The 239,715-nt window shown below is 47.9% G+C and overlaps 5 protein-coding genes, 1 long non-coding RNA gene and 1 pseudogene across 21 annotated transcripts; 1 reads left to right on the top strand and 6 right to left on the bottom strand.

Moving 5' to 3' along the window:
* Window positions 1-7,264: 7,264 nt before the first annotated feature.
* On the bottom strand, window positions 7,265-13,067 carry LOC118350921 (ral guanine nucleotide dissociation stimulator-like). The gene is made up of 8 exons (XM_049095273.1): window positions 13,035-13,067; window positions 12,845-12,948; window positions 12,414-12,531; window positions 11,899-12,027; window positions 10,152-10,345; window positions 9,503-9,559; window positions 8,596-8,789; window positions 7,265-8,363 (listed from the first exon to the last, which is right to left on the bottom strand). Exons 1-8 carry the CDS (start codon window positions 13,065-13,067, stop codon window positions 7,900-7,902), a joined length of 1,293 nt encoding a protein of 430 aa, XP_048951230.1. The 3' UTR covers window positions 7,265-7,899.
* Window positions 13,068-23,701: 10,634 nt separating this feature from the next.
* LOC112664407 (adenylate cyclase type 1-like) lies at window positions 23,702-76,833 on the bottom strand. Of its 16 annotated transcripts, none has more exons than XM_049095044.1 (7): window positions 76,714-76,833; window positions 75,623-75,869; window positions 75,254-75,387; window positions 66,343-66,419; window positions 45,970-45,990; window positions 42,510-42,640; window positions 27,786-27,949 (listed from the first exon to the last, which is right to left on the bottom strand). In XM_049095044.1, exons 1-7 carry the CDS (start codon window positions 76,718-76,720, stop codon window positions 27,925-27,927), a joined length of 642 nt encoding a protein of 213 aa, XP_048951001.1. In that variant the 5' UTR covers window positions 76,721-76,833; the 3' UTR covers window positions 27,786-27,924. The 16 variants fall into 16 exon arrangements, 4 of the variants coding, with proteins under 4 accessions (XP_048950999.1, XP_048951001.1, XP_048951000.1 ...); XR_007402706.1 differs by having other exon boundaries at window positions 27,809-27,949; window positions 38,191-42,640; XR_007402710.1 differs by lacking the exons at window positions 42,510-42,640; window positions 66,343-66,419 and adding exons at window positions 56,808-56,884; window positions 61,744-61,820 and having other exon boundaries at window positions 27,909-27,949.
* LOC125752060 (integrator complex subunit 4-like) lies at window positions 49,945-54,754 on the bottom strand. The gene is given in 7 exon segments (XM_049095041.1): window positions 49,945-52,045; window positions 52,047-52,252; window positions 52,255-52,399; window positions 52,401-52,832; window positions 52,835-53,314; window positions 53,316-54,607; window positions 54,610-54,754. Coding segments are annotated over 7 exon segments (2,934 nt in total). The 3' UTR covers window positions 49,945-51,811.
* Window positions 76,689-165,908, bottom strand: LOC112664452 (uncharacterized). Its single transcript, XM_049095274.1, is given in 11 exon segments — window positions 76,689-76,800; window positions 80,650-80,805; window positions 82,280-82,421; window positions 82,795-82,953; window positions 86,134-86,176; window positions 86,179-86,248; window positions 109,711-109,787; window positions 124,557-124,704; window positions 130,687-130,805; window positions 158,679-159,070; window positions 165,853-165,908. Coding segments are annotated over 11 exon segments (1,380 nt in total). The 3' UTR covers window positions 76,689-76,782.
* LOC112664397 (ral guanine nucleotide dissociation stimulator-like) lies at window positions 88,551-93,924 on the top strand. Its single transcript, XM_025453932.3, has 6 exons — window positions 88,551-88,773; window positions 89,160-89,288; window positions 90,843-91,036; window positions 91,629-91,685; window positions 92,399-92,592; window positions 92,825-93,924. The coding sequence occupies exons 1-6, from the start codon at window positions 88,642-88,644 to the stop codon at window positions 93,286-93,288; spliced, it is 1,170 nt and encodes a 389-aa protein (XP_025309717.3). The 5' UTR covers window positions 88,551-88,641; the 3' UTR covers window positions 93,289-93,924.
* Window positions 101,779-109,700, bottom strand: LOC125752663 (uncharacterized). Its single transcript, XR_007402717.1, has 2 exons — window positions 102,173-109,700; window positions 101,779-101,987 (listed from the first exon to the last, which is right to left on the bottom strand). It is a non-coding gene; the product is annotated as an uncharacterized LOC125752663 (long non-coding RNA).
* Window positions 165,909-214,309: 48,401 nt separating the features above from the next.
* On the bottom strand, window positions 214,310-214,922 carry LOC112664639 (U3 small nucleolar ribonucleoprotein protein IMP3-like; annotated as a pseudogene).
* Between the last annotated feature and the right edge of the window lie 24,793 nt (window positions 214,923-239,715).

A 239,715-nucleotide genomic window follows, 5' to 3' on the forward strand; every position in this document is an offset into this window, starting at 1 on the left:
AAGCACTACGCTAGTCCTTTCAGGGATTTGGAGCGTCATACTTAGTCTTCTGCCCCATGCAGCTCAGTCGTCTGGCAGCACCCCGGTGGGTGGGTCTGTGTTTGTGGGAGACCCGTTCTCGCTAGCAGAGCTCATCCCGTAGGTACTGTGAGGCCACGGTAACCTTCGCTCGGTCCCGTCCCCTTCACCTCCCACCTTGCCAAAGCACAGGTCCTGTGGGAACGTCAGCAGCTTGCATCTGGGCCTCCTTGAGTTTCCAGTGGTCACTGTATGGTGGTGGTGTCCTCTTATCCCAGTGGAGCTGATGTCCTGAGCTGGAATCGGCAAGTGGCCTGGGGACAAATGGTGCCCCATCATCAGCCTCCCCAGTGAAGGGCTCTCTGTCCTCTGCACGGATCCTTTACCTAGCTCTGGTCATCTGACAGCTTCCTGACTATCGCCAGGAGCACGTCTGTGCGTAACCAGCCTTTTCTGGTTGTTGGGATGGAGGCTTCAGCTTGCACCATGTATGTATGTATGTATCTTCTCAGGAAGCGGAAGTCCCTGATTTAATAAAAAGCTTAGAAATTGTGATGTGTTAATACCTTAAAGATGGTGGTGAGCAAGTTCTTGGTAACTGATGATGCACATAGCGAGTGCCCCATTACTGCTTTTAAATTGGATGCAGAGTTCTTTGTTCACTGTACACAAGAATGTGTGATTTTTTTCATTCCTTTTTTAGATTGTATTCAAATTCAAGTTAGTTAACATATAGTGTAGTATGAGATTCAGGGGTAGAATGGAGTGATTGATCGGTTGCATATAACACGTAGTGCTCATCACTTCACATGCCCTCCTTAATGCCCATCCCCCAGGTACCCCATCCACCACCCACCTCCCCTCCAGTGACTCTCACTCTGTTTCCTACGATTAAGAGTCTCTTATAGTTTGCCTCCCGCTCTGTTTTTATCTCATTGTATTTTTCCTTCTCTTCCCCATGCCCTCAGTTTCGTTTCTTAAATTCCACATATGAGTGACCCAGAGGGCTGACACACCCAGCCAGAGAAGCAGGGCGCCCGGGGCGCAGGGCAGCACTGAGCCAGCAGGTTTCCGGGACCTTTACAGCAGCTGCTGTGGGAGGCTGAGGTGGGGGGCGCTGGGGAGGCAGGAGGCGGGGCCGAGTCCTGGCACCTTCCCCACCAGAGGCCGTCTCCCTACATGCAACAGCGGGCTGCCCCAAAACCTACACGCAACATGTTCGCCAGATGCCCAACCACCTGGGGGTTGAAATGGCAGGGGTCCGAGCACCCTGGGTGAAGGAGGACCCAAGAGCTGTGTGGGGCCCCGCCTGGCCCCTCTCACACAGCCCTGTGGCTGCTTCTGCAGCAGAGCTCCTCTTCACTGGGACCCGCCGGCCTGGGGTCTCATGTCCCGGGCCCCCAGACCACTGGACAGCTGACAGGTGGCCCCCGGGGCTCCTACGCCTTTGAGCTCGAGCACGAGCTCCTGTTGGCAGCCCCTCCGTGGCACCTGCCACCCAGACCCTCTGCGGGCCAGGCACATGGTGGAGGGCTCCTAGGCCCCATGCTGCAGGCTGCCAGGAGACCCCCCCAGGCACGCGATGGCCCCCGACCTGGCTTTTCCCAACCACCTACCTGCAGGAGAGCCTGCCCCAAGACCGCCAGCCGCCCACCGCTATACCCACACCAGGACCCCTCCTCGGAGAGAAGAACCTGGCTGTTGGGGATCGGTCGGCAAAAGACGCCAGGGGCCTACCCCTGACCTGCAGAGCGTCTGCCGGTACCAAGCCTGTGCCACATGGAATGGCAGAGGCAGGGAGGCCCCACTGGAGCAGCATGGGGGGGGGGAGGTCCAACACCAGCTTCAGGGTCATGCCTTCCTCTGTCGCCCTCACACCATGTTTGCATCAAAACGTCCCCGAGTGCATCCGGCTCTGGCTAAACAGCGTGGGAAGCAACATGACGGATAAGGCGGGAGGCCCGACCTGGTTTCGTCCTCCATGCTAGCCAGACGGGAGACCACCCAGCCGGGACAGCCCCGCCAGGCTGCTGTACCTGCCGACCTGGTAGGGTACACTCACCACGTGCCTCCCAGCGTGGGCTCCAGTGTCCATGGGCCTGGTCCCCTCAGGGCAAGGGGAACACACAAGGCCATACCCAGGTCCGGGCTCAGCGGCAGAGGGCAGGCCAGGGCAGCTGTCGGGCTGCACACAAGCCGACCTCTGGAGGCCATCCAGCCCTCAAGAATCACATCCAGGAAAGGAACTAGGCGGGGGGAAGGGGAGGTGTGCGGGGGGTGGGGGTGATGGGGTGCCGGGCACTGATGGGGGCACTTGATGGGGTGAGCACGGGTCTTATTCTATACGTTGGCAAATTGAACACCGATAAAAAGTCAATTACAAAGGAAAAAAAAAGGAACTGACACGTTTCCTAACTGATGGGAATGCTAAATCCCAGTTAGATATTAGCAAAAATTAAAGATAACATTTTTCCATTGATGTTCCATGAAAATAAAAAAAGGAATCACACCCAGGGAGAGCACCAGGGGCTTGAGCAGACGGCTGAGCGGGGAGCAGAGCCTGAAATGACGGTGTTTACCCCCCCTCACCCACCGAGGCTGGGACAGGTGCCAGCGGGAGGCCCACGGGAGCGCCGCCTGCCTGTGGGGCAGACCCGGGTGGCTGTGGGTCTGTCCTCAGGTGGGCAGTCCCGGGCTCACTCCTCTCCACGCCGCAACTGCCGCCTCCCAGACATTCCTTTCTACGTAGAACATGGATACTGTTTTCCCTCCCACACGTTTTGGGGCAAACTGTTGAAAGATGGGGCCTCTCCTCCCTGGCAGATAATCTCTGGTCCTGGCACTTGTGCGCTAATGCCACCACGCATCCTCCATTGACTCGAGAAGCGTCGCCAGAGCCTGCCCAGAAGCACGGTCCCCGGGACTGGAGTGCGGCCGACGTGCTGTGCCCGGGAGGGTGCAGGCAGATGGGTGAGCCCAGCACCGCAGGGCGAGACTCGCTCCACGGGGTGCCGGTGGGGGGGGCGGTGTCCTCTGGCTGAAGCTTCGGGATCCTGTGCTCACTTCAGCTTTTCAGAACCTGCTGGAGACCCATGTCAGCTCTGCAACGAAAATCCTTTTTCTTGAAAGCTCATCAGATTTCTGAAAACCACAGGTTAGAGCAGGCACAGTTCAGAAGACACTGAGGAACCCCTACGGTGGCATCTGCTTTGTCCGTGAGCCAGGGACCTCGTGGCTGGAGTTCCGGAAACGCACACACGCAGAGAAGAGTCTCGGAAGCAAGTGACACACATGGACGCCGAAGTGCTTAAATACAGATTTATTGCAAACCGACACTGGAGAGGGTCTTCGCGGGCGGGGCACCCTGGTCTCCGCGGACCTCGGCTGACTGAGCCCAGTGGCCAATCTGCGGCGGCCGGTCTGGAGAGACAAAACACGCAGGCTGCACCGGCTCCAGGGCCCAGGCCGGCAGCAATGGGCAGAGGACACCCACGAGGACGGCCCGCCATCGGCCGCATGGCCCCGTGCCCCAGCCCGCCACTCTGACCCTGGTGAGCCGCTGCCACGGCAGGCGGGGTGGGCCGAAACGCAACACTGAAAACGACGTCAGATAGAGAAGACGACGGACCATGGAGTCCATGGCTCCCCAGTCTCCCGAGTAGCTGGCGTACGGTGCACGTCCCACGTCGTCACACCAGAGACCCCGACGAGACCATCGAGGCCGGTTCTCATGCACGTGCGTGCCATAATTACCCTGGGACATGGGACAGGTGTGCAAATCCTGGGGACACTGAGGATGGGCCACAGCAGCTCCAGCAACAGGCTGCGGCCCAACTATGGGGGCAGAGCTCTGCGCCCCCTTGGCGACGCTCCTCCCAGCCATCTGGTGTCTGCAGCTCCTTCGAAGGCACGAGAGCCACCCGATGCTTCCCAGGGGCTGCTTCGGACATACTCAGGGATCCCCACACGTTTCTGGCCACCGGGAGCCACAAACCTGCCCCCACACGACGGACGAGTCAGCTCCCGCCTACTCAAGCCGTTTGAAGGGGGCCGTTTCTGGAGGAACCATCGCCTAGAAAGGAGTCCTCCGCAGCCCCCAGGACAGCCCCAGAGGGAAGGTCCCAGGAAACCTGCCAGCTGACAGCCCCACAGAGCAGCGGGCACGCGGCCTGCGGGCCTGGGGTAGCTCAGGCCCCACGGGCAGAGCAGAGGCAGGAGCAAAGACCGCGGCTGTGTCCTCCGAGGGCACCCGGTCGGCTCCCCGAAAGGACCAGGCCCCACAGAGGATGTGGGAGGACAGTTCCTGCTGCGTCTGTGGCCTACTCGGGAAGGTGTCCCCACATCCGGCAGCGCCGACCAAGAGCCCCAGTCTGGTCTCCCCGACGGGGCTGAGCAGTCGGCGGACGCACACACACCAAGAGAGCGCAAGCAGGAGTGTGCAAGAGAGATGAAGGCGAGGGCCCCCCGCGCCCCCCTCGGCAGCAGCCGGCCCATTACCCGCTCCCCGGGCCCAGCACGAGCAAAGGAAGCAGAGCCCACGCAGCAGCAGCAGGAGGAGAGCGGGTGGCCGGCGTCTCGCTCGCCCCACACTGCTCCCGACAGGGTGGAGACGCAGGGCCGGGCGCCGCGGGTTCACCCTTCTTTTTAAAACGATTTTTTTTATTGGAGTTCGGTTTGCCGTCATGTAGCATGACTCCCAGTGCTCATCCCACCAAGTGCCCCCCTCAGTTCCAATCACCCAGTCACCCCAACCCCCCACCCACTTCCCCTTCCACTACCCCTTGTTCTTTTCCCAGAGTCACGTGTCTCTCATGTTTTGTCACCCTCACCGATATTTTCACTCATTTTCCCTCCTTTCCCTTTATTCCCTGTCACTAATTTTTATATTCCCCAAAAGAATGAGACCATATAATGTTTGACCTTCTCACATTGACTTATTTCACTCAATGTAATACCCTCCAGGTCCCTCCTCGTCGAAGCAAATAGGGGGTATTTGTCATTTCTCTTGGCTGAGGAATACTCCATTACATAGGTAGAACACATCTTTATGCATTCGTCTGTCGATGGGCACCGAGGCTCCTTCCACAGTGTGGCTATTGTGGACATTGCCGCTAGAAACATCGGGGTGCAGGGGTCCCGGCATTTCACTGCATCCGTATCTTTGGGGTAAATCCCCAGCAGTGGGATTGCTGGCTCGCCCGCAGCTCTATTTTGAACTCTTTGAGGACGCTCCACACAGTTTTCCAGAGTGGCTGCCCCAGTTCACATTCCCACCAACAGTGCAGGAGGGTCCCCCTTTCTCCACATCGTCTCCAACATTTGTTGTTTCCTGTCTTCTTAACGTTCACCATTGTCACTGGTGTGAGGTGCTATCTCATTGTGGTTTTGCGTTGTGTTTCCCTGATGGCCAGTGATGCGGAGCATTGTCTCATGTGCTTGGTGGCCACGTCTGTGTCTTCCTCTGTGACATTTCTGTTCATGTCTTTTGCCCATTTCATGATTGGATTGTTGGTTTCTTTGCTGTAGAGTTGAATGAGTTCTCTAGAGATCTTGGACACTGGCCCTTTATCTGACGGGTCATTTACAAATATGTTCTCCCATTCTGTGGGTTGTCTTTTAGTTTTGTTGAGCGTTTCTTTTGCTGTCCGGAATTCCTCATCTTGATGAAGTCCCAGTGATTCATTTTTGCTTTTGTTTCTCTGCCTTCACGGATGTATCTTGCAAGAAGTTGCTGTGGCCAAGTTCAAGAAGGGTGTTGCCTGTGTTCTCCTCTAGGATTTTGATGGCTTCTTGTCTCACATTTAGATCTTTCATCCATTTTGAGTTTCTCTTTGTGTGCGGTGGTGTGAGAGAATGGTCCAGTTTCATTCCTCTGCGTGTGGCTGTCCAATGTTCCCAGCAGCCTTTAGTGAAGAGACTGTCTTTGTTCCAGTGGATGGTGTTTCTTGCTTTCTCGAATATTAGTTGACCATAGAGTTGAGGGTCCACTTCTGGATTCTCTGTTCTGTTCCGTTGATCTGTGTGTCTGTTTTTGTGCCAGTACCACACTGTCTTGATGAGCACAGCTTTGTGGCACAACTTGACATCCAACATTGTGATGCTCCGGCTCTGGTTTTCTTTTTTCATATTCCCCTGCTACTTGGGGTCTTTTCTGATTCCACACTAATCTTCAGATGATTTGTTCCAACTCTCTGAAGAAAGTCCATGGTATTTCGATAGGGATTGCCTTCCATGTGTAAATTGCCCTGGGTCACGTGGACGTTTTCCCAATACATGAATTCTTCCAATCCAGGAGCACAGAATAGTTTTCCATCTCTCTGTGTCTTCCTCAGTTTCTTTCAGACGTGTTCTGTAGTTTTTCGGGTCGGGATCCTTTACCTCTCTGGTTAGGTGTATTCCTAGGTATCTCATGCTTTTGGGTGCAGTTGTCAATGGGACCGACTCCTTCATTTCTCTTTCTTCAGTCTCATTGTTAGTGTATCGAAATGCCACTGATTTCTGGGCATTGATTTGGTATCCTGCCATGCCGCCGAATTTCCCGTATGAGTTCTAGCAATCTTGGGGTGGAGTCTTTTGGTTTTCTAGGTACAGTATCATGTCATCTGCGAAGAGGGAGAGTTTGACCTCTTCTTTGCCAATTTGAATGCCTTTTATTTCTTTTTGCTGCCTGATTGCTGAAGCTAGGACTTGTAGTAGTATGTTGAGTAGCCGTGGTGGGAGTGTACGTCCCTGTCGTGTTCCTGATCTTCGGGGAGAGACTCCCAGTGTTTCCCCATCGGGAATGATATTTGCTATGGGCTTTCCGTAGATGGGTTTGAAGGTGCTGTGGAATGTTCCGTCTATCACTACAGTCTCAAGAGTTTTGATCAGGAATGGATGCTGTATCTTGTCAAATGCTTTCTCTGCATCTATTGAGAGGATCATCTGGTTCTTGTTTTTTCTCTTGTTGATGTGATCCATCCCATGGACTGCTTTACGAGTGTTGAACCAGCCTTGCATCCAGAGGATCAATCCCACTTGGTCATGGCGAGTAATCTTCTTTATGTACTGTTGGGTCCTGTTGGCTCGTATCTTGTTGAGAATGTTTGCATCCGTGTTCATCGGGGATATCGGTCTATAATTCTCCTTTTTGGTGGGGTCTTTGTCTGGTTTTGGAATTAAGGTGATGCTGGCCTCATAGAACGAGCTTGGAAGTATGAATGGACCTAAAGTACCACGATGTATTATTTAAAAGCATCAGAGTCAATTTTGCATAAAGTTAACTTATCCTTTATTACAAATAAAATTCATGAAGAAATTATGAAAAACACAAAATACAGAAACAGCACAACGAAAGGGGAGGGGAGGCTTCAATTGTGCTGCAGCCATCACGAACTGCTGCTCGGGGGCCGAGCCATGTGGCCCCACTGAGGCAGGTGGCAGCTCTGGCCCTTCGATGAACTCGAGAGCCAGCGCCGGGACCTGCTCCTCCTTCTGGGGTGGCCAAGAAGCAGGTGGCTCCTCCAGGTCGGGCCAGTGAATCTGAGGTATGACCACCAGGTACCTTGGCTTGACCTCAGCAGCCGTCATCTCGTCCCAGGCCTAGCTCTCAGCACCAGCAGCCGGGACCGGCTCGATCACCTCAGGCCCAGGAGCTTCAGCAGGCCCCACAGTCGGCCTCGGGCAGGCTCTTGCCGCGGTGGTTCCGGGTGTTGCTCGGGGTCCGAAGCCGTTTGCTCCCCTGAGTGAGGCGGCTGCTCCGGCCCATCGATGACCTCGATAACCGGTGGTGGGGCCCGTTCGGCCTCCAGCGCTCCAAGGGTGCAGGTGGTTCTTCCGGGTCAGGACAGGGATGGAGAGGTCTGACCATCACGTGTCTTACCTTGTAAGCGGCAGCTGGCATCAGGGCTCGGGCCGAACCCTCAGCTTCAGCAGCCGGGACCAGCTCCATCCCCTGAGACCCTGAAGGTGCAGCAGGCCCCACAGTCGGCCTCGGGCGGGCTCTTGCCGCGGTGGTTCCGGGTGTTGCTCGGGGTCCGAAGCCGGTTGCTCCCCTGAGTGAGGCGGCTGCTCCGGCCCATTGATGACCTCGATAGCCGGTGGTGGGGCCCGTTCGGCCTCCAGCGCTCCCAAGGGTGCAGGTGGTTCTTCCGGGTCAGCACAGGGATGGAGAGGTCTGACCATCACGTGTCTTACCTTGTAAACGGCAGCTGGCATCAGGGCTTGGGCCGATCCCTCAGCTGCATCGGCCAGGACCAGCTCCATCCCCTGAGACCCTGAAGGTGGAGCAGGCCCCTCCGTCGAAGCTCGGGCGCGCTCTTGGGGTGGTTCACGGTGTTGCTCGCGGTCCGAAGACACAGTATCATCTCCAAGAAGACAAAGTATTATCACCAGGATGGACTTTCCACGTTCCTCTCAAATCAAGGACCCTCTTCCCACCGCTCAACGTGTGTGAGTGCAAGAGCCCTGGGAGGTCTCCCCAGACTGCAGCCCGTGGGGATGGGGTGTGAGCCTACCCAGTGCTCCTGGCCCAGCAGCACGGAGGCTTGATCTGTGTGGCCCACCCTGTCCCCACTCGGCCACCCCAGTCCTCCTCACCTCCACCCTGAAACTCCGCTTGATGGAGGTTTCTTAAATATTCAGAGTAACTGTTGACTCGACGGTCCAGCGTTGAGTCTGGCAAGTACTGCCCCGTGAAATTCATCAGCTTTGTCAGGGCAGGAAATTCTGGGGGATCGTCGAAGTCCTCCTCGTAGTAGGTCAGCCAGATGGTCAGGAAGGAGGTCATGGTGCTGGGGAGGGACAGGTGGGCAGAGGCGTCAGAAGACAGGGCTCCCTCACACAGAGGTGTCCCGGGGAAGCCCGGCAGGAAACCGGGGCCCTCGGCCTCCCGCACGGGGCTGTCGGAGGCAAGTGCTGTTCCTTGTCCACCTGCCACCTGGCGGTCCTGCCTGCCACAGGCCTGCTCACTGAGGAGGGGCTGGCACGAAGCCTCTGTGCGTGGGAGCCCATGACCAGCGGTGTGACCATCACTGTCTTTCCCAGGGAACCTCCCTCCCGTGGGTCTGCCCTGCCTCCCTCACGAGGGGCCCCCAGGGGGTGTCCTTCCACTGACTCTAATCTCCCCCGGGGCGGGGGCCGTCTGGTCCGTGAGCACTCACTGGCTCTCCTGAGCACCTGCCATGCACCCGGGTCCAGGTGCCACCAGATTGGTGAGGGTGACGCTCCCCACACCCTCTGCTCTGCGTCCCAGGTGTGGGGCAGACAGGGTTGGGGGGGATGGGCATGGAGGAGGTCTCCCTTTGGGGTCCCAGTGCTCTCCCAAAAAGCCCGCCCGCACCTCACCCACGGGTCTCCTTTGCTCTTTTCCTGAAGGGGCCTCAGACCTTTACCCTGCCACAGGAATTGCTGACGGGTGAGGGTCCAGCAGCCCCTCCGACCCACAGTCCCCTCGCTGCCCTCCTGGAGAGGGAAGGCCCTCCTGCATGAGCCAGAGCTCACTCACCTTTCCCAGAGCATCTGGATTTCTCCTTTCTCGGGGGACGCTTGGATGCATCGATACCTAGAGGAGGGCGGGGGGCCTCACATGAACCGTCCTGTGGACCCGACCTCTCCTCATAGTTGCTGTCACCCTCTGAACCCCAACTAGTCCAGAACCCTGGGAGGCCATCAGCTCTGTGCGTGGGGCCACGGGCAGCTCCTAGAGAAGCGTCTGCACCTGCTGGGTCCTCCTGAATGCTTGAGGAATGAAAGGGCTCTGGCCAGGCCCATGGCCTACATCCGAGTGGGCCAGGGCGCCCCGGTGTCCCCGGGGACCCCTACCCTGAATGCCCCAGGACACAGACCCCAGATGGACTCAAACCTCCCTTTCAGTGGCAAAACAGGCCAGCTCAAGACCCTGGTGACGGTGGGGAGGCGGCACAGGCTTCGTCATGGGGAGAGAACGATGACTGCTGAGCACAATCACAGCCCCTCTAGCCGACCTGCCACAGGCCTGGCCCCAGGGGCTTCCCTACAGGACCCAACAAGGCCCTGTGTGACTCAACTCCAGTCAGAGGAGCAGCCCCAGGGGCCGGGAAGTTCAGGAACATTCCCAAGACTCCCAACCAGTAGGTGGCCCATCCCCCTGGGCTGTGGAGGGTCAGGGTGCTCACTTTGCAAACAGCAGGTCCAGGATCTCTTCGGTGGTGCCAAATTCAGGATATGTTTCCATAAATTGAACAATGGAAAGGTCGTCCAAGCACAGCAAGGCGGGCACCAGTTCTTCTACCTGCTGCTCCAGCAGCTCCCTCCGGCTGGGGGTGGTCGGGAAGATCCGATTCTTTCTCAGGGCTGAGGCCCTTTCAGCCTGAGGTGGGACAGAGGGGACGTGCAGCCTGCACTGTAGCCTCCAGACCACCTGGCAGTTGGAGCGCAGACCAAAGCCCGAGCTCTCAGTGGCTGCGGGGGGCGGGGGGGGGGCAGGAGTGCCCACAGCAGGAACACGGGGCTTGACGCCTGCGGCTCAGTCACTAGGCATCTGACTGTGGGTTGTGGCTCAGGTCATGGTCTCAGCATCCTGAGATCCCGCCCCTGGCAGGCTCTGCGCTTGGGGCAGAGTGTGCTTGAGGAGCCTGTGTCTCCCTCTTCTGCTCCCTGCTTCTCTGCCTGTCTCTTAAACAAACTATCCAATAAGGAAATAATCTTAGAGGATAAATTTTCAAAAAAATTTGGATCAATACAAGGATCTCAAGTGGGAGGGGTGAGTCTCCCAGGGCCGCTTGTCAGCTGAGTTTTGACAGCACCTCCCTGCATTAACGGCTTCACCCCTTGAATTTGACCACACGTCCCTGTGTCGAGGTGCCCACACGGAGACCTTTCCTTGGGTGGGAGGGCCCAGGGCGTGAGGGCTGCAGGATGTTCAGCGCCACCCTGTGATTTGGCAACAGAAGGGAATCGCATCGAAGTCCTGCATCAGTGAAGGGCTCAGTGGCTGTTGGGACCAACTGGCCTCTGACATGTTGTGCAGCACACGAGGCCCCTGTGCCTGACCCCGGGGGGACGGGGGGCAGGGATGCGCTCCTTCAAAACCTAACTGCAGAGCGATAGACATAGTACAGTGAGCCCCGTGTCCCTTTGGGCAAAAGTCTCCCAACTCACCAGGACCATGCTCAAGCCTTGGAGAAGGTGGGGAAGGACGTCAGGCCAATGGGGCCTCCTGGGAGCACCAGTTAGGAGAAAGCATAGCACAGTGCAAACTACTAGAGAGCGTGTGCGATGAGACACGGTGTGTCTCTTTTTCAAACGTTTTTATGGGCAGCCCGGGTGGCTCAGTGGTTTAGCACTGCCTTCAGCCCGGGGCGTGATCCTGGGGACCCAGGATCCAGTCCCACATCAGGCTCCCTGCGTGGAGCCTGCTTCTCCCTCTGCTTGTGTCTGTGCCTCTCTCTGTCTCTCGTGAATAAATAAATAAAATCTTTAAAAAGAAAGCATTATAAAAAACAGTTTTTATTATTTATTCACGAGACACACACACACACACACACACAGAGAGAGAGAGAGAGAGAGGCAGACACAGAGAGGAAGCAGCAGTCCCCATGCAGAGAGCCCGAGGCGGGACTCGATCCTGGGTCTCCAGGATCAGGGCCTGGGCAGAAGGCAGGCGCTAAACCACTGGGTGACCAGGCACCCCTGAAGGCTCTATTCTGATATTCCTACAAATCTGTGCCCAGAGACTCTGCATCTGGCCCTGGCAGGGGCAGGGCCATGGGGGCAAGTTTGGGGAGAAGGGGAATCCAGACTCCTGTAGCAGCAGAAGTCTAGGGGGGAGCCCAGGGGAGCACAGGCTGGCTTCTGGGACCCGGGGCCCTTCCTGCTGCATCGGGGCCCTGGGTGTCGGGTGGCCCCAGCCCCTGCACTCACCTTCAACCCTTGCAGGTCTTCGGAGGATGTGCTGGACCCTGGGGTGTGGCGGATTTTCTCTTTCCTCTTCCACCGGCACTCATATTCCCGCGCGGCGCTCCGTATCTCCCATGTGGAGCTCTGTAAAGACTGCAGGGCAGCCAGGCAGGAGGCCTGAGCGCCCGGTCTGGCCGCCTCGGCCGGGCCGCACACCCAGCTGACTCCATTGCAGACCCACCACAGCACAGCCGGCACACACCTCCCTCAAGGAGAGCAAAGGGATGCTGCTGCAGGGCCTTGGGTTAACTCCAAGTCGGGTAAGAGGCGCCCCGGTAATCCTGTTTCCACCCTGCCCACCGTGACATCAGGGTGACCCTGAAGGGATCACCGGGGAACCTGCTCCCCTGCAAGGTCCTCCAGCCTGGATGCGACCTGCCCACACATCCCTGGTTCCCTGAAACTGAAGAGGAGGGGTTGGGGCTGCCCAGGATGGCTGGCACAGGTGGCCTGGCCTGGCCTGGCCTGCTCTGTATTACCCTCCGGCACCTCCTGAAAAACTCCCTGAGGCGTTGGGTTTGACGGTCGCACCAACAGCTCCACCATTCGAAGCAGCCGCATTCCGGGGGTTCCTCAAGATCCTCCCAACTGGTATATCTATCAGGGAACATCTTTCAGTAGCAAAAGTCTCCTGAAAGTGAGCCTGAGGTGGGGCTGCACTAGAATGTAGCCCCGGGCAGGGGTTCCAAGTTCTGTTGGCCTCTGTTGTGAAAGAAGTGACCTCACTGCCTGGGACCCCCTCCCTGAGTCCACTCCTGGAGGAAGCTTCAGGAGCAGCGCTCGGGGCTGCCGATGCCCCCCCCCACCCCGCAGGCAATGGCCTGTGTGCACACAGTGACACAACCGCACCCCTCTCCACAGGCCCCAGGGAAGGACTGTGTGCAGCCAGGGCCCCAGCCTGGAAACACACCTGGGTTCAGACGCAACTTTCCATTCTTCCCTGGTTTCCACCCCGGAGAAGCCGTTGTGCCCGTCGGGGATGGTCTGCCTCTTGCCTGTGGCATAGGGATTATCCTAGCAGGTGCTTCCTCCAGACGTCCCCAGGCCACTGTGGCATCATATCTATGACATTGGAGGCGGGTGTCCCATGCAGGAAATACCTCCCACCACATGTTCTTCCTTGGTGTGTCCATGCCTCCAGGCCCACAAGGTCCCTGTGTGCACACACGTGGGCACCGGTACCCTCATTCTGGAGGCCCAGAAGATGACAGTGCCACCGGGGCAGGGATGGGCAATAGCTTCCCACGATCCTAGGCTCCTGAATCCAAGGCAAACCCTACAGTAGGTGTGGGAGTCTTGGCCTAGAAGGTGTGAGGCCGTCCTTATCCTGAAACCCTGCAGCCCCGGTCTGATCGCTGGGAGGACGTCCTGACGCCCAGGACACGGGCGAGGCTTGGCGGTGGCCCCTGGTGCCATCCGTGGGCCCCAGGCCTGGGGACAGGGGACGTTGGGAGAGGGCTCCCTGTCCTTGGCCTGCCTGGGCGTCCTGGCCTGCCTGCCCACTGGGGACGATGGGGACGGCGGGGCGAGCGCTCCGGAAGAGCCCGGAGAGAGCCCAGGGCTGCCTGCTGGCTGGAGGCCTGGCGAGCGTGGCTGAGGAACGCGGGCCGGCAGACTCCCGGGGCCCGGCCCTCGGCTCCCTCGGGGGGGCGTCTGCCTCCGGCCATCTGGCTCCGGCTCCCCAACACCAGCAGAGGACAGGCCGCCAGCGGCCCGACCTTCGCGTGGGACACCCGGGAGCTCCTTTCCGCAGGCAGGGAGGCCGGCGGGGTCCTAACAGGTGGCTGCCACGGTCCCCCGGAGGCTGAGTGGTCAGAACCGGACGTCCCTGCGGCCAGCTTGCAGTCCACGGGGGAGCCCAAGGGCCGGGCGGGCGCCCTGTCCTCCGACGTGGGACGTGGGTGGGGCTGCAGGAGGCGGGAGCTGAGGGCTCTCACGGTGAATTCTCAGGTCAACGTGTAGCCCCGGAGAACAGCCGGAGGGGTCGGTCCTTCTGGGCAGACGGAGGGCAGCATGAGCAGAAGCCGGGGGATGTGCTCTCAGAGGGGCTGCAGACGCCCGTGGGCCCAGGGCGCCCGCGACACTCCCCGTGTGAACACAGCCACGCTTCTCACTGCTTGTGTTCATTCTGGAAAAGGTCATCGTTTTTCGTGAAGTTTGCGACTTCCGTTAACGTGTAGCGGGCTTGCTGTCCCCTCTGGGAGAACGCGTGAATGCGTTTTGGAGAGCGTCTCCCTCGTATCTCGTGGACACACCCGTGGACCTGAGCCACTGGCGGGAAGGAGTCTTGTGAGGCCGTCTGCTATTTTAGGGACGCAGAGGGGAGCTTTACGGAAGAGTCCGAGGATGATCACAGCCGAGAGCGTCGGGTCAGCGTGTGACAGGTGCTAGTGAGTCTGCCCCCGGGCGACGGCGAGGTGGGCGCTGACACTCCTCCTGTTACAAAGTGCCAGAGTGGCAGTTCTGAGATGACCCTGGGTGGCGAGGTCAGGGCGCAGAGCCTGGTGCGCCCCTTGCGGCTCGGGTCCCGGCGGGTGACTCTTCACAGACAGCCGCCCACACATCCCGTGGAGGCCAGCCACGAGGACTCAGGTGTGCGCACATGCCCTTCGGGGGCCGGTGTCGGGGGTGTGTGGCACGATGCACAGGGGCCAGCAGGTGACGGTCTGAGGGGGTGGTCAGGAGGGAAGCTGGAAGAGAGAGCTGGCTCCAGGCTGGGGCTGTGTGGGTGTGCCAGCTGGGCCGCGGGGCGGGCAGGGTGGGCCCCTGCGTGGGAACCGACCTGAGTGCAGGTGTAGGGCCGGGTGGGTGCCCCAGGGTGACCCTAACCACAGCCCTGGGGGCCGCTCACCTTCCTGAGGCTGTCCTGGCCTCCTAGGGGGTCCCCTGCCTGTCGTGCTGCACGCTCTGTGGTCTCTGGCACCTGGTGGTGAAAGTGCAGGTGTCCAGGCCCCGGGCGGGTCACTAACCTGGGATTTGTCCTGTCGCCCCCCCCTCCCCCTCCAGGAGAACCACTGTCGCCGCATCAAGATCCTTGGCGACTGTTATTACTGTGTGTCCGGCCTCACCCAGCCCAAGACCGACCATGCCCACTGCTGCGTGGAGATGGGCCTGGACATGATCGATACCATCACGTGAGCGCCCCGCGGCGTCCGCCCCCGCGTTGTCCCGTCCACTCTGCCGAGAGCCAGGCCGCATGGTGAGGCGCGTGTGCCTCTGGGACCCCCTCCTCTGCATTTGGCTGGGACGGCATTTTTTCATCCCTGGCCGTCCCGGGCATTGTCGGGATGGCGTTAGTGGGGCGGGAGGAAATACGCTTTGTCGCGTAGCCAGGCCGGGCATCCAGGGAGTCAGCCGGGTTCCGCTGAAGGAACTGCACGTGCTCGGCCTTGCGCGCCTTGGCGTCCAGGTGCCCCGTGCCGAGGGGCCTTGGAGGGAACAGGTGCGCGTCGCCTGGACACCGCGGGCCGGCCGTGTCCGCTTCTCAGCCAGCCTGTCTCGTCCCGTCAGGCAGCGGGATGAAGAGTTAGGGACCCTCGGTCGGGGTAGGGACGGCGTGGGGCCGGGAGGCCGCGCCGGTGGCTGGAGCACCCCTGTGCCCACGTCTCAGCAGCTCAGAGGGGTGGGTGCAGCCCCGCAGGACGGGCTTAATTCCCAGGGACCACTGTCAGCATCCACACTCGGAGCTGAGAAGTGGCAGCAGCAGCGTCGTCTGGGGAACAAGAAAGGGGAGAGAGAGATGCAAACGAGGAGGCTCCAAAGTGTGGACGGGTGTGGAGGTGGGGCGTCCAGGAGGCAGGCAGTGCCCTCGGGGACAGGGGTGGGGGCCCTGCGGGCAGTGGGTCTCTGTGCCAGTGGTGGCGGGTCTGCGCCCACGCCAGGGTTGGGCCGGGAGAGACCCCGGTGAGGCCAGCGTGCATCCAGACACTGGAGCCTCTGCCCTCGAGGGGGCGCTGCACTGGGGCAGGCGGGCAGGGCCGGGCAGGAAGCACAGGTGCGTCTCCCGGATGGTTCGGAGGCTCCCCCTCGCGACGGCGTCCTCTCGTGTCCCCGGCCATGTCCCAGCCATCAGAGCGCCGGGCACCACGTGCCACGAATACGCCTGCGGTTCGCATCGCGTCCTTTGTCAGCATGTGACGTCCGCCCCGTCGCGCGTCACCCCTCGTGTCACAGCCCGTGCTGTCTTGTGTGACTTCGCGTGGGGCTCACGCCCAACAGCTCTCACGTCGCGGCCACATCAGTGTGGAGCATGGCCTGGGTCACGTCGTGTGTCGTTCTGGGACCTCCTGGACCAAAGTGAGGTTGTGCAGGGGGAGGTGTGGGGAGGCAGGTGTCCACTCCCCCGTCAGCCGGTCAGGGGTGCGTCCCCAGCGGGGCCTGGCCAGGCTGCCGCCGACGGCTCGTGCCGTTGATGTCCCTGAGGGGGGTGATGCCGGCCGCCCCTGCTGGGGCCTCCTGGGGGGACCTGGTGCCCCGCCGCCCCCAGGTCTCCTTGGGTGAAGAGGCGCCCAGAGGCGTGCTTGGGACGCCTGGCTGCTCAGCGGGCTCTGGGCCTGCCCTGGTGCGCCCCACCTTCGCCGCACTTGGGCGGCCTCGGAGGGATTTCTGTGACCGTCTCCTGGCTGCCCCAACCCGGAGTTCTGCACCTCCCCTCGGGCGTGGCTGCTGCTGTGCAGTGTGGAGAGGTGGATCCGCCTCCTGTCTGCCCCCTGCTCCGTTCCCTCGGGGCGGTGGGGGCCCCTTGGCTGTGTCTCCTGTCAGCTGAGGCTGAGCTCCAGGCTCCCCGACCCTGTCGGCCCTGAGACCGGCCTTGGCCTCGGAGGCCGCCCACCCCGGGGCCAGTGGGCATCTTCCCTGGCCTCTAGGGGCTGCCGTCTGCGTCGGCTCCAGATCCCCAGAAGCTTCCATGGCCTCCTGGGATTCCAGGGCCCAGTCTCTGTCTCCACAGACTGGGAGCATGTGCTGGGCGCCGTCCCGGCTTGGACGGGGGCAAGGGCCACCAGAGCCACAGCTCGGAGCCGGCCTCCTGCCCACGATGAGCCCCTCTTCCCTTCTCTGAGGGCCCCAGCGCAGGGCGCCGCCTGTGTGCATCCGCCGCACGGTGGGCCTCACGCAGGGACGGGCTCCTGGGGGGCCACTCCTGGATTGGACGGTTGGTCTCTTTGCTGTGGAGTTGCAGAGGTTCTTCAGCGATCTTGGATGCTGGCCCTTTATCCTACGGGTCCTTTGCACGTCTCTTCTCCCAGTCTGGAGGGTGTCTTTGAGTTTTGTTGTGTTTTTCTTTTGCTGTGCGGAAACGGCTCATCTTGATGAAGTCCCAGCGGTCCATTTCGCTCTTGTTTCTCTGGCTTTCGTGGCTGATGTCATTTGCCAGAAGTTGCTGTGGCCCAGTTCAAGAAGGGTGTTGTTGCCTGTGTTCTCCCGGCGCGTGTTGGTGGAATCTTGTCTCACGTTTACATCCTTCATGCGTTTTGAGTTTGTCCTTGTGTTTGATGTGAGAGGAATGGTCCAGTTTCATTCCTCTGCATGTGGCTGTCCAGTGTTCCCAGAAGCCTTTATGGAAGAGACTGTCTTTTTTCCCCCGGTGGATGGTCTTTCCTGCCTGGCCGAATCTTAGTTGCCCGTAGAGTTGAGGGTCCACTTCTGGATGCTCTCCCCTGTTCCATTGATCCATGTGTCCGTTTTTGTGCCAGTACCACACCGTCCTGATGGTCACAGCTTTGTGGCACACCCTGAAATCGGGCATTGTGCTGCCCCCCACCCCCCGCCCCGCAGTGGGTTTCTTGGCTACTATTCCCGTGGCTGTTTGGGGTCTTTTCTGATTCCACACAAGTCTTCAGATGATTTGTTCCAGCTCTCTGAAGAGAGTCTGTGGTATTTCTGACAGATTTTGCCCTAGTTGTGTAAATTGCCCTTGGCCACGTTGACATTTTCCCCGATATTAATTCTTCCAACCCAGGAGCATGGAACCTTTTTCCATCTCTTTGTGTCTTCCTCAGTGTCTTTCAGACGTGTGCTGCAGTGTTTCGGGTAGAGATCCTTTACCCCTTTGGTTAGGTTTCTTTCTAGGTAGCTCACACTTTTTTTTGGGGTGCTGCGGTTGTATAAATGGGATTGACCCCTTCCTCGATGTCCCTTTCCTCGGACTCATTGTTCACGTACAGAAAGGCCACTGGTTTCTGGGCCCTGAGTTTGTATCCCGCCACACTGCCGAACTTGCTGTAGGAGTTCCAGCAATCTTGGGGTGGAGTCTTTTGGGTTTTCTCGGTACGGTATCATGTCATCGGCGAAGAGGGAGAGTTTGGCTTTTCCTTTGTGGGTTTGAATGCCTTTTATTTCTTCTCGTTGCCTGATTGCTGAGGCCGTGACGTCTCATACTATGTTGAGAATAGCAGCGGTGAGAGTGGACATCCCCGTCTCGTGCCTGGTCTTCGGGGAAAGGCTCCCGGTGTTTCCCCATTGGGAATGATAATTTGGCAGGGGCTTGTCGAAGATGGCTTTGAAGATGCTGAGGGACTTTCCCTCTATCTCTATACTCTGAAGCGTTTGGATCGGGAATGGATTTTGTCAAATGCTTTCTGTGTGTGTCTTGAGAGGATCATCTGGTTCTTGTTTTTTCTCTTGCAGATCTGATCAGTCACACGGAGTGCTTGCCGAGTGTTGAACCGGCCTTGCGTCCCGGGGATAAATGCCACCTGGTCACGGTGAGTAACTTCTCAATGTACCGTTGGATACTGTTGGCTCGTATCTCGTTGAGGACGTTTGCATCCGTGTTCATCGGGACATCGCAGTATAATTCTCCTTTTGGGTGGGGTGGAGTCTTTGTCTGCTTTTGGACATAAGGTGAGGCTGGCCTCCAAGAACGAGTTTGGAAGCATTCCATCTCTTGTCTATCTTTCGGAAGCGCTTGAGTAGAAATAGGTACGGTCTCTTCTTTATTGGCCTGTTCGGGTTTCCTGTGTCTTCCTGTTCCGGTTTTGGTATTTTGTGGTTTTCCGGAAATGCGTCCGCGTGGCTTAGCTTGGCCACTGGGGATGCTCAGGTTCCTCGTAGGTCACCAAACCCGCCTTAGTACTCGCTCTCCTGGGGAGCAGCCCCACGGGGACTAGAGGCCACCTGAGAGGCGGGCCTCGCCTCCGGCCCTGCCCAAGCCCCTCCGGCCCTGCCCAAGCCTTGAGACTCGCTATTTATAGTGACACGGGACCCGGGGACCCAGCGCCGGGGATTAAGTGGATCAGAGTGGAACCCGTACACAATCTCATCCTCGTCCCCATTCAGCCAGGGGACCCCGCTCTGTTCAGGGGCCACACCAGCACTGCCTCCGGCGTGCGAGGCTCTCGTGCTCACTGACTGCCTGTCCCCTCCAGTGGCACGCTTTGCGCCTGTGTCCCTGTCTTTCCCCCGCTGGGCTGTGGCTCCTGGTGGGCAGGGTGGGACTTGGTCACCGCTGTGTCTTCAGGACGCAGCACTGTGGGTCTCCTAGGTTGCCCCTGGTGGCCCTGGCTTCGGGGCCTCGGACTGGAGCCCCTGATTGAAGCATATGGGTCCCCGCCTGTCACGCGCGCGGCCCAGGGGTCGCTGAGGGCTGAGGCCGGCCAGCGTTGGTGTGGACACGTGTGCCTCTGGGCTCATCGGGTCATCACGGGACCCAACCAGGAAGGCCAGAGCCCTGTGTCCCGAACGGTAGGGGTCGGGGAGAGGGAGCAAAGGCCCCGTTTCCCCAGACTCTTCTCCTTAGCGATCTGTCACTGAGGTCTCCCTCGGGCGTCTTCCAGAAGGCTCTGCCTCCCGCCGTCCCCAGGAGCCCTGGAGAGGACCGTCGGTCCCCGCTCACCGTCTCTACCAGCCTCGGCCTCGTTCCTGAACTCTGACAGTTTCCAGTTTGCTTCCCCGGCCTGGCCTGGGGACAGAGCAGGCTTTCAGGGGTGGCCCCCAGCCCAGTCGATTCCCGGGAGGACCACGCACTGTCCTTTCTGAGAGGACCGTGGCCACAGGTTCTACGTCAACCAACGGATGCTGGAGCTGCGTCCGAGCTGCCTCCGTGCCCTACCTGTGCTCTGGGATGATGCTCAGGGCAAGACCGACTCCCCTGACCGCCCCTGCCCCGTACCTCCCGGTATCCGGGGCACAGCGCCTGAGGACCGCTGCCCCTTGAAGCCACACTCGGGTCCAAGGCACACGTGGCAATAGTGGCGCCAGCTGTCACGTCCTTTGTCTTCCCCGGGATCACCAGGAATAAGTGAAAAACCACCCGGGCCCTGGGAGCCTGGCACGGGCGGAGCCACTGCATGCAGGGGACACGCATCCCCTCATGTCCACTGCCAGGCCGGGGGTCCCGTCCTCCTTGGGAAAGTGCCTGCCCGGGATGTGGCATCTTTCGGGTTTAGTAGAAAGCAGCTGCGGTCTAGAGGAGCCGGAGGGGACACACTTTGGCCTCTTGAAGGAGGGGAGGTCACATCTGGGAGCAGGGATCACACGAGTGGACGTGGGTGCTGTGCCTGGCTCAGACCAGAGCGACATCCTTGGGGCCGTGTCTGCTTGCCACTGCCCCCACCTGCTGTGGGAGCTGCCCAGCCGCCTGCCCAGAGGCGATTGTTCTTGGGCGATGCCCGTCTCCTGTCCCCTCTCCCAGGTCCCCAGGGCCAGGGCTCATCTCCCAGGGGGACAGACACTCCGTGCTGTGTCCCTGCAGATTCAGCCCTTAACGTCCTCATCCCGTTTCCCGACTCAGACGGCGTGGCGGGCCGGTGTGGAGGGGTGCTGGAGCTCCTGGCTGTGGGTACTTCCCCCGTGCCTCGGTTTCTTCTGGGGTGGCTCCGGGGCTTTGTAGGAGCGCGTGCTGCTTCTTGTGCCCTAGGTGTGGGGCCAGCGCTCGGCCAGGTGAGAGCCGCGTCTTGTTACTGCTCGGGGCCTGTGACCCGCCAGCTTTCTCTGACTCAGTGCCCCCGTGTCTGGGCTTGGTCGAGTGATACAAGAGATGCCCCGTTGGCTGGTGGTGGCCAGACTGTGTAGACTGTGTCCTCCGGCTGTGCTGTCGCCGCTCTCCCCCTCCTGCAGTGCGGCCTGGGTGCCCCGCGGTGGCAGCCACGAGGAGGCCTGTGTCCGTGGCCTCAGGGCTGAGGTGGTCCACTTGCCTGCCAGGCAGGGAGCTCGGGTCGGGGCAAGAGGGACAGGCCCCATGTTGCCTGGCTCCAGGTGCCTCGGTTCACACCACGGGGCTGGACAGGCAGGCAGGAAGGACCCGCTTAGTAGGGCTCGCACGTGCGGCCCCCCTTGTGGCCCGTGTACACGCATGCACACATGCACTGACGCCTCCCACAGATGCACCTGCAGACACATCCACGCCCTCACGCTTCACGCGCACGTCCTCACACTTGTCCACCTTCACACCCCCCCACATACACACACAGGCACGTGCTGCGCACCCCACACATCGTTCCCGTGTTGACGTCGCCGCGTTCTTACCTGAAGGATATGGGACCCGGGCCCTCCAGCTTCGTGACCCTGAGAGGCCTCAGAGACGGCCCAGAAAGTGAACCAGCCTGGGCTTCGTCTGGGGGCGGGGGGCGGGGTTGCAGAACATGGGTCAGCGACAAGGGCCGGGACCCCTGCCCAGCCTGGTACCGTGCCCCTGAAGCTCCCACCCTCTGCTCCCCGATGTGTGGGCCGAGGGGGCGGCAGGCTGTCCCTCGCTCCCGCCTCAGGACCCTCCCTGGATCCTCCTGTGTTCCTGGCCCCTGGAGCCTGTGCTCTGGGACTGCGGGTGGCGGGACCTGCTGTGATCTGAGCTGCTGGTGTCCGGGCTGCCTCCTGCCCTCAGGCCCGGAGGAAGGCTCCCTGCTGATCAGAGAAGGGCTCCTTGCTCCCCGGTGCTGTCCTTATGAGGCCGCTGCGTGCACACGTGCGTGTGTTGGTAGCATTCGGAGCCCTGAGGCCCACCAGGACCTGCAGGTGTGGATGTCTGGGTCTGAGGCTGCTCACTGTCTTTCAGCACCCAGGATCCACTTTGCTCTGGGCTTGTTGCAGTGTCTGTGGCCCGAGAGCTTGCGTGGAGGGACCGCAGTATGGCTGTCCTGGGTCTAGGTCTGCAGTTAGGGGCACTTCCCTTGGTGGGGAGCAGGGCTGGACGGGGAGCCTGACCAGGTTGGAGCGGCCCACGGTGACGGTGACTGTGTGGGCAGTGTGGCTGCTCAGGCCCAGCGTCCTGATCGAGCTGCTCAGGGATCCTCAGGGAGGAGATCCCAGAGAAGGAGACAAGGGGACAGAGTGCCCTTGGAGGGACCCAGGGACGGGGGGGGACAGGGTGTCCATGGAGGGACCTGGGGGTGGAGGGGGGATGGGGCGCCCATGGAGGGAACCGGGGGCGGGGGAGACGGGGTGCCCATGGAGGGACCCGGGGGTGGAGGGGGGACGGGATGCCCATGGAGGGAACCGGGGGCGGGGGAGACGGGGCACCCATGGAGGGACCCGGGGGCTGGGGGGACAGGGCGCCCATGGAGGGATTTAGGTTTGGAGGGGGGTTGGGGTACCCATGGAGGGACCCAGGAGTGGAGGAGGGACGGGGCACCCATGGAGGGACCTGGGGGTGGAGGGGCGATGGCGTGCCCATGGAGGGACCCGGGAGTGGAGGGGGGATGGGGCACCCATGGAGGGACCTGGGGGTGGAGGGGGCTGGGGTGCCCATGGAGAGACCCAGGGGTGGAAGGGTGATGGGGCACCCATGGAGGGACCCTGGGGCAGAGGGGGGATGGGGCGCCCATGGAAGGACCTGTGGGGTGGGAGGACAGGACGTCTGTGAGAGGATCCCCTGCACACAGGAACAGGGTGTCCATCCAGGCGGGGGATCTGAGGACAGGGGCCGTTCGCCCGGGGCGTGGCGGGGTCACAGGAAGGGTCGGGAGCCCTCCTCCTCCTGGCGTCGTGCGGCAGAGCAGGTGTGCGTGGGCGTGCGCTCCTGGGCGTGCAGTGGCACTGGTGGTGCTTTTGCGGGGCCAAGCGGGCGTCTCCTCAGGTGACGCGGACCCCGGCCTCCAGGAGCGAGGCCACCTCCGAGGCACGGACCAGCCTCTTGGTTGGCACCGTGTGCCCCAGTGTGCGGACGTGAGGCCCGACGCCCGGGAGAGGAGAGCGTGGCCGGCAGCCAGGCCTGCGTCCTGCCCCGGCCCTCTGGCGCCCATGGCCTCGGGGGCCGCCCCCCAGCAGTCTCCCTAGGGCCCTGTGTCCGGGTGACCATGGGCTCTTCGGGGGCTGCCTCGCACATCTGCACCGCACACTTGCTCGAGGGGGCTCCGGGAACCGTGCGTCCGGGCCGTGCACGTCAGAAGGTCCGGATCCTTACTTGGAAGCAGGTGTTGCTGACCTCCGGGGCGTCCCTCTGGCTGACTGCGCCGCGGGGGGCTGCGGGGACTCGCTGCCTGGGGGCGCTGCCGGCAGGGGCTGGAGAGCGCCTCTGTGGCTGCCTTTGCTGGCACGGCTCGAAGGTACGCGGAGGCCTGGAGACGTCCCAGGGCTGCGGTCGGCGGCTGCGATTCCACGGCCCGGCGGGGACACGCGTGGAGGCCCGGGAGCTGCAGCGGGGCAGGGAGGCCCTCACGCCAGGAGCCGCCCCGGCAGAGCCACCAGGGTGCACAGGAAACGGCACGGTGGCTCGCCGGGCCCCTGGGCACGGGCTGCTCACGGTGGTGGCCACGGCCGGGGTCCTCAGCATCACGTGTGGGAAACCCGACAGCAGAAGCTCACAGGCCCCCGCCCCACCCTGTCCTGAATCTGTAGTTAAGAAACCCTTTATTGTTTTGCTTTTGCTACGGAAACTCGCCAGAGCGCGGCCAGCAGGGCGCTTTCTTGGGGCCAGAGGCGGCCCCGATACCTGTCCCTGTCCTCTCAGCTTTTCCTCCTTCAGGGGATGCTCGTCCCAGAACGCTTTTCTTAATTCCACCACAGAGAGGGTGGCAAGCGGTCGCGTTAGGAAACACGTCCGTGAGCAACGTGGGAAAGGCAGCACCCCGCACCCGCAGGCAGGACTGGGTGGGTCCCAGTGCGGGCGCCGTCAGGGGTCCCCGACCAGAAACACGGGACTTGGCGAGGCCCGGGCGGGGCGTTGATTTGGCGCAGGGGGTGCGCCCGGTGAGGTGGGGGTTCTCGTGTGTGGGCAGGGCTCCCCCTCTTCGGCGGTGGCCGAGCTGCCGATGCGGAGGCCGGTGCCCTGTGCTGGGCGGCACGGGGGCGGCTGGATGGCACCCGGGCGTTCCGCGCAGAGGCTTGAGTGCTGAACAGGGGGATCTTGGGGTGCTTCGGGCTTGGGGTCAGGAGGCTGCCCAGTGGTCAGGGGGACACCCTTGAGGCTGAGGCCGCTGTGGGAGGCGCCGTCCCGAGGGAGAGCGGCACGCTGCAGGCCTGGCGGGGGCACGAGCACGTGTGTGCGCCCCCGGGGCCCCGATGGGGAGATGGGACAGGGGAGAGGTCAGCCTGGAGACGTGGGCCGGCCCCGGCCTCCGAGGGACGGGGATGCCCTCCTGGAGTCCACGGACGTGGGGCGCGGTGACCAGACGGTGAGGGGGAGTGATCACGGGGCGGGGGCTGCGGCCGGCAAAGCTTTGAGGTGCTCCTCAGTTGGGGTTATTTTCTGTGTTCCATTTCCCCTTCCGAGGGGCCCCTCTGAGAATGCACGCAGCCATCTGGGAGCTTCCTTCCCGGGTCCCCGCCCCACTGTAAAGCCCGAGTGCGGCCCCCGGGGAGGCTGGGCTGGTCATGTGCGTGGCCCCTGTCGTCCGTGGCGGCACCCGGGGCCCCTTCTGAAGCAGCCTGGGGCTCCCCGGGCTGGGCTCTTCCCCTCGGACATGGCCCTTCAATCCGGATGGCGTCTCGCTCACCTGTCCTGAGAGCCCACCTGGTGACCTCGGCCCTTGCCGCCTCTCCCCGTGTGCGAACAGCCCGTCCCCGTCCCCGTGGGCACAGGGGCCGGGCCTCTTGGGAAGGGGCCCAGCGCGGGACCTCGGCCAGTGACGCCTCCCCCTCTCCCACCCCTGACCCTGCAGCCTGTGGTCACCTTCATCTCTGGGAAGCTCACAGCAGCTGCAGCCCACCCCCTCCTGGTGGGTGCCGGCCCCAGCTCCCTCCACCCACGCTGAGCTTCTCCAGACCTCGTGCCCAGCCCACGGCCAGGGCCTCTGCTGCCGTGTAGACCCCTCACTAAAGCTCAGGAGCCTGGACCCCCGGCTTACATTCGCGTAGTCCCGCGCCCTCTGCACTTCCTGATGCCCCAGAACCTGCCGCTGGGTCCTTATCCCCAGTCCCCTTGTCCCGAGAGCACCTGCTCCCACTTCTGGGCAGTGCCTCCTCCACCGCCGGGTACCCCTCACCTTCGGGCCTGGCCCCCCTCCTCCCAGCCTCCACTCTTGTCCTGGACGGAGGACGAGGGGAGGGTGAGGTCAAGGCCAGCCCCCCGCTGGCAATGAGCCTGGCCACCCTGGAGCCGTGGGACCCCAAGGCCCGCCCGGTGCCTGGATCCGGAGGTGGCTGTGCGGGGCCTGGGGCGGGCGCTCGGGCTGTGTGCCAGCCTCTGTACAGCCGCATCCTGCCGCTAGGTGTGGGCGGTGGGGTGGCAGGCTGTGCCTCAGGCTCTGCGCAATCTGGACGCGGTGGCGCCTGGCCCCCTGCATTCCCGGGTCGCCGTGTCCCCAGTGGGTCTGCAGACACTCCCGCCGCTCCGGGCTGGCAGGGTGCTGGCTCTGCTGCCCCTGCCCGGCCTCCTGGGGGCGGCCCGCCCTCCTGCCGCGCCTCGAACCCTGGCTCCTGGCTTTGAAAGCGTGTTCTGTGGTTGAGTTCTCCGTCTCAAAACTTGTCAGTGGCTGTGAGGTTCAAGGTGATGCCTGTGGTCGGCACGGCCGGCGTCACTCTGTGCGTGGTGCAGCCCGTGGCTTCTGGAGTAGGTGTGCGTCAGACGGGGCATGACCCCGGGGGCAGGGAGCCCGTGCTGCAGCAGCAAGGGGAAGGCGCCCGGCCCCTGTCCGGGAGCCCCAGGGCAGCGTGAGGACCTGGGGCCCGCTGTGGGGCGGGGGTTGGCTGCTCACCCGGGGGCAGAGGGCCGTGCGCCTGCCCAGCCACACATCCTTGTCTCCAGGTGACCCCCCACCCACCCCCGCCCCATGCCTGTCCCAGTGGCATCTGCCCAGGTCCATGGGGCAGGGGTCTGCTTCGACCCATTCCCGCGCCTCGCAGCCATGCAGGAGGCGCCCTGGGCGGCTTTCCCCGCCGCTCTGGCCTTGCGTGTGGCCCTTGCACCTCCAGCCTGCGTGCCCCGCTGATGAGCCAAGCGCTCAGTGGAGCTGCCGGGAGCAGGAATGGGGCTTCCTGGAAGCCGAGGCAGCGCAAGAGCACGCTTCTGGTCCTCTGCGGTCAGGTGCGAGGGCAGGAGACGCGGCAGTGCTGTGGCTGCTTTTCCTGCAGCAGGCAGGTGCCCCGGCTCACGGCTTTCAGTCTGGTCCTTCACAGTGGCGCTGCCTCCCCGGCCAGGGGCGGCTTCCCCCTGATCCACGTCCGTTACCCCTTCACACAGGCCCGGGACGCTTCGCACAGGTGTCGGTGTGGTGCCCACGCGGGGCGGGCGGTGAGCTCTGCGCTGCTCCCACTCTGCGTAATTCAGCTTCGCCTCGGACAGATCATCCCCTGACTGTGGCCTCAGCTTCTATCTGACGGAGGGGTCTTCTCTGTAGCGGATGTGCGTGGCTGCGCCGTGTGGACTGGGGTGGGCCCCGTGTGCCTCCGAGCCAGAGATCTCGCATGCGTCGTCCCCTCCAGAAGTGCTTTGACGTCGATGTTCAGTTGTCACCCTTGTCCTTTGAGGTTCCCGGGACTCCTGGAGCCACCTGGCCCGTCTGAGGCGAGGAGGCCCTGCCAGCCCATCCTGGAGTGGACTCAGATTCAAAGCCTTGCTCCTGTTGTGCTTGAGTGGATGGACGGATGCAAGGATGGATGGCGGATAGATAGGTGCACGGGTGGATGGGTGGGTGTGGATGGATGGGTCGGTGGGTTGATGGTTGGGTGCATGGGGATGGATGGGTGGGAGGGCATAGATGGATGATATGGATAGGTGAGTGGGTAGATGATGTATGTATGCGTGGATGGATGGATTGGATGGGGAAGTGGATGGATGGGCGAGTGGATGCATGGGTGGGTGGATGGATGGGTGAGTGGGGGATGGGTGAGTGGGTGGATGGGTGGGTGGGCGAGTAGGTAAGACCCTGGCTGGATGAGTCCATGGCTGGGTGAGTGGGTGGATGGATGCAGGGATGTTTTGAATGGGGGGTGTATGTCTACAGATTTGATTCCGGCTGGTGACACCCTGATTATGGAAGGAGATGGTGTTTGTGGTGGAGCAGTTCCTTGGTTTTTTCACTCACTGAGAAGTGAGTGGCAGGGAGACGGGGACGGCGGGGTGTTACCCACGTCAGCACCCTGCAGGTGAGGGTGGTGGTCCCATTTGCATGGGGTCCCTTGGCAGTGGGCAGAGCTGGATTTGAACCCGGGCCTCTGACTTCGCGGCCAGTGATCGTCCAGAGGATTCACTGGAAGCAGGGCCCAGCGGGAGAGCACAGTGAGGGGTCTGGGCCCAGACCACACAGGCCCAAGTCTGCTCACGCACCAGCTGTGAGAGCCCGCCCACGCTCCTCAGCCCAACCTCCGTCTCACGTTTGTAAGGGAGGCCAGGCGGGGTTGCGGGGAGCCCGGGTTGGGTGTGGGCTGAGCACAGGGACCATATTTTCTCCCACCTGTGACCCAGGGGATCAGGAGTGTCAGGAAGAGCACTGGGGATAGTTCCACGCCGACCCTGCCCGACCCCCGCCAGTGAGGAAGGGCCATGGGGTGCTGGTGCTTTCAGGAGCCAGGAGAGGCCTCGGGCCGCCGGCAGACCCTGACGAGCAGGCACAGGCCTAGAGCTCTTCTGGGATTGTCCTTGCGGCCCACGTAGGCAGGGTTGGGGTGCGGGTGGACTCAGAGGCTCCTTGGCTTTGCAGTCCTGCGGGAGACAGTGCCTGGGAGGGATGCGGGCCTGTCCCCTCCCCCAGTGCCGTTCCCGGGGCTCAGAGACCTTGTCCGCATATGCACGTGTGTGCAGGCCGTGTCCCCATACCCCCGTGGTGCCCCCCGGCCTTCCCCCAGGCTCAGCATGCTCCAGAAGCTCGTCACTTCAGACGTCAGGCTGCCTCCAGGCCTTGCGTCTGTATGTCCTGTGGGTCATGGGACAGCTGGGGTCCCTGCCCCCCCACCCACCTGACCGCAGATGTGAGGACTGGGAAACGTCTCGTGGGGTCTCATCCGGGACAGCAAGGAGCAGGCGGTGGCGCACATCTACCCCTTGCCACCCACGTGCCCTTCCTTATTCATTCAGCAAACACCAGGGTGCCCGTTTTGGGAGTGGCTCATCCCAGGCTCAGGGGTCTGCTGGGGGGAGCAGCGGGAGGGGTCGGGGGTCCTTCGGGGGTCTGTCCCGAGCGGGGCGGGAGGGGTGCAGCGGGCTGGGGCGGGGCCAGGCTGGAGGTGTGGCTCCTTGGCCCGGGTCTGGGGTCCCAGGTGGAGTGCAGAGGCACGGGGGACGCGGGTGGGGTGGTGCTGTCGGTGGAGAGGCCCCAGACATGGGCACGGGCCCAAGGGGCGGGGTGCTGGGTGCTGGGACCTGACCTGGGCAGAGCCTGGGCCGCCGCGAGGGTGGGTGGGCTGGGGGAGCCGAGGAGGCGGGGGCCTTTCCCGGGGTGTTGCCTGCGGACGGCGCAGAGCAGGCTGGGACAGCAGGGGCCCGGAGAAGCGTGTTGTCCTCAGACGAGAGGAAGAACCGCAGGTCGGTGTGTCAGCTGCCGAGGGGGATGCGGGGGGCTCTCACCTGCAGGGGCACGGGGCCAGCGGGGGACACGGTGTGGGGAGCACAGCTGGGGGCATGGGGCCGGGTGGGGGGTGCAGACAGCGGAGTGTGGGCCCGGGGTGCAGGGCCGGGAGCACCCAGCGGGGAGCACGGAGCTCGGGGTGGAGATGCTCAGGGGCCTCAGGAAGAGGAGACAGGGCAACGGCAGTGGGGACTCCGTAGACTTGGAAGGGGAGGACCTGCCACCTTCTGTGGCCCCAGCGTCAGTCTCCCCGTTGGTCAGATGGTGTGCCCAGGTGACACTGTAGGGCTGGGAGGGGGCAGGGCGAGCTGCAGAGCTCGCCCCGCAGGTTTGTTGCCCTGCAGGGGCTGAGCTGCTCCAAGGCCGGCACGGAGGGCGGGGGTTTCACCTGTGGGGGGGAGGTTGGGTGGGATCCAGCTGGAATCCACTCCCTTGGAGCCGGGGTGGTGGGGGGGTGGTGAGGCAGGTCCTGACCGGCCCTGGCGCAGGTGTGGTGGGCCCTGACCCGCCGGCCAGAGGCTAAAGCTCCGCGGACCCGAGGGTGTCCCCATGACAGTGGTCGTCACGGTAACCCTGGCCAGCAGCTCGGCTGTGAACCTGGGGGGCCCCCTGCCCGGCCCCTGCCACAGCCTGCTGGGGCCGCGGGACCACCCACCCCCACCCAGACGGCGAGCCGGACCGTTGCGCACTGCCCGGAGTCCCCGGGCTCATCCCCGTCAGGGGTGCCGGGTGGGCTGGGAGCCCCAGGCGAGGCTTCCCCGCAGCGTCGGTGCTGAGCCTTGTTTCTGTGGGGTGGCGGGTGGGATTGCTCCGTACGTGAGAGCCCACTCTATGGCAGACGCAGGGCGTGGGGTACGGGCTGTCCTTCTAAAACATGCATACGCGTGTGTTTATTTATAGGTACTATAACGATACCTAGTGTTTACGGTGAAGGTAGGTTGTGGTTTAGAAGCAGATGACGTACGTGTGCTTAGATTGTGTGTGCGTATCTGGATGGACTTGTCTGTGGGAGATCCACGTCTGCGTGTATACGTACGTGCACATGCGTGGTATGCGTGTGTGTGGGCCACATGTGCGGAAACGTGTGCATGTGTGTCTGTACACACGTGTATGTGTCTATGTGGAGCATGTGTGCAAGTGTCCATGCCTGTGTGTGTCTACGCGTGTGGATTTGCATTCGTGTGGACTCTGTGCATGCCAGTGTCTGTACGTGAGTGTGTGCATGTGCGTACATGTATGTGGGGATACGTGAACATATGCACGCAAACGTCGGGTGTGTGCATATATGCGTGGATGTGTGCGTAACTGCACATGTGTGGATGCGTGTGGATGCGTGTGTGGATGTGAGCGTAAGTGTGCGCATGTGTGGAAGGCTTGTTCAACACTCGTAAAGCAGTCAACAAGAGAAAAAACCAGAACCAGATGATCCTCTCAATAGATGCAGAGAAAGCATTTGACAAAATACAGCATCCATTCCTGATCAAAACTCTTGAGACTGTAGTGATAGACGGAACATTCCACATCATCTTCAAACCCATCTACGAAAAGCCCATAGCAAATATCATTCCCGATGGGGAAACACTGGGAGCCTCTCCCCGAAGATCAGGAACACGACAGGGACGTACACTCCCACCACGGCTACTCAACATACTACAAGTCCTAGCTTCAGCAATCAGGCAGCGAAAAGAAATAAAAGGCATTCAAATTGGCAAAGAAGAGGTCAAACTCTCCCTCTTCGCAGATGACCTGATACTGTACCTAGAAAACCAAAAGACTCCACCCCAAGATTGCTAGAACTCATACGGGAAATTCGGCGGCGTGGCAGGATACCAAATCAATGCCCAGAAATCAGTGGCATTTCTATACGCTAACAATGAGACTGAAGAAAGAGAAATGAAGGAGTCGGTCCCATTGACAACTGCACCCAAAAGCGTGAGATACCTAGGAATACATCTAAGCAGAGCGGTAAAGGATCCCTACCCGAAAAACTACAGAACACGTCTGAAAGAAACTGAGGAAGACACAGAGAGATGGAAAACTATTCTGTGCTCCTGGATTGGAAGAATTCATGTATTGGGAAAACGACCACGTGACCCAGGGCAATTTACACATGGAAGGCAATCCCTATCGAAATACCATGGACTTTCCTCAGAGAGTTGGAACAAATCATCTGAAGATTAGTGTGGAATCAGAAAAGACCCCAAGTAGCAGGGGAATATGAAAAAAGAAAACCAGAGCCGGAGCATCACAATGTTGGATGTCAAGTTGTGCCACAAAGCTGTGCTCATCAAGACAGTGTGGTACTGGCACAAAAACAGACACACAGATCAACAGAACAGAACAGAGAATCCAGAAGTGGACCCTCAACTCTATGGTCAACTAATATTCGAGAAAGCAAGAAACACCATCCACTGGAACAAAGACAGTCTCTTAACTAAAGGCTGCTGGGCACGTTGGACAGCCACACGCAGAGGAATGAAACTGGACCATTCTCTCACACCACCGTACACAAAGAGAAACTCAAAATGGATGAAAGATCTAAATGTGAGACAAGAAGCCATCAAAATCCTAGAGGAGAACACAGGCAACACCCTTCTTGAACTTGGCCACAGCAACTTCTTACAAGATACATCCATGAAGGCCAGAGAAACAAAAGCAAAAATGAATCACTGGGACTTCATCAAGATGAGGAGTTTCCGCACAGCAAAAGAAACGCTCAACAAAACTAAAAGACAACCCACAGAATGGGAGAACATATTTGTAAATGACCCGTCAGATAAAGGGCCAGTGTCCAAGATCTCTAGAGAACTCATTCAACTCTACAGCAAAGAAACCAACAATCCAATCATGAAATGGGCAAAAGACATGAACAGAAATGCCACAGAGGAAGACACAGACGTGGCCACCAAGCACATGAGACAATGCTCCGCATCACTGGCCATCAGGGAAACAAAACGCAAAACCACAATGAGATACCACCTCACACCAGTGAGAATAGTGAACGTTAAGAAGACAGGAAACAACAAATGTTGGAGACGATGTGGAGAAAGGGGGACCCTCCTGCACTGTTGGTGGGAATGTGAACTGGGGCAGCCACTCTGGAAAACTGTGTGGAGCGTCCTCAAAGAGTTCAAAATAGAGCTGCGGGGAGAGCCAGCAATCCCACTGCTGGGGATTTACCCCAAAGATACGGATGCAGTGAAACGCCGGGACCCCTGCACCCCGATGATTATAGCGGCAATGTCCACAATAGCCACACTGTGGAAGGAGCCTCGGTGCCCATCGACAGACGAACGCATAAAGATGTGTTCTACCTATGTAATGGAGTATTCCTCAGCCAAGAGAAATGACAAATACCCCCTATTTGCTTCGACGTGGAGGGACCTAGAGGGTATTATGTTGAGTGAAATAAGTCAATGTGAAAAGGCCAAACATTATATGGTCTCATTCATTTGGGGAATATAAAAATTAGTGACAGGGAATAAAGGGAAAGGAGAGACAATGAGTGAAAATATCAGTGAGGGTGACAAAACATGAGAGACACGTGACTCTGGGAAAAGAACAAGGGGTAGTGGAAGGGGAAGTGGGTGGGGGTTGGGGTGACTGGGTGATTGGAACTGAGGGGGGCACTTGGTGGGATGAGTACTGGGTGTTATGCTACATGACGGCAAACCGAACTCCAATAAAAAAAATCGTTTTAAAAAGAAGAGTGAACCCGCGGCGCACGGCCCTGCGTCTCCACCCTGTCGGGAGCAGCGTGGGGCGAGCGAGATGCCGGCCACCCGCTCTCGTCCTGCTGCTGCTGCGTGGGCTCTGCTTCCTTTGCTCGTGCTGGGCCCGCGGAGCGGGTAATGGGCCGGCTGCTGCCGAGGGGGGCGCGGGGGGCCCTCGCCTTCATCTCTCTTGCACACCCATGCTTGCACTTTCACTTGGCGTGTGTGTGCGTGCATCTGCCGGCTGCTCAGGCCCGTCGGGGAGACCAGACTGGGCTCTTGGTCGGCGCTGCCGGATGTGGGGACACCTTCCCGAGTAGGCCACAGACGCAGCAGGAACTGTCCTCCCACATCGTCTGTGGGGCCTGGTCCTTTCGGGGAGCCCACCGGGTGCCCTCGGAGGACACAGCCGCGGTCTTTGCTCCTGCCTCTGCTCTGCCCGTGGGGCCTGAGCTACCCCAGGCCCGCAGGCCGCGTGCCCGCTGCTCTGTGGGGCTGTCAGCTGGCAGGTTTCCTGGGACCTTCCCTCCGGGGCTGTCCTGGGGGCTGCAGAGGACTCCTTTCTAGGCGATGGTTCCTCCAGAAACGGCCCCCTTCAAACGGCTTGAGTAGGCGGGAGCTGACTCGTCAGTCGTGTGGGGGCAGGTTTGTGGATCCCGGTGGCCAGAAACGCGTGGGGATTCCTGAGTATGTCCGAAGCAGCCCCTGGGAAGCATCGGGTGGCTCTCGTGCTTTCGAAGGAGCTGCAGACACCAGATGGCTGGGAGGAGCGTCGCCAAGGGGGCGCAGAGCTCTGCCCCCATAGTTGGGCCGCAGCCTGTTGCTGGAGCTGCTGAGGCCCATCCTCAAGGTCCCCAGGATTTGCACACCTGTCCCATGTCCCAGGGTTCTTATGGCACGCACGTGCGTGAGAACTGGCCTCGATGGTGTCGTCGGGGTCTCTGGTGTGACGACGTGGGACGTGCACGGTACCCCAGCTACTCGGGAGACTGGAGAGCCATGGACTCCATGGTCTGTCGTCTTCTCTATCTGACGTCGTTTTCAGTGTTGCGTTTCGGCCCACCCCGCCTGCTGTGGCAGCGGCTCACCAGCGTCAGAGTGGCGGGCTGGGGCACGGGGCCATGCGGCCGATGGCGGGCCGTCCTCGTGGGTGTCCTCTGCCCATTGCTGCCGGCCTGGGCCCTAGAGCCGGTGCAGCCTGCGTGTTTTGTCTCTCCAGACCGGCCGCCGCAGATTGGCCACTGAGCTCCGTCAGCCGAGGTCCGCGGAGACCAGGGTGCCCGCCCGCGAAGCCCCCTCTCCAGTGTCGGTTTGCAATAAATCTGTATTTAAGCACTTCGGCGTCCGTGTGTGTCACTTGCTTCCGAGAATTCTCTGCGTGTGTGCGTTTCCGGAACTCCAGCCACGAGGTCCCTGGCTCACGGACAAAGCAGACGCCAAAGTAGGGAATTCCTCAGTGTCTTCTGAACTGTGTCTGCTCTAACCTGTGGTTTTCAGAAATCTGATGAGCTTTCAAGAAAAAAGGATTTTCGTTGCAGAGCTGACATGGGTCTCCAGCAGGTTCTGAAAAGCTGAAGTGAGCACAGGATCCCGAAGCTTCAGCCAGAGGACACCCCCCATGCCGGCACCCCGTGGAGCGAGTCTTGCCCTGCGGTGCTGGGCTCACCCATCTGCCTGCACCCTCCCGGGCACAGCACGTCGGCCACACTCCAGTCCCGGGGACCGTGCTTCTGGGCAGGCTCTGGCGACGCTTCTCGAGTCAATGGAGGATGCGTGGTGGCATTAGCGCACAAGTGCCCAGGACCAGAGATTATCTGCAGGGAGGAGAGGCCCCATCTTTCAACAGTTTGCCCCAAAACGTGTGGGAGGGAGAACAGTATCCATGTTCTACATAGAAAGGAATGTCTGGGAGGCGGCAGTTGCGGTGTGGAGAGGAGTGAGCCCAGGACTGCCCACCTGAGGACAGACCCACAGCCACCCGGGTCTGCCCCACAGGCAGGCGGCGCTCCCGTGGGCCTCCCGCTGGCACCTGTCCCAGCCTTGGTGGGTGTGGGGGGGTAACACCGTCATTTCACGCGCTGCTCCCTGCTCAGCCGTCTGCTCAAGCCCCTGGTGCTCTCCCTGGGTGTGATTCTTTTTTTTTTTTTTTCTTGGAACATCGATGGGAAAAATGTTATATCTCTAATTTTTGCTAATATCTAACTGGGATTTAGCATTCCCATCAGTTAGGAAACATGTGTCAGTTCCTTTTTTTTTTCCTTTGTAATTGACTTTTTATTGGTGTTCAATTTGCCAACGTATAGAATAAGACCCAGTACTCACCCCATCAAGTGCCCCCATCAGTGCCCGGCACCCCATCACCCCCACCCCCCCGCACACCTCCCCTTCCCCCCGCCTAGTTCCTTTCCTGGATGTGATTCTTGAGGGCTGGATGGCCTCCAGAGGTCGGCTTGCATGCAGCCTGACAGCTGCCCTGGCCTGCCCTCTGCCGCTGAGCTCGGACCTGGGTATGGCCTTGTGTGTTCCCCTTGCCCTGAGGGGACCAGGCCCATGGACACTGGAGCCCACGCTGGGAGGCACGTGGTGAGTGTCACCCCGCCAGGCCGGCAGGTACAGCAGCCTGGCGGGGCTGTCCCGGCTGGGTGGTCTCCTGTCTGGCTAGCATGGAGGACGAAACCAGGCCGGGCCTCCCACCTTCTCCGTCATGCTGCTTCCCACGCTGTTTAGCCAGAGCCGGATGCACTCGGGGACGTTTTGATGCAAACATGGTGTGAGGGCGACAGAGGAAGGCATGACCCTGAGGCTGGTGTTGGACCTCCCCGCCCCCCCCCCCCCCCCCGCATGCTGCACCAGTGGGGCCTCCCTGCCTCTGCCATCCATGTGGCACAGGCTTGGTACCGGCAGACGCTCTGCAGGTCAGGGGGTAGGCCCCTGGCGTCTTTTGCCGACCGATCCCCAACAGCCCAGGTTCTTCTCTCCGAGGAGGGGTCCTGGTGTGGGTATAGCGGTGGGGCGGCTGGCGGTCTGGGGCAGGCTCTCCTGCAAGGTAGGTGGTTGGGAAACTGCCCAGGTGGGGGCCATCGCGTGGCCTGGGTGGGGTCTCCTGGCAGCCTGCAGCAGGGGCCTAGGAGCCCTCCACCATGTGCCTGGCCCGCAGAGGGTCTGGGTTGGCAGGTGCCACGGAGGGGCTGCCAACAGGAGCTCGTGCTCGAGCTTAAAGGCGTAGGAGCCCCGGGGGTCACCTGTCAGCTGTCCAGTGGTCTGGGGGGCCCAGGACAGGAGACCCCAGGCCGGCGGGTCCCCAGTGAAGAGGAGCTCTGCTGCATAAGCAGCCACAGGGCTGTGTGAGAGGGGCCAGGCGGGGCCCCACACAGCTCTTGGGTCCTCTTTCACCCAGAGTGCTCCGGACCCCTGCCATTTCAACCCCCAGGCGGTTGGGCATCTGGCGAACATGTTGCGTGTAGGGTTTGGGGGCAGCCCGCTGTTGCATGTAGGGAGACGGCCTCTGGTGGGGAAGGTGCCAGGACTCGGCCCCGCCTCCTGCCTCCCCGCGCCCCCCACCTCAGCCTCCCACAGCAGCTGCTGTAAAGTCCCGGGAAACCTGCTGGCTCAGGGCTGCCCTGCGCCCCGGGCGCCCTGCTTCTCTGGCTGGGTGTGTCAGCCCTCTGGGTCACTCATATGTGGAATTTAAGAAACGAAACTGATGGGCATGGGGAAGAGAAGGAAAAATACAATGAGATAAAAACAGAGCGGGAGGCAAACTATAAGAGACTCTTAATCGTAGGAAACAGAGTGAGAGTCACTGGAGGGGAGGTGGGTGGTGGATGGGGTACCTGGGGGATGGGCATTAAGGAGGGCATGTGAAGTGATGAGCACTACGTGTTATATGCAACCGATCAATCACTCCATTCTACCCCTGAATCTCATACTACACTATATGTTAACTAACTTGAATTTGAATACAATCTAAAAAAAAGAATGAAAAAAATCACACATTCTTGTGTACAGTGAACAAAGAACTCTGCATCCAATTTAAAAAGCAGTAATGGGGCACTCGCTATGTGCACCATCAGTTACCAAGAACTTGCTCACCACCATCTTTAAGGTATTAACACATCACAATTTCTAAGCTGTTTATTAAATCAGGGACTTCTCCTTCCTGAGAAGATACATACATACATACATACATACATGGTGCAAGCTGAAGCCTCCATCCCAACAACCAGAAAAGGCTGGTTACGCACAGACGTGCTCCTGGCGATAGTCAGGAAGCTGTCAGATGACCAGAGCTAGGTAAAGGATCCGTGCAGAGGACAGAGAGCCCTTCACTGGGGAGGCTGATGATGGGGCACCATTTTGTCCCCAGGCCACTTGCCGATTCCAGCTCAGGACATCAGCTCCACTGGGATAAGAGGACACCACCACCATACAGTGACACACTGGAAACTCAAGGAGGCCCAGATGCAAGGCTGACGTTCCCACAGGACCTGTGCTTTGGCAAGGTGGGAGGTGAAGGGGACGGGACCGAGCGAAGGTTACCGTGGCTTCACAGTACCTACGGGATGAGCCTCTGCTAGCGAGAACGGGTCTCCCACAAACACAGACCCACCCACCGGGGTGCTGCCAGACGACTGAGCTGCATGGGGCAGAAGACTAAGTATGACGCTCCAAATCCCTGAAAGGACTAGCGTAGTGCTTGTGAGGCCTTCCAGTGCTGAGGACAAAGAGCCTGCTTCTGACTAGTGGGTCTCAGTCAAAACACAGACTGTCCACAGGGGAAAAACAGGGACAAATTACAGGGGCACCGAAGGCCAGCTCGATGCACCAAAGAGAAGAAGGGACTATCGACCAACCAAATAAACCATCTGGCCCTCGATGTTCTTTCATTCACCGTGTTAGGCACACATCCAAAGAGTTACCAGAAACGTACACGGGAAGGAAAATGCAACCAATAATTCAGAATAAAAATAAGCAAAGACTGTGAAGTAAGTAAGATCATCTTGGTAAGAAAAACAGGTAACAAGATGGACAGAAGTGGATGCAACAGATGGAGAACTGAATGAGGAGAGTGTAATGCATATGAAGAAATCACATGGATATTCTAGGTTGATAAAATAAACTATCTTTCATCAAACATTCATTGATGGCTTAACAGAAAACTCGGATGGCATAGGAAAGGATAAGATTGGTGGGTTCTGAGACAGAGCACACAGGCAATACCAAAACTGGAGAGTAGGCAGAAGAAGCAATGAAAAGAACAGAAGACACACGGTCCACAGCAAAAGGCCCATGATACTTTACTTGAGGTCCCAGGAAAAGAGGGACAGAGACAGAAGCAACGTCCAGAGAGAGAACAGCCAAGGATCCCAAACTGCAGAAAGACACCAACTCCCACATTCAAGAGGCAGAATGAAAACACGTGTGCGCTTACATGTCCATCTGCCACCACCTTCCGACTCAGACCATGACCTCCACACACTCCTAGGGCACGTGAAGAATTTTGAAAGACAGCAGTTAGGTCCAGATGGTTTACAGCTGTCGATTCCTGATCCCTGGCTCAGCTAGTCCTTCCTGTCCCCGAAAGCTGACGAAAGCTCCTGAGGTAGCACCCGATGCCATTTCGCCCTCATCACATCCTACCCCACCGCCGCTTTTCTGTCACTTACCAGAACGAAGGCCTCCTCCTTGCTCCTCCTGTACTGTGCTCCAGAGTGAGTGGTAAAAGGCACTGGAACACCACAGAATCCCCTGTTAACCGCAAAGCCTTTCTAAAGTCAAGGCGTCACTGAGCCTGGGACAGAACATCCAGTCTTTCCTTCTTTGCGTTCATTTCCATAAAAAGAGGAGCATGACAGCAGACACACGCCACCTGGCCTAAATTCATCTGTCCTAAATTCAGGGACAGTGACGATGGGATGGTGAGAGTGGTGGCGGTTCCTGCTGAGAGATCCTGCCTCCTCAATCCCGAAGGATGATCAGGGAAGGGCGTCAAGCTGACTGGGAGCCACGCACAAAGAGAACAGGAAAGAAAGGCTGCAGACAGCGGAAACTCAACTCACCAAGGCAGAAAGCTCACGGCAAAGACCTATACTGTCTCTAAGCATGGAATTACCTCAGGTTTGGCTTAAAAAAAAAAAAAAGAAAAGAAGAAAAGAATCCTGGGAAATAATTCACACACAGTATCTACAAAGTCACAGTGCTGAGTCAGGAGCCAGAGCCCGCCCACTCACACATGCCTTGGTCTGTCTCAGTTACGTATTTTCTGTGACATTTCAAGGAGGAAGAGGTGAAAGATGCTACATGAATTTCCAGTAGACCAATTTTAAGTCAAAGAATCATTTCTCAGAACTGATATATATATATATATCAGTATAAATATATATATACATATATATTTAATATTATAACATAAGATATATCGTTACGTAAACATTTATGCAAACTTAGAGGAACAGTATCAAGTTTTTACACACATCTACCCCCTCATCAGGAAGGTAAGCACCTTCCTGCTTATTCATTCCTAGCATGCCCTTGTTAACATTACATGGACTTCGAAAACAGTGTAATTCATCCTACTGTAATGACATACTATAAACATATATAATATACAAACAACATACCTAATAATCATTCAAACTTCATTTCGAAGCCCCACAGCATATCACTTATGTTTACTATTAATTTCCACCAGACTTTACATCACCCTGGTCATAGTATTCATTCATGGGTACATGAACTGAAATTTTATAAACTCTCTCTCCACCTTGCTAAGAGAGGCATCCCAATGGCATTATATTTCATGTTTAAAAATTACCAATCATACTATTAATTTTGCCGTTTATATCAATTGTGCATTTATATTAGTACTATTTATGATAACAATTCTTTCTGACCGATTTTCACACTTAGAATAGTAGCCAAAGACACTAAAACTTTAGAAACCTTACGTCCATGTGTATGTATACGGGTCTCTATATGTACACACATACACACAAAGAACAGGATACTTATTAAAACATCTTCCCATTATAAAAACCATAAAATAAAATCTATGGAGGAAATGAAAGAGACAGGAGTTCAAGAAGAAAAGCAAATATAATTGTTCTGACAGTGAAAAGGGAGAGCTCAGTCAGGTAAAGTTCAAAGGGATATAGTGAGCATCAAACTATCATGGTAGTAACGTCCTATTGGATACATATTCAATACTGAGATATAAAATACTTTTATAAGGTCAACTTTTCCCATACACTAGAAACTCCATCCTGTACTGTTGATACTTGAGATGAAAAAGTTTGAGGTCCAATTTAAAAATGGGGAGAGGTGACAGTTTTGACAAACTATGGAGGGAGATCTTGAGCACTCTGCTGAAGCACAACCAGTGTGATTGCTTGCACAAAGAACACAAGTCTCGCACCACCACCGTCAAGGCCCTGCAGGACACAGTGGCTTGGATGCTCAACCTTTCATAAAGCCCTCATGCCCTCATGCAAGGGTCACAGCCACAGTGGCCCTGCTCAGTGAAGACGACGCCCCAACGTCTTCCCACTTCAGAATCGGCACCTCTCTATTCCCTCCACCTGGAATGCTCTTTGACATAATCCCTCTCATCATTCAAGATTCGACTCTAAATGCCTCACAAAGAATGCTCGGACTTTTAGTTTGGTTATGTGTGTATTACGGTACTCTGCATGGTAATATTTTGTGTCATTTCTTACAACTGCATGGGAGTCTATGACTATCTCAAAGAAAAGTCTTTACAAAACGCTCTGGGGCTGCCTTCTGCAATAGATCTATCTGCAACCGCTAAGCTCTGCCATGACTCCCCCTACCCATCGTCACTTCCTTGCCTGTCACCCAACATCATTCCTCCACACTACCTACTGCTTTCTGAAATTACTGATTGGCTCACTCCTCTATTTCCTGAGACCCCACAAGGAAGTCAGCTCCAGAAATACAGAGTCCTTGTCTTGCTCATCACTCTCCCCCAGAACTTAAAATGAGGCTGGGCCTCAGGAAGCTTTCACTAGATGAAAATGCACGAGGTAGAGGTGATACCCAGTGACAGGATAGGAAGACCTGACGTCACTGCTGTGACATGTTACCTACTTAAGCTCATGTAGTTCACTCCTTATGAGAATTCTGGAAGAAAGAGTAATTCTCCATATTTGTAGTTGAATGAATGGAGCTTAAGAGGTTAAATAACTTGGCTGACGCTGCATCAGGTCGGCCATTAGGAAGTACTGATGAAGTACTTCATCAGGAAGTAATGGTGTTGTTCAAAGTCAGGTACTAGAGATTAATAAGCCTACACAGAGCTTTCCTCGCCACAAGCCCCTCACAGGGCTTTCCATTTATTGCCTCAATTGATCCTCACGACAGTCTGCATCTGATCACATCAGGGGTTCAGAGCACGAAACCAGGCTCGGAGAGTCAAGGAGGTTTGTTCAAGCAAGTACAGCTGCTGTGGAACACAGGGAACTCGGGGCTGCGACCCCAGCTCCAGCTCCCCCGGAATCCCACGTGTGCACAGATGAGAGACAGAGATTTAAAGGAATGCACACAAGGTCACGCAGCTGGATGGACAAAAGGCTGAATTAAGAGTAGGCCAACGACCTATTAGTCAAATGAGCTTCCCAGCCTGGCGGATCGTGCCGCTGTCAAACACTTGAAAGTTTACATTTACTACAGACTTTCACGGATAAGATCAAGATTTTATAATGAACATTAGCCATGCTACTGAAAACATAAGTAGACCGAGGTAAGAGACAGCCGACACGGAATACATGTGCTTATGGCCACCGTACACCACGCATACTCACTGCTCCGGAAGATGACCAAAATCTAACTGCATGCATGTTGGGCTTTGATCTCTACAAGGTATAATCTTACTTAGGAATATTTAGTATTATTTCATAACATTTTCCTATCTACGGACAAACAGATCATTACAAATCAGGATGAAAACTGTTCATGATCCCCAAAGCTCTACATCTCTAGGGGAAGAAAAAAAGTGCGTCAGAAACAGAAAAATCTTATATACCGTATGTATCCATGTGCTCTCTGATAAATACAAAAGATTTTCTCACCAAAAGAGCACGACACTTCAATGTACTTGCACAAGGCTCACATGTGCCTTAAAATAATGAACAATCAGAAACTGAAGAACAATAGTAAGTTGTAACAAAAATGACAGATACAGCGTGTATCTGACTTTACTTTGTCTCTACCAATACTGGGGGGAACACTCTTTAATGGGGTGGCCGTTTCCCAGTTAACACTGTTCAAACCCGAACAGCAAAACTTTGGTTGAACAGCCCAAGTCAGGTCTCTACCCTAACGGATCATAAAATGTTAATGATTGGAAGTTTTCTATTTTCCTTCCCTCGTCGCAGACATAAAAAGTTGTGAGGAAAAGAAAAGATACTAATGGTATCCAAAACTCGGATAATGCTAGATTTAACAGTATGCTCATGTTGCAGTCTGCAACTAAAACAATTTGCATTGAAAATGTTAAATAGGTATTTCTCTCTATCACTACAACTATAAACAGGACAGGATAAATCAGACCACTGTGACAGTTCAAGTGGAGAATTTAGGAGCAGAAAGAAGAAAGATTTTCAGCAATATATGACAAGTTCAATTATTTTAGACTTAAATCTGGTAAAAAAAATGTAATTAAATTGAAAACATGTAATCAAATAGCACATATATATATTCCGACATAGCACAAGATGATGAAAAATAAGATAATTTTCCTTATGGAGATTCCGACCTAAGCCCAAATGAAAAGAAAAAAAAAACCTATCCTCATCTTGGCGGGTGACTATGTCCTACAAAAAGATCCTTGCATCATACAAAAATGCAACTCCTATAACATAACAGAACTTTAACATGGAGGAAAACGAGGTCATTTTTTAAAGAAAACTGCTGTTGCAAGGTAACTTTTAATTTGCACACATAATGTAAATTGCTACGGTCAGCGCACCTTGGGTCACGGAAACAACGGCAGCTGGATCCAGAGGTGCCCTGGCAGCCCGGGTGTTCAGGCAAAGTGCCGTGAACAGTGAGGATCGATGATCTCCTCAAAGTGTCACGGCCAGATCCTCGGCAGGGTGGCTGGAGGGCGATATTCAGAGAGCAAGCACGTGCTTAGTGTTACACTTTAAATTGATGCTGACATTGTCGATTGCGAAAAGAAAGTTTTTCCTAAGTAACATAGGAAACCACCCAGCTAACCTTCTGGAGGATATCAGATAATCATGGTAGGTGGTTGTGCAAGAGCTAACTTCTCAGAAACGTGAGCACATATGAAATACAAACAAGCAGCCGTTGCGGAGATTTACTATAGTGATCAACATTTTAATTACTTTCTGTTCTCTTAGATGTACAGGACTATTGCGATGAATAGTCGCTCCATGTACAAACAAAGCAGTATTTTTAGCCTGGTATTTGCATTTGGTGGCAAAAAAACTCCCACAAGGGTACGAATAACCACGAGTCATGTGCTGATTAATCTGAGACTTCTCGAGTCACGTGTTAATTAAAGGAATTAATATGATCTTTGCTGGTAACGCTACACATTTGTCACACGGCATGCAGAGAACGACTTATTGGATGGTCAGGTTTCAAACAAATCTCCAACCCGGCAAATACGGAGAGGATTTTTTCGAATCACTGCTGATGGTGACTCAATAAAAACCGAGGGCCTAAATATGAAAACAAGCTCCTACCAGAAAATCGCTAGACCAGTCTACACATGTGTGATGATTGACGAATAACTTGAGTGTGCAAAGAAGTGTTCTCCACAAAAGAGAAAGGAGGACCACGATGGAAGGTGTGCGATGCAGGCCGAGCCGCATCCTCAGCCGGCCCCGGCCCCCCGGCCCCCGGCACCCCAGCCCCCCAGCCCCGAAAGGGGCTTGCGCACACTGCGGCCCCGCTGCTCCGTATTCCTGCCAATGCCCTGCGCTCTGGACATGCAGCCTTACCTCAGCAGCCACGGACTATCTATCAAGTGGGTTAAATTGCTTCATGTTTTCAAGGCGTCTTATAAAGCATTCTCGGGAAAATGTTTCGCTCCGTCATTCCTGACCTTTTAGAAACGGTGCCCCAGTAAGTGTTAATATTGATGAAAACCACATGATCTCGGTCATTTACCGCCGACTGACACATACAGGCCCAAGGTAACACAACACAGCTAGTCTACTACCCTGAAGGGACTGTGCACTTTGAAGACTTTGGGAAATGTTCACTGTGCCTACAGAGTAGTCCCATGCTCATTCTGTCATTTCTGCAGTGAGTAGCACCATATAAGAGGTAGCGAGGGCAGCCCTGGTGGCTCAGCGGTTTAGCGCCGCCTGCAGCCCAGGGCGTGACCCTGGAGACCCTGGATCGAGTCCCAGGTCGGGCTGTATGCATGGAGCCTGCTTCTCCCTCTGCCTGTGTCTCTGCCCCTCCCCCCCCTCTCTCTCTGTGTCTCTATGATTAAATAAATAAAAATCTTAAAAAAAAAAATAAAAGAGGTGTCACGAAGAAGTGAAAGGTACTCCACCCTCTGGTACAGAATGTGTTTTCATGTGAGGCTCAGGGACCAGTAGTGGGTTACTCTCGACCACACTGCTCTCAATGACACCAAGGACAAACCCACTAAGAGACTTAGGTGTGCCTCTGCTGTTATGACATTTTGGTCAAAATGGCAAAGTGCATCTTAATTACAGTTTCGATAGGTATGTACTTATAGGTGTCATATATTCAATGACCTTTCCGGGTCACGATTTAACTGAGTACACTTAGGAGGTGTAAAGTTAACAAATTAAAGCTCTGACAGATGATAGGACAGAAAATTCTATCCAGAGTTTCACCGATACCATGAAATTATCATTTTGATGGCCCACATTTGTGATGCTCTAAATATATGCACAGTGTAAAGTAGTCAATCTGGATTTCTACAAAAGGACACTGAGCACAAAATGGAAACATAAAGACAGTTCTATGAAATGAATCTCATAAACTATCGACCGAAGAACAGTATATGTTTAAACTACACAGTCTTTGACTACATGATCATTTATCATACTCAAGATAAAAATAGTTTAAAAAATAGTTGATAATTGATGATTAAGACAAAATTCGTATAACACTAGCATTATTCTTTCCTAGTATTTCAAGCAGAAATTCTTATAGGACACAACCAAAAGTATGGGCTATTTACTTGCTGTTATTTTAATAAAAGAACAAAGAAAAATAAGACCTCACAAAATATTGAAATAGCTATCTACAGACATTGTAAATTATTAGGAAGACACTCTGAAACATCAATACGATTGCAAACACACACGCAGGCGCATATTCCGGTACGATGAACTTGAAAATTAACAAGCTATGTTGGAGTTACAAATAGTGGTCCTAATTAGTCTTTTCCCGAAGTAGTAAACAGAAATACTACCTCAGAGTTTTCTGATCAGTGACAAAGTCATTAATAAATGAAACCAAAATGGCTAGCAATCAATAAAAAACTGTATTTGTGAGGGAAACATTTATTGCTACGCTAGTCTTCCATTCCGTATAGGCAACAGATTCATTTTAGTATGTAAAATGCTCGGGGTTGAAGAATGCTTTCGACAAGAAATGATAAAGATGTTCCCCTATCACAGTAACAAAAACATATATTCATGTTGTTTTTTTTTTTTTTTTGAACTGCTCATCTTCCTAAAAAAATTAAGTAATGGCTAGGAAAACATAAATTGTAAGAAGCAAGAGGTTCATTTCCCTTAAACAAAACTCCCAGAAAGCAGGCAAGAAAAAAAGACAAAAGACCTCAACAATTGGAAAAGTTGGGGAAGGAGGGGAAAATCTGAAAGCAGGCAAGATGAAAATAATGAAAATACCAGCTGACATAAAACAGGGATAGAATGCAGTCTAATCCCCAGACCTCTGAGCAAGGACGTATGCAAAACTAGCACGGGAACACAAAACTACAACATAAAGACGGGATGTAGCATCGGGACCAAGTATCAAACAAAGGATATCGAATTCAAAACTTGCTCATCAAACTGGATTAATTCTCCCTTTTGACGAAATGCGTTTTGAGTTCAGGTTACGTCACAGGAATATTTTTATGGAATGACTTAAAAAATGTAGAGAAAGACTGATTCCTCTGACTCCCCTTAGTGCAAGAAAATCTGCGAATGCTGCTAAAGTTAATTAAAAGCCACGAGGGATCGATGAAATGACGGATTCAATACAGACTGTGACATTCTGGGCCAAAACTGAAGTGTCATCAAAAAGTAATGGTTTTGGTAGACCCTGGCTAACAAACGAGAAAGGACATCAAACACAAAGACTTTTTTTGTCAAGAATGGTAACACTGGCGAGAAAGAACCTCAAAGTGACATACATACATACATACCGACAACTGAGTATGTATACTCAGCGTAAAGACTCACCAGGGGCAGGTGTCCATGCCTCTGTGGACAAAACAAAACAAAACTAAACAACTTTGGTTAACAGATCAACACTACATATTAAAATCCAGACACTATAAATTCTGGCACGGAGGCTGAAGCACACATTACCTGAGAACACTGTTGCTGTCTCTATCTGGTGAAATACAAAGGAGTGTGAACCTCGTAAATGCAATTTTGGTATCAAAGTCCAACTGACTCTTTGTAATGTGCTCTGGCTTTGCAATTCTCAACATAGCAGGAGATAACCTGATAGAGAAGCGAATACTACCGTGACTTCGGTTAGCTGCATGTGAGCTGTTTAAATATCAAAAGGTGAAGTACGACAAATTAGGAATAAAACACAAATTTATGGAAAGGGTGCTTTAAGAATGAAACCTGGATAAAACTCAAAAGCAGGAATCCTCCCAAGTGATCCTTCGCTACAAAATTAATTCACATTAGTGGAAGGCTTTGCTATGCCCAGTGCTGGGAATGTTTTTGTCCTGTCGGAAACACTTCACGCAAAATACCGAATTTCCGTATTTCACCGTTATGTCCCCTAGTTTTGCTCAGAAAGAGCATCAAACCTCTGTGCTAAATTTAAAATGAATTACAATTTTGCTGGAGGTTTAATTGCTAAGTAATTTGTTTGAACAGTTTAAACCACTTACAATTTTAGTCAACATAAACATTTGTGGGCAATCATACGGGAAAACTCATAAAACCACAGCTAAATTCCTAGGGATCAAAGTGTTATAGACTGAATTAACTAACAAATGATCATTATGATTGGATGTCAACTGCATTCCTAGATTTTAATTCATTTGCATATGTTAGAAAACCATTAGGCCCAGTAAAGGACTAAAAATTGCTTTTATAGCAGCAACACTATGTAAATCTAAACAGAAATTCCAAACGTCCTGTCATTCTTCTGGGAGTTCAGAGCAAAAGTCGTTCTTACGTGAAAACGGAATTAAGGTTGAGAGCCCACAAGACTCCCTGACGGTGCTTCCTAAGTTAGAAAAAGAGCCCATTCATAGGAGATCATAAAGACGCTTTTCTTCCAACAGAGACGGCTTCCTTACTACTCACCCAGTTTCTGAACTCTGTCATGAGCTAGTGAACCCCTAGAACAAAGCTGAGAACAAAACCTGGGTTCCGGCACGACTCCACAGTTGAACTCAGAAGCAGATTAAAACCAGGGCTTACGAGAGCTTTCCCGCTGTCACCTTCACCCGTGGGTCATCCCTAATCCCACCCCAGACCAGCGACAAGACAGCAAGCTCCCATCCTTGCAGGAGTGCGCCGTGGAAGCGTTACAAGCCAGAGACAGAGGGGTTGTGTCCCTCAGAGGGAAGCTACAGGAAATGGTGTCCTTCTTTTCATTTTGTCGTTCTTAAGGAACTTTCATAAAACAGCTCTGAATCATGCAGTCTCCTTTAAAAATGTTCTCCTCATAAGGAAAACAGAAGAAAAATCAAGCACCAAAGGTTACACTTGAAAACCCAGAACTTCAGAACTTGCGGAAGAAACACCTGTAAGACCTCTTTCCTTATACCATTTCATGGAAAGTTTCTCATGATAAATTTACGTACTGGTTTGTGTTTTATGAATCAGACCCGAATAAAAAGAGAGACTTCTGCCACGAAACTTAAAGGGTAAGAAAATCTTCGTGTGCATGCCACTCTCAGCATCATGAGTCATGTTTTTCCCACGCAGACTGTTCCAGAGTCTCACCTTGATCCCCCCCCACTGGTCCTTACAGATGCGCTAACGTGGATTACCACTGCAGTGGTGTATCAGTCCTCCTCCGATATCTGCAGAAAACTAAAGAAGACCGAGGAGGGTCCTCAAACTCCCATGCCCGACCTGGTGAAAATGGCATTTAAAGTCCTTAACACCCGAGAGGAAGTGGCTGAACTTCAGAGGCAGGCCAGGCTCCAGCAGAAGGTCCAACTCCAGACCCAAGCCTCGGTGGCAGCCCTGCGGCCGGCGGGCTCCGCGAGCCCGCAGAAAGGGGGAACCCCCGCAGAAAGGGGGAACCGACCGAACCCCGCCTGGGGCCTGCTTCAGATGCGGCACCGAGGGACAATGGGCCCGTCAATGTCCCAATCCCAAGGAGCCAACGCGGCAATGCCCTCAATGTCCAACGATGGGCCCCTGGAAATCCGCCTGCCCGGGGCTCGGGGGATCCTTGGCGCCTCCACACAGAGGAAACCCTGAGCCGGGAAGTCCAGCCTTTCAACTATTCGGACTGGACGATGACTGACGGGGCCCAGACTCGGACACCCCCTAACCCAGGCCCAGCCCAGGGTCCTGCTCCAGGGAGCGGGGAAGCCCATCTCTTTCCTGTTGGACACGGGGGCGACCGACTCCATTGTGCCTTCCTACTCGGGGGCCAGCTTCCCCTCCCCAGTAGCGGTGATGGGAACCGATGGCACCTCCTCTATCCACGGACCGCCCCACTCCTCTCTTGCAGCCTGGATGGGTTCTCCTCCTCACACTCCTTCCTTAGAATCCCTTCCTGCCCAGCTCCTCTTCCTGGAAAATCCTGACATCTATCTATCAGCTTCTCCTAGGCTAAGTCCTGCTACCCTCCTACCTCCCCAGCTACTTCCTTTGTACTTAAGAGTCATTAGGCGCGCACACACACACACACACACACACACACACACACACACAGAGTCATCAGGCACCATGACAACCCTCTGGTCAGTTCTCAACATTTTGCAATTCAGATCACCAGTCAGCTTTCTTCCTGGCCTTCAGACCTGCTTCAATACAACAGGTAAGTATAAAAACAACTTTCATCAGTGAAAAATCCCATAGGAGTTCAGTATTGTTGCACTCTAATGGATACATGGAAGCAAATGTGTATTTCTAGAAACTAATGAACTTATGACTATAAAAGATACAGCACCTATAAATTGAAGAGCTTATTCCTCAAAAATATAGCTTAAAAAAAAATCAGTGCATACATACAAAAAAGCCTTAAATAATAAGGCAGGAAAATAAGTAGAACATGTTAAAAAGATGGCCAAATGAGAGAAGCATCCTGCCTCTCAGGATGGTTTCCTTATCTTTTACTGCATTTTATAAATGTCAGAAAATAATGATGATTTTTTCATTGGAGTTCAGTTTGCCAACATATAGCATAACACCCAGCGCTCATCCCATCAAGTGCCCCCCTCAATGCTCGTCACCCAGTCACCCCACACCCCCACCCCACCTCCTTTTCTTCCACCCCTTGTTCATTTTCCAGAGTGAGGAGTCTCTCACGTTCTGTCTCCCTTTCTGATATTTACCGCTCATTTTTTCTCCTTTCCCCTTTCTTCCTTTTCACTATTTTTATATGCCCCAAATGAATGAGACATTACAATGTTTGTCCTTCTCCGAATGACTTACTTCACTCAGCGTCATACCCTCTAGTTCCAAATGATGACTATTTTAAAGGAGAAAAAAACCACTCTTTTTAAATTAAGAGTATCACACTGGGAGAATCCTTTCAATGACTGGGAAGAAAATACGGTCACACAATACACTCTGCGGACAGCAGACATACACAATGCATGTTGTCAACTTTCTTCATCATTAACCACATGACAAAGCTCTTTTAAAGGTACAAGGGGAGGCTACGGAAGGAGTTGCTTCCACCTGTATTCCTGATTGCACTTTCTTCCTCATGTATGTCAAGACAGAAAGAAGCATTTTTTTTCTTTTCTTTCTTTTAAGTCTTTTGTTAAAAAAAAAAAAAAGGGCAAACCTACAGGATTTTCAACTTTTGCTGACAGTCATGGAAATCTGGAGACTCATGAGTTCTAAGACTAGGGTTTCTGAACTGAAATTAAGAATTCAAGGATTACAGTTAAAGGCTCAGAGCAAAAGACATGAGGCCGAGTATTTTTCAACGAAAGCCCAAAGAGAAAAACAGAGGCTGACGACAGAGAAGAGCTGTGACATAAACCACAGATGATGTCGGGATTGTGATTTCTGTTAAATCTTGCCAGGTATGCATGGATGTACCTACAGATACACACACATAGATCTCCGACAGTTCTTGTTCCTTAACGGTTATGCTCAAGGTTTGGTGGGGGGACCATCATTCTCTGTCTTGGCATATTCTGCTTACTTTTTGCTATGAGAGGACATAGAAAATTAAGTATAAAGATGATTTACAGATTTCAACTGTAAAAGAAAATATCAGTTTTTTAGTCCATAAAATCCAGACACCTACTGATAAAGCATCCTAGGAGGATCATCACTAGAAAAGTCCAATGGGACGGAAAAACTTCACGTTAACTACTTCCAAAGACAAAATTATTTTCACACTTTCTAGAGGTATTCAATATTTAATGTTGACGCCTGATGGAAAGGTCTGAAGTACTACAGACGCTCAGACATTGTAGAAAAGGATGTAGTACTGCCACGTCTACCATCAATTCTATCTAAATAAGTGCTATTTTATGGTGTTAGTTATTACTGTATATAAAACTATTGAAGACCAAGATTCTTTGGACATATTCTTACAGTTTCCCCAAACGTGTAAGATGGAAATAGGACTTTTTTGAGCATTCATTTTTTTCCCCTCCGGATTCCCTAGCACCTGTCAAAAATAAGGTCTAGGGAATCATGAAGTCCATTCGATAATTTCCTACTAAACACCCTAAATTACATATAAGACCGCCATGTTGATATAGATCTATTCAGATTGTCAAGGAATTACTTAACTTAGATTATGAGCAGCGACATTTCCCAGTGCTTCCAGTCTGGGACCTCATTTCTAAGTGTGTGAGTTGGTTCTCCTGTTTCCATAATAACCAATTTAACAATCAGCTTGGCAGTCAACTACTTTAGAGTTAGTTTCATTAATGTTAGCTCTCATCTCATTAATACATGAATCGACTGACACTGTGGGACTACTTATTTTTCTAATATACTCGTAAAAGGGCTCTGAATTCAAGGTAACAAACCTTCTGGAAGAATTACCTCAGCTCTTTTGTTTAAACTCAATCTTTTCCTTGTAGAACCTCAATGTATATTTTAGAATTTTCTTCCAATACTTTAGGACTCACTTAAACTTCTAGTCCTAATAAGACGATTTCCTTTTGTTGATGCAGGGACCTAGAAATGCAACAAAGTTATGAGCCAGTAGTTTTTCAGTTTTTCAATGTCAGTAAAAACCAAAAAAAAAGGAAACCATTAAGAAATTCCAGGAAGTAAATTGGAATACAAAGTGGTCTTCATTTCACAGGACTCCCTCTATCGTTAATCCTCATGAGAATGAACACAGAAAGGAAGCTACTCCCTTACTGTATAATGAAAACCGTGATTTTTGCAATGCTTTTTCCCAATCAAAAAGCTCTCGAAACTAGTTCTTTCTCTCTCCTCTTTCCTGGTTTTGAGTAAAAGACCCATCTTAGTAGATGATCTGGTACATAACGAGTACTGCTGGTTGGCTGCACACACACGGACAACAACATGAACCCAACAAGTAGAACCAAACGTCACTCTCCTTTCACGGCGTTTGTCGTTTCTAATGGCTGAAAAATATTCCATTGTAAGCTGTAAGACCACACCTTCTTCTGTTGTTGTTGTTGTTGTTGTTGTTTTCTCAACTTTATAGAGGTGGTGGGGGGAGTCAGGGAAGGAAGAGGTGTGGACTTGAAGGTTTTTGATTTTTTAATGCAAAATAATTTATTTTGTGTTTGATACCAGATGAGACGATAAGGGTGATGGTGCTCATGCCCATATGCCGGCTCCAGGTGAAGTGCTCTAGGCTTCGGGCTCACTCTGCTACCTAAGAAGGTCTTTCTCAGCTTCAGCTCTACACAATGCTTGTGACTCAGCGCCTTGCGGGTTTGGGCATTATGTAAACGTTCACAGACTTGCTGAAGGGGATGGTGCCCTCCATGCTGGTTTCCACCTGGGGGGACACTTTGCCACCTTCAATCCAGGGGGATTTTGGAATGTGGGAATTGGAGTTGTAGGCCAGTAGCAGCCTCACTTCCACCGGGCATGGTTCTGTCCAGGCAGTATAGGAGAGGTACACCTGAGTGATAAGCCGGTGGCGCCCTGGGTGGGCCAGGATTCTGCAAGTCTGCCGGCTTAGGATGAATCATCTGAGCCTGGCCATCTGGATAGAAGACCTGGACCTTCACAGCACTCTCAGGGTACTGCACATGTTCCAGGGTCACATCGACATCCAGGGCCACAACCAATCCAGACGTAAACCGCAAAGGGTTGTCTGACTTGCCTGCTGGCTCAATGATGGTGGCTGAAGTGTGTGGATCTGCTCTGGAAGGGGGAGGTGCAAGGAGGTACTCTGCCTCAGCATGGTCTGTCGAATTTTGACCACTTCCACAGGCTTGGATGTCATGAGTCGGGGCAGAAGTTCAAGAAGTTTGTCCACAAAGCTGTCCTGTAGGTGGGGGCAAATCAGCAATAAAACACCTCTGAAAAAAGTCCACTTCCTGTAAAAAGTTTTCACACATCCCAAATAAGGGGTCAACTCCTCGAGTAGTCCGTGCTGTTACTGTAAGTTGCAAGGCTTTGGCCTGCAGCCTCATGGGATGTATAATCACCACCTGTTTCTTCTCCACACCACTGTACATGAACTCCATTTTGTAGGTCTCTTCCATGATCTCTTTTGCTGCTACGGAGGCCAAGTCACTCTGCTTCAAATATAAAGGGGCAGCCACATTCCACAGCTTTCCTTGCAAGGCCTTGATGAGAAGAAGCTGACACCGAAGATAGGTAGCCGAGAAGTCAGCAACTCCTGCTAGTTCAGACTGAAGTTCTCCAAGTCTCTGCAGATCCCGGATGGTGAACTCCAGCAGCTTCTGGGTTCCCTGAGGGGCCCGGTGCTCTGAAGACTGTACACCCTTTCAGGGCTCTGCTGCAGGAACTGATGGGACGGGTCCTCATGGGGCGCAATACCGGGAGAAACGGCCGATGACACTAGTTTTCTACCTGGTAACCTTAAGGCAGGAACAAGATGAGAAAGACTGTCTCGGAGGTAGGCATAATGTCTGAAGGTATGATCTGAGAACAGTGCTGGCATTGTGGGACATGTTGTAGCAGCATTAAAAATAAGAACCAAAACTGCAATGTAAGCTGGGTCATCCATGTCTGGTTCAGCTGGGTCAAAAAATGGATGGGTGCTCAGGAGCTCTGGCACCAAGGGAAGCACCAGGGTTGGATGCCGACTTCCCAGAAACTTCAAGCACTTCCATATAGAGTCCCTATCAGTAGGGGACTTGGTTAAATTTTTCAGCAGCTCCACCAGTGCAAGATGAATCCCTTCTTTAGTCGAAACATTAGTACAGCATAAAACTTCGTGAAGAGCCAGCCTCTCGAATATCTCTGGACGAATCCTCTAACACAGCCAGGACACTGCCAAGCTGATCCTCTCGGAGAGTGATGTTTTTAGAAATTTTTCTCATGCTGTGTATGGACTGTAGACGCTCTTCCTCAATTTCATCATTAAACATGTCCACCGGGAAATCAGGGCGGCACTTCTTCGCAAAAGAAGGTGAAGATTGGGCCAGCATGCAGAGAGCCTCCACAGCAGCAATGCGGACCTCATACATCTCATCTTCCAATCCAGGAACAAAGGCTCCACAAGCTCCTGACTCCATCAAGTTCACAGCTCCTGTATCTATTTCTTCTTTGGGAGCATCACCTCCCCACTTTCTGCCACTGGAAAACTCTTCTGACCTGTAAAGTTCCTCAGCACGTTCATGTGTAGTGCGTTTTCTCCTGAGATCTGACATGAGCTTCTTGTCGAGCATCTGCTCCAAGATATGAAAACTGAATTGTTCCATCGAGCCCAATAGCTTTGCAGCCTGAACTCGAACCACCCAGGAGCCATCACTGACCATGGGACAAATTGCTCCAAATGCATCATCAACTAAGCGAATTTCTTCATTAGAAGAAGGAATGGGGACAGTGCTTTCAGGATAGAGCTGACTGATAGCCCAGGTGAGTTGGACTGCAGCACTGCACACTTGTTCACAGTCATCAGACAACAATTTACAGGCCTGATTATAAATTGCTTGGTGTAATTTCAGTCCTCTTTCATGAAGCTGCAACATGGCTTTTGTAGCCGCTCTTCTGACACGTGGGTCTTGGTCACTGAAGTAATCCCCTATAATCTTCTGGACATCTCTGACAGCTAGGCCTTCTCCATCTTTTGTGACACTTGTCTCCAAAGAGCCAAGATTGCCAAGTAATTGCAGGCACTTATTTCTTACACCAGGAGACGTATCTGTGAGGTGTTTGCAGGCTACATCAACTAATCCCATCTGGATAGCTTGATTCTCTGGGAGTTTGGCGCCAATTGCAAGCAAGGTGTCCAACAGTTGAGCAAGGACTCGATGAGACTTTTCATTCTGCAGGATGTTAATGGCATCATCCATAATGCAGTCTGGTGAAAATCCTGCAGGCTTTGATAATAAACCCAACAATGATGCAATTTTCAGTCTCACAGATGGATCATTCTCCTTGTAACAATGTTCCAAGAGAATCCTGACTACTCCTTCAGCACTTTCTGCTTCAACAGGCTTTCTGGGTAACTGGAGTAGATACTGCAAAGCATCCGCTGGGGAGGGAGCTTTACATTGATCTACGTGGAGTGCTGAGATTTACTTGGTTTTGTCAATCGCAGTTTCTTGGTTGCAATTTCCTCCTGTTGTTGCTGGACCACCTTAGTGAATTCCTCGCACACTCGTTTCTTTAGGTGAGCCGCCATGACTGCCCGCCACACCACAGCTTCCTGATCCATCATCTTTCGATGGACACCGAGGCTCCTTCCACAGTTTGCCTATTGTGGACATTGCTGCTAGAAACATTGGGGTGCAGCTGTCCCGGGTATTATGCTGAGTGAAAACAGTCAATCGGAAAGGGACAGACATTATATGGTCTCATTCATTTGGGAAATATAAAAATTAGTGAAAGGGAATAAAGGCAAAGCAGAGAAAATGAGTGAAAGTATCAGTGAGGGTGACAAAACAGGAGACACCTAACTCTGGGAAACAAACAAGGGGTAGTGGAAGGGGAAGTGGGTGGGGGGGTGGGGTGACTGGGTGATGGGCAATGAGGGGGGCTCTTGGCGGGATGAGCACTGGGTGTTGCGCTATATGTGGACAAACTGAACTCCAATAAAAAATTAAAAATTCAAGAAAAAGAAAACGGGCGCTTAATGTAAAATAAGCAAACATTTAACTGATGTATTCAGTAGGTCCAATAAATGGAAATGTATGACACTAAAAAAAAAAAACAAACAAAACAAAACACCAGGAAAAATCTTCAGGGTTCTAAAGAATGTCATTGTTTTTCAAAAGATACCCGAATGATAGAAACAGGAACACCACAAGTACAGAAGGAAAAGCTTGCCGGAGGCACCGATATGAACAATTTCCCTACTACATTAAATGCTGTAGATCATTATGAGAAAGATTTAAATGCATCAGTAAATAAGAATCTTTAAGTTTTGGACACAGTTATTTTTTTTAACATAAGCAAATAAGCAATAAGGTATTTCAAATGTGAAAAAGTACCTGTACCCACGGCCACCCTGGAAGAAGAGCACGCCAAGGGGCATGCTATCGGGATCCCCCACATGACGGAGCAGCCACCTGCCTCAGTGGAGCAACCGACCTCAGGCACTGAGCAACATCCTAAATGAAATCAAGAGCCCGCCCGAGCTACTACACTGGGGCGAGCTGAAGCTTATGGGCCTGAGCAGTTCGAGCCGGGCATGGCAGTTGGTGCTGAGTGCTTGGCCCGAGCCGAGATGCCAGCTGCGGAGGCCAAGCCAATTTACATGGCAGTCACACGTCTGATTCACTGTCCCGACCTGGAGGAGCCACCTGCACACTTGGCCACCCTGCAAGAAGAGCTCCCCCGGGCACCCACTATCAATGTCCCCGGCATGTCATGCCAAAGGAGTCACCTGCCTCAGTGCAGCTCCAGCTTCGGCCCCTGAGCAACATCATGAACCACGCAGCAGCCCACCCCAGCTCCGAAGGTGGGGCCTGATGAAGCTTCTGGACCTGAGGTGATCGAGCTGGGCAGGGCTGTCGGTGCTGAGTGCTTGGCCAGAGCGCAGATGCCAGCTGCTGAGACCAAGCCAATGCACGAGGTGGTCACGCCTCTGATTCACTCTCCTGACAAGGAGGACCCACCTGCAATCTTGGCCACCCTTGTGGTACATCATGTCCCGGCGCATGCTATCAGGGTCCGCCACATGCCGGAGCAGCCACCCAGCTCAGTGAGTGCAGCAACTAGTGTCTGCCCCTGTGCAATATCCTGAACCACCTCAAAAACCGGCCCCAGCTCCTACCTCGGGGCCTGCTAAAGCTTCAGAGCCAGAGGTGATCGAGCTGGTCACGGCTCGAGCCGAGAAGCCAGCTGCTGAGACCAAACCAATGCACGTGGTGGTAACACCTCTGACTCACTGTTCCGACATGCAAGAGCTACCTGTACCCGTGGCCACCCTGGAGGAAGAGCACGCCCAGGTGCATGCTATCGGGTTCCCGCACATGCCGGAGCAGCCGCCTGCCTCAGTGGAGCGAACGACTCTGGCCACTGAGCTACATCCTGAACCAAAACAAGAGCCCGCCACGGAGACTACAGTGAGGCCACCTGAAGCTTCTGGAGATGGAATACTTCCAAACTCGTTCTATGAGGCCAGCATCACCTGAAGTCCAGAAGCAGACAAAGACCCCACCCCACCAAAAAGGAGTGTTATAGACCGATGTCCCCGATGAACACGGATGCAAACGTTGTCAAAAGATACGAGCCAATAGGATCCAACGGTACATTGAGAAGTTACTCACCGTGACCAGGTGGCATTTATCCCCGGGACGCTAGGCTGGATCAACACTCGGCAAACACCCCGTGTGACTGATCAGATCTGCAAGAGAAAAAACAAGAACCAGATGATCCTCTCAATAGATGCAGAGAAAGCATTTGACAAAATATGGCATCCTCTCCTGATCCAAATGCTTCAGAGTATAGCGATAGAGGGAACATTCCTCAGCATCTTCAAAGCCATCTACGACAACCTCCTGGCAAATTATCATTCCCAAGGGGCAAACGCTGGGAGCTTTCCCCGAAAAAGATCAGGAACGAGACAGGGATGTCCACTCTCACCACTGCTATTCAACATAACACTAGACGTCGTAGCTTCAGGAATCAGGCAACCTAAAGAAATAGAAGGCATTCAAATCGGCCTAGAAGAAGTCAAACTCTCCCTTTTCGCAGATGACATGATACTGTACACCTAGAAAACCCAAAAGACTCCACCCCAAGACTGCTAGAACTCATACAGCAAATTCGGCAGTGTGGCAGGCTACAAAATCAATGCCCAGAAATCAGTGGCCTTTCTAGACGCTAATGATGAGACTGAAGAAAGAGAAATTAAGGAGTCATCTCCATTTACGATGGCACCCAAAAGCATGCACTACCTAGGAATAAACCTAACCAAAGAGGTAAAGGATCTCTACCCAAAAAACGACAGAACATGTCTGAAAGAGACTGAGCAAGACACAAAGAGATGGCAAACTATTCCATGCTCATGGATACGAATAACGAATATTGGGAAAACATCAACGTGACCCAGGGCAATTTGCACAATTAACATAATCCCTAACAAAAATACCACGGACTCTCCTCAGAGAGCTGGAACAGATCATCTGAAGATTTCTGTGGAATCGGAAAGGACCCCGAATGGCCACGGGAATAGTGCCAAGAAAACCACAGCGGGGGGAGCACAATGCCGGATTTCAGGTTGCGCTGCAAAGCTGTGCTCACCAAGACAGTGGGCACAAGCACAAAAACAGACACATCCATCAATGGAACAGAAGAGGAATCCAGAGGAATCCAGAATCAACTCGATGGTCAAGACCATACATTCGACCAAGCAGGAGAGACCATCCACTGGAAAAAAGACAAATCTCTTCCATAAATGCCAGGGGAATACTGGACAGTCACATGCAGAAGAGGGAAACTGGACCACTGTCTCACACCATACACAAAGATAAACTCAAAATGGATGAAAGATGTAAATGTGAGACGAGATTCCATCAAAACCCTGGGGGAGAACACAGGCAACGCCCTACCTGAACTTGGCCACAGCAACTTCTTGCAAGATACACCCATGAAGGCCAGAGAAACAAAAGCAGAGATGAACTATTGGGACTTCACCAGGATGACAAGCTTCCGCACAGCCAAAGAGACACTCAACAAAACCGACAGACAATCTCCAGAATGGGAGAAGCTACTTGCAAATGCCCCGTCAGATAAAGGGCCAGCATCCAAGATCGCTGAAGAACCTCTGCAACTCCACAGCAAAGAGACCAACCATCCAATCTGAAAATGGGCAAAAGACACGAACAGAAAAGTCACGGAGGAAGACCTAGGCGTACATGGCCAACAAGCACGCGAGACAATGCTCTGCATCACTGGCCATCAGGGAAATACAGATCAAAACCACAATGAGAAACCACCTCACAGCGGTGAGAACATTAACAAGACAGGAAATACCAAATGTTGAACAGGATGCGCAGAAAGGGGAACGCTTTCAAAATGCAAAATTTTCAGAGGTAGCCGTACTCACCTGATAGGGACCAGGGCGGGGGGCGGGCTCCCGACCAGGCTGGGGCACTTAGGGTGGGACCTGAGAGCGGGGAGCGGGGAGGGTGGCGGGGGGCGGAGGAAGAGCCAGGGCCTTGGGGGGGCTCCTGGGGCCCAGCAGCCCAGGCCCTCAAGCCAATGCCCCAAGGCCATGCCCTGACACTGGATGGTGTCTGCATCCAAACCCCTCTGAGCGTACGCGGATGGGCTCGGCACCCTCCCTGAGCCCCGCTGGAGGGGCCTCGCACCCTCTCTGAGCCACCCGGAGGAGACCTGACCCGTAGGAGGCCCCACAGCCAGCCCCCTCCGCGAACAGGTCCCACCACTCCTCCCCTGCGCAGCCCTTTGTCTCTCGGTCTCTCCCTCCCTGTCTCTGGGTCTGTCCCTCCCTGTCTCTCTGTCTCTCCCTCCCTGTCTCTCGGTCTCCCTCCCTCTCTGTCTCTCCCACGCTGTCTAGATCTCACCCTCCTTGTCTCTGTGTCTCCCTCTCTGTGTCTCGGTCTCTCTCTCCCAGTCTCTCGGCATCTCCCTACCTGATTCCCTGCCTCTCCCTCTCTGTTTTTCTGTCTCTCCCTCACCGTCTCTCTCTCTCCGTCCCTGTCTCTCTGACTCTCCTTCCCTGTGTCTGTGTCTGTCTCTCCCTGCCACCCCATCTTGGTCTGTCCCCGCACCACCCCCGTCTCCTTCTCTCCCTCCCTCTCTCTGACTCTCGCTCCCTGTCTCGCCGGCTCTCCCTCCCTGTGTCACTGTCTCTCTTTGCGTCTCTATCTCTCCACCAGTCTCTGTGTGTCTCCCTTCGTGTCTCCCGGTCTCTCACTCCCTGTCTCGTTCTCTCCATCTTGTCTCTGTGTCCCCCTCACTGTGTCTCGGTCTCCCTCCCTGTCTCTCTGTCTCTTCCTCACTGTCTCTCGGTGTCTCCCTCTCTGTCTCTGTCTCTCCCTCCGTGTCTCTCTGACTCTCCTTCCGTGTCTGGCTCTCTCCCTCCCTCCCTCAGTCTCCCTCCTTGTCTCGGTCTCTCCCTCGCCATCTCGCTGTCTTCTCTCCCTCCCCTCCCCGATCTCTCCCTCCCTGTCTGTGTCCCCCTCCCTGTTTCTGTCCGTCCCTCCGCTTCTCTGTCCCTCCTTCCCTCTCCATGTCAATCAAATAAAGGATGACAACCGTAGGATTCTCTCAACAGATGCGGAAAAAGCATTTGACCAAATAGACCATCCTTTCGTGATGAAAACCTTCCGCCTGGTACGGATACTGGGAACAAACCTCAATTCTCATAAAACCTGTCTCCAAAAGACCCAGAGGGAAAGTCCTCTTCATTGGGAAAATCCTCGAGCTTTTAGCTTAAGGTCAGGAACACGACAGGGTGTCCACCCTCAACGCTGTCGTTCGGCACAGTAGTAGCGGTCCCAGCTTTCGCAGTGACATTCCGAAACAGAGAGAAAAGGCATCCCGATCGGCCAAGAAGTCAAACTCTCACTCATCACAGAGGACATGACACTCTACGTGGAAAACCTCAAACAGTCACTAGATTGTACTTAAAGGATCTGTCCAACAAGACCACCTAACAATCGTGGATATCTATGCCCCGAATGTGGGAGCTGCCACGATATCAATCAGTTGCGAAGCAAAGTTAAGACATACTTAGATAATAAGACACTTTTACTTAGAGACTCGAACACGGCACTTTCTAGGATTGATAGATCTTCCAGGCACAGCATCTCCAAAGAAACAAGCGCATGAAAGGATGCAGTGTACCACATGGATCACACAGATGTTTACAGAACTTTACCTCCAAATGCAACTGAATTCACATTCTTCTCAAGTGCATGTGGAACTTTGTCCAGAAGAGACCACATACTGGGTCACAAATCAGGTCGTGATCGATACCAAAAGACTGGGATCGTTCCCTGCGTATTTTCAGACCATAATGCTCTGAAACTAGAACTCAACCACAAGAAGAAGTCTGCAAGGATTTCACACACGTGCAGGTTAAGGACCATCTTGCTAAAAGACGAAAGGGTCAACCAGGACATTAGAGAAGAATTAAAAAAAATTCACAAAAACCAACGAGAATGAAGATACAACCAACCTGTTCCAAATCTTTGGGATATGGCAAAAGTGGTCCCAGACAGGGGAAATACATCGCAATGCAAGCGTCCATCCAAACACTGGAAAGAACTCAAATACACAAGCTAACCTTGCACCTAAAGGAGCTGGAGAAGGAACGGCAAATGAAACCTTCACCCAGCAGAAGACAACAGTTAATAAAAATTCGAGAACTCCACGAAATAGAGAGCAGAGGAACTAGGGAAACACATCCACAAACCAGGAGGTGGATCTTTGAAAGAACCAGTAAGAGAGAGAAAAACCATTAAGCCAGCCTTATTAAAAGAAGAGAGAAAAGACTCCAATTAATAAAATCATGAATGAGAAACGAGAGATCACCACCACCACCAAGGAAATACAAACGATCTTAAAAACTCATCCTGAGGAGCTACACGCCAATAAATTGCGCAATCGAGCAGAAACGGACGCATTTCCTGAAAACCACAAACTACCAAAACCGGAACAGGAAGACACAGAAAACCCGAACAGGCCAATATCCAGGGAGGAAACTGAAGCAGTCATCATCAAAGACCTGCTAAGACACAAGAGCCCAGGGCCGGATGGCTTCCCTGGGGAATGCTATCAAACGTTTAAAGAAGAAACCATACCTATTTCTACTCAAGCGGTTCCGAAAGATAGACAAGAGATGGAATGCTTCCAAACTCGTTCTTGGAGGCCAGCAGCACCTTAAGTCCAAAACCAGACAAAGACCCCACCAACATAGGAGACTTACAGACCGACAGACCTCACGAACACGGATGCAAACATTCTCCACAAGATACGAGCCAATGGGATCCAACGGTACATTAGGAAGGTACTCACCAGGGGAATCCCTGGGTGGCTCAGCGGTTTAGTGCCTGCCTTTGGCCCAGGACGTGATCCTGGAGACCCGGGATTGAGTCCCACGTCAGGCTCCCGGCATTGAGCCTGCTTCTCCCTCTGCCTGTGTCTCTGCCTCACCCTCTATCTCTCTCTATATATCTATCATAAATAAATAAGTAAATAAATCTTTAAAAACAAAAAAAAGGGGGTACTCACCATGACCACGTGGGATTTATCTCGGGGATGCAAGGCTGGTTCAACACTCAGAAAGCACGCCACGTGACTGATCAGATCTGCAAGAGAAGAAGGAACCAGACAATCCTCTCAAGAGATGCACACAAAGCATTTGACAAAATACGGCATCCATTCCTGATCCAAACGCTTCAGAGTACAGGGATAGAGGGAACGTTCCGCAGCATCCCCAAAGCCATCGGCGGAAAGGAAAGCCCACGGCAAATAATCATCCTCAATGTGGAAACACTGGGAGCCTTTCCCTGAAGAAGGGAATGAGAGACAGGGATGTCCACTCTCACCAAGGCTACTCAACATACTACTAGACGTCACGGCCTCAGCAATCAAGCGACAGAAAGAAATAAAAGGCTCAAATCGGCAAAGAAGTAGTCAAACTCTCCCTCTTCGCCGATGACATGATACCGTACCTGGAAAACCCAAAAGACTCCACCCCAAGATTGCCAGAACTCATACAGCAAATTTGGCAGCGTGGCAGGATACCCAATCAATGCCCAGAAATCTCTGGCCTCTCAGTACGCCAACGATGAGACTGAAGAAAGAGAAATGAAGGAGTCGGTCCCGGTGACAAATGCACCCAAAAGCATGAGATACCTAGCAATACACCTAACCAGAGAGATAAAGGATCTCTACCCGAAAAACCACGGAACACGTCTGAAAGAAATTGAGGAAGACACAAAGAGATGGAAAACTATTCCATGCTCCTGGATTGGAAGAATTCATATATATTGGGAAAATGTCCACGTGACCCAGGGCAATTTACACATGGAACGCGATCCCTATCATCAGAAATACCATGGGCTCTCTTCAGAGAGCTGGAACAAATCATCGGAAGATTTGTGTGGAATCATCAGAAAAGACTCCGAATGCCCAGGGCAATATGAGAAAAGAAAACCACAGCTGGCGGCATCACAATGCCGGACTTCAGGTCGTGCTACAAAGGTGTGCTCATCAAGACAGTGTGGTACTGGCACAAAAACAGACACACAGATCAATGGGACAGAAGAGACAAATCCAGAAGTGGACCCTCAACTCGACCGTCAAGACCGTACATTCGACCAAGCAGGAAAGACCATCCGCTGGAAAAAAGACAGTCTCTTCACTAAAGGCTGCTGGGCACGTTGGACAGCCACACGCAGAGGAATGAAACTGGACCATCCTCTCACACCTCCGGACACAAAGAGAAACTCAAAATGGATGGAAGATCTAAATGGGAGACAAGATTCCATCAAACTCCTAGGGGAGAACACAGGCAACAACACCCTCCTTGAACAGCAACTTCTTGCAAGATACATCCATGAAGGCCAGGGAAACAGAACCAAAACGAATCACTGGGACTTCGTCAATATGAGAAGCTTCCACAGAGCAAAAGAAACGCTCAAGAAAACTAAAAGACAAACTTCCAGAATGGAAGAAGATATGTGCAAATGACCCGTCCGATACAGGGCCAGTTATCCAAGATCTCTAAAGAACTTATTCAACTCAACAGCAAAGAAACCAAGAGTGCCACCCTGAAATGGGCAAAAGACATGAACAGAAACGTCACACAGGAAGACACAGACGTGGCCAACAAGCACATGAGACGATGCTCTGCATCGCCGGCCGGCAGGGAAATACAGAGCAAAAGCACAATGAGATACCACCTCACACCCGTGAGAATGGGGAACAAGAACCAGACAGGACACAACAAATGTTGGAGAGGATGTGGAGAAAGGGGAATGCTTTCAAAATTCAAAAGTTTCAGAAATCGCCATACTCACCTGATAGGGACCAAGCGGGGCGGGGGCCGGTGTGCTCCTGGTGAGCCTGGGGAGCTTGGGAATGGGGGAAGGGGGGAAGGGGGGCAAGGGCTGAAGGGGGGAGGGGGTCAGGGGCGGAAGGGGGAAGGGGAGCAGATGGGAGAGGAAGAGCCAAAAGCCTTGGGGGCACTGCTGGAGCCCAGACACCCAGGCCCTCAAGCCACCGCCCCAAGGCCATGCCCTGACGCTGGACTGTGCCTGCATCCAAACCCCTCTGAGCGTACGCGGATGGGCTCGGCACCCTCCCTGAGCCCCGGTGGAGGGGTCTCGCACCCTCTCTGAGCCGCCCGGAGGAGACCTGACCCGTAGGAGGCCCCACAGCCAGCCCCCTCCGCGAACAGGTTCCACCACTCCTCCCCCGCGCAGCCCTTTGTCTCTCGGTCTCTCCCTCCCTGTCTCTGGGGCTGTCCCTCCCTGTCTCTCTGTCTCCCTCCCTCTCGGTCTCTCCCACGCTGTCTAGATCTCACCCTCCTTGTCTCTGTCTCTCCCTCCCAGTCTCCCGGCATCTCCCTACCTGTTTCCCTGTCTTTCTGTCTCTGCCTCACGGTCTCTGTCTCTCCATCCCCCCGTCTCTCTGACTCTCTTTCCTGTGTCTGTGTCTGTCTCTTCCCGCCGCCCCATCTTGTTCTCTCCTCTCCGTCTGGCTCTGTCCCTCCCTCTCTCTGACTCTCGCTCCCTGTCTCGCCGGCACTCCCTCCCTGTGTCTCTGTCTCTCTCCCCGTCTCTATCTCTCCACCAGTCTCTCTGTGTCTCCCTCAGTGTCTCTCACTCCTTGTCTCTCGGTCTCTCCCTCCCTGTCTCTTGGACTCTACTTCCGTGTCCGTCCCTCCCTCCCTCCCTCCCTCCTTCAGTTTCCCTCCTTGTCTCGGTCTCTCCCTCGCCATCTCTATGTCTCTCCCTCGCTGTCTCTCCCCCATCCCGATCTCTCCCTCCCTGTCTGTGTCCCCCTGCCTGTGTCTCTCTGTCTCTCCTTCCCTCTCCCCATTAATGAAAGAAAGGACAGGGGCCGGAGCATTCTCTCAATAGACACAGAAAAAGAGTTTGACGAAATAGACCGTCCTTTCATGATGAAAACCTTCCGCCAGGCACGGATACCGGGAACAAACCTCAATTACCATAAAAGCCACCTACCAAGACCCAGGGGGAACGTCCTCTTCATTGGGAAAATCATAGAGCTTTTAACTTAAGGTCAGGAACACGACAGGGTGTCCACCCTCAACGCTGTCCTTCAGCACAGTAGTAGCGGTCCCAGCTTTCGCAGTGAGATTCCAAAACAGAGAGAAAAGGCATCCCGATCAGCCAAAAAGTCAAACTCTCACCTTTCACAGAGGACATGACACTCCATGTGGGAAACCTGAAAGAGTCACTAGATCGTACTTAAAGGATCTGTCCAACAAGACTATCTAACAATCATGGATATCTATGCCCCGAATGTGGGAGCTGCCAAGGATATCAAGCAATTAGTAACCAAAGTTAAGACATACTTAGGTAATAAGACACTTTGACTTGGAGACTCGAGCACGGCGCTTTCTAGGAATGATAGATCTTCCAGGCACAGCATCTCCAAAGAAACAAGCGCATGAAAGGATGCAGTGTACCACGTGGATCTCACAGATGTTTACAGAACTTTACCTCCAAATGCAACTGAATTCACATTCTTCTCAAGTGCACGTGGAACTTTGTCCAGAAGAGACCACATACTGGGTCGCAAATCAGGTCGTGATCGATACTAAAAGACTGGGATCGTCCCCTGCGTATTTTCAGACCATAATGCTCTGAAACTAGAACTCAACCACAAGAAGAAGTTTGCAAGGATTTCAAACACGTGCAGGTTAAGGACCATCCTGCTAAAAGACGAAAGGTTCAACCAGGACATTAGAGAAGAATTAAAAAGATTCACAAAAACCAACGAGAATGAAGATACAACCTGTTCCAAATCTTTGGGATACGGCAAAAGCGGTCCCGAGGGGCAAATACATCGCAATACAAGTGTCCATCCAACACTGGAAAGAACTCAAATACAAAAGCTAACCTTGCACCTAAAGGAGCTGGAGAAGGAACAGCAAATGAAACCTTCACCCAGCAGAAGACGATGGTTAATAAAAATTCGAACAGAACTCAATGAAATGGAGAGCAGAAGAACCGGAGAAACACATCCACAAAACCAGGAGGTGGATCTTTGAAAGAACCAATAAGAGAGAGAAAAATCATTAAGCCAGCCTTATAAAAAGAAGAGAGAAGACTCTAATTAATAAAATCATGAATGAGAAACGAGAGATCACCACCACCACCAAGGAAATGCAAAGGATCTTAAAACTCATCCTGAGCAGCTGTACGCCAGTAAATTGTGCAATCGAGAAGAAACGGACGCATTTCCTGAAAACCACAAACTACCAAAACCGGAACAGGAAGACACAGAAAACCCGAACAGGCCAATATCCAGGGAGGAAACTGAAGCAGTCATCATCAAAGACCTCCCGAGACACAAAACCCCAGGGCCGGATGGCTTCCCTGGGGAATGCGATCAACGTTTAAAGAATAAACCGTACCTATTTCTGCTCAAGCGGTTCCGAAAGATAGACAAGAGATGGAATGCTTCCAAACTCGTTCTTGGAGGCCAGCATCACATTATGTCCAAAAGCAGAGAAAGACTCCACCCCACCCAAAAGGGGAATTATACTGCGATGTCCCCGATGAACACGGATGCAAACGTCCTCAACAAGATACGAGCCAATAGGATCCAACGGTACATTGAGAAGTTACTCACCGTGACCAGGTGGCATTTATCCCCGGAACGCAAGGCCGATTCAACACTCGGCAAGCACTCCGTGTGACTGATCAGATCTGCAAGAGAAAAAACAAGAACCAGATGATCCTCTCAAGACACGCACAGAAAGCATTTGACAAAATCCATTCCTGATCCAAACGCTTCAGTGTACAGAGATAGAGGGAAAGTCCCTCAGCATCTTCAAAGCCATCTACGACAAGCCCCTGGCAAATTATCATTCCCAATGGGGAAACACCGGGAGCCTTTCCCCGAAGACCAGGCACGAGACGGGGATGTCCACTCTCACCGCTGCTATTCTCAACATAGTATGAGACGTCACGGCCTCAGCAATCAGGCAACGAGAAGAAATAAAAGGCATTCAAACCCACAAAGGAAAAGTCAAACTCTCCCTCTTCGCCGATGACATGATACCGTACCTAGAAAACCCAAAAGACTCCACCCGAAATTGCTGAACACCTACAGCAAGTTAAGCAGTGTGGCGGGATACAAACTCAGGGTCCAGAAACCAGTGGCGTTTCTGTACGTGAACAATGAGACCGAGGAAAGGGACATTGAGGAAGGGGTCAATCCCATTTATACAACCGCAGCACCCATAAAAAGCATGAGCTACCTAGAAAGAAACCTAACCAAAGGAGTAAAGGCTCTCTACCCAAAACATTACAGCACACGTCTGAAAGAAACTGAGGAAGAGGGATCCCTGGGTGGCGCAGCGGTTTGGCGCCTGCCTTTGGCCCAGGGCGCGATCCCGGAGACCCGGGATCGAATCCCACGTCGGGCTCCCGGTGCATAGACCCTGCGTCTCCCTCTGCCTGTGTCTCTGCCTCTCTCTCTCTCTCTGTGACTATCGTGAATAAATAAAAATTAAAATAAATAAATAAATAAAAAGAAAAAAAAAAAAAGAAACTGAGGAAGACACAAAGAGATGGAAAAAGGTTCCATGCTCCTGGGTTGGAAGAATTAATATTGGGGAAAATGTCAACGTGACCCAGGGCAATTTACACAACTAGTGCAAAATCTGTCAGAAATTCCACAGACTCTCTTCAGAGAGCTGGAACAAATCATCGGAAGACTTGTGTGGAATCAGAAAAGACCCCAAACAGCCACGGGAATTATAGCCAAGAAATCCACTACGGGTGGGGGGGGGGGGCAGCACAATGCCCGATTTCAGGGTGTGCCACAAAGCTGTGACCATCAAGACGGTGTGGTAATGGCACAAAAACGGACACATGGATCAATGGAATAGGGCAGAGCATCCAGAAGTGGACCCTCAACTCTACGGGCAACTAAGATTCGGCCAGGCAGGAAAGACCATCCACGGGGGAAAAAAGACAGTCTCTTCCATAAAGGCTGCTGGGAACACTGGACAGCCACATGCAGAGGAATGAAACCGGACCATTCCTCTCACACCAAACACAAGGATAAACTCAAAACGAATGAAGGATGTAAACGTGAGACAAGATTCCATCAAAACCCTCCGGGAGAACACAGGCAACAACACCCTTCTTGAACTGGGCCACAGCAACTTCTTGCAAATCACATCAGCCACGAAGGCCAGAGAAACAAGAGCGAAATGGACCGCTGGGACTTCATCAAGATGAGCCGCTTCCGCACAGCAAAAGAAAAACTTGTCCCCGAAGACAAACAGTAACCTCCCTGATAGTGGCCATAGTAATTTCTTCCTAGACAAGTCTCCAGAGGAAAGGGAAACAGCTAAAAGTGAACTATTGGGACTTCATCAAGATAAAAATCTGCACAATGAAGGAAACAATCAATGAAACTAAAAGGCAGCCTACAGAACGGGACAAGATGTTTACAAATGACATACCTGATAAAGGGTTAGGATCCGAAATGTATAGAGAACTTACCAAACTCAACACCCAAAAAACAAATAATCCAGCTAGGAAATAGGCAGAAGACACGAATAGACATTTTTCCAAATAAGCCACACAGATGGCCAACAGACACATGAAAGGATAGTCAACATCACTGATCATCAGGGACATACAAATGAAACCATGATGAGACATCATCTCACACCTGTCAGAATGGCCAAAATTAACAACACAAGAAGCAACAAGTGTCGGTGAGTGGTAAAGAAAGGAGAACCCTCTTGCATTGCTGCTGGGAATGAAGACTGGTACAGCCACTCTGGCAAACAATATGGAGTTTCCTCAGAGTTAAAATAGTACTACCCTAAGATCCAGCAATTGCACTACTAGGTATTTACCCAAAAGATACAAAAATACTGATTCGAAAGGGTATATGCCCCCTCGTGTTTAGAGCAGCATTATCAATAATAGCCAAACTATCAAGAAAGCCTAAATGTTTATCAACGTGCATGGATAAAGATGTGGTCTCACCCCAGTGAGAATGGTGAAAATTAACAAGACAGGAAAGAACACACGTTGGAGAGGATGTAGACAGAGGGGGACCCTCCTGCACTGTTGGTGGGAACGTGAACTGGTGCAGCCACTCTGGAAAACTGTGTGGAGGCTCCCCAAGAAGTTAAAAATAGAGCTACCCTACGGCCCAGCAAGTGCACTGCTGGGGATTTACCCCAAAGATACAGATGCTGTGAAACGCTGGGACACCTGCACCCCGATATTTATAGCAGCAATGTCCACAATAGCCACACTGTGGAAGGAGCCGAGATGTCCTTCAACAGACGAATGGGTAAAGATGCGGTCTATGTATACGATGGAATATTACTCCGCCATCAGAAAGGACAAAATACCCACCATGTGCTTCGATGTGGATGGAACTGGAAGGTATTATGAGGAGTGAAAAAGTCAACTGCAGAAGGACAATCATCATATGGTTTCACTCATATGTGGAATATAAGAAATAGTGAAAGGGATTCTAAGGAAAAGGAGGGGAACTGAGCGAGTAAAATTAGAGAGGGAGACAAACCGTGAGAGACTCCTAACTCTGGGAAAGAAACAAAGGGTTGCAGAAGGGGAGGTGGGTGGGGGGATGGGGTAACTGGGTGACTGAGGAGGGCACTTGGTTGGACGACCACTGTATGTTATACTATATGGTGGAAAATCGAATTTTAATAAAAGCGAACGTAAAAACAAAAACAAAAAAGATGTGGTCTATATATACAATGGAATACTACTGGGCCATCCAAAAAGAATGAAATCTTGCCATTTGCAACATCCTGGTTGGAGCTAGAGCGTATTATGCTCAGTGAAATAAGTCAGTCAGAGAAAGACAAACACCATATAATTTCACTCATGTATGGAATGTAAGAAATGAAACAGATGAACACAGGGAGAGAAAAGAGAGAGACGCAAACCAGGAAACAGATTCTTAGCTACAGAGAACACGCTGAGGGTTGCCGAGGCGAGGGGAGAGAGGGAGTGGGTATTAAGGCGGGCACCTGTGATGAGCACTGAGCATTATGTGTAAGTGATGGATCACTAAATACTACCCTTGAAAGTAATAATGGCTATATGTTAACCATCGAATTTATATAAAAACTTGAAACCTAAAAGAAATAATACAACAAAGAATGCACCTAATAAAAAGAGGAAGGGAAAAAAAAGAGGGAGAGCAAGAGACAAATGAATTACTACTATTAATAAAGTAATCAATACTAATTATAAATGGAACATTAAATACTGTTTTATATTATAATAGAATAAGAAAAATATTTAATCCAAAGCAGGCAGAAAAAGAGGGAAAACACCGCAAAGAACAGATGGGCAGACATGACAAATAGGAGACAGCAAGATAAAAGATTAAAATCCAATGCATCAATAATCATATTAATTATAAATGGTCTGAACAGCTCAATTTAAAAAGCAGAGATTGGGATCCCTGGGTGGCGCAGCGGTTTGGCGCCTGCCTTTGGCCCAGGACACGATCCTGGAGACCTGGGATCGAATCCCACGTCGGGCTCCCGATGCAAGGAGCCTGCTTCTCCCTCTGCCTATGTCTCTGCCTCTCTCTCTGTCTCTCTGTGTGACTATCATAAAAAAATAAATAAAAATTTAAAAAAAATAAAAAATAAAAATAAATAAAAAAAATAAAAACCAGTGATTTATAAGTTGGATAAGAAGGCAAGGTCCAATTGTATTTGGTCCAATTGTCCAACCAATTGGGAAACCAACCTTAAGTAAAAAGATATAAATAAGTTAAAAGTAAAATGATGGAAAAAATATATAAAGAGAGCAGGATTACGTATATAATATCATGTAAAGTATACTGCAGAGCCAAGCACATTACCTGGGAAAAGCAGCTGTTTCCATAGTGATAAAGGGGACAAGATTTCAACTTACCAAGAGGACATCCTCATCCTAAACATTTATTATGCACCTAATAACGAACTGCCAAAATACATGAAGGAAAAATTGGTAGAACTGCACAAAATTCTGTCGACGGGTAAAACGGGAGATTTCAACATCATTCTCTCAAAAATTGGTAGAATATCTGGGCATAAAGTCCATTAGGGCATAGAAGACCTATGAGCATCCTCGGCCACGGTGGCCTCATTGGCATTCATGAAACACACCATCGAAAAAAATTAAAAATTAAAAAATTAAAATAAATTTAAAAAACCCACACCATCCAACAGCCACAAAATGGAACACGGATGTCAGAATTCTCAAGGATCAGTTCAGCGGCTTAACCGAGCCACCCACGTGCCCCTCTTTCTCAAGAAATCTAAAAGAATTCAAGGCATAATCTCTCACCACAGTATATAACTAAGGAGAAGTCAGTAACAGAAAGATCCCTGGGAAATCTTCAACAAAAGAATGTATGTCTTCAAAACTCTTGGGAAGAAGAAAGAAGAAAGAAGAAGAAGAAGAACAATAACAACAACAACAACAGCAACAAAGATCTTTGAGCCAAAGGAAAATGAAATGACATTTAATGTCAAAATTTGTGAATTAAGCAGCACTTGGAGGAAAATGTATAATAAAACCCCTGAGTTAGAGAAAGTAGAAATCATCCTGAGAAACTAGAGACCATGAGTCAATTAACCCCAAAGTTATCAGAAGAAAATAAAGATCAGAGTAGAATTCAATGAAATTGGAAACTCAAAATAACAGAGAAAGATCAATAAGACCAAAACCTGTTTCTTAAGATCAATAAAATGTATCAACTTCTAGTCACATTGATCAAAACAAAACAAAAAAAGAGTCTACACAATCCTACATCAGGAGAGAGGGGATGTCACCACAAATCCTACAAATGGTAAAGTGGGTAAGAAGGGAATAGGAAAAACAAGTTTGTGATAATCGAATGAACAACGTTCAGGGAATGACATAAATTCTCAAAGCTACCTCAAAAAAGAAAAAAAAAAGGAAAGCCTTATGGCCCTTTATCTTTAGAGAAGCTCATTTTAGTTAAAACCTTCCTACTCTAAAGACAGACATACAAATCCAAGCCGAAGGGCTTCACTTCCCAAAACGTCTGAGGAAGAAATGGTACCAATTCTACGAACTCTTCCAGAAACCCGCAAAGGAAGGAACAGGTCCCTACTGGTGAGGCCTGCTTCGCTCTGACCTCAAAGCCTTGTCCGGCCTAGAAAATGAGAGAACAATCCATATGTTGGCAACTGAACAGCAACAGAAAATAAATTTACAAAAATAAATAAATAAACAAACAAACAAATAAATAAAAGACAATGAGAGAACTACATTATTCATGAGCGCCAACGCACATCCCCTTACCACGTTTTGGCAAAGCGAATCCAACAACACACAGAAGTGTTCCCGCATGACAGGCAAGCCCACGCCGGGCCACCTTCCCTCCGAGTGCTGCCAATACGGCGCCACCACCGGCGGGAATCACCCTCCCGAGACAGGCATTCCCTGTGCAGGAACAAGTTGCCCTACTATCATCCAGACTAAGGTCGCATCCCGATTGGGGAATCCAAAGGAAACGCGGCTCTGGCACACGGGCATTGCGGTGGCCACAGACGAGGAGGAAGCTCAAGCATGCAGGCTCCTGGGACCACCCGGGGTCTGAAAATAATTAACCCCCAGGCCTGGCCTGACCGTTCCACAACGGCGTGAGACACTGTGATGCCTGCGTGACAGGCTTACGGACCCACACGGCAAGCGGGCAAAGTCGAGAAATGTCCTTGTTTTGCTGGGTTTACAGGAAGGTGAGGTGGCCTTTCCCGTTACACGTCCCTGGGAAAATATGTCAGTGTGTCGCATGTAGGCACCCCTTCCCAGTGACATGCGGAGGGTCTCCCTGCCACTGAGCTCCCCGGAAAACTCACCGAGAGGTGGGGGCCCGGGGTGTTGTCAGTGGGGAACCCCAGGGCAGGCCCAAACACTGGGCTTACACCATCTAAAGGGACACCGAGAAGAGCGCTGCCAACCCAGACGGGGCACCGCAGCCTCTGTCTGTGGCGCTGGCCGCACGGCAGGTGCCTGGTGAACAAGCCGGAAGCCAGATACGCACACGCCAGGCCAACCCGGCTCTCCAGCGCACCCTGACTGCTCTCCTCAAGCTGAGTAGCTAATCACAACTAAAGACCTGAAACCACACGGGGCAGCTGACCGCGGGGTGGGCACCTCTAGGGACCAGCCAGCCCGGTGCCCCTGGACAGCCAGCCACAGCCAGACAAGGGTCCCCTGAGTCCCCTGGCACAGCCCACGAGAGACGCTGTGCTCCGTCACCTGGTGAGGCCGTGGCAAACAGCAGCGGTTGGGTCTCCCTTCTGGGAGCCCACGTATGCGGCCGTCTGTCTGGCACCGGCTCCAACCTGAGACTTCCGGGCTTGGCCAGGGCGGAGCCTCAGCAGGCCCGGGGACAATGCGGCTGGGACCCTCTCGGCACGGTCAAGGAGGGCCGGCCAGGTCCCTTGGCTGAAGGTCGGGATCTTGTCTGGTGGCCTGCCTCGGGGCGCCTGCAGTGGCCCTAGACCCGCCCATCTCAGGTGAGCCGATGGTCCTACCCCTGACCCACCCAATCCGGGCTGTGGTCGGGCCCTCACGTGGGATGACGGTGGCAGCTCAAGTCCCCTGTGGGACAGAGCCAGCATCGGGGGCGTACCCCGGTCTGCAGGGAAACTCAAGCCAGCACTGTACACCCGCCCCCCCAGGGCGTCCCAGCCCCATGGACAGGGGTCCAGAGGGCTCAGCATTCCAGGGCCTCTGCCCACCCAGAACCCAGGTGTACAGTGAAGACGACACCGGGCAGCGAGCCCCTCAGATCAGGGGTCTCCCTAGGGCTCGGGGGCGTGGGCTGCCCAGAGTAGACACGGGATGGGCAATGAGCAGAAACACGCATCCACGGGGATGGGGCGGCAGACGTAGGGAGTGACTGCTGCTGGGGACAGGGCTCTCTGGGAACGTGAAGATGCTCTAACACTGACCATGGCGACGGCGGCCCAAGTCTGTAAATACACTGGAAACCACCGAACCGCATACTTTACAGGAATGAAGCGTGAAGAGAGTGGTTTTAACCTCAGTGCAGGTGTTACGCAGAAAAGAATAATTAGGCTGTTGTTCCCCGGCATACGGACGTGTGTGCAGACCCCCTATGTACTCGGGTACGCACACGCGCACGCACACGGGTCTTCCCTCCTCTGTCTACCCGGAGGAACGGGATCACCCTTCATGGTCCCGAACACGCATCCTGCCCGGACATCCGTAGCCGGGACCTGTCTTTCCCAGGTTAACAAAACCAGAGAAGAAGTATCAGACTGGCTCCTGCAGGTGGAGCATCCCAAGAGATGAACAAGGCGGCGTCCGGAGGCCGCCCAGCCGCACCGAGCGCTCACTGCGCGCCAGGCCCGCCGCCAAGCCCGTCCTGGTGGGGAACTAGTCACTGTATCCTCACCCAGGCTGGAAGGTTTTATGTGTCACCTGGACCAGGCCACAGGGCGCCCACACGGCCACCAAACATCACTTCCAGGTGTCCATGCTGGTCTCTGCAGCCCATGGTCTTCTTCGGCGAGGGCAACCTCACCCCCCAATCCTCTGGGCTCCACCTGTCTGGCATCGAACACTGGCTCTACCTGCATCCTGGTCCCCAGGGGGGGCCCAGGCTGGACACGGGGCTCCCAGGATGAGGCGACTGCCCCCCTACTCCGGACACCACTCAGACCCTGGCTCTTCCCCGCTGGGCCATGTACCAGCCACCCGGGCCTGAGCACATCACATCGCTGCCCTGCTCCCCACCTGCAGGCCTATGCCCTGGGCAGGGCTGCCATGAAGACCGGACACAATTAAATGCCTCGGATGCTAGAGAGCGGCTGCGTAATACATCAGGATTAGAAAGCTCCTGAGAGCTTGCATCCACCGTCTCTCTTCTAGGGCGTGCCCCCTGCCCACTTCTAGCCGGGGAAGCCAAGGGAGGCCCTCCACCCAGGGTCCAGACGTCTGCAAGTGGCACGGGTCGACTTGTCCAGCAGGCCGGAAGGCCTCCCCATCCAGAGGCGAGGGACACGGCAAGGGACGAGGGGGGCCCCTCGCGCATGCCCCGCTGTCCCAGACGAACACCAGTGTGCTGGTCACCTGGCAGGTGCACAGCCCACGCCTCCGGTAGTCATCCCCTCCCTCCCCGGGCTCGGACCGACAGCTCGCATACCTGCACCCGCACACCTCCTAACTTGGGTGGGCGGTGCAAGAGTCAGTGTTTTCTGGACACTCCCATGACCCTGGGGATACCCACTGTCCCGTGCAGCGCAGCAAAGGCTGAGCCACTCTGCGCGGCAGCCCTACTGCCAGACGCCTCTGGGGATGGGGAGCTCACTGCTCAGGATGTCACCAAACCCCTGTGCCTGTCAGACACGGCTCATGGGGCTGTGCTCAGCTTCCCCTGGTCCCCGTCCTGCCTCAGCACTACTAGCCCCTCTACCCCCACGGCCCCTCCCCAGGGGCCCCTCTGCCGTACCCCTCCCTCCGTGGAGCACACGGAGCACCTCTTGCCTGTGCCGTCCAGAGGTAGTCCAGCCGCAGCTTGATGTTCACCTGCCGGGCGTGCAAGGCCAGCGTGCACGAGAACAGCAGGATGGCCATGATGGGCTCGAAGCTGAGCCCGGACACCGCGTTGCCCCTGGGGGAGGTGGGGGATGGTGAGGAGAGAAACCTCTTCAGTAACGAGGGCCCAAGACCCGTCCACGTGCCCCCGGGGCAGGCCAGTCGGCAGCACCTGCCACCGGCCTGGCTGCAGCACCTCCCACCCGAACTGAGGCCTCGCTGGCCCTGGGCCCAAATGGACACACGGATAAGCCGCGGAAGCAGACAGCGCCCGACACGTGTCTCCAGGGGGCCGGCAGCAGCGCACCTACCCCGAGGCCCGGGTGTAGCCGCTGAGCTCCAGGACCAGGATGTAAGACGCGGTGAGCACGAGGAGCAGGATCGTTTTGGGCAGGGAGGACACTCGCAGGAAGATGGCCAGTGGGAGTGTGTCCACCAGGCCGCAGAGCAGGGCGTGGGGCACAGACGCACAGGGCACAGCGGGCACAGGCCGCCGGGCGTCAGGACCACCAGGGTCCTGTTGGGGCTGGAGCTCCAGGCCCAGGGCAGACAGCCCACCTGGAGGGGGCAGAGGGGTGGAGGGGGCAGGGGCGGAGGGGGAGGGGGCGGGGGTTAGGGGGAGGAGGAGCAGAGAAAGCAGGGCCAGAGGAGGCAGGGGCAGAGGGGGCAGGGGAGGAGGGGGAAGAGGAGGCAGGGGTGGAGGAGACGGGGGTAGAGGAACAGAGGAAGAGGGGGCGGTGGGGGCAGAGGAGGCAGGGGTTGGAGGGGGCAGAGGAGCAGAGGGAGCAGTGGCCGATGGGGCGGTGGGGGTAGAGGAGGAGGGGGTGGAAGAGGCACGGGTGGAGGAGGCAGGGGCAGAGGGGACACAGGGTCAAGAAGAGGAAGGGGTGGAGGGGATGGTGGAGAGTGCAGGCAGCCGGGGCAGGAGTGGAGGGGGCAGGGGCAGAGGGGTCAGCGGCAGAAGAGTAGGGGTGGAGGGGCAGGGGAGGAGAATCCAGGGGCAGGGGCGGCAGGGAGACGGGGGCTCAGGACCAGCCGCCCTCAGCCCCACCTGCACCGCCCACCCGCTGCTACAGCTTCCTGTGGGAAGGAGGGGATGCCCCCAGGTGCCGCCCGCCCCCCCTTGCTGTGCCCTCCAGGCTCCTCCCAGTGTAGGCTGGGAGAAGCAAGAGACCCCCTCGCCCCCCCAGACCGCCCGTGCCCTCTCGGCCCCCCTACTGTCACTGCGGCCCTGCCTCCCTCCTGGTACTCAGCGCCCCACCCCTGCCCTGACTCCTGCCCCAGCTTCTAGTGCGCACTGGGGAGGGGCTGGGTGTCCCTTCACCCGGAGACAGCCCCCCTCAGCCCCGCACACCTCGCGGGGCTCCCCCCGCTACACCCTGCCGCCTGCGGACATGCTCACCACACATCCTTGGCCACGGAGCAGATCAGGACACTATGAAAATACACAAGTCGGTGCGGATCTGGATGGTCAGGCTCCTGGAGAACACTGGACAATAAAACATATTACTGTGAACACAGGCGTTCCTTAGAGTCGGTTCGGGTCGCAGGAACGGTCACAGCACAGAATGGGCCGCGCGCCCTGGTGCCGCTGGCTCCCCACCCAGGCCCCCCCTCCACACATCTCAGCTGTGCCCAGGCTTCCTCTCCCAGGTCGACGCTGCCAAAATTGAAACAAAATCTACTGTCTTTCAGTGAAAAACCACCACACCTGCCACCGTGTGCCCCACGCTGTGACTCTGGCACTGGAATGAACGGATTAATTTGACATTTTTATTGCATTAAATCCTTAACTACGTTATGTATTTTTAGCTTTATATATTGTTGTTATATGAAATAACAAGGATGTACACGTACTTGTGTCTTTTTTAGGTACTTTAAGTTTTACGTTATTCACATAGGTTTTACGCTGTTTTCGTTACTAGAAATTTTATTTTAAATCTGTTTGGGGGAACCTGGGCAGCTCAGGTCATGATCTCAGGGTCCTGGGACCGAGTCCCACGTCGGGCTCCCGGCTCGGGAAGGAGTCTGCTTCTCCCTCTCCCTCTGCCCGTCCCCAAAATTGTACTTTCTTGCTCTCTCCCAAATAAATAAAATCTTTTTAAAAGAAAGAAGGCAACTTAAATACAGTTTGCAATAGTCAACACGTGAGTTCGTGGATAAAAGCGCAAAGTTCTTTTTAGATTCACGCTCGTGAAATTCAAAACAAAAACTAAAATAAAGACTGCAGGGACCCTGCACAAGACGCTGACCAGACCCGCAGCAGGCCAGGGCCGGCCCCCTCCGCGGCCCTCCCCTGGGGGAGTCCCGACCCTCCTGTCCCCACCAGCTGGCCTTCCGCGTCCTACGCGGCTCCCACAGCACAGCCTTGGTTCCAGATTCGGTTCGGGATTCCTGAGTCCGACCCTGCCGCGCCGTGCAGACACGCTGGGCCCCCAGATCTCAGGGAGAGGAGCCCCCTGCAGCGGTGCCAGCCCCGACTGCTCACACCTGGCGCTGGCCACCTCCCTCCCTGTCCAATCTCGTGTCCGCCCCTGGCCGGGACGGAGATGTGCCCACGGACTCTCGCCCGGCCGACAAGGCACACGCAGCTCACGCATTCGCTCAGCAAACACGGGGTAAGGGGGGCTCCTCCCGCTGTGGACATCAGGAGCCCCTGGGAGCACTGCCCAGGTCTGGCCTCTGGTGGCCTCTGGTGACTGGAGGGCCACCGGCCGACGCTCAGCAAGCTGTGCCCGGAGTGCAGGGAGGCTGAAGCGGGAGGCGGCCTGGAGTGTGCAGGCCGGGCTCAGAGGCAGGGGCGGCCTGGGGGGTGGATGCGCCGTTCCCATTTGGCAGCCAACTGGCCAAGCGGTGGCGCCTTCCTACGATGATGCTGAACGGGGGACACAATCTGCCCCCATGGCTCCCCCGGTCTGGCCCTCCCTCCGAGCTCTACTCACTGAAGGTCATATGCAGCGGGCGCTAGCCGCTCCCGCATGTCCTATGGATGGGCAGGGACTTACGATTCCTGGAAGCACTCACGCAGGACAGCTCTGCTCCCACCGCCCACGTGCCAGCGCCACACGACGCTCTGCGGAAACGAGAGAGCCAGCGAGCCGCCGGGGGCTGGCCTCGGTCACCTCCGACCCGGGGCACCCGCTGAGCACCTGTCACACCGTCCACACTCCGTGCAGCCCGGTTCCACTCCCTCGGCTGCCCGGGTGCCGGCTCCCCCGCACTCACTCCACAGGGCACGGTGACATCCAGGGATCCGGTGTCTTGGGACCCAGGCCTCGGGGCTACTGAGCACAGCGGAGCACCCAGGGCCGGGCACACCGCCTCGCTGGGTGCAGAGAGCACGCCAGGGCTAGGACGCGGGCCCGCAGGAACCACAGGGCGCTGTGGCCTCGCGCAACCTGTCATCCTCCTCGGGGGCCCTGCTCAGGGTCGCGGACCTGTGGCAGAAGGGCCTGCCTGGCAGGGTCACCCGACAGCCACCTCCCCAGCTCCCCAGCTGGCATCCTGTCCCGGCCTCGGTGCCTGTACCCCCGCCCTTCAGAACCACCGGCCTTGTCACTCCCCGTCTCCACACCAGGGGCAACCCCCAAGGTGGGAGGCCAGGACACGCTGTCCCCGGCAAACAGACAAAGGACCAGAGTCGGCAGGTGCACACGGCCCCACCTGGGAGGCATCCCTCACTGCAGAGGTTCAGGGGTCAGGGGCTGGGCCAGGATTCAGGGACACGGCCCTGTGCTCCCAGGAGGGGCAGGAATCCAGCAGCGACATCAGACGACAGGGAGGGAGGGAAGGGCCGGCGCGCACTTGCACAGGCATGCGTTCTCGTGCACACACAGCCATGCACACGCATGGACACTCACGCAGGCACACTTACAGATGCACAAGAACGTGGTAAGAAAGGGAAGCCGCGGGATCCCTGGGTGGCGCAGCGGTTTGGCGCCTGCCTTTGGCCCAGGGCGCGATCCTGTGACCCGGGATCGAATCCCACGTCGGGCTCCCGGTGCATGGAGCCTGCTTCTCCCTCTGCCTGTGTCTCTGCCTCTCTCTCTCTATCTGTGTGTGACTATCATAAATAAATAAAAATTTATAAAAAAAAAAAAAAAAGAAAGGGAAGCCGCCAGGGGCCCTCAGGACGTGGGAACCCAGGCCGGGCAGGTGGCAGATGCACCCAGTGCTCGCAGAGCCCGTCATCCTGACTGCAGACACGCAGGGCCTGAGCGAGATGGGCAGGAAGCTTCTCCCCAAAACCCCACCAGTAAACACCGACATGGGGAGACCCTGCCCCCCGTGGGGAGGACGGTGAGGACCACGCTCTCAGACGTGGCTTTGCACCGACAGGGCTCGCTCTCAGGAACACTCTTGCATATGCCTGCCTGCCTGGGATGTCCAAACCCACCGGCCACACACGTGAAGCCCCTGGATACCGGTGGGGGAGGGGGGGACGGGACAGGAACTCAGTGTTGATGGAATTCACATCCCAGCAAAATTCTCACAAACGTGAGCTCAGAGCCAAATCCACAAAAACCCTTAAGAGGCCATAAACCCCTGGGAGTGCCCGCCAGCAGAATCTGGTTTCTTCCTGAATGAAAAGCCCCAAAAACTGCAGGGATGGAATTCCTCATAACTGCACAAAACCCAGGATGGCGGGGGACAGACGGCATGGTGTCGGGAAACAGAAATCAGTCGTGGACAGAGCCACGCTGGGCTAGGGGGCCCAGGACGCAAGGACACAACAGGGGAGGGGCGGCACGCCAGGCTTTTCCTGCCCCCACGGAGGACCGGGGTTGCCCCTGGAGGGGCTGGGGTCTCCGCCCGTACCCCCAGACAGGAGGCCCATGTGGTAGAAGCAGATGCTGGGACCCGCAAGGGGCGGCACCATCCCCCAACCCAGCAGAAGAGGAAAAAACCCAAGGATGCCTCTGACCAACCCAAGGGGAAAACCAGAAACTCCCGGGAGCCAGGTCATGAGGTGGGGACCCCACGGGAGGCCGCTTTCTGCGGACAGACTCCATGATCTAGCCACGGAGGAGAGGCAAGCAGGTGCGTGGCAGGAGGCCACGGACAGGAGGGGGCCGAGGGCGGGTCTGTGGGACGGCGGCCGGGGCTCACAGGCCGTTGCCGGGGCTCCAGACCTCACAACAGAGCATCTGAGGACCGTGAACCTGCAGACGGCAGCGAGGGTCTGAGCACGAATTTACCAAGAAGCACGGGGAATGCCAAATGGAAAAAAAAATGCAAGAGGAGAGGAAGATTTTCACAGGGAAACGAAAGCCACCCAGCCCCGGACAGCATCCACACGGTCAGGAAGCACAAAGGACGGCACGGGCGGCCCTCCTACCTTGTCGTCATCCTCACACGTCATGTCGTTGGAGAACAGGATCTCCGCCTTGAACATCTTCCAGCACTGCATGAGCTGAACCAGCAGGTAGCACACGGTCTTGAATTTCATCCTCTTGGCTGCCCTGATGTCGGACAGGATAAGCCCTGGGAGTATCTGTGCAGAGAGGTGGTCCGGGGACGGCCCGTGAGCAGCCCCGAGCTGCCCCCGGGCCGGGCACGACCTCACGGGGACACAGACGCCAAACAGGCGAGCGGGACCGGCGGGCCGGCTCCACGGCACACGGCTCTCGGCTCCTCCCGGGGCCTCTGGACCCAGAGCGAGGCCCCGGAGCGGGGCCTGCAGCAGTGGGGGGCTTGGGGCCCAGCCAGGGAGGGACCCGGAGGCCTGGACGTCGCTGGCTGGCGAGGCGGCAGCCGGCCGAGGACCAGCGCCAGAGACCCCCGGGGTCCTGCCCCGCAGGCCCCACCTGCCTGGGTGACTGCTGCTGTGCTGGGGTCCTGGGCGACCCCTCGCCCGGCCCTCCTCCAGGCCCGCGAGGGCTGCCCCTGCTTCAGGAGTGAGCTCAGGGAGCCCCTCGGCCGTGGGCCCCAGGTCACAGGGCCTGCACAGCCCCAAACCACGGACACGCAGGACGGAGAAGCTTCAAGCTCTGTCTCGCAGCCGACCTGCTTATGTCCTGAAGGAGCACCAGGGCCGCTGGTGCCCCCCAACCCTGCCTGTGCGCCACAACCCCCACTTGTGCCCCCAGACCCTGCCTGTGCCCCATGGCCCCACCTTCTGTGCCCCCGGCCCCTCACCTGTGCCCCCCACTACTCGCCTGTGCCCCCATCCCTCGCCTGCGACCCCGCCCCTCGTTGTGCCCCGCGACCCCTGCCTGTGCACTGAGACCCCGTCCTGTGCCCAAGGACCCCACTTGTGCCCCGTGGCCTCCCCTTCTGTGCCACCCGCTTCTGTGCCCCTCGCCCCCCTCCTGTGACCCACATCACCCGCCTGTGTCCCCCGACCCCAACCTGTGTCCCGCACCTCCTGCCTGTGCCCCCAGCCCCTCGCCTGTGCCCCCCGCCTGTGCCCCGCGAACCCCGCCCATGCCCCGCATCCACCACCCGTGCCCCCTGCCCCTCACCTGTAACCCGCATCCCTCACATATATCCCATGGCCCCCCCTTCTGTGCCCCCTGCCCCTCGCCTGTGCCCCCTACCCCTCGCCTGTGCCCCCCACCCCTTGCCTGTGCCCCATGCCTCCTGCCTGTGCCCCGCGAACCCCACCTGTGCCCTGAGACCTTCCTCTGTGCGCTGAAACCCTCGACTGAGCCCTGGAAGAACTAGGCCCCCTTAATCACACTCAAATCCGTTTCCTTGGGCACACAGCCCTTGAGGGCCCTCTATGCGGGTCACAGGCCCTCCCACGTGCACGGCACCCTCAGCCCTCAGCAGCCCCACCACTAACGTGACATGCTAGAGAGGAGTAGAGGCCCAGGAAGGTCAGTGGCGGGGGCGGTTGCAGGGTGGCCCCGCCCCCAAGAGGACCCCAGGCTCCACCTGGGGGTCCAGGAGTTCGTCCACCCCGAAGGCCTGGCCCATGCCCAGGACCAGGCGAGTGGGGGCCCCGTCCCCCTCCCGGAGCCTACCTTCCGCCGGTGAGACGGCACGATGAAGAACGTTTCAATGTTGTGAGCTTTCAGGAAGCTGTTCCTCTTGTGCCCGTGACCCTCCTCCACCTCGTAGTCACCGTTCAAACACGCCAGCGTCGTCCTCGTGATGTGAACCTTCCTGCAACACAGCAGCCCCACCATGCCCAGGGCCTGCAGGCGGCGGCAGGCAGCCCTCCCTGCAGGCGCGTCCAGGACTCAGGCTCCCTGTGTCAGGGGCAGCCAAGGCACTTGGACACGCAGTGCCGGGAGAAAGCTGGTGTGCCCTCCGGACAGTGAGGCCACGGGGCCCCCCTTCCTTAGGTGAGCGCAGGGGACGAGCAGAGAGAAGCGACAGCACCAGGTGGTCTGAGCCTCGGACCTCCTCTCCACCCACTGCGGCTCCTGCAGAGGCTGGGGGTCCTGGGGGCCCCCCGCAGGCCCCTCCCAGGTGGCTCCGAGAAGCACCTGCACCAGTCCTTTGGCCCAGAGCGCATCGCCTCCCCTCCACTCACCTGGGCAGGCCGGCGACCTCCATGACGTTGGCCAGGGTCACGTCGTTGGACCACACGTCGTACTGCCATTTGCGCAGGCCGAGGACCCCGCAGAGGACCCTGCCGGTGTGCAGCCCCACACGCACGTTCAGGTCCACCTCAGTGGCCTCGGCCACCGACCTGCAAGAAACAGGTCACGGACATGAGCTGGGCCATCGTGTACACGCATGAGGGGAGCCCAGACAGGCGGGAGCATGGGGTCCCCGCCCTGTGGGATGCACGGCCACAGTCAGGTGCCAGAGGATGCGCTGAGCCAGGTGCTCAGCCCCTCTGTGCCCTGGTCTGTCCACAGGTGGCCCCCACAGCAGGTGTGTCCAACGGGCCTTCCGCATGAGCGGCAAGCCCAACCACACCAGGAGGCCGAGCCACGGCCCAGGACACGGTGGCCCCGTGGTTAGCAAGTCTGCCACAAGGGAAACCACAGACATGCAGGGCCACCAGGCCGCCACCCTGGAGCCAATCTCACCAGCGCCCAACCTGGGGCAGACCACCACCCGCCCAGCACAGCAGGTGGCCCGTGAGCTCAGAGACCAACCTCCCTCCTGCTTCAAAACTGCGGTTGATTCATGTGCGCCCACCTTCTTCCTAGTACAACTTGGCCCAGCTGAGGCGCAGCCTCCAGGGAGCCCTCCCAGGCCCTCACCCCCATCCCCCAGGGCCATTCGCCAAGGCCTTTGGGTGCCGGTTGCCCTTGCAAGAACCCACTCCCCCAGCCGTGAGGACCGCGTCCCCCTGGCCCAGCCTTCCGTGGCCGGGCGCCCATCACCACCCCTTGAGCCCAATGAGGGCCCAGCCCCCAGAACCACAGTGTTTCGCGTCGGGTCTGGGGTCCCCGCCCGGTGCACGTCCAGAAGTCCGCGTGCCAGCACGGGTTACTTGGGAGTCTGAACGGGTGTATCCTCTATACCTATTGAGTCCGCGGCCTGGCGAGGGGCGTCTGCAAGCACCACCTTCCTGCCGGTCGCCCACAGCTCACTCTAGCCATCCAGGCCGCAGCGGGGCCTTGGGGTGCTGCGCCCTTGGGGCTCCGAGGGAGAAGACTGACAGGCCCTGCTCAGAAGGAAGCCGCCGTCCTCCCAGGGCCCTGGGCCCAACGCACAGCAGCACACAGCCCGGCCAGAGGCCAGACACCCGCCCTGGCCACTGCTCCTCGCTTCTTCTCGGGCAAGTTTCGCGTTTCCAGAGCAACAGGCTAAACACAAATACACAGGCTTCCGTACGTTTCTGTGTCAGAAGGGGGCGGTGCGGCAGGTGAGGGAGGCCACCGGCAGGCCAGGAGTGGCCCCCCAAGAGCCCGTCACTGCGTGAGGCCCACCGTGCGGCGGACGCACACAGGCGGCGCCCTGCGCTGGGGCCCCCAGAAAAGGGAAGAGGGGCTCATCGTGGGCAGGAGGCCGGCTCCGAGCTGTGGCTCTGGTGGCCCTCGCCCCCGTCCAAGCCGGGACGGCGCCCAGGACACGCTCCCAGTCTCTGGAGACAGAGACCGGGCCCTGGATTCCCAGGAGACCATGGAAGCTTCTGGGGATCTGGAGCCGACGCAGACGGCAGCCCCTGGAGGCCAGGGAAGATGCCCACTGGCCCCGGGGTGGGCGGCCTCCGAGGCCAAGGTCGGTTCTCAGGGCCGACAGGGTCGGGGAGCCTGGAGCTCAGCCTCAGCGGACAGGAGACACTGCCAAGGGACCCCACCGCCCCGAGGGAACGGAGCAGGGGGCAGACAGGTGGCCGATCCACCTCTCCACACGGCACAGCAGCAGCCACGCCCGAGGGGAGGTGCAGAACTCCGGGTTGGGGCAGCCAGGAGACGGTCACAGAAATCCCTCCGAGGCCGCCCAAGTGCGGCGAAGGTGGGGCGCACCAGGGCAGGCCCAGAGCCCGCGTGAGCAGCCAGGCGACCCAAGCACGCCTCTGGGCGCCTCTCCACCCAAGGAGACCTGGGGGCGACGGGGGCACCAGGTCCCCCCAGGAGGCCACCAGCAGGGGCGGCCGGCGTCACCCCCCTCAGGGACATCAACGGCACGAGCCGTCGGTGGCACCCTGGCCAGGACCTGCCGGGGACGCACCCGTGACCGGCTGACGGGGGAGTGGACACCTGCCTCCCCACACCTCCCCCTGCACAACCTCACTTTGGCCCAGGAGGACCCAGAACGACACACGACGTGACCCAGGCTGTGCTCCACACTGATGTGGCCGCGACGTGAGAGCTGCTGGGCGTGAGCCCCACGCGACGACACACAAGACAGCACGGGCTGTGACACAAGGGGTGACGCGCGACGGGGCGGACGTCACATGCTGACAAAGGACGCGATGTGAACCGCAGGCGTATTCGTGGCACGTGGTGCCCGGCGCTCTGATGGCTGGGACATGGCCGGGGACACGAGAGGACGCCGTCGCGAGGGGGAGCCTCCGAACCCTCCGGGAGACGCACCTGTGCTACCTGCCCGGCCCTGCCCGCCTGCCCCAGTGCAGCGCCCCCTCGAGGGCAGAGGCTCCAGTGTCTGGATGCACGCTGGCCTCACCGGGGTCTCTCCCGGCCCAACCCTGGCGCGGGTGCAGACCCGCCACCACTGGCAAAGGGACCCACTGCCCTCAGGGCCCCCACCCCTGTCCCCGAGGGCGCTGCCTGGCTCCTGGTCGCCCCACCTCCAAACCCGTCCACACTTCGGAGCCTTCTCGTTTGCGTCTCTCTCTCCCCTTTCTTGTTCCCCAGACGACGCTGCTGCTGCCTCTTCTCAGCTCCGAGTGTGGATGCTAACAGCGGTCCCTGGGAATTAAGCCCGTCCTGCGGGGCTGCACCCACCCCTCTGAGCTGCTGAGACGTGGGCACGGGGGTGCTCCAGCCACCGGCGCGGCCTCCCGGCCCCACGCCGTCCCTACCCCGACCGAGGGTCCCTAACTCTTCATCCCGCTGCCTGACGGGACGAGACAGGCTGGCTGAGAAGTGGACACGGCCGGCCCGCGGTGTCCAGGTGACGCGCACCTGTTCCCTCGAAGGCCCCTCGGCACGGGGCACCTGGACGCCAAGGCGCGCAAGGCCGAGCACGTGCAGTTCCTTCAGCGGAACCCGGCTGACTCCCTGGATGCCCGGCCTGGCTACGCGACAAAGCGTATTTCCTCCCGCCCCACTAACGCCATCCCGACAATGCCCGGGACGGCCAGGGATGAAAAAATGCCGTCCCAGCCAAATGCAGAGGAGGGGGTCCCAGAGGCACACGCGCCTCACCATGCGGCCTGGCTCTCGGCAGAGTGGACGGGACAACGCGGGGGCGGACGCCACGGGGACGGTCGCCGCGGGGCGCTCACGTGATGGTATCGATCATGTCCAGGCCCATCTCCACGCAGCAGTCTTGGGCTGGGTGACGCCGGACACGCAGTAATAACAGTCGCCGAGGATCTTGATGCGGCGACAGTGGTTCTCCTGGAGGGGGAGGGGGGGCGACAGGAGAAATCCCAGGTTAGTGACCCGCCCGGGGCCTGGACACCTGCACTTTCACCACCAGGTGCCAGAGACCACAGAGCGTGCAGCACGACAGGCAGGGGACCCCCTAGGAGGCCAGGACAGCCTCAGGAAGGTGAGCGGCCCCCAGGGCTGTGGTTAGGGTCACCCTGGGGCACCCACCCGGCCCTACACCTGCACTCAGGTCGGTTCCCACGCAGGGGCCCACCCTGCCCGCCCCGCGGCCCAGCTGGCACACCCACACAGCCCCAGCCTGGAGCCAGCTCTCTCTTCCAGCTTCCCTCCTGACCACCCCCTCAGACCGTCACCTGCTGGCCCCTGTGCATCGTGCCACACACCCCCGACACCGGCCCCCGAAGGGCATGTGCGCACACCTGAGTCCTCGTGGCTGGCCTCCACGGGATGTGTGGGCGGCTGTCTGTGAAGAGTCACCCGCCGGGACCCGAGCCGCAAGGGGCGCACCAGGCTCTGCGCCCTGACCTCGCCACCCAGGGTCATCTCAGAACTGCCACTCTGGCACTTTGCAACAGGAAGAGTGTCAGCGCCCACCTCGCCGTCGCCCGGGGGCAGACTCACTAGCACCTGTCACATGCTGACCCGCTGCTCTCGCCTGTGATCATCCTCGGACACTTCTGTAAAGCTCCCCTCTGCGTCCCTAAAATAGCAGACGGCCTCACAAGACTCCTTCCCGCCAGTGGCTCAGGTCCACGGGTGTGTCCACGAGATACGAGGGAGACGCTCTCCAAAACGCATTCAGGCGTTCTCCCAGAGGGGACAGCAAGCCCGCTACACGTTAACGGAAGTCGCAAACTTCACGAAAAACGATGACCTTTTCCAGAATGAACACAAGCAGTGAGAAGCGTGGCTGTGTTCACACGGGGAGTGTCGCGGGCGCCCTGGGCCCACGGGGGTCTGCAGCCCCTCTGAGAGCACATCCCCCGGCTTCTGCTCATGCTGCCCTCCGTCTGCCCAGAAGGACCGACCCCTCCGGCTGTTCTCCGGGGCTACACGTTGACCTGAGAATTCACCGTGAGAGCCCTCAGCTCCCGCCTCCTGCAGCCCCACCCACGTCCCACGTCGGAGGACAGGGCGCCCGCCGGCCCTTCGGCTCCCCCGTGGACTGCAAGCTGGCCGCAGGGACGTCCGGTTCTGACCACTCAGCCTCCGGGGGACCGTGGCAGCCACCTGTTAGGACCCCGCCGGCCTCCCTGCCTGCGGAAAGGAGCTCCCGGGTGTCCCACGCGAAGGTCGGGCCGCTGGCGGCCTGTCCTCTGCTGGTGTTGGGGAGCCGGAGCCAGATGGCCGGAGGCAGACGCCCCCCCGGGGGAGCCGAGGGCCGGGCCCCGGGAGTCTGCCGGCCCGCGTTCCTCAGCCACGCTCGCCAGGCCTCCAGCCAGCAGGCAGCCCTGGGCTCTCTCCGGGCTCTTCCGGAGCGCTCGCCCCGCCGTCCCCATCGTCCCCAGTGGGCAGGCAGGCCAGGACGCCCAGGCAGGCCAAGGACAGGGAGCCCTCTCCCAACGTCCCCTGTCCCCAGGCCTGGGGCCCACGGATGGCACCAGGGGCCACCGCCAAGCCTCGCCCGTGTCCTGGGCGTCAGGACGTCCTCCCAGCGATCAGACCGGGGCTGCAGGGTTTCAGGATAAGGACGGCCTCACACCTTCTAGGCCAAGACTCCCACACCTACTGTAGGGTTTGCCTTGGATTCAGGAGCCTAGGATCGTGGGAAGCTATTGCCCATCCCTGCCCCGGTGGCACTGTCATCTTCTGGGCCTCCAGAATGAGGGTACCGGTGCCCACGTGTGTGCACACAGGGACCTTGTGGGCCTGGAGGCATGGACACACCAAGGAAGAACATGTGGTGGGAGGTATTTCCTGCATGGGACACCCGCCTCCAATGTCATAGATATGATGCCACAGTGGCCTGGGGACGTCTGGAGGAAGCACCTGCTAGGATAATCCCTATGCCACAGGCAAGAGGCAGACCATCCCCGACGGGCACAACGGCTTCTCCGGGGTGGAAACCAGGGAAGAATGGAAAGTTGCGTCTGAACCCAGGTGTGTTTCCAGGCTGGGGCCCTGGCTGCACACAGTCCTTCCCTGGGGCCTGTGGAGAGGGGTGCGGTTGTGTCACTGTGTGCACACAGGCCATTGCCTGCGGGGTGGGGGGGGGCATCGGCAGCCCCGAGCGCTGCTCCTGAAGCTTCCTCCAGGAGTGGACTCAGGGAGGGGGTCCCAGGCAGTGAGGTCACTTCTTTCACAACAGAGGCCAACAGAACTTGGAACCCCTGCCCGGGGCTACATTCTAGTGCAGCCCCACCTCAGGCTCACTTTCAGGAGACTTTTGCTACTGAAAGATGTTCCCTGATAGATATACCAGTTGGGAGGATCTTGAGGAACCCCCGGAATGCGGCTGCTTCGAATGGTGGAGCTGTTGGTGCGACCGTCAAACCCAACGCCTCAGGGAGTTTTTCAGGAGGTGCCGGAGGGTAATACAGAGCAGGCCAGGCCAGGCCAGGCCACCTGTGCCAGCCATCCTGGGCAGCCCCAACCCCTCCTCTTCAGTTTCAGGGAACCAGGGATGTGTGGGCAGGTCGCATCCAGGCTGGAGGACCTTGCAGGGGAGCAGGTTCCCCGGTGATCCCTTCAGGGTCACCCTGATGTCACGGTGGGCAGGGTGGAAACAGGATTACCGGGGCGCCTCTTACCCGACTCGGAGTTAACCCAAGGCCCTGCAGCAGCATCCCTTTGCTCTCCTTGAGGGAGGTGTGTGCCGGCTGTGCTGTGGTGGGTCTGCAATGGAGTCAGCTGGGTGTGCGGCCCGGCCGAGGCGGCCAGACCGGGCGCTCAGGCCTCCTGCCTGGCTGCCCTGCAGTCTTTACAGAGCTCCACATGGGAGATACGGAGCGCCGCGCGGGAATATGAGTGCCGGTGGAAGAGGAAAGAGAAAATCCGCCACACCCCAGGGTCCAGCACATCCTCCGAAGACCTGCAAGGGTTGAAGGTGAGTGCAGGGGCTGGGGCCACCCGACACCCAGGGCCCCGATGCAGCAGGAAGGGCCCCGGGTCCCAGAAGCCAGCCTGTGCTCCCCTGGGCTCCCCCCTAGACTTCTGCTGCTACAGGAGTCTGGATTCCCCTTCTCCCCAAACTTGCCCCCATGGCCCTGCCCCTGCCAGGGCCAGATGCAGAGTCTCTGGGCACAGATTTGTAGGAATATCAGAATAGAGCCTTCAGGGGTGCCTGGTCACCCAGTGGTTTAGCGCCTGCCTTCTGCCCAGGCCCTGATCCTGGAGACCCAGGATCGAGTCCCGCCTCGGGCTCTCTGCATGGGGACTGCTGCTTCCTCTCTGTGTCTGCCTCTCTCTCTCTCTCTCTCTGTGTGTGTGTGTGTGTGTGTGTCTCGTGAATAAATAATAAAAACTGTTTTTTATAATGCTTTCTTTTTAAAGATTTTATTTATTTATTCACGAGAGACAGAGAGAGGCACAGACACAAGCAGAGGGAGAAGCAGGCTCCACGCAGGGAGCCTGATGTGGGACTGGATCCTGGGTCCCCAGGATCACGCCCCGGGCTGAAGGCAGTGCTAAACCACTGAGCCACCCGGGCTGCCCATAAAAACGTTTGAAAAAGAGACACACCGTGTCTCATCGCACACGCTCTCTAGTAGTTTGCACTGTGCTATGCTTTCTCCTAACTGGTGCTCCCAGGAGGCCCCATTGGCCTGACGTCCTTCCCCACCTTCTCCAAGGCTTGAGCATGGTCCTGGTGAGTTGGGAGACTTTTGCCCAAAGGGACACGGGGCTCACTGTACTATGTCTATCGCTCTGCAGTTAGGTTTTGAAGGAGCGCATCCCTGCCCCCCGTCCCCCCGGGGTCAGGCACAGGGGCCTCGTGTGCTGCACAACATGTCAGAGGCCAGTTGGTCCCAACAGCCACTGAGCCCTTCACTGATGCAGGACTTCGATGCGATTCCCTTCTGTTGCCAAATCACAGGGTGGCGCTGAACATCCTGCAGCCCTCACGCCCTGGGCCCTCCCACCCAAGGAAAGGTCTCCGTGTGGGCACCTCGACACAGGGACGTGTGGTCAAATTCAAGGGGTGAAGCCGTTAATGCAGGGAGGTGCTGTCAAAACTCAGCTGACAAGCGGCCCTGGGAGACTCACCCCTCCCACTTGAGATCCTTGTATTGATCCAAATTTTTTTGAAAATTTATCCTCTAAGATTATTTCCTTATTGGATAGTTTGTTTAAGAGACAGGCAGAGAAGCAGGGAGCAGAAGAGGGAGACACAGGCTCCTCAAGCACACTCTGCCCCAAGCGCAGAGCCTGCCAGGGGCGGGATCTCAGGATGCTGAGACCATGACCTGAGCCACAACCCACAGTCAGATGCCTAGTGACTGAGCCGCAGGCGTCAAGCCCCGTGTTCCTGCTGTGGGCACTCCTGCCCCCCCCCCCGCCCCCCGCAGCCACTGAGAGCTCGGGCTTTGGTCTGCGCTCCAACTGCCAGGTGGTCTGGAGGCTACAGTGCAGGCTGCACGTCCCCTCTGTCCCACCTCAGGCTGAAAGGGCCTCAGCCCTGAGAAAGAATCGGATCTTCCCGACCACCCCCAGCCGGAGGGAGCTGCTGGAGCAGCAGGTAGAAGAACTGGTGCCCGCCTTGCTGTGCTTGGACGACCTTTCCATTGTTCAATTTATGGAAACATATCCTGAATTTGGCACCACCGAAGAGATCCTGGACCTGCTGTTTGCAAAGTGAGCACCCTGACCCTCCACAGCCCAGGGGGATGGGCCACCTACTGGTTGGGAGTCTTGGGAATGTTCCTGAACTTCCCGGCCCCTGGGGCTGCTCCTCTGACTGGAGTTGAGTCACACAGGGCCTTGTTGGGTCCTGTAGGGAAGCCCCTGGGGCCAGGCCTGTGGCAGGTCGGCTAGAGGGGCTGTGATTGTGCTCAGCAGTCATCGTTCTCTCCCCATGACGAAGCCTGTGCCGCCTCCCCACCGTCACCAGGGTCTTGAGCTGGCCTGTTTTGCCACTGAAAGGGAGGTTTGAGTCCATCTGGGGTCTGTGTCCTGGGGCATTCAGGGTAGGGGTCCCCGGGGACACCGGGGCGCCCTGGCCCACTCGGATGTAGGCCATGGGCCTGGCCAGAGCCCTTTCATTCCTCAAGCATTCAGGAGGACCCAGCAGGTGCAGACGCTTCTCTAGGAGCTGCCCGTGGCCCCACGCACAGAGCTGATGGCCTCCCAGGGTTCTGGACTAGTTGGGGTTCAGAGGGTGACAGCAACTATGAGGAGAGGTCGGGTCCACAGGACGGTTCATGTGAGGCCCCCCGCCCTCCTCTAGGTATCGATGCATCCAAGCGTCCCCCGAGAAAGGAGAAATCCAGATGCTCTGGGAAAGGTGAGTGAGCTCTGGCTCATGCAGGAGGGCCTTCCCTCTCCAGGAGGGCAGCGAGGGGACTGTGGGTCGGAGGGGCTGCTGGACCCTCACCCGTCAGCAATTCCTGTGGCAGGGTAAAGGTCTGAGGCCCCTTCAGGAAAAGAGCAAAGGAGACCCGTGGGTGAGGTGCGGGCGGGCTTTTTGGGAGAGCACTGGGACCCCAAAGGGAGACCTCCTCCATGCCCATCCCCCCCAACCCTGTCTGCCCCACACCTGGGACGCAGAGCAGAGGGTGTGGGGAGCGTCACCCTCACCAATCTGGTGGCACCTGGACCCGGGTGCATGGCAGGTGCTCAGGAGAGCCAGTGAGTGCTCACGGACCAGACGGCCCCCGCCCCGGGGGAGATTAGAGTCAGTGGAAGGACACCCCCTGGGGGCCCCTCGTGAGGGAGGCAGGGCAGACCCACGGGAGGGAGGTTCCCTGGGAAAGACAGTGATGGTCACACCGCTGGTCATGGGCTCCCACGCACAGAGGCTTCGTGCCAGCCCCTCCTCAGTGAGCAGGCCTGTGGCAGGCAGGACCGCCAGGTGGCAGGTGGACAAGGAACAGCACTTGCCTCCGACAGCCCCGTGCGGGAGGCCGAGGGCCCCGGTTTCCTGCCGGGCTTCCCCGGGACACCTCTGTGTGAGGGAGCCCTGTCTTCTGACGCCTCTGCCCACCTGTCCCTCCCCAGCACCATGACCTCCTTCCTGACCATCTGGCTGACCTACTACGAGGAGGACTTCGACGATCCCCCAGAATTTCCTGCCCTGACAAAGCTGATGAATTTCACGGGGCAGTACTTGCCAGACTCAACGCTGGACCGTCGAGTCAACAGTTACTCTGAATATTTAAGAAACCTCCATCAAGCGGAGTTTCAGGGTGGAGGTGAGGAGGACTGGGGTGGCCGAGTGGGGACAGGGTGGGCCACACAGATCAAGCCTCCGTGCTGCTGGGCCAGGAGCACTGGGTAGGCTCACACCCCATCCCCACGGGCTGCAGTCTGGGGAGACCTCCCAGGGCTCTTGCACTCACACACGTTGAGCGGTGGGAAGAGGGTCCTTGATTTGAGAGGAACGTGGAAAGTCCATCCTGGTGATAATACTTTGTCTTCTTGGAGATGATACTGTGTCTTCGGACCGCGAGCAACACCGTGAACCACCCCAAGAGCGCGCCCGAGCTTCGACGGAGGGGCCTGCTCCACCTTCAGGGTCTCAGGGGATGGAGCTGGTCCTGGCCGATGCAGCTGAGGGATCGGCCCAAGCCCTGATGCCAGCTGCCGTTTACAAGGTAAGACACGTGATGGTCAGACCTCTCCATCCCTGTGCTGACCCGGAAGAACCACCTGCACCCTTGGGAGCGCTGGAGGCCGAACGGGCCCCACCACCGGCTATCGAGGTCATCAATGGGCCGGAGCAGCCGCCTCACTCAGGGGAGCAACCGGCTTCGGACCCCGAGCAACACCCGGAACCACCGCGGCAAGAGCCCGCCCGAGGCCGACTGTGGGGCCTGCTGCACCTTCAGGGTCTCAGGGGATGGAGCTGGTCCCGGCTGCTGAAGCTGAGGGTTCGGCCCGAGCCCTGATGCCAGCTGCCGCTTACAAGGTAAGACACGTGATGGTCAGACCTCTCCATCCCTGTCCTGACCCGGAAGAACCACCTGCACCCTTGGGAGCGCTGGAGGCCGAACGGGCCCCACCACCGGTTATCGAGGTCATCGATGGGCCGGAGCAGCCGCCTCACTCAGGGGAGCAAACGGCTTCGGACCCCGAGCAACACCCGGAACCACCGCGGCAAGAGCCTGCCCGAGGCCGACTGTGGGGCCTGCTGAAGCTCCTGGGCCTGAGGTGATCGAGCCGGTCCCGGCTGCTGGTGCTGAGAGCTAGGCCTGGGACGAGATGACGGCTGCTGAGGTCAAGCCAAGGTACCTGGTGGTCATACCTCAGATTCACTGGCCCGACCTGGAGGAGCCACCTGCTTCTTGGCCACCCCAGAAGGAGGAGCAGGTCCCGGCGCTGGCTCTCGAGTTCATCGAAGGGCCAGAGCTGCCACCTGCCTCAGTGGGGCCACATGGCTCGGCCCCCGAGCAGCAGTTCGTGATGGCTGCAGCACAATTGAAGCCTCCCCTCCCCTTTCGTTGTGCTGTTTCTGTATTTTGTGTTTTTCATAATTTCTTCATGAATTTTATTTGTAATAAAGGATAAGTTAACTTTATGCAAAATTGACTCTGATGCTTTTAAATAATACATCGTGGTACTTTAGGTCCATTCATACTTCCAAGCTCGTTCTATGAGGCCAGCATCACCTTAATTCCAAAACCAGACAAAGACCCCACCAAAAAGGAGAATTATAGACCGATATCCCCGATGAACACGGATGCAAACATTCTCAACAAGATACGAGCCAACAGGACCCAACAGTACATAAAGAAGATTACTCGCCATGACCAAGTGGGATTGATCCTCTGGATGCAAGGCTGGTTCAACACTCGTAAAGCAGTCCATGGGATGGATCACATCAACAAGAGAAAAAACAAGAACCAGATGATCCTCTCAATAGATGCAGAGAAAGCATTTGACAAGATACAGCATCCATTCCTGATCAAAACTCTTGAGACTGTAGTGATAGACGGAACATTCCACAGCACCTTCAAACCCATCTACGGAAAGCCCATAGCAAATATCATTCCCGATGGGGAAACACTGGGAGTCTCTCCCCGAAGATCAGGAACACGACAGGGACGTACACTCCCACCACGGCTACTCAACATACTACTACAAGTCCTAGCTTCAGCAATCAGGCAGCAAAAAGAAATAAAAGGCATTCAAATTGGCAAAGAAGAGGTCAAACTCTCCCTCTTCGCAGATGACATGATACTGTACCTAGAAAACCAAAAGACTCCACCCCAAGATTGCTAGAACTCATACGGGAAATTCGGCGGCATGGCAGGATACCAAATCAATGCCCAGAAATCAGTGGCATTTCGATACACTAACAATGAGACTGAAGAAAGAGAAATGAAGGAGTCGGTCCCATTGACAACTGCACCCAAAAGCATGAGATACCTAGGAATACACCTAACCAGAGAGGTAAAGGATCCCGACCCGAAAAACTACAGAACACGTCTGAAAGAAACTGAGGAAGACACAGAGAGATGGAAAACTATTCTGTGCTCCTGGATTGGAAGAATTCATGTATTGGGAAAACGTCCACGTGACCCAGGGCAATTTACACATGGAAGGCAATCCCTATCGAAATACCATGGACTTTCTTCAGAGAGTTGGAACAAATCATCTGAAGATTAGTGTGGAATCAGAAAAGACCCCAAGTAGCAGGGGAATATGAAAAAAGAAAACCAGAGCCGGAGCATCACAATGTTGGATGTCAAGTTGTGCCACAAAGCTGTGCTCATCAAGACAGTGTGGTACTGGCACAAAAACAGACACACAGATCAACGGAACAGAACAGAGAATCCAGAAGTGGACCCTCAACTCTATGGTCAACTAATATTCGAGAAAGCAAGAAACACCATCCACTGGAACAAAGACAGTCTCTTCACTAAAGGCTGCTGGGAACATTGGACAGCCACACGCAGAGGAATGAAACTGGACCATTCTCTCACACCACCGCACACAAAGAGAAACTCAAAATGGATGAAAGATCTAAATGTGAGACAAGAAGCCATCAAAATCCTAGAGGAGAACACAGGCAACACCCTTCTTGAACTTGGCCACAGCAACTTCTTGCAAGATACATCCGTGAAGGCAGAGAAACAAAAGCAAAAATGAATCACTGGGACTTCATCAAGATGAGGAATTCCGGACAGCAAAAGAAACGCTCAACAAAACTAAAAGACAACCCACAGAATGGGAGAAGATATTTGTAAATGACCCGTCAGATAAAGGGCCAGTGTCCAAGATCTCTAGAGAACTCATTCAACTCTACAGCAAAGAAACCAACAATCCAATCATGAAATGGGCAAAAGACATGAACAGAAATGTCACAGAGGAAGACACAGACGTGGCCACCAAGCACATGAGACAATGCTCCGCATCACTGGCCATCAGGGAAACACAACGCAAAACCACAATGAGATAGCACCTCACACCAGTGACAATGGTGAACGTTAAGAAGACAGGAAACAACAAATGTTGGAGACGATGTGGAGAAAGGGGGACCCTCCTGCACTGTTGGTGGGAATGTGAACTGGGGCAGCCACTCTGGAAAACTGTGTGGAGCGTCCTCAAAGAGTTCAAAATAGAGCTGCGGGCGAGCCAGCAATCCCACTGCTGGGGATTTACCCCAAAGATACGGATGCAGTGAAATGCCGGGACCCCTGCACCCCGATGTTTCTAGCGGCAATGTCCACAATAGCCACACTGTGGAAGGAGCCTCGGTGCCCATCGACAGACGAATGCATAAAGATGTGTTCTACCTATGTAATGGAGTATTCCTCAGCCAAGAGAAATGACAAATACCCCCTATTTGCTTCGACGAGGAGGGACCTGGAGGGTATTACATTGAGTGAAATAAGTCAATGTGAGAAGGTCAAACATTATATGGTCTCATTCTTTTGGGGAATATAAAAATTAGTGACAGGGAATAAAGGGAAAGGAGGGAAAATGAGTGAAAATATCGGTGAGGGTGACAAAACATGAGAGACACGTGACTCTGGGAAAAGAACAAGGGGTAGTGGAAGGGGAAGTGGGTGGGGGGTTGGGGTGACTGGGTGATTGGAACTGAGGGGGGCACTTGGTGGGATGAGCACTGGGAGTCATGCTACATGACGGCAAACCGAACTCCAATAAAAAAAATCGTTTTAAAAAGAAGGGTGAACCCGCGGCGCCCGGCCCTGCGTCTCCACCCTGTCGGGAGCAGTGTGGGGCGAGCGAGACGCCGGCCACCCGCTCTCCTCCTGCTGCTGCTGCGTGGGCTCTGCTTCCTTTGCTCGTGCTGGGCCCGGGGAGCGGGTAATGGGCCGGCTGCTGCCGAGGGGGGCGCGGGGGGCCCTCGCCTTCATCTCTCTTGCACACTCCTGCTTGCGCTCTCTTGGTGTGTGTGCGTCCGCCGACTGCTCAGCCCCGTCGGGGAGACCAGACTGGGGCTCTTGGTCGGCGCTGCCGGATGTGGGGACACCTTCCCGAGTAGGCCACAGACGCAGCAGGAACTGTCCTCCCACATCCTCTGTGGGGCCTGGTCCTTTCGGGGAGCCGACCGGGTGCCCTCGGAGGACACAGCCGCGGTCTTTGCTCCTGCCTCTGCTCTGCCCGTGGGGCCTGAGCTACCCCAGGCCCGCAGGCCGCGTGCCCGCTGCTCTGTGGGGCTGTCAGCTGGCAGGTTTCCTGGGACCTTCCCTCTGGGGCTGTCCTGGGGGCTGCGGAGGACTCCTTTCTAGGCGATGGTTCCTCCAGAAACGGCCCCCTTCAAACGGCTTGAGTAGGCGGGAGCTGACTCGTCCGTCGTGTGGGGGCAGGTTTGTGGCTCCCGGTGGCCAGAAACGTGTGGGGATCCCTGAGTATGTCCGAAGCAGCCCCTGGGAAGCATCGGGTGGCTCTCGTGCCTTCGAAGGAGCTGCAGACACCAGATGGCTGGGAGGAGCGTCGCCAAGGGGGCGCAGAGCTCTGCCCCCATAGTTGGGCCGCAGCCTGTTGCTGGAGCTGCTGTGGCCCATCCTCAGTGTCCCCAGGATTTGCACACCTGTCCCATGTCCCAGGGTAATTATGGCACGCACGTGCATGAGAACCGGCCTCGATGGTCTCGTCGGGGTCTCTGGTGTGACGACGTGGGACGTGCACCGTACGCCAGCTACTCGGGAGACTGGGGAGCCATGGACTCCATGGTCCGTCGTCTTCTCTATCTGACGTCGTTTTCAGTGTTGCGTTTCGGCCCACCCCGCCTGCCGTGGCAGCGGCTCACCAGGGTCAGAGTGGCGGGCTGGGGCACGGGGCCATGCGGCCGATGGCGGGCCGTCCTCGTGGGTGTCCTCTGCCCATTGCTGCCGGCCTGGGCCCTGGAGCCGGTGCAGCCTGCGTGTTTTGTCTCTCCAGACCGGCCGCCGCAGATTGGCCACTGGGCTCAGTCAGCCGAGGTCCGCGGAGACCAGGGTGCCCGCCCGCGAAGACCCTCTCCAGTGTCGGTTTGCAATAAATCTGTATTTAAGCACTTCGGCGTCCATGTGTGTCACTTGCTTCCGAGACTCTTCTCTGCGTGTGTGCGTTTCCGGAACTCCAGCCACGAGGTCCCTGGCTCACGGACAAAGCAGATGCCACCGTAGGGGTTCCTCAGTGTCTTCTGAACTGTGCCTGCTCTAACCTGTGGTTTTCAGAAATCTGATGAGCTTTCAAGAAAAAAGGATTTTCGTTGCAGAGCTGACATGGGTCTCCAGCAGGTTCTGAAAAGCTGAAGTGAGCACAGGATCCCGAAGCTTCAGCCAGAGGACACCGCCCCCCCCACCGGCACCCCGTGGAGCGAGTCTCGCCCTGCGGTGCTGGGCTCACCCATCTGCCTGCACCCTCCCGGGCACAGCACGTCGGCCGCACTCCAGTCCCGGGGACCGTGCTTCTGGGCAGGCTCTGGCGACGCTTCTCGAGTCAATGGAGGATGCGTGGTGGCATTAGCGCACAAGTGCCCAGGACCAGAGATTATCTGCCAGGGAGGAGAGGCCCCATCTTTCAACAGTTTGCCCCAAAACGTGTGGGAGGGAAAACAGTATCCATGTTCTACGTAGAAAGGAATGTCTGGGAGGCGGCAGTTGCGGCGTGGAGAGGAGTGAGCCCGGGACTGCCCACCTGAGGACAGACCCACAGCCACCCGGGTCTGCCCCACAGGCAGGCGGCGCTCCCGTGGGCCTCCCGCTGGCACCTGTCCCAGCCTCGGTGGGTGAGGGGGGGTAACACCGTCATTTCAGGCTCTGCTCCCCGCTCAGCCGTCTGCTCAAGCCCCTGGTGCTCTCCCTGGGTGTGATTCCTTTTTTTATTTTCATGGAACATCAATGGAAAAATGTTATATCTTTAATTTTTGCTAATATCTAACTGGGATTTAGCATTCCCATCAGTTAGGAAACGTGTCAGTTCCTTTTTTTTTCCTTTGTAATTGACTTTTTATCGGTGTTCAATTTGCCAACGTATAGAATAAGACCCAGTGCTCACCCCATCAAGTGCCCCCATCAGTGCCCGGCACCCCATCACCCCCACCCCCCGCACACCTCCCCTTCCCCCCGCCTAGTTCCTTTCCTGGATGTGATTCTTGAGGGCTGGATGGCCTCCAGAGGTCGGCTTGTGTGCAGCCCGACAGCTGCCCTGGCCTGCCCTCTGCCGCTGAGCCCGGACCTGGGTATGGCCTTGTGTGTTCCCCTTGCCCTGAGGGGACCAGGCCCATGGACACTGGAGCCCACGCTGGGAGGCACGTGGTGAGTGTCACCCTACCAGGTCGGCAGGTACAGCAGCCTGGCGGGGCTGTCCCGGCTGGGTGGTCTCCCGTCTGGCTAGCATGGAGGACGAAACCAGGTCGGGCCTCCCGCCTTATCCGTCATGTTGCTTCCCACGCTGTTTAGCCAGAGCCGGATGCACTCGGGGACGTTTTGATGCAAACATGGTGTGAGGGCGACAGAGGAAGGCATGACCCTGAAGCTGGTGTTGGACCTCCCCCCCCCCATGCTGCTCCAGTGGGGCCTCCCTGCCTCTGCCATCCATGTGGCACAGGCTTGGTACCGGCAGACGCTCTGCAGGTCAGGGGGTAGGCCCCTGGCGTCTTTTGCCGACCGATCCCCAACAGCCCAGGTTCTTCTCTCCGAGGAGGGGTCCTGGTGTGGGTATAGCGGTGGGGCGGCTGGCGGTCTGGGGCAGGCTCTCCTGCAAGGTAGGTGGTTGGGAAACTGCCCAGGTCGGGGCCATCGCGTGGCCTGGGTGGGGTCTCCTGGCAGCCTGCAGCAGGGGCCTAGGAGCCCTCCACCATGTGCCTGGCCCGCAGAGGGTCTGGGTTGGCAGGTGCCACGGAGGGGCTGCCAACAGGAGCTCGTGCTCGAGCTCAAAGGCGTAGGAGCCCCGGGGGCCACCTGTCAGCTGTCCAGTGGTCTGGGGGGCCCGGGACAGGAGACCCCAGGCCGGCGGGTCCCCAGTGAAGAGGAGCTCTGCTGCAGAAGCAGCCACAGGGCTGTGTGAGAGGGGCCAGGCGGGGCCCCACACAGCTCTTGGGTCCTCCTTCACCCAGGGTGCTCCGGACCCCTGCCATTTCAACCCCCAGGTGGTTGGGCATCTGGCGAACATGTTGCGTGTAGGGTTTGGGGGCAGCCCGCTGTTGCATGTAGGGAGACGGCCTCTGGTGGGGAAGGTGCCAGGACTCGGCCCCGCCTCCTGCCTCCACGCGCCCCCCACCTCAGCCTCCCACAGCAGCTGCTGTAAAGTCCCGGGAAACCTGCTGGCTCAGGGCTGCCCTGCGCCCCGGGCGCCCTGCTTCTCTGGCTGGGTGTGTCAGCCCTCTGGGTCACTCATATGTGGAATTTAAGAAACGAAACTGATGGGCATGGGGAAGAGAAGGAAAAATACAATGAGATAAAAACAGAGCGGGAGGCAAACTATAAGAGACTCTTAATCGTAGGAAACAGAGTGAGAGTCACTGGAGGGGAGGTGGGTGGTGGATGGGGTACCTGGGGGATGGGCATTAAGGAGGGCATGTGAAGTGATGAGCACTACGTGTTATATGCAACCGATCAATCACTCCATTCTACCCCTGAATCTCATACTACACTATATGTTAACTAACTTGAATTTGAATACAATCTAAAAAAAGGAATGAAAAAAATCACACATTCTTGTGTACAGTGAACAAAGAACTCTGCATCCAATTTAAAAAGCAGTAATGGGGCACTCGCTATGTGCATCATCAGTTACCAAGAACTTGCTCACCACCATCTTTAAGGTATTAACACATCACAATTTCTAAGCTTTTTATTAAATCAGGGACTTCCGCTTCCTGAGAAGATACATACATACATACATGGTGCAAGCTGAAGCCTCCATCCCAACAACCAGAAAAGGCTGGTTACGCACAGACGTGCTCCTGGCGATAGTCAGGAAGCTGTCAGATGACCAGAGCTAGGTAAAGGATCCGTGCAGAGGACAGAGAGCCCTTCACTGGGGAGGCTGATGATGGGGCACCATTTTGTCCCCAGGCCACTTGCCGATTCCAGCTCAGGACATCAGCTCCACTGGGATAAGAGGACACCACCACCATACAGTGACACACTGGAAACTCAAGGAGGCCCAGATGCAAGGCTGACGTTCCCACAGGACCTGTGCTTTGGCAAGGTGGGAGGTGAAGGGGACGGGACCGAGCGAAGGTTACCGTGGCCTCACAGTACCTACGGGATGAGCCTCTGCTAGCGAGAACGGGTCTCCCACAAACACAGACCCACCCACCGGGGTGCTGCCAGACGACTGAGCTGCATGGGGCAGAAGACTAAGTATGACGCTCCAAATCCCTGAAAGGACTAGCGTAGTGCTTGTGAGGCCTTCCAGTGCTGAGGACAAAGAGCCCGCTTCTGACTAGTGGGTCTCAATCAAAACACAGAGTGTCCACAGGGGAAAAACAGGGACAAATTACAGGGGCACCGAAGGCCAGCTCGATGCACCAAAGAGAAGAAGGGACTATCGACCAACCAAATAAACCATCTGGCCCTCGATGTTCTTTCATTCACCGTGTTAGGCACACATCCAAAGAGTTACCAGAAACGTACACGGGAAGGAAAATGCAACCAATAATTCAGAATAAAAATAAGCAAAGACTGTGAAGTAAGTAAGATCATCTTGGTAAGAAAAACAGGTAACAAGATGGACAGAAGTGGATGCAACAGATGGAGAACTGAATGAGGAGAGTGTAATGCATATGAAGAAATCACATGGATATTCTAGATTGATAAAATAAACTATCTTTCATCAAACATTCATTGATGGCTTAACAGAAAACTCGGATGGCATAGGAAAGGACAAGATTCGTGGGTTCTGAGACAGAGCACACAGACAATACCAAAACTGGAGAGTAGGCAGAAGAAGCAATGAAAAGAACAGAAGACACACGGTCCACAGCAAAAGGCCCATGATACTTTACTTGAGGTCCCAGGAAAAGAGGGACAGAGACAGAAGCAACGTCCAGAGAGAGAACAGCCAAGGATCCCAAACTGCAGAAAGACACCAACTCCCACATTCAAGAGGCAGAATGAAAACACGTGTGCGCTTACATGTCCATCTGCCACCACCTTCCGACTCAGACCATGACCTCCACACACTCCTAGGGCACGTGAAGAATTTTGAAAGACAGCAGTTAGGTCCAGATGGTTTACAGCTGTCGATTCCTGATCCCTGGCTCAGCTAGTCCTTCCTGTCCCCGAAAGCTGACGAAAGCTCCTGAGGTAGCACCCGATGCCATTTCGCCCTCATCACATCCTACCCCACCGCCGCTTTTCTGTCACTTACCAGAACGAAGGCCTCCTCCTTGCTCCTCCTGTACTGTGCTCCAGAGTGAGTGGTAAAAGGCACTGGAACACCACAGAATCCCTGTTAACCGCAAAGCCTTTCTAAAGTCAAGGCGTCACTGAGCCTGGGACAGAACATCCAGTCTTTCCTTCTTTGCGTTCATTTCCATAAAAAGAGGAGCATGACAGCAGACACACGCCACCTGGCCTAAATTCATCTGTCCTAAATTCAGGGACAGTGACGATGGGATGGTGAGAGTGGTGGCGGTTCCTGCTGAGAGATCCTGCCTCCTCAATCCCGAAGGATCATCAGGGAAGGGCGTCAAGCTGACTGGGAGCCACGCACAAAGAGAACAGGAAAGAAAGGCTGCAGACAGCGGAAACTCAACTCACCAAGGCAGAAAGCTCACGGCAAAGACCTATACTGTCTCTAAGCATGGAATTACCTCAGGTTTGGCTTAAAAAAAAAAGAAAGAAAAGAAGAAAAGAATCCCGGGAAATAATTCACACACACTATCTACAAAGTCACAGTGCTGAGTCAGGAGCCAGAGCCCGCCCACTCACACATGCCTCGGTCTGTCTCAGTTACGTATTTTCTGTGACATTTCAAGGAGGAAGAGGTGAAAGATGCTACATGAATTTCCAGTAGACCAATTTTAAGTCAAAGAATCATTTCTCAGAACTGATATATATATATATCAGTATAAATATATATATACATATATATTTAATATTATATAACATAAGATATATCGTTACGTAAACATTTATGCAAACTTAGAGGAACAGTATCAAGTTTTTACACACATCTACCCCCTCATCAGGAAGGTAAGCACCTTCCTGCTTATTCATTCCTAGCATGCCCTTGTTAACATTACATGGACTTCGAAAACAGTGTAATTCATCCTACTGTAATGACATACTATAAACATATATAATATACAAACAACATACCTAATAATCATTCAAACTTCATTTCGAAGCCCCACAGCATATCACTTATGTTTACTATTAATTTCCACCAGACTTTACATCACCCTGGTCATAGTATTCATTCATGGGTACATGAACTGAAATTTTATAAACTCTCTCTCCATCTTGCTAAGAGAGGCATCCCAATGGCATTATATTTCATGTTTAAAAATTACCAATCATACTATTAATTCTGCAGTTTATATCAATTGTGCATCAGTACTATTTATGATAACAATTCTTTCTGACCGATTTTCACACTTAGAATACTGTAGCCAAAGACACTAAAACTTTAGAAACCTTACTTCCATGTGTATATACACGGGTCTCTATATGTACACACATACACACAAATGACAGGATACTTATTAAAACATCTTCCCATTATAAAAACCATAAAATAAAATCTATGGAGGAAATGAAAGAGACAGGAGTTCAAGAAGAAAAGCAAATATAATTGTTCTGACAGTGAAAAGGGAGAGCTCAGTCAGGTAAAGTTCAAAGGGATGATAGTGAGCATCAAACTATCATGGTAGTAACGTCCTATTGGATACATATTCAATACTGAGATATAAAATACTTTTATAAGGTCAACTTTTCCCATACACTAGAAACTCCATCCTGTATTGTTGATACTTGAGACGAAAATGTTTGAGGTCCACTTTAAAAATGGGGAGGGGGTGATAGTTTTGACAAATTATGGAGGGAGATCTTGAGCACTCTGCTGAAGCACAACCAGTGTGATTGCTTGCACAAAGAACACAAGTCTCGCACCACCACCGTCAAGGCCCTGCAGGACACAGTGGCTTGGATGCTCAACCTTTCAAAAAGCCCTCGTTCCCTCATGCAAGGGTCACAGCCACACTGGCCCTGCTCAGTGAAGCCAACACCCCAACATCTTCCCACTTCAGAATCGGCACCTCTCTATTCCCTCCACCTGGAATGCTCTTTGACATAATCCCTCTCATCATTCAAGATTCGACTCTCAATGCCTCACAAAGAATGCTCGGACTTTTAGTTTGGTTATGTGTGTATTACGGTACTCTGCATGGTAATATTTTGTGTCATTTCTTACAACTGCATGGGAGTCTACGACTATCTCAAAGAAAAGTCTTTACAAAACGCTCTGGGGCTGCCTTCTGCAAAAGATCTATCTGCAACCGCTAAGCTCTGCCATGACTCCCCCTACCCCTCGTCACTTCCTTGCCTGTCACCCAACATCATTCCTCCACACTACCCACTGCTTTCTGAAATTACTGATTGGCTCACTCCTCTATTTCCTGAGACCCCACAAGGAAGTCAGCTCCAGAAATACAGAGTCCTTGTCTTGCTCATCACTCTCCCCCAGAACTTAAAATGAGGCTGGGCCTCAGGAAGCTTTCACTAGATGAAAATGCACGAGGCAGAGGTGATACCCAGTGACAGGACAGGAAGACCTGATGTCACTCTGCTGTGATATGTTACGTACTTAACCTCATGTAGTTCACTCCTTATGAGAATTCTGGAAGAAAGAGGAATTCTCCATATTTGTAGTTGAGTGAATGGAGCTTAAGAGGTTAAATAACTTGGCCGACGCTGCATCAGGTCGGCCATTAGGAAGTACTGATGAAGTACTTCATCAGGAAGTAATGGTGTTGTTCAAAGTCAGGTACTAGAGATTAATAAGCCTACACAGAGCTTTCCTCGCCACAAGCCCCTCACAGGGCTTTCCATTTATTGCCTCAATTGATCCTCACGACAGTCTGCATCTGATCACATCAGGGGTTCAGAGCACGAAACCAGGCTCGGAGAGTCAAGGAGGTTTGTTCAAGCAAGTACAGCTGCTGTGGAACACAGGGAACTCGGGGGCTGCGACCCCAGCTCCAGCTCCCCCGGAATCCCACACGTGCACAGACGAGAGACAGAGATTTAAAGGAATGCACACAAGGTCACGCAGCTGGATGGACAAAAGGCTGAATTAAGAGTAGGCCAACGACCTATTAGTCAAATGAGCTTTCCAGCCTGGCGGATCGTGCCGCTGTCAAACACTTGAAAGTTTACATTTACTACAGACTTTCACGGATAAGATCAAGATTTTATAATGAACATTAGCCATGCTACTGAAAACATAAGTAGACCGAGGTAAGAGACAGCCGACACGGAATACATGTGCTTATGGCCACCGTACACCACGCATACTCACTGCTCCGGAAGATGACCAAAATCTAACTGCATGCATGTTGGGCTTTGATCTCTACAAGGTATAATCTTACTTAGGAATATTTAGTATTATTTCATAACATTTTCCTATCTACGGACAAACAGATCATTACAAATCAGGATGAAAACTGTTCATGATCCCCAAAGCTCTACATCTCTAGGGGAAGAAAAAAAAGTGCGTCAGAAACAGAAAAATCTTATATACCGTATGTATCCATGTGCTCTCTGATAAATACAAAAGATTTTCTCACCAAAAGAGCACGACACTTCAATGTACTTGCACAAGGCTCACATGTGCCTTAAAATAATGAACAATCAGAAACTGAAGAACAATAGTAAGTTGCAACAAAAATGACAGATACAGCGTGTATCTGACTTTACTTTGTCTCTACCAATACTGGGGGGAACACTCTTTAATGGGGTGGCCGTTTCCCAGTTAACACTGTTCAAACCCGAACAGCAAAACTTTGGTTGAACAGCCCAAGTCAGGTCTCTACCCTAACGGATCATAAAATGTTAATGATTGGAAGTTTTCTATTTTCCTTCCCTCATCGCAGACATAAAAAGTTGTGAGGAAAAGAAAAGATACTAATGGTATCCAAAACTCGGATAATGCTAGATTTAACAGTATGCTCATGTTGCAGTCTGCAACTAAAACAATTTGCATTGAAAATGGTAAGTAGGTATTTCTCTCTATCACTACAACTATAAACAGGACAGGATAAATCAGACCACTGTGACAGTTCAAGTGGAGAATTTAGGAGCAGAAAGAAGAAAGATTTTCAGCAATATATGACAAGTTCAATTATTTTAGACTTAAATCTGGTAAAAAAAAATGTAATTAAATTGAAAACATGCAATCAAATAGCACATATATATATTCTGATAGAGCACAAGATGATGAAAGATAAGATAATTTTCCTTATGGAGATTCCGACCTAAGCCCAAATGAAAAGAAAAAAGAAACCTATCCTCATCATGGCGGGTGACTATGTCCTACAAAAAGATCCTTGCATCATACAAAAATGCAACTCCTATAACATAACAGAACTTTAACATGGGGGAAAACGAGGTCATTTTTTAAAGTAAACTGCTGTTGCAAGGTAACTTTTAATTTGCACACATAATGTAAATTGCTACGGTCAGCGCACCTTGGGTCACAGAAACAACGGCAGCTGGATCCAGAGGTGCCCAGGCAGCCCGGGTGTGCAGGCAAAGTGCCATGAACAGTGAGGATCGATGATCTCCTCAAAGTGTCACGGCCAGATCCTCGGCAGGGTGGCTGGAGGGCGATATTCAGAGAGCAAGCACGTGCTTAGTGTTACACTTTAAATTGATGCTGACATTGTCGATTGCGAAAAGAAAGTTTTTCCTAAGTAACATAGGAAACCACCCAGCTAACCTTCTGGAGGATATCAGATAATCATGGTAGGTGGTTGTGCAAGAGCTAACTTCTCAGAAACGTGAGCACATATGAAATACAAACAAGCAGCCGTTGCGGAGATTTACTATAGTGATCAACATTTTAATTACTTTCTGTTCTCTTAGATGTACAGGACTATTGCGATGAATAGTCGCTCCATGTACAAACAAAGCAGTATTTTTAGCCTGGTATTTGCATTTGGTGGCAAAAAAACTCCCACAAGGGTACGAATAACCACGAGTCATGTGCTGATTAATCTGAGACTTCTCGAGTCACATGTTAATTAAAGGAATTAATATGATCTTTGCTGGTAACGCTACACATTTGTCACACGGCATGCAGAGAACGACTTATTGGATGGTCAGGTTTCAAACAAATCTCCAACCCTGCAAATACGGAGAGGATTTTTTCGAATCACTGCTGATGGTGACTCAATAAAAACCGAGGGCCTAAATATGAAAACAAGCTCCTACCAGAAAATCGCTAGACCAGTCTACACATGTGTGATGATTGACGAATAACTCGAGTGTGCAAAGAAGTGTTCTCCACAAAAGAGAAAGGAGGACCACGATGGAAGGTGTGCGACGCAGGCCGAGCCGCATCCTCAGCCGGCCCCGGCCCCCCGGCCCCCGGCACCCCAGCCCCCCAGCCCCGAAAGGGGCTTGCGCACACTGCGGCCCCGCTGCTCCGTATTCCTGCCAATGCCCTGCGCTCTGGACATGCAGCCTTACCTCAGCAGCCACGGACTATCTATCAAGTGGGTTAAATTGCTTCATGTTTTCAAGGCGTCTTATAAAGCATTCTCGGGAAAATGTTTCGCTCCGTCATTCCTGACCTTTTAGAAACGGTGCCCCAGTAAGTGTTAATATTGATGAAAACCACATGATCTCGGTCATTTACCGCCGACTGACACATACAGGCCCAAGGTAACACAACACAGCTAGTCTACTACCCTGAAGGGACTGTGCACTTTGAAGACTTTGGGAAATGTTCACTGTGCCTACAGAGTAGTCCCATGCTCATTCTGTCATTTCTGCAGTGAGTAGCACCATATAAGAGGTAGCGAGGGCAGCCCCGGTGGCTCAGCGGTTTAGCGCCACCTGCAGCCCAGGGCGTGACCCTGCAGACCCTGGATCGAGTCCCAGGTCGGGCTGTCTGCATGGAGCCTGCTTCTCCCTCTGCCTCTGTCTCTGCCTCTCTCCCTCTCTCTTGGTGACTATCATGAATAAATAAATAAATTAATTAATTAATTAATTAATTAATTAAAAAATAAATTAAAAATTCAAAAAAAAGAAACAGGCCCTTTATGTAAAATAAGCAAACATTTAACTAATGTATTCATTAGGTCCAATAAATGGAAATGTATGACACTAAAAAAAAAAAAAAAAAAAAAAAAAAAAAAAAAAACACCAGGTAAATCTTCAGGGTTCTAAGAATGTCATTGTTTTTCAAAAGATATCCAAATGATATAAACAGGAACACCACAAGTACAGAAGGAAAAGCTGCCGGAGGCACCGATATGAACAATTTCCCTACTACATTAAATGCCATACATCATTATGAGAAAGATTTAAATGCATCAGTAAATAAGAATCTTTAAGTTTTGGACACAGTTATTTTTTTAACATAAGCAAATAGGCAATAAGGTATTTCAAATGTGAAAAAGTACCTGTACCCACGGCCACCCTGGAGGAAGAGCACGCCAAGGGGCATGCTATCGGGATCCCCCACATGACGGAGCAGCCACCTGCCTCAGTGGAGCAACCGACTTCGGGCACTGAGCAACATCCTACATGAAATCAAGAGCCCGCCAGAGCTACTACACTGGGGCGAGCTGAAGCTTATGGGCCTGAGCAGTTCGAGCCGGGCATGGCATTTGGTGCTGAGTCCTTGGCCCGAGCCGAGATGCCAGCTGCGGAGGCCAAGCCAATTTACATGGCAGTCACATGTCTGATTCACTGTCCCAACCTGGTGGAGCCACCTGCACACTTGGCCACCCTGCAAGAAGAGCTCCCCCGGGCACCCACTATCAACGTCCCCGGCATGCCATGCCAAAGGAGTCACCTGCCTCAGTGCAGCAACCAGCTTCGGCCCCTGAGCAACATCATGAACCATGGCAGCAGCCCACCCCAGCTCCGAAGGTGGGGCCTGATGAAGCTTCTGGGCCTGAGGTGATCGAGCTGGGCAGGGCTGTCGGTGCTGAGTGCTTGGCCAGAGCGCAGATGCCAGCTGCTGAGACCAAGCCAATGCACGAGGTGGTCACGCCACTGATTCAGTCTCCCGACAAGGAGGACCCACCTGCAATCTTGGCCACCCTTGTGGTACATCATGTCCCGGCGCATGCTATCAGGGTCCGCCACATGCCGGAGCAGCCACCCAGCTCAGGGGAACAACTAGTGTCTTCCCCTGTGCAATATCCAGAACCACCTCAACAACCGACCCCAGCTCCTACCTCGGGGCCTGCTAAAGCTTCAGAGCCAGAGGTGATCGAGCTGGTCACGGAGGGAGCCGAGAAGCCAGCTGCTGAGACCAAACCAATGCACGTGGTGGTAACACCTCTGACTCACTGTTCCGACTTGCAAGAGCTACCTGTATCCAAGGCCACCCTGGAAGAAGAGCACACCCAGGGGCATGCTATCGGGTTCCCGCAAATGCCAGAGCAGCCACCTGCCTCAGTGGAGTGAACGACTCTGGCCACTGAGCTACCTCCTGAACCAAAACAAGAGCCCGCCACAGAGACTACAGTGAGGCCACCTGAAGCTTCTGGAGATGGAATACTTCCAAACTCGTTCTAAAAGGCCAGCATCACCTGAAGTCCAGAAGCAAAGACCCCACCCCACCAAAAAGGAGAGTTATAGACCGATATCCCCGATGAAGACGGATGCAAATGTTCTCAACAAGATACGAGTGAATAGCATCCAACGGTACATTGAGAAGTTACTCACTGTGACCAGGTGGCATTTATCCCCGGGACGCAAGGCTGGTTCAACACTCGACAAACACTCTGTGTGACTGATCAGATCTGCAAGAGAAAAAACAAGAACCAGATGATCCTCTCGATAGATGCAGAGAAAGCATTTGACAAATACGGCATCCACTCCTGATCCAAATGCTTCAGAGTACAGCGATAGAGGGAACGTTCCCAGCATCTCCAAAGCCATCGATGGAAAGGAAGGCCCACGACAAATAATCATCCTCAATGCAGAAACACTGGGAACCTTTCCCCGAAGATCGGGAATGAGAGACAGGGATGTCCACTCTCACCAAGTCTACTCAACATACTACTAGACGTCATGGCCTCAGCAATCAAGCAACAGAAAGAAATAAAAGGCATTCAAATCGGCAAAGAAGTAGTCAACCTCTCCCTCTTTGCCGATGACTGATACCGTACCTGGAAAACCCAAAAGACTCCACCCCAAGATTGCTAGAACTCATACAACAAATTTGGCAGCGTGGCAGGATACCCAATCAATGCCCAGAAATCACTGGCCTCTCTATACGCCAACGATGAGACTGAAGAAAGAGAAATGAAGGAATCGGTCCCAGTGACAATTGTACCCAAAAGCATGAGATACCTAGGAATACACCTAACCAGAGAGATAAAGGATCTCTACCCGAAAAACCACGGAACACGTCTGAAAGAAATTGAGGAAGACACAAAGAGATGGAAAACCATTCCATGCTCCTGGATTGGAACAATTCATATATATTGGGAAAATGTCCACGTGACCCAGGGCAATTTACACATGGAACGCGATCCCTATCATCAGAAATACCACGGGCTCTCTTCAGAGAGCTGGAACAAATCATCAGAAGATTCGTGTGGAATCATCAGAAAAGTCCCTGAATGCCCAGGGCAGTATGAGAAAAGAAAACCACAGCTGGTGGCATCACAATGCTGGACTTCAGGTCGTGCTACAAAGCTGTGCTTATCAAGACAGTGTGGTACTGGCACAAAAACAGACACACAGATCAATGGGACAGAAGAGACAAATCCAGAAGTGGACCCTCAACTCTACAGTCAAGACCGTACATTCGACCAAGCAGGAAAGACCATCCGCTGGAAAAAAGACAGTCTCTTCACTAAAGGCTGCTGGACACGTTGGACAGCCACACGCAGAGGAGTGAAACTGGACCGTTCTCTCACACCTCCGGACACAAAGAGAAACTCAAAATGGATGGAAGATCTAAATGGGAGACAAGATTCCATCAAACTCCTAGGGGAGAACACAGGCAACAACACCCTCCTTGAACTGGGCCACAGCAACTTCTTGCAAGATACATCCATGAAGGCCAGGGAAACAGAGCCAAAATGATTCACTGGGACTTTATCAATATGAGAATCTTCTGCACAGCAAAAGAAACACTCAACAAAACTAAAAGACAAACTTCCAGAATGGAAGAAGATATGTGCAAATGACCCGTCCGATACAGGGCCAGTTATCCAAGGTCTCTAAAGAACTTATTCAACTCATCAGCAAAGAAACCAAGAGTGCCACCCTGAAATGGGCAAAAGACATGAATAGAAACGTCACACAGGAAGACAGAGACGTGGCAACAAGCACACGAGACGATGCTCTGCATCGCCAGCCAGCAGGGAAATACAGAGCAAAAGCACAATGAGATACCACCTCACACCGGTGAGAATGGGGAACAAGAACCAGACAGGACACAATAAATGTTGGAGAGGATGTGGAGAAAGGGGAATGCTTTCAAAATTCAAAAGTTTCAGAAATCGCCATACTCACCTGATAGGGACCAAGGGGGGTGGGGGGGGGCGGGAGTGCTCCTGGAGAGCCTGGGGAGCTTGGGAATGGGGGAAGGGGGGAAGGGGGGCAGGGGCAGAGGGGGGAGAGGAGGAGGGGGGAGGACGAAGAGCCAAGGGCCTTGGGGGCTCTCCTGGGGCCCAGCCACTCAGGCCCTCAAGCCACCGCCCCAAGGCCGTGCCCTGACGCTGGACGGTGCCTGCATCCAAACCCCTCTGAGCGTACGCGGATGGGCTCGGCACCCTCCCTGAGCCCCGGTGGAGGGGCCCCGCACCCTCTCTGAGCCGCCCGAAGGAGACCTGACCCGTAGGAGGCCACACAACCAGCCCCTCCGCGAACAGGTCCCACCACTCCTCCCCCGCGCAGCCCTTTGTCTCTGGGTCTCTCCCTCCCTGTCTCTGGGTCTGTCCCTCCCTGTCTCTCTGTCTCTCCCTCCCTGTCTCTCGGTCTCCCTCCCTCTCTGTCTCTCCCACGCTGTCTAGATCTCACCCTCCTGGTCTCTGTGTCTCCCTCTCTGTGTCTCGGTCTCTCCCTCCCAGTCTCTCGTCGTCTCCCTACCTGTTTCCCTGTCTTTCAGTCTCTGCCTCACCGTCTGTCTCTCCATCCCTGTCTCTCTGACTCTCCTTCCCTGTGTCTGTGTCTCTCTCTCCCCGCCGCCATCATAGGTAAAGATCACTTTTAAACATCAGGTAGTTGTGGCATCATAGAGGTCACAAATATATGCCTTTGGGAAAAAAATGGGAAGACTAAAAAAAAAACAAAAAACAAAAAACAAAAAAACAAAACAACCTCTTGATGTTATTATGCCTTAAATGCAGTAAGCTTTAAGCAACATAAAATATAGCACTTTAAAAAAGTTAACTTGGAAGTGAACGTGATAACCCCTGACAAACCATGTAGAGAACTCAAGAGTAGCTCCAGGGAAATAGTAATGTAGAAGATAACCAGTTTTATTAATTTTTCATAAAATGCATTACAGTAATTTACATAATGTGGTTTAAAAGTGCAAGGTCACTTAAATCACTAAATAGGGATGCCAGCATTAGAAAAAAAAAAGGGGGGGGAACACAGTTAATGATTCTGTTGGATTTCCTTTGTATATAATGCACTCTTCGGGACTGTGGTACAGTGTAACATTAAATGAAATGGTCAGAATTGTCACTCTTATCTTGTTCCTAAACTCCATCTAAAGACTTTGAATATTCTGGGCAGCCCAGGTGGCTCAACAGTTTAGCGCCGCCTTTGACCCAGGGTATGATCCTGGAGTCCCACGTCCCTGGAGCCTGCTTCTCCCTCTGCCTGTGTCTCTGCCTCTCTCTGTCTCTCATGAATAAATAAATAAAATCTTTAAAAAAAATAAAGACTTTCAATATTCTGTTATGATGTTTTCTAGGTCTCTTTACAGATAACCTTATCAGGTTTAGGAAATTTATTTAATTCCTAGTTTGCTAAGATAAGATCTTCTACCACACGTACATGTATATATACATAGATATATATTTTTTACAGAATGTTGCTTCTGTCTCTATTGAAATGGTCATGTAATTTTTCCTTTATTCTTTTAATATGATGAATTACAGGAATGATTTTTAAATGTTAGATGAACTCAGTATACCTAAAACAAAGCCAACTAGGTTGCAATTATATTGTCCAAAAATCAAAATACTACTGGATTTGGTTTCCTATTTTATTTCTTAGAATGTTCATTCATTTCATGGACGAGACTAGTCATTTTTTTATTCCTCATAAAACAAGTTGGAGAGAATACATTCTTTCATCATTCTCTGGACAAGGCTGCATTAATTTAAGGTGTTATTTTTACCTCCCCTATGTTGTTGATTCATCCATTGAGTCATCTGGGTCTGTAGTTTTCTTTGTGAGGAATTTACAGATCATGAATTTACATTAAAGGACTATTCTGGCTTTCTAGCTTACCTTATGCTAGTTTCAGTAAGTTGTATTTTCTAAGAATTATTCTCTTTCAAGTAAAAATTTTCAAATCAATTGACAGATATTCTTTTCATAATTTTAAATGCTGTTAGAGGATGTACTGATGCTCCTCCTTTTAGCTCCTGGCATTGGTCGGGTGGGTCAGCTCTCAGTCACTCATAAAGGGATTTGTCAATTTACCAATCTTTTGAATGATTTGATTTTTGACATTATCTGCTTCATTAATGTCTGCATATGCTCATGGTGTCCTTTTCCCCACTTGAGGTTTATTCACTGATTTTTCTAATTTGAGATAAAGGTTTGATACATTGACTTTTTTTATTCTTGCTGTCTAATATATTCATTTCATGATCTATAGATCTTCCTTTACAATATATTTAGGATATTATTTCTAATATTCAGATAAAAGTATCTTCTAATATCCACTGGGATTTCTTCTTCAATGCTTTATTTACATTTATTTCTAACTGCTTATTTTGAAATAACTTTGAAGTTAAATCTGCCATGGTACAGAGAGGTATATCTTTACACAGCTTAGTTTTTTAAATAGACTCATCATAGCTCTTTAACACTGTAATAATAATCAGTATGCATTTTCTAAACAGAGGGCATTGTTATGCAACCATATTGTAACGATTAAGAAAATGGACACGGAGATCATTCTCTCACCTTCTCTACACACCATATACCAGTTATACCATTTGTTTCAGTCATGTCCTCTAAATCATTTTCCCCTTCTAGTCCAGGCTGCAGTATAGGATCATGCTTTGCTGCATATAGCTTTCATATGAATTTCAGGTCTTCATTTTCAAGTGTATGGAGAATTTTCTCCACCTATTATCTTCTAGATTTAACTGCATTGAGTTTACACCAAGACTTAATAGCATTTTAACCCTCTGAAATTTAAGACTGCCCTAACATAAGGTCAATTAATTTTTTTTCATGTTTGAAAAGAATGCACATTATTATTGGGTGCAGTGTTCCTTAATGTCCACATAGTCTTTAGGTTATTTGAATCTTGGCGGGATATCCTGATTTTTAAATCTGCTTGTTTTGTCAATTATTGAAAATGTCAACATTTCCCACTCTATGGATTGGTCCATTCTAAGTTCTGTTACTTTTTGTTATATATTTTAAGGCTATGGGCATACATATTTAGAACTGCTCTATCTTTTAAATGAAGAGACCCCTCTATTGGATAAAGTGTCCCTCTTTATCTCAAGGCACTTTGATATAACAGCTTGCCTCTGATTAGTGTTATGTGGTGTATCTTTTTCCATTGTTCTTTCTACATACTTAGGTTTTAGGTGCTCCTCTTATAAAAAGCAAATGGCAGATTTTCTATTCTCTTTCTTATCGAAGCCAAAAATCTTTTAATTTGGAACATTTTACCCATTTCCAGTTATAATTACAAATATATTTACAGATTTACCAACTTAGCAAGTCCTTATTAAATCCCATCTGTTCTTTGTTTTTCTTTTTTGGCCTGTTTTTAGACTGCCTAATGATTCCACTTCCCCTCCCTGTTAACTCTGATAATCCTAGACACTTCTACTATTCTTTTAGTAATTACTCTAGGCATTATAAAATACAGATCTACACTTACTATCTAATACTAATTTGTACTTTTTTTATCATCTTCTACAACTATCCATGAGTCTTACAACACAAACTCCATATTCTCCCAAAACATCTATTGTGTAATATACAAAAAACACTGTAAGACATTTTTGTTTCCTAAGTCAACATTTATTTAGATTTACTCATACTTACCATTTTAATTGCTCTTCATTCCACCATTCATTAACTACCATTTCTCTTTTGCCTAGGTATACTTTAGTGAGGGTTACTGGGAATATATTATCCCAGTTTATTTTATCGAAATGTCTTTCATTAATCTTCATTTTAAAAAAATGTTCAGAGTATAGAATTTTACTTTTATAATTATTTTCTTTCTGTATTTTAAAAATATTTCTTTTTTTATCCTGCTGGAGTTTTATGGCTTCCTAAATATGGGCTAGACATCTTTCTTCAATATTACCACATTCTAAGCCATTATGTTCTGTCTTTATTTTTATTTATTTATTTATTTATTTATTTATTTATTTATTTATTTATTTATTTATGATAGTTACAGAGAGAGAGAGAGAGGCAGAGACACAGGCAGAGGGAGAAGCAGTCTCCACGCACCGGGAGCCCGATGTGGGATTCGATCCCGGGTCTCCAGGATCGCGCCCTGGGCCAAAGGCAGGCGCCAAACCGCTGCGCCACCCAGGGGTCCCTGTTCTGTCTTTAAATGTTGCTTCCTTCCCATTCCCTCTCTTCTCCTTCTTGGCCCCAGTTACACCCTGTATTACTTCCACTTTCTATCTTTTTGTTTACCGTGCTTCATTCTGGGTATTTTCTTACTTTCCTTCTAGTTCATTAATTCTCTTTTCCAGCTACGTCAAATCTGTTACAGCCACTAATGAGTTAATTTCAGTTATGGCAATTTTCAGTTCTGGACTTTCCATCTCATTCTTTTTTATAGTTTTCATTTCTCCACCCAAATTTTCCATTTTGTCTCTTCAATATAAAAAGAGGTAGCCCTAAGGGTCTTTTTATATTATTTATTGTATCTGCCAGGTTTTGTTCATGTTGTCGAATCTCCTAGAATACTTGATTACTTCTAATTATGTGTTGGACCATTTTGCAAAGTTCATTACTGAATAAATCTGAGACAGAGGATGATGTTTTTTCTCTTCAGGAAGGATTTATATTTAATTCTACCAGGTACATCTTGGGGTACCAGTATGATTTCAATTTACTTCATCTTTGGGTCCTGAAGAATTTGATGTTGAGGCTTCAGTCCCAGTCATGAACTATTTAGTACCAAATTCATCTTTACTTAAACAGTGTAGACTTTCAGAATTCCAAATCAAGGCAAGGAAGAGGAACCTTCAATCCCTGTAATCCCTATCTTCTCATTCTCAGCCCTGTGGCCTATCAGAAGTCCTGGTAAATGCATCAAAGAGGGAAAAAAGCTATTATTTTCTCTCCCCACTCCAATCTGGCCTCGTAATTCTTTACTACTAAGCTCTAGATTTTTTATCAATGACTTCTGTATTTTGTCCAGGTATTCTTGTTATCCTCACTGGTATGGTTTGGTACAAATTGTCTAGTCTGCCATTACTGGGACCTTAGATCATTTCTTCCCTTTTTCTTTCCTTTTTTAGTCTTTATTTAAATTCCAGTTAGTTAATATATGGTGTATCAGTTTTAGTTGTATAATTTAGTGATTCAATTTTTTTTTAATTTATTTATGATAGTTACAGAGAGAGAGGCAGAGACACAGGCAGAGGGAGAAGCAGGCTCCATGCACCGGGAGCCCGACGTGGGATTCGATCCCGGGTCTCCAGGATCGCGCCCCGGGCCAAAGGCAGGCGCCAAACCGCTGCGCCACCCAGGGATCCCTAATTTAGTGATTCAACACTTATATACAACACCCAGTGCTCATCACACCAAATGCAAACCTATCATCTATTTAACCCATCCCCTCACCCACCTCTCTGGTAACCAATCATCAGCTTCTGAGCCTAGACCATTTTAATCTATTTTGTTTATATTAATCAGAATCTTACTATTTAAATAAATCAGTGGCTGCTGACTCAAATGCCTGTGGGAGGTCAGATTTAAAAATAAGCTTCTGCAGGAATTATGATGAATTGGGAAACCCGTGCCTCATTCTACAGAACACTGAAGTGAATTCCACTCAATGCTGACAGGAATATGGGGCTAACAAGTTCCATTTTCTCAAAAACCCAAAGACCCAAATTTTTTTTCTGAAGGTAAAATCTCCTCACTTTACAACACTGGCAACAAATTCCATTTATTTTCAAATAGTGTGCAGGCCAGTGGTTCTCAATTCAGGGTGATTTTGTTCTGCAGGGCATTTGGCAACATCTGGAGACATTTTCGGTTGTCACAACTGGGATGATGTCACTGGAATCCAGTGAATATAGGTCAAAAATGAACCTAAGCACCATACAATGAACCTGAAGCAACCCCCAGCCAACAAGTATCAACAGTGCCCAAGTTGAAACATCCTGGAACAAGCCAACATACTGCTGGCCAAAAAAACTTTATTTGTTGACTGCCATTTGGCTGGGGTTCCAGCAGTCCTCTATTCCTCATATAGCTTATTATAAATGTGGGTCTATAATTAAAGATGTCAGTACCTATGCTCTTTATGCTCTAATAACTGGCAGTCCCGGCATGCCAGTTTGTCACATGTTTCACAGTAAAGCTTTAGCTGTTCCTTCTTATGAAAAGGACAAAACACTGGTTGCTGGCTGGTCACACCCACTGCCTCTGTAGAAAATAATGGCAGGCCAAAAGAAGAAAATTAATGTAAGTGAATACTACATAATTATTAAATTGTTTTAAATTTGAATCCATTGAGATATAAAAGAGCTATAAACAGTTCCACCAACACCATCACTACTACTGGGCTTTATATATATTAAAATAGCATTGTACGCTGACAGATGGTAGCTACACCTGTGGTAAGCAGAGCATAATGTATAAACTTGTCAAATCACTATGTTGCACATCTAAAACTTATGTAACATTGTGTGTCAACTATACTTTCAATTAAAAAAAGAAAAAATATATTAAGTATTCTCAGCATTTTAGAAGGAAAACATAAATAAGTTTTTCTCTCCAGAAATTCAAATTAACCCAGGAGAAAAAGAAAAGTATGTAGTTAAAAACATGCTTTCTGTAATTAATAAGTCTTTTTTTTTTTTTTTGAGTGTGTAATTAAGAAGTCTTAAGAAAATAGCCCAGGTTAAGTGAGTGTGAACCAACTAGATGTTTTCTACTTCAAATATGGGAGAAGACGGTTTTAAGTGGAATTCAGAAATATCTAATAAAAATGTATAAAGAATGTGTTGAAAAACTTATTTTCCCACTTTTGTAAAAATCCTTCCAGAGTATACCCATGAACACAGAAATAATCATAAAGTTTTCACTACATACTATTGTCCTCCATGTAACTTTAATTTTCTTTCTTTCTTAAGAAAGAAAGCAGGGTTGGGGGGTAGAAGGAGGGAGAAACACAATCTCAAGCAGACTCCATGACCAGCATGGAGCCCAACAGGGGGCTGGATCTCACAACCTGAAGACCACAATCCAAGCCAAAATTGAGAGTCCACACTTAATTGACTAAGCCACCCACGTGCCCCAGCCATGTAACTTTTTAATGAGCAATGCTTATGTCATAATGTTAAATTAAAAAAAGAATACAAGTACATGTAATGATTAAATATAAATACCAGTTATCTCACTAATAATTATAGGTGAAATCCAAACATTTCAGAAATAATTCCACTTTCAGCAATAACCACCACTATTAGTAGCTTGGTATATGTTCTTCTGGCTGTTTTCTATTTATATTTAGCTATATACATTAGTAGGCACTTTGTTTTGTAAAATTAAAAAATGACACAAACTATCTTATAAGATTTCTTAACTCTTAGATACCTTTCTTATTTTGAGAGACAGCATGCGTTCACACACACATTTGAGCAGAGGAAGGTCTGAGGGAAAGAGAGAACCTCAAGCAGACACCACCGCACTGAGTGTGAGGCCAATATGGGGCTCGACTCACGACCCTGAAATCATGACCTGAACCCAAAATCAAGAGTCAGATGCTTCACTAACTGAGACACCCTAGTGCCCCTCTTAGATACCTTTCTGTGATAGTAAATATGTCGACTTATTTATTAACTGCATAGTATTTCATCAAATGAATATAAGCTCTGCACTGTTTCTCATTTTTTAATATTGTATGATAATGCTGAAATAAACATATAAAAGTATAAGTCATTGAATGTTTCCACAAATCAATTCCAAGTAGCACAACTGTTAGGTCAAAGGGTGACTTCTACAAACATACATGATCCTCAAAAAAAAACTTGTACCAATTTGTATTCTTAACGGTGTAGAGTGGCTATTGCCTACATTATTAACAGTGTTTTGTCAGTACTTTTAATCTTTGCCAATCTTACAGGAAAAAAAAAGATTTCACTATCTTTAGACATATTTCTTTAATAACTGAAACTGGACAACTTTTCACACTAATCAACCATTTGTATTTCTTCTAAGAATTGTCTGTTCACAACCTCTGCTATTTTTTCCAAGTGTCTTTCTTACCAATTTGCAGACACATTTGATACATTGCTTGCCAAAGATTTTAGAAATATTTTCTCCAGTCTGACTTGATTTATGTCATTTTCCCAAAAAGATCCTTAAAACATTTTACAGAAAAACGAATCTGATTTTATTTTATATGACTTTAGTTCTAAAGAACTGCTTCTAGAAAGGCTTTTTCCTAATTATAAAAAGGTTTATTTTTTTTTCTTAGAGTGAACTTACATGGTTTCTCCTTTTAATATAAATTTTGTATTTATCTAAAATTTATTTTCACATAGAGTTTACCCTTGAACAACACAGGTTTTAAGTGCCTGGGTCCATACACATGGATTTTTCTTGATAAAAACAGTATGGTTACTATAAATGTATTTCCTCTTCCTTTTAGTTTTCTCAACATTTTCTTTTCTCTAGCTTACTTTGTAAGAACACAATATAAATACACACACATACACTTCTTGCAAAATGTGTTCTAGGGTACCTGAATGGCTCAGTTCATTAAGCATCTGACTTCAAATCAGATCATGATCTCAGGGTCCTGGGATCTAGCCAGCATCAGCTCCCTGCTCAGTGAGAAGTCTGCTTGTCCCTCTGCCCCACCTCCCACTTGTGTGCACATGCCTGTGCACTTGCACTCACACTTACTATCCCTCCCAAATAAAGTTTTAAAAAACAGTGTATTAATTGACTTTTACCAGTAAAGTGGCACTGGTACTAGAAGCAGTTAACTGTAAAGTTCTGAAGAATCAAAGGTTCACAAAGTGGATTTTTGACTGTGGAGGGTTCAGCATCCCTAAGCCTCATGTTATTCAAAGGTCACCTGTACTATCAATATTTACAAAAACCTTATGTTGTATGCCAGCACGTAGAAAGAATTCACGGACTCACATTTTCTGATCATAATAAAACTATACAGTTGAAACAGGAAACAAACAAAAACTCCAAGCAATGAGAACACTTTTGTTTTCCTTTTAATGAATTCTTGGATTCAGAATAACCAGACTGTTAAGGAATTTGCTTTTTGCATTTAATATGCATTATGGCCTCCTTTCCATATCATTATTTATAATGCACCAAAGTAATAAATAACACAAAAATTCATAAGTCTAGGATTCAGAACCATAAATGCAGAATACTTAGATTTCTTTTTTAAACTAAGTAGGTTCTACACCCAATGTGGGGCTTGAACTCACAACCTGGAAATCAAGAGTTGCATGCTCTACCACCCGAACCAGCCAAATGCCCCCATAAATGCAGAGTATTTAAAATATAGTAGAAATCAAAGTGGCAAATTATATCAAGCTTTAAACATTTATAATTCTACAAAAAATAAATATCAAGTATTTATGTCAAGGAAGTTAGTATTAGAACTTTAAAATAAAACTAAGGTAAGCTGGGAGAAATTAAAGAAAAATAATGAGCTAAAGATATACATAAAATATAATTAGATAAATTTCAGAGCAAATGCTTCTGTGGATAAAAACAAAAAGATAACGTACATCTAGTCAGATCCAAAAATAGGCAAAAATGCATTAAACTCATATGAGTTGGAAAGAAGGAAAATAACTGGAGAAAATTAGCAATATAGTAAAAGACTATTAAAAGCACAACACATCAAGACCAAATGCAATTAATTCTAGCAATGCAAAAATGGCTCACTATTATAATGTGAATATCCTAACAGCTCCCCTGTACCCTTCTCCTTAATGTGCATGTCATGTAGACATCACAATAAATAGAGTGACCATACATCTTTAGTTGGCTTAGGTCATTCTAGTTTGTGCCTACTATCCAACAATAACTATAGAGCTTCTGATTTAGGTAATTAGAATATCCTATCACCCATTTATAGACTTCCTTTACTTATTGAAGAATTTGGATCCTGACTCAGTCATCCTTCTAGTCCTCAATGTCATCATCACTCTGGATGATTTAGAAGTCCACATCGATTACCACAAAAAAACAAGGCTCTCAGACTTTCTCATCTCCGGAGACCTAAAACTCCTTTAGAGCTCCTTACATCATGGTCTCACCTTAGACTTTTGACGGCCCATAAGTGCTCCATTTCTATAATCATAAGTTCAAACATCTACTCTAATAACTTCAACTTTCTAACCTTCCAACTACTCTCCCTGGGGCTCAATGATTTCTAGGTTCTTAACAATTTCTTTCATTATCAACTTACACCATCAATTTCATTTCCTTTATACTGTGGAGGCCGAGAAAAATCAAGGCCATCCTACCTAAACTTGAGCATTAGCACAAGTACAGCCATCTTAGGCCCCTGTGAATAAGAGCTGAACTTTACAGGAAAAACTGCAGAATGTCCTCAATGTCCTCGGCAGGGAATCCCATATCAGAAAGACAACAGAGCTCAGAATTGCCCTTGGCAGAGAATCCCATATCAGAAAGACAACAGAGCCCACCCTGTGGTAGAAAGTCCTATATTAGAATGAGAACGGAGCTCAATGCCCTTGAAAGCCCCATATCAGAATGTAAACAGAACTTGAGAAATTCCTCCACACCTTCTGAAAATCTCCTAGACCAGCCTATAAAACACCCAGCTGTAACCCACTTCGGGGTCCAAGTCCCTGCTCCCCTGTGTCGGGTATACTTGGACCCAAGTTCGAGCTTGCTAATAAACCCTCGTGCGCTTGCATTGGTGTCGGCTCCTTGATGGTTTCTCGGATTCACAATCTTGGGCACAACAATACAGTTTAAAAAAAAAAATCGGGATCCCTGAGTGGCGCAGCAGTTTAGCGCCTGCCTTTGGCCCAGGGCGCGATCCTGGAGACCCGGGATCGAATCCCACGTCGGGCTCCCGGTGCATGGAGCCTGCTTCTCCCTCTGCCTTTGTCTCTGCCTCTCTCTCTCTCTGTGTGTGACTATCATAAATAAATAAAAATTAAAAAAAAAAATTAAAAAAAAAATCCTTCATTTAGTAAATGCCATTATTTTTACCTCCCACTCTATTGAACTTCTCCAACACCTATCTAGATAAACCCCAATCCTAGATAAGTTTGATTCTTCTCTATACCTACAAGTACACTGCTGAGGCCTGATGGAGGAAGTTTTATTTTATTTTATTTTATTTTATTTTATTTTATTTTATTTTATTTTTAAGATTTTTGTTTATTTACTCATGAGAGGTGGAGGTGGTGGGCAGAGGGAGAAGCAGGCTCTCATCAAGAAGAGAGCTCGATGTAGGATGCGATCTAGGACCCCAGAATCATGACCTGAGCTGAAGGCAAACGCTTAACTGACTGAGCCACCCAGGCACCACTCGAGGGAGGAAGTTTTAAGGCCTGTATATGCAATGTAACATTGATGCTACCAAACTGTTTCTGAAGCTGAAGCTCTCTTTTAACTGGAGTCATTTCAAGTATTCCCCACATTCCTTACCTTTTAATCCTGTTTCCTCTGCTCTGTTTTTCAATAGATGGCTGAATTCACAAAAAAAGAGACAAGTCTTTCTAGCACTAATCTATTTAATTTATCCGAATCTATACTTGGCCTCTTCTCTTTTTGTCTTTTCCTCATCAGTGTCCTCAGAAATTATAATCCCACTTCCCTTGTCACCAGACTCCTAGCCTCATCTCTTATTCCTCCTCCCCCTGAATCTTACTCTCCAGCTATAGTCAACTGTCTCTCTCTCTAGATATTTGTGCATGTACTTCACTTTTCCCCACTCCTCTCCTTCCTGTGATAAAACTCTATTTCTCCTTCAAGCCCCAGATTTCGCTTCCAACCTAAATCCCCAAATCTTGAGTTTGGGGCTTCTTTCATGTGCTTCTACAGAACTTATGAGGCCAATTTGTTTGTAGCTTTCATCATACTAATAACTCCTGTGGGGCAAAATTATCTGTTTTATTCACTTTCCATCTCTAATGCACAGCAAAGTTCCTTCGAATACAGAATAGATCTATGAATACTGGTTGACTTGAATTAAAGGCAATAAAGCAAAAATTAAAACCAAAAAATAATTTTTTAAACAAAACTATATTAATGAGCCATAAAAACAAATGAAGTGTGATAAACACTACAACATAGATAAAAGCTGAAAATATTGTGATATAAGTCAGACAACAAAGGACAAATGCTATTTGATTCTACTTGCAGAAATAAGCAAATTCGAACAGACAGATTAGAAGTCCACGGGGTAGAGGAAAGTGGGGAATAAGCATTAATATATAGTGGGTATTGTTTCTTCCTGAAATGATGAAAAAACTTTAGAAACAGGCAGTGGTGACAGCTTCATAACATTGTGAATGCCATTAGTGCACTGTACACTGATAAAATGAATGTGTATATTAATGAATTATACACTTAAAAATGGTTTAAATGGCAAGTTTTAAGTTACATATATTTTACTATAATAAAACAAATTATTAGTAAACTTTACATTTTAAGTCATACAATAAAAACTGAGAAACTGTAAGTCACATAAAAGGCAGAGCTTCTTTAGTTATCTACATATCAAATATCACAAAACAGGATTTCCATAATGGTATCAGGCTTATAAATTTTTATTAAGCCCACCTCTTGTCATACCTTAGAAACAAGAGAAGTAATAAGAGAAGCTAAAAAAGTTTAAAAAGCAACTCTTTTTTTCTTCCATTTCCTATACATTTACACCAAATTATAGCATTTAAACGAAAAGGGGGATTGGGAGTATGAATCAATATAAGGCAGAAAAATTTTATATCTACTCATATTCAACAACATTTGGAGGTCTTCAAATTTCAATTACAATACAGACCTCCTTATATTAAAAAACAAGAATGCATTTAACACTTACAATGGTATCAAAACAAAGCCAGGAAAGGAAGATAGAAAAGAGGGGGAAGGTTAGAGACCAAAAGAGATTAAAGCCAGTTTATTACCTGGAGATACTTCCTCCTTCTGTCTTACAGTGTGGTCTTTTGTGAACTTCACTCTTTGATGGGCTCTGATGCATGTCTTGCAGAGCCACTCAACACATTCTACACAAAACCCATTAGCTTCTGCATTGTCCTCACAGCTTGTGCATACCTAATAAAAGAAACATGTCACATCAATTTTTAAGAATAACAAAAAGGTGGTCAAAAAACTAGTCATATATTGGGACGCCTGGGTGGCTCAATGGTTGAGTGTCTGCCTTTGGCTCAGCTCATGATCCTGGAGTCCCAGGATCAAGTCCTGCATGAGGCTCCCTGCATGGAACTTGTTTCTCCCTCTGCCTCCCTTTCTGTGACTCTCAAGAATAAAGAAAATCTTAAAAAAAACACAAAACAAAACAAAACCTACTAGTCATATAAAAATGATATACCACTCATACTGGACTCTATCAGCTATCCTGACAGTGTTTGTAAATTTAAACTGACATGTTTTAAAACATAAACATATGAAATGGAAATATGGCATTGTTCTTCATTCAATATATCAAATATTCCAGGCACTATGTTAAGGTACAATGATGGAAAAGCAAACATGGGTCCTGCCCTTATGATACCGAGTCTTGTGGATAGGAGTGTGGGTTGATATTCCAGTTGCCCACTTAGTAGTTAAGTAGTCTTGGGCAGGTTACTTAGAATGCTTATCTTTATTTTTTTTTTAATTTTTTATTTACTTATGATAGTCACACACACACACACACACAGAGAGGCAGAGACATAGGCAGAGGGAGAAGCAGGCTCCATGCACCGGGAGCCCGACGTGGGATTCGATCCCGGGTCTCCAGGATCGCGCCCTGGGCCAAAGGCAGGCGCCAAACCGCTGCACCACCCAGGGATCCCACATAAAATATTTTAAATGGAAGAATAAAGGAGATTAAATGGCTGCCTATAGGATAGAGAAGAAATAAGGTATATGGGTAGATGAAATAGCAATAGAAGCTTGAGTTCTCTCAATACACTGTTTTATAGATTTTACTTTAGAACTATAGAAATGTTTTATATATAGTCCTACAAATTTAAATTTAAAAAATTAAATCTCTAAACCAAAAGCAAATGAAACAAATGAATCTGCCTATCAAGTGGTGGCTTAAATATTCAGAGAATTATTTATTTCAAGTAACTTTAGAATATTACACTGAATGTTAACTAATACATTTTTTTTTAAATTGAAAAAAATACGGATTTGACTATTTCTTATGCATACATGTAAGTAATTGCTGGCTTCCTTGCTTTCTATTTTGACAGAAACAGCTCCATAACTTCTACTTTCAGTACCAACTCTATTTTCCATAGTCTTACTCCACAAACCATATTCATGCTGAGCTGGTTCCCATATTAGATTCTTTTCTTTTATTTATTTATTTTTTTAGATTTTATTTATTTATGCATGAAGACAGAGAGAGAGAGGCAGAGACACAGGCAGGAGAAGCAGGCTCCATGCAGGGAGCTAAACCGCTGAGCCACCAGGGCTGCTCCCATATTAGATTCTGACAATAGACGGTCTGGAGGAGTACTGCAGTGTCAGAGGAAGAAGGCACTTCATCATCTTATTTGTCTATTTGCTTGCATTTTCTGTGTATATCATGCCAATCCATGAACTTCACCCCGGTGATGGCAAGTGTATTCCCACAGTAGCGCTTAGCCCTGGTTTGCAGTGTTGTTAATCCTCACAGAACCAGCTTTGGAGATACTACCACCACAGGCCTACTCCTGCTCTGCTAAGATCTGTGGTCCCAGGGCCAAAAGCTCAGACACCAACATGAGCTGAGCCAAGCAGCCTCTTCAGATGTTTCAACTGATGTTCTACAAGACCCTTCTTCTAACTTTGACTCTCTTTGTTCTCTGAGCTGCTTCTTTATAGTTGCTAGCTCTATGATACTTTTAAGTATTTTTTATTCTTTCAGTAAACAAGTTTTATCTAGTAAACAATTCTTATTTTTAAGAATTAAGATAGTTCCTGATTGTACCAAAACTAATATATCCTATAACATATATTTCGAGAAAACAAATAATGATGTCAATGTAATTAAGAACCAAGATTTCCAATGTCAGATTAAGTGAGATAAAATCAAAAAAGACCTACAAATCTAAACTGGACTTATAAATATCAATATGGTGTAGTGGTATATTTGCTTTTTCTTTCCTAGATAGGCTGCTTATCTATTTTCAGCAATTAGACACCCATTACCTCACATGGAAGCACATTTTATTTATGGAGAGTACACTATTGAGCCAAATGAAATCTATTTCTCTTCTTAAGGTCTTCTAGCTACAAGAATCTTAGAAATAGATGTTATATCCTCTTCTCAGTAACTTCTCATGAGCCTCAATCAGGCTATCAGTTTGCTTAGGAGTGGAATACATTCACCTTTGATAATCACACTTTATTCCCTCTGCCGAATTTGAGTTTTCAGCACATCTATGACTCTACTGATAACTGGGCAGTCTTCTCAGTACTATTCACATGACAGGGCAGGGAAGGGGAACGGTGGTGAGCCTTCTGTGATCCTCAGCAGGGTCAAGGTAGAACCTCAAAGACTGGCTGAACTGGAGAGGATAATGGTCATCCTATGGGAAAGCCCCGAAGGCACGGCTACAACCCTTATTTCTCACATACTCTATAGGACACCAGGTCAAACTATTAGTTCTGTGGAAAAAATAACAGCAACAGAAACATGACTTTGGACATTTGGGATCACATAAAACGAATAACTGTACACTGAATTTTTACACTATCATCTGGTGGTTTTGGCACTAGGGGGGACATGGTTTTAATTTTTTTGGTACAGCCACTTGCTGTCAGAGCTTCTCGGGTCATTTCTCACATTTTTGCTACAGAAATCTGTTCACTTGGTTAATACATTAATACACTAAGACTAAACTTGCTTACTTTTCTGTTAAACATTTGCACCATCACTTTTCTAAAATCCTAGCCTTCTTAAAAACACTAGTTTCCTTACTAAGCTTAACAGTTTTCTATCATCTAATACTTACTTTGTATTCTGTTTATCCCCTTCCCTGACACTTAAAGATTTCAGAGACTCTCTCTATTGCAGATCCTTAAAATTTCGTGTGTTTGAGGTTGATGAGCTTCTTAATAAAAAGATGCTTTAGAGAGGATCCTTTGCCTGTTCCCCAGGAGACACTACGTGGCCTAAATTCAAGACCAAACCTGATGGACTTGTTTATTCTTTTTTATTCAAATGTAATTAACATAGTGTTATATTAGTTTCAGGTGTACAATTTTATGATCCAACAATTCTATACATCACTCAGTGCTTGATACAGTTAAGTGCAGTCACTTCTCTTTTTTCAATAAAAAGTATTTGCTAAATCATTCTCCTGCAAGGCCTAGAAATATGACCAACTCAGTGGTGATGAGTACCCTTGGCACCCATACTGTGGTCTCCAGATAGATAGCATTTCCAGCTAAAAGGAATCAAAGCCCCTAATATCTTGTGAAAAGAGAAAGGAAGGGAGATAGCAGTGACTACTGCAATTGTATCAGAATGACTCAGGAATCAATGTGAGGCTCCTTTTGCCAAGATGGCACAATTTGAGCATCAATAAGAACAACTACTACAACATATTTTGTGTTAAAAATCCATTAATTCATAATAACACACACGTACACACAACGTGTGTAGTCAACCTCTGAAGAATGCTAAGAAACTAGGTTACTACTCTAAAAATCAGCAAATAAAGGAAAAATAAATCAAGTGTTTAATCTACCTTTCCTTGATAACCAAAAAATAAATGAAGGAAGCCTTTGGTTTCTCTTCCAGTTAAGAAAAACGGGAAATCACAGAATGAGAATGTCACAATTTTCCAAGTGCCTAATATAATATGGGGTCGTGGCAATGATAATTAATGGCCACTGACATCAGAAAACAGAAAGAGAACCAAACTCCTATGCCTCCTGATTGAAGTACACTCAGACATATGGATGAAAGTATTTTTTTAATATTTTATTTATTTATTCATGAAAGACACAGGTAGAGAGAGAGGCAGAGACACAGGCAGAGGGAGAAGCAGGCTCCACGCAGGGAGCCTGACGTGGGACTCGATCCTGGGTCTCCAGGATCACACCCTGGGCTGAAGGCGGCACTAAACCGCTGAGCCACCAGGGCTGCCCAGATGAAAAGTATTCTTACACCACCACCCCCTCACCCAATGGAACCTGAAACTAAATCAGTCTCTACATTTTTATTGCCAGTGTACATAAGTGACTTTATGAAGATGGTCAGCAAAATGCAGAATAAGGCTAACTTTACATGACTAAGACCCAGTTTATCTAACAAATAGGTTAAAAGGGAGGAAAAAGAAAACCAATAAAGTGAAAAGGTAATTTGAGATTAATTAAAATATAGGATTGAGAACGTCAATTGTGTAGACCTTATTGGCTCCTTACAAACCACGGTTTTAAAAAAAGAAACCAAAAATAAATAAATAAATAAAAATAAATAAAAATAAAAAAAGAAACCACAACAATTAGATACGTTATCACTGGATGTTTGATATATAAAGGAATAACTAATTTTTTTACATATGAAATTAATGTGGTTATGTTTATAAAACTTACTTTCCCATAGAAAATGACTTATGGGTTAGAGGATATAATGTCTGGGAATAACTTCAACAAAATACAATGTGTGGTGTGGTCAGGGGGAGGGTGCTGTCAGGTTAAACATAAAACAAGAATTGATGACTACTAAGCTAGTAACCTGTACATGGGAGTCAAGTGAAACTGTCCCTCTCCTGGTAATGCTTAAAATTATCTATAACAAAAAGGTTTTAAACTTCTTCAGCTACAAACTTTCCTCAGAGCTCCAGTTTGACCACGGATGACATTACCTTAGTCTTATAGGCAAACTCAATCATATTCAAAACCAATTCTCTAACCACTTCTCTGCCCCCTTTCTCTCTGTGAAAAGCACCACCATCCTAGTAATGGGGTTCCTCTCACTTCCACATCCAATCAGGTATATCAAGCCCTGTGTAGACTTCTTCCCTTCCTTTCCTTATTGCCACCAGACTAGTTCAGATCTCTCTATCTTTTGTCTAGTGCTTCCTTCATCCCACATTATCATCTCTCCCATCTTCATGGGATATTCCCATAAATATTCCCATGATATTCCCATGAATAGTCCCAAAATATTCCTCCAAGTACCCTATTCCTGAACCAGGTTTAACACCCTCCCCCTCACTTATCTACAGCAAACATGTCAATTTGGACTTTGTCTCTAGTTTAATGGATCATAACTTCTTCCTATTATGTTTCTGTGACAAAAACAGAGTAACTAAACTTACCAAAACTAATATTATACAGAGGCATAAAGCAGCCTCTTAAATGTGTCCTTCAGATTAGAATCCCTTCTATTCTCTGGGGTATTTGGGTGGCTCAGCAGTTGAGCATCTGCCTTCGGCTCAGGGCGTGCATGATCCCAGGGTTCCAGGATCAAGTCCCACTTCAGGCTCCCTGCATGGAGCCTGAAGTTCCCTGCTTCTCCCTCTGCCTGTGTCTCTGCCTCTCTCTCTTTCTGTCTCTCATGAATTAATGAATAAAATCTTAAAAAAAAGAAAAAAAGAATCTTTTCAATTCTCATCTTATCATCATCAATTCATATTGGATAATAACTATTCTGTTGATTATACTACTTTACTTTTGAATTTCCTGGACTGAGCATTCACATGCATTACTACAGTTCATCTGATAAAGTGATGGAACTAACAAAGCATATCTAGTATAAATATAATCACATATGAAGCAAAGTGACATGACAATCTGGAAGACAAAAAAGAAAAATCACTGGTATTCACAGGGGAACTTTCAGAGTCTTAAGTACTTCGCACTGTAGCTGACATAATTACATTTTCATTCTTTAAAGCTGGTTCCACAACAATTAGAAAGTTTATTCCCTGCACCAAGCCCTGTTTAAAGTTACTGTTTAAAATATTACATAATTATTGATAGACATAATGGTCAATGTCAAACACCTTTTATTTTAGAGTCTGTCAGGAGTTTAGGATGTCTCAATAGAAGGAAGCAAAACATTTAAGACTTAATTAATACGCTTACCTGATTAGACTTTTCTACTGTACTGCTGGGAACCTCAGTAGTGTCCTTCACAAAAAAGTTATCTATGTTGTCTCTCTCTGCACACTCTTGGCTGCAAACTGGACATCGAATGACTCCAACTGGGAAAAACAAAATGGCGTTCTAAGATTTTTTTGGTTTCCACAGCATAACGATTTCATTGTCTGTATATAACTGTAAAATGGTCATGGCAGTAAGTTAACATCTGCCACCACGCAGTTACAAAAGTTTTTTTCCTGTGATAAGAATTTTCAAGATCCACTCTTCTAGCTACTTTTTAAAAAAATGTACATTCAATTTACCAACATATAGTGTAACACCAGTGCTTATCACATCACATGCCCTCCTTAATGCCTGTGACCCAGTTACCGCAGCCCCCCACCCACTTTCCCTTCAGCAAACTTGTTTCCCAGAGTTGAGTCTCTCATGGTTTGTCTTCCTCTATTTTTCCCCCATTCAGTTTCCCTTCCTTCCTTTACAGTCCCTTGCACTATTTCTTTTATTTCACACATAAGTCAAAACATGTGATAACTGTCTTTCTCCAGTTGACTTATTTCACTCAGCATAACACCCTCCAGTTCCTTCCACGTCAATGTAAAAGGTATTTATCCTTTCTGATGGCTGAGTAATATTCCATTGTACATATACACCACATCTTTATCCATTCATCTGTCAAAGGACATCGTGGCTCCTTCCACAATTTGGCTATTGTGGACACTGCTGCTATGAACATTGGGGTGCAGGTGTCCCCTCATTTCACTACATCTGTATGTTTGGGGTAAATACCCAGTAGTGCAATTGCTGGGTCATAATTCTAGCTACTTTCAAATAAGCAATATAATATTATTAACTACAGTTACCATGCTGTACATTACAACCCTATGACTTATTCATTTTATAACTGGAAATTTGTACCTTTGACCCTCCTCATTCTTTACCCGCTCATGACACTTTACATCTTAGGCAATCACAATTTGTTCTCTATATCCATGAACTCTCATTATAAATTTAAATACAAATATACTAAGCACTAAGTGAGCACATCTCATTCAAATTGTAACCGAGTTCTTTTATAATGTCCACTCTCTTCCAGGTCATACCTGCTATTACTTAACACAAAGCAATTCAGTGTGTGTGTGTGTGTGTGTGTGTGTGTGTGTGTGTATACATACACACACACACATACACGTATGTACACATATACATATATCTTACACTTAATTTAATAATGAATAATACTTCATTATTTTAAATGATATGCCCCTTCAATAACCCCATGCTGCTCTTTTTATTGTTTAGTAATTTCCCCTGGTAGTGGTTTTCAAATATGGATGTGCAGAACAATGTGGGAGATTTTTTTTTAAAAAATAGAGACTCTGGAATCCCTGGGTGGCCCAGCGGTTTAGCGCCTGCTTTTGGCCCAGGGCGCAATCCTGGAGACCCGGGATCGAATCCCACATCAGGCTCCCGATGCATGGAGCCTGCTTCTCCCTCTGCCTGTGTCTCTGCCTCTCTCTCTGTGTGTGTGACTATCATAAATTTTTTTAAAAAATTTTTCCTAAAAAAAAAAGTCCATCAACAGTAGAAACGAAATACTGTGATATATTCAAATAGTAAAATACACCAATGACATCACTACACTTTAACTACAGACAACAACACAACTGAATCCCAAACAATATTATATTAAGTGAAGAAGTCCTAGAATAATACATATACCATTCAAGTTAAAAAAAAGATCCAATACAATTCAAATAAATTATTATATAGGAAAGCATACACAGATGACCAACTATAAAGAAAAGCATGGGAATGATTAGCATACAAGTCTGGACAGTGGGTAGGCCCAGGAAAGAGCAAAGCAGCAGTAGCAGCTCCTCTCCAGTACTAACTTCAAAACATGTCTATTGTTCAACTAAACTGCTTCCAACGCTGAGAAGATGGGTGCAAATGAGACCTCAGGCCTAGTAAAAAACCTGCTTGCTTTTGTCAGAGCTCTCTTCTAACTCTAGACTAGCTGCTAGGGTACTAGTAGCCCTCAGAGGAACCCAGCTCTCATAAATTAATAAGTATAATCCCCATCTTACAGATCAGAAAACTAATCACCATCACTTGCCCAGGGTCATACAACTACTAAGTGGCAAATCTGGGATTTGAATCTAGCCTAATGACACATCTTGTATACATTTTACATGGAACATATTAAAATAAAAAAAATAGGGATCCCTGGGTGGCGCAGCGGTTTGGCGCCTGCCTTTGGCCCAGGGCGCGATCCTGGAGACCTGGGATCGAATCCCACGTCAGGCTCCCGGTGCATGGAGCCTGCTTCTCCCTCTGCCTGTGTCTCTGCCTCTCTCTCTCTCTGCGCCTCTCTCTCTCTCTCTGTGACTATCATAAAAATAAATAAATAAATAAATAAATAAATAAATAAATAAATAAATAAATAAATAAAATATGTTGCTTAAAACCACATAGACCTAGGTGCCTCCTTTGGATTAATTGCTCTATAACCCCTAAAACCTTTTGAGCCTCCATTTCCTCTTCTGTAAAACAACAGTAAATGATAATCATAATAGTAGTTACCATATTGTGAGTTTCCTGTGTTCCAGTTGTGCTACATGTTTCACACTCATCAGAATAAATTTGAGGTAGGACTGTTCTAAGGATTCTATGAATAAATGTATAAAAAGGGCCTAATGATGTCAAGCTGGTTACTTGGTAAGCCTGTGCATTATAATTAAAATCAGATAACAGGGGACTCCTTCTGAAAGGATCAGCATGACTTCATCTATCTGATTTCCTCAAAGTATGATCTACTAATGCTACAAATGAATTCAGGTTAATAAAGGCACCTCTACCTAAAAGTACCAGTAGGAAAAGAAAGTGCATAACTAAAAGTAACAATGGGACTCAATGTTGAATGTATCTTAAATTTGTGTCTCAAGTTTCATTCCAACCACACAATTTAAGAGTACAAGAAAAACAAGACACTGCATACTATATAGTAAGTAACTGAATGCCTGTATGAAAAAAGGGGTTCTTTTGACACGCCATCCTGGGAAGAATGGGAATACTATAAAAACATAATTCAACTCCCATTTTTGAAAGGGAAAACGTGAGATCCAAAAGGCAAGCAGGTAGTCAACTTTAAAGAGAAAAGCAAATGTATCTCACAAATGCTATAAATTGCTTCTTTTAGCTAATACCAAAAGTAAGAATATGGAGTATGTGCTGGGGAGAAGCTAAACAAGGAAATCACCTATTAAATTAACACTTCATTATTATATTTTTCTGCATTTTAAAGGAAAAGGACTAAATGATGATCTGTCCATGGTCCTATCGATGCCACTGATGTATGCTTCCTACTTAAACATACATACATACACATGCATTTAACAAAAGACCTAATTAAACGTTATCTACAAGAAATCCAATTAAATACGCACACAGTTTAAAAAAATAAAAAGGACAGAAACAGATACACATTCAACAATAAGCCTATAAAACCTGGAAGACTTTACCAGATATAAAGTGGGACAATATATTATGATAAAGGGGTAAATTCCTTACAAAGACATAAACAACTTGAACAAAAGAATCAAATAACTTGATGCAAATGATGTTTAAAGAATACCCAATGATAGCAGAATACATATTAACTGTGTCTGGAATATATACCCAGAAATACCATACGTTGTGCAACAAAACAAGTATGATTAAATTAAAAGAACTAAAAACGCAAAACATTGTTCCATGATCACAATGAGATTAACTTAGAAATTAGAAATAGAACTGGAAAATCCCCAACTACGTGGAAATTGAACAACTTATTTCCTTTTTTTTTAATTTTTATTTATTTATGATAGTCACACACAGAGAGAGAGAGAGAGAGAGAGAGGCAGAGACATAGGCAGAGGGAGAAGCAGGCTCCATGCACCGGGAGCCCGACGTGGGATTTGATCCCAGGTCTCCAGGATCGCACCCTGGGCCAAAGGCAGGCGCCAAACCGCTACGCCACCCAGGGATCCCGAAATTGAACAACTTATTTCCATGTTGATTAAAAAAAAAAAAAAATCAACGATCTAGGAAACTTCCATGTCAAGAATCTAGAAAAAGAACTGTAAATTTATCCCAAAGAAAGCAGAATGAAGGAAATAATGAGTAGAAAACTATTGGGAAAGAAAAGAAAATGGGAATAAAGGAAAACAAAAAAGGCAATGAAACAGAAGTTAGTTTGGGAAGTGAGGGAGGACGGGTTGTTAAAATTAATACTCTAGCTAGACTTATCAAAAAATTATAATGAAAAAAATCAAATAAAATAGAGGCCATTGTACAGACTTTGTGGACCTTAAAGTAACAGGAGAATACTGTGATCAACTTGATTAAATGTACTGATTCTTTGAAAGACAGAATTACCCCAAATCTTAAAAAAAAAAAAAAAATAGAAAACCTGAATAGCCCTGTATCAATTAAAGAAACTGAATTTGTTTCCAAACGTTCCCTCAAAGAAAAGTCTAGCTCTAGAAGGAACCACTGGTGAATTCTGTCAAACATAAAAAGAAGATAATATCAGCTATAAACAACTCTTAGAAAACAGAGAAGAAACACATTTCTCATCTCATTTTATAAGGCCAGTAATGTCCTGATACTAAAATCAGATGCAATCATTAGGGCAGGACAGAAAAGTACAGATCAGTATGTCTCATGAACAAAGATTAACAAAAATCATTAACAAAATATCAGAATATCAAGGGAAGAAACACATAAAAAGGATAATACATCATGGTTAAATAAAGTTTATCATAGAAATGCAAGGCTGGTTGAGCATTCAAATCAATTACAGTAATTCACTACATTAACAAAATAAAGGAGAAAAGTCTTAGTATGATCATCCGTGAAAAATTCAGCACCCATACAAGATACATTCAGTATCCTAGGAATAGAATGAAACTTCCTCAACCTGATAAAAGCCATGTTTGAAAATCTTACACATAACATATTTAATGATGAAATACTAAATGCTTTCTGGTGTGACTTGGAAGAAATCAAGGACTTCCACTCACAACTTCTATTCCAAGCTCTTTTAATTAGTACAAAAAAGGCAAGATAAAGAAATAAAGGGTAAACAGGTTGAAAAGGATAAGTATAATTGTTTAAAGTCACAATAAGCAATCACCTATGTAAAAAATTATAAAGCATACATACACAAAAACAAACCAAACAAAAACACATGACATAGGAACATTTTTATCAAATTACTTGTTAGTCCTGTATAATGAAAACTAAGAAACAAAAATTAATGATCACCCTTAAGAGAGACATTAAACATGTTCCTGGAATGGAACATTCAACATGGTTAGGATATTCCTTCTCCCCAAACTGAGCTAAAGATTCAGTGCAATTCCAATTAAAATACCAGCAGGCTTTTTGTAGAAACTGACAAACTGAGGCTAAAATTTATATGAAAATGCAAAAGGACAAGAATAGCAAAAACAATTTGAAAAATAAATTTGGAGGGCTTATGTGATCTGATTTCAAGACTTACTATAGAGCTACAGTAATCAAGACAGGATGGTCTTTATGTAGGGACAGAAATACAAACAGTGGAACAGAATGGACTCCAGAAATAGACATATACATATAGAATATAAAACAAGTATCTTAATCATTGTCTCAGAAAGGCTTGAGAGCAAATACAACAACTAAGAATTTTGCAGAAGTGAAGTGATAAATCCTACCAAGAGAAAAATCTTAAAAGCAAAAAAAAAAAACAAAAAACAGTCGGCTTATCATCAAACAAGACAAAAGTAAGACCGATTGCCTACTTCTCACCAGCAACAATGTAAATCAGAAGACATCTTCCAAGTGTTAAAGGCATCTTCCAAGTGTTAAAAACAATAATTGCCTTGCTAGACCTCTAAACCCAGCAGAAATATCTTTAAAGATCAATTAAGATAAACAACTTTATGTGATCTGGCCAGTCAACCTCAATACTATTCTACTAACAAATCTTTACTAGACATTCTTTGCTTCCTGATGCAATATGAAGCATATTCTTCATATGAATATGAAGCATCTTTTATGGAGTACTATTACCAAACAAGATTCAGCCTGAATTTAATCACCTAAACTTCTAGTTGAGAGGAATGACTTAAAGAGCGTATGAGGAGGGACGCCTGGGTGGCTCAGCAGTTGAGCACCTGCCTTTGGCTCAGGGAGATCCTGGAGTCCCGGGATCAAGTCCCACATCGAGCTCCCTGCATGGAGCCTGCTTCTCCTTCTGTCTGTGTCTCTGCTTCTCTCTCTTTCTCTCTGTCTCTCATGAATAAATAAAATATTTTTAAAAAAAGAATGTATGAAGAAACACCACAGGAATGCAGAACATAAAGTATTTTATCACTCCAACTGATGGGTTCTCTGCAAGTCCAAATAATAGAATAGGGAGAGGAGAGGAAACTATTCTAGTTTAAGAAAGACTTAAGAAACACAGTAACTAAATGTGCTTAGTTAATCCTTGACTGGTTTCTGGTTTGAACAAAATAGCTGTAAAGGACATTTTGAGGACAAGATAGTTAATATGAAAACGATGCACTTGTCTTAGAATAGTAGAAAACAACAGCTATGCTAACTACCCATGATAATGATATGGGATTATCCAGGCAATTGTTCTTATTTTGGAAGATTCAAGTTGAAGTATTAAGGATGAAATGCCAAATCTGTGATTTACTTTAAAATAGCAGTAAAAATGGCAGCAAAAGATGTCAAAAATATGGCAGCTTCTAGGGTTGGTCTCTCCACCAAAACAAACATTAAGCTGGAAAAACACTATCAGAATCCACTATTTTAGAACTCTAGAGTCACTCAGACACTTATAGCAACCAGAGAAGTGCTTAATAGAGACAGAGGCTGTTGAACTTTGGTAAAAGAGCTACTTGGGTAAACCAGCTACCATGCCTCCTTCTTGAATCATGTTGCATTGTGGGTATAGCAGCCTGCATTCCTCAAGTGGCTGGCTGGTTCCAGAGGGACAGTAGGATCTTGAACTCTAAACTTAATTTTGGAGTTTTGTGATTTGGGTAGTACGAGGTTCCCCTGAGGGTCAGCTAGGATGGCTGGCTTTACTCAGCACCCCCAGAAAACAGCAGCTTCTTTGGTGGCACCTATCAGAACATCTAAACAGGCATATACACTTAAAAAAATTCCACACATTAACAACAGAACTTCTGAGATGTCACAGGCTGAGTGCCAAGATAACAGGTCAGTAATGGGCACAAGGAAAGCTTTGTGAAAAACAGTTTAGGAAAGCCACTATACAAATAGGCAACTGAAGACCTCAACAAGCAACAAAATCAATTCCTGAAGAGAACCTGACTTCCAAAGTTACCACAATATACTACTCAAAATGTCCAGGTTTCAACAACCAAAAATATAAAGTATTTAAAGAAATCAGGAAATAGAATTCATTCATAGGAAGCAATAATTTGACAGAGATGGCAGATCTGAACAGGCAGAAGAAATAATCAGCAAGCCTGAAGGACAAGTCAGTTCAAATTATCCAGTATGAAGAATAGAATGAAAATAATGACAAAGAAAGTTGAACAGAACCTGAGAGACTTGTGAGATAATACAAAAAAATAATGGTTGAAAATAGCCTAAATTTGATGGAAGTCATGAATCTACATATCTAAGAAGTAGGGGTTGGGAGTGGGGGGGGGACCCCAAGTAAGTTAAACACAAAGAGAACTGGCGATTATGGTAACTCTAGAACTCTAACTGTCCCACTCCTCCTAGATTGCTGATTTTTGCTTATTGATGGAGGGAACAGTTCCTTTGTGACTTTTATTAACGATCTTGCAAAGTATGTATGTATTCCTTTTGAAGTTTCTGTTCCATGCTGTCTGATGGCCAATCACCTGACAAAGATTTCCTTAAATATCTGACTCCAAAACGTGAAGGAGGTACTGTCACTTTAAATTTCAGCAAACATCAATGTCCAGTCCTCAGGAATCTCTCAGACCAATTAAAACACACAACCTTACATTTTGGAGCCCTCTACCAAACAGCAACAGCCTTTCCCTTCAATCAAACACTCTCCTAGTTCTTTTAAGAGTTTGACCAAGGTCCAGAGTCTAAAATAGTTGATTCTAGTCGTTTTCTCCAGTCTATTGGTTGTTTCACTGAAAAGACCGAACCCTATGAAGTTCTACTGTGTCATTAGGCATGATGTCACTTTGACTTAACCAGAATTTAAAATTATTATATACCAACAGCACTATCAAAAGGGTGAAAAGACAATACAGAGAGAGAAAAATTTTTGCAAATCAAAATTTAGTAAGGTTTTAATATCTAGAATATATAAAGAAGCCCTACAACTCAACAACAGAAAATGTCAGTACCAAAGGACTCGAATAGACCTATCTCCAAATAAGATACACAAATGATAAATAAGTATATGAAATGATTCTGATCATTAATCAGTAGGGAAATGTAAATCAAAACCACAGTAAGATATCACTTCACATCCACAAGAATGGCTATTATCCAAAAAAGGAATGGAAGTGTTGCAGAGGATGGAGGATATGGAGAAATCTGACCCTGATACATTGCTGGTGGGATACAGCAGATAAAGTGGTGCAGCCAATGCAGAAAAGAGTTTGGTAGTTCCTCAAAGAGTTAAAAACATAGAATCACCAAATGATCTAACAATTCCAGTTCTAGGTATATGCCCAAAAGAACTGAAAATGGGACTCAGCATATACTTGTTCACAGCAGTGTTATTCATAAGAGTGGAACAGTGGCTCTGTCCATCACAGATGAATGAATAAAATAGTGCTGTGTCTGTAAAATAGAGTATTATTTGACCATTAAATCAGAATGAAATTCTGATGCTGTAACAATGATAATCCTCGAAAATACTAAATAAACCAGACAAAAAGGTCAAATTATACATATATATATGTAGATAATTCTACTTATATGATTTATATATGTATATACATATAAAAATTGTACTTATATGAGTTATCTACAATAGACAAATTCAGAAGGATGGAAAGCGAAATAGAAGTTACCGGGGGCAGGAAGGGTGAAATGAACTACTGCTTATGAGTAGAGCTTCTATTTAAGATGATGAAAAATATTTTGGGAATAGTAGTGATGGTTACACAACATTATAATTGTACCTAAAGTCATGAAATTGTAGGCCTAAAAATGATTAAAATGGGGAGCCCCTGGATGGCTCAGTGGTTTTATGTCCGACTCTTTGATTTCAGTTCAGATCTTGATCTCAGGGTTGTGAAAAGGAGCCCCAAGTTGAGCTCTGAGCTTGGCATGGAGCCTGCATACGATCTCCCTCTCCCTCCCCCTCTCCCTCTCCGCTTCTGTCCCCCTTAACCAGGTACTCTGTTTTCCTTAAAAATAAAAAAAAGGGTTAAAATGGTAAAATTTACATTGTGTACATTTTTACCATAATAAGAAAAATATTCAGAGTTTGTAAAGCATAGTAGAGTCAACCCCAATGAATTAAAGAAAGCCAATTAACTACCAAAGTTTCTCAAGTGAAACAGAAAACATGAAGAGTCTTATAGATAAAACTTTAGGAAAACTGAATCCGGAGTCAAAATTTTCCCACAAAGAAAAGCACAAGTTCTGGTTGCTATTATATATTCAAGAAAAAAAAAAGGATTCCAATCTTACACAAACTCTTTCAGAGAACTGTAAAAGGTAGCACTCTCTAATTCATTTTATGAAGCTCACATAACTCTAGAGGAAAACTTAAAAGAGTAGTATAAAAGGGATGCCTGGGTGGCTCAGCAGTTGAGCATCTGCCTTTGGCTCAGGGTGTGATCCCAGAGTCCTGGGATCAAGTCCCACATCGGGCTCCTCACAGGGAGCCTGCTTCTCCCTCTGCTCATGTGTCTGCCTCTCTGTCTCTCATGAATAAATAAAATCTAAAAAAATAAATAAATAAAAAAGTAGTCTAAAAAAGGAAAATCACAAAGCAGCAGGAAGATGGCACTGAAGTATGAGGACTCGAGGTTTTCACCTTGTCCCATGAACCCAGCTAATAACTATGAAATCATCCTAAATACCCCAGGATACGACCTGAAGACTTGACAGAACAAACTCCACAACTAAAGGGAGAGAAGATGCCACACTGAAGAAGGTAGAAAGTGTGGAGATGTGACTTAGGGGAGAAACAGATTATGGCCGCTGCACAGGGGAGAGAGCCATGGTCACAGAGAAGGGTGAGAGGACTAAAGAGGGAAAGGGAGAAGATGGGCAGCCTGGGTAGCTCAGCGGTTTAGCACCGACTTTGGCCCAGGGCATGATTCTGGAGACCCGGGATAGAGTCCCACATCGGGCTCCCTGCAGGGAGCCTGCTTCTCCCCTTGCCTGTGTCTCTACCTCTTTCTCTCTCTCTGTGCCTCTCATGAATAAATAAATAAAATCTTTTTAAAAAAGAAGAAGAAGGACAGGGGGAGAGAGAGAGGCACACACACAAGGGAATACACAAGAACATTTCCACCAAGCCACTGGCTTAGAAAACAAGAAGAGCTGAATTTCCTGAGTTCTTGCAACCAGCGGGGCTTAAAGCCTGGAGTTTTAAAGGTCAGTGGGCTTGTCTGTGATAGAGCCCTTAGGGCACTGTGCTGCTCCTGGAGAGAAGGCAGGCAAACCACCCAGAAGCACAGTGTGGAGTGTTCTTAAGAGTGCCTGAGGCACACACTGGGGAGGGAGGTTTATTTGTTCCTCTCAGAGGGTCCCTGAGAGGCAGAGTCCAGAGACACTTCTCTAGAATAAAAGACCTGTCTGGTGCCATTTCCCTCCCCCCACTCCTCAGCATAAACACAGAGCCACATGTAGAAAAGCAGCACACAGTACCAACACTGGCTGCCTAACTTGCTTACATCAAGCACCAACCTCCTGCACTCTGGTAGAACTGCCCTTCTCAGTCACAACTCCCTCAGTCCCAGGGTGGCTGGCCCCTCCCCCTCAGAAGAACAGCACAAAGCCCATGCCACCCCTCCTGACCAGAGAGTTTTGCAGGGCCTCTGTTCTGGTAGAGGTGGTAACAGGTCTCATTTCACAAGCAGACCAAAGCACATCCAGTTAAAACTCACCATACTCGGGCCAAGGACCAAATACTGCCCATGGAAGGCAAGGAGAGCCTCTGCCGACAACAGGCCTGAAGGACAGAGCAGTCAGAACATAAGAACAGACCACATGCAGTACACACCAGAGATACTTTCTGAAGCACTAGGCCCTGGGAACTGCATGATCTCTCTCTCATAAGGCCATTACTTTCAGTAGAAGCAGGAGACATAACTTAACTTTCCTAACACAGAAAAAGAGGCAGAGACCTAGACAAAGTATGAGGACAAAGGAATTTATCCCAAATAAGCGAACAAGATAAGGCCAGGGCCTGAGATCTAAATGAAATAAATATAAGCAACATGCCTGATAGAGAATTTAAAACAAGATCGTAAGGACACTCACGGGCTTAAGAAAAGCACAGAAGGCATCAGTGAGAGCCTTACCACAGAGATAAAAAGAGTTAAAAAAGAATCAATCAGAGACAAAGAGTGTAATAAACAAGGTCAGAAACATGCTTAATGCAATGAACAGCAGGCTGTAATAAGTAGAAGAATAAATGAATGACCTACAAGACAAAGTAATGGAAATTACTCAAGGTGAACAAAAGAGAAGAATTATGGAACAGGAGAACAGATTTAGGGAACTCAGTGACTCCATCAAACATAGTAACACTCATATTACAGGAGTCTCAGAAGAGGAAGAGAGAAAAGGGGGCAGAAAATGTATCTGACGAAATAATAGCTGAAAACTTCCCTAATTTGGAGAAGGAAATAGACATCTAGATTCAGGAGGCACAAAGAACTCCCATCGAAATCAACAATAGCAGGCCAATTCCAAGACATACTGCAATTGAATTTTCAAAATATAGTGACAAAAGAATCTCAAAAGCAGCAAAACAAAAGAGGTCCTTAACTTACAAGGGAAGACCCATAAGGCTAGCTGGAGATTTCTCAACAGAAACTTGGCAAGCCAGAAGAGAGGGGCATGATATATTCAAAGTGCTGAATGAGAAAAAATCCACAGCCAAGAATACTCTATTCAGCAAGGTATCATTTAGAATAGGAAAAATAAAGAATTTGTCTCCAAACAAAAACTAAAGGAGTTCCTGACCACTAAACCAGCACTACATGAAATATTGAAGGGGATTCTTTGGGAAGGGGACACTAAAGTGACAGAATAAAAGCAGCAAACACAAAAGCAGTAACAATGAATATTTCTATAAAAATCAGTCCAGGAGGGACCCCTGGGTGGCTCAGTGGTTGAGCATCTGCCTTTGGCTCAGGTCATGATCCCAGGGTCCTGGGATTGAGTGCCCCTTTAGGCTCCTCACAGGGAGCCTGCTTCTCCCTCTGCCTATATGTCTCTGCCTCCTTCTCTGTAATTAATAAATAAACAAACAAACAAACCAAAAATCAGTCCAGGAAGTCACACACAAAAAGGATATAAAATATAGTAACATATACCTGAAATGTGAGGAAGAGAGGAGAAAAAAATGGGTTCAAACTTGAACAACCATCAACTTAATACAGACTGCTGCGTGGAGAAAAGGTTATATACACAAACCTAATGGCAACTATTTTTTAAAAACCACTGACAAACATGCAAAGAATAAAGAGAAAGAACTCCAAATATATCACTAAAGAAAATCAGCAGAACACGAAAGAGAAGAAAGGATCTGAGAAAATCTCCAGGAACAACCACAAAACAAGTAATAAAATGGCACTAAGTGCATATCTATCAACAATTACTTTGAATGTAAGTGGAATAAACACTCCAATCAAAAGATATAGGGTGGGGCACCCTAGTGGCATAGTCAGTTAAGTAACTGAACCTTGGTTTTGGCTCTGGTGGGGGAGATCCAACCCCATGTGGGGCTCCACGCTTAGCCTGCAGAGTCTCCCTTGAGTTTCTCTCTCCCTCTTCCTCTGTTCCTCCTCCACTATCCATTCACTCACTCTTTCTCTTTCTAAATTAAATACTTTTGGAAAAGACACAAGGTGACAGAATGGATTAAAAAAATCAAAAACAAAAAAAAACAAAACAAAACAAAACAAGACCCATTTATGCTGCCTAAAAGAGACTCATTTTAGGCCTAAAGAACACCTCCAGATTGAAAGTGAGGAGATAGAGAAACAATTATCATGCAAATACAAGTCAAAAGAAGGCTGGAGCAGCAATACTTATATGGGACAAACTAGACTTTATAACAAAGACTGTAGCGAGACAAAGAAGAGCACTATATAATAATAAAGGGGATAAATCAACAATAAGATATAGAAATCATACATATTTATGCACCTAACACAGGAGTACCCAAATATATAAAACATTAAACATAAACTCATCGATAACAATAATAGTAGGGGACTTTACCATCCCACTTACATCAATGGACAGGTAATCTTTTTTTTTTTTTTTTTTTCCCAATGGACAGGTAATCTAAACAGAAAATAAACAATCAATGAAACCAGGAGCTGATTCTTTGAAACACTTAATAAAATTGATCAACCTCTATCTAGATTTATGGAAAAAAAAAAAAGAGAAAGAACCAGAATAAATATCACAAATGAGGAGAGGAGAAATAACAACCAACATCACAGAAATACAAACAATTATAAAAGAATATTATGAGGAATTATATGCCAACAAATTGGACAATTTGGAAGAAATGGATCAATTCCTAGAAACAGAAATTACCAAAACTGAAATAGGAAGAACAGAAAATGAACAGACTGATAACCAGCAATGAAAATGACTCAGTAATCAAAAAAACTCTCAACAAACAAAAGTCCAGGAACAGATGGCTTCACGGGTAAATTCTACCAATCATTTAGAGTTAACACCTATTCATCTGAAACTGTTCCAAAAAACAGAAGAGGAAGGAAATTTTTCAAATTCATTCTATGAGGCCACCATTACACTGGATAGTAAAACCAGATAAAGACACCACACAAAAAAAGAGAACTACAGGCCAATAGCTAGCTGTAGATTAATTAGATGCTCAATAAAATACTAGCAAACTGAATCCAACAATACCTAAAAAAAAAAAATTCACCTCAATCAAGTGGGATTTATTCCTGGGATGCAAGCATGCCTCAATAATCACAAATAAATCAATGTGATACACCACATCACCAAGAGAAAGGATCATTTCAACAGATTCAGAAAAAGCATTTGACTAAGTATAACAACCATTCTCAATAAAAACCTTCAACGAACTAGGTCTAGAGGGAACATACCTCAACATAATTAAGGCCTTATATGAAAAACCCATAGGGAACATCATACTCAATAGGGAAAAACAGAGCTTTCCTATAAGGTCAGGAAAAGACAATGATGTCCACTCTCACCACTTTTATTCAACATCATACTGGAAGTCATAGGCACAGTAATCAGACAACAAAAAGAAATAAAAGGCATCCAAACTGGTGAGGAAGCAGCTTTCACCACTTGCAGATGACATGATAATACTTACAGAAAACCCTAAGGATTCCACCAAAAACATACTAGAACTGAATTCAGTAAAGTCACAGGATACAAAATCAATGTACAGAAATTTGTTGCATTTCTATATACTAATGATGAAACAGCAGAAAAAGTGAAATTAAGAAAACAATTCCATTTACAATTGCACCAAAAATAATACCTAAGAATAAACTTAACCAAAGAGGTGAAACATCTGTATTCTGAAAACTATAAAAAACTGATAAAAGAGGGACACCTGGGTGGCTCAGCAGTTGAGCATTTCCCTTTGGCTCAGGGCATGATCCCAGTCCCAGGATTGAGTCCCACACTGGGCTACCTGCATGGAGCCTGCTTCTCCCTGTGCCCATGTCTCTGCCTCTCTATGTGTGTCTCTCATGAATAAATCAAGAAAATCCTTGAAAAAAAAATAAAAGAAATTTAAGATATAACAGTTGGCTACACATGGAAGCAATCTACAGATTTAATGCAATCCCTATCAAAATACTAAAGTATTTTTCACAGAGCTAGAAAAAAAATCCTAAAATCCATAATCCTATGTATGGAACCATAAAAGACCCCAAATAGCAAAAGTAATCGTGAAAATAAGAAACAAAACTAGAGGTATCACAATTCTAGACCTTAAGTTATATTACGAAGCTGTAGCAATCATAAAACTATAAAACTATGGTACTGGCACACACACACACACACACACACACACACACACAAGACACCTAGATAAATGAAACAGAATAGAAAACCCAGAAATTAACCCACAACTATATGGTTAATTAATCTTCAACAAAGCAGGAAAGAATATCCAGTGAGAAAAAAGACCATCTTTCCAACAAATGGTGTTGGGAAAACTAGACAGCTATGTGCAAAAGAATGAAAACGGGCCCGATTTTTAGACCATACACAAAAATAAACTCAAAATGGATTAAAGACCTAATGTGAGACCGGAAACCATAAAAAAATCCTACAAGAGAGTACAGGCAGTAATTTCTCTGACATCAACCCCAACAATATTTTTCTAAGGTATGTCTCCTGAGGCAAAGAAAACAAAAGCAAAAATAAATTATTGAGATTACATCATAATAAAAAGCTTGTGTACATCAGAGCAAACAATCAACAAAACTGAAAGACAATGTAGGGAATGGGAGAAGGTATTTGTAAACAACATACCTGATACAGGGTTGGTATCCAAAATATAAGAACTCAATACTAAAAAAAAAAAAAAAAAGAAAGAAAGAAATCCAATTAAAAAATGGGCAGAAGAGATGAACAGACATTTCTCCAAAGAAGACATCCAGATAGCCAATAGACACATGAAAAGATGCTCCATATCACTCATCATCAGGTAAACAGACATCAATATCACATTAAGATATTATCTCACACCTCTCAGAATGGCTAAAATCAAAACCACAAGTGTTGATGAGGATGTAGAAGAAAAAGGAACATTTGTGTTCTGTTGGTGGGAACAGCTAACTGTGGAACACAGTATGGAGGTTGTTTAAAAATTTTAAAACAGAATTACCCTATGATCCAGTAATTCTACTACTGGATATTTACCCAAACAACTCAAAAACATTAATTTGAAAGGATACATGGAACTCTACATTTACTGAGGCATTATTTACAATAGCCAAATTATAGAAGCAGCCCAAGTGTCCATCAATCAACAAATGGATAAAGAAGAGGTGGTGTGTACACATGTACACACACACGCGAAAATTACTCAGCCATAAAAAGAATGAAGCTTGCCATTTGCAATAACATGGATGGGATCTGGAGGTTATAATGCTAAGTGAAAGAAGTCAGAGGAAGACAAATTATCGTATGATTTCACTTGTGAAATTTAAGAAAACAAATGAAGAAAAAAAAAAGAGGCAAACCAAAAAACAGACTCCACTATAGAGAACAAACTGATGGCTACCAGAAAGAGATGAGTAGGGGGTGGGTGAAATAGCTGATAGATATTAAAGAGTATTCTTATCATGATGAGCACTGAATAATGTATAGAAACACTGAATCACTATATTGTACACCTGAAACTAATAGAACACAGTATGTTAACTATACTGGAATTAAAATTTAAGAATGAAAAAAAAATTCCCTGCAGAACATCCTGCCTATTGTTTTCCTGCTAAAAGATCTCTTGGCATTAATATCAAGACTCAATAGCATGGTATTGGTGTAATAACGAACTGATCAATGGAACAGAAAGCCCAAAAATAAACCCAGACATACGTGAACAACTGATACTTGACAAAGGCAGTGCAGTAGGAGAAAGGATGGCTTTTTCGACAGCAGTGGTGGAAAAATTAAATATCCACAAGTAAAATGAACTTGGATCCATACCTCATATCACACATGAAAATTAACTCAAAATGGATCATAGATCTAAATGTAAAACTTAAAGCTTGGAAACTTCAAGAGGAAAACATGTTAGGTAAAGATTTCTTAATACCAAACAAAAGAAAAATTCATACAAGATAAGTTGGACTTCACTAAAAAGGGAATTGGGACTCCTTAGAGAAATAACCAAGGCTGATACAGTAAAAGTAGAAGATAAGCCTAGAAACTATCTGGTTTGCCAGAAAGTTAGAAGTATTCAACAATCAATAGGTGTATGTCAAAGGACAAGATTTCAACTTGAAGGGGTTCCTACTGCCCAAATTGGAACAATGTGGTTATCAAAATAATGAAAGGAACAGTTTATAATATAAAAAATTTCACAAGCCCACAGTAATAAATGGAAAAGGAAAGTCTCATTCATACAGTACAGTATCAGCTAATAAGCTGAGAGTGACAGAAAAATCACCATTTTGCAACATCACAATAATAAATGATGAAGGGAAGAATCAGCAGTGGATGCTATCTACAGTTTTTGGGAACAGAACACTGACAGAGACCCAAAGTATCTCACAGGAAGTTATTAATTACAAAGGGGGAAAAGTGGAGAAATCTGGCAGTTCAAACTAGTGATGAAAGCCAAACAACAGCAATGGGACAAGAGGACATCACGGTTTCCTAATGTAAAGCACTGAAGGGGACGCATTACTTTTGCCAAAAATGATGACTAAGGAGAGAAATCAAACATTAAGTCTGAAAAAACAACATTTGACAGAAATAATTATTAACTACCTCAAGGAACTGGGATAACTAGGAGTGGCCAGTAAGAAGTTGAGACAGTGCTCAAGAATATAACAGCAGCAGATGTGATAAATATGATACAAAATAGCCACTACTGCTAAGGCTAGGACAGAGTACCCAAGGAAGAATTTTCCCTTCAGAGCTCAATAGTCAGACCTTGTTAGAAAAGGTAACAGCCATCACTCACACTTTGGTGCTGTACCAGTGGGATTTGCTGGAAATTCACCCTCTGGAACTTGTCCACAAATCTATTCCATAGTACGTGCTGGCAATCTGTGTCCTGGATTTCCCCCACCATCAAAGGGGGTGAAAAAGCTGCTGTGAAGGACATTATTGTGACAACTGACAAAATTTGAAATATAGATCATGTAATTAGATAATAGCACTGTACTAATGTCAAATTCCCTTAATTTAATTATACTGCAGTTATAGGGGATTATCCTTGCATATATCAAAACTCATCAAACAGTACATTTAAATATGTGCAGCTTACTGTATGTTCATCTTATCTCAGTAAAGCTAAAAAATAAATAAATAACCTTTTAAAAAAGAGAATATGTTTGGGGCTAAGGGTCATGTCTACACTCCTCCCAAATAAGTAAAAAAAATATATATATATATATCACCAAGCATACCAAAGTGAGAAATAAAATGCAACAAAATCTAGTATCCTTAGGAAGGGCTCATAGGAACAATACTTTTAAAGTTCTTATATGTGGTCTTTATGCTTAAACATCAGTTGGCTGGATGTGTGCCTCTATTCACATTTTTTTTCTATGAAAAATCTTAAAAATCTTTACTCCAGTCTTCAGATTTAAGTACTAATGCTGGAGAGTCTAATGATAATCTGGCATTCTTTCCACCTAAGTGATGTAGTCTTTTTGTGTAGGTGCCCAAAGTATTTTTTTTTCTTTAAAAGCCCTAGAACACATTTCAGTGGTGGCTGTTGTTTCAATTTTCCTAAGCACATGATGAACCCTTGTAATATAGATGTTCATCTTTTAACAGCATTTTCTTGTTTTTGTTTTTTTCCTGTTTCTTTTGTCAGTCCAGGCACTTTTATTAATGTCCATATACTTATGTGCACATGCATATAAGATCTTCTTGTCACTTTATGAATTTCTTTCAGCTCTTTACTTGATTTGTTTTCACTTGTCTTTTTCCATCATTTCTTTCTTTTGTGGTACTTTCTAGAGTGTCTGCTCATTCAAGAACTTTCTGGTTTATCTTCATTTCTGAAATATTTCTCATTCATTCCTCAAGTCTTGTCAGTTTTTCATGATCTCCTATAACATAGGAGCTCATTTACAAACTTTTCTAATTCAGTTTATTTTGTTTTTTCATAACATACTGTTTTATTTTTCCAGCTTATTTTGTAGAAATTATATCTGTGCTTGAAGACAAAGTATACTGCTATCTTCACTTCTTTAGATCTGTTATTCAGAGGACTACTGTCCTTTTTCTTACACTATCTTCCAATGACATAAAATTACAACACCTTCTATAAACCTTATTAAAGTTGGATGGCTTTCCCTATACTTTTAAGTTTCCTATGTAAGATTTGTAAACAGACTGAGATAGCTTTCCTAGATTCAGAGTTCAAAGGTTTCCTCTTATATTGTTACCACAAAGTATTCAAACCTAAGGTACTTAAGTGTGACCACTTCCCTAATACTTTCTGAGATCTGCCTCCTCCAGTGCCCCCTCCCACATGTATCTGTGTCTTTTCTCCTCTTTACCCTTAAGTTCCTACTCTCATCAACTTTTATTTGCAGCAGTTTCTTTTCAGTGTGGGGCTCTGTTCGCTTCCTGAATATTTCTAAGAATCTCAGGAACCACGCTGTCCCTGCTCCCTCATACTTTCCTGTGGCAAACGATCTCATTTCAGACCCTATTAGAAGTTTCTGGACCACATTTTGAATAGCGCACTCCCTAAAATACTTTTTTTTTCAGAGAGTGCTGAGTGGCACTGTAAGGCAGACAGGTATCACTATAAATGTACGATCTCCAGTAGCAAGTGGGCCTCAACAAGATCTGCAGTCATACTACATTTTACTGGGAAATGCAATCCAGTTTGCACACATGTAGACAAACCCTCTGTGTGTGTATGTATACCTACTCTTACCTTCTCTCCTGTTCGTAACAAAATGTCTCTCCTTCTATTCAAAGTCACCAATCTTTCCATCTATGCCTTGGATCAATCAATCCTGCTTTCTCAGAACACCTCACAAATCCCTTCTTTGGTATATTTGATAGCTCGTTTGATTGAACTCTTCTTTCATATAGCAAACATGCTTAAGCCTTTCCCGTTTACAAAAAGGCAATAAACAATAACTCCATTTCTCTCTCCAACTACTGCATAATTCCTTTAAATTTCTCTAGAGTTGTCTTAACTATCCACATCTCTTTACTTCTACCCATTGTATAACCCCAACAGAGTTTCCCCTACTACTTCTCCATCAAAATATGCTTTGCACGACTGTCATGTTTCTAACACTAAAATGTTTTTGGCCTCTCTTATTTGAACTTGCATGAATGCGACACTGTGAACCACCACTTTGTTAATACTTTCTTTGCTTGGCTTCCCTGACACTACATTTTCCTGAATTTCTCCTACCTCTTCTCAGTGTCCTTTCTAGGTTTCCATCCTACACACCCATAACATATCCGAATACCTAAGGCCTTGTCCTAGGTGATCTCCTCACTCTAATCTCTAGAGTAGAAGAGAAAGAAACAGAGGGAGGACAACAGGACACCAAAAAGGAAGGGTCAGAGAAACGGAATGGAAGCCTTAATACCAAAAGATGGGTGGGGAAATGAGCTGAGGTTAGTAAAAGCAAGTTAAGGCATGTGACACACAAGTCAAGTCTAGGAGATGAGGAACAGAAGAAACATAAATCAACATGCACCAGTACAAAAGGCAGATACTAAAGTCATGTGCTATAGGCTCTTCTCCTGGTTATCCTTAATGTTGAATACAGACGGTCAAGAGATCCCAGAAAGACTATTCATTCATAAGGAAGATAAAATAAAGATCTTCCAGTAGTTATAAATCCCAATTAGTATATATGACATTTTTCTTTTAAATTTATTGGTTTTTTTTTAAGATTTTATTTATTCGTGAGAGACCAACAGAGAGAGAGAGAGAGAGAGAGAGAGAGAGAGAGAGAGAGAGAGAGAGAGGCAGAGACAAAGGCAGATGGAGAAGCAGGCTCCATGCAGGAAGGCCTGACATGGGACTGGATCCCGAGTCTCCAGTACAGCTCCTTGGGCCAAAGGTGGCGCTAAACCGCTGAGCCACCCAGGAGTCCCACTTTTAAATTTATTGTACGGCAGCCGGGGTGGCTCAGCGGCTTAGCGCCACCTTCGGCCCAGGGCGTGATCCTGGAGTCCCCGGATTGAGTCCCACTCTAATGCTGTTAGCTTACAAATTAGTATTATCTTTATCATAGCTAAAAAAAAATATGAGACTTCAAAGATTCAAACAATTTAGGGCTGGTTGGAAAATCGAGAGTCCATCAACTCCATATACCTGATAAAATAAACAATGGAACAGCAACAATTACAGCTTTCCATAGAATAGAGATCTTGCTGGCTAATCTACCACTGACTGCATATTCAGGTGCCAGGAAATGACAAGTATCTATCCCTCTACATAACACTAAAGAAGTCATCAGATATGAAGAGCCCTGAGGAGCTTTCCATATTTTCCTAAACTTGGGAGGAGCTGAGCTATTAGCATCCAACCTTGATGACAGACTTAAATACAACTCTCTATGCTATTAATTGGAGTTAAGGATCACTTTTTATAATTATTACACATACCCTACAACCTATAACTAAGGGACTCTCCAGGCTGCTGAAACTGAGGCGCTTTCATGAGTGGCTTCCATATGGGAATTCCCTAGGAACTGAGATCCCAGGGCTTTATGTCCGGGTCCTGATAATGGCCTACCATGATCTTCAATTTTTCAGTCATTTTAGTTAAAATCAGAGTCTACAACCCATAAGCCAACTCATCCAAGAACATGTAAATTGTATTACAATACGTATGTATGTGTAAGCACGAGCAAGCTAGGGGTGGATTGGAGAGGGGAGTGTCACAATAGGGTCTGCAGTATAGAAATCCTATTACTTCCCTTGCAGCTGTGTACAGTTTGACAGGTTGTGCAGCACAAGGAACTACTTAATTTAAGAGGGCAAATGGGGATTAATATGCATTCCACTTCCTAAGGCATGTAATCCTTGGTACTACAGGTGACAAGTGAACACATATTCCTAAATCAGATAAAGTAACTTTTAGACTTACAGCAGCCTCAATTCCCCCACTCTTAGAATGCTTTGTATACAATATGTGAACTGCAGCCATTTGACATGCTTATTAATGACAATCTACTTATCAAAGTACTTTAACTTAAATTCTAATGTTTTCCCCTCAACTCAATAAATTATGTTACCTCGTAATGTGGGACACATATATCCCATTTTGGAGGCTACTGGTCTACTATGTACTTGAAAATGCAAGAGTAAATTTGAAAAAGGGGTCAAGGTTTTAGGAAGAAATGTAGGGCTCATGCAAGTAGGTTGATAGTTTAACTTGGTGAGATCTCTAAGAAAAATCAGACAAAAATCTAGAGATCTGGGACACCTGGGTGGCTCAGCGGTGTAGCGCCTGCCTTCCGCCCAGGGTGTGATCCTGGAGTCCCGGGGTCGAGTCCCACATCGGGCTCCCTGCATGGAGCCCACTTCTCCCTCTGCCTGTGTCTCTGCCTCTCTCTGTGTCTCTCATGAATAAATAAATAAAATATTTAAACACACAAACACAAACACACACACACACACACACACACACACAGGAGGATCCCTGGGTAGCTCAGCGGTTCAGCGCCTGCCTTTGGCCCGGGGCGTGATCCTGGGGGTTCAGGATCAAGTCCCACGTCTGGCTACCTGCATGGAGCCTGCTTCTTCCTCTGCCTGTGTCTCTGCCTTCCCCTCTCTCTCTCTCTCTCTCTCTCTCTCATGAATGAATAAATTAAACAAATCTTAAAAAAAAAAAATCGCAAAAACTACTAAGTACAAAAGAAAAAATGGATAAAATCAGGCAATCAAAATTTAAAACTTCAGCTCTGGGATCCCTGGGTGGCACAGCGGTTTGGCGCCTGCCTTTGGCCCAGGAGGCGATGCTGGAGACCCGGGATCGAATCCCACGTCGGGCTCCCGGTGCATGGAGCCTGCTTCTCCCTCTGCCCGTGTCTCTGCCCTCTCTCTCTCTCTCTCTCTCTCTCTGTGTGACTATCATAAATAAAATAAAATAAAATAAATAAAAAATAAAACTTCAGCTCTTCAAAAGACACCATTAAGAAAATGAACGGGCAAAGAAAGAAAGAAAGAAAAAATGAACGGGCAAGCTATAGGAGTTAAATATGTATAAAACTGTATCTAACAAAGGACCAGGATATAGAACGTATATAAAGAATATTTACTTATCAATAATGTAACCAATTACTTAACTTTAAAAATCTGCAAAAGACAAACTGAAATTATACCAAAAAGCTACAATAGCTAATAAGCACAAGAAAAGACTCTCATCGTTATTCATCGGGGAAATGAAAATTAAAACCATGAGACTCCCCTTTGCACATCCCAGAATGACTAAAATGAAAGACTAACGACACCCAAACTGGCAAAGATTATGAACCAACTGGAACTCTCATACATCGCTGGAGGGAATGCAAAACAGTACAACCCGTATAAATATACATTTATGACACAAAGAAGAAATTCCCATTTTTAGTATTTACCCAAGGAAATAACATACTACATAAACACTTGGCCCTTTTTTTTTTTTTTTTTTAATTTATTTATGATAGTCACAGAGAGAGAGAGAGAGGCAGAGACACAGGCAGAGGGAGAAGCAGGCTCCATGCACCGGGAGCCTGATGTGGGATTCGATCCCGGGTCTCCAGGATCGTGCCCTGGGCCAAAGGCAGGCGCCAAACCGCTGCGCCACCCAGGGATCCCCATAAACACTTGTCTACAAATATTTATAACGGTTTTATTCCTAATAGCCACAAATTGAAAACAACAGTATGATTTCCATTAACAAGGTGAATATTGTATATAGAACTGTTTTATATAAAACTGGTAAACAATATGGATCAATCTTAAATACTATTAATTCTTTGACATTGTATCTTGTACTCACAAGGTGATTTACACTTCTCACCAAGAACCCAAAGCAATCAAACCCCAAAATCGACAGTTACATCTTACAGACTGCCAGTTAGTAAAGAAGTCTAAAAAAAATTCATGGGTTCTTATTTTTTACTCTTCCCTGGATAAATAATGTGACCCTTTTCAAGGGTATGCTCAATACTCTTTTAAAAACTCTTTAGAGTTTGCTACTCTTTTGCTGAATACACTACAAAATATTGTACAATGTTGTACCATTTCTCTAAGACCAGTTTGTTTTCTGACTTCAGGTACCTATAATGTACCTAAAGAAAATCTGTTTTCTATGTCCTTCCTCTTTCCTGGATATAACTGCACACTAAGAAAATGGCAGTCATACCTGAGGTAGCTCATCCAACTTTAGCATGTGGTCACTCATCCTCATTCCTTCCAACTGGCAGGCAGCCTTATCAAAGGACAGTTTTGACCCATGTTCTCAATGGGGTCTTGGTAGTTACTGTAATTGTATCTGAGCATTTATAAATTATAATACATTCTTTTTCATTATAAATTAGCTTTATTTCTTTTGCATAAAACATTTCAGAAGATTTATTTTCTATGAATTCCAATTAGGGTAACAGAGAACACCAAAAATGATTTATAGAAATATCAGGTTTGATAATGCTGAAAACTATTATTCTATACCCTGAATTTTGGTCTTAATTTCCTAAGGAATCCTCCTATGATCAATTTTGTTTTGGAATATAACATGGCTTGAGCTAATGAAACACTAGAATTTAATATTATACTCTAGAATTCTAAAACTATGCCAAGTTGGGCTCTCTGGAGGGCTAGGCCTAGAAATCTAATTTTTTTTTTTAAAGATTTTATTTCTTTATTTGAGAGAGAGAATGAGCAGGGAGGAGAGGCAGAGGGAGAGGAAAAGTAGGTTCCCTGCTCAGCAGGGAGCCTGCCTTTGGGGCTCCGATCCTAGGATCCCAGGATTGTGAGATAACGACCTGAGCGGAAGGTAGACAACACTTAACCAAATGAGCCATCCAGATACCCCTAAAAGTCTAATAAGTATACCAGTGCCTCTAGTAGAGCTAAAATTTGAAAACCACTATCTAAAAGGGACGAGTATAACTGCAACATGATTGTGGCCTCAACAAAACTTGTTTTGTTTGGCCTAAAGAAGAATGGGCCTGTGTGCGTGTGTGTGTGTGTGTGTGTGTGTGTGTTTTAATTTACTTGCCATTATCTAATACTAGAGAAAGCTCACACAAAAATCTGGGCTTCAGACTTCTCATTAAAAGAAATACTATATATATATAGTATAGTATATATTTGTATATATATATATACATCCTTCAATATATAGGATATTCAATATATAGAAATATATATATTGAAGAGTATATATATATAGAAGGATATATATATATAAAATATATATCCTTCAATACTGGCCCTCTGAGGGCACCTGGGTGGCTCAGCGATGGAGCATCTGCCTTTGGCTCAGGTCATGATCCAGGTCCTGGGATAGAGTCCCACATCTGGCTCCCTGCAGGGAGCCTGCTTCTCCCTCTGCCTGTGTCTCTGCCTCTCTGTTTCTCTCATGAATAAGTAAATAAAATCTTTAAAACAAACAAACAAAAAAATACTGGCCCTCTCTTCTCTTACATGACAATCTGCAAGAGCTGAGTTTGCTGCCTGCCTCCCTTTCACTCCTAACCTCCAACTCATAGTTCTCCAACTCATATAACTAGCTTAGCTCCTGTAGGTATTATATAGTTTGATCCATGAGGACTGTACCCACAAGTTCATTAGGAGAATGAAGAACAGAGATGATGAAATGAACCCTATTTATTTATGAAATGTGCTGGCTAAAGTTTTATCTCAGCTAGTATTGGAGTAAGTTCACAAGGAGAGAGAGGAAGGAAGAACATATTCAAGTTAATAAGATACAGGATAGGTAGTATTTTTAATTTATAGAAAATGACCCTCTTTTTAACAGTGTATTTAAAGAATCATTTGTTAGAGACTCTGTCTTTCTCAGCATAAAAACAAAACCATTACCTTCCAATTTATATGCTTTCTTGAATTCTTGCTGGTAATACAAACACCAAGATAAAACATATTTAGACTAGAATCGCATAGAACATTTTGAGAAATCTGGAACTTAAAACCTGTCTCAGAGTTTAGTTTCGGAGCTTTTATTCCCCATGTCATGGCCAGGCACACGATAAACCTTAATTCTAGAATTAGGCAAAATTCAGATCCCGATTGGCTACTAGCCTATTTAACCCATTAAAATTCAAATAAAAGAGACCTCAGACTGTGTCTAAACATTAAGAACTAAGATTTGTTTCACCTGTACTGAATTTCCAACAGGTGGGCCACATGAGAGAAAACAAGAGTGAAAGATCGGAGACTTCAGCCTATTTGCAAGCTAGCTTACCATGGTAGAAGGCAGACTCATGGGTGAGAGACCAGGGACCTTTATTAGCTACTCACAATAATAACGTAGGCCAAAGCTAACATAAACCGAAGCATCGACATTTTTGCTCTCCTTCCCGGAACCCCAGTTCCCACCAGGCAAGGTCAAAGGGCCAGCTGACACCTGCACAGGCAATGGATTGTGTTACACCAGAGGAAACCTAAGCTTAGAGCACCCCAATCTTGTATCGTGGGTACTAAGCATGCCTGTCTTTAACTCCAGTGGACATCACACTGGACCACACGCATGCCTGCTCTTTGCTCTGGTGGAAGACACTATCTCTATCTTCCAAGGCTGATCCTTATACAAACATCTTTCAAAAACAGAAACAAAGGGCAGTCACAGTACCTCCCTGGCACGACCTGCAGAAACTGAGAGACCGCTGGAAAACTGGCTCCCTAGGCCAGATACTGTTCCAAACACAGAATCAAATGCAGAGTCTAACACTACTGTCTATAGCACCGATTTCATATACCCCTTAACATAGGCTCAATTACTTAATTAGCATTTTATCTCAAACTTAATCAACCAGACCCTCTGAAAGTATACATCAAAAACGAATCATTCAAAAAAAAAAAAAACGCATCATTCCCTTTCTAATTACTCTCTATTTTTGAAAAGGAGGTAGGTGCTCCCGAATCCGCAAAGTCGCAATTTACAATCCTCATTCTCCTAGGATGCTTACTGCGCTTACTCTGACTCACTTTTTAAAGGTCTCAAACCTGTTAACGCTCGCAATGGGAACGACCTGTCGAAAGTCTCATTACCCAGTAACAAATGCACCACCAAAGAGAACAGCAACGTCCTCATTACCCAGCTGTCGTCTACAAAATACAAGAAAATCCTGCGGGCCGCCCGCCCCCCCCCCCCAAAAAAAATCACTCCCTTCTATTTCTCTTTACCCTTTACCGTTGCGAAAGAAAACCTTCCAATGCAAACACACACACACACACACACAACCACATACCGTCTCTCTGGGTCCCTCCGTCCCGGCAGAAGGGAGAGAAATCGGGGAGACGCGTCAAAGAAGCCGAAACATACGTGCAGGACAGAAAACAGCATCCGGATCTGCCACGCGTCTCCCCGAAGAAAAGTCCCCGTCGCTTCGTCTTCACCCACCGCCCACCACCCCCGGCTCAAATGACGTGGGTCCGAACCGGGTGATGAGGGCCGCACCGACCGGGACAAAGCTCCGGGGGAGGCAGAGGGCAGAGCAGTGAGCCGGACGCAGCGGGCCAAGCAGCCGAGCGACGCGGCGCAGCCCGCTCCAGCCCAGGTTTCCAGAGTGCGGGGCGCGCTCCTCCAGCCCCGGAGGAGAACGCGGAGCCGCCGCCGCCAAGCCCTCGGCGCCCGGGGAAGTGGCTCGCGGGGCGCGCGGCCGCCGCCGCCGCCGCCGACGCGGACCCTCCTCCTCGCCCCTCCCCCGCCGCGCACCCCCGGCGGCGGCGACGTGACAGCGGGTCGCGCCGCACCCGGGCGCCCGCCTCCTGCCCCGGAGGGGGGCCGCTCCTCAGGCTCCTCGGGCTCCCCGGGCGCCCCGGGCTCCCCTCCCCCCCGCGCGCCCACCTCGGCCGCCTCTCACCTTGGGTGGCGAACGGCGAAGAGCCGCTGACCGGCGAGCCGGGGGCGGGGACGGGCGGCGGGGTCTCGGCCGAGCCCAGCACGGGCGCGGGCAGCATGAGGTAGCGCCGGGGCGCGGGCAGGCAGGGCAGCAGCTCGGGCCCCGGCTCTGGACGTTGCTCGCCCCGGGAAGGCTGCGCCCCAGCCCGCCCTCGCGTCCCCGCCGCTCTCTCCGGCCCCCGCCCACCCCGCCAGCGCCGGCCCACCTCAGCCTCAGGCCCCGCCCCCGCCCCCGCCCGCCCTCTCCCCGCAGCTGAGGCCCCGGCGAGGAGCGCGCCGCCCAATCGCCGCCGCGCCTGGCCAGGGGGCGGGGCCTGCCCAAGCCCGCGAGGCTCCGCCGGCCGCGGCGAGAGGCTGGGAGGTGCGAAGGCGCTTGCCCAGCCCCGCCCCCGCCCCCGCCCCAGCCGCGGCCTCTGATTGGGCCTTGCTGTGCGTGGCGCTCCTCTAGGAAGGTCAAGGGATCGTTTGTTAATGACGGACGGACTAATTGGGTCCGCCTGCGTTAGCCCCGCCCACGGGGGGCGGAGCTCCGCCGCCGGGCGCGCAGCGCGGCTAATTAAGTAACTTGTATCAAAATCCTAGAGAACACGGGCAACACCCTTTTTGAACTCGGCCACAGTAAGTTCTTGCAAGATACATCCACGAAGGCAAAAGAAACAAGAGCAAAAATGAACTATTGGGACTTCATCAAGATAAGAAGCTTTTGCACAGCGAAGGATACAGTCAACAAAACTCAAAGACAACCTACAGAATGGGAGAAGATGTTTGCAAATGACCTATCAGATAAAGGGCTAGTTTCCAAGATCTATAAAGAAATTCTTAAACTCAACCCAAAGAAACAAACAATCCAATCATGAAATGGGCAAAAGACATGAACAGAAATCTCACAGAGGAAGACATAGACATGGCCAACATGCACATGAGAAAATGCTCTGCATCACTTGCCATCAGGGAAATACAAATCAAAACCACGATGAGATACCACCTCACACCAGTGAGAATGGGGAACATTAACAAGGCAGGAAACCACAAATGTTGGAGAGGATGCGCAGAAAAGGGAACCCTCTCACACTGTTGGTGGGAATGTGAACTGGTGCAGCCACTCTGGAAAACTGTGTGGAGGTTCCTCAAAGAGTTAATAATAGACCTGCCCTACGACCCAGCAATTGCACTGCTGGGGATTGACCCCAAAGATACAGATGCAATGAAACGCTGGGACACCTGCACCCCGATGTTTCTAGCAGCAATGTCCACGATAGCAAACTGTGGAAGGAGCCTCGGTGTCCATCGAAAGATGAATGGATAAAGAAGATGTGGTTTATGTATACAATGGAACATTCCTCAGCCATTAGGAACGACAAATACCCACCATTTGCTTCGACGTGGATGGAACTGGAGGGTATGATGCTGAGTGAAGTAAGTCATTCGGAGAAGGACAAACATTATATGTTCTCATTCATTTGGGGAATATAAATAATAGTGAAAGGGAATAGAAGGGAAGGGAGAAGAAATGTGTGGGAAATATCAGAAAGGGAGACAGAACATGAAGACTCCTTACTCTGGGAAACAAACTAGGGGTGGTGGAAGGGGACGAGGTCGGGGGGGTGGGGGTGACGGGGTGACGGACACCGAGGGGGGCACTTGACGGGATGAGCACTGGGTGTTATTCTATATGTTGGCAAATTGAACACCAATAAAAAATAAATTTATTTAAAAAAACAAATATTCATAGCAGCATTATTCATAATAACTAAAATAAATGGAAATAATCCCAATGTCCATGAACTGATGAGTGCATAAACAAGATATGGCTTGTCTATACAATGTAATATTACTCAGCCATAAAAAAGGATGAAATGGTGATGCAAACCTCAACATAGATGAACCCTGAGAACATATGCTAAGTGAAAGAAGCCCACATATTGTGTGATTCCATTTATATGAAATGTCCAGAAACTAGATTAGTCATTGCTTAGGGCTGGGAATGGGCAATGGGAGATTGTCAGGTAATGACTACAGGATACAGGATTTCTGTTTAGGGTGATGAAAATTTGTAAAATTGATTATGGCGATGGATGCATAACTCCGTGAATATGCCAAAAGTCATTGAACTATATACTGAATTATATGATATGTGAATTATATCTCAATAAAGCTGTTACAAAAAAAAATTAAGTAACTTGCTTGCAGAAGTCTCGTTTTCCTGCTGAGGATCGGGGTCCCCGCAGGTGGGGTGAATATGGCGGAGGGTCAAAGGATGACCAAGTGGATGGAGACTGTGAAGAGCGAGCAAGCGAGGAATTTTATAGGTGGAGAAACGTGTGCATGGGAGATTGCGTGGGCTTGCCACCTGAGTTCGCTCCTTGCTCTCATGAATGATGGAACCTGATGCGGAAGGACGGATGTTCTCTTGCGCCTTGGAAGTGTTTAAAGAATTCCACCACCACCCCCAGTGGAAAAAAAAAAAAGGCGAAATCGATTTTTAAAGTCGGCGATTTACTTTTTAAACGAGGAGAGATAGTCCTGTCTCCGAGAGACTAATAGGTTAAGATTGTCAGAAAGTTTTCTTTATTGCATAAATAGGACAGCAGTTGGAGAAACGAATGAATTGTCAGGCCTTATGGATGTCCAAGTAATTCCTTCAATGACTTTTTTCATCCCCCACCCCGCCCCCACCTTCATCCCACCCCCCACCCCCCTCGCAAGGTGCACATGCTTCCTGGTAGAAGGTACACACGTGTTACGTGTTTTTTGGTCAGGTTTGATCTGGTTGGTAGTGAAATGAAACAGAGGCCCAGCAAAGGTGGGCGGAGGCAAGCTTTTATTTTTTTTTTTAATTTTTATTTATTTATGATAGTCACAGAGAGAGAGAGAGAGAGGCAGAGACACAGGCAGAGGGAGAAGCAGGCTCCATGCACCGGGAGCCCGATGTGGGATTTGATCCCGGGTCTCCAGGATCGCGCCCTAGGCCAAAGGCAGGCGCCAAACCGCTGCGCCACCCAGGGATCCCCGGAGGCAAGCTTTTAATGGGATGCGCTCTCAGGCAAGGCCCTGCAGCCTGGGAAGTCGCCCCCAAAGGGAGTACCTGCGAGCTTTTTTTTTTTTTTTTTTAAGATTTTATTTATTTATTCATGAGAGAGAGAGGCGCAAAGACACAGGCAGAGGGAGAAGCAGGCTCCACGCACAGAGCGCGACATGGGACTCCATCCCCGGTCTTCAGGATCACGCCCGGGGTCTCCAGGATCACCGACCCCACCCCACCCCACCCCTGGGCCTCCAAGATCACCCCCTGGGTCTCCAAGATCATACCCGGGGTCTCCAGGATCACACACACCCCCACACCCCCACCCCTGTCTCCAGGATCACCCCCTGGGTCTCCAGGATCACGCCTGGTGGAAGGCAGCGCTAAACTGCTGAGCCACCGGGGCTGCCCACAGGCGAGCTTTTTAAGGGGAGGGGTAAGAGGCTGTGTCCCAATGGGGTGATAGGTATTAGGGCCTGTTACTGGTGGAATCTGTATGGGGCGATAACTGCTTATGCCCTTATATGGGGGTTTGGATAAGGTGTGGTTCCAGTTTCCTGCATAGGTCCTGTTCCCACCCACCCCCCCCCCCACCCCACCCCCCGCCATGTGTCCTCGGATGGTCTGCTGGTGGCAGGAAAATCCCAAGGCGAGGGTGAGAAGACGGAGGGTCCACCGCCACTTTGTTGGTGCCTCCCAATGCCCCTTGATCCCCCCAGCCCAACAGTTTTCACTCAAAACAAATGGCCAGACTTTGGGGTGCTGGGCTGGCTCAGTCTGTGGAGCATGTGACTCTTGATCTCTGGATTGTGAGTTCAATCCATGAATATTTGGATTGTGAATATCTGTGAATTGTGAATATCTGTGAATTGTGAATATCTGGATTGTGAGTTCAATCCATGAGTTCAATCATGAATATTTGGGATTTTGGGTTTCTCACTCCCCTCCCTTACACAAACACATGTGAATAAGATTGTGCTGTATAGATTGTTTCTATAACTTGCTTTTTTTAACTTTACAGTCTGAAGATCATTTCAAATTTCTACACATAAATGTACTTCATTCCTGATAACAACCATGTAATAGAGTAACAGCTCTGTGATGTGAACATTTGTTTTTTAGGGGGAGGAAGGAAAGGAAAACCAAATTTTTTCTTGTTTCCATATGGATGACCAGTGGTACCAACAACTTTCATTAAATGGTTCATCTATTTTTTTCCCAATTTGAAATGCTACCTGTAGCTGTTACCAGATTTCCATATATGCATGGATCTGCTTCAGATACTGTTTAATTAATTGATTTGTCTCTTTCTGACACTCTTTTGATTTCTATATCTCTATGTCTTGCTATCTAAGTGTAAGTCTACTTTCCCTTTTATTTCTCTTTTCAAATTGTTTAGAATATTCTTATATATTTACTATTCTATATATTTTTTCATAAGGAAACAAAATATCTTTATTACCTTCCGTAATGTATTTAGAGATTTGCTTCTCAGTAGCAATTTGAATAGGAATACAAGTACTTTTTTTTGCACGATCATATATATTCTAGTCAGAATCTATAATGTAAACTTTAAACAGAGAAATACCGCATCACTATCCATGTGTATTTTGTGATCAGTTTGTCAAGTTCTTTTAAAAAATCTAATGGTGACTTTTAAAAATGAAATTAAGTATTTTTGAACAGGAAACACATGGGTCTGATGCAAAATTCAAAGTGTATGTGGGCATGCTGGAAAATAGTCAAAGCAGACAGCACGTAGATGCTAATAGCTACTAGAAAATGAATTTATGATCCTTATGTTCTTAGTTTAACGATTCATTCTGTCTTTGGTCTGTACCTCTATTTATCTCTTATTTTTATTATAGTTAATGGTATATATAATTGTATCTCTCTCCCCAACTGAAATGTGAACTTCCTGGGGACAGTATTGTGTTCACTTCTCTTTGCAGCTTGGTGTCACGAATACAGCCCAAAATTTGGGATACCATTAAGGAGAGAGAAAAAGCTGATTTTGATAAAGAAGAAGTGACCTATATTGAGACTGGGATCTAGCAGGAGTAGACACTGAAAATAATCATCACTTAAAATATATAAACAAGCATCTGCCTCCTAAAAGGAGAGACTTGATATATGTGGAGGCAAACCATCCCTGAGTTCCAGGTAAACCTAACTTTGCTTTAGTTGTGCAAATGCAGAATAACCTTTTTGGAATGGAGCTGTGGTCTAGGAGCTAAAGTACTCTTCGTGGTTCTATGACATTTGTCTTCATGCTAGAAGGAACTGTGTATCTGAATATTATGTTTCCTTTAGATCCTCATTCAGAGAAATATTTGCTTCCTAGATTCCAGCCATCCTGTGTAATTACATCTGCATATTCTTGTGCCATATCTGTAGTTACACCATTTATACTCTTAGTTGCCTACAGGAAATTAAAAGACCCTGAAGATTGCTGAAATAATATGTAAGCCTGGTTATCTTTTCATGGAACTGTGCTGATTTTGGTGCTGTCTGACACTGATTGGCCTGTTGATAGCACATGGTTTTATTCAAGATGGACTATCCTGGACTCTGACGACACTAGTGATATTGGGTGGCTGTATTCTTGTATACCACAATACATAGCATACTGAAAACACATGAAATATTTTTTGAGTAGATTAAATATGGCACACCTGGGTGGCTCAGCAGTTGAGCATCTGTCTTCCACCAAGGGTATGATCCTGGAGTCCCGGGATTGAGTCCCACATCAGGCTCCCTGCAGAGAGCCTGCTTCTCCCTCTGCCTATGTCTCTCTGCCTCTCTCTCTCTCTGTGTGTGTCTCTCATGATTAAATAAATAAGATATTAAAAGAAAATTCTACTACCCTCAGAAGAATCTCAATCCTAATTCCTCCAAACATACTTTATTTAATCTTTTTTTTAAGAGTTTATTTATTTATTCATGAGAGACACAGAGAGAAAGAGGCAGAGACACAGGGAGAGAAGCAGGCTCCATGCAGGGAGCCTGATGTGGGACTCCTCCCTGGAACTCCAGGATCATGTTCTGGGTGCGAAGGCAGACGCTAAACTGCTGAGCCACCCAGGCATCCCAGTAGTAGAATTTCTAGTCTGCTGGGAAGAATTCTATCCACAGAGAAGAAACAGGAATATAGGATATTGAGGAAGGAAAGCCAAATTCTACTCTGAACTGCAAATAATTAATATCTACACTCCAGGACTGTTGGACTGGAGCTGGCTTGTTGTGTTATGTTGGTTCTTGGCTGGCAAAAACTGATTGCCAAGTTTTCAAGAACCTTGCAAGCTGGTTGTTAGACTATTAGTAGCTTAAAATTGGCCCTGGTGGGAGTATTTATACTATGGAAATCTATCAGATAGAAGCAAACATCGCAATGGGCTTTTTCTAGCAGGTAGAAGCAAACACTGAAATGGGCCTCTCTCCCCCTAGAGAGCTAGTTGTTAATCATCTACAGGCACATTACTGACTCTAGGTAAAAGAGATGGACTCAAACACATTCCTCATTTGCCTGGGACAGTCTCATTATACTGCAGTTTTCCTGATGTAGGTATTAATAGCTCCGCTTTCACTGCTGAAAGTGTCTACTTTGCACAATATATATTTGGTTATTCTAGCTCAAGGGCACTCTTATGGAGCAGTAAACTGTCCTCTGGCTTGTGGTCAGGCTCAGGGACTCCTTAGTATAAGACCCCAGTTGAGATTTGGACCTACAGAGTTTGAGAAACACCACATTCAACTATCCTCTTGTTTAACATCTTTAATTCATTGTCCTAAATACAGTGTTAATTAAAAATCCATTTTCAAAAAAATAACTTCACTAATTTTAATGGGAAGAATTATGATGCCTTAAATCCCAGCCCAAGATCTTATATAATTTTTGCAGAAAAATATAACAACTAAATAATACAAATGTGTATAAGTAACAAGTGATAATTTGAAAATAAACAAACATGATTTGCATGTAAAACCTAATGTAATGAAGGTTAACTGTATTTGCCAAAAGATGAATTAAAGACCTGGTGGTGGGTGGAGGAGGAGGAAGGAGGGGAATCTAATGGACTTTCAGCCAGACATTCTGGGTCAGAGTGAGACACACCTGATAATTTTCTCTTTCTTGAGACTACAACCAGAAGCAGCTTCTTTTGTGGGCATGATCGATTTCCCAAAATATATGACTGAGTCAGAATTTTTCTTTATCTTCTCATAATTTGCAAAAACTTTATATACAATATGATGAACTCTCCTTTGAAAACATTCAAAGTATCTTATTTTTTCTCCCTTTTCATTCTGTTTATCACACCCATCTTTTTTGAATAGCTAGGTTTCTCATTCTTCTCTTCTTTCTGTACCATTTCCTTTCCACCAATACTTGAGCTTTTGGAGGCTCATACTATTTTGTACTTGCGATGCTCTTAAAAATAAAGTCACAATACAAAAAAACAAAAAACAAAAAAACCCTTTAGGACAAAATGAAGGCTAACCAGAAAATCACTTCAAACACACTGAAGAATTCCTCTTACTTAATGCGTGTGAAAAACAGACACAGTACAAGTTAAACATAGCACACAGTTAGGATCTGTTCCACATGATACTCTTTACCTAGAAATTGTGTCAAGTGAATTGGCGAGTGAGTCTTTGTCTAAAATGATAATATCAAAATACTGCTGCTTATAGAATATTTGTTTAATGTTTTTGAGTGAAAATATGCTATACTGGAAAAATGACTTGTCAGAAAAGTGACATTATGGTTATCGTGGTGTAAAGTTGTAAACTGAATTGACACTACGGGTCAAGAATGATAAATTCAAAAAATTTAGCCTGATGTGTTAAAATTCCATCCTGAAATCATTAAGCATTTAGAAAAGTCTTATCAAATGTTCCAGCCAAGTCTTAGCTGCCATCATTGGGAATGGAAGGAAGTGTGCATGCCCACACTTGAAATGGAGCAAGAGGAGAGAAGAGGGGGCGGCTATGTAGAATACAAGGGGACAAAAAAAAAAACAAAAAGGAATACAAGGGAACTAGCCATCCTTAACACATCTAAAGAGAAGATGAACAAGTCAGATATAAAAGACTAAGAGTCAGATGGAATCAAACTTTTCAAAGGCCACATGGAAAGCTGGAAGACAGTGGTGAAGAGCCTTTAAAATCTGTATCTTTGGGATTTACCCCAAAGATACAGATGTAATGAAACGCCGGGACACCTGCACCCTGATGTTTCTAGCAGCAATGTCCACAATAGCCAAACTGTGGAAGGAGCCTCAGTGTCCATTGAAAGATGAATGGATAAAGATGTGGTTTATGTATACAATGGAATATTACTCAGCCATTAGAAACGACAAATACCCACCATTTGCTTCGACGTGGATGGAACTGGATGGAGGGTATTATGCTGAGTGAAATAAGTCAATCGGAGAAGGACAAACATTATATGGTTTCATTCATTTGGGGAATATAAATAATAGCGAAAGGGAACAGAAGGGAAGGGAGAAGAAATGGGTAGGAAATATCAGAAAGGGAGACAGAACATGAAGACTCCTAACTCTGGGAAACGAACTAGGGGTGGTGGAAGGGGAGGAGGGCAGGGGGTGGGGGTGAATGGGTGGCGGGCACTGAGGGGGGCACTTGATGGGATGAGCACTGGGTGTTATTCTGTGTGTTGGCAAATTGAACACCAGTAAAAAATAAATTTATTATTTAAAAAAGAATTATAAAGAAAAATTATTATCAATCCTGAAATTGTTTCTAGATTCACTTGATTTTTAAAAAGATAACATCAGGGTGCCTGGGTGGCTCAGCGGTTGAGCATCTACCTTCAGCACAGGGCATGATCCCAGGGTCCCAGATCGAGTCCCACATTGGGCTCCCTGCATGGAGCCTCCTTCTCCCTCTGCCTCTGTCTCTGCCTCTTCTCTCTCTCTCTGTGTCTCTCATGAATAAATAAATGAAATCCTTAAAAAAAAAAAAAAAAGATAACATCAGTCCATAGCTCTGTGGTTATATGTATTCCTAACCCCTCACAAGGCTGAAAAGTAATCTCATAGGAATACTGTCTCTGCCCTGTTTTAACGTTAGAATCATAGTAAAATATTGCTTGTTACAGACTTTATGACCGGATGCCCTAGAAGGTTGTGAGGTCTTCCTGGAGTAGCCCCTGCCCCTCTCATTCTTGCCTCTCAAGGAGAATTCATTCTCCTTTTCAGAACTTCAATGTCACTTATTTTGTATTATGATTAATTGTCTCCTCATTATATTGTAAGGGTCAGAAGCTCAGCTTAATCATCTTACTACACCCACTTGCCTAGCATAGGACCTTGAACAGGGTAGCCATGAGTTGAATGCTTCTATACCTGGAGTTATTGTTTATCTTTGGAAATCTGTTTAAAGACTTTTCCATTATTTCAGACTTCCTCCCCAACACTGCTCCTATCTCAAGGTAAAAAGAGAAAAATTTCTCTTAAAACCATGATTTCCTACAATTTGTTGCATAGGAAAAAAAAATAATGTTGAAATCCTGAGGTCCGACCACACTTCATCCCCGATAATATTTTCCTTCTTTCATGTACGTATCAATCATTAAGAGAAAAAACTATTTATTACATTCAATTCATTATTCATTCCTCGTAAATATTTGAATGGAATCACTCCAAATGAGATTTGGTAATAAAACATGCAATTTGAAGTCTTGCTTTCTATCAGAATAGCTGATATCAGAACTTTTCAGAGCTTCAAGTGTACTCTTGTTCTAAACTGTACAATGAACAAATCCAGGTTGACCCTCATACTGGTAAGCATTTGTTCCTTAGAATTGGAAAAGTATATTCATTTAGCTTCTCTAGACTGCATGACCAGAAGGTGCTATCTGCCATTTCTTTTTATAAAAGCGTAGTACTATAAAAGTATGAGTGTGCTGGTGAAAGTATAAATCAGTTCAATTTGAAATATGTAGCAAAAATCCTTTTGTTAAGTTATTCATTTATTTATTTACTTAAGTAATGTCTATATCTGATGTGGGACTCAAACTCATGGCCCTGAGGTTAAGAGTCACATACTTTTCTGACTGAGCTAGCCAGGCACCCCACAGCAAAAATTTTAATTGCATGTAGACGTTTGACCTCAAAATTCTACTCTTAAACTTTATTTTATGGAAAAGTATGCACAAATTTAAATAATTGCATATGCACAGTTTTTTAAAAAAAAATCATAGCAGTAGTTATGATAGCCAAACAAGTAGAAATAACCCATAAACCAGTACTAAGTTTGCTTAAGTAAAATGTGTTGTGATCATGTAATAAAATGCTATGTAGCCTTTAAATATTCTCTTGTCAATAGGTGAAATACTAAGTTTCAGAAGACAAAAAGAGGAAGAAGGAAAGAAGGAAGGAAGGAAAGACCTGAAAGTCTATATACCAGAAGTTTATATTTCACTGTTTTTTTCCTGAGTGAGAGTGCAGGTGATTTTCATTTTCTTCTAGGTGTTTTTCTGCTTTTCTAAGACTCTAGACAATACTAGGCAACAGATTTTCTATGTAAAAATGCAAAGCAACCCAGAGCATCCCCTAATGTCAACTATGGACTTTGAATGATAATGCTGTGTCATTACAGGTTCATCAGTTGTAATAAATGTACCACTCCGGTAGGGAGTGGTGATAGTGGGAGAAGCTATATATGTGTGAGAGTAGGGAGTATATGGGAAATCTCTGTACACTCCACTCAATTTTGCTGTGAACCTAAGACTGCTCTAAAAATGGAAGTTTATTAAAATAAATATAAATAATAAATAAATAAATAAATAAATAAATAAGGAATAAAAGAGGAGGAAGTCAAAGCATTAGTACTGGTGTTGGGTAAAGTAATGGATCCAGTAACTAACCTCCTGATTTTATTAATCATCTCTATCCTGCTTGTCTCTTCTCTCTGAATTATATATCTTCTTTAAAACATTGGAACTATGCATAGCTATAAGTTTACCTTCTATATGGTTCTTTAAATAATTTATGAAACATTTTACTATTTAAGAGAAGTAAAACTGTCTCAAAATTTTTTTTTATTTAAGGGTGCTTGCCCTTTGTTGACTTTTTTGAAAAAATCAAGTTGTAAACTTTTATCACAAATTAAAAATGAGGTTCTTAAAAATCTCAACTTGACCAGATATGAAACAATTTTAAAAACCTTTAAAGGTGTATTGAGAAAAAACAGGCTTTTTTTTTTTAAATTTTTATTTATTTATGAGAGTCAGAGAGAGAGAGGCAGAGGGAGAAGCACCAGGAGCCCGACGTGAGATTCGATCCTGGGTCTCCAGGAGCGCGCCCTGGGCCAAAGGCAGGCGCCAAACCGCTGCGCCACCCAGGGATCCCGGGTTTTTTTTTTTTTTTTTTTTTTAACACGTTTATCATTACCAAAAAGAGACGTCTTTAGGTAAAAATAATAAAAAAAACTCCACGCTGCATAGATAATGCAGATAGTTCTATTTATCTGGTCAATGGGCAAAAAGCAAGCACTTAAGGTCTTCAGCTCCAATCTTTCGTTCATTTCTTTTTTTTTTTTAATTTTTATTTATTTATGATAGTCACAGAGAGAGAGAGGCAGAGACACAGGCAGAGGGAGAAGCAGGCTCCATGCACCGGGAGCCCGACGCGGGATTCGATCCCCGGGTCTCCAGGATCGCGCCCTGGGCCAAAGGCAGGCGCCAAACCGCTGCGCCACCCAGGGATCCCTCTTTCGTTCATTTCTTACTGCTGGAATTTCATCTTCATTTCTCCACGTCGGATGACTAACCCGGAGGGCGGTAGAGACGGTAAGCCGGCACGTACTCAGCCCCGGCCCGCTCAGCCTCGCGGACCAATTCTCAGCTGGTGGATCGGCCGCTTTCGTCTCTTTGCCACCTTGTGGTTTAGGGTTTTCTGGGCGTCTGCGTCCGTAATCGAAGTTGCGGCGGTACCGACCTTGCGGTGGCTGCGGACCTTGGGTCTCCTCTCCTTGATTGTCCGAATCTTCCTCCTTTCCATCCTGTCCAGGCTGTCTTTGGCGAGGAGGACCCCTACGGAATCGTGGTCTATAACCTCACACATGCTGTGTCTCACTGGGCCACCTTGCTCTCCTGCACCCCGGTTGTCAGCACCTTTCCTCCCTTGTCCCTGCCCAGGAGGGTTGGAACACCGTGGTGGACGCCGGGGGCCTCCGCTGTGCTGAGGTGGGAGCCGCCGCCTGCGGTAGGGCCGGCGCGGTGGGGCGGGCCTGCGGGAGCTCGGGGATCCCTCCTCCTTTTCCCCACTCATTATTCTGGTAATTCTCTGGCGGTTGCGTGGAGGACCCCTGCGCCGCGGAGAGCGCCTATCACGGTTGCGGGCTGCTGCCTATCAACTGCCTGCCCTGGAACTCCACCAGGGCCCGTGCCAGCGGCTGCCTCCGCACCCTCTTCTCCCTCAACCACATCCAAGTCCACAGTCTCTCCATCTCCGACACTGCCAAGGTACTTCCTGGGCTTATCCTTCTTTTTTTTTTATAATAAATTTATTTTTTATTGGTGTTCAATTTGCCAACATATAGAACAACACCCAGTGCTCATCCCATCAAGTGCCCCCCTCAGTGCCCGTCACCCAGTCACCCCCACCCCCCGCCCTCCTCCCCTTCCACCACCCCTAGTTCGTTTCCCAGAGTTAGGAGTCTTCCAAGTTCTGTCTCCCTTTCTGATATTTCCTACCCATTTCTTCTCCCTTCCCTTCTGTTCCCTTTCACTATTATTTATATTCCCCAAATGAATGAGACCATATAATGTTTGTCCTTCTCCGTTTGACTTATTTCACTCAGCATAATTTTCAAAAGCATACAAGGGTGTACAAAACCAGTTACTTCGCTATCAAATAAGCCTTCTAACAATCCACCCCCACCATCTCAACAAGATTTGATTACTCTATTTTGGTCTTATCTGAAGTAATTTAGAAAGGAAAAAGAATCAGATTTAGTTAATACGATGTTAACATCACTATGCTACTTATAACCCATTATTGGTGGCAAACATTATTTGCATTAATCGTGATTTTATTTTATATGGAGAAAGTCATTACATATCTAAAGCAACAACTTCTATTTACATAGAAATGGGGTCTGCAGCATATTTGTAAAGTTGGAGATTTTCAGAAGTCTCAGGACATATCTTTTCTAAGCACCTAGAGTTTGCTTTATAAGACTAGATTAGTAGGATGACAATACTGCCACTAAATATTCTGATTTTTATTATACCCACTTAAAATATGTTCAACTATCTAGAGCATGGCTTAGAGTTAATCACAAACAAACTGAATTTGTCAACATCATTTTGCAAGCAGTATTATTATTTCCCAGTGAATATTTCTTCCGTGGCTGATAACTGAACATTCTAATTGTAAATAGTACCATAAATTGCTGGAATCCATAAGAAATAATGCTTAAGGGTCAAAGAATCACACAGGCAATTGGCCATTTTTACACTGGAGTAACAAAGCACATAGTTTTTCAACACAAAGTATAAGAGCTTTCCATGCAGGCAAGCAAATAACCTATCAAAAAGCATGCTTACTCTGTATTTGGCAAGATAAAACAAAGCAGACCAAAAAGATCTCATGGAAAGAAACCTGTTAGGCTGCATATTCTGCAATGTCTTTGCAAGTAAACTATTTTTCTCTCCTAGAGAAGAAAATTGTTCACATTTCTCATTATATGCATGCACAGTACATCCCTGCTATGGCCCAGGTATTCAGAACCCGAGATCCAGACGTTCTGAGATATTGTGAGATATAGACATTCCTAATATATAAGATTATATAACACATGTAAACTCACCCTTCTAATCTTACATCTGGTAGACTTCTGTTAAGGGCAATCAAATCACTAGCCATAAGGTTAAACCGATTGATTTTAAACAGTTCTTTCATTTTCTCCTGGTCATCTTTAGGAATCAGCACAGCCTTTCCCATTTCTCCTGGCCCTTCTTGATTTCTTGAAATAACAGCTGTTAGACGCACACAGTTATACACACACATACAAACATACAGATAATGAACTGAATAAACTCATGTGTTAGATTAGATTCTGCAGTCTATTATTTATACACTGGCTTAATAATATAATCATCAAGTCTTTATTGCTTACTTACAAACCATACACTACACTAATGAAACAACCTATTTTAATCCATTATCTCAATGCTGTGTGTTGTCTTTTAAGTCAAGAAGTATTATATGATTTGATTAATCATTAAGATTTAATAATTAAGCAAGTCAAACCCCAAATCTTAAAACTTCTCTGTCATATTTTTTTAATGTTTTATTTATTTATTTATTCATGAGAAACACACACAGAGAGGCAAAGACACAGGCAGAGGGAGAAGCAGGCTCCACACAGGGAGCCCGGTGTGAGACTTGATCCCAGAACTCGGCGATCACGGCCTGCGCCAAAGGCAGTGGCTCAACCGCTGAGCCACCCAGGCATCCCATCTGTCATATTTTTTTAAATAAAATTATTAGAGAAGGGATGAGCTTGGATACTGGGCAGACAAAGTTGTATAAAATAAAAGAGAACTTTTGAAAATACACCAAGATAAATTTATTCTCACATCCAACTAAATGTTTTGATATTTTACATGTCTCCTCCCACTACATCTTTATAAAAGCAAGCAACATTGATAATCCTTCATCTCAATTGCAAATTGACTCCCTGTCAAAGCATTTTCAAAAAATACAAGAACTAAAAAAAAATAATAATAATACAAGAACTTTCTTTTTTTTTTTTTTTATTTATGATAGTCACACAGAGAGAAAGAGAGAGGCAGAGACATAGGCAGAGGGAGAAGCAGGCTTCATGCACTGGGAGCCCGACGTGGGATTCGATCCCAGGTCTGCAGGATCACGCCCTGGGCCAAAGGCAGGCACCAAACTGCTGCGCCACCCAGGGATCCCTACAAGAACTTTCATAGTGGTGACATATAATTTCAAATGTCAGTTGAATTTGAACACTATGTGCCCTGTAAGTGGAACTTCACAATAATATTCTAGGCTTGATTATTTATTAAGAGAACTTAGGATCCCATATAAGGCTAATGTTCTGGCCATTGCCCTACAAGTTATCGCTACACTAATGTCCCTTTTTGCTCCAAAGTACGTTTCAATGTGTGTGTGTGTGTGTGTGTGTGTGTGTCTGTATGCATATGTGTGTGTATGTTAATATATAATTTTGAAAATCCAGTCAACCCTTAATTCACTCCTCATAATAATGTTAAATTAAGTTAAAATGAAAGGAATGTGGTCTGGTCATGACTCTTTCAAAGTGTTATATTTCATAGTTCCTAACACATTAATTGTACTGAAATGAGCTTCCCACATTACTTAAGAGGGCAAATATTTGGATCCAGATTACCTTAAAAATTTGCAAAATTTACAAAGGATATATAAAGTTGTTAAAATAATTTTTAAATTATTTTATTTCATTTAAAAATTCCAAAATAATAAAATAGGCTTGAAACTAGAAAACAGTAAACAAACTTTTGTCTGCCTTGATATTTATAGTTAGAGAACGTCAAGCCTGATATTGCTAGGACTAATAAACAGCTGGATCACCCAGCTGACTATTCCCTTTGAAAGGTAATCCTGACTTTGGAATGGCATGAGTCAGACAATAAAGGAGAATAAGTGTCTCTGAGGACGTCCAGATATGAGCACCAAGAAGGTAATGAGCCTGGAAATCCTCTGATACACAGAAAAGTAGTAAGAATTGGGGAAAATTTTAAATGAAAAAATTATGTGTATCCAACCTGAAATTATTTAAAAAGCTATCATCTAAAGAAAGTTTTTAAAGAGCCTCATTCAGTTTATGAAGCAAAAATAGAAATGATGGCAGGAATTTTATGAGAAAGCACATTTTAATCAATTTAAGAAATAACATTCTAAAAAAAAAAGAAATAACATTCTAACAGCAATATTTTACTTTTGGAGTTAGTAGCTTATTATCCCCCAAATCAGATGAAGTTAGTGGAGTTGGCTTTCAGTGAATTTGTGTTCTTGGTGAGATGCTGGGTTCAGAGAAGTATTGAGGTTCCTTCTGTTTCTAGGGTTTCTTTTTTAAGTACTTATACCACAAAAAGTGTTAATGAATTTCCATAGTTCTAACTTTCAAATAAAGAACATATCAGGCTACATGATACCCACTTACCATTAATATTTTATATGTGTATCTTATTTTTTATTAAGGTTACAGACCAGAATATATCATCTATCTCTATGTGTGGAGATAAAAAGATACATTCATATACTATATCTATCTATAGACCAGTTTATGTCATCTATCTCTATAGATAGGTATGGTATGCAGCTATATCTATATCTGTATCTATATCTCCATACATAGAGTTAGATGACATATTCTGGTCTATATCCTTAATGCCAGAAAAGCAGGATTAATTTTTTTTCTGATAAATTTTTTGACTTTGGCAGACAATAAAGAATGACCTTAAAAAACATTAAAATTCTGTTTCAGACATCTTATTTATATCTGTATTGACTTCATTCCTGTCTGTAAGTACTACCTCCTGTTTTTTCTTTTGGACTGAATTTCTCCATCTTGTCATTTTGTCCAGAAAGGAAAAGAAAAGGAAAATACAACAACAGTAACTACAACAAAACACAAAAACACTAAATCCTGGGTGTATTTTGGTCTGCTTGTTAAAAGAAACTACACCCCAAAATAAGAAAGAGATGAAAACATATCTAGATTAAAAAATAAATTACAATTAATAGGAACTATATATATACATATATATGCATATGTAAGAATTAAAAAGTAAAATATATTGAAAAATAACAAAAATAATACTGGAAGACTAAGGAATACAAAGAATGCTATCTACTGTTTTCCCTGAGAACTAAATCTTTGCAGGCCTCCCTGATGAGTAAACGTGGTGACAGCATGTTGTTAGTGCTGGTCTTCTGGGACAGGGCCTGTTGCCCTGATTCTCAGATGGACTTGACCTGTGGATATTCGCCTCCATTCTCAAGAGAGGCGGGGCTTGGAGTAAGTGGCTTCAGACCTCACTAGGGGCACTCTTTTGCTCCCTGATTGTTTCAGGACTGATGGGTGGGATGAATATGGCAGTGTCCTGCTCTGTAGCCCACCCTCCCCCCCCCAGCTGAAAATTCATGCCCCACACTCTTTAGTGAGCCCTCAAAGAAGACCAGTGATTCACTCTTGTGTCCCTGGTTTCTGTCAGAACCCGGCGTTTCACACTGCCTATCGCCGAGCTATTTTATCTTAGGCATGGGACTGAGTTTCAAAATTCCAAGTTTTAGGGACTCTTGTAGTGCAGACCCAGGCTGTTCCTCTCAGGGAGGGTCTCACCACACTTCGGGCTTTTGTCACACCTGTCCCCAGAAAGCAGCCACACAACCTTGTAGCAGTTCACAGTTTGTAGCCACACAGAACAGAAAGCCAGCAACCAGATTCGCTGTTCTCCCCCAGCTTCCACATTTCTATGCCTGCGAACAGTGCAACACTCAGGCACCACCGTTTTTCCTGCAGTGCAGGGGCTCCTCAGACCACCCTTAACTCCAGGGATCACGCCCTTCTTTGCCACTGAGCACCTTTAAGCCAGACACATTCCAGACAGTAGTGAATTTCCAAAAGTTCAGGTTTTGTGCTCTGCAGCTTCTAATACCTCGCAGTAGCCTCCATAAATAAGCTTCCTCCCTGCCACCGAATCCACAGCTATAGGTCCCCCAAGAGAACTTACGCACACCTACTTTCCCAAAGGTGGTCACTTTTCTACTTATAGACTTGCAGATTTTGTTCTCTCAGAATCCTGATTGATTTCTTAGGTTTTCAGCATGATTTGGTAATTATCTAGCTGTGTTCAAGGGACAAGACAAGTTCATCATCCCTCTGCTCTTCTTCCATCATCTTAACTCCTCCCTTCCTCCGTAATTGAATATTTTAGTATTTCTTGCAGAGCTGGTTTAGTGGTTATGAACTCCTTTAGTGTTGGGGTTTTTTGGGGGGAAATTCTTCATGTCTCCTTCTATTCTGAATAACAGCCTTGGTGATTAGAGTATCTTTGTAGTAGAATTTCCCATTCAGCGTTGTGAATATATCTTTCCTATTCCTTCTGGCATTTTTAGTTTCTGTTGAAAAATCTCCTGCTGGCCTTGTGTATTTTATCTTGTACATTGCTGACTTCTTTTGTCTTTCTACTTAACACTTTTTAATCTATTTTGTCATTTACTTACACTATGTCTAGGTGTGGGTCTCTTTTATTGATTTTATTGGGAGTTCTCTATGCCTCTTAGATCTGAATATCTGTTTCCTTCCCTAGATTATGGAAGATTTCAGCTACTATTTTTCCAAATACGTTTTCTGTTCCTTTTTCTTTCTCTTTTTCTTCTGGGACTCCTATGGTATAAATGCTATTACATTTGATGGAATCCCTGAGCTCCCTAAGTCTATTCTAGTTTTGCATAATTGTTCCCCTTTCGTTTAGCCTGATTACGTTCCATTAGTCTGACTTCTAGGTCACTAATTCATTCCTCTACTTTTCCCATCCTGTTTTTCATTCAATCAAACATTCTCACTTTATTTTTTGTGCACTTTTTCTATGCTATGTTATTCTTTATCTGTGTTAATGGTCTCACTCACATTTTCTACCATTTTCTCATATTCGGTGAGTATCCTTACAATCATTGCTTTCAATTCCCTATCAGACCTGTTATTTTTATCTGTTCTGATTAGACCTCTGGCTGTGGTCTTGTCTTGTTCTTTCATTTGGAATAATTTTCTCTTGTTTCCTCATTTTGTCTGCCTCTCTGAATCTGTTAATGTGTTAAGGGAGTTAGCTATGTCTTCTCTTTTGAGTGTGGTGATTTATGAAGACTTCCTGAAGTGTGTTGCTCTTGAGTCTTTTTTCCTTTCAGTGCAGTCATGTGTACTGGCTCTCTGCCTGTTGGGGGCTGTGCTTGCTTCTACGGTGTTCATGGGACACAGGCAGGTCAGTCTCAGGGCGCATGCCCAATAAGTATCTTGAGAGCAGGGCAGTGGCATTAGCAAAATTTGCATTGTGCCAGTTTTCCTATGCCAGATTCCCTAAAGTGCTCTGGTGGCTGGGGGCATGAGGCTTCGTGCAATACATAAGGATGCCAGGGTGAGGATTGGCCTATGCATGAGTGGTTGAAGATGTGGCTAGGCTCAGTCCTGCCATTGGGTGCTGCACATGGTAACAGCTGTGCACCCAGCAGCTGGACATCGTGCTGCTGGTGGCTTGGATAGCAGCTCTAACGAAACTTACCCTGAGCCCTGATTTGAGGCCCCAAGTATCTGGGCAGCCCTCCCTCCTGTGGGTGGCTCTGTGTTTAAGCTGAATGGCAGGGCAGGAAAATGGCACATGCAACCTCCCTCATTTTCAAAGAATTCCCTCAATATGCTCCAAAATCAGTATGAACAATTTGTCTCCCAGCACTGTGTAAACTGCTGCTTTTATGTTGCCTCTCTGCAGTTTGCAGATTCTTTGAAGGCAGCAACCCAGCTCTCACTGGCCCTCTCAGCTCACTCAGTGCTGGGTGACTTTGAAATCTCCAGGCTCCATATCCCACTGGTTTTACAAACCTATGGAATTCAGCTCCTCTGGTTTCTGAAGCCAAAAATTATAAGGATTAGTCTTCTCTGTGTGAGCTTCCTGGTGCAAGGGCATATTTTTCTGCCTTATTCCTGTGTGCAGTTTCATCCCTCCTATGAACAGCCTCCCTCTCACTTTCTGACCTTCCTGATACTTTCAGGTGCAGCTTCTCCACTCTACTTAGTTGTATAGTTTGTTCTGTCATTCTTTAGTCACTCACCCTTTTATTGACTTGTATGTGGATGATATGTGGTACATATGGAACCAGGTGAGTTTAGGGTGCTTCTACTTCACTGTTGTCTCAAGCTGTAATTGAAACTGGTCCATTTTCTTACAATATACACAAAACAAAATGGATTAGGGACCTAAATTTGAGACTTGAAACCATAAAATTCCTTTAAAAAAATTCTCTCACCAGTAATTCCTTTGACATAGACCTTAGCAACATTTTTCTAGATGTGTCCCTCAGGCAAAGGAAGCAAAAGCAAAATTAAACTATCAAGACTCTATCAAACTAAAAAGCTTTTGTGCAGTGAAGTCAAATCACTGAATGAGAGAAGATATTTGTAAAATATCATTGAGGATGTTGAGGAAAGGAGCACTTGCGCACTGTTGGTGGGAATGTAAATTGGTGTAGCCACTAGAAAACAGTATGAAGGCTCTTCAAAAAATTAAAAATAGAGTTACCATATATGTATGATCCAGTAAATTCCATTGCTAGATATATCTCCCTCAAAGTGAAAACACCAATTCAAAAAGATATATGTACTTCCATGTTTATTTCAGCATTATTTACAACATCCAAAATATGTAAGCAACCTAAATATTCATTGATAAATGATTGGATAGGGAAGAGTGTGTGTGTGTGTGTGTGTGTGTGTATAAAATGCAATATTACTGAGCCATAAAAAAAGAATGAAATCTTGCCATTTGTGGCAACCTAGATGGACATAGGGTATTTTGCTAAGTGAAATAAGTCAGAAAAGACAAACAGCATATAATTTTACAGATATTTGGAATAAAAAACCAACAAATGCACAAAGCAAAGCAAAGCAAAAACAAGCAAGCATACAAAAGATTCATAAATACAGAGAACAAAATGATCATCACCAGAGGGAATGGAAGATGAATAGGCAAATAGGTGAAGGTGGATTAGGAGATACAAACTTCTGGTTACAATATAAATAACTCAATAGGATGAAAAGTACCACATAGGAAATATAGTCAATAATATTGTAGTAACTTTGTCTGGGGGCAGACAATAACTGTACTTACTGTGGTGGGCATTTTATAATGTATGTAATTGTCTAATCACTATGTTGTACACCTGGAACTAGTATAATTTTATGTCAACTATATTTCAGTTAAAAAGTAAAACATTTTAAAAGAAAAATATGTTGCATGGAAAGTAATTAATAGATTTTATATACAAAATTGTAGACAGTATTTTCCTTTGGTTGGTCAGAATATGGGCTCTTTTTACCCTTTTGTTGTATTTTTGGAAAGTTTCTAGAGTAAGTAGTCATGTTATTAATAATATTTTTTGGAACTTGAAAAATGTGGCAAGTCATATGTAAAGGGAAACTGGTGCAATTGTAATAAAGAAGCCAGGAAATCAAAGAGACAGTTTTGAGACAGCTCATGGAAGAGTGGCATTTCAATATATGGACACATGTGACAGAGGTAATTCCATGCTGTGTCTAAAAAATGAAGACTCAAAAACCATATGAAAAGTCCAAGGTTGCGTAAGCCAATATGAGGCATGATTGAGTGTATTGATAGATAATGAGTGTAGGTTACGAGTTTGAGAAGGTACATTAGGACCATGTTATCCAGCAGGATATCTCAAATCATGTAAAGTTTGCTGAATATACATGCCTAGGTCACTTCCCAGAATTTGGTTTACAGGGCCTCTAACAGCTAATTTGGTTAATACTGTTAAATAGGAACTCCTTGCCCCATTGTAGTGTATTACACACTACAAAAAAATCTGGAAGGAAAGAAGTATACTTTTTGTAATGTGGGTTGCAAATTGAAGTCCAGAGTTCAGTTTTTCGTAATAGCATTAGCATTAACTAGGAGAACAATAAAGAATCTGGGTGTTTGGGACGCCTGGGTGGCTCAGCAGTTGAGCCTCTGTCTTCAGCTCAGGACATGATCCCAAAGTTCTGGGATTGAGTCCTGCATCGGGCTTCTGCATGGAGCCTGCTACTCCCTCTGCCTGTGTCTCTGTCTCTTTCTGTGTCTCTCATGAATAAATAGTAAAAAATCTTTAAAAAAAAAAAAAAAGAATCTGAGTGTTTTAAGGTACAAGTGACATCATCTTCTCTGCTTAACATCAGCTTTCTCCATAGAGCCTTCCTCAGAGCCCCCAACACCTCCTTGTTCCTCAGGCTGTAGATGAGGGGGTTAAGCATGGGAATAATGATTACATCAAACACAAAGAGATGCTGATCCATCTCTGAGGGGAGAGAGGAACCTGGAGTCATGTAGATAATCATGGCTGGACCAAAGTAGAGACTTACCACACAAAGATGGGAGGAACAGGTAGCTAGAGCTTTGTTTTTGCCCTCAGGAGAGTTCATGCGGAGAACAGTAAGGTAGATGTATATGTAGGATGTCAGAATGAGTCCAAAAGGGATGAGAAGGAAAGCAATGCTGGACAGTAACACCACTTTCTCATAGATGGAGGTGTCCTCACAAGAGAGCTTCAGAAGGGCCATTATCTCACAGAAGAAATGGTCAGTTTTCCTGGAGCAGCAAGTAAAAAAGTGCATGGCATAAATTGTGTGCATTAAGGAGATAAGCACACCTCCAGCCCATGAGCCAGTGGCCATTTGCATACAGACTCGGGGAGTCATGATTATGGGATATCTGAGGGGGTTACAGATGGCCAAAGGCCATGAGAGTGAGAAGAACGCACTCAGCCACTCCTAGCATCAAGTACAGAAAAATTTGGACTCCACAGCCAATATGAGAGATAAACTCATGTCCAGAGAAGAAGTTAGTGGCCATCTTGGGGACAGTGGTGGAAATTAACATTAGATCCATGAGGGAGAGCTGGCTGAACAAGAAGTACATGGGGGTGTGGAGGCAAGCATCACTCCAGATCAGCAGGACCAGGATGGAATTTCCTGTGACTGCCACCCCAAAAATCAGACGGACAATGGAGATGAGGAGTCTAGGATGCTGGGAGTCAGAGAAAAAGCTAAGGAGAATGAAATCCGTGGTGGAGGATTCATTTCCTTGCTCCATGCCTTAGTCTACTGGCTTGATCTAGAGGACCATGGAAGAAAAACACACACACTGTTATTGCTCTTCCCATATAAATGCACTACTGATTTGAATCTATTCTGGAAAGTTGAATAATTGCTGAGCAAATCCAGGGGGGCCTGGGTGGCTTAGTGGTTGAGCTTCTGCATTGGGTCAGGTCACGATCCCGGAGGGGCATCAGGCACAGGAAGAGGCCTTCCCAAGGCAGCAGGGCCAAGCTGCCCTCCAAGCTGCCAAGTGCCTGCTGCCCTCCATCCCCTTCCCCACCCACTCCTTCCTTCTTCTTATCTCCCCAGCCTATCGCTGCTGACTCTTCCAGCAGGACATGTCACTGCCCTTCACATTCTGTCAACTGCAGATGCTTTTCTGGTTAGGACATCTCCTCACATATTGAAGTCATTTCTTACACGCGGGCCTCCAGTCACGAGATCTCCACGGAGGGAGGGAAGAGGCTGTGACGAATCCTTACTGCGAGCTGACTCGCCCTCTGCTTCGAGCACCCTGAAAGAGGGTGGGCTCCCTGCTCCCTGGACATCCGTTCTCTTGACCGGAAAGACAGAGCTCCACCGCCTGCTGCCCTCGGGACATTCTGTGGCCGGGGGGCGTCAGCATGTCCTGAGCACCCCCATCTTCCGCAGCTCCTTGGGAGCTCACTGTCCAGGCAAGGGACCCCTGGAGTTCCAGGGAAAGACCATTCCTTCAGCCCGAGGCGGGGGGAGGGGATCGAAACACCTCCCAGCGGCACCAGAGCTTCGAAGCCGACACTACGGAGTTAACATTTGTCGGTCATGAAAGAGCAAATGCAAAGTTCAGGGAGCTGCCAGCGGCCAGAAGAGCCCTCCTGTCCTGTGACTCCCACCTTCCACAGACTTGCCAGGGCGCACCTGCAGGACTGCAGGTGACAAGAAGCGTGTGCTGGCCTGGGGAGGGATTTTCTGGAATGTTCTGCTGCTTGATCCAGTCTGAAGGCCGTCTGATTCAGGAGCACGGGGTGCTCTCACTCCCCCCCCCTTCCCTGAGGAAGAGGAGCCTTCATCGCTGGCATCCCCACCTGTGTCTGCATTCCAGGGTCTTTGAACCTAATAGGCTTTGCGCCATCGTGTGACAGTGCCATTTCCCAAGGTTGACTGATGCTTCCCCAACACCTCCAGGCCCAGGGCTTCTTCTGCTGCTCTCTTCTCTGGTTGAAATCATCGGCTTTCCATATCTTTTTAAGATTATTAACAGGTACGTGGCTACCACAAATGCTGTGTCTGAGTCGGTCAGATGCCCCCAGACCCCTTAGCACAAATCTGGGAGTGTTTCTGGGAGTGAGTGGGGAGTGGTTGGCTGCCTGGATGGAGAGCCACGGGTCCTGCTCTCACGCCCCAGAGAGCATGACGGGTTCTGGCAGCCACATTAAGAGGACCTTTTCCAAGCCCTGCTAGCAATGGTCTCATGGGAATGTAATACGTTTCTGATTCCAAGAAGGCTGAGAACACAGACCCCCTCAGTCGGAGGGCCTCTATTTTCTGCATCTGCTGTGGAAGCACTGAGTGATGGAGGAGAGATGTCAGGGTTCAAAGCCCGTGGCCAAGAAAGAATTCTTGAGATGTCTTTAGTGCAAAAAGGTGGTTTTATTAAAGGACGGAGATGGGGACGGGACCTGTGGGGTCGTGAAGGGTGGCCGAGTATATACTCTCAAGTTGGGAGGGGGTCAGGGAAAGGGGGAGTCTCTGAGGAATTTGGAAGCCAAGTTTCCAGGACCCTAAGGGACCACCTACTGTTGGGAAAAGGTCATTGATTACGGTCTAATAAAACCTGCGTCCTGAGCCCCTTCAGATGGACATGGGTGGGCCATGTGCTTGGGGGGTGACGCCAACACGTATCTCGGGGGCTTTAGAGATGCAGGAAGTTTCTAAAGGAACTGTTATATGTTAGAGGAGACTCACGAAAAAAAAAAAAAAAAAGAGGAGACTCACGGGGTCCTGGGGTTGGCCCAAGGTTGTCTTTGTCCTCAGCAGGGTGTCCACATGGAGGCAGCTGAGTCCCGAGAGGAAGATCCCTCTGCCTGGTTTGAGGACGTGTCCGTGGGCCGCAGCGAGCAAGGAAATCTAACTTATAATCAGCCTTCCTTTCCCACGTCACTGTGTGTGGAGGAGAGAACACAGTTGGGTCTTGTTTGGTTTCTCCTCCTGGGAGCATGTTTGTGGGGCGGTGGTAAGGTGCCTGCCCCACCTACTCCAAATGCCCTCAGTGATTTAGTGAAATCACCCTACTAGAAACGGTACTGATCATACAAAAAAGAGGCATCTACAACTGAAATCCACCCTGACGTGAGCAGCTGTAGGCTATGCCTTCATCTGCTCTGATGTGCGATGTTTGGAGTTGGCCTGCGCAAAGAAAAGACTAGAGCATTTCAGGAGCGCAGGCCCTGGCATGGGTCACCCCAGAGCATGCCAGTGACCGAGCCAGACAGCCAGTCCCACAGCAGGCACTTAACAAACCCCTTAGGGGGATCCCTGGGTGGCTCAGCGGTTTGGCGCCTGCCTTTGGCCCAGGGCGTGATCCTGGAGTCCCGGGATGGAGTCCTGTGTTGGGCTCCCAGCATGGAGTCTGCTTCTCCCTCCTCCTGTGTCTGCCTCTCTCTCTCTCTATGCCTATCATAAATAAATCTTAAAAAAACAAAACAACAACAAAAAAAAACACCTTAGGTCTTGTTTTGGAAAGGTTTTCTCTTTTTGGTCTATTTTCCCATAATGCTGCGAAGAAAATATGACGGGACTTGTTTAAAGCATAAGATCTATGATCTGTGGGGAAATCTAAAACTCATTTTAATTAATTGAGGTTAAAAGTTCTGTTCTGAAAATGTTATTTATTCGCATTAGAAAGTATGTGCTCTGGAGACATAAAAACGTTGAAGACATAAGAAAATAAAAAATAAAAAATGTTGCACAGTGTACTGTGTCATTTGAGTCCTAAGAGAGGTGACTGGGATTTTTTTCTGGTGGGAGAATGGGTTTCCCAAACTGGGGTCCTGTCAGCGTTTCAGGGAGCTCCACCCCAGAGGATGTATTTAATTTCAGATCAAGAACACATTAGACAGGACAGCAATAGTTTTTCAAAATATGCCTTCATTCTCAATCAACAGGATGACTGCTTTATTGATCTGCCTGAAGAGGGGATGTGAGCTGCTTCTGACAATACCCAAACCCCACATCGCCCATCACACATCACAGAGTGGAGCATCTCAATGTCGTGGCAAAGGTGCAAAAGCAAATGCAGAGGTGAACTTCAAGACAGGGCCAATCCCCACTGCCCAAAATGAGGAGACAGTGCAAAGCAGAAGGGATGCTGGGCCTGGACACGAGCCGCTGCCTCTAGAGAGCACATAGGATCGCAGCAGGAGAGGGTTATCCAGCAGAAAACTGGCCTCATGTGCTCGGAGGGTCCGCAAGGCAGAAAGTCACTGCGGAAACCCCTTAAAAGCACAAAGCTGAAAGAAAATCAAAATGGCTGTGCTCACGCTTCAGTGAAGCTTAATTTCAACATGACCCTGACCTTTTACTCTCTTCTGCGAACCCCCCTCCTCCTTCTTAGGGTTTTGTTTCAGGAACCTACTACCACCCTAAGGACATAGGCATGAGACTGTCAGCAAGTACACCTTCCCTAGAAACAGGCCAGATCTTGATTTCCAGACAGCCTCCAGCCTCTGCCTTGGGTCGGGGGGTGGGGGTGAGGGGTTGGTTTGCAGGTTTGGAAGGCCAGAGTCTGTGCAGCCTCTTTCACCCTGCAAAGCAATAACACTATTGATTGTATCTCTCTCTCTTTTTAAGACATTTCATTTATTTATTTGATAGAGAGAGAGAGAGAGTGAGCACAGGCAAGGGGAGGGGCAGAGGGAGAAGGAGAAGCAGACTCCCTACTGAGCAGGGACCCCCAACGTGGGACTCGATCCCAGGACCCCGAGATCATGACCTGAGTTGAAGGCAGACGCTTCACTAACGGAGCCAGCCAGGCGCCAGCTATTGTACCTCTTTATCCCAAACCCCATCTTCATGAAACATTTTGGTTCCAAAGGTTGGAGGTCAGTCTTCAACATCAGAGGGAGAGGGAAAGGCCAGCTGGCCTCCCTGCCTGGCTTTTGATTAGAAAGAAAAAATAAGTCTTCCCTGAGAACGTGTTAGACAAAGCTTGTCCTTGCCTGTGTTTGGGGCAAGAATTCACACTATCTGGCTTCCACCAAAAAGCAAACTAACAAACACCCAAGCTGTGGGTTTACATCGTCCTGATACCTGTCAGGAGCCAATGCAAAGGCTCACTAGAGGAATGCACATAAAGGACCCCCATGCCACCAAAACGTTTCAATGCACATGAGTTCACAAATTTAGAAAAAAAACAAACGTTTCCAGGTATATCAAGTAACAAGGAACAATGAGTGAGCATCAGCAGGAAAAAAAACGAAAGAAAAAGAAAATCAGACTTCAGGCAGTGAAATGCCAAATAAAAATATGAAATAAATACATTTAATAATTTAAAAAAGTCAACAGTGAATGTGGAAAATCTGAAATATTACAAAAGAAATCACGCAAATTTGTCATGCAGTCATTTGAGATGGAAAAAATAAAATTTTTCTTTATTGTTTTTTAAAATGAAACCTGGGGGAAGAGAGAATTCATTGAAATGAGATGTTGATAGTTGAAAACAGCAGATTTAAACAGTTCAGGAATGAACAAACGTGAAGGCATGGCTGAAGAAATTAAGCAGAATGCAGTGAAAAAACATGGAAAATAAGTTTTAGGGACCCCTGGGTGGCTCAGTGGTTGAACGTCTGCCTTTGGCTCAGGTTGAGACCCCAGGATCCGGGATTGAGTCCCGCATGGGGCTCCTAGCGGGGAGCCTGCTTCTCCCTCTGCCTGTGACTCTGCCTCTCACTATCTCTGTGTCTCTCATGAATAAATAAATAAAATATTTTTTAAAAAAGAAGTTTTTAAAAGATTGGGATGGGAAACTGGCTGAGTTGGTGAATATCTATACATGTACACACCCATGTGTATAAATAAGAAGAAACTAAGTTATCCCAGAAGTAATATCTAAGATACAAGAGGGAATGAGGGGCAGGAGTGGGTGGGATTGCAAGCTTGCAGACAAATCTAAACAAATAAGCTATATAAAATAATATTTATGATAATTTCTAACTTATAGAGTTAGGAAACCAAATAAAAGACTAGGCAAGTGCAGAGCATAAATCAAGAGAAAGATAATTGTAATTACATGTCAGAAGACCTCATTCCATTTTAGAAAGAGATAAAACATGTCTTTCAACCAGTTTGTTAGGTCAAACATGCATGTGAAAGCGTTTGGTGCATGCAAACAGAATTTAAAAAGTAGATACCTTTCAAAATTAGAGGGTAGAAAACAAAGAAAAAATTTAAATGTCGAAGGTTATATACAGGGAAGAAAAAATAGTTGTTAGAAAGCAGCCAGAGAATCACAAACTAAAAGGCAACCGTGAATTTAGGTTTAAACAGGATGCACTCCCAATAACGTGAATGACTCAGACCTCGTGCTTGAAGACAACCATGGTGGGACTGGATTTTAAGGTGTGGTGGAGAGCGATGTTGTTTAAAGAGGCCTGTCCTAAGATGTGAAAACAAAAAACTCGAAAGTAAAATAACAAAAATATTGTGGTGAATAAATCCTCAATCATCTATAGCCACAGAATGAACACAATAAAATTCTTAATATTTTGCAATCTTTCTTATATTAATGAGAAAAGACCTCTTGCATATAGTGCACTTCACATTTGTGTGCCTATGCATTTCAAATAAAAGCAAAATCAGATGCCCAGGCAGTGAGACCCACCCCATCGCTTTAATGACTAAGGTAAAGGATTCCTGGGATGGGAAGGGTGCGCATTCTCATCGAGACTCACTGGTCGGAAGGCAGGTGCATCTCCACAGGTGACTAGGGATCCCAGGTGGTCAACTCAAATTCCCAAGATGTTTTGTAGATTCAGTTGAAGGAACTCTAATTAATTTTTGGATTCCCGAAAGAAATAACAGATGATGAGTTGTCTTCTGTAACAGGAAGGCTTATGTTAGGGACGCCTGGGTGGCCCAACAGTTGAACGTTTGCCTTCAGCTCAGGGTGTGATCCTGGGGTCCCGGGATTGAGTCCCATATTGGGCTCCATGTGAGGAGCCTGCTTCTCCCTCTGCCTGTGTCTCTGCCTCTCTCTGTGTCTCTCACGAATAAATAAATAAACACACTGCTCTTCCTGTCTCTGACACCTACCACATCAAGGCCATCCACCCACGAGTGATCTCGGTGAAGCACAGACATGGGCACGAGATTCCCCTCGGTGTTCACCACCCACTGATCTGTTCTGCACCATGGGACACGGGCAACACCAGGGTCTGAGGTTCAAGGGCTTGGGTTTCCTTTCTAGTCTCCCTGCCTCCCATTTGCCTTGGATTCCTCCCCTCTCCCAAATATCCTGAAGCGTCCCTCACCCCTGCCTTCCTCTCCATGTGGAACATGACTCTCTCTCTCCTTGGCCCATATAACCCTTCAGGCTCAGTTTTTGTACAGTTGTCCTGTTGTCCTGAGCACGGCTGATGGAGGTGGGTCTTCCTGGCGTCCTGTCCTTCCATATGCCAGCACCCATCACACAGGCCACCCCCCGTTCCTCCAAGCAAATCTCCAGGAAGACCACATGCTCTGAGGATGATGAGGAGCACACCAGCACCTCTCTGGGGCAGCTGAGGGGTGGCTAAGGTGTGGAGGAGAGCAGGTGTCAATAAGCAGTCGCTGAATAGCTAAGTGGAAGGTAGTCATAGAAAACTTCCACTTTAGATACAAAGAAGTCCATAGACTTAATTTAAAAACAAAAAAATTTTGGGACAAAAAAAAAAAATTTGGGGACACCTGGGTGGCTCCATGGTTGAGCATCTGCCTCTGGCTCAGGACGTGACCCCAGGGTCCTGGGATAGAGACCCACATTGGGCTCCCCACAAGGAGCCTGCCTCTCCCTCTGCCTGTGTCTCTGCCTCTCTCGCTGGGTCTCTCATGAATAAATAAATAAAATCTTTAAAAAAATATTTTAAGAACACAGGCTTTGGAGAGACCCCGTGCACAGTTCTGTAAAAGAGGAGGGTGGAAAAGAAAAAAAAAAAAAGAGGAGGGTGGGAGGGGAGAGGAGGAGAGATGGAGGGAAGGGGGAGGAAGCAGCTAAGTCTGATTCTCTCTCTTTCTCAAGTCCTATTTCTCTGGTTCTGGAAGGAGCAGTAGGGGTTGGAATCAAGTGAATTGGCTCAAAGTTGGGCTCCCTCAGGTGTGGACACTGTGACCTGGAGGGCAGGTGTCCAGCCTCCATGTCTTCCTCCATCAGGAGGACAATAGAACTGAGCTCCAAGGTCAGTCCATAATCGTGAGCTGGGGGATTGGAAGAACAGGGCCGCTGCTGTGGGCCAGCTGGAGGCCCCAAATCTACAGACACTTCCCAGGAACCAGGCACCCCACCCTGCCCCTTGCTTCTAGGGCGGGACGTGGTCGGGCCCCGCGGGTGCGGCACCGGATGCCAGTGACAAGGCCGCCTGCACGGTTAGGCCTCTGGCCAAGCATCCTTGGTGGAGATCTCCTCACCAACGGGGTCAGGGGTTCACAGACAACACTAGGGCAGAGCCAGTGGGGTCCGGATGTGCACCCAGGGCCACGTGGTCTTTGCTCCTTCCCGGGCCCCTCGACCCCCTTCCCAGGCCCCTAGAACCCGAGCCTAGGAACAAGTCTCCATGGTGTGGATGCTACCCCTGGGGCCTCCCTCCTGCCGAATGGACAAACAGCAGATCCGCTGCCCTGCCAGCTGTCACCTGGGATAAATTTTTTTTTTAAGATTTTATTTCTTTATTCATGAGAGACACAGAGAGTGAGGCAGAGACACAGGGAGAGACACAAGCAGGCTCCCCAGGGGGAGCCTGATGTGGGACTCAACCCCGAGGCCCCAGGATCACGATCTGAGCAGAAGGCAGACGCTCAACTGCTGAGCCACCCAGGCATCCGCCCTAGGATAACTTCTGTCTTATAGACTTCAGGAATATACGTTTGTGATGTGAGTGTACATAATTCAATACTGAGAAGGAGATACTGACCTGAAGCTGTTTCATCAGTGGATAAACAAGCATGGGCCAAGCGTCCCTCCCAGCCCATGGCAGCCAGGGGACATCAGCTCTCCGAGGAAGGGTCACCCATGTGCCTCCTCAGCAGCCCTGTGGGCGCCGTCATCCACAGGTGTGAGCCCATTTGGCTCTTTGTTATTTATTATTATTATTGGTTATTATTATTTGTTATTACTTATTGTTATTGCTTTGTTATTACTTATTACATATGTGGCATTCATGAAACGACGATGTGCGGGACAAACCAACAAATAAAGAACTAACATGATAGCTGAGGACTGGAGCGATTTTTTTCTACTTAAAAATTCTAAGTTTTTCTTGTCTTTATACAAAAAAAAAAAAAATATGTTTCTATAAAAAGGACTTTTGAAGGGCATCCTGGCCACGAATTCCTTGCTCTCTTTCCAACCCTGCATCATTTTAGGAAAACCCCTACATTCATGCTATTTTGACCCACGCAGAAAGTTTTGCAACACACAGCGGAATGCCACGTTTCGAGTTTTATTGGGAGCTCGTGGCCACCAGGTACTTACTCCTTCCCCGCTCAAAACGTGGTGCCCAGTTAAATCGTGGACAAGAGCCCTGCTCTCGAGCATGACTCCACCAGCGTCTAGCGGCTTCTCCAGCGGCAGCTTAAGCATGGCGTGCACGGGTCGGCCAGCTGCGCAGGGCCGGCCACGCTCCTGGCAACGCCTGGAGGATCCAGGTGGCACTGCCCCAGGGCACGGCGTCACTCACACCAGCCTAGGAGCTCCCTGGGGGCCTGAGGGTTTGTTAGGTGTTTACAGAGTTGCCTGAGGTTAAAACTCCTCTTAGAACTCACAGAAAGGGATCTGTGCGTGGAAGGGAGTGCTAGAATTTGGGGATCAGCAAGAAAATGGAAATAGGACATTCGTTTGCTCGTGCTGCCTGGTTTAGCGGCATGAACATTGCATAAGTGAGGTAAAGAAGCCTCTACTTTTTGGACAATTTATACAAGAGCAGATTATGAACAATTTATTGTTTCTTTAAGCAAATGATGATAAGGTCACCTTGCGTGTGTCAGGCTCCATTCTAAGTGTTGGGGCCACAGCAGTAAACCATCTTGGCAAGACCCAGACTTCCTGGGGTCCACATTTCTATGGCCAAGGCAGTAGACAAAAGGTTAGTAGACCCAGAAATTAAAAAAAAATATATATATATATATAGGGCACCTGGGTGGCTCAGTGGTTGAGTGTCTGCCTTCACCCCAGGGCGTGATCCTGGAGACCGGGAATCGAGTCCCACGTCGGGTTCCCTGCATGGAGCTTGCTTCTCCCTCTGCCTGTGTCTCTGCCTCTCTCTCTCTGTGTCCCTCATGAATAAATAAATAAATAACATATTATATATATATATATATATATATATATATATATATACACACACACACACATACATATTTAAAATAAATAAAATTCTAAAATTTTAATTGGGTAGTTTGACAAGATTCTAGATGATTCAGATCTAGAGGTCAAAGAAAAGTTCTTCCAAGACATCTCTCTAGCTTCCTTTTGGAAAGCTAGCAGTGTCATTTTCCAAGGAATAGCAAATTCATCCAGGGAGGAGTATGACCAAGAAACAGGGACACATGCATCTGTAATGGCGGCTGGAGGTCTGTGACCTTCATGTACTCCACCTCCATCATCATGGTGACAACACCCATCATGTGAGCAGCACTTGGTTGACCCCTCATGTACCACTAGCGACCAGGCACCAGGCCCTCTTGGGCCAGAGTGCTGCGATGGTCCCCAGCCCCATTTCCAAGGAAATTTCACTAACTTTTATCCCCATCTGTGTGAAGTGCACCTTTGCCTGTGGGAAGCCGGCGTGGAGAGCAGATAGGCTGGACCTGCTCTCAGGAAGAGTTCTCGGGGCCCAGGCCGGCCGCCTCCTGCTAATCGCCTGCAGATTTAAAAGCCACATGCCTGCCTTTCCACTGGCTCCATACGTTTCTCATTTGGAAACAGTTGCTTATTTCCACAGGAAAAATACCTTGCTTTCAAACAAGCCCGACTGCAATACTTTTCTTTAAAAATAGTGGTAAGATAATGATAGACTTCTTCAGAAGCAAGTGAAAATGACGTATGCCTGTTAGGTGAAGTCTCATCCACCCAGTAATGATGTAAGAGCTGCCGGATTCTGACGACCTCGAGAAAGCAACGCATCTTGTCTTCGACCTGAGAACGCACTGGAGTCCAGGTACACACATGGCAACGCGTGATGTGTTAAAAACATGCCAATATGATTAGCACCGTGTGCGTTCACAGATGGCTATTTTGAATCAAAACCAACTCATACCCCAAATCGCTGCCCTACTCCTCTGTCCTAAAAATTAAGTTTTATATAAATTGGGAAATTCTTGGAGTAGCAAGACCGTATGTTGTATTTCTAGGGTTTTGTTGGTTTGTTTGTTGTGCTAGAAACTAAACAGTTCTTTTTCTTGTAAATTCAAATTCATTTATGTTTTCAAAGGAAATCCAATCCATATGTTTCTTATTTATTTACTTACTGTAATTCATCAAAGCGCTATTTAGTGAGCTATTTAATGTCCAAAGAGTCTCCATCAAAGGACGTTTAAAAAACAAAAACAAGGAGGAGGGGCAAGACGAAGGAAGAGTAGGGTCCCCAAGTCACCTGTCCCCACCAAATTACCTAGATAACCTTCAAATCATCCTGAAAATCTACGAATTCGGCCTGAGATTTAAAGAGAGAACAGCTGAAACGCTACAGTGAGAAGAATTTGCGCTTTTATCAAGGTAGGAAGACGGGGGAAAAGAAATAAAGAAACAAAAGGCCTCCAAGGGGGAGGGGCCCCTCGAGGAGCCGGGCTGAGGCTGGGGCGAGTGTCCCCAGGACAGGAGAGCCCCGTCCCGGAGGAGCAGGAGCTGCACCAACCTTCCCGGGCGGAAAGGGGCTCGCAGGGAGTTGGAGCAGGACCCAGGAGGGCGGGGATGCCCTTGGGCTCCCGGGGACACTAACAGACACCTGCGCCCAGGAGAGTGCGCCGAGCTCCCTAAGGGCTGCAGCGCGCACAGCGGGACCCGGAGCAGCTCGGGGCGGGGGGCTAGGGGGCGGCTCCACGGAGGGGGCTGCGCGGCCTGGGAGCAACTCGGGAGGGTTTGGACGGCGGCTCCGCGGAGGGGGCTGCGGGGCGGGAGCAGCTCGGAGGGGCTCGGGGGCGGCTCCGCGGAGGGGGCTGTGGGGCGGGAGCGGGAATCCAACAGCGCAGGCCCGGGAGCCCAGGGCGCCGGGATACAGCCCAGGATCCGGCCTCCCCCCGGGACAGGCAGAGGCCGGGAGGGCCCAGGACAGCAAGGACGCTCCTGCCCCAGCTGAGCAGATCAGCGGCCCCGCCCGGAGACCTCCGGAGTTACTGCGGGGGCTGAATCCAGGGCTCCAGAGCTGGCCCTGCCACTGCGGTTGTTCCTCCTGGGGCCTCACGGAGTAAACAACCCCCACTGAGCCCTGCACCAGGCAGGGGCAGAGCAGCTCCCCCAAGTGCTAACAACCTGAAAATCAGCACAACAGGACCCTCCCCCAGAAGACCAGCTAGAAGGACAAGTTCCAGGGGGAAGTCAAGGGACTTAAAGTACACAGAATCAGAAGATACTCCCCCGTGGTTTTTTTGTTTTTTGTTTTTTTCTTTTTGATTTCTGTTTGCTTCCCCCACCCCCTTTTTTTCCTTTCTTTCTTTTTCTTTCTCTTTTTTCTTTTTTTTCTTCCTTTTTTCTTTATTCTTTTTCTCTTTTCTTTTCTTCTTTCTCTCCTCTTTCTCCTTTTCCCAATACAACTTGTTTTTGGCTACTCTGCACTGAGCAAAATGACTAGAAGAAAAACCTTACCTCAAAAGAAAGAATCAGAAACAGTCCTCTCTCCCAGAGTTACAAAATCTGGATTACAATTCAATGTCAGAAAGCCAATTCAGAAGCACTATTATACAGCTACTGGTGGCTCTAGAAAAAAGCATAAAGGACTCAAGAGACTTCATGACTGCAGAATTTAGATCCAATCAGGCAGAAATTAAAAACCAATTGAATGAGATGCAATCCAAACTAGAAGTCCTAACAACGAGGGTTAACGAGGTGGAAAAATGAGTGAGTGACATAAAAGACAAGTTGATGGCAAAGAGAGAAACTGAGGAAAAAAGAGACAAACAATTAAAAGACCATGAAGACAGATTAAGGGAAATAAACGACAGCCTGAGGAAGAAAAACCTATGTTTAATTGGGGTTCCCGAAATTAGGAAACCTACTTTCCTAATCTGGGAAGGGAAACAGGCATTCAGATCCAGGAAATAGAGAGATCCCCCCCCCCAAAAAATCAATAAAAACCGTTCAACACCTCGACATTTACTAGTTAAGCTTGCAAATTCCAACGATAAAGAGAAGATCCTTAAAGCAGCAAGAGACAAGAAATCCCTGACTTTTATGGGGAGGAGTATTAGGGTAACAGCAGACCTCTCCACAGAGACCTGGCAGGCCAGAAAGGGCTGGCAGGATATATTCAGGGTCCTAAATGCAAAGAACATGCAACCAAGAATACTTATCCAGCAAGGCTCTCATTCAAAATGGAAGGAGAGATAAAGAGCTTCCAAGACAGGCAGGAACTGAAAGAATATGTGACCTCCAAACCAGCTCTGCAAGAAATTTTAAGGGGGACTCTTAAAATTCCCCTTTAAGAAGAAGTTCAGTGGAACAATCCACAAAAACAAGGACTGAATAGTTATCATGATGACACTAAACTCATATCTTTCAATAGTAACTCTGAACGTGAACAGGCTTAATGACCCCATCAAAAGGCGCAGGGTTTCAGACTGGATAAAAAAGCAGGACCCATCTATTTGCTGTCTACAAGAGACTCATTTTAGACAGAAGGACACCTACAGCCTGAAAATAAAAGGTTGGAGAACCATTTACCATTCAAATGGTCCTCAAAAGAAAGCAGGGGTAGCCATCCTTATATCAGATAAACTAAAATTTACCCCGAAGACTGTAGTGAGAGATGAAGAGGGACACTATATCATATTTAAAGGATCTATCCAACAAGAGGACTTAACAATCCTCAATATATATGCCCCAAATGTGGGAGCTGCCAAATATATAAATCAATTAATAACCAAAGTGAAGAAATACTTAGATAATAATACACTTATACTTGGTGACTTCAATCTAGCTCTTTCTTTCTTTTTTTTTTTTTTTTTTCCTTTTTTTTTTTTTTATTGGTGTTCAATTTACTAACATACAGAATAACACCCAGTGCCCGTCACCCATTCACTCCCACCCCCCGCCCTCCTCCCCTTCTACCACCAATCTAGCTCTTTCTACCCTCGATAGGTCTTCTAAGGACAACATCTCCAAAGAAATGAGAGCTTTAAATGATAAACTGGACCAGATGGATTTCACAGATATCTACAGAACTTTACATCCAAACTCAACTGAATACACATTCTTCTCAAGTGCACATGGAACTTTCTCCAGAATAGACCACATACTGGGTCACAAATCGGGTCTGAACCGATACCAAAAGATTGGGATCATCCCTTACATATTCTCAGACCATAATGCCCTGAAATTAGAACTAAATCACAACAAGAAGTTTGGAAGGACCTCAAACACGTGGAGGTTAAGGACCATCCTGCTAAAAGATGAAAGGGTCAACCAGGAAATTAAGGAAGAATTAAAAAGATTCATGGAAACAAATGAGAATGAAGATACAACCGTTCAAAATCTTTGGGATGCAGCAAAAGCAGTCCTAATGGGGGAATACATCGCAATACAAGCATCCATTCAAAAACTGGAAAGAACTAAAATACAAAAGCTAAACTTACACATAAAGGAGCTAGAGAAAAAACAGCAGATGGACCCTACACCCAGCAGAAGAAGAGAGCTAATTAAGATTTGAGCAGAACTCAACGAAATCGAGACCAGAAGAACTGTGGAACAGATCAACAAAACCAGGAGTTGGTTCTTTGAAAGAATTAATAAGATAGATAAACCATTAGCCAGCCTTATTAAAAAGAAGAGAGAGAAGACTCAAATTAATAAAATCATGAATGAGAAAGGAGAGATCACTACCAACACCAAGGAAATACAAACAATTTTAAAAACATATTATAAGCAGCTATACGCCAATAAATTAGGCAATCTAGAAGAAATGGACGCATTCCCAGAAAGCCACAAACTACCAAAACTGGAACAGAAAGAAATAGAAAACCTGAACAGGCCAATAACCAGGGAGGAAATTGAGGCAGTCATCAAAAACCTCCCAAGACACAAAAGTCCAGGGCCAGATGGCTTCCCAGGGGAATTCTATCAAACATTTAAAGAAGAAGCCATACCTATTCTACTAAAGCTGTTTGGAAAGATAGAAAGAGATAGAGTACTTCCAAATTCGTTCTCTGAGTCCAGCATCACCTTAATTCCAAAACCATACAAAGACCCCACCAAAAAGGAGAATTACAGACCAATATCCCTGATGAACATGGATGCAAAAATTCTCAACAAGATACTAGCCAATAGGATCCAACAGTACATTAAGAAAATTATTCACCATGACCAAGTAGGATTTATCCCCGGGACAAAAGGCTGGTTCAACACTCGTAAAACAATCAATGTGATTCATCATATCAGCAAGAGAAAAACCAAGAACCATATGAGCCTCTCATTAGATGCAGAGAAAGCATTTGACAAAATACAGCATCCATTCCTGATCAAAACTCTTCAGAGTGTAGGGATAGAGGGAACATTCCTCAACATCTTAAATGCCATCTACGAAAAGCCCACAGCAAATATCATTCTCAATGGGGAAGCACTGGGAGCCTTTCCCCTAAGATCAGGAACAAGACAGGGATGTCCACTCTCACCACTGCTATTCAACATAGTACTGGAAGTCCTAGCCTCAGCAATCAGACAACAAAAAGACATTAAAGGCATTCAAATTGGCAAAGAAGAAGTGAAACTCTCCCTCTTCGCCGATGACATGATACTCTACATAGAAAACCCAAAAGCCTCCACCCCAAGATTGCGAGAACTCATACAGCAATTTGGTAGTGTGACAGGATACAAAATCAATGCCCAGAAATCAGTGGCATTTCTATACACTAACAATGAGACTGAAGAAAGAGAAATTAAGGAGTCAATCCCATTTACAATTGCACCCAAAAGCATAAGATACCTAGGAATAAACCTAACCAAAGAGGTAAAGGATCTATACCCTAAAAACTATAGAACACTTCTAAAAGAAATTGAGGAAGACACAAAGAGATGGAAAAATATTCCATGCTCATGGATTGGCAGAATTAATATTGTGAAAATGTCAATGTGACCCAGGGCAATTTACACATTTAATGCAATCCCTATCAAAATACCATGGACTTTCTTCAGAGTTAGAACAAATTATTTTAAGATTTGTGTGGAATCAGAAAAAGACCCCGAATAGCCAGGGGAATTTTAAAAAAGAAAACCATAGCTGGGGGCATCACAATGCCAGATTTCAGGTTGTACTACAAAGCTGTGGTCATCAAGACAGTGTGGTACTGGCACAAAAACAGACACATAGATCAATGTAACAGAATAGAGAACCCAGAAGTGGACCCTGAACTTTATGGTCAATTAATATTCGATAAAGGAGGAAAGACTATCCATTGGAAGAAAGACAGTCTCTTCAATAAATGGTGCTGGGAAAATTGGACATCCACATCCAGAAGAATGAAACTAGACCACTCTCTTTCACCATACACAAAGATAACCTCAAAATGGATGAAAGATCTAAATGTGAGACAAGATTCCATCAAAATCCTAGAGGAGAACACAGGCAACACCCTTTTTGAACTCGGCCACAGTAACTTCTTGCAAGATACATCCATGAAGGCAAAAGAAACAAAAGCAAAAATGAACTATTGGGACTTCATCAAGATAAGAAGCTTTTGCACAGCAAAGGATACAGTCAACAAAGCTCAAAGACAACTTACAGAATGGGAGAAGATATTTGCAAATGACGTATCAGATAAGGGCTAGTTTCCAAGATCTATAAAGAACTTATTAAACTCAACACCAAAGAAACAAACAATCCAATCATGAAATGGGCAAAAGACATGAACAGAAATCTCACAGAGGAAGACATAGACATGGCCAACATGCACATGAGAAAATGCTCTGCATCACTTGCCATCAGAGAAATACAAATCAAAACCACAATGAGATACCACCTCACACCAGTGAGAATGGGGGAAATTAACAAGGCAGGAAACCACAAATGTTGGAGAGGATGTGGAGAAAAGGGAACCCTCATACACTGTTGGTGGGAATGTGAACTGGTGCAGCCACTCTGGAAAACAGTGTGGAGGTTCCTCAAAGAGTTAAGAATAGACCTGCCCTACGACCCAGAATTGCACTGTTGGGGATTTACCCCACAGATTCAGATGCAATGAAACGCCGAGACACCTGCACCCCGATGTTTCTAGCAGCAATGTCCACAATAGCCAGACTGTGGAAGTAGCCTCGGTGTCCATCAAAAGATGAATGGATAAAGAATATGTGGTTTATTTATACAATGGAATATTCCTCAGCTATTAGAAACGACAAATACCCACCATTTGCTTCGACGTGGATGGAACTGGAGGGTATTATGCTGAGTGAAGTAAGTCAATCGGAGAAGGGCAAACATTTATGTTCTCATTCATTTGGGGAATATAAATAATAGTGAAAGGGAATAGAAGGGAAGGGAGAAGAAATGTGTGGGAAATATCAGAAAGGGAGACAGAACATAAAGACTCCTAACTCTGGGAAACGAACTAGGGGTGGTGGAAAGGGAGGAGGGCTCCCCATCCTTGCCCCTCGATTTAGGGCAAACACATATTTATTTGATCACGAGAAAAGGAAGATGATATCAGAGAGATTTAATACCTGCTGGTAAATGTGCTAATCCTACTCCCCCCCCCGATGGCTGGTGGTCTCCATCCAGTCACCTGTCGAACGCAGACCACCCTCTCTGTGTCCTCATAGTGCAGAAGGTGTTTCCTGTGACGACTTCTGTTCTGTGAATTCTAAAAAAAAAAAATACATAATATCCACATATGGGTGAAATAAACTCAAAAGACAATAAAGACCTAAATATGAGGCCTGAAACCAAAAAGAATCCTGGAAGAGAGCACAGGCAGTAATTTCTCTGACATTGGCCATAGCAATATTTTCCTAGATATGTCTCCTGAGGCAAGGAAAACAAAAACAAAAATAACTAATAGGACTTCATCAAAATAAAAAACTTCTGCACAGCAAAGGAAATAGTCAACAAAGCTAAAGGGCAATGCACTGTAGGAGACGATATTTGCAAATGATATAACTGATAAAGGGTTAGTATCCAGAATCTATAAAGAACTTATACAATACCCTCAAACCAAATAATCCAATTTAAAAATACGCAGAAGGCATGAACAGATATTTCTCCAGAGAAGATATCAGATGGCCAACAGACACTTGAAAAGATGCCCAACGTCACTTGTCATCAGGGAAATGCAAATCAAAGCCACAATGAGATACCACCTCACACCTGTCAGGATGGCTAAAATGACAACAGGAAAGAACAGGTGGTGAGGATGAGGAGAATGTGGACCCCAGGTGCGCTGTTGGTGGGGTCCAAACACGGGCAGCCACTGTGGAAAACAGTATGGAGGGTACTCAGACATTTTAAAACAGAATTACCCGATGATCCAGTAATTGCACTACTAGGTATCTAGCCCCCAAATACAATAATGCTTAATTTGAAAAGCTATATGCTCCCCCCCCCATTTACTGCAGCATTATTTACAATAGCCAAATTATGGAAAGAGCTCAGATGTCCTTCGACAGATGAATAGATAAAGAGGATGTGGGTCCATATACGGAATGGAATATTACTCAGCCATCAGAAAGAATGAGATCCTGCCATTTGCAGCCATGTGGGTGGAGCTAAAGAGAATGATGCTAAGTGAAATAAGTCGCTCAGAGAGGAGATTTAAGAATACTTGAGAATGAAGCAAAAAGTTAGGGAGAGGCTTCTACATTGGTAATTGGCAGTGAGTGAGCCTGAGCAGACAGGGAGATAGACCAACACTGTTGAAATCGGCCCCCTACAGGGATCATGGCTGACAAATGTAGCCTCTGTGATGTCTGCCCTCAAAATTATAATGGTTACTTTAATTTAATTTCATTTTTAAGTGATGTACAAACTATTTGCACATTTTTGTGCAACTAAACAATTTTGAATTAGTAAAAGCCCCTGGAGCACAGACTAAGGTCATGTCCTCACTTGGAGGTAACTAGAGATTGCTGGGACAACCAGAAGGAGCTGGGTCACTGAGCTCCAATTCAGCCCTGGCCCGTGGGGCTGGAGGGCACAGGAGGATGTAAACAACTGTCCTGGCTGGGACCCTAGGAAACAATGTGGTGGGCTCAGGACATCCCACAGACAAGAGGTGTCATCTAGCCCCTGGAAAAAGGGCGAACCCAGCAGACAGGGGGTTTGGGAAAAATTCGTTTTTCTCTTTTTCCATAGTAACATTTCCAAACAATTTTCAATAGTTTTGATTTATTAGTCAGTATGAATTTCAGCTTCAATATATTTCAGTTAGGTACAAATTATATCATGAAAACGCAACCCTGGTTTGAGTTGTTTTTTTTTTTAAATAATAAATTTATTTTTATTGGTGTTCAATTTGCCAACATACAGAATAACACCCAGTGCTCATCTCATCAAGTGCCCCCCTAAGTGCCAGTCACCCATTCACCCCCACCCCCCGCCCTCCTCCCCTTCCACCACCCCTAGTTCGTTTCCCAGAGTTAGGAGTCTTCATGTTCTGTCTCCCTTTCTGATATTTCCTACCCGTTTTAGTTTGAGTTTTTTTTTTTTAATTTTTATTTATTTATGATAGTCACACAGAGAGAGAGAGAGGCAGAGACATAGGCAGAGGGAGAAGCAGGCTCCATGCACTGGAAGCCTGACATGGGATTCGATCCCGGGTCTCCAGGATCGCGCCCTGGGCCAAAGGCAGGCGCTAAACCGCTGCGCCACCCAGGGATCCCTAGTTTGAGTTTTTAAGATAAATACAGACTCTAATTTTTACCAAAAGAAACAAGCTAAAAACAAAACAAAGTAGACCGACAGGAAGGCAAGTAATCATGGCCAAAGTGCTTCACTTCAGTAGAAATAGATCCTGGGACTCCATCTGGCTAGACTGAAACAGCAGTGTTTTGCATGAAAAGCAGCACTGCAATACTGAGCAGCCTGCCCTACAAATCTCCCCAGTCAGAAAGTTTATATAGCTTTCAACATTGCTTTTCCATTGTCCGATCTCATAGCCTAAACCTGAAAACTCCTTAATTTGACATAGCAAAGATAATTGAGAAAATAGCATTTTGATGACCGTTTCCAATGTTATTTAATTGTTTTCAGTTACGTATGTGGAATCAGGATGAACTCCTTATTGTGGAGAAGATAATGAGCATGTCATTCAATATTTTAAATTATTAGCAGAGCCTTCCTACAGTTACCTCAAGACACTTCCTGGAATTTGTATTCCTCATTTGTAAAATCAGAGAACGTGTCCTATTGTCTCTGGAGGTTTTTTCCAACACAACAAGGACAAGAATAAGGAACACTGCCCTAGTTCAGCTCTGGGATCTAGGGTCACAACATAGAAGGAGAAAATAAGACAGTATATAACAGTCTTGGCTCTGTGCAAGAAGGTTTAACTATTCAGCCACCAACAATGCTGGAGGGTGACATTCCTGCAACTTAGCAGGATTTCTCTGGAAATGGACCCACTACAGTAAGCAGTTCCAATCTATTTTGTATTTTGGACATATGTCAAAAAAACCCACAAAGGCTTGATGCTTTTATTTTGTTTTAGGTTTTTTTTTTTTTTTTTTTACTTTCTGTCCCTATAAACAATGATTATGGGAATACAGCAGCCTGGTCAGGACAAAGATCCAAATAGTTCTCTTAAAATAGTTTAAAGGTTGTTATATGGAAGAGAGCTAGACTGGAGTTGTGTAGCCCCAGAACCTACTAGAAGGTTTTATAGGATTTCATGAGATGACGATATAAATAAGTAATGCCCCGCAGTAGAGATATCAGCACTGGAGGTGATGATTTTCAGGATACTGGGATTCTGGCAAAGACTGGAGAATCAGAAGCTAAAATTTCCCAGGACAATTGATGGCAATGGCACCAGAAGCTGCCTCTGGCGATGGAGTCTTTATTCTGAAATGTCCAATTACCAATGGTTCCACATTGCCTCAACAAATATTCCTGAGTTCTTCCGGAATCCTACCAGCTTCCAAGAAAGATTCTAAGCATTAGTGGCACCAAGATGAAGAAAAGAAGAGCCACATTCTTGAGGGGCTCCCCAGGAAAGACGGAGAGGAAGCCACATTAATAAATAAATAATTTATTAATAAATAAATAATTGGACCACATTGCTTCAGGGTCTGGAATATTTTCACAGCCTTCTCTGACTCTCTGTACCAATGGCAAAAACATTCTGTGGCTCCCTTGGTCTTCTGAGCTTATCTTCTTGTGTTGCTCATCCTCCACATCTAAATTTTCAGCTTAGTTGGGTGCCTATCAGACAGCATGTTCTTTGCAGACTGAACCTCTGTGTTGTCTCTAAATCAAGAACGGCTCCAAATACAGTAAGAAACACTCACCAAGGAGTTTCTACTGATTGATTGAGAGCACTGAATGCCTTCCAAGGCCTTCAAAATGAGGGTATACAGAGGAGACACCATCTGGGGTAGGTAGGTCTTTGAAGGACTTGCAGTTTCACCCGTGAGGAATGAATCTCCAAGTAGAAGCAGAGGTGAAGGGAAGGTGTGTGCACCTGAGACCTACAAATGTATGATCCCCACATCTGAGCCAGGGCTCAGGACAGCGGGTGGCAAGAGGCAGAATGACGAGGGAGGCCAGGGTCATCTGTTAAATTCAGAATGTCATGCTAGGTCATTACAACTTCAGGATCTAGCTAGTGTCTACACATTGGGATCAACTGGTAGTAGTTTAATTAAAATTTTTGTAGAGATGATTATAGATTCACAGCAGTTTTAAGAAATAATACAGAAAGATCCTTTATATTACACTTTTTCCAGTTGCCCCCAGTGGTATACTTTTTAATTCTGGTCTACTGCTCTAGCAGGACTCCCCCATCTTACACTCCACACTTGGCACACCTGGATTTGCCACATCTATCCTATAACACCCCTGGTCTCTCTACTTGAACACTGTCTCCTCTGTGCCTCCTTCCCTCCCCTCATTGCTCCCCACCACACTGTCTGAAGTATTACGGGGAGACAACAAGCCTTAATACTGAGTATGGTGACTCTCCCACTTATATCTCTCTTGTCAGGATTGCCTGTGGCTTTCAATATAAAATAGATTGCTTATTTCCATCTACAAAAGTTCTGATTGGGATATTTATAGAAATAGCATTGTCTATAGACCATTTGGGGGAGGAATTTACGTCTTCACTATGTTGAGTCTTCTAGTCAATAAGTATGTTCTTTAGATGGTCTTTGATTTCTTTCATCATGATCTTGCAGTTTTCAGCATAAAAGTCAGCATGTTTTATTATATTTACATCTAAGTATTCCTCGTTTTTTGTGTAATTATAAATGTGGTTATATTCTTTTTTATCTCAGCACCCATGTGTTCATTGCATAGAAATGCAATGGGTTTTCTTATGTTTATCTGGTATCCTGCAACTTTGCTAAATTCACTCACTAGTTCTACAAGTATTTTTTTAGAGTTTTTGTGACTTTCTATTTAGACAATTGTGCCATCTGCAAATAAAGATATGTTTTTATCACCTTATTGTGGTGATAAGTATTTCCAGTACTATATTGAGGAAAGGCGATGAGAGTAGACATTGTTGTTTTGTTTCCAGTCTTAGAGAGAAGCCTTCTGTCTTTGATATTAAGTGTGATATTTGCTGTAGCATTTTGTAAAGCACACTTTATCAAGTTGTGGTAATCCCTGCCCCCAGACCTTACTTGCTGACAGTTTTCACCATGGATGGATTTTAGATTTTGTCAAATACTCTTTCTGTATCAACTGATGGGATCATGCGATTTTTGCTGCTTTCATTGATCTGTAGGATTATAGTACCTGTTTCTAGTGTTGAACTAGCCTTACAGGCTTGGAATAATTCCACTTGGTCGTGTGTAATTCTTTTTATATATTATTGCATTTGATTTGCTAATATTTTGATTTTTTATCTATGTTTATGAGAAACTTTGGTCTACAGTTTTATATTTCTGTAATGTCTTTATCTTGTGTTTGGATTAGGATAATGCTGATCTTTTAGAATGAGACAGCGTTTTGTCTACTTTTACTTTCTGGAAGCAACTGTGTAGAATGCATATGATTTCTTCCTTGTATCTTTGGGAGGATTCACAAGTGAAATCATTTCACCTTAGAGCTTTTTAAAACTGTATTAATTATTGACTTAATTTTAATAGATGTAGGCATATTTAATTTATCTGTTCCTCCTTGTGTGAGTCTTGGGAGCTGGGTCTTCAATTAAACTTAAATATGATGTCCATCAGAGTGTGCCTTCATTATGTCTACATGATCTCTCATGATAGTCCTCTTTCATTCCTGATTTCTATAATCTGTGTCTTTTCTCTTTCTCCTTTGTCAACTGTGCTAGAGATGTGTCCATTTTATTAATATTATTGAAGAATCAGCTCTTTGCTTCATTGATTATTCTCTATCATGTTTCTGTTTTAAAATTTACTAATCTCTGCTCTTACTTTTATTATTTCCTTTCTTCTGCTTGCTTTTCATTTATTTTGTTATTTTCCTGCTTTCTCAAGGTAATAACTTCAGTTATTAATTTGAGACTTTCCTCATTTCTTATGTAAGCATTCAATGCTATAAATTTATCTGTCTAAAGAAGATGTGGTATATGTATACAAAGGAATATTACTCAGCCATTAGAAAGGACAAATACCCACCATTTGCTTCGACGTGGATGGAACAGGAGGGTATTATGCTGAGTGAAATAAGTCAATTGGAGGAGGACAAACATTATATGGTCTCATTCGTTTGATGAATATAAAAAATAGTGAAAGAGAATAGTGAAAGGGGAAAGGAGAAAAAATAAGTGGGAAATATCAGAAAGGGAGACAGAACATGAGAGACTCCTAACTCTGGGAAACGAACTAGGGGTGGTGGAAGGGGAGGTGGGCGGGGGGTGGGGGTGACTGGGTGACGGGCCCTGAGGTGGGCACTTGACGGGATGAGCACTGGGTGTTATTCTGTATGTTGGCAAATTGAACACCAATAAAAAATAAATTTATAAAAAAAAGAAAAAAATAAATGTATCTGTCAATACTGCCCTGCATATTCCACAAATTATGATATGTGTAGCTTCATTTCCATTCAACTCCATGTATTTTTGTTTGTTTGTTTTGTTTGTTTAAGAAAGAGAGAACTAGTGAGAGGGGCAGAGAGAGAGAGGGAGGAGAATCCCAAGCAGTCTCCCCATGGAGCATGGAGCCCAATGTGAGGCTTGATCTCACAACCCTGAGATCATGACCTGAGCTGAAATCAGGAGTCAGACACCTAACTGACTGAGCCACCCAGGTGCCCATCAACTGGATGTATTTTTAATTATTTTTCATATTTTATGAATCATGGGTTCTTTAAAAGTATGATGTTTATTTTCCACATGTTTAGGGGTTTTCTTGTGTTTTTATTTTTGTTTTTGCTTTGCTATTGATTTCTAGTTTGGTCAGAAAACACATTATGTAGGATTTCAGCTATTTAAATTGTGTTGAGATTTGTTTAACAGTTCAAGATATGGTCTATCTTGGTAATCCCTGGAGTAGAGGGAGATGTCTGCCCTGCTTTGTTGTGTGGAGCACTCTGTAGGTCAGTCAGGTGCTGTTGGTTGGTTATGTGTTCGACTCCCCTACCTTCTTGCTGGTAGCTCTGTTGATTGCTGAGAGGAAGATGTTCAATTCCCCAGCTGTGGATTGGTCTATTTCTACTGTTACTTCTGACAGCTTTGTTCCCTGTGTGAGGCTTTGGTGGTTGGTGCGAATGTGTACGCACCTGGCATCAACATAGGTGATGTCTGCTTTGTCTCTGTCACTTTCTTCTCCAACAGCTCTACACATAGTCACCCTGCTTTTTTCGGATTAATGCTTGCGAGGTCCATGTTCTAAGTTGCATTACTTTCCAACGATCTCTGTTGCTGAATTAGATGTGAATTTAAGGCTCCTGTAGGTGAGTTGTTTTTGTTGTTGCTGTTGTTGTTTCTGTATGGTTTAATCTACTCTGCCCTTTAGCTGGTGTATTTAGACCAATTACATTTCACTTAAATTTTGATATGATAGTGCTCAGGTCTCGCATTTTATTACCTATTTTCTCTCATTATCATTCCTCACTTTCTCTTTCCTTGGTCTCCTGTAAGTCACTTAATATTTGTAGGAATCTACCTTGATTTATTTATAATTTTTGAGTGTATCGCTCCACATGGTGGTCACAGTGGTTGCTCTGGGAATTGTAAGATATGCATATATCTTGTAATATTCTATTGATAATCAGTATTTTACCACTTCAAAGAAAGTGGAGACAACTCACTTCTATTTAGCTCCCTTTGCCTTCCCCATTTAACATATCATCATCATGGGTATCAGATGGTGCTTAGATCATCCTGTGGTTGAGGGAGCATGAGCGCCTGAGGACAGTCTGCCCAACTCGCCTGCATTGCATGCTCTCCACCGTGCTCTGCTGCTTGCTGACGCTCCCCGTGCCTTCCAGGACCATGTCCTCCCTGTGGAAGAATGTCCTTTAGCCATCTTGGAGGCCAGGGCTGCTGATTCCTTTAGTTCCTTCCACCTGAGATTGCTCCCTTCCCTTTCATTCCTGAAGAATGGTTACTGGACATAGAATCACAGTTGATACTCCTTTCCCTTCAACACTTAACAGAGGATATTGTGCCATTTTCCGCCTCCCCTCAACATTTTCCATGAAAAATCTGATACCCTTTGAATCACTGTTCCCTGCAGGTCACGTGCGGCAGCATCCTCTTTGGTTGCTTTCAAGCTTTTAGGATTTTAATTATGAAGTGCTTTGGTGTACATTTCTTTAGATTCTTCCAATTTGGAGTTTACTCAGCTTCCAGCTTTTAGAAGTGTGTTTCCTTTGCAAAATTTGGGAGGTTTTCAGCCTCAAGAAACTCAAGACTCAAGAGTCTCCTGGGCCTGCTCCACTTCCTGTCCTTCTGGCACCAATGATGGGGCTCGTCTGTGATTTCCCTCTGCCCCTGAGGTTCTGTTTAGATTCTAGTCTGCTGTTCAGACTGCTTCGATCCTAATAAAGTGCCCTAAGTTCACCAATTCTGCCCCTCTTGTCTTCACCTTGGAACCAGCAAGGGAGGCTTTTATTTTATTTCAGTAATTGCTTGTTTAATTCCTATAATTTCATTTGAGTCTTTTTACCTATTTTTATTTCCTTGCTAAATTCTTTATTTTACTTTTTGTTTTTGTTTGAAGAGTCTCTCTGATAAATTGTCAGGCATTTTTGAGAGCTGCTTAAAAACCTCTATCAGAGCACCTGGTGGCTCAGTCTTGTTAAGCACCTGCCTTCAGCCCAGGTCATGATCCCACCATCCTAGGATCAAGTTCTGCATTGGGCTCCCTGCTCAGTGGGAACTCTGCTTCTCTCTCTCTCTCTCTCTCTCTCTCTGTGTGTGTCTCTCCCTCTTTGTCTCTCATGAATAAACAAATAAAATCTTTAAAACCTCTGTAAGATAATTCTAACACCTGATTGGTGTTGGTGATGACATTGCTGACACTCACAATCTCAGAATCTTACTGAAGGTCATGGAGAATAATTTTTAGTACTGAAAAATAGCACTTGAGGTTAGTCTATAGAAGCCTATTGCACATTTAAGAGATATGAAGAAATTGGAAGCGTATATATTTTTTAAAGTTATCTTCTTAAGTTCCCAAAGTCATAAAGAGATCATAACCTGATGGGTAAAATGAACAATTTACAGGGAAATTTGTGTGCCTACCGCAGTAGTATCTAGAAACTGTTTTATAATCACCATTCTGAAGGAAAGGGAAGAATGGACAACAGGCAGGAGTTAGCAGGTGGAAGTAGAGTGTAGAGTGGCCATTTGATCTTGAAAGAATGTCCTGGTGGGTCACCAAATATAGAGGAGTCACCCCTGCGTATATGAGGGAGAAGATCCCTAGGGTTTAACAGCCTGCGTGGGAGGACATGGAAATAGGCAGAAAGGCAAGAGGAAAGCAAGAAATATGAAAATTGTGTGGAACCCACAGCACTTCTTGGGGTGGTCATGCCTTTTCCTCTGAAGCAAGGGCAGCAAAAATGGTTTAACATGTCAAGTGGAGCCTGCCATCAGGATGGGGAAGTGTAAGCAGTGCGCATGGAGCCCCAGCCCCTGTGTGTGGAGACCCAGCCCGGTGTCCCATGGGACACCCAGCCCTGTGTCCTGCAAGAGAGCCCGCTCTATGTCCCCCGGGAGAGCAGCCAGTGTGTGGGGAGATCCAGCCCAGTGTCCTGTAGGAGCTGCAGGACAAGAAGGGAGCAGAATGGACCCAAAGCCGTCCACAAAGGGGGTCACGCCCTGCAGCATCCTCAGGGACCCAGAGGGCAGGGCCTGAGAGTGCCCCTCTCCTGCACCATGTCTGCACCTGCTGGCTGTCTGCACACGTGGCACTAGCCCTCGGTTTCCCTGCCTGACATTTCCTCAGCAACAGAAGCAATCAATCATCTACAGAAAGACCAACATGAACAAGTAGGCAACACGTGCCCAGTGTGCCCAAACACCAAACAAGAATACACATTTTTAAGGCACTCTGCTAATTTTTTCTGAGGCCCCTAACTGCTGCCCCCGTGGCATGATTTATGCTGGACAAGGACAATAAACCAGAGCAGAGGCCCTGCCGACCTCCCAGGCATTTTGCAGAAGAGCTGTGGTCACTTCACACGATGCCGTGTAAGGTCCGAGACACCTTCAGGGCGGGTTCACACTAAAGCAGCAGCTCCTCCTGTGCACGTGTTCTAGAGCTCATCCACTGTGTGCAGTGCAAGCACACAGCTCATCCCCACTGCATCTCCGCCCGGCTCAGACCCCAGACCTGCACTTCCAGAGACCTTCTGGCACTACCCTCTGCATGGCCCACCTGTAGCTGTAATCTGAAACATATTCTCTAAATTCATTTCTCCTGTGTTTTCTTAGATTTTTTTAATGACTCCTGGGCATCCTTTATCACAGGCCAGAGTATTTACTTGTTTTCTGTAGTCAGCTTGCCTAGGATTCATCTTTCCTGTGCAAGCCGGCAGATCCAAGGCCAAGCCCCCACTCACCTCCTTATCTGACCCTCACACACCAAGCCAGTACCCCCTGCCCTAAATCCAGACAACTAGAGGTTGCCCCTATGGCCCAAGGCCCACTGGAATTATTCAAACTAGCCAGTACCAAATTGTTTACTCTTGCCCGACTTGCTTTTCCTAGGAAACCCAAGTAGACTCTAGTCTATGCTCTAGTCTTTGTCCCTCTGGCTCCTAACCAACCCTAGTGCTTCTCTATGTCCAGAGCACCCACATGGCTTGGCATCAGGCTCTCTGTGCCTGATAGAGGCACCTCCTCAAATTAAAATCCCACAGGTAGAAGTGAGACTCAGCCCTTGGTTCCTCTTAGCATAAGGTTCAGGATATGGCATGTCTGAATTTGGAAATGTAATCCAGCCTGGCCAGCCGTGCCTGTATGGACTGGCTTGATCCTAACCCACCAGCCTCTCTAAGAGCCCATAATAATCCCTTGCCCAGAAGGGGAGGTGATGGGAGTGGATGCATCATTGAACTACGAAGAGACCCCACTGTCAGACAGAGAACATCCGTCACCTTGGCCCAGGAGGTCACAGGAGACATCTGTCTTGTTTACCACTGTGTCCAGGCACCATTTCTGCCACAAGATTGAGAGCAAGGGTCACATAGTTACACAGATGAGAGGGTGAGCAGTGAAGCCACCCAGACTCTTCCCATCCACAGGCTGTTGGAGAGGGTGGGAACCTATTTCACATTCCGTGTATTGTCAACTGTGTGATCTAACAGCTTAGTGACAGTTCTGTGGTAGAATTAACTGGCTTTACTTCCCAGCTCATAAAACCAACAGTGACATAGGACCAGGTTAGAACAGCCTCAGGGCACAGAGTCTCCATGGGGCTTCTTCCTCCAGGGCCATACCCAATACAGCCACCACGTGCTCCTGTGTCCCAAATCCTCCTCCCTCCCTGCAGACCCCGTGGGGAGAGAGGCACCGTCCTGGCACGTGAGCTCTTTGTCAAGTACACGCTGCACACACAACATGGAACTAGTACATGTTTCTGTGTGTGCTGTCTGATTACATGTGTGCATATGTGTGGGATGTGTGTGCATGTGTCTGAGTGTAATGTATGATTCTAAGCATGTGCAGAGTGATACATATGCATGTGCATATGTGTGAGTGCATGTGTATGGATGTTTATGTGGTGTGTGCATATGTGTGTAAGTGTTGTGTATATGTACATGCACGAGTGTGCATGCATGATGCCTACGTGTGCACATGTGTGTAGTGTGTGCACATGTGCATAAGAGTGTGCACTTGTGCTGTGTACATGTGTGTAGCATGTGTGTGTACAGGAGTGTGCATCTGTGCTGTGTGCATATGCACGTGCATGAGTGTGCATATGTGTTCAGGAATGTGCATGTTTGTGTGCACAAGTATGTGTGCGGTGATATATGCCTCCTCTGTGGCTCTCAGGACAGCCGAGTGCCCTGTAACCTGTTGGACGTGACGGAGCTGGTCCCTGGGAAGCCAGGCCAAGCACCTGCGCAATCACAGCTCTTCTCAACTCCATCCTGACTCCTGAGAAAGGCCACCCTAAACATGGGATTTCTCAGAAGGTTCTCCCTTTATTTTTATTTTTTTTTTAAGATTTTATTTATTTATTCATGATAGTCACAGAGAGAGAGAGGCAGAGACACAGGCAGAGGGAGAAGCAGGCTCCATGCACCGGGAGCCCGACGTGGGATTCGATCCCGGGTCTCCAGGATCGCGCCCTGGGCCAAAGGCAGGCGCCAAACCGCTGCGCCACCCAGGGATCCCAGGTTCTCCCTTTAGACAAAGATTCAAGAAGCCTGCATGACCACTGTGTGGCCAGTGTGGGAACCTCTACTCTACTCGAGGACCAACTGCAACAGGGGTTTCTAGACCTGCCTCCCACTGGAGACGCGGGGGTCTGAGAAGTCTCCCATCTGTACCAGGCTTTGTTTTGGACTCTCCGGGTTGGGTTAAGGTCAAGGCAATTTAGTGGTGCCTCCATGGCTTCCTGGAATCCCACCGTCCCCAAGCACATATCATTTTGAAGGAATGGTTCCCAAAAACTTATGAACAACATCGTTAACCCACAGACCTCGTGAGCAAGTAAACAGTTGCAGGAAGGTTTCACTTAAACCAGCAAACCACACCCTCTTTATCTTTTTCTTGCAAATACTGCTTGATCTGCCTTGATTTCTGAAGCAGAGGTAACTGTTATGGAGACCATTGATTCAGATAAAGGGTATTTGTGCAGAATTTTGTATGGTTTCCATGAAAAAAGTGAATAGGACTGTACAGGATTATTGTGGTTTTAAGGATAAAATGTCGAATCTACCCTCGTGAATCCATGTGAGACTCGGCCTGCGTGACATGGTCATTACAGAAGGCTTTATTTTTTCACACCCGGTACTGGAACTGGAGACCTGGATAATCTCCAAGGAACTGGTGCATTCAGATTTTCCGCATTGATGTTATATGATGCCTGAATGAGAGTACAGCCGGCCAGGATTTCAGAGGTAGAAGGAAAAGCAGAGTCTCCTACTCATGCCACGTTCTCGGCACTGGACCCCAGAGGCCTCGCCTTCCCAGGGCCCTACCACACCTGAGTCTCCCCTGCAACTTCCTCTCCCTAGAGACCCCTGCCTGTGCCACCTCCCCAAAGAGGGTCTTCCTACTTGCATCCCTTTGGAATCATTTTGGTCTCAGAAAGCTTCCCTCCCTCTCCCAGACGTCTGCTTCAACGTCCACTTAAAAATAAGAACAGCTCTGACCTCACTACCTGGAGCGGCCACCCCACCCCAGACCTGGCTCTCTCCAGCTGTTAGAACCTGCTTTTCTGTATCTTTCCTAGAGCCTTTAGCCCCCTCTGAAAAAAACTGTGTTTTCTGCCCTCTCTTTTTTTTGTTGTTGTATCTCTTCACACAAGCAGCTCCTCGTGCCTTGTAGGCATTCATGGATTGTCTCCTGAATGACTCAATGAGCGTCCCGTCTTCTGGACCCTGAGAGTCACGGTTCTTCTGGTCCAGACTGCAACTTTCCTGTAACTCCAATGCATGCTAAAAGTTTAAGAGTGGCAAATGGGCTCCTGGATAATGGGAATTAACCATGAGAGGGAATCTTATATCTTTGAAGGCAGTGATGACTCTGTTTCCCCTCCTTGACCACTAAATGTGTCTGTCTCGCAGAAAGAATTGCATGGGGCAGACAGCGCGGGGCAGGGCAAACCCAGCAGAGTCATCATTTGAGAAAACTACTCTAAAACCGACGCTTCATGACCATCCCAAATGGAAATCAGTGTTTTTAACAGACTTTTACCACATTAAGTTATGGTACTGTGGCTCATGGCAGCACCTTTGTGACCTAAGGAAGGCATCAAGGTAGGACGCACTGCTCTCCGTCAACTGCTAAGAAAGGGCCCCTCTCCAATTGGGTTACAAGAAGGTTTCCTCTAGATCGTATATCTGTCTTCAAACCAAGAATACATCACATGATCTTCAAAATCTCTGCCACGCCTACAGAGCCTGGAAAGTGATCTTCCGAAAATGCAAGTCCTGTCTCAGCTCTTCCTGCCACCTCCAGGCCAAACATGTGCAGACAGGCAGACGTGGGACGGGTAGGTGTGGACGCTGAAACATGCAGACGTGCAAACCGAAACAAGACGTTCACAAAGCGATGCTTGCAAGCTTACTCCTTGCGAAGCCCTTTGACATCTTCCCTTCCACTGTGTTGTATTCCCTTGCAGCCTCTTTTATTTTGAGTCTTGTCCTGGCCCACTAACCTCTCCTCATGACTCCGCGAGGGTTAACAAGAGCAACCAAAAAATACCGATCCACAGAGGAACGCCCGGACTTCTTAACATAACAGCCTGTGCTCTTTTACAAGTTTCAGGAAAGCTCTCTTTCCTCTACATACACTTCCTTGCCCCTTGGGCCTCAGGATGCAGCTGGGCACATGGCATGGAGGCCCCTGGCTCCGGGGCCTCCACACAGGGTTGAAGGACCTCTGTGTGTGTCCCCCGGGGGCTACTTCCATGACCGTGAACGACGTTAGACACCACAACCAGGGACCCAGAACTTCTCACCTTGTAACATTGGTGTCTGACACGATACCTGACACAGAGCGAGCGACCCAGGGACAGAAGTTAGCGTTATTATTGTGAAGATCAACTGTCAGAATATGGGGCAAGAAATTCTGGGAGTGACCCTGTGATCCACTGTGATTTCATCCCTCAGACTTGCACCAGCCTGCAGGGTATTGCCAGCAATGGCAATGGTGTGGAACAAGCCACTTCATGATGCTTAGCCCAGCAAAATCCTCTCCCAGAGCTGTCCTTCTGTGTACTCGTGGTAGTTCTGTCTTCTCACATGAGAAGCCTTAAGGTCTCAGCATGTCACTACAGGGCCCTACAAAATCAGGGACGCTTCTCACATACTCAAGGCCCTAGAAGGAACCCACATTTCCTGAAGGGCCCATGCTCGTTCCTCTGCACACATAGAGGGATCTACCTCAAATTTCATCCACCACCCTTTCATTGTCATGGCCAACTCCTGCTTATCCTTTGAGATCCAGAACAGATATCATTTCCTTTTGACCCAGGGCTTCTGAGTGAGTGAGCTCACCCTAGCATGGCTGGGAAGATACCCAGCTGTCTCACTGTGACTATGTCACGATGATGAGGATGATAGGCACAAATATGGAGTGCATGGCAGTGGGAGGGAGGGAGCTGCTCTCCACAGAGATGGCAAGGATCCAGCTGAAATGGACACCTGCAGGAGGGACAGGAGACAGGAATGCAGAGGGGACCCATTGTATCCTACAGCCCCCAGGCACAGAGGCACATATTCCATTTGGGGAGGATGGGGGAGGACACATGGCCCACTCAGTAAAGCCAAGCCTGAAGGAGCACCAGTGCCTGCTAGAGCCTGGATTTTACCCTTATCATGACAGTGATGGTTGTGAGCTGTGTGGCATGGTTTTTTGCACGCTCCGAGCGGCTGGCCCCTTTACTGGCATTGGGACGGCTCCTCTCCGCGCGCGCGAGGGCGCACTAACCCATCCCCGCCCTCGCCCCGCATCTTCTGCAAACTCGAGCTCGAATTCTTAACCCCGAACAAGAGCGAGTACTCGAATCAAAAGGGGTCGAGCAACGGGAAGGCGTCGGCGGGCGGCGACCCGGGGAGGGACGGCGCTAGGCCTCCAGGTCGAAGTCGTCGCGCTCCTCGTTGTACTCCAGCACGTGGCGCCGGATCCGGGACGAGTCCACCCAGGTGACGAAGTCCTCCATGCTGCGCGTGACGAGGAAGGCGGGGTCGGTGACCACGTCGGGGCCCACGCGCACGTGGCCCTGCTCCACGAAGGCCACGGCGGCCTGGAGGTGCTGCGCCATGCGCAGCTTCAGCAGCTCGGTGGGCAGGCGGCGGCGGCAGAAGGCCGAGGCGGTGACCGAGTGGCAGAGCGCGAGCGAGCCGCGCGTGGGCACCAGGCCGAGGCGCGCGCGCGGAACGGGTCTGGCTCGGGGAGGTCGCGCAGACGCCGCGCCAGCTCGCGCACCGCCCGGCGCAGCCGGTTGTAGCCGTGTAGTCCTCCCGCCGCTGCCCCGGTACCGCCGCAGCACGCGCAGCTCGTGCAGGTTGTGGTCGGTGGCCTCCCAGTTCAGGAAGTCCACCTGCTTCAGCAGCTTCTGCTCGTGGAACTTCAGCTTCCGCACCATGATCTCCGCTTCCGCACCATGATAGGCATGGTTTTTACTTATGGGAACAACCTGGCTGGGTTTACCATATGGAAGGATTCCACTTTAAGGGAAAACACACAGATCTTTTTACCTTACTTCTTCCTGTGCTGGCCCTATCCCCTTCATTTCTGAGCTGAATATGAAAGAAATTGTGGTCACAGGTTGGCCATGTGGCCATTCCTACTGGAAATGTTCATAACTTCCTGATAATTTCTTCAATCAGATGAGTGATGTGAACCCCTGGACCCCCCTGGAAGACACTTTGCAGTGTGCCTCTGTGATACACTTGCAGCGTGAGGGCTGGAACCAAGAACTCCACGTGGCATCCTCTCCATAAGAACATGAGGTGGTGACCACTGGCGTCTTCAGCAGCACAACGTCATTATTCGATAAAACTCCTACTGCAGGGATCCCTGGGTGGCGCAGCGGTTTAGAGCCTGCCTTTGGCCCAGGGCGCGATCCTGGAGACCCGGGATCAAGTCCCAGGTCGGGCTCCCGGTGCACGGAGCCTGCTTCTCCCTCTGCCTATGTCTCTGCCTCTCTCTCTCTCTCTCTCTCTCTCTGTGACTATCATAAATGAATAATAATAAAAAAAAAACTACTGCAGAAGATTCACGTGTGAATAACTTGATTGTCCACTCCAGGAGCTTCCAGAAGGATCTCTCTTCAATACAAGCATTGGCTGAGAGTTTCCATCCAAGACTCTTAGACCCTTTCTGCTGTGCCCGCCTCTCCTCAACCATTATCCTGTGGTCACTGACCAAATCTGAACAAAACCGAACATGAAAGACCCATCTCAGCCCAGACCACAAAATCTCAATAAACATCCTGACTTCACTTTTCCCCTTTGAGGTGTCTTCAAGACTCAGTTGAGGAGGGATGCCTGGGTGGTTCGGTGGTTGAGCGTCTGCCTTTGGCTCTGGGCGTGGTCCCGGGATCGAGTCCCACATCGGGCTCCCCGCAGGGAGCCTGCTTCTCCCTCTGCCTGTGTCTTTACCTCTCTCTGTGTGTCTCTCAGAAATAAATAAATAAGCTCTTTAAAGAAAATTACTCAGTTGAGGTGAGTTTCCCTTTCCATGATAAAAAAATAAATAAACTGGGCTTTGTCTCACCCACGGCTGTGGTGGCGCTGTTTTGGAGAGCGGGCAGCACTCAGCAGGTGCAAACCTGGCAGGCTGCTTGTCCCTGGGTGGGGAGATGGGGGGAGCGGAGGGGAGGCTGTGGCTAGCAACATCTGAGTCACTGCAGGGCCTGGCCCTGTCTGAGGCCCTGAGGATAATGAGGAGTGAGGGACACTGCTGCCATCGAGGAGCACAGAGCCTTTGTTGGGAGAAAGCTGTGTGAGCCACACTTGCAATGTCATGGAAGCCACCAGGACAGAAGGCAGTGAACTCTGCAGTGGAGGAGGTAACAGAAGGCGCACAGAGTGCTACCAGCCTCATTTTAGCCAAAGACAGGACAGGGGAGGAAGGATGCAGAGTGAAGGCAGGACCTGGGCCATGCCACCAGTTATGGAAGCAGCCCAGGTGTCCACGGACTGATGAATGGATAAAGAAGATGTGGTCTATACATACAGTGGAATATTCCCCAGCCATAAAAAAAAAGTGAAGTCCTGCCGTTTGCAAGGACATGGATGCATCTAGAGGGTATTATGCTAAGTGAAACAAGTCAGAGAAAGACAAATACCATATAATTTTGCTCATGTGTGGACTTTAAGAAACGAAACAAAACAAACAAGGAAAAATAAGACAAACAAAAAATAATGCATTTCCTTTATGCCTAAGTCTCTTCATCTGAGAAATAGGTATTATTTTAATTCCAATTGCGTGCTATGTGGGAAGATTTAATGCAACAAGGCAGTACAAGAATGGAAAGGACAGCGTGTGGATGAGGCACAGGTCATACAAAGAGTTACTTTAAGAGACTTATCTGGCATTTGACGTTCTTTCAATGCAAAGTACAACATCACTGAGATTATTCACTTTTCCTCTCATCAAGGTGGTCTCAGAGGCTGTCCCATGGAGATGAGGCCTGTCCAGTGGAAGAGGAAATCAGAGGGTCCCCAGTGAGCCACAGACTGACCAGAACAGGCAGACATGGGAGGGCTGACTAGATGTCAGGGGCCAGGAAAGTGCATGAGTGGTGGGTGTGGAGGTGTTCACAGGCACAGACGGGCCCCTGCTGCAGCCCCCGCCCGCTGCTCCATGCCTTCCAAATGCTCCAAAGGCATTTGGAAGGCATGTGGGGGCCAGGCAGTGGGTCACCGCAGGGCCAAGGAAGGAAGGGGATGGATTCACACTACAGATGAGATGGGCAACCAAGATCAGCAGGGACATCTGAGTGGACGGAGAGAACCTGGGATATGGACAGAGGAAGAGGCAGCCTGAGAAGGGCATGCGAGGTGGAGCTGGGCATGGTGGCGCTGGCCCGTGGGGCCTTCCCGTGTCCACCCCAGGAGGACTCACGCAGGGAGCATGGGGGCCCCGGAGGATGACACGAAGCTCCCCTGTCTCTGTCCTGCCCTCTTGGGCTAGTCAGGGTGGCTCTTGGCAGGAAGATAAAAGGGAATTACAGAAACCTCTCCTCTGTCCACGCTCTGTCCCCTCCTCTGTGGGAGGCATTGCTTTACATCTGGATGCTGGTCTCTTCCATAGGAGAACTTGGAGTCATTCACATCGGGTTCTCATTCTGGCTCCAATAAATGCTATTTTTGAGTCAGTAGACCTCAGTTTTATCACCAATAAAAATGAATTACGATACCTAGATCTTTCTTGGTTATTGGGAAGGATTAATTAACTCCATGTGTGGAACACAGAACTCGGACTGTGGCTCTTGTAGTGTTTCACAAATGACAGACCCTATTCCCTTTGTAGCTAAAGCCACAAGGAAGCACAGTGCCTAACAGTGAGTGGAGCCCAACAGACATCTCTCAGAGACAAGAAGACACAGATAAAAAAAACTGAGTAAAGAAGTAGATCTGTGCGGTCTTTACACAGAGACTCAGCCTAAGGATGAGACTGTCGGATGCAGATAGAGTCATGAGTAGGATAAAATGTCGAGAACCTACTCTTACAGGGCTTGTGCGATACCAGCAGACAAGACAGCAGATGTGAGCCTGCTCAGCTCCCCAAGGCGCACCGCCAGGTCCTGGGCTGATGCGCCAGGAGCCTGCTGGTGGTTGGTGAAGTCCAGATGGAGATGCTGACAGTCAGTCTGGTTCCTGGTAAGTGCTCCCCCGACCCAACACCGTCCTCCTCGGTGGGGAGAGTGAGAGAGGGAGGGAAAGCTTGCTGGTGATGCTTCCTATGGGGACACCAGGCCTAGTGGATGGGGTCCCACTGTACGACTCACTTAGATGTCATCATCTCCTAAAGGCCCCCTCCACAATCTCGCTGAGGAGCTGGGAGGTGATTTGGGGCACAGCCACAAAGCCGTACAAAACACTCCAGTAAAACACCTCTGTCAATGCCACCTCATTCCCCCCAAAGCAAAATTCTCAGAAGTGTCTGGTCTACACTGGGCCATGGGAGGCAAATAGCTGAAAAGAAAGAAGAGATCAAGCTTGAGAAGTCTATCTAGTTAAACAACTTGCCAGTACACATTTTTACAAAAGGATTCAAAACTCCCATCACGAGACTCCAGGAAACTGGTGTCCAGGTCTCCCCTCAGGGTTGCACTGACCCTCCCTCCCTCCCAGCATGAATATTTGCAGCCCACAAAGCCTGTGGGCCAAGGCTGACCCACCCTCGCACGGAATTTCTTATTTTCAGAACATCTATTGTTTTTGATGTAATCATCAAAGGCTATTGGAAAAAATATTATTTCATAGCTTAGGGAAAAAGAAAGGACATGTGGAATGAACTTGGAGTGTGAGAGATAGTGAGCTCGTAGACAACACGCAGGAAAATGAGATGAAGCTCACGGGGGCAGTTTCCGACGTCAGAGGTGGAGGACGGGTGGCCGGGGCCTCAGGCACCTCTGCTTCTGAGTCGTGCTAACACAGCCTGGGGTGCTCCTACGCAAAAATGAGGTGCTGTTCATTGGAAACTCCCCTCCGGCCTGCTGTCCTGTGTGCTTGTTTGCACACCTGGCCCAAGGCACTCACTTCACCGCACGGTCGTGTGGGGTCGGTGACGGCAGGGACAAGCCGTGAGCGCCGGGCCTGGCACTGGGCACCTGCCCCAAAGAGTGACTCTTCATTTCTATTTTAATGTCAGTAAGAATGAGGATCACATGTTAGGTCTCCGGATGTTCCCACTGTTAAAATACAAAGTGAGGGGCGTCTGGGGGGTCTCAGTCGGTGAAACCTTGGCCTTCGACTCAGGTCATGATCACAGGGTCCTGGGATCAAGCCCCATGTCGGGCTCCCCAGTCAGCAAGGGGTCTGCTTCTCCCTCTGCCCCCCCGACCCCTGCTCATGCTCTCTCTCTCTCCCTTTCAAATAAATAAATAAAATCTTTTTTTAAAAAAAAGTAAAATCAGGAATAATTTTATTAAGAAAACTTACCAAACAGCACTTAAGCATTAATAAATAAAAATACATATTACAAATAAGGAATACAGACTGTATATATTTGCCCTGCCCTACCAACACAACTGCGTTGTTCGCCAGTCCCCAAAGCATCCTCCCCCCCTCCCCCCGGGCCTTGTCATGAAAATCCACATGTGTGGACTCACAGGTCATGTGTACCCTTACCCAAGGACTCGGGGAGCTGGACAGCAGACGCGTGGCGGCCTGGTGTGCACCACACCCACGGTTAGTCGGTCTGTGCTCATGTGGCTTTCCCTGAGGAAGCCCTAATTTCATGACCCTGTTTTCATGGAATACAACTTGAACAGCTCACAAGCACTTAATTTAGGACAGTGAGCCTCAGTGACAACCTCCTTGTCCCGGGCTGCCGGGGTGCCGGGAAGGCAGCAGTCTGGCCCCAGGGCTGTTTCAGTCGGTGACCTCAGGCCAGGCAGACACCTGGGATTCGATGGTTGGCAGCCATCTGAGGGCCACCCTCTGGAAGCTCCGATTACCCCGGAGAGCATCTGGGCCACCACCTGCTCTGCATGTGGTGCTTACGTCCCCAAACACACAGACAGCGAAGGGATAGAAAGAAACAGAAACAGCACGACGGTGCCCAGGCCATGGCGGAGCTGAGTGTCCGTCCCCACGGGACGCACATCGGCTTTGCAGGTGCTCAGCGAGATCCAGTTCTTGACATGCAGACATCTCGTGCTCCCAGCCTGTGAATCTCACGGGAAACACCAAACCAAGGGCACAGCACCTGTCCAGGTGGGGTGGAGCTGAGCCTGAGAGCCAGTCCTCCTGACTCCCCGCCCCACCTGTCCCAAGACCCTCCGCCAGGGAAGCCCTTACTCTGCAGGAGGTAAGCCCCCAGGGCTACATCGGCCGAGTCTTCTGGGCTCAGCGCTCAACCAGGGGGTGTTGAAGTGGCTTCAGAAGTGGCTTCTTTTCACCCATAATGAAGCATTTCTCTTCCTCAAAGTTGCAAGGTGTCATGGTGACCTCAGCATGCAGGGGACACACTCATACCCCTCGCCTTTTCCTTCATTTTCAGGAGTTAAACTTGACTCTGTATGGATTTTTTTTTTTTTTTTTTGTATAAAACGTCATGCTCAAGATATTTCTTCCACCACCCCCTCACCCCCAACCCCGTCCCGCCCCCAGTAACTGGCCACAACTTAGAAGCTAACTTCAAATTCATCCCTAACCAGTTTGGGTTCTTTTCCATTCAATTAATTACTCAAGTCCCCAAACTCACTCCTCTGGAGCTGAGTCTGTGGGGTGTGGGGAGGCTGGAGCGGCCGCTGAGCGGGCATTTCTGTGACTGCTCTTCAAAGCCCTCATGTTCACATTTTGCACAGTGTGGGCACAGCGGGACGCTTGGACTTTACGTGGCCACCACCTGCAGAGGCGGAGAGCAGGGAGCCAGGATGGAAAGGGATCAAGCCTTAGGAACTGGGCCCAAAAGGCAAAGCTGGGAGACCCATCAAGACGGCATGGTCTCTCCCCAGGACGCAGACACGAAAGCTGATATACCTTGCAACAGTTTCAATCCAGAACCTCCAATGACCACCTGTACACTCTCATGAGCTACAGATTCCCACACTTGACCTGTGTGTCTGGCCTTTCTGCTGAGCTCCAGACCCACAGAGTCAAGTGCCTGCTGGAAGTCTCCAGGAGACACGTGGGTCTCTAAAGAGCAGCCCTTGGGACCTGACTTCGTCACCTTCCCCTGAGCATCCCTAACCCGCCCATCACCTGTTAACCCCAACACAAAACCATCAGGCAGGCAGCCGCACGGTGGACAGAGCCCTCGCCCCAGAGGAGTCTCATCCACTCCGGCACACTGGGTCCTTCCCCCACCCCCACGAGCAGTCGCCAGGAGCTGTGCCTTCCATGAGTGACATGGGCCGGTCACAAGGAGACAAATGCCACATGATGCACAAGCACACTGCTTCCTAAGGTCAGACACAGACCTATTCTCCAGCGTTGGGCGCTGGGATTGCTCCCAAGTTTCCCCTCACAGAGACGTCACCCAGCGTCAGTACTGCCACCAGCTGGACTCACTGGGGGTGACTTTGCAGGTGGACGTGCCCGGTGTAGGGTCTGTGCCCTTCCGAACTTGCTGGGCATTTCCTCACTGCTTCTCCCCCCTGTACCGTGTGCGGCCCTGGAGCCGGCAGCATACCCACCCCTGGACTCAGCTGCCCCGGAATTAGCACCTCGCTGTCCTCCTGCCTGTCTGATGACAAGGGGACGCTCTCGGGGCCGCCGCGCTCCCACACCGCTGCTCACAGTGAGGCTGAGACTCTTCCCATTACTCTTTCAGGATTCCTTGCATGTGAAACTCTTGTTCACACTTTGACAATTTATCTATGGGGCTGCTTGTTTTCCAATTAATTTCCTCAAGTTCTTTCAGTATTTTGGATACTGATCCCTCTGTCATGTATGACACAGATGTCTTTTCCCAAACGGCTACCTGCCATGGCTCTCTCAGCTTTCTTTACAGCATGTTCCTCAAAGAGAAGTACTGAGATTTGATCTGGACTGATTTTTCCTTCTCTTTCTCTATGAGGTGTGTCTGTCATATTATTGTCTAAGTCAGCCCTTCTTTTTCAAGAGATCGTGAAGTGTATTTCTAAACATTCTATGAGAAGTTTGGCATAAATGAACATATTAATACATCTCTTTCTATATTTATTATATATATTTACACATCCACACAATCTTGGCCTTGCTTCTCTGTTTTGTTGATGCATGTGTCAATCTCCAGATTAATCTCATTAGAGCCTTGAAAGAGTCTTGACGTACATCAGCCCGTCTTCTCCTTTATCTTTGTCATAAACTCCTCATTCCTTCTCTGAGTGTTTCTGTTCTGAGTGCGATCCCAGAGGCATGGATTCTAATCCCCACTACTCATTTGGAAATGTTTAGAATCCTACACCGATATAGGACTCAGTGACACGTTTGTGACCCTGACTCTCCCCACGGTGGAGGGTCGACTTACCCTATAAATTCTCCAGAGACATTTTGTAAATTTTCTCTACAGTGTTTTTTGCAAACACTTTGTTACTAAGATTCCTGGGTCCGCCCGTGGTAAGTGGTGCCTCTCCTGTTCCCACATCTTCTTATGTTGGTCCCATCTCCAGTCACCCTCATGAGTGGTTTCTAGATTAATACCCTTGCCTGAGCTGCACTTCGTGTGGTTTCTTTACAGCAAGTCAGAACAGCAGCATCTGCCATTTCCACCGGCTGTAAATTGCACAAAGGTGTGTACAGTCAGGGTGCTGGGCATGTAACAAGCACATGACCGATGTTAATGCATTTCTCTTAATTCCTATCTCCACCAGGTGAAGATGGAGACAAGTCCAAAAGTATATTTTTAAAATATTTATTCATGAGAGACACAGAGAGAGAGAGAGGCAGAGACACAGGCAGAGGGAGAAGCAGGCCCCATGCAGGGAGCCCAATGTGGGACTCGATCCTGGGACCCCGGGGTCACGACCTGGGATGCTCAACCACCTAGCCACCCAGGTCTCCCTCAAAGATATTTTTATATTACCTTTTATTTACATATCTACTTCCCTCTTGGAATCCACATCTTGAGAAAGCATGTAAGTCTTGTTTTATCCACTTATGTGCCCCTAAGGCCTGGAGCAGGATCTGGCTCAGGGTGAGTGTTCCGCAGACAAACATGCAATAAAGGAAATAATTCATCAAAACACATAGTAACAGAGAAGGTCATGTTTCCCCAAAGAGTCATCCAATGCAATATGAGTGGGACCAACCGATTTTCATCCAGCATCTTTAGGTTCTACTATGGTTAGCTGGATGGTTTTGAAGCAAATCTTTCAACTCAATCATCTATCCCACCCATGGAAGTTCTACTTCCTGCACCTGCCTTCCACGAAGGTCCACCTCTTCCTACATGTCCATTATCTGTCCCTGGACCTTCCACCACCCTCCACAGAGGGCTTGCATGCAGCCCTCTGACAGTCTCACACCCTCTGCTCCCCGGGCTGGCCTGGAAGTCCTCGGGCTGTGTCTCCCCGTATTTCTGAGCCCTCCGCTAAGAGAATGATGTTCTATCATACCTGGCACTTCATTTGTTGAATTGAAACCATTCGGGGGTGCAGCCTCCAGACCCTCTACTCTCTGGACCCCGACTTGGCTCACAGCACCCACCATGGGCGCCAGGACCCATCTTCTGGCCTGTGAAACCGTACAGACTTGTCTTGAAAACCCATTCAGCTATAGACAATCCAGAAATATAAACCCAGGGCTTCTGAGAGGTCACAGGTTGGAAAGGAATCCCAGAAACAGTGTTGGGCTGTACTCAACATGGAGGCATGGGTCAGTCTTCTCAAGGGCCACAGAAAGAGCGAGGAAAATGTCGTGGAGGATTCTGGACAGAGAGTGTGGCTGGTGGCAGGAAGTCAGTCCTCATTCCTGGGAAAGCCAGCAGAGGCCTGCGTGCATCCGGGCACAGCTGGACATCCAGTGGCAAGCACTGTCCCTGAAATACAGCCACAAAAACATTTTTAATTATCCCTAATTTGTAATTCATATGCAGATTCGAAATTATTTCCCACCCCCTGCCAAGGATATTTTTTCCTTTTATTTTAAAATAGTATTAAAAAGAAAACTATTGTTGATGTTGGTCATTAGGTAGTAAATATACCAACGAATGGCATAAAGCTCATTTTCATGATCAAAAGACTTTTTATAGAAAATATCTAGATATAGTATAAATGTCACCACAGTAAGTCCATTTATGGTAGAAGTGCCTTTAATCATATATTTTTAGCACAAAACAGAAACATTTTACAACTGACTCTTGAATATACAGAGGCATTTTGCAAGAGATCTGATTATTCACAGAGTTTTTTCCCCCAAACGTGCAACAACAAATTAATGTGGATGAACTTCTGACCTGAGGCAACATGCATTATTCCATGAGAAACTGTGTGACCAGGGCCCCGGCAGCCGCCCCACGTATACACACTGACGGCCACTATATTTGGGGTTCAAATGCTTCCATGTGTGACAGCCCAGGGCCTCTGCTCACATTGGAGATGGGACATGTGTCTTGCTGGCTCCAAATGCTCCCGGAGACGGAGGACAGACTCTAAAGTTGAATTGTTTCACATGTACAAGATAAAAATTTGTCTGGAAAGACAAAATGTTGGACAGTTTTTCTTTTGTTTTCTGAAAGGACCTTTATTGTATTCAGTTATGAAGTCCGTGCACTCAGAACACATCTACTTTTCCTGGGGTCCTGGGCTGGAGACCTTGAATGCGGGTCACTGTCCCCATAGGAGGCTGTGAGGGCCTGCCAGCCACTGAGGGGCCTCCTGCCATCCCTCCCCCTCCCCTTTTTTTCTCTCTCCTCTTCCTCTCTCTCCACATGCTGTCATGCAGAGACATAAGACTGTACAAACAGACAATGGAGAGACCACATATAAAAATAGAACTCTGGGGAAAAAAAATAGACCTCTGGTAGCCCTGGTGGTGCAGCGGTTTAGCGCCGCCTGCAGCCCGGGGTGTGATCCTGGAGTCCTAAGATCGAGTCCCACATCAGGCTCCCTGCATGGAGCCTGCTTCTCCCTCTGCCTGTGTCTCTGCCTCTCTCTCTCTCTCTCTGAATAAATAAATAAAATCTTAAAAAAATAGACCTCTGACCCCCACAATCGGCTGCAGCCTGCCCCAGGGCCCACCCCGTCTCTCAGCTCACCAGCCCAGGAAACCAGCCTGTTATCTCTAAGTCATATGTGCAGGGAGTCTGTTTTGAGAGACAGTCCAGGAAACTAAACAGTGATCGTTATCCCTGTATCAATCAACCCAGCAATCAAGTCTTGATTAGTAGCTGACAGCTTCCTAAAATTTGTCCTGACTTCCAATTTAGGACCAACAAAAAGAAGGCAAATAGGCTCCTCTAACTACTGAGGAGGGGCCCTCCACTTCTGGTAACATTCCAGTTTCCTCAGTCTCGTGGCTTCCCCGAGGGCCTCCGAGCATCCCCTTCTCTCCTCTGTAAAGCTCTCCCCATCCCCTGCCCATCTTTGAGTCTTTGGGAAACACAGCAATGGGGACTGTTCATCTTACTGTGACAAGCTCTAAATAAATGGCCTTTGCTATGCTCATTTGAGAATGACAGGCTATCTGGTTGACTAGAAGTGACTATTACTCATTTGAAGGCACCTCGTGGCCACTATGATCCAAGCCTTGCTGTGTAGCCTCTAAAGCAAGCCTCAGCCCTGGCGCCCTATCTGCCTTGTGCCCTGACCAGCAACATTGGGCTGTTCGGTGGAATCCAGGAGGAGCACAGAACCCGATGGGCCAGCTAAGCTGTTCAGGGACAGCTGGCCATGCAGGGCAGGGAACAGAATGGGGCCTCCCTGGTCCTGGGAACAGATGGCCTCTCTGGTCATTTCCAAAACTACTTGGGTCCACACACAGGCCATCTTCACAGATGTGGCTTCATGCACTTCATACATTTGGGTCCAGTTCAGTTTTCTCGTCATGGTCGTGTTTTCTCTTGAGATATCCTGACTCTACTTTTCTTTTTTCTTTCTTTTTCTTTCTTTCTCTTCTTTCTTTCTTTCTTTCTTTCTTTCTTTCTTTCTTTCTTTCTTTCTTTCTTTTTCTTTTCTTTCTTTCTTCTTCTTCTTTTCTTTCCTTCTCTTTCCTTCCTTCTTTCTTCCTTCCTTCCTTCCTTTTTCTTTCTTTCTTTCTTTCTTCTTTCTTTTCTCTTTCTTTCTTTCTTTCTTTCTTTCTTTCTTTCCTTTCTTTCTTTCTTCTTTCCTTCCTTCCTTCCTTCCTTCCTTTCTTTTCTTTCTTTCTTTTTTTCTTTCTTTCTTTCTTTTTCTTTCTTTCTTTCTTTTCTTTCTTTTTCTTTCTTTCTCTTTCTTTCTTTCTTTCTTTCTTTCTTTCTTTCTTTCCTTTCTTTCTTTCTTTCCTTTCTTTCTTTCTTCTTTCTTCTTCTCCATTCCTTCCTTTCTTTCTTTCTTTCTTTCTTTCTTTCTTTCTTTCTTTCTTTCTTTTCTTTCTTTCTTTCTTTCTTCTTTCTCTTTCTTTCTTTTTCTTTCTTTCTTTCCTTCTCTGTTTCCCAACCTCTGCCAACCACTGACATTCTCACTGTCCCTATAGGCTTGTCTTTTCCAGTGTCATGTCGGAGTCACACACTATGTGGCCTTTCACATGGACTTCTTTCATTTACTAATATATATTTAAGGTTTATCTGTGTCTTTTCATGGTATGGTAGCTCATTTCTTTTTATTACTGATCAGTGTTCTGTTGTATGATGTTCCATGGACACATCCAGTTCTTGAAGAACATCTTAGTGGCTTCCAATGTGGCAGCTTTATGAGAATAGCAGCTACAAACATGTGGGTGCAGCTTTCTGCGTGGACAAAAGTCTGCAACTCATTTGGGTAAATCTCTGGGAGTGTGATAGAAGGATTGGATGGTCAGTATTAGGTTCAGCTTTGATTAAATGATGAAGCTACCTTACAAGTGGTGGTGCCATTTTGTATTCCTTCACACCCCCAGCCATGAATAGATGGTTGTTGTTGCTCTGCAGCCTCGTCAGCAATCAGTAGTGTCTGTTTTGGTGGGTTTGTGTGTTTACTTATTTTTGTTTTAGCCCCTCTAATGGTTTTGTTGTAGTGTCTCATCGTTGCTTGATGATGCAGCTTACAATGACAGAGGACACTTCTTACCAGCTGGCTTCCCATCTGCATATCTGCACAGATGAGGAGTCAGTACAGACCTTCACCCATATTTTTAAAATATTCTTTTTGTGCATGTCCTTTCTGCTGAGGTTTAAGAGTTGTGCTATATTTTGCATACAACTCTTTCATCTGGTGTATGTATTGTAATTTTTTCTTAATTCTGTAACTTGTTTTTATTTTATTGACACTGTCTATTTCAGAGCCAGTCTTTAATTTTAATAAAGTTCAACTTTATAACTTTTACTTCCATGGGTTGTACTATGGGTTCTCAGTCTGAGTCTCACTGCCAAACTCAATGCCACCTAGATTTTCATCATGGATTCTTACAGGCTTTCATTTGACCTCTAAGTTAGTAATCAATTCTGAGCGAATTTTACAAAAGTTGTAAGGTGTGTGACTAGATTCACTTTTTTTAATATAAATATCCAGCTGTTCCAGTAACACTTGCTGAAAACACTAAACTTTCTCCTGAATTGCCTTTGTCCTTCTTTCAAATATCAATTGACTGTGTTTGCATGGATCTATTTCTTTTTTTAATTTATGTTTTATTGGTGTTCAATTTGCCAACATATAGAATAACACCCAGTGCTCATCCCGTCAAGTGCCCCCCTCAGCGCCCATCACCCAGTCATCCCCACCCCCCGTCCACCTCCCTTTTTACCACCCCTTGTTCGTTTCCCAGAGTTAGGAGTCTCTCATGTTCTGTCTTCCTTTCTGATATTTCCCACTTATTTTTTCTCCTTTCCCCTTCCCTTTATTCCCTTTCACTATTTTTTATATTCCCCAGATGAATGAGAACATACAATGTTTGTCCTTCTCCGACTGACTTATTTCACTCAGCATAATACCCTCCAGTTCCATCCACGTCGAAGCAAATGGTGGGTATTTGTCATTTCTTTTTTTTTTTTTTTTTAATTTTTATTTATTTATGATAGTCACAGAGAGAGAGAGAGGCAGAGACACAGTCAGAGGGAGAAGCAGGCTCCATGCACCGGGAGCCCGACGTGGGATTCGATCCCGGGTCTCCAGGATCGCGCCCTGGGCCAAAGGCAGGCGCCAAACCGCTGCGCCACCCAGGGATCCCGTATTTGTCATTTCTAATGGCTGAGTAATATTCCATTGTATACATAAACCACATCTTCTTTATCCATCATCTTTTGATGGACACCGAGGCTCCTTCCACAGTGTGGCTATTGTGGACATTGCTGCTAGAAACATCGGGGTGCAGGTGTCCCGGCGTTTCATTGCATCTGTATCTTTGGGGTAAATCCCCAGCAGTGCAATTGCTGGGTCGTAGGGCAGGTCTATTTTTAACTCTTTGAGGAACCTCCACACGGTTTTCCAGAGTGGCTGCACCAGTTCACATTCCCACCAACAGTGTAAGAGGGTTCCCTTTTCTCCGCATCCTCTCCAACGTTTGTGGTTTCCTGCCTTGTTAATGTTCCCCATTCTCACTGGTGTGAGGAGGTATCTCATTGTGGTTTTGATTTGTATTTCCCTGATGGTAAGTGATGCGGAGCATTTTCTCATGTGCATGTTGGCCATGTCTATGTCTTCCTCTGTGAGACTTCTCTTCATGTCTTTTGCAAATGACGTATCAGATAAAGGGCTAGTTTCCAAGATCTATAAAGAACTTATGAAACTCAACACCAAAGAAACAAACAATCCAATCATGAAATGGGCAAAAGACATGAAGAGAAATCTCACAGAGGAAGACATAGACATGGCTATCAATTTCTTAAGTTGTATTTTTCACTGTCATTTAAGTAAAGGAAAAAAAGGAAAAGAAAATGTATTGCTCTTGGGATCTCTTTGTTGACCCATGTGATTAGAAATTCATCATTTAATTTCCAAATATTCAGATAATTTTCAGTTATCTTTCTGTTACCGATTTCTAGTTTCATCCCATTGTAGTCTCAGAGTATACCTTGCCTTATTTCTGTATAACACCTGTGTTGAGGTGTGTTTTATGACTCAGATGTGGTCTGTTCAGAGGGAGGTACCATGTGAGCTTGAGAAGAATGTGCATTCTACTCTTATTGGATGGAGTAGTCCAGAAACCTCTATCAGATCAGGCTGGTGGTCCCCTTCAGGCCGACCGCATTCTTAGAAATGTTCAACCTGTTTGATCTATCCACACCAGCAGGGATTTTGAATTATCCCCTGTATCAGAGGATCTATCTACTTCTCATTGTGGTTCTGAGTTTTTGTGCCACGTTTCTAACACTCTGTGCAGTAAGGATGGAGTGTCTTCTTGGAGAATTTATCTTTTTATCACTATGCAGGGCTCTCTCTAACTCTGGTCATTTGCCATGTTCTAAGGGAAGAGGCAATGTTCTACTATCTTATGGTAAATCTCAGACTTTGGGTGTCCCCAACCCTGGGCCATGACCATCATCCATCAGGTGAGATAGGGAGGCTGGAGGGGGCAGGAGGCATGAGTGGGAGATAATCTCTGGTTGGGTCTTTTCCTGGAGGGTAGTCCTTTGTCAAAGAACATTCTGGGCATATTTCATCATAGTTACTTTACATCTCCCCATGCCAGATCCAGAGAATATTTTTTTTCTAGGTTTTTCACCATTTGGACCTGGCGCAGTTCATGAAAGTGTGGGGACCCCCAAAATGTGGCCTTCTCACCATCACAAGGCTTTACAGACTCCAGCAATTTGTCAAAATTAACGTTTATGTGCCAGTATGCAGGTCTGGTATTCAGGTAAGCAGATTTGGGTGTAGGCCTCTTGTTCACCTGTCTTTCCAGATTTCAGGGTGGATTCACTGTGTGGTCCAAATTATTTGACTGGATTAACAAAGTCATGGATTTGTGGTTTGCTGAGCTTCTGATTGTGTGAGACTACAGATGAGGACTTCTAAGCCCTTTGTGTGCCAGAGCTGAAGCCTCATTAGTAACTTGGTGACACTTGGTTTCTTGCTCATCCTCACAGGTTGTGGTGCTATAACAGAGAGCTTCATTAACCATTTTGCCCCAAATCATCATTCTCCATTTGTGGCTTAGAGATCGCTATCTTCACATCAGAGAGACTAGGGTTTTGAATCAGTTAGAAGCCAAGGTAAACATGCCATGAAAAGAAAACAATAAAAAAATCATCTTTCTCAATCATTTCCTAAAATTAGATATTGCTAAAATATCTGAATCTAAAATGAAAATAAAATGCATGGTTTGCTTGTATTTAAGTGGAATGAAATCTTCCTCATAGTACTCAATGTTTTCTTTTCTTTTTTTTTTTTTTTTTTAGTACTCAATGTTTTCAACACTGAAACCACATTTTAACTGCTCTTCACTGAATAAATCCTAAAACCACTTTTTAAAAATTGATTATTTTTCCGTAATCAGTATAACATAACAACAGACACACACAAAAAAAACATGTACAGGGAAGAAAGAAATCTGAAAAAAAAAAAAAAAAAAGGATTAGAATTTCTTTTCCCACCGTTTGGATTTTTCAAATTGAAGAAGACAACAAGTAGCAGAGGAAAAAAATACTATCAGTGATAAGACAATTGAAAAACCCAGTAGAATCACACATGAAGAAACTCAAACTATGTTGTATGTATAAGACTGGAAGTTAAGTCTACATTCAGATGCTATCTGAGGACATGCTCATAAACATATTTTGCGGTGTCTTACATCTTACCAGGAGACCTTGTAAGATCACAGAGGACAAACTCACACAGGGAAAATACTGAATGGCACACATTAGAATGATGAAGTATGAGAATCATAGAACCTAGCTGGGAAGGTAAAACCTGTTCAATCCAAAGATACATTTCTTTGTATTTCCTCCCTTGATTTTCAGTTTCTAGATAGACAAAGTAAAAAGTCACAGCTACATAGTTTTTAAACATGCTTGTAATTTTTAAAAATGATTTTACTTATTTGCACGACAGAGTGCAGAGGGAGAGAGAGAGAAGTAGAGAGCATGCACACATGAGCAGAGAGGGCAGGCAGGGGGAGGGAGAAGTAGACTCCCCAGAGCAGGGAGCCCCATGTGGAGCAAATGCACTTGAAATTTTAACATGCATGATTCTGTCATTAAATAAGCATCAAACAAGGAAAACTCAGTTTTCAGTAGGAAAACAAGGGGACTTGGGGCAGTGCATGAATTAAAGCAGCATCTTTGGACAATGGTTAAATATTAAACTGTTTAGTAAAATAAGAACATGTGGGTTTCCCATAGCCCAGCAATTCCACTTCTATTTTTTTAAAGATTTTATTTATTTATTTATTCATGGGAGACACAGAGAGAGAGAGGCAGAGTCACAGGCAGAGGGAGAAGCAGGCTCCATGCAGGGAGCCCAACGTGGGACTCGATCCCGAGACTCCAGGACCACGCCCTGGGCTGAAGGCAGGCACCAAACCGCTGAGCCATCCAGGGATCCCCGCAACTCCACTTCTAGTAGGGACATGTGCAAGAGAAAGGCACGTACACCTGCATCAGAAGACATGTAAGACATGGCAATTGAAGGCTATTTTAAGAGCCCAGTCTTGAATTGACACTAATGTCTTGAGACGCTTGTAGGATGCATGCACAATAGGACAGCACTAAGTCCTATAAGTCAAGGTCAATTCCATGTGGGGGTAATTCAGAGGAGATTCAGATGCAGAAAATTCAGTGAAAGGAACCAGACATAGAATAGCACATCCTAAAAAAAAAAAAAAAAAAAAAGAATAGCACATTAGCACATCCTGTACTGCTCAAGTGAAACGGAGTTTGAAAATAGGCAGAGCCACACACCAGCAGAAGACCTCAGGATGCAGGCAGTGCTGAGTGCATAGCTGGTGACGTGCGCATTTCTCCGTGACCAGTCTGTTGATCTACTGTACTTTTAGGGTTATTTGCTGACTATCTTGTTTTACTTTCAGTACATGGATTTCCCTTCACAACAAATAAAAAGTTTTGTCATTATTTTTAAGGAAACTAGTTAAATACGTAACAGGGAAGGTAGTGTGTACTAGGCACAGCATCATGGATGGTGGAATGCAGAATCTTGCAAGGCCTGTGTGGGTCCCGGGCCTAAGTATGCTGCCAGAGAATAGGCTCAAAACTAGGGAGACATTTCAAACCTTACAGCCCTGCTTATGCACAAAGAAGGGAAAGGAGATTGGTTTCTACAAAATGTGATAAAATGCTCCAATAGTCATTTATCAGCTTGTGTTTAAAATCATGTCTGTAGTAACATGAATGTGAGGTCAATAAATGAAGAGGGATGTGATGTCTATAATAACATCAAGTGGTAAAACTGACCTACCAAAGTTACACTTTCACCTGCATGTTGGAACACTATCACTCAACTAAAAAATATAAATAGTGGGGATCCCTGGGTGGCGGGATCCCTGGGTGGTGCAGCGGTTTGGCGCCTGCCTTTGGCCCAGGGCATGATCCTGGAAACCTGGGATTGAATCCCATGTCGGGCTCCTGGTGCATGGAGCCTGCTTCTCCCTCTGCCTATGTCTCTGCCTCTCTCTCTCTCTCTCTCTCTCTCTCTCTCTGTGTGACTATCATAAATAAATTAATTAATTAAAACCTTTAAAAATATATATATAAATAGCAAAGAAAAGTCTCTATATTTTGTTATTATCTCTGTCCTGATTTCTTCTTCAGATGAGTTGGAATGTCTCTCAAGATTGTGAGCAATGTAGAACTCATACAGCAATTTGGCAGTGTGGCAGGATACAAAATCAATGCCCAGAAGTCAGTGGCAATTCTATACACTAACAATGAGACTGAAGAAAGAGAAATTAAGGAGTCAGTCCCATTGACAATTGCACCCAAAAGCATGAGATACCTAGGAATACACCTAACCAGAGAGGTAAAGGATCTATACCCTAAAAACTACATAACACTTCTGAAAGAAATTGAGGAAGACACAAAGACACAAAAATATTCCATGCTCATGGATTGGAAGAATTAATATTGGGAAAATGTCAATGTGACCCAGGCCAATTTACATGTTTAATGCAATCCCTATCAAAATACCATGGACTCTCTTCAGAGAGTTGGAACAAATCATCTTAAGATTTGTGTGGAATCAGAAAAGACCCCGAATAGCCAGGGGAATATTAAAAAAAAAAAAAAAACCATAGCTGGGGGCATCACAATGCCAGATTTCAGGTTGTACTACAAAGCTGTGGTCATCAAGACAGTGTGGTACTGGCACAAAAAAAGACACATAGATCAATGGAACAGAATGGAGAATCCAGAAGTGGACCCTCAACTCTATGGGCAACTAATATTTGACAAAGGAGGAAAGACCATCCACTGGAAAAAAGTCTCTTCAATAAATGGTGCTGGGAAAATTGGACATCCACATGCAGAAGAATGAAACTGGACCATTCTCTTACACCATCCACAAAGATAAACTCAAAATGGATGAAAGATCTTAATGTGAGACAAGATTCCATCAAAATCCTAGAGGAGAACACAGGCAATGCCCTTTTTGAACTTGGCCACAGTAACTTCTTGCAAGATACATCCATAGAGGCAAGAGAAACAAAAGCAAAAATGAACTATTGGGACTTCATCAAGATAAGAAGCTTTTGCACAGCAAAGGATACAGTCAACAAAACTAAAAGACAACCTACAGAATGGGAGAAGATATTTGCAAATGACGTATCAGATAAAGGGCTAGTTTCCAAGATCTATAAAGAACTTCTTAAACTCAACACCAAAGAAACAAACAATCCAATCATGAAATGGGCAAAAGACATGAACAGAAATCTCACAGAGGAAGACATAGACATGGCCAACAAGCACATGAGGAAATGCTCCATATTACTCGCCATCAGGGAAATACAAATCAAAACCACAATAAGATACCACCTCACACCAGTGAGAATGGGGAAAATTAACAAAGCAGGAAACCACAAATGTTGGAGAGGATGTGGAGAAAGGGGAACCCTCCTGCACTGTTGGTGGGAATGTGAACTGGTGCAGCCACTCTGGAAAACTGTGTGGAGGTTCCTCAAAGAGTTAAAAATAGATCTGCCCTACCACCCAGCAATTGCACTGTTGGGGATTTACCCCAAAGATACAGATGCAATGAAGCACCAGGACACCTGCACCCCAATGTTTATAGCAGCAATGTCCACAATAGCCAAACTGTGGAAGGAGCCTCGGTGTCCATCGAAAGATGAATGGATAAAGAAGATGTAGTCTATGTATACAATGGAATATTCCTCAGCCATTAGAAACGACAAATACCCACCATTTGCTTCAACATGGATGGAACTGGAGGGTATTATGCTGAGTGAAATCAGTCGGAGAAGGACAAACATTATATGGTCTCATTCATTTGGGGAATATAGAAAATAGTGAAAGGGAATAAAGGGGAAAGGAGGAAAAATGAGTGGGAAATATCAGAAAGGGAGACAGAACATGAAAGACTCCTAACTCTGGGAAACGAACTAGGGGTGGTAGAAAGGGAGGTGGGCGGGGGGTGGGGGTGACTGGGTGACAGGCACTGAGGGGGGCACTTGACCGGATGAGCTCTGGGTGTTATTCTATATGTTAGCAAATTGAACACCAATGAAAAATAAATTTATAAATAATAAATAAATAAATAAATATTTAAAAAATTTAATTTTCCAGAACTTTCAATGTCTTAAAAAATAAATACGAACTCATCAAGTGGAAAAATATAGTGAAAGGGAATAAAGGGGAAAGGAGGAAAAATGAGTGGGAAATATCAGAAAGGTAGACAAAACATGAGAGACTCCTAACCCTGGGAAACGATCAAGGGGTGGAAGAAAGGGAGGAAGGCAGGGGGTGGGGGTGAATGGGTGACAGGCACTGAGGGGCACTTGATGGGATGAGCACTGGGTGTTATGCTATATGTTGGCAAATTGAACTCCAATAAAAAGAAATTAAAAAAAAAAGAAGGTTGATCAGGCAGTAACAACCCAAGAGAAGCAATATTGCAATTATTATTATTTGTTAGAGGACGGGCACCTGGGTGCCCCAGTTGGTGAAGGGTCTGCTCAGGTGGTGATCTCAGGGTTCTGGAATCAAGTCCAGCATTGGGCTCCCTGCACAGCGGGGAATCTGCTTTTCCCTCTCTTCTGACACTTCTCCTGGCTTGTGTGCTCTCTCTGTCTCATAAATAAATTTTAAATTTTTAAAAAATATTTGTTAAAGGAAAGAAATCCCAGCATTATTTGTTGAAGGAAAGGAAGGAAAGCATCGAACTGGAATTCAAGAAAAGGAGGTTGTATTTTATCAGTCACCTGGAGCAAGTTCACTTCCACCCCTCTGTAAATCACTTACCCATAAGATGAGGGACTTAGATTATGATCACTAAGGATTTTATTTTAATATCTTTTTCGTTTTTGTTTTGCCTTAGTGAAAAAAGGCAGTAAGAAATTATCACATTTCTTGGGAAACACTGTTTCAAATTAGTCTAAGAATCAGGAAACTGAGCTACTGTCACCCCTGGGTGGGGGGGGGGTCTTTGAAAAAATTGAAACTAAGAGTTGGGGCCATCATAAGCATTTTCTGAACAACTGCTGTTAAAGTGACAGTCCCTACGACTGCAATTTAGAATTGTCCCCCTACGGGACTTATTTCCTTTTCTCAGCCATAACCTCCTCTGCTCTACTTTCTCCCATTCTGCAACTCAGCAACATGCAAGCTGAGCTTCAGGGAAACTGCAACAGCCAGAAAGCCCGGGGCTGACCGCAGAATCAGGGCTAAGTGCGGACTCTTTCATTTATTAATTCATGGGTTGAGTCAACAAGCGTTGGGAGAGCGCCCACTGCCGCCGCACACTGGGTGGGGAACCAGAGAAAAATATCGGTCTCTGCTTCCTGGAGCTTAGTCCAGGGCTGCGCGTGCCCGAGCTCAGGTGGCCCGCTGGACCAAGGACGCAGAGGTCACCTGCGACCGCGGGCCGCCCCTCACCGCTCACACCCGATGGCACCTGCAGCGTCCGCGTAGTCCAAGACCCCGGGCTGGGCCGCCGGTCCTGCTTCTGTGGGGAGCCACGGCGAGCGTCGCCCCTTCCCCGGGGCGTGCCGGCGTAGTGCGGCTGGGGAGGTCCCGGCGGTCTAAGAGCCGCTCCGGGGGCAGGGCCTGCGCCCGGCAGCCCGCCCCGCAGTCCCCGCCCCGCGGCAGCCGTCGCCATGGAGATACGCAGGGCATCCTGGGAACGTTGCCTTTCCAGCGCGTGGACTCGGCCCCCACAGCGCCGCCTGCGGGCAGGAGGAGCAGATTGCTCTGGCGGCATCTGGCGGGTGCGTGCACCCTTCAACAGCATCGGGACCTCCCTCTCCTGCTCTCTGGACTGGGAAAACTGGAATTGCACCAGACTCCACAGCTCTGACGCTTTCTCGTTTGAGGGCTACCCAAGGTTAGATCTAGAGTTGATGAGCATATAAGTCAGGGAATTGAATCTTGTGTAACATTCCCTTTCCTACTGCAATTTTTGCTGCCCCGATTGCATCTCTTCAAAATGAAATTGTGAGTCATCGCACAGCTGTTCACTACTGCATCCACCCCTCCCCCACTCACCGGGTCACCAAGCTGGTCTCTATTGCTTCGGCATTTTGGGAAAGGTTTGGCCTGCCTTGGGCAACAGAAAGGGCTCCTTGAGGAACATCTTACCTAACTTGTCACAGACTTTGGAAGTTAGGCATATTCTAGTTTCTCCTAGAAGCCTTCTACTGTGACATTCACCAATTCAGCCACATAAATTTCCATTTCTAGGTTTTGCCTATGCCTCTAAGATAAAGACTTTTGTAAAAACAAAACACTTCCTCTTCTCCTTAAAATACTAACATTTCAAACTGTCTCCCTTCTCTCATAAATTTTGGCCATTTGCTGTGCAAATTTCTGTTCAAATTTCCACACCAGTCAGAAAGGTCCAGATTGCCTTGAGATACTCATAAAGACTTACCAAGTGTGCTCAATGTCAGACATCCTACTAGGTGCTTCTGGCAGTAATGTAGTCCCAACTGGTCAATTTTGCAAGGATTCAGGTGACCCCTATTTTCATATTTTTCCTCTAATTTCCCCTATTCTAGCTTAGCTAATGAAAAAGCCATCAGATGTGAACTGTCCATTCTACAACCAGGTCAATATTTGTAGCAGCAGCCCTCTCCTCCTGTCCTCTAGTTACTTGGGAAAAGGCCAACTCCTCCACTTGTTTGGCTTCGTCTCTCTGCTACATCTTCACTGTCCTCCTTTTTGTGAGTCCTTCCCTATTAGCAGGCAGATTTGCTCTAGTATCAGTAACAGTGACTTTACTGGCTACTGTCAGCTTCTCTGCTCCACTTTATTTTTTTTAATTTATTTATTCATAGACACAGAGTAGCAGAGACACAGGCAGAGGGAAAAGCAGGCTCCATGCAGGGAGCCCGATGTGGGACTAGATCCCAGGCGTCCATGATCACACCCCAAGCTGCAGGCGGAGCCAAACCACTGTGCCACCGGGGCTGCCCTCTGCTCCACTTTAAACTTCTGGAAAGAGTTCTCTGTATAGCCTGTGTCCAATTCCCTATTCACACTGTGCACCAGCCAACCAAGATCTGCCTTTCTGCTCAAACACAAAGGAAAAGTGTTCTCTAAGTCATTATCTATCTCTATCCTGCCAAACCTTCTGGCCTTTTCTTAGCACCTGACTTCTCAGCAGCACTCATCTCTGTTGTTCTGCTTCTTGCAGTATTCTCCTCGCTTGGCTGTTGGGGCACCACTCCTTCGTACCGTCCCTCCTGTCTCATACTTCCTTCCTTTTTGTTCCCTTTCCCTACGTCTCCAAATATGTTGACCCTGAAATTGCTAGGGTTACTGAGGACGTGGTTCTCCGTTCTCTACCCTCGGTGATCTCACAGCCAGGGAAGTTAAATATTTAATGCTGATGACCAAGTTTCTCTCTCCAGTCCAGACGATTGCTCTGAGCTCTAGACAAACAAATCTGTTAAGCAACTCCACTTGCATCTTTGCCTTTGCCTTTGAATAAAGAAAACTGTAGGAAGGTTTTGAATAGGAAAATGACATGATCTGACTTTTCTTTTTAAAAATATTTTATTTATTTATTTGAGAGAGAGAATGAGCAGAAGCAGGCTCCCCACTGAGCAGGGAGCGTGATGTGGGGCCCAACCCTGGAACTCCAGGATCATGACCTGAAGGCAGATGCTTAACAGACTGAGCCACCCAGGCACCCCTGACTTTTTTTTTAAAAAGGATCAATCTGACTGCTCTTCAGAGAACGGACCATGGCAGGTAAGGGGAGGAACCGGAAGATCAGTGAGGGTACTGATATAATCAGGCAAGATATACATCTATGTATATATCTTGAGAGAGAGAGAGTATGTGCTGGAGTGCAGGGTGGGGCAGAAGGAGAGAGAATCCTAAGCAGACTCCATTGCCCGGTATAGAGCCTGATCCAAGGCTTGATCTCACAACCGTGAGATATGACCTGAGTGAGATCAAGAGAATGATGCTTAACCAACTGAGCCACCCAGACACCCCTTAATTAGAGATTTTAAATTTTAGCTTTTATTTCCTGAATTATCCATGATCTGTCTGGGATATTTTTGTTACTATTATTTATCTTGATCTCTCTCTTTCTCATATAAGTTTTTTTTTTTTTTCCAAGTGTTTGATAATCCTTGCAGGTTCATACTTAAGAATGCAGCAGTGGAGAATTTAATCAAGGTCTTTGTGCATACAGGTGGGGCTTGTGTGACAGTTTCCTCTGGGGTGATTGGTTGTTTGGGAGTCCTCTAAGTGCCAGGAGGAGGAGGGCTTTTCTCCCAGACAACATCTACAATAATTATTTCTAGATGGTTTGTTCAATTTTCCTTGTTTTCTCGTGCAAGGTAAATACCAGCTGCTAGGCCTTCCTCGTGCTGGAAGTGGACAGTAGTGGAAGGAGGGCCTGACTCGTCGCTGACAGACTTTCAGTCAATTGCCCTGGTCTTGGGCATCCATCCTGCCCAGCTCCTGCACGGCTCCTGCACCTGTTCAACGAGTCACGCCGCTCAGTCCCGTCTGCTTCTTCCTGCTTGTGGTGCTCTGCTTCCCTTCGTTAGATACCATTCTGCCAATAACTTCCTCAAATCTGTTTAAATTTCTTGTCCACTGATGATTTCCTCTGAATCCTCTTCATGGTTGTGGATTTATAGCCTTAAAAAATTCCTTTATTGTAATATTAATGGGATATCCAGGGATGGAAGACAATGTGAGCATACAATGTGAGTTCTTGAGTCAAGACAGTGACTGAGCTTTTGTGAACAGGATATTTTTCTTATTTGTAATAGATATTTGGGTGAGTCCCTTGGATGATCCAGGTATATGATGATAGAGTGTGTTCCATAATGTCAAGTTAATGGCTCAGCAGAGACCATTGCCTTCTTGACCCTAATGGGAATTTAAAAAAAAAAAAATTATGATCTCCATTGTTGAGTCAGCCAGATATATTATTCTTTTGGAGGTGATAGGATTATTTTTTGGATACTTCTGGGCATCATTCCTTATTCTTGAAATTCAAGGATTTCTGCAAGATATCTCAGCAGGA

Source organism: Canis lupus, chromosome 16 (assembly GCF_003254725.2).
Source record: "Canis lupus dingo isolate Sandy chromosome 16, ASM325472v2, whole genome shotgun sequence".
NCBI classification, from domain to species: Eukaryota; Metazoa; Chordata; class Mammalia; order Carnivora; family Canidae; genus Canis; species Canis lupus.

Coding starts and splice junctions, on each gene's coding strand:
- LOC118350921 (XM_049095273.1), bottom strand. CDS start 13,067: ATGGACACACCAAGGAAGAACATGTGGTGGGAG. Junction 10,346..11,898: donor AAGACCTGCAAGGGTTGAAG/GTGAGTGCAGGG, acceptor GTCCCACCTCAG/GCTGAAAGGGCCTCAGCCCT. Junction 9,560..10,151: donor CTGGACCTGCTGTTTGCAAA/GTGAGCACCCTG, acceptor GCCCTCCTCTAG/GTATCGATGCATCCAAGCGT.
- LOC112664407 (XM_049095042.1), bottom strand. Junction 66,420..75,253: donor CTGGACGGCACAGGCAAGAG/GTGCTCCGTGTG, acceptor TTTCTCTTGCAG/ATCTGATCAGTCACACGGAG. Junction 27,950..45,969: donor GGCATGGACACCTGCCCCTG/GTGAGTCTTTAC, acceptor TGTCTCCCGCAG/GACTGCAAAGCCAAGGAGCC.
- LOC112664397 (XM_025453932.3), top strand. CDS start 88,642: ATGTTCCCTGATAGATATACCAGTTGGGAGGATCTTGAGGAACCCCCG. Junction 91,037..91,628: donor CTGGACCTGCTGTTTGCAAA/GTGAGCACCCTG, acceptor GCCCTCCTCTAG/GTATCGATGCATCCAAGCGT. Junction 91,686..92,398: donor ATCCAGATGCTCTGGGAAAG/GTGAGTGAGCTC, acceptor GTCCCTCCCCAG/CACCATGACCTCCTTCCTGA.